General features: G+C 43.8%; 3 protein-coding genes and 1 pseudogene across 4 annotated transcripts; 2 read left to right on the forward strand and 2 right to left on the reverse strand.

The window, feature by feature from the left end:
* Positions 1 to 710: 710 nt before the first annotated feature.
* VGLL4 (vestigial like family member 4) lies at positions 711 to 104,712 on the forward strand. 2 transcript variants are annotated; one of them, XM_054166662.1, is made up of 6 exons: positions 711 to 840; positions 8,614 to 8,690; positions 82,015 to 82,204; positions 99,305 to 99,527; positions 102,300 to 102,420; positions 103,860 to 104,712. In XM_054166662.1, the coding sequence occupies exons 2-6, from the start codon at positions 8,627 to 8,629 to the stop codon at positions 104,126 to 104,128; spliced, it is 867 nt and encodes a 288-aa protein (XP_054022637.1). In that variant the 5' UTR covers positions 711 to 840; positions 8,614 to 8,626; the 3' UTR covers positions 104,129 to 104,712. The 2 variants fall into 2 exon arrangements, with proteins under 2 accessions (XP_054022637.1, XP_009903889.1); XM_009905587.2 differs by lacking the exons at positions 711 to 840; positions 8,614 to 8,690 and adding an exon at positions 56,526 to 56,890.
* A 22,156-nt stretch (positions 104,713 to 126,868) lies between these two features.
* ATG7 (autophagy related 7) lies at positions 126,869 to 235,902 on the reverse strand. The gene is made up of 19 exons (XM_054166671.1): positions 235,867 to 235,902; positions 231,362 to 231,572; positions 231,079 to 231,133; positions 228,034 to 228,151; positions 225,797 to 225,874; positions 224,229 to 224,345; positions 222,975 to 223,124; positions 222,654 to 222,742; positions 221,484 to 221,605; positions 220,348 to 220,438; positions 219,095 to 219,239; positions 217,822 to 217,980; positions 214,030 to 214,224; positions 211,169 to 211,372; positions 210,802 to 210,917; positions 210,052 to 210,127; positions 208,752 to 208,832; positions 195,003 to 195,125; positions 126,869 to 127,155 (listed from the first exon to the last, which is right to left on the reverse strand). The coding sequence occupies exons 2-19, from the start codon at positions 231,537 to 231,539 to the stop codon at positions 127,123 to 127,125; spliced, it is 2,130 nt and encodes a 709-aa protein (XP_054022646.1). The 5' UTR covers positions 231,540 to 231,572; positions 235,867 to 235,902; the 3' UTR covers positions 126,869 to 127,122.
* Positions 235,903 to 245,474: 9,572 nt separating this feature from the next.
* Positions 245,475 to 246,884, reverse strand: HRH1 (histamine receptor H1). Its single transcript, XM_009905586.2, has one exon. The coding sequence runs from the start codon at positions 246,882 to 246,884 to the stop codon at positions 245,475 to 245,477; it is 1,410 nt and encodes a 469-aa protein (XP_009903888.2).
* A 39,087-nt stretch (positions 246,885 to 285,971) lies between these two features.
* The window catches only part of LOC104304814 (protein PRRC2B-like), an 11,550-nt pseudogene continuing 9,163 nt past the window's right edge, over positions 285,972 to 288,358 (forward strand).

Consider the following 288,358-nt stretch of genomic DNA (forward strand, 5'->3'; position numbering starts at 1 on the left):
ACATCTGGATGAAGTGCTGAGGGACATAGTCTAGCAGTCGTGTACAGGGAGATGTTAAGTTGTGGCCGAAGGTCTTTGCCAACCAGGTGATTCTATGGTTAAGTGTGCAGGTGGCCATTAAGCTACCTCTCAGCTGCAGATGGAGCATTTCAGTCTGTATGTGTGCATGTTGTGTGTTTCTGCTGCCAAAAGCCGCTTTGCTTTGTTCTTCAGCGACGCTTTTTCCGCCCCCCCCTTTCCCTTTCTTTCCAGAAGAGCTATTTAAAGCCCGGCCGAGTCAGCCCAGCGCTCCTCCTTGCTCCCCTTGCCCGGGCAGCCTAGGCGGGGGGGCGGTTGCTGGGGTTGTTTTGGCTGCACAGCTTTCTCTCTCCTTAGACCCGCTCTCCCCGGGCAGCGGGAGCAGGTTCTCCCCGAGCCCCTCCGCTGGGTGTGCGGGGCGGGGTCCGGCTGGGTTCCCGCTTCCTGCAGGCGGCCTGCGCCGTGCCGTCCCTACCTGCGAGGATGTGATGTCAGCAGCTCATTACCCTAATTAGGCTGAGCTCATAGCCGGGCCCGGCCAATGGGGCCGCCCGCGCTCCCCACCTGCTAGCAGCAGGATTCCATCATTCCTGGGATTCCTCCCCGGGGCCGTGCTGCAGCCAGCGCCGCCGGGGCTCGCCGCGCCTGCTCCGCTCCGCTCCCCTCCCGGGCTCGCCGCCCCGGCCCTGCCCTGCCCCGGCGGTAAACAAGCAGCCCTCCGCCCCCCACCTCTGCTCCGCCCCTGGCCGCCCGGCCCGGCCCGGCCGCTCGCCGGCCGCCCCAGCCACGCTGCCGCTGCTGTCGCTGCCCGGGAGCACGCTGGTGAGTGAGCCCGCGGGCGGGGGAGCGGCCCCGGGGCCTGGCCACCGAGCGCAGCCCGGCCTGCGCCGGGTGTGAGGAAGGTTCGAGGCGGGACGGAAGGGGGCAGGTGCCCGGCCGAGGGTGGCCGGCCCCGCTGCCCGGCCCGGAGCAGCCGGGGGGAGTGTCGGCGGGCGGGTGAGCCTCGCCCGGGGGCGCTGGCGGGCGGGATGGAGTAGCCCCGGCTTGTCCGCTGCGGGACTTTCCCTGGGCTGGGCAGTGGGAAAGTCCCGGGAGCGTTTGGCGGGGCCCGGGGTGCCGCGGGGAAGCAGCTCAGCCCGGCGGCGGGGCCGCGGAGAAGGGGCCGAGCCGGCCCGCTGCCGGCAGCTCTCCTAGCGCGGGGAGCCGAGCAGGTCTCCCGGGGGTGGCGGGGCCGGTCCTGCCTCGGGCAGGGCGGCTCTCCTGGTTGAGAGATAGCGGCCGGTGGCCGGCCCCTGTGCCTCGAGGTGCCGCACAGGTCACGGCGAAAGGTGCAACAGGAGAGCTTTAGGAGGTGTCCTGATCTCAATTCTGTGAGGGAAGTTGTTTTAAGAGCAGCAGGATCAATCAGAGAGTGTTGTGACTGCCATGTTAAAGTCATACCTTGGCTTGAACAGGGTGATGTTCCTTACGGAGGAAAGCCCTGGAATGTAATCGGAGGGTCTTGTGGTGAAATCTTGTAGAGCAAGCCCGGAGGACACTGTTAAGGCTTTTGGCTCTGCATCTCCTCGATTCCATTTGTAGCGAGGTTCTGTTTACTCTTTAGCGGTGCAGTTTCAGGCCGTTCAGTCAAGCTGGCTTCGTGTTTCTCGGATGCTGTCAGAGGTAATTAGTTTTTCTGAGTCAAGCTGACCGCAGGTGACACCCATGCACCCCTCTTCTGGGAGCGCAGTGAATGGGAATCTAACAACCTTTCCCGCTGACATCTGAGAAGCCACAAAGCCAGCTCGTTCCACTTCTGCCCCGTTGGTGCTTCAGGATTGTCAGGAACGAGAAATAATGGACATGTTTTAATTAAACCAAGGAGGACTAGCTGGCCAAGAGGTAATTTTTCTGGTTGGATTTTCTCTAGCTTTTGGGAATTGTTTAAAGAACATTCCCCACAAAGCAACAAACTGTAAAACTGGGGTGAAATCCTTTGTGCAGGCAGAGCTATGAAGAACCCTTAGATCCAGAGCTGTATAAAACTTGGAGCAATTTGCTCCACCTGCCTTAATAATCCATACACTTTTCTTAAGGCTCTTCCCCGAACTTCTTGGCCTCTGTTTGTATTTTCCTGTGTCCTTTTGAGGGTATTTGTGGTGTAGAATGTGTTTTCCTTAAGTGCCCTGCATCTCTCTCTCTTCTCATCGGTGTACCACCTATTGGCTTGATATTTGGGATCAGTTACCAGATCTACTTTTGGTCACAAACAAAACCCAGATCTGGCCCATTAGGCTCTGAGTTTGGGTATGTCTGTGCTGTGCACTTGCATTGTTTTGTGGAGCAAGCTACCCGGCTGAAACAGCATCCCTGGCATCTCTCACTTGTGTTGAGGGGCATAAGGATGAAATGTTGGGGGCTGTGTCACCTTCCTTGCCTCTGCTTCATAACAGATGTGGATGCTGCCACAGCACCCTGACACCCACCTGAGAGTAAGCAGTGTCTGAGTGATGAGCACCCAGAAATGGTGCTGAAAGGGGCAGGTCTGCCGGTCTGGTAGAGAAGTATGAGGAGAGTAGCTGCAAAACAGAACAGAAAATCATGAGTGCAGGCTTTTGGGGCATTGTCACTGGAGAAACACGTTCACACTCTAAAGCATCAGGAGGTTCTTGTTTGGGTATGTGTACCTTTGATAACGGATACAGTATGGAGACATGGGGAAGATTAGTTTGGTTTTAGACACATGAAGTTTTCTGTTGTAAAAGGGTGGGTTTCTTTCAGTTCTTCTTACTGCCTTTAGAGATTTCACTATGTGTTTGCAGCAGAGTGTCTAACATAAGATGGACTGAGTGATCCTGTAGATACAGCAGGTTAGACTTTTCCCCTCTAATCTCTTGTGTGTGTGTGTGTGTTAGAGTTTAATTCAGATGCCATTGCTCACAGCTTTCTTTTTAGAACCTTACCTTGTTAAGGAGGATTTATGCAACCAAAACCCAAAAAGCACAAGGTAAAATGCCAAAGCTTTGCTTTAAGCTTGTAATTTTCTGTGTAATAAGTTAAATTGTTGTTGCTGTTTGAAGAGTTGCCTGTTCAAACACATTTTCCCATATGCAAAACACGCCTGGTGAAAAGAGGGGAAAAAAAAGACAACAAACTCCCAAGTACTGAACAAATACATTTAAAAAACCCCAAGCAGTGGTGTTTCAGTGATGCCTTTGGCTGGGTGAACTGAGCTCACTCTGAAGGCTGAGTTGTACCTGCAGGGTGATGATCGATGCTGCGTGGCTGTCACAGTCTGCGCTGGGCTCTCGCAGTTCACGTTTCACGTGGCTGGCTGGGTGCTGACAGGGCTCAGAGGTGGCCATGTGGAGTACCATGTGCCGAGTGGTGCTTGCAGTACAAATACACTTTGCTCTCCTATCTCAAAAAAACCAGAAGATATGGACTTAGTTTGTATAAAACCTCCTGCTTTATCTTCCTTTCCCCTGCAGACTTACTGATTGCGCTGGTAAGTTGTGTTTGGGTTTCCTCTGTGTTTAGCTTTCTTCAATGGAAATCGGCTGAAGGCTATTTCTCTGGCTGCTTCTGCTGATGGATTTGGATGGGCCCTGCCTGTGTGGCCCCAGACGTGAGCTGCTTTTACACCATTTGACCACGGTGTTTAGTTAATCTTACTTTCCCTGTACCTGTGTTGAGTTACACTTCACTTTGGTTCTCACTCTTGGTTGTTTTAAGTGTCTTGTTTCGTTTTCAGTTGTTATAATGAGTTATTGATCCACTCCTTCCTCCAACAGCCCCATCTCTGTAATTTCACCAGGCACATGAATTCAAGTACCAGACTTTTCTCAGCCTCATCAGAAGATTCAGCCTTTCTCCCTCCTTGGCATCATGCAGATGTCTGTCTTGAATTCACACTGAGCTTTAAGAGAGAACTCTCACTAGGGTCTCTTTTCACATGTTTCTTGTTAATGTATCTACAATGGCTGTTGGCTGGGCTGTTCTGTTTGTCTATCACACCTGTGCTCCAGGTGTCTTAACGACTGTGATCTCTCCTGAGATCTTCATGTCCAAGCTATGTCTAAATACTGATTTTCTAACCTGCACAGTGTGTCTTTTGTACAGGCCTTGTGGTCTCACCACCCAACTTTCCCCTTGTTTCTGCCACCTAATTTGTCACTAGTTAAGACTTGTTCTAGACAGAAGCCATCACAACTCCATAACAGAGATTATGCCCCAAACATCAACGTCCATGTTTTGTTTTCCTTTCCTGTCCTTTCACTGTTCTTTCCTTTAAAAAGAAAAAAAGGCATAAAGTTCTTCTCTTTTTCAAACCTTTCCCTGCCATACCCCACTGTGAGCAGCAACTGTCATGGGACTGAATCAATGTCTCATTGTTCAGTCTGCAGTTGTGCTCTGGTGCCGGTGTCTCTGCTGCCTGTTTACTTAAGCTTCAAACAAGCAACGCTGGGGTTTTTCCCCCGTGTGCTGTCCCTGAGGCTTGGCGGGAGCTGTGTAAATCTATGCAGTCCCCGAGCTGTTTGTTTTCAAAAGCTTGCATTTCTCTGGGCTTCAAACAAAACATCAACAACTGCACTTTTGCAAAGACAAGAGCGCTGGGTGTCGGTGTGGAATTTCAAAAGGCTTGAAAAGGAGAGGGAAGATCATGGGCTGCTTCCTTCTGCTAATGGGTGTTGTGTTCTTCAAGTGTAAAAACTTACTGGTGGATGTGAAGTGACTTGTCTGGCAGTGTGACTTTCTGGTTGTACCTTCTCTCTCTTCACTGCTCCTCAGAATGTTCTTTGCAGCACAGGTGAGGTGACCAAGTAGGGGAATGCTGAGGGAGAGCATCAATTGATAAATAGAAGGGCTAAGAAAGTAATGTTTGAAATGTAGATGCACTGTAGAAATGCAGATTTGACAAGTGGATACAAGGGGTCAAGGTGTTTAAAAAAGAGCTTGTGGCTTGTGTCTCTTTAGCAGTTAAGGTTTTCTGACAACTAAGAAGCTGTTTCCCTAGTGTTCAAATGAGATCTATCCAGAAGAGGTGAAGTTTGTGTGCTTGTATTTGCTGGTTGCTCATTTTCCCTGATGAGGTCTGGATGTAGAGCAACACTTGCTCAAGACTGGAGAGTTTTGATGAAGGTACTTAGAAAAATTCAGCTTTTGCTTCAGGTTAGTTTCTGCTGCATAGACAAATTTCTGTGGCAGGCAAAGAATGAGTTGGCTTTTATAAGGAGCTGGCTTTTTAACTGGCTCTTTTTGTCAGAACCCTGGAAGTTGAACTATTCTTTCATTTCTGAATCTATGTTCATTCAATTCTGAACCTCCTGAGGATGATGGAACTGTTCACCAAGGGTGTCTGAGGTCTTCATTAGCTAGTGAAGGCTTCCTGGGAGTCCCTGTATCTGTTACTGTCCTAGCCCAGTTGGGCTGGAGCTCCTCTCCTGTGAGGACAGCCTGAGAAAGTTGGAGTTGTTCAGTTTGGAGAAGAGAAAGCTCCGAGGAGACCTAATTGTGGCCTTCCAGTATCTGAAGAGGGCTACAAGAAAGCTGGGGAGGGACTTTTGAGGGTGTGGGGCAGTGGTAGGACTAGGGGGAATGGATCCAAGCTAGAGGTGGGGAGATTTAGATTAGATGTTAGGAAGAAGTTCTTCCCCATAAGGGTGATGAGACACTGGAACATGTTGTCCAGGGAAGTGGTGGAAGCCTCATCCCTGGGGGTTTTTAAGACCAGGCTGGATGTGGCTCTGAGCAGCCTGATGTAGTGTGAGGTGTCCCTGCCCATGGCAGGCGGGTTGGAACTGGATGATCCTTGAGGTCCCTTCCAACCCTGACAATTCTGTGATTCTGTGACTTAGGCTTTTAAGTTTTGAACTGTTTAAGAGAAGGTTATTTCTCTCATTCTCGTAGGCAACTTTGATTTCTGTCCTGAACTGTTACCCCTGACTTCTTAGTTTAATTTAGAGATCGAGGGATATTGTTAGCAAAATAATCTGGACGTTTATGACTCCTTGAAGGTCACTCTCATAGCTGCAAATGCATTCAGCATGTTTGCAAAGCCACAGCAGAAATGGTATTGCTCCCTCTGTGTGAAGGGCAGCCCTTTGGGAGAAGCTTTTGAGTGGACACAAGGTTCTTCACAAGGCTTCAGCTGTCAAGACACACTTCTGGAGTGCTCTTGTGATACAAACTTTAATAATATCCAAAGCTACAAAACTGTATTGAGGCCAGTTTCAGTGGAGTTGTTTTTAAAGTGTCTAATTTCCTGGATTGAATTAAGACTTGGTTCCTGTTTCCTTCTCTCAGCGTGGACCTCTGTCACCGGCTAATTCTCTTAGCAGGAGCATGTTCCAGAGAGGGGTTGGGCATCTGCTACTTCCATTATTTGAGAACTGCTGAGAAAAGGCTTCAAGAAAACAGCAGTTTCTTTTCAATAAAAGTAATTTTTTAAGTATCCTTTGCATTGTTCTTTATCCAGAGGGTTTTCTTTAAGAGTTAACCAAACCTCTCTGTGTTACCATCTTTGAAATTCAGGGCAGAGCTGGTTAGTGCTAAACCATGCTTCAGCCATCACTTTGGGCTTGCTTCTGATCAGACAGTTCAATCTTTTTTTTCCAACTGAATATTCACTCTGTTCAAGGAATGTGTGTGAGAGGGTCAGTAATGAACAGTCTGGGAAGGAAGAAAGTGATGCTCTTTTAAACTCCATGAAAACAAAGCAGGGAGGAAACCTCAAGCATCAAAGTCTAAGGGATCAAAGTGGAGTGATGCTGAAGGCTTCTGTAGCGAACACTCTCTTCCACATCTTGCCTTTGATTGGGAAGAGAGTGCAGCCAAACATGATGTAAAGAAATATTTAATGAAGGTAGACTTAGTGAAATAAGACTCTGAGATCTTGGTTTCTAAAACCTCTTGCCCACATGTACTGCCTTTAAATGAAAGAGTCCTCTGATTTTATAGGTTTAGTTAAAATACCCTTCTTGAGCACAAGCCGATTCTGACAGGGAGGGAGAATTCATCTCGCTATCCTCAAGCCCTACCTTATTTCGAGCATCCCTTCTTGCACAACTTCTTGAAAACAAGACTGGATTGAATCCTTTATTTTATATATATATATGAAAATTTCCTCCTTCTTAAAAAGACTTTGCAAATCTCTTCTCTCATGCTTTAAAATCTTTGATTAGTTGTAAAGCCTTTGATGTAACTTAGGGCCCTACCTTATTTCAAGCATCTCTCCTTGCACAATTTCTTGGAAACAAGACTGGATTGGATCCTTTATTTTTTTATATATCTGTCTCTCCTCCTTCTTAAAAAGACTTTACAAATCTCTTCTCTCATGCTTTAAAATCTTTGATTAGTTGTGAAGCCTTTGACGTAACTTAGGGCAAGGGAGGGGAGGCAAGGTTTATCATTTGTAGTGCAAAGTCAAGGAAATTGCTTCCCACACATATGCTTGCTGTTAGGGCTCTATACATGTGTTTGAGATTTCTGTGGCTGCCACTACCTTTTTTTTATTAAGATCATAGTGTAAAGCAAGTCAGAGTGAGCGGTTCTTACGACAGGATAGCATGCTAGTTTTGGGGGAGCAGGGGGGGAAGCACAAGGCAATTGTTAGCAGTCCTGGCTTTTCTCTCGTTCTCCATTTGTTTTCTGAGCAGTTCTGTCTGTGCTGCTGCCTCCTTTGAAAATCACATAGAAGCCGTTGGTCTTTTAACAAAAGCATCTTGGCAATGTTATTCTCTCCCTTCCTTCCCTTTTGGAATTTCATATTGGAAGTTCTTTTTTAGGTTTGGAGCCATTGGTGTGAAGCGTTGAGAGCCTTTTGTAAGCTGTAATACAATCGCTTTTAACTCTTCTTTGAGTCTGTTGCTTAGAACAGTGCTGCAATGTGCCTTTTTGTGGCAGGGGGGTAAGTTTTCACATGTGGAAAATTAAGAGTTGTAAGGTGAGAAACAGAGGGGAAAAACTGATGTGTGGCTCTGATGACACAAGTGACATAGACACGTGTCCCTTATTCAACTGTATGTTTGTGAGTAAGAAAGTGTCTTAGTAGATACAAGTTTTGTTTGGTTCTATTTCGGGCACGTGAGTGTAAGGAGCACAAGTTTATAGACTACTGTGGGTCTGAAGCCATCTTCTGTTTGTGTCAGACCAGCCATTGTCCTCACTTCAGAGGAGCTGTGTCTGGGTATTGTCTTGAGTAGCTAAATTTTGGGATGGAAGGCTGGCACGGGGGAGGCAAAACCCCTGACAGTGTATAGCAGTCAGCTGTGTTGCAACATGCGTGAGCAGCAGTCGTCAGCTTCAGCCAAGTGCTTGAGAATTTGGTCTTCTGGTTTGTTTTGAATGAGTAGCTGGTGAGAAAGCTGATTGCAGTGTTTCCTCATTTTCAGCAGTGGCTTAGTTTTAACAGGTCCTGTGCTGGTCTAACATGAGTAAAGCAGCAGAGACAAGAATTTTGGGTTCATTCTGCTGTCCTGCTCTTGCTGTTCGTTGCTGTTTCCTTCTACAGAACCTGATGCGTGCATGCTCGGGGCTGGGCGGCATAGCACTGCCTGTGTTGTGGGAAGGACTCTGCCAGCTCACTCTTTGAAACTTTGACTCTGAATTTTCCAGGATCCCAAGAGGAATGGAGACTCCATTGGATGTCTTGTCAAGAGCAGCGTCTCTAGTACATGCTGATGATGAGAAACGTAAGTCTGGAAACTTCATTCTCTCTTCTGCTGGGTCCGGATGCTCTGTTGGCACTATGGAGCAGCTTTAGCAAGCTCTGCATTTTCCTGAAGACATGTAGAAAAATTTCTTCAGAAGCCCTTTAAGGGTCATTTTCCTCAGGTGTAACACCAGGGCATTGCATTTAAATTAGGTATTACACAGGTATTCCTGTTACTTTGAAAAGGTTCTCAATTCAGATGAGGTTCCCCTCTTTTCCCAGTTGCATTTGCATTGTTAGTAGACCAAAAGCTGCGAAGGAACTGCCAGCAAACTGAGGATGGTTTGAGATCTAGTGCTGGCTAGTGATATCAGATAGACCTGTGCACATTTAAGAGGAGGGTAGGAAAAGATTCCTTTCCCATTCAGAGGGCTGGGGCACCTCTTGTATGGAGATAGACTGAGAGAGCTGGGACTATTCAGTCTGGAGAAAAGAAGGCTCCAAGGAAACCTTATTGTGGCCTTCTGGTACCTAAAGAAAAGCTGGGGAGGGACTTTGTAGGATGTCAAGAAGTGGTAGGACTAGGGGGAATGGAACAAAACTAGAAATGGGTAGATTCAGATTAGATGTTAGGAAGTTCTTCCCCATGAGGGTGGTGAGACACTGGAACAGGTTGCCCAGGTGGAAGCCTCATCCCTGGAGGTTTTTAAGGCCAGGCTGGATGTGGCTCTGAACAACCTGCTGTAGTGTGAGGTGTACCTGGCCATGACAGGGGGCTTGGAACTGGATGATCCTTGAGGTCCCTTCCAACCCTGATGATTCTATGGTTCATAAGAACTTAAGAAGCTATCATTAGTAACAAGCACTTTGAGAGAGCACTTTGTTTTCCTTCTGCTGCTACTGCAAGGTGAGTACAGGGATTTTAGCACAGTGAATGATGTCAGTTCTGGCTCCAGAGGCTCAGGTTGCCAATTATTTGGGTGATGTTTGTGCTTTTGACATTCACACCGAGCGTTTGGGATGGGTCAGCTAATGTTAGAATAATGTTTTCAGTCCTGCCAAATTGCGCTGCAGCTTGTAGATCAGATTGCTACCTACAGGATTCACGGTGAGCGTTACAGGCTTTTCCTGGTTACTGTCAGCACTCAGACGGTGTCCTGGGTAATAGCTTGGGCAGATGCTAACTACAGAACTGGTATTTTGCATTTCACCAATAGTATTCTGGCTGTGGCTTCTGTGTGAAATCACCTTTTAAGGCGAATTCAGCTTTTCTTCTTTTGACCTTTGTTCCTTTTATTCTGTATCTGTTTTTTGAGAAGTCATTGCCTTGAATGTTGAACAAAAGAATTGATTTACTCCTGTTGCTGATTAAGTTAAAGTCTTTAATTGGAAAGTAAGCAGTCCCAGTACTTTAACAGGCCAGAAGCACCAGAATTTGTGTGGATAGTCACAGAATTTGTGTGGGTAGTCTGTAAGGCGTTCATAAAAATGCAGGTTTCACACCCTGATGAGCTCTTCTGTATTGCTGGCTCTTAGCTGCATAATGAAAATGGGGTTTGCTGTTCTTTCATGTTCACCTTGCTGTTGGATAAGTGCCAAGGTTTTGTTGCTCCCACTGCAGTGGAGTGATTTGGTTGATTGGCTGCAGTTATTGACTACTACTGATAAAGTCAACAATAGACCTGGAGGAAATAATTTCAACTGTGATTTTTGTCCTGAGGCTTGCTCTTGTAAACTAAGATGTATTAGTACAAAAAGGCAAAAGCTTAACCTGTTTTCTCTTGATTACTTTTAAAATACATATTTTGAATATGTATTTTTGAATCTCTTAAGTTTAAATGCATTCTTTTGGGTTAGCTGCTGCCTTAGACTCTCGTTTGATTTTGAGTTCCACGGGGTAGGAATGTTGGGCTGGATTTAGAGAATCCAGAGGCAGTCTTGATTCAGTGCAACTTGCATGTGAGGAAGCTGATCTGTATCTGGTTCTAATTTAAATTCCTTTAGTCTTACCACTTAAACTTAATTAGATTTATGCCACTCTGCAGCTTCTAACTTGTGCTGTCTCTGAGGTTATCCTGTTGTTGTTCATGCTGCACACCAAGAACGCCATGGGAGGAAAAGCTGCTGAAGGGAAGAAATGAGGAGTCCAGACCAGACACTGAACTTGCAGCTTTGTGGAGTTGGCCCCAGCTAGACTTAGCTCTGTGTTACAGAGTGGATACAAACAGCTTAGTTAGTCTGGATGCTGAATATAGCAGTTATCCTTGAGCTTTCCAGCGAGGTGTTTGGCATGGAGCTCCTGGGGTTCTAGCAGTGATCCTGTCTGCATTCCTCTATCTCCTGTTTGATTTGTCCAACAGTTGCTAATGTTCCAGTCATGGCCAAGAGTGCACTCATGTATTTATTTCTTTACTTTAAAAGTAGATTGCTTTCAGATACTCAGTATGTGAACAAACTGTTCAGTTCATTTCAGTGATGTTTCTTGCATTTAAGCAATACATGAGGGAATTTGATTGCTGATTTGTTGACATTTCTAGTGATACTGTCAAGTTAACTGCTTCCACAGTTTCAAATAAGGATTTCAGATTAACTCAGTTTCTGAAACACTTCTGTTCTTACCCCGAGTCTTATACTTCTGTGCTGTAACAGAAATTTGCCTCACAGACAGCCCCTGATGCCCTTGGCACATTTCAGGTCAAAATTTTGTCCTTTTTATTGCATTGAGAGCAAAGGGAACACAGCTATTTGCTCTCCTGTACATGACAATGCTACCAAGTACCTCATGGTTAGATTCCACTAATGAAACAATAAATCTGCTTGTTAAGATACACTCATCTAAGCTGTGGAGTTGGAAGCTGTTCACCTGCTGCTTCTAACAGATCATTTAAAGCAATTAAGATATCCAGTTGAACTATAGTATCTCAGAATTATTCCTCTTTATAGTTGTTTACTATTGCAGTTTTTATAAGAAATATAAAGGTGGTCTTAGCACTTCTGTCATCTGCTGTGAGAAATACACCCTGGAGCATATGAAATGTTTTTGAAGTTAGGCTCCTACACAAGGTATAAAGCAAGCTGCAGTTGATGGTGGTCCCTTACTCATATACATCAATAATTTTCACTGCCTTTTTTCTTGCAAGCGTGAGCACTGTTTGTAGGCAAACCCTTGATCCTCTCGCAGGCATCTTAGTGTTGCAAGCTTTCCCACCCTGCTAGGCTTTAATCCCATCTCAGCCTCAGCTCCCAACTCATTTGTATAGCTCAGCAGCTTCAAGTGTGTTTCCAGAATCCCAGCAGTGCAAATGCAGGTTCTTGTTCAAAACCAGGCTTTGTTTCCTGAAGCTGGTAGGTATTTAATTTGATTCTTGTACGTCTGGGTTTATTCAGAGGGGGAACATTACATAAAAGAGTTTCTTTCTAACATGAAAGATCCTCTTATCTCTGTGGGCACTCATTGCAGTGCCAAGTAATAGAGAAGTGCCTTCCTGTATATTCAAATCACACTCTGCAGAAAACAAATACCTTTAAACTTAGCAGCACTTCAAGAAATGAATGAGATGTGTGCCTGGGTAGATTTCCCAGAATGCTGATTGGCTTCCTAAACAAACATGACCTTGAGGTTTTTTTAGGTTTGGTTATTTGCAGCTGCACCTATGTCAATAAGGTTGACCTGCAGTGATAGATTGGCACTGTGTGTTGCCTTCTGTCACATCTCTACTCTTTCATGAGTTGTGCCTTACGCTGTGTTTCGACAGCTCCCAGCTGAAGTTGTTCCACATTTGCCTCTTTTCAGTGGTGCCCAGCAACATGACAAGTGGCAGTGGGCACAAACTGGAGCCCAAGAGGGTCAGGAGGAGAAACTTTGCTGTGAGGCTGTCACAGTTCTGGAGCAGGATGTCCAGGGAGGTTGTGGAGTTGTCTTCTCTGGGGAGATTCCAAATCCACCTGAACACTGACCCTGAGCAACCTGCTCTGGGTGCTTCTGCTTTAGCAGAGGGGTTGGACTGGATGATCTCCAGAGGTTCCTTCCAGCCCCCACCATGCTGGGAGATTCAATATAACTAGAATAGAATAGAATTAACCAGGCTGGAAAAGACCTTTGAGACCATCAGGTCCAACCCATCACCCAACACCATCTTATCAACTAAACCATGGCACCAAGTGCCTCACCCAGGCTCTTCTTAAACACCTCCACCACCTCCCCAGGGAGCCCATTCCAATGGCCTATCACTCTTTCTGTGAAGAGCTTCTTCCTGACATCCAGCTTATAATTGTGGCTCTGTTAGCAAAGAAAATTTATGAAACCTGTTTAGTTAGTGTGATAGAAATTAGGAATTATGGAGAGGAAGTGAGTGCTGTAGTTTTGTATTTTTGTTGCCACTGCAATCATAGAATCACAGAATTGTTTTGCTTGGAAAAGACCTTTAGGATCATTCAGTCCAACCATTTTGTAACTCTATCAAGTCTGGAGCTAAACCATGTCCCTCAGCACCACATCTCTGCATCTTTGAAACACCTCCAGAGGTAAGAATTCAACCATTTCCCTGGGCAGCCTATTCCAGGATTTGAGAAGCCTTTCTGTAAAGGAGTTTCTTCTACTGTCCAACCTAAAGCTCCCCTGGTGCAATCTGAGGCTGTTGCCTCTTGTCCTTTCACTTGTTCCTTGGGAGAAGAGACCAACCCCCACCTGGCTTCAGTCTCTTTTCAGGGAGTTGTAGAGAGTGAGAAGGTCTTCTCTCAGCCTCCTTTTCTCTAGGCTGAACAACCCCAGGCCCCTCAGCTGCTCTTCACAAGATCTGCTCTCCAGACCCTTCACCAGCTTCGTTGCCCTTCTGTGGACTCTCGTGGTGTAAGCAATGATTTAAGCTTATGGTACAGTGGATCTTAACACAGAAGCTGAGCAAAAGAAGGGGGACACTCACTCCTTTAGAGGTGATAACAGTTGAAGGAGGGGATAAAGATATTTCCTGGTGGGGTTCATAGTTTACTTGCTGTCCAAACCTGGCCTTCCGTGTCAGTGGAAGGAAAGCACACCGTGATGTCATTGTGAGGCAGTCATGGGGCAGGCTTGCCACTAATTGCTCATTCACCAGTAGTGAAGGGGAAGGGATGTCACAAGTCTCTGCTGTTTATTAGCAGCCATTCAGTGCCAGAGCAGGTGCTGTGCAACTGTTTTATCTCTTAAGGTTTTGCTTGGTTTTGTTTTGGGGGGCTCCAGAAGTGGGCTGTCTATGGAATGAACATCTCCAAGGTTGGTCTTTCTGTGCTATCTTTTAGTGTTATCATGGATGGAAACCTCGCCAAATGTGGGTTATTGATCAGGTTTGCAGTGAGATGCTCCACACTGCTTATTACTCTTCTGCTCCTCCTCTTCTCCTGTACTGCCCTCATGGGAGTTATTTGGCTAGTTTTAGAAGACCACAGTATACCATTAGGAACAAGCTACAGAGGGACCTCGACTGACTGGACAGATGGGCAGAGTCCAGTGGGATGGCATTCAACAAGTCCAAGTGCCGGGTGCTGCACTTTGGCCACGGCAACCCCATGCAGAGCTACAGGCTGGGGTCAGAGTGGCTGGAGAGCTGCCAAACAGAGAGGGACCTGGGGGTGATGATTGACACCTGCCTAAACATGAGCCAGCAGTGTGCCCAGTTGGCCAAGAGGGCCAATGGCATCCTGGCCTGTATTAGGAATGGTGTAGCCAGCAGGAGCAGGGAGGTCATTGTGCATTGGTTAGGCCACACCTTGAGTACTGTGTCCAGTTCTGGGCCCCTCAGTTTAGGAAGGACATCGAGACACTTGAAGGTGTCCAGAGAAGGGCAACAAGGCTGGGGAGAGGCCTTGAGCACAGCCCTGTGAGGAGAGGCTGAGGGAGCTGGGATTGTTTAGCCTGGAGAAGAGAAGGCTCAGGGGTGACCTCATTGCCCTCAACAACTACCTGAAAGGTAATTGTAGATGGGAGGGGGTTGGTCTCTTCTCCCAGGCAACTAGCACCAGAACAAGGGGACAGAGTCTCAAGCCGTGCCAGGGGAGGTTTAGACTCGAGGTGAGGAGAAAGTTCTTCACTGAGCGAGTCGTTCGTCATTGGAATGTGCTGCCCGGGGAGGTGGTGGAGTCACCGTCCCTGGAAGTATTCAAGAGGAGATTGGATGTGGCACTTGGTGCCATGGTCTAGTTGTGAGGTCTGTTGGGACAGGTTGGACTCGATGATCCTTGGGGTCTCTTCCAACCTTAGTTATACTGTGATACTGTGTTACTCTGAGGGTGGTGGAACACTGAGCAGGTTGCCCAGGAAGGTGAGGGAGGCCCCATCCCTGGGGACATTCAAGGTCCGATTTGATGGGGCTTGGAGCAGCCTGATGTAGTTGGGGATGTCCCTGCTTACTACAGGGGAGCTGGGACTAGATGGCCTGTAGAGCTCCCTTTCAGCCCAGTGCATTTCATGATTCCATGATACCCTGATAGACAAAAGAATGACTGCAAGTACTGCTCTTCTTCCTGTAATTGAGTTGAACAGCAAGTATTCAGTCATTAAGGAGGATTACCATTTTGTATTGATCTCATATGAAAATGAGGGCCTTGGGCACTCTTTTTTTCTGTTGGAAACAGTGTTTTAAAACCATCATCTTGTTGGGAATACAGTGAAGGAAAATGTTCAGAAGTCACTCACAGCATGCGTCAAAAGTGCTGTGTGCTCAGCCTGTGCTGATTTTATAGTCACACTTTAGAGAATCATAGAACTGTTTCAGCTGGAAAAGACCTCTAAGATCATCGAGTGCAACCATCAATCTAACACCAGCATGGCCGTTAAACCATGTCCTGAAGCGCCATGCATTTCTTCAACACCTCCAGGGATGGTGACTCCAGCACCTCCCTGGGCAGCCTGTTCCAATGCCTGACCACTCTTGCAGAAAGTTTTCCTCATCTCCACCTAAACCTCCCCTGGCACAATTTCAGGCCATTTGCTATCACCTGACACTAGGGGGAAGAGACCATCCCCCATCTCACTCCAGCCTCCTTTCAGGGAGTTGCAGAGAGAGTGAGGTCTCCCCCTTGGCCTCTTCCAGACTAAAACACTCCAGTTCCTTCAGCTGCTCCTCACCAGACCTGTTCTCCAGACCTGTTCACCAGCTTTGTTGCCTTTACTTACACTGCCCTCCAATATTCAAGTCTAACTTAAAGACGTGGGGCTGAATGACAAAAAAGCATGTTTTTTCTCAGGGTAATGTAGTGAAAGGTCTGTTGCTAGCAAGCAGAAGGAAATACACCTCCAGAAGGAAATGAAAGCTTCGGGAACAGCTAATAAATGGCACAATAAAATCCTGGCTAACAGCTTTGCATTGTGATGCATCGTCCCACGTCCACACCTGTGGAGTCTTGATTTCTGCTTTGGAAAACTGATGCAGGACTGCATTTTAAAAGAGTGGGGGGGAAAAAGGTTGTCTTTGCTCAAGCTGTGCTCCTTGCACATATACCATCAACTGTGTGTGTTGGCCTTGTATCTGTGGAAGCCTGTAACTGCTGTCATACATTGCCTGTGAACAGCTGTTGTTTGACAACTATTTCTTTTATGTGCTTTAATTTCATTCATTGCAAATAATGAAGCTGGCCCATACAGTTGATAGTTCTAGTATAGAAGTGTTACTGTGCTTTAAAATCCCTATCCTAATCCACTTTGTATTAAAACCCTTGTGTAGGCAAGACCTAAAAAAAAATACCTGTTTTCTGTGGGTTCCCATCATACAATTAATCAGTCATAGAATCATAGAATGGTTTAGGTTGGAAGGGACCTTAGAGATCATCTGCTCCAACCCCCCTGCCATAGGCAGTGACGCCACTCAACTAGACTTGGTTGTTCAAGGCCTCATCCAAACTGGCCTTGAACACCCCCAGGGAGGACATCCGCAACCTCTCTGGGCAACCTGTTCCAGAGTCTCACCACTCTGGTACTGAAGAACCTTTTCCTAAGATCCATTCCACCTTATTCTGCCTCTAGACACCCTTATGAAAAGTCCCTCTTAGGTTCGTTTCAGGTATTGGAAGGCAACTGAGGTCCCTCTGGAGTCTTCCCTTCTCCAGACTGAACACCTCTAGCTCCCTCAGCCTATCCTTACAGCAGAGGTGCTTCAGCCCGTGGATCATCTTTGTGGCACTCCTCTGGACTCAACTCCAACAGCTCTGTGTCCTCCTTACGCTGGGGACCCCAGAGCTGAGCACAATGTTGTAGGTGGGGTCTCACAATCCAATGGTAGATCATTTTGGGTAGCTGCCCTGAAGGAAATGCTGCTTTAAGGCTGGGTTGAGGACAGTTTGGTGGTGGGTTTTTTAACAGTCTTGAAGAGGATGATGACTCTCTGAGCTTATCATCCTTAACTACAAATCTAGTGGTATTTATAGCAGAATTAGACTTGAATGTTGCTATTTGTGTGGAAGATATTAATGATGAAACACTCCTAGCATCAGCAGGACTTTTCATCTACGCTCATTATGGGCAGCAAGCCTAAGGCAGGTTTTCACAGCAGTGTTTGTTGAAGGTTAAATGGCTTCCATCCTACTGTGTGAGCACTTAAATCAGCACTGAAAGTATTTAAGCTGATGAAGGTTTTTTAACTGTAAAAGGGAGCAATTGCATGGAACTTGTTATATGAGCACAGTGAGTACAAAGCCAGTCTCAACAACTTCACTTGAGGTTTGCTTTGGGGGTTGGAAGCTGGTGGAGTTTTCTTGGGGTTGTTTTGTTCTTGGATTGTGGTTGTCGTGGGGGGTGGGTGTTGCCTTTGTTTTGTGATGTTGTTTCTAGACATTCCTCTCCTCCTGGAAAAGGCTCTGGGGAGACCTTTTAACTGCATTTCAATATCCAAAGGGGACCGACAGGAAGACTGGGAAGGGACTGTTTAGAAGGGCCTGTGGTGATAGGACGAGGGGCAATGGCTTGAAACTGGAGCAGGGGACATTTAGGTTGGGCATAAGGAAGAAATTCCTCAAAGTGAGAGTGGTGAAATACTGGAAGAGGTTGCCCAGGGATGTTGTGGAGGCTGCATCCCTGGAGACAGTCAAGGTCAAACTTGATGTGGCCCTGAGCAAGCTGATGTCCCTGCTGACTGCAGAGGGGTTGTAGGAGGTAACCTCTGAGGGTCCCATTCTAACCCAATGCATTCTGTGATTGAGAGAACTGTGAAATGGCAGAAGTGCTTCTCTGCAGATGTGAAACTCCCCTGTGTTGTGTCTATTCTTTTGTCATGATTTCCATGGTTTGTGGTGATTGTTTAATGTCACCTGGAGTGTTTGGTGCAGTACAAGTACCTGGAGAACCCCTGTCCTGCAGAGCGATGGTTGAGGGCAGGGAGCAGAGCATCACCATCACAGTAGTAATAGCCCTGCATGTGGGGAAGAGCAACCCCAAGGATCAATACACTTTAGGGATGATCTGTTGGAGAGCAGCTCTTGGGGAAAAAGGACCTGTGAGTTCTGGTGGACAATGTGATGAGTGTGAGCCAGCAGTGTGCCCTTGTGGCCTAGAAGGCCAAAGGCATCCTGGGGTGCATCAAGAAGAGTGTGGCCAGTGGGTTGAGGGATGTTTTACCCCTCTACTCTGCCCTGGTAAGGCCATACCTGGAATGCTGTTTCAGTTCTGGACTCTCTGCTTCAAGAATAACAGGGACTTACTGGAAAGGGTACAGGAAAGGGCTACAAGGATGATGAGGGCACTGGAGCATCTCTCTGATGAGGAAAGACTGGGAGAATTTGGGGGTTTAGTGTGGAGAAGAGCAGACTGGGATGGGATCTCAATTGCTTATACATACCTAAAGGGTAGGTGGCAGGAGGATGGGGCCAGACTTCTTTTCAGTGCCCAGTGACAGGACAAGGACTTACAGGCACAAACTTGAACGTAAGACGTTCCCTCTAAACACGAGGAGGAACTTCTTTAGGGGTGGTGCAGCACTGAAGCAGGCTGCCCAGAGAGGTGATTGAGTCTCCATCTCTGGAGACATTCAGAACCTGCCTGGATGTATTCCTGTGTGACCTTCTGTAGGCGAATCTGCAGAGGGTTTGGGCTGGATGATCTCCAGAGGTTCCTTGCAGCCCCTTACTGTTCTGTGATTCCGTGTGTCTGTGATATGAGGCTGCTTCTGATGAGCCAGCAAAGCAGAGATGGAGACTTGGTGCTGCCCAGTTTCTCATTGTAGCACCTCATTCACTGCTGCTGATCATGGGTTCATGGAACTGTTGAGGTTGGAAGACATCACTGCCTCGTGGTTATTTCTCCTATGCAAATAAGTGGACTCTCCATCTGGCTGCTTGTGTCTTCTGTTCTGGTAAATTAAAATACTGCTTTGGTTGCCTTTCTTATTAGGTTGGTGGCTGGCTGGATATGTCTGTGGGTTCAGAGAAGAGGCAGAAATTTGATGCAGGCAGAGATTTAGATCTTGACTATTAGAGGTATGGTTAGACTTTGGTGTTTTGCAGCTTGGTTTAATATACTGAGTTCTTTGAGGAAATTAATGCACAATTAGGTAATTGTTTTATGAATTGGCAACTGTGCTTGTGGTCAGAGGTTGTTTGTGATGTCTAGCAAAAAAGCAACTGAAGTCTTCTGGAGAGAGTCTTGATTTCTAAGAGGCAGTATCAGGGAAAATCTGCTTTTGTGATCCATGGCTGGGCTGCTCTAAGGGGTGTTAAAAGCAGTGTTGTCAGCTAGTCTTTTACATAATGGTTGATGAATGGAGAGGGAAAAGAGGGAGTTCTGTTGGGTTTGGAGCTGAATTTGTGGCATAAATCATCCTCTATACCGAAAGAGGGAAAAGTATGGAAGTGTGATGTTTCTGTGTAGTTATAATGTGATAGAAAAATGAGTGGAGCTCAATCGGTGAGATGCAGCCTGAGTCATCAGTTGTGATCTCTTGTGAGGAGAGACTGAGGGAGCTGGGGCTCTTTAGCTTGGAGAAGAGGAGGCAAAGGGGTGACCTCGTTCATGTTTATAACTGTGCGCAGGGTGAGTGCCCAGAAGCTGCAGCCGGACTCTGCTGGGTGATGCCCAGTGCCAGCACAAGGGGCAGTGGGTTGAAGTTGAGGCTTAGGAAGTTCCATGGAAACATGAGGAATTTTTTTTTTTCCCTGTGAGGGTGACAGAGCCCTGGAGCAGGCTGCCCAGGGTGGTCGTGGAGTCTCCCTCTCTGGAGATGTTCAAAACCCACCTGGAGGTGTTCCTGTGTGATCTGCTCTAGGTGACCCTGCTCTGGCAGCGGGGTTGGACTGGATGAGCTTTCAAGGTCCCTTCCAGCCCCTAACATTCTGTGATTGTGTGACTGTATGCATAGCTTTACATAATCCCACTCGGAGCAGTAACGTGCCCAGCTCTCTGCTTTTCAATGTTGGAGCAGCCCGGAGTACCTGCTCTGCTTTAAGTATCGGTTAATCACATTTTTGTCCAGTAAAGCACCTGAGTTCCTGACCTTCTGGGTTTTGTCTTTCAAGACCCTGTATCTGTTTATATTACTCAGGATTTCCCAAGTGGTGTCAGGCCCGTTTCATCTTTGGGGTTGTTTTTTTTTTTATAGGGTTTGCTTCAAAGTAGGATCTTTGAACTGGTTCTTTGGGCAACAACCCCAAACTTGTTTTGTTTAAAGAAAAATAAATAAATAAAAGTATTCTTATCTCCAGAAAGCTTCACCTTTTTCTTCTCAAAGTTTATTGGGGGGAGGAAATAAAGAATGAGCAGAGTTATGTTTTCAACTTGTTAAATAGGCTGGAAAATGGGGCAATTGTCTGCTTGGCGCCTAGATGGATTTAATAGCACTAGAACGCCATTAGCATAATCAGGGGAGTGATGGTGAGGCTGTCAAGAACAAAAGTGCCTAAATGTGAATTAAAAAAACAAAACAAAACCAACCCCCAAAAAAGAACATTTGCAAGAGGTTGAGCTGCCTACAGTTTGTAAACATGTTGTAACATCCTTCAGCATGCCAGATGTTTCTGCCCAGGCTGCACTCAGCTCAGGAAGCTCTGCTGCTTGGAGCTGCTGAGCTATGTCAGCCAGACAATGTGGCTTTTCTTCCCGAGTCCTTTGCAGCTAATTGGTGATAAAATATTTGCAGTGAGTGGTGGTACTACCCTCAAGTAAACGATGTTTACAGAAAGGCTATCTCTTTAGCTGTTGTTTGGCAAATGGAGGGGAAGGGGTCTGTTAAGAGAACGGAATTTGTCATCAGATACCAGCCATTGCTTTGGAAATTGCAGCTGACTGAAGACTGGGTTGTTAGATGCGATAGTACAGGACCATATGGCGCTTGTCAGTGCGCAGATTGTGCTTTCTGAAGTGCTGTGCTTGGAACTTTGTGCTCCCTTGCTCTTGTATAACAAATAGATGTTATTGTAAATGCTGAATTTCGGAGCCACGCGAGGTTTTGTCTGTGAGTTCTCTGGTGGTGACCGAAACTCCATCGAGAGAGTGGTTCTTACAGCTAGGCAGAGTACACTGATCTGTCAAAACCTGGCTATTCTTCACGTGGGGAATATTATTTGGTTTATTTAAAAACCCACCAATGTTCTTCCTGAAGTAGAAGTACTGCAGGCTGCCGTGTGAGGTGTAGGGTGCTTCCCCAGCGTGGCCTTTCCCCATCTGTCAGAGCATGGAGAATCAGCACGAGCTTGGAAATGCCAGTGCCACACAGGGCAGAATTTATAAGAGAAAAGGAGTTGAAACATTTCACAAATCATTTGCAATCGGTGTCTTGACATCATAGACTGTGATCTTAAAGATCAGCTAGTTCCAACCTCCTACTAGACCAGTTTGCTCAAGGCCCCATCCAACCTGCCTTTAACACTTCCAGGCTTGGAGCCTCCACAACCTATTCCAGCACCTCACCACTCTCCTGAGGAAGAATTTCCTCCTAATGTCTAATCTAAAGCCAGTTTCTTACAGTTTGAACCCGTTATCCTTCGTCCTCTGATTCCATGTCTTTGTCAACCCTGTTCATCTCTTCTCTAGCACCCTTTAAATCCCAGAAGACAGCTCTAAGGTCTCCTCAGAGCCTTCTCTTTCCCAGGCTGAGCAGCCCCACCTCTCACAGGCTGTCCCCACGGGGAAAGTGCTTTCAGCCCTCGGCTCATCTTCGTGGCCTCCTCTGGGTCTTCTCCAACAGGCCCATGTCCTCCTTGTGTTGGGTGCTCCAGAGCTGGACCCAGTGCTCCGGGTTTTCTCAGCAGAGTGGAGCAGAGGGGCAAGGTGAGGAACAGACTGTGTGCTGTACAGCTTCCCTGCTGAGTTTTGCCAGCGGCCACTCTGTCCTCTCCGTGCTCAGCTCCTACCCATCAGATGCCAGACGTTCTGGAGTGGCTGCAATTCATTTTCCAGATGGCAAAGCAGGGCTTTTTTGGGAAACAGAATGTCTTTGGTGCAACATAGAAGTTCTTAGCTTTGTTCATGCCGGCAGACAAAGCTGGAGGTACCTTTTTTCTAGAAGCAAATGAAAAGATGGCATTTAAGAAAGGAGGACTGAGAAAACTTTGTGCTCAGTTAGGGCTTTAAAATCTCTGTGCTGGAAAGAAGAGGATTTTAGTTAAATACTTGGGTTTGATACACACAGCAGATTAAAATATCATTCATGTGGTGATGTCAGTTCTTTTAGAAGCAGTGCAATGTTAAGGTGGAGGTGGTCTTATACAATCTTTATTCCTTTATCAGTTATCCAGACTGTAGTGGAATGATCATGGAGTGTTTACAGTTAAGTTGTAAACAGAAATAATCAAGCTCTTACTTAATGAGCATGTGTTTGGTAATGTAATTTCCCTTGCTGGAAACCCAGACTTTGTGACAGGCGTTTCAAATTCTGCCCTGGAGGAGGAGGGATCTGGCCATGGGTCTTCCCGTTGAAGATCAGTGTCCTAATTAATGTCTTTTGAAATGAAAGGACGATCCAGTCAAGTGTTGCATTCTGTTTTACTAACTCATGCCCTTTGTTCTGCTTAAGAGGAAAAAAACCAGCCAGCAACACTTCCTTTCAGGCTGAAGAGAACCTATTTCTCCCACCAAGAAGCAAACACCAAAATCACTTGCTTTTCATTTCCCCCTCTTTTTGCTGCTCAACCCAAACCCAATCACTCGTAGAAGCAGAATTCTGGCCACGGATCTGCTGTGCAGCTATAAACAATGTCACTGCAGAAGCTTCTGTCATCCATAAGCTGAACAGGAGAAATGCTTCTTGTTTAGCAAATGGAAGAGTGAGGAGTGATTTATTGCTCTTCTCCGATTATTATTCTCCCCCCACCTTCCTGCTCTGATTTTAAAGTTAGTGACACATTCACTGAGAGGTCCCCAAAACACTCCGCTGTGTAACAGGAGTGGGTTTTGTCCATCCACTACAGCAGTATTTATTAGGTGCTAATACTTTCATAACACTGCAATTAAGCTCGAGTCAGATATTTATTGCTTTGGAAGGGAGAGGAATTGTAAACAATACTTGGGCAGAAATAGTCTTTTGTGTGCTTGTGTTTTAAATGGAATTATGTTAGGACATGCGCTGGGCTTCGTTTTCCTGAAGCTGTGGCGATGGCAGCGACTGCTTTTATTTTCTGGGTCATGCCTGTGTTGTCTGTTTGGTTCATGTGAAAACATCTGCTCCTTACAGTTGTAACATTATTGTTTTAAGTCTCTGGCCTTTATTTGCTTTCTTTGGAGCCGGATATATCTGGCTGACAATAGCAGGAGAGTGACAGTTCGTCCATGGCCCCATCTGTCTCTCCAGGTTTTTGTATCCACATGCACCTCTTGCCTAGCCTGGCCTGGGAAGTGTTTGACAGTATAAATGTGCAGCAATGTTACTTCCCCTCTGAACTTACCTCCAGTTTATGAGACAAATTAAGGATATCTTTTGGTAGTTTTTATCCCCAGAGTTAGCAGTACACAACAGAGTGGTTGTGGTGGCTTTAGATTGAACAAGTTGGCAGGTACATTGTACATAAGCTGTTCATTTGGTTTAGAAACAAGAAGTTTTGGTGATGGCTGCCTTGGATTTGTTGGTTTGGGATGGATATGGCAATGTAACTGTGATCCTGGCATGCATCAAGAGTAGTGTGGCCAGCAGGAGCAGGGAAGTCATTGTGCCCCTGTACTCTGCATTGGTTAGGCCACATCTTGAGTCCTGTGTCCAGTTTTGGGCCCCTCAGTTTAAGAAGGACATTGAGACACTTGAACGTGTCCAGAGAAGGGCAACAAGGCTGGGGAGAGGCCTTGAGCACAGCCCTGGGAGGAGAGGCTGAGGGAGCTGGGGTTGTTTAGCCTGGAGAAGAGGAGGCTCAGGGGAGACAGCAGGGGGTTGGTCTCTTCTCCCAGGCAACCAGCCCCAGAACAAGAGGACACAGTCTCAAGCTGCACCAGGGGAAGTTTAGGCTGGAGGTGAGGAGAAAGTTCTTCCCTGAGAGAGTTGTTAGCCATTGGAATGTGCTGCCCAGGGAGGTGGTGGAGTCCCCATCCCTGGAGGTGTTCAAGAGGAGATTGGATGTGGCACTTGGTGCCATGGTCTAGTCATGAGGTCTGTGGTGACAGGTTGGACTTGATGATCTTTGAGGTCTCTTCCAACCTTGGTGATTCTATGAATGTAGTGTGCCTGTAACTGAGCGTTATCTAAGTGATTTGAATCTTAAGATGGTCTGTTCATTATGCCTGAATTTGTTATTTGTGGTGGTAATAATAGGTCTGTTAATAGCATTGTGCCAAGAGAGACATGCAATTACTTGCTCTGTCTCTAAAGGAAGAAAAAGACGTAAGAGATCTGGGTCTAATGCAGGTTTTTCAAGTAGTGGTTTAGATTGGGGGAAAAGCCCTGATCTCCCTATGAAGGGCCCTCAGTCTTTGTGGGAATTTGCTATGTATTTCTTGCATAGTGCCACCACTCACCATAGATAGAATTGTTAGGGTTGGAACGGACCTCAAGGATCATCCAGTTCTAACCCCCTTGCCACTGGCAGGGACACCTCACACTACAGCAGGTTGCTCACAGCCACATCCAGCCTGGCTGCAAAAACCTCCAGGGATGAGGCTTCCACCACCTCCCTGGGCAACCTGTGCCAGTCTCTCACCACACTCATGGGGAAGAACTTCTTCCTAACATCCAATCTCAATCTACCCATTGCTAGTTTTTTTTCCATCCCCCTCAGTCCTATCACTCCCTGACACCCTAAGAAGTCCCTCCCCAGCTTTCTTGTAGGCCCCCTTCAGATACTGGAGGGCCACAATTAAGTCTCCTTGGAGCCTTCTCTTCTCCAGACTGAACAGCCTCAGCTCCCTCAGTCTGTCCTTGTAGGAGACATAGTCTGGTTTCTGTTGCCATACTTACCTACCCAAAGCTGCCCAGAGAAGTTATGGAGGCTCCAAGCCAGGTTGAATGGGGCCTTGAGCAAGCTGCTCTAGTAGGAGGTGTCCCTGCCTGTAGCAGAGGGGGTTTAAACTAGGTAATCTGTAAGGTATCTTTCAACTCAAGCTTAAGAATGCCATTTTCTCATGTTTGAATGTGGGACAGCTTCCCACATTGCCACAGCTTCTGTGGAAAGGAAAAGCAGCTTGGAAATTTTCACTGTCCTTTTTGCAAAAAAATCACAGTATTACCAAGGTTGGAAGAGACCTCAAAGATCATCAAGTCCAACCTGTCACCACAGACCTCATGACTAAACCATGGCACCAAGTGCCACATCCAATCCCCTCTTGAACACCTCCAGCAATGGTGACTCCACCACCTCTCTGGGCAGCACATCCCAATGGCTAATGACTCTCTCAGTGAAGAACTTTCTCCTCACCTCCAGCCTAAACTTCCCCTGGTTCTGGTTGCTTGAGAGAAGAGACCAACCCCCTCCTGGCTACAACCACCCTTCAGGTAGTTGTAGACAGCCATAAGGTCTCCCCTGAGCCTCCTCTTCTCTTAGATCAGTGGCTTGGGTTTTTTTGGTCGAATAATGGTGAAGTCATCTCAGTGGAAACCTTTCAGTTGTCTGACTCTTCCTGTCCAAGGCACTTAACAGACTTTATCTGTGCTAGCAGCAGTAACTGGTTCCATGAATGCCTTCTGGTTCCACGGGGCAGTGGGTCAGCAGCCACCTTCTGTTAGACTGAACTTCTGGCTCCCACTAGATGCTTTGCCTTTAAAAGTCAGTTTAAATTTCTGACCACACCAGCTTCTCGCTTCCCAGAGCATGCCAAAAGACTTAGGAATTGGAATGTAGCTTGACATCAGGAATGAAATGTCATGAATTTCTTTCAGTTCCTTAGTTGCTCAAGCAAATCTCATGATACCCACTTTCATAACTGGCAGAGAACATTTTATAAGGGTAATACAATGTCACAATGTTAGAACGTGTTGGTTAGAACGTGTTGGTCTTCTGGGTAGTTTAGGGCAGAGTCTCTGCTCTGAGACCCCACCTGCAGTGCTGAGGCCAGCTCTGGAGTCTTTGGCACAAGAAGGACATGGACCTGGTGGAGTGGGGCCAGAGCGGGCCACAGCAATTGGGGGAGGGCTGGAACCCCTCTGCTGTGAGGCCAGGCTTAGAGAGTTGGGGTTGTTCAGCCTGGAGAAGAGAAGGCTGGAGAGGGACCTTAGAGCGGCCTTTCAGTATGTAAAAGAGGTCAGTAAGAGAGATGGGAACAGATTTCTTAGCAAGGGCTGTTGTGACAAGACATGGGATAATGGTTTTAAACTAAAAGAGGGACATTTAGACTAGAGAGAAGGAAGACTTTTTGACACAGAGGGTGGTAAGAGGGTAGCCCAGGTCATCCAGAGAGGTGGTAGATGCTCCATCCTTGGAACCCTTGCAGGTCAGGTTGTTTGGGGCTCTAAGTAGCCTGCTCTAGTTGCAGATGTCCCTGCTGGCTGCAGGGGCTTTGGACTTAGATGAGCTTTGAAGGTCCCTTCCTACCCAAAGCAGTCTCTGTTTCTGTGATTCCAAGCAGTGTATTTGTGTGATGTTTCTGTGTATGGCAGGAGCCTGTAGAAGTGAGGCTGTGCTAGGCATTGAAAATTAGGCATAATTAAATTCCCATCCACAATGTATAGTGTGCACATCTGTGATGCTAAAAACAGCCTCAGAAGATTGGCCAATTAATGGAATCAAACACCATCCTTGAAAGTGGGAATGGCAACAAAAAATGTGCCCTTCAGAAGGCCAGAGGAAGGCATGAAGTTTCAGCAAATTGGGAGCTCTCAGCAGGAAACTGTTCCCTCTTCAAATCAGAACCATTTGTACCATAATGTGTTTTCAGAGAGAGTCTTAAGTTGCTGCTCTGTTGGAATATGAGATCTGTTGTGCCACAGCAGAATTACACAGCTGGAGAGTTGGCCCAGGTGAACCTCGTGAGGTTTAACAAGAGCAAGTGCAGGGTTCTGCACCTGGGCTGGAACAATCCTCATTCCCCAGCCTGTATTGATAATGAGGAGATAAAAAGCAGCCCTGTGGAAAAGGACTTGGGGGTGCTGGTGGATGAGAAGCTGGACGTGAGCAGGCAGTGTGAGCTTGCAGCACAGAAGGCAAATCATGTCCTGGGCTGCATCCAAAGATGCATTTCCAGCAGATCCAGAGCGGTGATTCTGCCACTTTGCTCTGGTGAGACCTCACCTTGAGTACTGTGTCCCAGACTGGAGCCCTCAACACAGGAGCAGATGGAGCAGATCCAGAGGAGAGCCACGAAAATGATCAGAGGGTTGGAGCACCTCTACTACAAGGACAGGCTGGGGGAGGTGAGGGTTTTCAGCCTGGAGAAGAGGAGGCTCTGGGAAGACCTAATAGCAGCCTTCCAGTACCTAAAGGAGGCTACTGGAAGGATAGAGAGAGGCTTGCAGAGGCCTGCAGGGACAGGGTGAGGAGCAATGGCTTCAGACTAGAGCGGAGCAGATTTGGATTGGTTGTTAGGAACAAGCTCTTTACCATGAGGGTAGTGGAACACTGGAACAGGTAGCCCAGGGAGGTGGTTGAGGCCCCTCTGTGGAGCTAATTCAAAGTGAGGCTGGACAGGGCTCTGGGCAGCCTGATCTAGTTGAGGATGTCCCTGCTGACTGCAGAGGTTGGACTGGATGACCTTTGGAAGTCACTTCCAACCCAGATCATTCTATGATCGTCTCATAACCAGCCACAGTCTCTGATTGGTGTGTCCAGCAAAGTGTCTCTAAGCTCTGAGCAGTAACTTGCTGGCTCACATCTGAAGCATGCCACTCACTGTAACAGTGCTGGGATGTAAGTAACGAGGATGGGGAATCTTTGCTGTGATTCCTGCAAGTTTACTGGGACTTTGTTTTGTAGATTGGTCATGGATGATGTGGAAGAACATGTAGGAGCTTGCATGTGTGAATTACCTCTATGCTTATGGCTGTGCTTAGTAATGGGAGGATTTACTTTGTGATGCAATTCACAGTGCCATTTGGCATATGTATATATGTTCTGTCAGTATGCTGTATGAAAGCTGGAGTATTTCAGTCCCACTAATAAGATAATTGTTAATAAAATAATCCTGCAGTGTTGGTTTCTCAACCAGCAGTTTTGAAGGGTTCAAGAAGTCCACTGCATTCAGGAGAGGCAAAATTCACCATGTTTCTTCTTACAATTCTCCCTTCAGAACATAATATAGTATCAGTCAGGGTTGGAAGGGACCACAAGGATCATCCAGTTCCAACCCCCCTGCCATGGGCAGGGACACCCCACACTAGACCAGGCTGGCCAGAGCCTCATCCAGCCTGGGCTTAAACACCTCCAGGGACGGCACCCCAACCACCTCCCTGGACAACCCATTCCAGGGCTTCACCACTCTCATGGGGAAGAACAACTCCTCACCTCCAGCCTGAATCTCCCCACCTCCAGCTTCATTCCATTCCCCCTAGTCCTATCACTACCTGATATCCTGAGACGTCCCTCCCCAGCCTTCTTGTAGGCCCCTTCAGATACTGGAAGGCCACAATTATGTCACCTGGGAGCCTTCTCTTCTCCAGACTGAACAGCCCCAACTCCTTCAGTCTGTCCTTACAGGAGAGGTGCTCCAGCCCTCTGCTCATCCTCGTGGCCCTTCTCTGGACACCTTCCAGCACCTCCAGATCCCTCTTGTAATAGGGGCTCCAGAATTGGAGGCAGTACTCCAGGTGGGGTCTCACCAGAGCTGAGTAGAGGGTAGGTAGAGAATGAGCAAACTAACTGATACACTGACCTACCACCTACTGTTTCATCTTAAAATAACTTCAGTCTTGCTTAGCTGCCTTCATTCTTACCTGCTACCAGCAAAAGTTGGTGGTCATCTGTTCATATTGGCCTGCACATGTCTGTCTGATCTCTGGATAGTCTGGCAGGTCTATTTTGAAGTCATTTTCACTTCTGAGCAATGGGGCATAGTGCTATGATGAGGTGTTCCACTGACCTTTGTGCAGCCACATTAATGCTCCCAACTGTCTGCTTTCAATAGTGCCCAAATGTTCATTAGTAAGGACAGGAAGACTGTGACAGTGGAAGAATGCAAGTCTTCTCTACAACTTTTGGCTAATCACTACTAACAGTGACCGGTGTAAACATCTCTTTGTCTACTTCAGTTATTCATATCAGTACTTTCTGGTAGCACTCAAGTAATTTCAAGTCACTTGGAAGAGTTACAGGTACCACAGAATCACAGAATGGTTTGGGTTGGAAGGGACCTCAAAAGATCATCTAGTTCCAACTCTGCTGCAAAGGGCAGGGGCATCTGCTACTAGAGCAGCTTGTTCAAGGCCCTATCCAACCTGCTTTTGAATGCTTCAAGGCTTGGCGCCTCCACAGCTTCTCTGGGCAACCCATTCCAGTGCTTCACCACCCTCCTAGGGAAGAATTTCGTCCTAATGCCTAATCTTAACCCAACTTTTTCCAGATTGAAGCCATCACCCCCCATCCTGTCACTCCATGGCTTTGTCAAGAGTCCCTGTTCAGCTCTTCTGTAGCCCACTTCAAATCCTGGAAAGCTCCTCTGAGGTCTGCCTGGAGCCTTCTCTTTTCCAGGCTGAACAGGCCCAACTGGCTCAGCCTACCTGTATGTAGCAGCTATGGGATCTTCAGAGAGAGTTATCTAATCCCTGTTTTATAAGGAGTTCTTAATGTTTTCTTAGACTGGGTATGCCTAAGTAATGGTCTGGACAGTTAATGTAACTTGCTTGTTGTACGTGTTCTGTATTTTGTGCCTGTGTTACTAAGAGTAGAACCTTAGTTTGTGGTGTGCTTTAGTTCTTATGTGTTTGGGGTTTTTTTAAGCCAAAGCTCCACTAAAATCATACAAAGGAAAATGTTCAGACACATGTATTCATTAAAAAAAAAATAAAAATCAAAAGAGATGATGCAGCAGAACACAAAGGATTGGTTGTTTATTTGTTGTTTATTGGAGGGTTCCTGTTTGTCTGTGTAGAAGTGACAGTCAAATTTGCCTGTGTGTTCCAGCTGAGGTGGGCTAAAACACAATTGAGTCTTATTTGGGGGCTCTGTGTGTGTCAGTGCCAGCTGTTCCTGAACTAGAATTACTTCAAATCCACAAATATGAATGAATATTGATAAAGAATTTGCAACAGTTTTAATCCTGAGAAGAACTGGGACCTGTGTAGCAGCAAACGCATGTAATCTGCCCAAGGATATCTTGGGATCCCAGGCGGCTAGCAGCTCAGCTGCGGATAGCAGCGTGTCCCAGCAGCTGCAGGAGGCACCCACATGCTCAAAGCTTCCTGCCTGTTGGTAATTATTAAGATTGTGTGTGTGTGTGTGTGTGCATAATTCTTCACATGAGGTGTGCATGTGTGAGAGAGCTGCATTCATTCACACAATCCCTGTGACAATTGCTCTGTGCCTGAAAATCAGTTCTGGCGGTAGTGATAAGCAGCATATCAGATCCTTTTACAGGCTTAGCTCTCTTGCCTTCTCTGAGGTCTGACCTTTAATTTTCTGTCTACCTGCCCCTCTGGAGGCAGAATTACGTGGTTCTTTGTGGGTGTGGGTAATAAAGTGCAGGCTTGGATATGAATGTACAATTCATTGTTGGGATTAAGTTCCATGGGCTAACTATTTAATTAACTGCTCAGTGTGAATTGGTGTCCTGACACTTCGGGTGGCTGTAGGGAAATGCACTTAATGTCATTTGTCAAGCACCTGAGATTATTTTCATTTCAAGAAATTATCCTGAAATGAATTGTATTAATGTAATGAGGAGTTAGGAATATTTACAGCTTGTCTTCAGTACTTTGGGGGTGGGGGGGATGGTGTGTCTAATTTGGGTTTCTCTTGCATTTTGCTTACACAGCAAGAAATAATCTGAAAACATTTTGTTTCAGCTGAGAAGGGATTCCTAGACCAGGTGAGCTGAGGTTTGTGCCATCAGCCTTAACTGAAATGTGCCTCACTATGATTTGATGGTTGCTCTTTTAAAGCTTTGTTCCTAGCAGTGGGTGAAAGATGTGGTGAAAGGGGGGTGGAAAAGTTCTAAGGCTGTCCTGTTCTTAGGATATTAGCACAGCTCCTCTTTCAGTGGTGTGAACAGTTGTTTCAGCCTATAATTTCTAAGAGTTTAGGTATATAAGCCTTTTAAATGGCATAATGTCATAAAATCTTAGAATGCTTTGAGTTGGAAGGGACCTCCAAAGGTCATCTAGTCCAGCCCCCTCTGCAGTAAGCTGGGGCAGGTTGCCTAGAGCCCTGTTGAGCTTCACCTTGAATAATATCCAGGTCGCTCTGAAGTAAATGTGTGAGAACTGGATCAGCACAGGGAATTGTGTAGGGAATTAAGCTGGAGGTTGGAGAGAAAAGAATTGATGACATAGAAGTTCCTTTAAGAGCTGCAGTGTTGTTTCTTAATGTCTGCTGCAGCAACATGTTAGCTGATGACTATGTTTTCAGACTGTTGGGTTTAGCTTTGTTTCCATACTGTGATGCAGCTATTGAACCTGTGTTGATTTACATTAGTGACAGCTGATTTCCTGGTGCAGTGTTGGACGAATAGAAGTAGTTAACACAAGGAAACAAGGTGATTCTTCCTTCAGGTTCTGCTGAATTTGAGATACAGACTGATTTAGGCTGTCCATTTCTGGTGCCCCCTGCATAAGAAGGACTTAGAACTGTTGGAGCAGGTCCACTGGAGGACATGAAGATCATCAAAATGCTGCAGCACCTCCCCTATGGGGACAGGCTGAGAGAGTAGAGGCTGTTCAGCTTGGAGAAGGCTCTGGGGAGACCTTAGAGCAGCCTTCCAGTACCTGAAGGGGGCTGCAAGAAAGCCAGGAAGGGACTTTTGACAAGGACTTGAGTGATAGGATGAGGGGCAGTGGCTTTGAGCTGGAACAGGGGAGATTTAGACTGCAGATTAAGAAGAAATTCTTTACAGTGAGGGTGGGGAGACACTGGAACAGGTTGCCCAGGGAGGTTGTGGATGCCCCCTCCCTGGAAGTGTTCAAGATCAGGTTGGATGAGGCCTTGAACAGCCTGGTCTAGTGGAAGATACTCCTGCCCATGGCAGGTGGAGCTGCAACTGGGTGATCTTTAAGGTCCCTTCCAACTCAAACCATTCTGTGAGTCTATGATTTCCTTGCTTTCTAGATTGCCAGGCTGCAGGGATTTTTGAGCTGAAGCTGACTGGGTTTAAGAATCCTCACTCCCTCCCTGCAGCTGTTTTCTCCTCTCCACACAGCGCACGCAGCAGTCAAATGCCAGACTCCTTTCCTAACTCAGTTTACAACCGTGCAGGAAAACTTCAAAGTATCACCCTGCTTTTAACAAGAGGTGTCCGAGCGGCCACAGGCTATAGGCTGAACTTCAAATGAACGTTAGTCACTGTTTGTGGGACGGCTCAGTGCATTGCTTCGTGAGAAGGTGCTTCAGAGGGAGCAGCGGATGGGCTGTGCCTCCCTGAGGAGCTGCTCCTGTGGCAGTTGCTGCCTCACACAAGGCTTGGCTGGGCGCTCTCCCAAGTGTGGGTCAGAGGTGCTTGCCTCCCAGAAATGTTCCTGAGTTGTTTGCTGCCATTTATTCTCTGAGGCCAGGTCAACACTTCTGCTGAGGATGTCACTTCTTAATGATCCCTTTCCACCATGCACCCCGAGGAGAGCAGCATTCGCTCAGCTGCAAAGGAGTGGGGCTGGATGTATTTAGTCAGGTACTAGTGTACTGTCCCCTCCCATTTCTCAGTTCTAGGCTGTGTACAGGGGTTACATCAGTTTTGGAAGCCAATATTATCAGCCTGGAAACCAGTACAAACCCCTGACTTTGGGAAATTGGTGCAGAGCCTTACAATACTAAAGTAGTCCCAGTTCAGAGTTTACCTGTGTGATTAGCACACACCACATCAGTTTCCAACTGGTTTAGTTCACAGAATTGTCAGGGCTGGAAGGGACCTCAAGGATCACCTCACACTAGATCAGGTTGCCCAGAGCCCCGTCTAGCCTGGCCTTAAAAACCTTCAGGGATTAGGCTGCTACCTTCTCCCTGGGCAACCTGTGCCTGGGTAGGACATTCCAATGGCCAACAACTCTTTCTGTGAAGAACTTCCTCCTCGCCTCAAGCTTGTTCCATTCCCCCCAGTCCTGTCACTACCTGACATCCTAAAAAGTCTCCTTGATGGAAGTCTTAGAATCATGGAATGGTTTTGATGGGAAAAGGCCTCTAAGATCATCCAGTCCAATGGTTCTCTAACTCTACCAAGCCTGATGCTAAGCTGTGTCCCTCAGCACCACTTCTCTTCATCTTTTAATTGCTTCTAGGGATGGGGGTTTGACCACCTCCCTGGGGAGCCTTCATAGGGCTTACTGCAGCTGAATCAAATCAGATCAGTTATCAACTTTTCATTTGGAATATTAGAGGGGCGTGACAGATCCATAGACATTTCCATGGATGCTACAAATTATGTGGTGGTGAGAGAAAGTTCAGTTCTCCCCCCTCCCCCTACAAGGGGTATGCATGTGACTGTGAGAGGAACACAACTTGGTGTTTCTCTTTGATTTTCTGTGGGCTTATTTCACTTGAGTGTGTCCTCGTTGTCCTCTCCCGATGCTCTGCGCTGAGAGTTGTTGATCTGGAATCGCTGCCTTGCTGAGTTGATGGTGGTCAATATTACACAAGTTCTTGCACTGTCATCCAAAGATGCAGAACTGATTTTGAATGTTTGTGATGCCACACAGTTAACTTGAGTTGTATCACATTTTTTAAATAGTGTGTGTTCTTTCTTTTCCTCAAAGCTTTGAAAACTGTCAGACACAGAATAACCCCTGACAGTGCTCAGATAGCATTCCTGATGTTTAATTCCAAGCCAGATGCTGTGCAGGCTGGTGTGGCTAATTGGTTTCTTTGGGTTTGTCTTGACTGCACAGACATTCCTGACCCAAATTCCATCTTCAAGAGAGCAAAAGAAACCCGATTCAAGCAGGCCTAAAGCTAAGTTGCTTGGGCTGTCTGGGAGTATAGAACGAAGTCTAAGTTAGCACAGTTCCTGTCATATTGCAACCGTGCAGCTCTGATAGCATTTTGTGGTGTGATGCGTGTCTCCTGGGTTAGTCTGACTGGAGAGAAGCTTCCCAACCCTTCTGGAGCCATGGGAGCTTTGAGTGATCAATATTTGTCATGTATATGGGAAAACCTCACAATAAAGTGGTGCCTAAAAATTAATCTATTGCTGTCCATCAGTAAATAGGAATGATCCTGAGAGGAGTGACTGCAGTGAATGCAGAGTGTAACTATGAGTCTGTGAAAGACACAGAATCATGGAATGTTTTGGGTTGGAAGGGACCTTAAAGACCATCTAGTTACAACCCCCTGCCATGGGCAGGAACACATTCTACTAGACCAGCTTGTGCAAGTCCTCATCCAGCCTGGCTTTGAATGCTTCCAGGGGCCTCCAGCTTCTCTGGGTAACCTGTTCCAGTGTTTCACCACCTTCATGGGGAAGAATTTCTTCCTAATGTCTAATCTAAATCCAGCTTCTTCCAGTTTCATGCCATCACTTCTTGTCCTGTCGTTCCATGCCTCTTTATAAGTCCTCTCCAGCTCTTCAGTAGCCCTCTTCAAATCCTGGAAGGCTACTCTCTAAAAAGTCATGTTCCACAAGTATGGGTTTCTGTTCAGAGAGAAAAGGAGGAATGTGGATCTGGTAGATAGCTGATCAGAGAGAGATTTTCTTGGTGGTATAAAATGTAATAGAAATAAGAACCCAAGAGCAGTTTTGGCAGGGAACAATGTGTTTAGTCTGTTGCTTCACACTGAAATAATGTTAATGTATGTTATAATAATATCCTAATAGTAACTAATAATATTGATATGAATTTGCTTGTGGCATTAATCATATTGATGTGAATTTGCTTCTGGCATACATGCTGCAGTCTGGCAATATAAAGTGTTTGTTGGCTTTTGAGTTGGGAGGGTAATTCATTTAGGAAGATGATGTTTCTGTTCTTCAGGCTACCCCATGGAGATGCTTTGTGGAAGTGAGGTGTACACAGAGAGCTATGTTGGTATGGCTGTGTGATGTAACTCTGATGGTATCCTTCTCTTTGTAGCCAAATCCTGCTGATAAGTCTGTCGGGTGAACTTTGATCTTAGGATCATCTGTTGTGCACATTTCTTACCGAGGCTGCAATCTTGCCAATGCTTATTCCCATGAACAATGTTGTGAAATTCCAGTTGATGTGATGTATGTGGAGATGGAGCTCTCATTTTGCCTGGCTTTCTTACATTGGATCATGGTGGAGTCAGACATGGCCCAACCGAAATGCAAAGGAACTGTGGAAGGACAGCTCTTGGGGACCCAAGTTAGACTATGGTTTTTCTGGTTACAGCTAGCAACTAGAATGTACTCTCTGAGATGTACAAAGGTTCCCAAGAGGAATCCAAGAGTGTCAGAAGACGTGCAATTCACCCAGCTTCCCCAGGGCTGGTCACAGCAGTGTTTGAGTTGATGCAATCTCAGGCTTGCAAGTCAGGACATACAGGCAGGAGTTAGCTGCCTGCACTCATTCATTTCAATGTACCTGAATTTGCAGAGGTTAAATGCTTGCTGCCCTTGCTTGTGAGGAGACCAAATCTTCTCGTGGTCCCTGGAAGAATCTAAATTCCACCAGTACTTTTTCTGGGGATTTCTACCACTCTGCAGGCTTGTGGGTTTTTTTACTACACTTCATTCTGCTTTGATCAGAGAAAGAGGAGTAGTAAGGTTCTGTTTGTGTTTGCAATGACTGAATTAATGTCTTTTGTTGTCTTGTAAGCAATGTTTAGAGAAGGCATTCCCTCCCCAGGACAGGAGACTGACACAATCTCTGTCCCCCCTCATCCATAGCTGAAGAGAGTGGTGGTTTGCAGAACGAGTAGGGTCTGGCCTAAGGAAGAAGGTAGATAGGCTACAAGAAACACGTAGCACCAGGCTCCTTTTAATAAAGGCTCTCCACTGGCTGCCTGCCTGTGACTTCTTAAATACATTGCCAGTAAATGAACAAGTTGGACAAGTTCTGCCTGAAAAGGATATACAGATGAAGAATCCTTTCATTTTTAATTACCCCAGTGGGTGAAAGCAAGGTGTGGTCTTTGGCCCAGTGCAGGGAGTCAGGAGCTGGCTAGTTCTGTGCCTGTAGGGAAGTCTCATCCTCCTGCCTTGATTTCTTCAGCTGCCATGTAGGCATGCTGCTCACCTCAGGAGGAGACTGGCTGTGTTCCTGTTTGCAGGGTACCTTACAGACAGCAATTGTGTGCATAGGAGATTTCTAATCTGTTCTCTGTAAAAGGTCTTGGAAAAGGAACCTTTTAAATAAACATTTTAAAATAGAAGTGCTGGGTTTGGTTTAATACAGTTGCATTTCTTCTTTGTGGAAAGTAATTGGAAAATGTCTGTCCTCTTAGGTTGTCTAGAAGAAATATTTCCACATGATAATTCCTTCAGATTTGTTTTATGGCTGTTTGTATACCTGTGATGTACTGTAGGTGATGCTGCTCTAGCGGGGAGGGGGGTTGGGCTAGGTGATTTTCAGAGGTCCCTTCCAACCCCTCCCATTTTGTGATTCTGTGACTTCAGAGAAAGCTCAAGATAGTGAATTTGTCCTGAGACAGAAGATGGTTAAATGATAGAATCATAGGCTGGAAGGTCATCTTGTCCAACCTCCCTGCAGTGAGCAGGGACATCAGGTCACTCTGGGCCCCATCACGCTTAACCTTGAACGTCTCAAGGGATAGGACCTCCACCACCTCTCTAGGCAACCTGTTCAGTATTTCACCGCCTGCACTGTGAGGAACTTCCTCCTTACATCCAACCTAAATCTACCCTGCCCTAATTTAAAACCCTTGCCCCTCATTCAGTGAGATACCCAAGAAGAAATTGTACTTTTACAGTACTTACCCATCTCCAGCTCATAAATGTACTGTGCTCTGCCAAATGCAAGTATGTTAACGCTTCAAGACTGGCCTTCAGAAGTGTTCAGTTGAAACATTTTTACTGCTTTCTAGTTTCCACCTTTTGGGCTCACTTTGAGGCATAATTGAGATGATTTTTTTTTCCCCTGTTGTTGTTTATTTGTTAGAATGAAAGGCTTAAATAATAAAAAATGGCATGCAGTTTCTTCAGATGCCCTGGGGAGAAACCCAGAGCTTAAAGAGAAACATCATTGTTGCAAAACTTCGCAGTATTAAGCAGTTGCAACACCAAGATGGGGAGGAAAAAGGGGCAAGGTCACTGCTAGGTTCTAGCTTTGCAGTAGTGGAATCTCCTTGTTTCACTTTCTGTGCATGGGCTGTTGCCACCTTTGGAAATAGGAAGTTTCAGTCCTGTTCCAGGCACTCGAGAGTTTTGTTGTCTTGACCCCAACGCTGGCATTCCTCTGTTGTACATGTTTTTTCAGGAGACACCTATCTGTGATACTTGGAGGGCTGCTACACTTTCAGTGCTGTGAGTTTAAGTTGTGATTTATCCATGGCTGTGGTGATTTACATTTCGTGGCACTGCAGGTGTGGGCAGGAGGGTGTGATAGGGCTGCAGAGGAGCTGGGTTTAGCTGCTGTCTCCAGCTCCTCTCGCCCTGCCCCTGAGGGGAGTGCTTGCTGTCAGGTCAGGTTGGCAGAGCAGCCCATGGGCCAAGGAGGACATGTTGGGAGCTGAAGTTGGGACAGCTTGAACACAGTTTGCCTGTGTGTGGAGACGGCTCTTTGGATTGCTTTTTTTCCCCTCTAGATACAGCTTCATCACTTAGATGTTTGAATCCCCAACCAAAATGACTTATCAGAGGAAGAACTCTCAGAGGCCGAGTGCTGGGAAGCAGCAACTGCTTACTGATGATGTTGCACTTCTCTTAACTGCAAATAGTGGTCCTTGAGTGATAGGACAAGGGGGAATGGTTTTAAGCTGAGGGAGTGCAGGTTTATACTGGATCTTAGAAGTTCTTCAGTACAAGGGTGGTGAGACTGGAATAGGTTGTCCAGAAAGGCTGTGGATGCCCTCTCCCTGGAGGTGTGTTCAGGGCCAGGATGAATGAGGCCTTGAGCAACCAAGTCTAGTTGAGAGGTGTCCCTGCCCATGTCAGAAAGGTTGGAGTAGATGATCTCTAAGGTCCCTTCCAACCTAAGCCATTCTATAATTCTTGTGCTTTGTAGCTACATGTGCGTGGGCATCACGGGGATTTATTGCTTGGTGTGACAGATACCTTTTGACTTTCTAGGAGATGCAGTGAATTGTTTCACTGATCCTCTCCCAGTTAACAGAATTCATTTTGGATCCTCTTACACATTAATAGAATTAATTTTGGTAGCAACATTTGCTTTTCTTTCTTGGATACAGGATCTTGACGTTGTTTTGTGGGGGGGATCAGATTTCTGTATATGTGGCTCAAAAACTGGAAAATAGTAATGATATTTGTTTTTTTCCTGTTTTATCACTTCTTATTCCACTGAAACACTTCTCAAGGATGCCAATTTTAAAATGCAATTGGGAATATGGAATGGTTTGGCAGAGAAATTTCTTCTTGAATAAATAGTTTGATAAATACAACGAAGCCTTTCCAAACCCAGGAAAACAGCTCATCAACTCTCTTTACCTAAGCTGTGTTCTGCTGAGGTTTTATGTATTTATTTGATTGTGTTTAATTAAGCCAATAGCACACATGAGGGAATGTTTCCCATTAGATCTGTTTTAATGAAGTGAGGCAATGGTGGTTTAGAGAAAATGAATCCTGGTTTGTAGCAGTCAGTGTGGATGCACAAGTGGACACAGAGATGGACAAATACACAGCCAGAATAGGGAGCACTGATTATTTTAATGCATTTTTTTGTTTGGTTTTTTCTTGTTTTAGTGACTAGATGCTTTGTAAATTCCTAATCTCAATTAATTATATATTCAATGGACTTCAACAGCTTGAGAGGTGAATTAGTGAGAGAGTTGTTCGCCATTGGAATGTGCTGCCCAGGGAGGTGGTGGAGTCACCATCCCTGGAGGTGTTCAAGAGGGGACTGGACGTGGCACTTGGTGCCATGGTTTAGTCATGAGTTCTCTGGTGACAAGTTGGACTTTGATGATCTTTGAGGTCTCTTCCAGCCTTGGTGATTCTGTGATTCTTCCCCCCCACCCCTCATGCTAGAGGTCTAGAGTAAGACACTCTGGTGGGATTTTTTTTTAACCTTTTTGGTTTTTATAGAGCTGTTTCTCTGTAACATTCAGAATGAGTTCCCTGTTTCCAGCAACAACAAAAGAAATAATGCATGGAATAATAGGGGTGGGGGGAAGGATTATTTAATCCATATTGGAAAAAATCCCATTAATTCTGGTGAGCCATTCTGGAGGAGACACCTGAAGTCCCACCTTTGGGTACTGCCTGTCTAAAATTCCATCGAAGTTCAGAAGAAGTGGGGAGGTGTTAGCACTCCTGAGCGTTTCAGCCCACACTGATCATGCTGCTGCTCAAGGCAAGCAGAGCTGCCTGGGCTGGGCTGCCCAGGGAAGGAGGAGAAAGGTAGCCAGCTTCAGTCCTGGCCCAGGCCTGGCTGTGCTGGAGAAGGAGCTGCCTGGCCTGGGTATGTCCAGCCTGAGCTCCTCTAGGGTGAGATCCGAGGTGGTGAGAGGAGAGAGCAGGGCAAGGAGAGGAGTCTGAGCAAAGAGTGTTTCAGAAGGCAAGAAGGGATGCTGGCAGGAGAGTGTGGGAGTTGGGACTGGTTGTGCAAGAGTTTGGGGCATGTAGGTACTAGTAAGAGGGTGCTGGAGCTGAACGTGGGTGTCTGAGGCTCAGGTAACAGGACCGGCTACAGGAGCGGAGTGAAGTGGGCATCAGAGAGGGTGATGGGATGTAGATGGTGATTAAATTCAGCTTCTGGCTTAAAAATGCATGGTTTAGAGCACTCCTTATCACAGACCATTTTTTAATGTGAGGCCTTCGTCTTGCTCACAGTGCCTACTTGGAGGAACTATTTGATATTTGGGTGGCTTTTCTGCATTGCTTAGTGTGAAGCCTCAACTGTATTTCCTGCCCATTATTCACACAAAGCTCAGTGGGCAGGATTGTTTCATTCCTTTGCAGGTTTTTGTGTGGTACTTGTCACTGCACTGCCACGAAGCCTCATAAACATTTAATTAATCTTTGCAGCACTTCTTTGGATGTGATTTAATTCAATCATTATTCAGGACCAGAGCCAGTGAACCTTTCTTTACACAAAATGAAGTGAGGTCCTGTGGGAATACAGCCTGCAAGGTAATCGCATTGTGCACTACAGCTGTGGAAGGGTTGCATGTCAGGGTAATCCCCCAGAAATCCTTTTCCTGGCACTTTTTAACTTGCATGCATTTGATCATTGGAATACTCTTTAAACATTTTTGTATGTTAAAACTCCTATGTAATGTATTTATCCTGAAAGCAGCTTCCTATGACATGTGATGGAAAGAGGAGAACAACTCGCAGATTGCATCAGGTTGGAAGGGACCCTCAAAGGTCATCTTGTCCAGGCCCACTGCAGTCTCCAGGGACACCTCCAGCTAGATCAGGCTGCCCAGGGCCACATCTACAGCTCAGGATTTTTGACTTAGCATGTTTTGTAACCTTTTTGCTACTACAAACCCAAAAGAAACCAGCTCAGCTGAGAAGTCTGTCACAAACCACAGTTCCTTCTGGTCTTTGCATGCAGTTCAGGGATCAGTTCAGCCAGGGCTGCTCAGATGTGTTGCAGTCTTGTTGCTAGACTGATCACCAGGACTGGCATGAACTCTGTTTTGCCGAGTTAAGGCTGTGAAGCGAGAGCCTTTGAGGATGCAGCATTGTACTTTGGTGCATGGGGGAATGCTTGTTGGTACATGCCGTGTCTGTTTGTCTCTTCATTTATCATCGTTTCAACAAATCAGCAGTTCAAACCAATGGTAGGACTCCTTGGTTAATTATCCTGACCCAGCCTGAGCAATCATTTTCATATGACACTTCAATTTCTCTAACTTCTGCAAACAGCAAGCCTGGAGTTTTTTGGCAGTAAGATGACTTTATGTAATTAGACTTTTGCCCTACCATTTTCCTCCCCAAAACGTACTACGTGAATGACGGAAAATGTACTTGAAACCACAGTAACCTTGCCTAACTGGGGCAAGAAAAGATTCCCCTTTCCTTTTCTAAAAGGAGGATGTTGAGATGCTGGAGCAGGTCCAGAGAACAAGTCTTGTGAAGAGCAGCTGAGGGACCTGGGGTTGTTCAGCCTGGAGAAAAGGAGGCTGAGAAGAGACCTTCTCGTTCTCTACAACTCCCTGAAAGAAGGTTGGAGCCAGGTGGGGGTTGGTCTCTTCTCCCAAGAGACAAGCAACAGGACAAGAGAAAATTGCCTCAAGCTGCTCCAGGGGAAGTTTAGGTTGGACATCAGGAATAATTTCCTCCCTAAAAAGGTTGTCAAGCCCTGGACCAGACTGCCTAGGGCAGTGGTGGAGTCCCCGTCCATGGAAGGGTTTCAAAACCATGAAGGGACATGGTTTAGTGGTGACCTGGCAGTGCTGGGTAAACAGTTTAACTCAGTGATCTGAAAGGTCTTTTCCAACCAAACCAATTCTACGAGTCTCAATGTAAAAATCACTTCTAATGCTTTTCTCATTATTTATAGCTAAGTAGATCGCATTCTTGAGTTGGTTGGAGAATTATAATGCTGCTAGTCTTAAAACAAGAGTTGATAAAGAATTTGTGTTCTCTTTTTCTAAGAACTGTGGGGAAATAGTGAAGTTTTGGTTTTGTTTAGTGAACCAGGCTGCAGATTGTGCTCTTCCCTGTGCTTGCTGTGTCAAGTGATTCCATAGCAACAGGATGCAGAATTAACCAGGTTGGAAAAGACCTCTGAGATCACGAAGTCAAACCAATCACCCAACACCATCTAATCAACTAAACCATGTCACTAAGTGCCCCATCCAGGCTTTTCTTAAATGCTTCCAGTGATGGTGACTCCACCACCTCCCTGGGCAGCACATTCCGATGGCCACGCTCTCTTCTGGGAAGAATTTCTTCCTAACATCCAGCTTAAACCTCCCCTGGCACAGCTTGAGACTGTGTCCTCTTGTTTGGGTGCTGCTTGCCTGGGAGAAGAGACCAACCCCCACCTGGCTACAACCTCCCTTCAGGTAGCTGTAGATGGCAATAAGGTCTCCCCTGAGCCTCCTCTTCTCCAGACTGAGCAAGCCCAGCTCCCTCAGCCTCTCCTCACAGGGCTTGTAAGGATGTTTACCCTGACATAAAGGCTAGAAAGAGTTTAGACTTATTGTAAGACTTAGTAGTTCTCTACTGCTTTATTTCTCCTGGGATTGGATTGGCTTAGTTTCTAACCATGTTCCAAAATGGAATTTGATGGACTTAAGTGTGAGCCATAACTTTACGTTGTGGGAGGAAGGCAAAACTGAAGAGTGAAGTACAATGTCTTCTCTGTCCTGCCAAGTCTTAGGTCTGTGAGAAGGCAGAGTGCAGGAAATGCTGTGCAGTGGGGATCTGGACAATTGAATTCCAGTTCCCCACTAGCATATGGTTATTACTTAAGTCTTAATTAATACATTCATGGTCTTAGTTAGATTTTGCTAATAAGGTTTGTAGTACAGCTGTATCAGTGATATTAGGATTCTCATTTAGGGTTTGTGTGATGGAATTGGGGAGGGGGTGGGGAAAGCATTTGCTTTGTTAGGAGAACGAATCTTTCTACGAACAGATGCTAACTGCAAATGCCATAGAATGGGTTGGGCTGGAGGGGACCTTTAGAAATCATCTAGTTCCTCCCTACCATGGGCAGGGATACCTCCTTCTAGACCATGTTGCTCAAGGCTCCATCCAGCCTGACCTTAAACAATTCCAGGGTTGGAGCTTCCACAGCTTCTCTGGGCAACCTGTTGCAGTGCCTCACCATCTTCATGGGTGAGAATTTCTTCCTAAGGTCTTATCTAAATCCAGCTTCTTCCACTTTGAAACCCTTACCCCTTGTCCTGTAACCCCATGCCTTTGTCAAGAGTCCCTCTCCATCTGTCCTGTAGCCCCCTTCATGTCCTGTCAGGCTGTTCTAATGTGTCCTTGGAGCCTTCTCTTTTCTCCAGGCTGAACAACCCCAGCTCTCTCAGGGTATCTTCACAACAGAGGTGCTCCAGCATCTTTGTGTGGCCTCCTCCAGACCTGTTGTAACAGCTCCACGTTGTTCTTGTGTTGGTGCCTTCAGGGTTGGACACAGTGCTGCAGGTGGGGTCTCGGCAGGGTGCAGCAGAGGAGATCTTTGTTATGTTAGGGGTTTTTTAAAAGGTGATTTTTTTTTCTGAAGTTTCTGACTGCAGGCCTGAGACATATGGATATTCACCTTGTATAAATACCATTAGCAGTAACACAATACTTTCATTTGGGATGGATACTGTTGTCTCTATGCAATCTGTTCCTTGCTTTATGGAAAACAAGGGGACCACTGGGACCAGTCCTAAGCGCCACAGCCTTCCAGCATGCTGTGTGCATACACAGGCTTCTGATTTACAAGCCACATGTGGAAAATATACAGGCAACACCCGCCCTGAACCACACAATTATTTCATTGTAAGGCATGCTGATGACCCCTGCATGTAAAAGGTACCCCATGACGTTCATAAATTTCATGCTCTGGGTCTGTGAAAGCAAACGTTTGTGTCAGCGGTGACTCATCTTTCATGTGTGTTATGTGCACAGAAGGAATGATAACAGTCAGGTATTGCAGACTTCTCCAGCCAGGTGAGATTTGGTGTTATGTAAAGGGTGCTTTGTAGTGTGTCCATCTGAAGTGTTGGCAGCCCAGGCTGAGGCCTGCATTGTGTCTGCTGAGAGAGATTTCATGGAACTGTTCTGGTTGGAAAAGCCCTCTAAGACCAGCGAGTCCAACCATCAACCTGACACCACCATGGCCACTAAAACATGTCCCAAAGTGCCATGTCCACACATTTCTTGAACATCTCCAGGGATGGTGACTCCATGACCTCCCTGGTCAGCCTGTTCCAATCCCTGACCACTCCTGCAGAAAGGAAATTGTTCCTGATCTCCAAACCTTTCCTGGCACAGTTTCTGGCCGTATCATAGTATCAGTCAGGGTTGGAAGGGACCACAAGGATCATCTAGTTCCAATCCCCCTGCCATGGGCAGGGACACCCCACACTAGATCAGGATGGCCAGAGCCTCATCCAGCCTGGGCTTAAACACATCCAGGGATGGGGCCTCAACCACCTCCCTGGACAACCCATTCCAGGGCTTCACCACTCTCATGGGGAAGAACTTCCTCCTCACCTCCAGCCTGAATCTCCCCACCTCCAGCTTCATTCCATTCCCCCTAGTCCTATCACTACCTGAGATCCTGAGAAGTCCCTCCCCAGCCTTCTTGTAGGCCCCCCTCAGATACTGGAAGGCCACAATTATCTCTTCTCCAAACTGAACAGCACAAATTTCCTCTCCTGTCACTTGATACTGGGGCAAAGAGACTAACCCCCACCTGATTCCAACCTCTTTCAGGGAGTTGTAGAGAGCAGTGAGGTTTCCCATCAGCCTCCTCTTCTCTGGACTAAACAACCTAGTTCCCTCAGTTGCTCCTCAATTCAGCAGCACTTTTAAAAGCAAATGAGGTTTAGGCAATATCTTGTGAAGTCTAGATGTTGGTTTCTGTGAGACTTGTGCTTTCAAACCCTCTGGTGAGTGAAGGAAGTTTGTTCTCTGTCAAGAACACTGTGGTGCAGTTTATGGTGGTGTGCTGTGGGGCTGTTTTTAAAGTTATTTCCCCTTCCCTTGAGGTGCATGGCCATGAAGATTTTTGATCACTGTGGTTTATGCCCGTGTATCTATGCCCATATTTAGAGGGCTGTAGCACCTCCCCTGCAGGCACAGGCTGAGACAGTTGGGGATGTTCAGCCTGGATTAGAGAAGGCTCCAGGCAGACCTTAGAGCAGCCTTCCAGTACCTGAAGGAGGCTACAAGAAAGCTGGGGAGGGCTTGTAGTGACAGGGTGAGAAGAAATGGATTGAAGCCTGAGGAGGTTAGAGGCAGACTGGAGATTAGGAAGAGATTCTTTACAGTGAGAGTGGTGAGACATTGCCACAGGTTGCCCAGGGACGTCATGGATGCCCCCTGCCTGGAGCTGTTCAGGCTGGATAGGGACTTGAGCAACCTGGGCTAGTGGAAGGTGTCCTTGCTGGTTGTAGTGTGGTTGGAACTAAATGATCTTTAATGTCCCCTCAAATCTGAGCCATACTATGATCTGTGATATCTGTGCCTATATGCAGATGCTTATCAATATCGGGGGGGGGGGAGGGGAGGGGCAAGAGGATTGGAGCAGACTCTTTTCAGGACAAGAAGTCATGGGACCAAAAGAAGCCACCTCCAAGGAGCTGGAGTTCTGTGGCCACTATAGTTTTGGGACAAATGACTGTGTGTTTAGATTTGGGGTTTTTTATAGTGTGGTAAAATGATCTATTAAGGTAAAATAATACTTTTTATGTAGCAATGAACAAGACCCTCAATTGGAAGTGAATGGTCTTAGAACTCAAATGACATTTCATTTTAATTTAATAAAGTAGTAGGTTGCAAGTTGAGCAGTTGGGTTCAGTAATAGGTGCTTATTACCATTTTCATCCTAACATTTAGGCTAAGTAATTACCTTAATGTTTCAAAGCCAAAGATTAATTTGTTTTGCAACAGAAATTCTAATTGATTCTTACTGCATCATTCTTAGCCAGATAGCATTGGGCTTCATGGGTTTATCTTATTTCTAAGGTGGTTGCCCATCATGCCTGCAATACTGAGTCTTTGTGCAAGCAAGGTCAGCTCCTTCCAATTACATAATTTACATACATTGACATCTAAGTCGAATTAGGGCCCGAGAGTATATCCTACGTCTCGCCAAGCTAGCTATAAAAGGGAAATCTTGTCAAAGGCTTCAGCAACCTTAGAGCTCTTTGTTTTGTTCCTAAACCCTATAATTAGTGGTTTCTTGAAACTGGATTTGCTTCTTCCCAAAGCTGAGGGAGATGCACAGTAATTTTGAAATATAGCCTCTAAACATGGTCTGGCTCCTAACTTTGCTAAGTAAAAAGAGTTTTAGATGTCTGGGCATCAAGCTGCCTTGGAACTGGCTTTATTTCTTTAATACTCTTCTCTTTTTATTTATTTTTTTTTCCCCTTTTCTTTCTTATGTCTCATATTGGAAAAATATGAAGCATTTTCTTTTCCCTGTTAATACCCTCCTAGGGCATGGCAAAGGTAATACTTTGCTTGCGTCTGGAGGCTCTGATGGTGTCTTAGACTCTTTGTAGTTCAAGATAAATTACATTTGTGATTATCATCAACCCCTCAGAAATGTAAATTGGTAAGCAAATAAGAGGAAAGATTATCAAGACTGTAATTAGCAAATAACAATTTTTCAGTCTAGATAAACCAGATTTATCTGTCATGTATTCTAGCTGCATTTTTGAAGTGTTCTCAGCCCAGCTTAAGAGAATGTGAAGAGGGAAGGGCCAGCAAGTTGTGAATGGCAAGGTACTACTGAGAAATGACAAATACCTTTGGTAAACCTGACTCCCTAGACTGCTGTTCAGTTTGAGTAGCAGTCAAAGAGTGAGGGCAAGATACATCAGGTGCCATTGAACACTTCTCAAACACAAATGGATCTCACCTTGTAAAACTTGAAAGCGCTCACCTGCTTCATTGACTGTGCTACCCTGCAGCCTTTGGTGGTTGTGAAACAGCTGGGTAGAAGGATCAGTGGAACGTGTGCTCTGTGTGCCCCTGCTCTCCACTCATTAAGACACTTAAAAAAAACAAACCACACTTTCAGTTTTGAAACAACCAGGAGTTTCAGCTTTTGTGGCTTGGTGACAGAACAGAAAGCGAGCAAAGGAATACCTGAGTCCTGGGTCAGCATGGTTTGCTGGTGGATGAGGAGCTCAACACAAGCTCTCAATGTGCACTTGCAGCCCAGAAAGCCAATCAGATCCTGGGCTGCATCAAGAGAAGTGTGGCCAGCAGGTCAAGGGAGGTGATTCTCCCCCTCTACTCAGCTCTGGTGAGACCCCACCTACAGTACTGCATCCAGTTCTGGAGCCCCTATTACAAGAGGGATCTGGAGGTGCTGGAAGGTGTCCAGAGAAGGGCCACGAGGATGAGCAGAGGGCTGGAGCTCCTCTCCTATGAGGACAGACTGAAGGAGTTGGGGCTGTTCAGTCTGGAGAAGAGAAGGCTCCCAGGAGATCTAATTGTGGCCTTGCAGTATCTGAAGGGGGCCTACAAGAAGGCTGGGGAGGGACTTCTCAGGCTCTCAGGTAGTGATAGGACTAGGGGGAATGGAATGAAGCTGGAGGTGGGGAGATTCAGGCTGGATGTGAGGAGTTGTTCTTCCCCATGAGAGTGGTGAAGCCCTGGAATGGGTTGTCCAGGGAGGTGGTTGAGGCCCCATCCCTGGAGGTGTTTAAGCCCAGGCTGGATGCGGCTCTGGCCAGCCTGATCTAGTGTGGGGTGTCCCTGCCCATGGCAGGGGGGTTGGAACTGGATGATCCTTGTGGTCCCTTCCAACCCTGACTGATACTTTGATACTATGATCCCACTGATGGAAGCAAAGCAGCCTGCTTCCTAAACTGCCAACTGCTCTTTTCTGGAGACAAGAAGGACCTGCTGCAGCAGCAGTTAGTGCCAGAGGCATCATATGCTACTTTCTGTGCCCTTTATGTTTTACCCAGAGAGCTAAATGTGGCCGTTGCCAAAAAACCCACCCAACAAACTACCCAATCCAAATGTGCTGTGCAGTGAAGGCATGCCTGTGCCCAGCCTTTCTCCATGTCTTGTTTGTCCTCTTGCTCCTTCCTCAATTCCTTCATGGAAATGGTCTGTGATACACCAGAATGGTGCATTTAGCTTTTTGAGGGTGATGGGGGGACAACTGGATACTAGGCAGGGCGTTCTTGCTGATGAGGGCAGGCTTTAATTGTATAATCATAGAATTGTTTTGGTTGGAAAAGACTTTTAAGGTCACTGACCTTATCTGACTTTACCACATCTGGTGTTAAACCACGTTCTTTAGCACATGAACTGAAAGGGGTTTGAGTTGTTAAATGTCTTGGAGTGTTTTGATTTGGTGTGAAATGGTTGATTCTGAATTGCTACCAATTAACAAGTAAGTGATCTGCATTTTGAATTTACTTTTTAAACGATGTGCCTTTGAACATCTATGTCCTTAAAGTGAGCAATAAGAGCTGCTTCCAGTTCCCAGTCCAGACAAGCCATTACCATCCATTCCTGGGTCCTAGAAGACCTTGCAACCCCTAGTTATTCTCGGGCTGATTCTCTATGCTTTTGGTTTCCCTGTCAATTGTATTCTTATCAGTCCAGTAGGGAACTGAAACCGCTGGCTTGGCCCTTCAGGGAATAGACAGCTTGGAAACTGGAGTTACCTCACAGCCTGTGAGTGTGGATGCAGATAGGTACACGTGTGCAGACAGAAACAGGTTTCCTGACCAGATGATCATGGCAGGATTACATAATGGCAGGAGTACAAGAATGAAAGGGAACACCAATTATTGTGTTACAACTTAGTGTTGGCTGTAAGTCTGATATTTTGATCTTGAGGAACTCCACTGATAACAAAAACATCTTTTATAGAATCATGGTTCTGCTTTGGGTGGAAGAAACCTTTAAGAGCATCAGGTCCAAGCATTAACCCAGCACTGCTAGATCACCATTAAACCATGTTCCTCAGCACCACATCTGCTCTATAATGGCTGGCATAGTGTTATAACCTTTAGCTAGTAAAGGACAGGTAAAACAAGAGGCATGCAGTGGCTTTAGTTCAGAGATGCTCTGCCTGCATCTGGCCTGCATCAGGAACAGTGTGGCCAGCAGGAGCAGGGAGGTCATTCTGCCCCTGTACACTGCACTGGTTAGGCCACACCTTGAGTACTGTGTCCAGTTCTGGGCCCCTCAGTTTAGGAAGGAGGTTGACTTGCTGGAACGAGTCCAGAGAAGAGCAACAAAGTTGGTGAGGGGTTTGGAACACAGCCCTATGAGGAGAGACTGAGGGAGCTGGGGTTGCTTAGCCTGGAGAAGAGGAGGCTCAGGGGAGACCTTCTTGCTCTCTACAATTACCTGAAGGGAGGTTGTAGACAGACGGATGTTGGTCTCTTCTCCCAGGCAGCCAGTACCAGAACAAGAGGACACAGTCTCAGGCTGTGCCAGGGGAGGTTCAGGCTGGATGTTAGGAAAAAGTTCTATACAGAGAGAGTGATTGCCCATTGGAATGGGCTGCCTGGGGAGGTGGTGGAGTCGCCATCACTGGAGGTTTTCAGGAGGAGACTTGATGGGGTGCTTGGTGCCGTGGGTTAGTTGTTTGGGTGGTGTTGGATTGGTTGATGGGTTGGACGCGGTGATCTTGAAGGTCTCTTCCAACCTGGTTTATTCTATGTATTCTGGTGGAGCTTTTTGCTTTTTAAGGCTGCGAAAGGGAGAGAGTGACTTGATGTGATTTAAAATTTTACTTGGAATGTATCTTTATGCTTGGAAAAAAGAGACCTGGAAGAATGTGTGTTTAGCTCTGTTCTGCTCACTGGTGTGGTTGTGGTTACTTAATGCTTTGTTAAAAGTCTACGAAGTTGGTAGGGTTTGTGATACCTAACTCAGCAACGAGTTGAGCTCTGTGTTGTTCTGTGTGGCGCTCAGGAGCACAGCTGCTGAGGCAGGTGCTCGCTGGAAACAAACATCAGATGTCGTTTTCCTTATCATGCATCTCTGAACTTCCCACACGCTGAACACATTGTAACTGTATTTTCCTATTGTATCTAAATGTATTTAAAACCAAATGCTTCATCTTGTTTAAAAGAGAAGCTTTGTTTACTTCCCCCCCCGCCCTGTGAAATGTGTTCTAATGGAATAATAAAACTCGAGGTGCAGCAGCTCTGCAGTTGTGGAGGGGGGGGGAAGGAAAAGCTTCATTTTTTTTCCTTCAGGCACATCGCCACCTAGCAGCTCTTCACTAAAATGTGCTGCTTCTTTTGGTTAAAAAGGGTCAAACCTGGGGCTGTACTCCTCCACCTCCTCCTTTGAGAGTATTGAGCTCATAGGTGGTGTATCACAAATGCCTGCCCTCAGGGCCTGCAGCAGATGTGTCCATTCAAAAATGGAATGATACAAAATCATTTGGGATTTAGGAACAAGTTCTTTACCATGAGGGTAGTAGAACACTGGAACAGGTTGCCCAGGGAGGTAGTTGGGGCCCCATCCCTGGTGAGGCTTGAGAGGGCTCTGGGCATCCTGATCTAGTTGAGGATTCCCTGCTTACTGGACTAGATCCCCTTTGGAGGTCCCCTCCAACCTAGACTATTCTATGATTCTAAAATAGGTCACTGTAGCAATAGTAGAGAAATAGAATAGGGAGAGATTTCAGTCATGTCCAAGAGAGTGGCGTGCACATTGTTCTTCTATGGTGTTGATTCTTGGCCAGCATCATACATCTTCCCACTGAAAGAGGTTTTGTGGCAGGGAGTTAGACCAAGCTAGTAAAACTGCACCAAACCCATTTTCTCAGGCTCTACAGTGCTGCTGCCCAAGGGAGCCGGCACCCATGGGAGAGCAGAGTAAGGAGAGGCAAGGGGGAACTGGTGATGGAGAGCCTGAAGATGGGCAGGATTAAGGACAGCAGGGAGATGGGAGAGAAAGGGATGACTCCTCCCTGGCATCTTGCTTGGAAATGTCTCCTAAAGCAGCTCAGTGTATGTTGAGGAGAAGGACTTGGGGGTGTCAGTTGATGGAAAAATTCTCATCCTAAGCTGGCAGTGGTCACTGGCAGCCCAGCAGGCAGCTGTGTGTTGGGCTGCATCCAAAGCAGTGAGAGCAGCAGGACAGGGAGGGGATTCTGCCCCACTGCTCTCCTGAGACCCCACCTGGAGCACTGTGTCCAGTTCTGGTGCCCCCAACACAACAAGGACATGAAACTGTTGGAGTGGGTCCAGAGAGGAGGTGAGAAAGATGGTCAAGGGGCTGGAGCACTTCTCCTATGGGGACAGGCTGAGAGAATTGAGGCTCTTCAGCCTGGAGAAGAGAAGGGTCTGGGGAGACCTTAGAGCAGCCTTCCAGTACCTGAAGAAGGCTACAGGAGAGCTGCAGAGGGACTTTTGACAAGGGATGGGAGTCATAGGACAAGGGGCAATGGCTTTGAGCTGGAAGAGGGGAGATTGAGACTGGGGTTGACAAAGAAATTCTTTACAGTGAGGGTGGTGAGACACTGGAACAGATGGCTCAGGGAGGTTGTGGATACTCCCTCGCTGGAGATGTTCAAGGCCAGGTTGGACAAGGCCTTGAACAACCTGTTCTAGTGTGAGGTGTCCCTGCCCATGGTGGGAGGCTGGAACTGGTGGATCTTTTAGGTCCCTTCCAAGCCAAACCATTCTGTGAGTCTATGTTTAGGTGCTGTATAAACCATGTAAAGTCTTTCCTGTCAAATCTGATATTAGGGACTCGATACATTAAAGATTTGCCATTTCCTCCCCCAGAATTTCAAGTAGAAAACCAACACGTGATTGTAAGGATTCATTTTTATCTTGGGCCCTGTTATTGCTCAGTAAGCCAGGACTACTCATTTTTATAGTGCAAAAGTTTTCTCAGCAGTTGGGAAGCCAATCACCTACCACATTCTCAACATGCACTGTAACTTCTTGTGAAGGTAGGTTTCCTGAGCACTTTGGATCTGAAGAACACTCAGTTCCCTTCAGCTTCTGCACCAGTGCTTTAGTTGTGGCAGATGTTTGCTTTCAGAGTGACTCTCTTGACTGCCCTTCTTTGATCTGTGTTGCAGAGCACTCTCAGCCTTAAGCCAGATTCTGTTTAGATGAAAAGAGGCTGAAAGAAGTGCAGCAAGAGCGACCCAATGCCAAGGGACATTGGTCCATCTGACCACAGATCAACCAGCTTAGGGGAAACACATAGAGCTGTTTGAGGCCACAGCACCAGTTGCTTCACCCTACTCTTGTAAGTGTACTGCTGTATTCTCCAAGAGGGAGAGTGGTGATGTTTTCTTACTGTGAGAATTCATAGACTCCCAGACTGGTTTGGGGTGGAAGGGACCTTTAAAGCTCATCTAGTCCAAACTCCCTGCAGCGGCTGGAGACAAGCAGCACAGAATTTTGTCCAGCTCCACCCCAGTGCAGGCATGAGCTGCCAAAGTACATATTTAGCCTCTTGGGTTTGATAGTGGTGATTTACCTATGCTTTAGAACCCCCTCTACTTTAATTATTATTTCTTCTAGTTTGCTTTGCTTGCCTCAGAATACTTCTGTGATAAGACATTCTTGTGTGAAGACTGATTTTTGCTGAGTCAGAAGATCAGCAAGGAGTTGAACTGTCTCATCTTCTGCGTGGGCTAGTAAGAATCACATCTGAGAGGGGATCTAATAAATGTAAACAGATGAGGGCTGTTTGTCAGGAAGGAAGAGACAGGCTCTGCTCACTTGTGCCCTGGGATAGGACAAGGGGCAATGGATGTAAACTGCAGCACAAGAAGTTCCACCTCAACATGAGGAAGAACTTCTTTATTGTAAGGGTCCCAGAGCACTGGAACAGGCTGCCCAGAGAGGTTGTGGAATCTCCTTCTCTGGAGATTTTCAAGGTCTGTCTGGATGCATTCTTGTGTGACCCGTGCTGGATTCTATGATCCTGCACTGGCAGCGGGGTTGAAGACCTCCAGAGGTCCCTTCCAACCCTTAACAACCTGTGATCTGATCTCCTATGTGACATAAGTCTAAGCGCAGGGTGGCTCGGAAGGATGCCTGTGGCTGTTGAGCTGCCTCTAGAGGATGCTGTTGTGTTAGAAGTGCAGCGTTTGAAGCGCTCCGTGCATAGATACGGGCATTTAGCTGCTCTGCAGAAGGAAAGCGTGAGCAGTCAGTCCTACAGGAGCTACTCCAGCTCATACGAAGCACAGATACTACAGCACATAACTGTGTTTGTAACTATCAACCTGTAGAAGAACAGAGAGAACTAACAGAGGTCCTGAGGTGATCATTCCCTTCTCCCAAGGCACAACTTTCCTCAAAAAGGTGGAGTCCCCATCTCTGGAAGGGTTTCAAAGCTGTGTAGATGTGGTGATGAGGTACATGGTTTAGTGGTGACCTGGCAGTGCTGGGTTAATGGTTGGACTCGATGTTCTTAAAGGTCTTTTCCAACCAAAATGATTCTATGTCAAGTGTGGTGTTCTGTGTATGTTGCACTCTGCTGCAGTGATTATTGATTCCAGTTGAGTAGCAGGTATCTCAGACTGGTGAAGTGTGTTACAACAGCAGCTTGAATCAAGCTGTTGGGAATGCTTTGCTGTCAGAAACAGAGTATTTCACACTGGTTGTGCCAGTATTTAAGGTTAACATCTGCTAGACTGAATTTGTTGTTAAATTTTCTTTCAAAGAAAGGTTTTGCAATGCTCAGGATACATTTGCATTGATAACTCCACCCTGTTCTTTCACTAAGCATTGCCTTACTTTCAGGGTAGAGGTTTTGAGTAGGAAATTCATCAAGCTCCCCATGTTTGGTACCAGTTCATTATTATTTAGTGTCAAGCATCCAGGTTCAATACACAACATTTGGCAAGCATTAATCACAGTGTATAACATACTGCTGAAAGCCATTCACATCACAAAGCAATCATTACTGTCTTAAAAGCTCTACACCGGTAGTTACTGGTCTAATAAAGCCTTAACTTCTCTATTAGTGTCTAGACAGCACTCCTGAGCAGTGGTTTGTAGACGATACCCAACCTTGCTCTTCCAAACAACTTGAAGAAACATGTAGCTTTGAATATAGAGGAATTTTTATTGCACTTGGAACTACAATCCTTTTGTTGGAACTATAATCCTTTTGTGTGGCTTTTGCACACTCTGTGCAAACCCTGTCTTGTAGAGCACTGCTCTGAAGAAGTTGAGGGTGTTCTTTTTCTTCCACGTCACCTGTACATCCCACAAAAGCTGAAGTATTTTAAGCTGGAGAAAAATATCTCTCTCTGCTTATCCTTCCCAGGCATCCTTCAGGTGTGTTGTATCAATGTGAAGTCAGGGATGCTTTCTGTATTAAACTGTACAGCTCAGAAGTGTTTTCCCCAAAAGCTTTGCCGCACTCAAGGAAGAAGCTTGCGTTTCACGCCGAAGAAACTTCCCTCTCTTGCTAATGTTGTAAGTTTGGATTTTTATTGCAGCTTATATCTTAAAGGGCTAAGATTTCCCTTGATTAGATGGCTGCTTTAATCTGAAGCGTTGGTATTGGCTGTCTTTGAGTATGTGATCTGTTGTCTAAGCCTCCTGATCTCCCTGCTCAAAACCCATCGTGCTCTTCTCTATCCACAACATTCCTCTTTCTAGAAAATGCTATGCACAGCTTTGGTCTGGAGATGTCTGGTTGCAGCTTTTGTGGTAACAAATCCTGGGAGGCAAAAACCCAACTACAACTTTTTTTTTTTTTAATTAGGTCCCATCCAGCAGATGTGCTGTTACCCAGAGTCAGGTACTCGTGAAACACTAACGTGGTGTAAAACCATAAAGATTAATAGGACGCTTCCAATTAGGAGAGTGCCCTTGTTGCATACAAATAACCAACCAAAGGTTTCTTGACCTTCATCTTCCCAGCAGTGCAGAATCTCTTTCAGGTGGTATGTTCCCTGCTGTATTGAATTCAGCACTGTTGGTGGACATTCTCTGTCACCTGAAGTGCAAGGACAGGACTACCTTTGTGCCTGAGGTGAGGAGGAGCCTTATTTGGGTTCTAGTGAGTCTTCCTTGAGGATGAATTTCTTATTCCTATTTGTCAGTCTGAAATTTAACTAAATTACCTCATCTGACTGAAATCTGCAGAGCATTCAGTTACTTTCAAAATGCCTTGACAGAATGAGTTGCCTCTGTAGTGTACAATCCTCCCCTTTGCGAACAGAGGGGAAAGTTCTCAAGGTGGAAATGAGAGTTTGTTATTAGTTTCCCCTGATGCTCTGCTCTTGTGGAATTAAAATTCTCCATCCCAGAAAGGAAGGAATGACTTGTGTTACAAGGCAAGAAGGGCAGAGAGTTTAGGATTCCATTAGCTTTTTAAATTTTGCTTGAGTCCAAACTTACCCAATAGTTATTTTTCTGTTGAATCAGACTTCAGGTGCTGATCAGGTGCAGGAAATGCAAATTGATACCCATTAGGTTAGCACATGCTTTTATACCCATGGAGATGTTCTGCCCTTGTAGGATGATTCATACACATCTGTATGAGCGGCTAGAGTCTTTGTGATGGAGACTGTGACTGCAGGACAGACCACATCCTGAGATGAGAGCAACAGCTGTAAGAATCTCTATCACTGGTGTCACTTCAACTCGAGCTTTAGCAGCTGTTAAAAATCCAGAACACAGAACATTTAACTGCTGGTAGGCCTTTAAAAAAATCAGATGTACAAGTGTCCTGGCCGAATTTTAGTTTTGTGTGTGTGAGTACCAGGTACCTGTTTGTCTGCACACAGGTGTACCCAATGTGCTTCATTTCTTTAATTATCTTTATCATACCAGAGCTGCTGTGCTGTTCCTGTAAAACAGCATTACTTTTCACTGCAGCAGTACTGGGATATGCCTGAGGCCGTGCTAGGAAATTAAGTAAACGTTTAAGAGAGGGAATTAATTTTAAACAGATGGGTTTAGCTCAGTTCTGCCCAGCAGCCTGACCAGAAAGTTGCTCTCAGTCAGCTCCTACCCTGTGCCCAAAGGAGGCCCCTCGGCTCCCCGGGCTGCTTTTGCCTTCCCACTCCTCCTCCTCCTCTTTACCTTGGGCAGTGCCCCGCTGCTCCCTCGCCAGGAGCCGGCGCCACTCGGGCTCCTCAGCCCGAGCTCCCCTCTGCTCAGGCCCTGCCACTCGGACCCCCTCCTCTACAGGCCCCCTCTTCCCAAGACCTCTGCTCCCCCAGGCTCCTCTCCAGACTCCCCTCCATCGCAGGCCCTGCTGCTTGGACCCCCTCTCTGTGGGCTCCTCTCTTTCCAAGGCCCTCCTCTGCCGCAGGTCCCTCACTCCGGACCCCTCTCCTTTCCGGGCATCCCGCTGCCCCAGGCCGCGCCGCACGGGCCCTGGGCCCTCTCTGTGCCCAGGCTCCGCCAGCCGGGCCGCCGCCGCCCCTTCCTTTGCAGCGGCGGGAGCATTGGGAGGCTGATGTTGTGCAGCAAACATCCCTGACATCCGCGGAGCCCGGGGCTGACGGGGCATGCGCGGCCCCCCCGCCCCAGCCGGGGAAGCGGCTGACATAGGAGCCATACCAGGCATAGCCGGCATGTCAGCGCAGGGAGCTCGCAGCGGGCTGTGAGCACCGCCAGCGTGCCTTTGTCCCAGGAAACTTCCCTCCTCTCCGTTTTATTACCTTTTTTTTACCCCCCCCCCCCCTTTCTTTTTAAAAACATTCTCCCTTTTCACTTTTTTTTTTTCTTTTTAATTGGAAAAAGACTTGAAAATTTTTAGACAGTCTTCTTTGTACTGAAGGACACAGTAAAGTTTAGTTTCGCGAAGTTTGGAAGGGCGAGCGTGCGTGCGTGTGTGCTTCAATCGCTCCAGCTCTCCTCTCTACGCTCTGCTGTGGTGAGCCGAAGGCTGGGCCTTGTGCTGGTGAAGTTTGGGAAGCCGGGAGAGCCCTCGGCACCCTCTGCTCGGCCTCCTCCTCTTCCCTGAACTCGGGCGAACGCAGGCGAGCGGGTCTCTTCTGCTAGCCCGATAAATGCTATTTATGAAGATGGACCTGTTGAACTACCAGTACTTGGACAAGATGAACAACAATATCGGCATTCTGTGCTATGAAGGTAACGCTTTCCTTCCACCGGGCACCCTTGCTCGGATTTATTTTGTTTGTAAGCCTGAAGTTTTCCTCTGGGGAGGAAATCCGTGGGGTCGGTGGTGGGATGCTTTGCAGTGTGTGCTGTTAAAGCTTTGTTTAAGGGGAGGGATTTTTTTTCTTTTCGTTGAATTTGCCTGCCTCTTTTTTTTTTTTTCTTCTTTTTTTTTTTTTTTCCCCCCAAAGACTTAATTTAATGTTAACCGTTGCTTTTTGTGGAAGATGAGGCCGTGCAAAAGGCCGTGTTGGTTGTGTGGCAGGTAGAGGTTTTTTGTTCTCCGTTTCAGGGGCTGTAGAAGCGGTCGGGTGGGTGTGAGCTTTACCGCACCTTCCCATTCGAGACCCAGGCTGGCAATGGGTACAGCCGTGCTCATACCCGAGATCCAGCCTGGCAGCTCTCACTGGGGACCCTCCAGAAGAGAGCGGGGCTGGCGGGGCCCATTGTCCGGCCACCCCTGCCCCGTGCAGCAGAGCCCGGGTCTGGCCATGGCCGCCACCCCCGGTGCCCCCCTGCCCAGGAACCGCCCCACGCTCCCGGCCCCTGGGGACAGCGTTACACAACTCCAGCGGTGAAAAACGGAGGGGGTTTTGCCCCTCTTTGCTGCATCTGAACTTCGCTTCTTTCGCTTTCAGCCGATGTAGGCTGGCGCTTGCTCTCCGTATTGCCAGCACTAGTAATGCTGGTTGGAAGCTGCCCGAGGTAGCAGGGTGAAATCACTTTCTTAACACAGTGGAGTTTTACCTACGTGCAGTTTGCAGAAGTGGTTATGGCCTGGCTGGGGCTGGAAAGAGGCACCACTGAGCTAACTCAGCTTGGCAGTGGGGCTCTGCGTGCTGCAGCCACACACAGGCCTTGCAGAAATCTTTCTTCTGATTCAGCAGGAACGTTTTCCATGTCCGTTTGGAAAATAAACTTGCTGTAGTTGTCAGGGAAGTAAACCGTCAGGAGGATACTTCGGACTCAAAGCTATCTATTCATACTCTTCAGAAAAAGGCTGAGCCAGAAGGCAGGGAGCTGAACCTCACTTTGGAAAATATACCAGCTTTTCTGTCATCACACCAGCACAGCCACGTTTCTTTCCTTCAGGAAGTGGAGGAGCTCCCTGTAGAGCTGTTAATATCACTAATTCACTCCCCCCCCCCCCCTTTCTTTCTTTCCCGCACAAATATGTATGGATTTTCTGCAGTAAAACTGGTGGGGTTTTTTGGTTTGTTTTCAAGAGCTGTGCTGAATAACATAGAGCTGGGATTCAGCAGAGTTGAATTCTCAAGCTTTCTTAATACTCTGCTTTCTTCATTACAGCAAGAAAAGTAGTTCAAACAAACCCAAAACGAAACAAATTAAAAAAACCAAAACAACCAGACAGAAAAAAAAACACAACCCCAAAGCACCAAACCAACCAAGAAAAAACCCAGGCTGCAGGATCCTTTAACTCTTTCATTGCTTTTATTGCTCTCTGTAGTGACCAGTCCTTCCTTTTGGGAGCAATTACCAACTTCTGATAAAGGCCATGAAGTCTTGCATAAAATTCTTACATGTTCCTCAGTCCTTTGTTGACTGAGGCAGAAAAACTGTAGTTTGGGCTCATTAATCCAATTCATTATAATTATACCTAATATCTGTGGAAGATTCTTTCCAGCTCCCTTTGTGTTTTTGTTTTGGTGGTTGTTGTTGTTTTTCTCCCACTCTTTTTCTCCAGTAATTATTTAACCAGCTCTTTAATAGTTCAAGAGCTTAAGGAAGAGACCCTACTGTAGCAGTCTTTGTTTAGCTTAAACATCTGTTGCTGTTTTCCTTATTCTGGAAGTTAACATTTTTAACGCTAAAATAAACACACACAAAAGGAAGAGGAGCAAAGCGAAACTTTGGGGGTGTTTATAGCTGGGGTGTTTATATCCCCGTGGTTCAAAAAGTATAAACACTGGCCACATCTGCACTGAGCTCCAAGGGTGTTGTACAGATGCCCACAGATCTTCCATGCCTCTGCCATTGTATTTATTTTATCAGTGAGTTGTGGCAGCAGTTGATGGGCCTTGCCTTTTCAAAGGCACTGCTGTGGGAGTAGCTCTATGGACACAACAAAGTGCCCCTTTCAAACTCAATTAATTAGGATTTATCGAAGGGCATACTTGAACTGCTATAAATAGAAGCCTTCCTGAAAAAGTACTTTTGCAGATGCAAGCTAAGATACAAACCCATAGTATGACATTAAAATAGGTCTGGAATGTCAGAGGAAAAAATTAAGGCCCTATATGCCACAGGAAATAAACAAAATGGTTCCTTACCGCCTTATATTCTCCCTTGAAACACTACTGAGATAACTTTTATGCTGTGGCATTGGCATTTTATGAGGTTTACTCGTGGTTTTAATCTTTCACCTCTGGCACAAGCCACTGGGACCGTGTGCCACTGACTTGTACCTGCAGCCTATGGATAACAGATGGATTGGTACATAGGAAATGGGAAGAGTTCCTCCATCCTGTGTGTTTGGCAGCCCTTTAGTTCCACATGGAGCAGAAGAATGTAATTTGCATCCCAAGACAAATCCTGCTTTTTCTTGCTCAGCAGGAGTTACAGATAGCTATGTGTTATCTGCTAACACCAGCACTTGGTTAGTTGTCCTTGGCTGGTAGGTGCAGGAAACCTCAACCATGTCTTAATCTGTTCCTCACTTGTGTCATTCATGACCACACTCCAGTGAGCGTGGGAACGCTTACTGACAGTGTGCTGTTGAATTCTGATAAATAAAACTTACTTCTGTTTTGGGCCTGCTCTGCAGAGGTTGAGTGGAAGAGAGCAGAATGGTGACTGGTACAGATGGACTCTGCTTTATGGCCTTTTGTTGAGGTTGTGGGTGAGGAGAGGGGAGCTCTAGAAGTTCTCCCATTATTTGTTAAGAGGTAGTCGTTTGTTGCAGCTTTAGCTGACCACTGTGTGCTATGGAACCTTAGCTGAAGTTGACTCTTCTCTCAATCATGAGAATGTTTAAAATTGTTTGTTTATTGTGAGGGTGACGTGACACTGGTATGGGTTGTCCAGAGAGGTTGTGGAGTCTCCATTTGTGGAGGTAATACCCAGCTGGATACAGCTCTGAATGACCTGTCCTAGTTACGCCTGATTGTGAGCAGGAGATTTGGACTAGATGATATCCAGAGGTGCGTTTTGGCCTCAGCACTCCATGTGATGGAAAGCTCTGCACACTCATATAATTAAAACAGCCACAGCCAGCAAAAGGATTACAACCAGAGATGATGTAAGAGGGGTTTTGAAAGAGGGTCTATAACTTTGAACCATAGAACAAAGCCATTTCCTTTCCTTAAGGTTGTTTTACAGTGATAATTTGTGTCCCTTTGAGTGTTTTATTAATCTAATTACTGGCTTTGAGCTCCTCCTGATTCCCCATGGTAATCTCATCTCTTGATTGCTTGATTGATGCTTTTGGAAGAAAATCTTAAGTTTAACTGCATGGTGGGGTTTTTTTAACAAGTTGCATAAAAAAAGAACATTGAGTTTTCCCTCTCTCTCCCTGCTGAAAGAAGATTTTCAAATCATTCAAATGGGAATGTTTAGTCTTCACCAGTGGGAAAGTGGCAGTTGCATTAGCAGAGATGAAGCATTTCCAGCAATTTGCTGTAAAATATTTGGTGCAATAAGAGAAGAAGAAATAATTAGAGAACTGTTGACTCAGCATCTGGATGCTGATTTTTGACACAAATACATCTGATATCTTTCTGCTAAACATTTGCTGCCAGTTACTAACAATGGCCAGTTTAATGAGTAGTGCTTTCATATCATTGTTTTCTTCCTAATGAGCTCAGAGACATCAGAACACTCTTGGGAGGCTGTTGTCCTCAGGAGGTGCAAAGGCCACCAAACAGAACCATTCTGTCCCAGCCTGGCATTGCCAGCGCATGGTATCAAATGTCAGGCACTTGATCTGGGCATGCATTCAGAGGTGGGACATCTGCATCTTGTTTTGCAATGGAAACTCACTTAACTTGAGCTGAATATTCTTTCTTGTGTGTGAGGTAATGGCAGGAGGGCTGAGAGTGAAAGCAAATCACAGGTGATTGCACCCTTGAACTAGTGCAGGAGGGGCAGCCCAGTGAGTTTTGGCTCCTTGTTTCCCATGGAATATGTATGAGAAGGTGCAGTCTCCAAGCAGATCTGCTTAGTTGGATTGTTTATCTGAGGGAGCATACAGCTGGTGGTGTGTTGGAAGGCAGATTTCTGTCTTACTTCCTCTCTCTCCTGTTTTCTAATGCTTTGTGTTATTGCTGCATTCTCAGGGCTTGAACTGCTGTGCTGGGAAAGGTATAAAGAAATGCAATGAGATGCTAAGCAGTCCCCCAGGCACGTTATGAGACTTGGAACACTCAGCAGAGTTATACAGAGTTCTCTGGACAGTCCAGAAGACTGGATTTATTTATTTTTTAATGAAGAAAATTGGATCCAGATTTATGGAAAGCCACCCCTTTTTGGTTTCAGGACAGCTTACATTAGTTAGTGGCATATTACATAATTATTTCCCTGACTTCCTGTAACAATGAAGCGTTAGTTGGCTGCAGCACTGAGCTTGCACAGCTCTTGTGTCTTCTTGGGGCACTGCAAGGCATTTGGACTATGTGTGCACCTTCCCAGACAGGCCACTGTTTGATACCAGATGAGCAGCCTGAACCAGATTCTGCTAACCTCATTTGCTTTTTCCTGCAGTGCAGAGTGTTTTCTTACCTCCTAAAGAAGAGTGAAGAGTTTCCATCAGCTTTCTTTGCTGACTTTGCATTTTACTCTGGGTTTGTAGCATCAGTTTCTCCTATTAACTCCCAAGTTTGGTTTCTAAATATATAAAATGACTTTAACACTATTCTTCTGTGAGGAGTTAGTGGAAGAACAAATGGGATAAAAATCTCCTTCACGGTGAATTAAGTGTTCTTACTTGTAATGCAGTGTAAAATTTCTGTTCAAAGTAATGTAAATTAAGGTGCACCTATAGAACATGCCCCATTTCTGGGTCATTCTGTGGGGTTTGCTTTTTCAATGTCTTTTATCTTCAGGAAATAACAAAGAGCTCCAACTTCACAGTTGGGCTTTTCTTACTCATTTCCTCCTAGCACAAAGTTGGGAATATCCTTTTCAGTCCTGACATCAAAATTCAGTTTATTTTCCTCATCCATCAAAGGCAGGATAGATTTAGGTCATACTTAAGCACTTTTTCTCTCTGGAGTTCTGTTGTTTTCCTCCCCCCTGATGCTAGTTCAGCATTTGTGCTGAGAACTCAAACAAGGAAGTTAAAAACACAAATATAACGGTGAGTTGCCCACAACTTTCAATAGATAAGACAGGAGGCAGAGGTTTTTGGGTTTCTTTTCCCTTTCTTTTTTTTCTCCCTGGGATAAAAGGTGTTAATGAGCAATTTGCTTAAAGGCTGTAACTTGTTACTCACAAGTCAAATTTGTTACAGTGCCAGGTCTCTTTGGATATAAATCCAGGGATTTTAGGAGACATTGAAAAAAGCTCAAATTGCTCCAGAGTCTGAACAATGCTCTGCATTGTATGGAGAGCTGTTGGAGGGAAAAAATACAGCTTCAACAACAGCCTTCATTGTGCAACATCTAAAATTATGAATGAAAAAGTTCATCCATATGTATTGGGTTTGCCTTTTTTAAGTATCTGCTTTGCATGAAAATAGATGTCTATTAATTTCTTCTTGTGGATTAATACAGATGGGCCTTTATATTTGATTTTGGCTGAATAGACTACAGAGTTTTTAACATGCTGCACGCAGACAGCGTGCCAAGCAATTTAGCAAAGTTGTTTACACTAACAGTAATCCAGCAGGACAGAGCCTATAATTTTTCACTGATAATAGCATGAGGTAGTGATGAACACAAGTTTCTGGAGGAGTCTTGACAAAAATGGCATTATACTTTTTCGGTGGTAAAGAAGCCTGAGTGTTTTGGGGCTGCATTTATTCCCTCCCCCCCCGCCTAAATCCAGCCAATTCTTTACTTTCTCCCTCCCCTCTATGGTGCAGCTTGTATCATCTCCCTGAAAATGACTTTACAAATGAGCACGGATGGATTGCTGGACACACAGGGTCATTGTTTCCCTTTCAGGAAAAGCCATGCAAGACTGTGAGGTCTGCCAAGGCTGGGGGCGGGGGGCAGCAGCATACACACACCACGAGTGCCACCGTGCACAGTTTTGATTTCCTGGGGGCAGATTTCCCTTGGTGCTCATCTAGCAGCTTTTTTTTGTTGTTGTTTTGAAGGGTGAGCTGACATTCTCATGCCTGTCTCTGCAGGTTGGTGTAATGGTGCATGTAGCTTGGTGTGAGTACTGGCATGTGTCTTAGAGTCTTGGTGGGATGGGAAGAGAGGCCGTGGATCATCCTGCCTAAGTGTGGTTTGAGCAGGCAGTTAAGCTCTTAATTAGAATTAGCTTTACGGATGGATGGAGTTGGAAGAGTTTTATTCTTTACATCAGTACTAGTTTGGCACTGATTCTAAAGTAGGGCAAGCTTGGAGTGTATTGCTTGTAAGGAATGAGCTTCACACAGTTTTTTCTTCTTAACCTTGGTGAAGCTGTGCCAGGGGAAGTTTAGGCTGGAGGTGAGGAGAAAGTTCTTCACTGAGAGAGTCGTTGGCCATTGGAATGGGCTGCCCAGGGAGGTGGTGGAGTCACCATCGCTGGAGGTGTTCAAGAGGGGATTGGACGTGGCACTTGGTGCCATGGTTTAGTCATGAGTTCTCTGGTGACAGGTTGGACTCGATGATCTTTGAGGTCTCTTCCAACCTCAGTGATACTATGAAAGTTGAAGTGATGGTGTTCCTGGGACCACAGCACTGATTCTAGCCCAACAAAATGTAACCCAGCGCCTTCAGTGAGGTGGGTCCTCCATCACAGATCTATAGATACTTAGTGTTAACAGAAAAGTCAGTCCTGACAATCTGCAGTCAAAGTAACACCAGTGTGGGGGACAAAAATGTCAAACAAGGTTAGAATGTTTCCTTTACCCAAGTTTCGTGGCACTGTTTGGGATGGGATTTTTCAAGTAGCACTCTTTGTTCTGCTTTTTGCCCTTGTGTTGCTGTTAGTGTTCAGTGCAAGAACTTGTTAAATGATGCAGCTCATGGTGGAATCCAACCTTTCCCTCCAACAACCTGACACTGTATGTTTCATTTTGTCTTTGGAGGAAGAGATCATCCCGAATGAGTTGTACATGGATAAAGGTGGATAATTTTAGTGCTGAAGGAGGAAGAAGGAAAGTGTGCCCTTAGCAGGGAAGTGCCATCTTACTTCTCAGCAGCTCCACAGTTCCTGTCTTTTTATCATACACAGAATCACAGAATTGTCAGGGTTGGAAGGGACCTCAAGGATCATCCAGTTTCAACCCCTCTGCTATGGGCAGGAGCACTTTCCATTAGATCAGGTTGCCAAGAGCCCCATCCAGCCTGGCCTTGAAAACATCCAGGGATGAGGCTTCCACCACCTCCCTGGGCAACCTGTTTCAGTGTCTCACCACCCTCATGGGGAAGAACTTCTTCCTAATATGAAGAACTTCATCCTATATCTTCCCTCCTCCAGCTTGGATCCATTCCCCTGTGACCGTTTGAGGCTGTGCCTTTAAGAAAGGGACAGTGCTGGGACATTGTGGCTGAATATCTTTGTAAATACTGATACTCTAAACGAATTTCATTGGTAGATTGGTAGAATGTAGCTTTAAGTTTTAGTGCAGCTAAAAGTCCCCCAAAAGTCCCTCACCAGCTTTCTTAGAATAGAATAGAATAAACCAGGTTGGAAGACACCTTCAAGATCACCGTGTCCAACCTATCATCCAACACTACCCAATCAACTAAACCATGCAACCAAGCATCCTGTCAAGCCTTGCCCTGAACACCCCCAGCGACGGTGACCCCACCACCTCCTCAGGCAGCCCATTCCAGTGGGCAATCACTCTCTCTGTGTAAAACTTCTCCTAACCTCCAGCCTAAACCTCCCCTGACGCAGCCTGAGACTGTGTCCTCTTGTTCTGGTACTGGTTGCCTGGGAGAAGAGACCAACCTCTGCCTCACTACAACCCCCCTTCAGGTAGTTGTGGAGAGCAATAAGGTCTCCCCTGAGTCTCCTCCTCTCCAGGCTAAGCAACCCCAGCTCCCTCAATCTCTCTTCATAGGGCTTGTGCTCCAAGCCCCTCACCAACCTTGTCGCCCTTCTCTGGACACGCTCCAGCAACTCAACATCCTTCCCAAACTGAGGGGCCCAGAACTGGACGCAGTACTCAAGGTGCAGCCTAACCAGTGCAGTGTACAGGGGCAGAATGACCTCCCTGCTCCTGCTCTTGCAGGCCCCCTTCAGATACTGGAAGGTCTCCTTAGAGCTTTCTCTTCTCCAAACTGAACAACCCCAACCAACTCTCAGCCTGTCCTCACAGGAGAGGAGCTCCAGCCCTCTGATCATCCTCGTGGCCCTTCTCTGGACACATCCCAGCATGTCCAGATCTTTCTTGTAATAGGGGTTCCAGAACACGTTGTTACAGAAGTCTCCCATTATTTTAGGACACGTTCTTTTTCACTCCTCATCATTTTGGAGTGCTCCTTGTCAGCTGTGAGAATCAAGCTATTGTAGTGTGTAACTTTCCTCCTATTTATCCAAACGTTGCTAGCAGGTTCCAGGAAATATATTTGCTCTCCCAGGAAAAGTTTGGAACCAGTTGTGTTTAAAAAGCAGTAGTTTTTCCTGGAAACCCATTTGACAGGGCAGGCATGGAAACCACTCAGCATTACACCTCCCTTGGTTTGCAAGACTCAGTATTTATTCCTCAGCATGCAGAAATAGAGGTTTGGGGTATTTTTTCTGCCTTTAAACAAGGGTTGTAGTTAGAAGTAAGAGGCATTTAGTAGATGAGCCTGTAGTCATGTATTTTTTGCCCAGGATGGGAACAGCACTGCTGTTTGGGAGTATAAGCTAATATAAAATCTTTGTTATAGCTTATTTTAACAAAAAAGAAAATCCATGAACAGCAGATTGGCAACAGCCTTTGTAGTTAACCACCTCCAAAGTGCCCAGCCCAGCAGTCTTTAGTGTGAGAAGAGTGAAAACCAAAGCTGCTAAGTAGCTCTGTTGGAACAAGTGATGTCCTTTGTGGAATGTTTCCTTGTTTTGGTCTGAAGCACTCTGGTTGGTATTGGTGGTGTCATGACTTCCAGTTTTGTTAGTTGATTGTTAGTGTTTAGTGTGTCTCACTTCTGAAAGTAAGTTTTAGGTATTTGTGACATGAGCAGCTTTGGACACTTTCAGAGCAGGGTCTTTCAGAACACTCTTGTTTCCTGGCTCCAGATTGCTCAGTTGGAGTTGATTTCTCTTCATTGCTAACTTTAATTAAATGGCCACAAAGAAAATCAAAGTTGTCCTGTGAGAAAGAGGCGGTCTCCGTGAATTTAAAGTCTCTGGGAAGACCAGTAAATGCCGTGTGAGCTGGCCAAGGAAAATAAGACTATTTAGTTGTTCTGTTTATATTCTTTGGAAAGTAATCTGTTCTAAAGCAGGAGCTCTACAAAAAGTACTCAGCACAGAGTGGGGGAAAAAAAAAAGGTTGACATAATTATGGCACCTCTTTTGCAGTGGTTTTACACAGAACACATTAGCTGAAGATAAGGTGAGGGAAATGCTGCATGACTCATACAGAACAAGTTTGAACTGGGCCAGTTTCTTGGATTTAGTATAAATATTTATGGCATTGAAGGGGATTTTTTTTTTTTATTCTTCCTCTTATTTAAAAAAAAAAAAAAAATCTGCTTCCTTCTGCTCTGGATCTTTTAGATGTCCTCCTCAGACATCTGGTGTGCATTGCTGCTTGTTTAACCCCCACCCTTCACTTCTCGTGCTGTGGCATCTCGGCGAGCTAGCGCAGTGGCTCTGTGGTTGGCGTCAACGAAATCTCGCCCAGCCAGCTGGGAGAATGCTGACGTGCACACTTTTCCTGCTGAATGCTCCAAAGCCAGGGGCTACAGCTAAAGAGGTGAACACTTTGCTCTTGTCTTGCTGTAGGCATCACACTGAGCTCTTTACCCAACGTGTCAAAAATAGCCATTTCAGCATTAGCAATCACGTTTCAAGATCCTTGGTTATTTTCTCTTAGAAAAAGCTTGTTTTATCAATGTTATGTAATCAATGTGCCTCACTTAGCTCATCAGCAATGAAAAAATGAAGTTTCCTTCTTTGAAAGATCCTTTAAACTCCTAATTTCTAAGCCTGTAGCTGCTTTGGAGGTACATTGTGCTCACCATAACAGCATCTGTGGAGGTACTGATTTTCCTCTGTAGCACAGTAAATTGAACGCTACCCTGTTTGGTTCCATGTGTTTCTCGATGAGTCCATTTAGAAGCAGGTATGAAAACAAACACTGTAATGCTCATTATAAAACATACATTTTAATCCTCTCTGCAGAACCCTAGTCCTCAAAAGCCTCTGAATTCAACCTCCAGCTACTGCCATGAAATATGTAGTTATCCTCATTTACAGAGTGGGGAAAGGGAGCTGTAGTTGGTTGACTTCACTCAAGTGGGGAACAAAGCAGCATTCAAAGTTGTAACGTTTTGCTGTAGTTGCAGTCTGTTAGGAAGCAACATGGTTGTTACCTGTTTGTTTTGAGAAGTGCAAATAAAAATTGCCATTAATCAGCTAAGCAGATTAAACCCCTGATCTTTGAAATTTGGACTGCTGATACCTGGACTAGAATCCTTTCTTTTAGGTCAGAAGTTGTGGAAGGAACAGGAGCTTTGGGACTCAAATCTCATGGGACTGTGGTTCATCTGTAGCGGACCCCTTCTAAACTGAGCTGATAAAATCTGTTTTGGTGGAAATAGTTGAGACTTTTTTAGCTGATCCAAGGAGTGAGCTCTTACAGAGAATAGTGACATGGAAGAATTTTAAGTTCTTTAAGCCACAGGACCTCTGCACGTCTGTTGTTTTGAGGCCTGTTAAGCTGCATAGAAGGAATGTGCCCAGAAGATGAGTTGGGATAAGAAACTCAAATTCAACAGCAGGCCAACTGTGGTCATGCAATGCCCAGCTTGGCAACAGGCCAGATGATAACCTGGTTATGACCTAAAGCAAATGCTTCCAAACCTTCTTAATTAATGCAGCATCTCACTGCCCATGGATTAGCTGTTTGGTTCCATTACAAACTTCCCGGTGGTATTTCGTAGAGTGCTCACTTAATTATGGGGTGGAACATCATTACTGTGTGATGGGAGATAAAGATCTGCAGAAATGTGTAAGATGTATATTATACATGCAAAATGGGGAAGGATTTAATAGGTAATTAACGGGGGAGTGATAGTAATGTAGTGAGAGATGAAATTTCTGGACCCTGTGGAGCTGCTGTCTTGTGTATGGTGGGACACAGGCATACAGCTGACACTTTCTGTTACTTTTGTTCTCTGAACTCACCTGTTCTTCCCTGTCTCTTTGTGTGTGTGTGTGTTGTCAGGAATTAGTTGTTTCTGTACCTTTGAATTAAGCAAGGAACCTGGACTTAAGATAATGCAAAGGGAGCTTCAGCTAAAGTGTAGTGAGTATAGGAAGAGGAAGACGAGGCCTAACTTGGGTACTGCTCACCCATTCCAATCCTGCAACTGTCAGGATAGCTTCAAAAATAGGAATTTCTGCTTGTTCCTTGCTTTTCCAAGAGTTCTGGAAAGCTTGCCCTCAGTGCCCAGAAAATTGTGAGAAAGGCTGTCCAGGCAGCCTTCTTGGTAGCAAACACAGTCCCTGTCTCGGCTTCCCCTTGGAGACAACATTTATTTTAAGTGACCCTGCAACTTGGCCTCATAAGCCACTCTCCTTCTTGTGAAATAAACAGTCCAGGAATGATTGAGACAGGGCTTCTATCTATCTCTAAGCACCATAGGGTTGTCTCCCTTTTATCTCTCTGAATCTGACAGTCTCCATCAATCCTAGTCACTGTGGCATGGTGCTGACTGTTGGCGTGGGTAGGGACGTTCACTCACATCCAGTATCTTCAGCCCATTTGAAGAGGAAATAATATGCTCTGGCACCAGGATTTTCACAACTGAATCTTCTAGTGGAACAACAGTTTCCGAGCTCTTGCCCAGAGAGGCATTGGAGGCCCTATCCCTGGAGACATCCAAGGTCATACTTGATGGGTCCATGAGCAACCTGATCTAGTTTGGGTTGGACAGGACGACTTTGAGAGTCCCTTTCAACCTGATGCATTCAGTGGTAGTATTTTGCACTTTTTGGGTGAATATTTCTCTATGCCAGCATTTATCCTGAAACAATTATGTGGCATTCTTTGCTCTACATCTTACAAACCACACTCTCCTCTGGGCCGTTTTAGAAGCTGAAGCTTTCACAAGCTTTTGGTTATTAAAGCACTATATGTGAGCAGTATCTAAGGAGGACTCTTGCATTGTGTCTCAGAATAACACAGAGCCAGTGGGTTGAGGATCTGTATTGTCCAACCTTCTTGTGCTTATGATGAGCTTGAGTGCAGCCTCTTCTTCTGGCTGGGTCATATCTCAGCCTGCTGCCATCAGTTGCAGTAAACCCCTGCACGTAGGAATTGGCAGGCTGGCACGTCCTCCTCATTTCTGATGTAAATAGCATGATCAAAAGGCTATCTTGTTTTCCGCTGAATGGCTCATCTAGCTTGCCTTGGATTCAGAGTCCTTGACTGTCCTGCACAGTTGTGATTGCTCTCTTGCATCCCCTCTGTAGAAGGGATTTTGGAGCCTGTTTTGAAGGACAAAGAGATTCTGTTCTTTACAATGGATTCTTTGTGGGAGATGGGTTGGGATTGTTCTGGCACTGTGGATTAAAGTCTTCAATATTCTGTCCAGCTTGGTTTGAAGGGGCTCTGTGTTTCTTAAACCCATGAGTCCAACTCAGGCTGCAATCAAGTAGCAGAAAACCAAACCTGACGTGGAAGTTTTCCCTGTGTTCACCAGGCCAAATGTAATTTGCTCAGCTAACGTCAGTTCAGGAAGAAATGATTGTGCTGGTGACCCAAAGGCGGCAGCAGCTCCTAGTCGTGTGTGTCCATGGGCATGGGATGGTGAAGGCTTTGCCTCCAATCCCTTCTGCTCTAGCCCTGTGGCAGCACCTTCTGCTCTTTACTTGGCTGTGTGCCATATGGGGAAGATACAGTAGCCAAGAATTCTTTTGGGATCCAGAGGAGGCCGCAATGGCGATCGGAAAGCTGGATCACCTCTCCCGTGAAGACGGGCTGAGAGAGTTCTTCAGCCTGGAGGAAAGAAGGCTCCAGGCAGAACTTAAAGCAGCCTCCCAGGATTTGAAGGGGACTACAGGAGAGCTGGAGAGGGACTTTGGAGAAAGGCATGGAGAGCAGAAAGGGTGATGGCTTGAAACTGGAAAAAGATGGATTTAGATTAGACATTAGGAAGAAATTCTCACCCCATGAGGGTGGTGAGGTGCTGGAACAGGTTGCCCTGGAAGTGTTCAAAGCCAGATTGGATGGGGCCTTGAGCAAGCTGGTTTAGTAGGATGTGTCTGTGCCCATAGCAGGGGAGTTGGAACTAGATAATCTTTCAGGTCCTTTCTCACCCAAACCATTCTGTGACTTTATGATTCTTTTCTTTTTAGGGCTTCTTTTGGGTTGTTTTTTTGATTTACTGTTTTGAGGTCACTTAGACTCCTAACAGGAGTTCAGTCAGAGATCTTAGCCCTCAGCTTTGCAGGATCTGCACACAGTGCAGTGACCCTGCTGCCTGCTTTCCCAAGTCCAGCTCAAAGGGAGCCACTCCTGTGTGCATATCTCTTACTCTCTAATTCTAGATACATTTGCTTCTGTGTTTGTATTTTCAAAACACAAAAATGCCCTCTCTCAAGGGCCTTCTACCCTCCAGGTAGGAAATGGGGGGAAGGGAGGAGATAAAATGGAAATAGGTGTGCTGGGTTGAGGCAGCCCCCTCTCCCCACCACGGGCACAGGAATAAAACACTCAGACAAACGGATTGCAAAAGTGATGAAAGTTTAAATAGAAAGCAGTGAATGTTACAGAGAACCCAAAGCGCAGTGACAAAGAAAGATCCCAAAGCAAACCCAGAGGCATCCCATCCCATTCCCACCTGAGGGTACATCCGAGACCCTCAGGGCTCCTTCTTCCCCCTCCCTCTGCTGGGCTGGTCTCAGCTGGCCAGGCCTGAGACTGCCCATCCCCCTGTGGCCTTGGGCCCAGTCAGGCCCATGGCCGGGAGATCTCTCCCCCAGTTACCAAGTCTCGGAGAGGGAAGGAAAGAGAACGTGCTAGACTCCGCACTGGATCTTATAGTGGTGCAAAGAATTATGGTAGGAAATACACAATTTCCTGCGTCCATCCCTCTGGGCTGGACTTCTGGACACAGGAAGTGAACACACCAGGGGGGCACCCAGCTCAAACTGCAACAATAGGAGAAACACTGTTTGAAAGTGAAGTGTCAGATTTTGTGTCTCTCTTAGAAAGCTTGGTTTTATTGGAGCTCTGAATTTTTCTCTGTGTAGCAAAGGAGGATAATGTGAGAAAAGGCATTCAGAGCATGTTTATAGTAAATTACAATCAATCCTTGCAGCACAGCTAAAAATAATCTCCAGTTTGGCTGAAGTAGAAGATATTTTCTTAGCATTTTTTGCTTCAAATCCTCAGGAAAGCAGCAACATAGAGTTGATTGGATTCAATTCTCATATGACACGGTTACAAGCAAATATCTCCAAATTAATGTTTTAAGCATGGTTGCCATAGAACATTGAGACACTCTACTCATATCCACAAGGGGAATTGATCACCCAGTCTAGACTTCAGTGTGTCACAGTATCACAGAATCACCAAGGTTGGAAGAGACCTCAAAGATCATCAAGTCCAACTTGTCACCACAGACCTCATGACTAAACCACATCCAATCCCCTCTTGAACACCTCCAGGGATGGTGACTCCACCACCTCCCTGGGCAGCACATTCCAATGGTGAACGACTCAGTGAAGAACTTTTCTCCTCGCCTCGAGCCTAAACTTCCCCTGGCACAGCTTGAGACTGTGTCTTCTTGTTCTGGTGCTGGTTGCCTGGGAGAAGAGACCAGCCCCCACCTGGCTACAACCTCCCTTCAGGTAGTTGTAGAGAGCAAGAAGGTCTCCCCTGAGCCTCCTCTTCTCCAGGCTAAGCAACTCCAGCTCCCTCAGCCTCTCCTCACAGGGCTGTGCTCCAGACCCCTCCCCAGCTTTGTTGCCCTTCCCTGGACATGTTCAAGTGTCTCAATGTCCTTCCTAAACTGAGGGGCCCAGAACTGGACACAGCCTTTGGAATGAGGATGGTGTTTTAGACCTGAGTACCTACAGTGCTGTCTACTGCAGAAGCAGCATCTGAAAAAAACAGAGGGAAGGTAGCAAATCAGAGTAGGAGGAATTATTCAAAACTGAGCTTTCACAAATTGAATTTACCACTTGTCTCTCTTTGCCATTGCATGAAAATACATAGTTCTAAGGTATCATTTAGTATGATTTTAGTATTGTTTGCTGCAAGAGTGGTCAGGCATTGGAACAGGCTGCCCAGGAAGGTGGGGGAGTCATCATCCCTGGGGGTGTTAAAAAAAAAAATGAGTGGACCATGGCATTTTGGGACATGGTTTAGTGGCCATAGTGGTCTTAGGTCAGTGGTTGGACTCAATGATCTGAGAGGTCTGTTGCAATGAAAACAGTTCTGTGATTCTCTGAAAATCCATAGTTGTAAGGTCTGATTTAGTATGTTGAAATGTTGCTCAAGAACCTACTCCAGCAATTTTTTCTGTTGTGACCTTGGTGTGACTTGGATTTACTTTGGAAGTTGATGTCAGGTCTTCTCACTGGGATTGTTTCTGCTGAAGAACAGGCTAGTCTTTAACTGGTTCAGCTTTGCTGGCTTTGTGCCACAGCAAGTGACAAAGAGAACCTAGATCTGGAAGCCATTGCTTTGGAAAGCAACATCTACATTTCATTCAAAGGTTTTTATTGATATTGATTTCAGATTCTGATAAGCTCCCATTATCACACTGATAAAAGTAAATCCTTTTATCTGGCAGCTTTTAAAGGCTCCTTATCAGAAATGAGAGAGAGTGCAGTATAACAGTTTTGCAGAAACATAAAGGAAGCTGAACTCTGATGTTTATTATTTAAACTTTGCATGCTAGTAGTTCTAATTAGTGCAGACATCAGCGTGGGGGTTTTGTTTCCTGCTATCTCAGCTGTGTGTGTCCCAGCTTACAAAACAAAAATGGCAGTGGCTTATCTTGAGGCACCAAGACTGGTGTGATTTCATCTCTCTTCATGGGTCTGGCCCCCACACACTCACTTGAAATCTTACTTGCTAGGGAATGAAGTGGATGATACCTTCTTGCTGCCCAGTAAATATGAGTGTCACATTTTGTAAGCAAACACAGGAACATGAGCTGTCCTGTTTTCTGCAGAAAAGGTGAAAGCTGCTCCTTTCTTTGTCATACTTTCTTTTTTATCCCCTCCCTTCTTTGGGGTGCTCGTGTTGGGTCATACTCTTCTGCACCAAATAAAAGCAATCTGTGGCCTCCTGTGTAGGAAGCACAATCAGTCTGAGGGGCTCAGCAGTTGCACCTTTGTCAGCTTACTCAGCAAGGTATTGTTTGGAAGTAGCTAAGCCAGGGCTGGTAACTGATGCTCTTGTGAGAGTTTCATTTGCCCATGAGCATATTGACTGTTGTGGCTGCTTCTGCACAAGGACTGTGCATGTCTGACAGGTCTAGCCAAGAGTGACAGTGTGTCTGTGTGGGACAGCCCACCGTTCTGTGACTGCTTTAGGTCTTGATGGCATGTCTGACCCATTTTACTGGGCAGGGCTGGGTGGCTTGAGCACACTGCTTTCTGTGTGTGCTTGTAGTTGGTCACTCTGTTTAGCTTGGCAGCTTGTCTGTCTTTTACACAAGCCTTTATAATGCACTGAGCAAGAATAAAATGATTACTTGTGCTAGTTTCTAGTCCCTCTTAACTGACTTCACATGATTCTTCCAGGAAAAACCTGTATCAAACATGGAACCATAGAGTTGTTTTGGTTGGAAAAGGTCTCTTAAGATCATTGAGTCCAACTATCGACCCAACACCACCACAGCCACTAAACCATGCCCAAAAGTGCCATATTCACACGTTTTTTGAATACCTCCAGGGATGGTGACTCCACCACCTCCCTGGGCAGCTTGAGAGCTGGCCAAAAGGCTCAGAAAGGACAGCTCTGGTTCAGCAACCCTAGCTCCTGAGCAAAAACCCATCCTTAGACTTGAATTGAGGGAAATCCTTTGTTGGTGTTGGATGTTAACAAGAGTTGTAGACATCCCTGTTGCTATTTCTCTTGAGGTTAGTCTAGTTTAGCACTGATTGCATTTAAATATTATCTGCAGATAGAATCCTTTTTGAGCTACTCTAAGCAGGAGAGAGGAACATTTTTCAGACTTCTGCTTAGATGCTGCAAGAGTTAGCCAAATGGGACATGATCTTAAAGGAAGATCTGCACATTTATGAAGGTCTCATGCTCTACAGTTAGGCCTAAGTTTGAGCTTGTTGGGCTGGAACTGAACCCAGCCCTTGTCACAACTATTGAGGTGTGAAAACTGGAATTTGACAGAGGAAACATAAAGGAGCTCTGCCAGACCAAAGCATTACATTTTATTCCATACTGTTTTTTGGGGGCATATTGGCTGCCCTTCTTTTCATGCTATCAGTTTCTTTCTTCCTTACCAAGGAGACTCTTTCGGTTGGTACCTGCTTAGGTGTGCAAAGAAACTTTATTTCCATCATACTTAAAGTGGTCAGCAGAGACTTCTTACTTCTCACATGCTTATGAAGTAGTCTGTAGAAGTGAAACAGTGATCCATGCATCAGTTGATGTGCATGCACTGCCTTGTCCAGCTGTGCTTGTACCATATGCTGAGAGAGAACACAGGATGATGGAGTTGTTTTTTTCACAGTACATTTGAAGGAGCAAGTTACAGTAGGGTTTGAAGAGGCCATTTTGCCATTTTCTGCCTGCCACAATTTAGTGTTTTGTCTATAATAAGGCATTTTCAAGAGCTATTGAGTTGAGCTCTGCTTTAAGCTGTGCTACTCAGCTCCCATTAACGATGTGTTCTTCAAAAGGCTCCTCAAGCGGCAGGCAGCCTGCACTCCACAAGCAGTATCTCCTTTCTTTGGGCAGCCTTTTGAATGGAGGAGGAGGAGGAGGAAGAAGTGGGTGGAGATGATTGAATGCAGAGGTCACTATTTTATGTTCTTGCTTGCGATGTCAGGCAGAACGTGTCCCCTGCTGGCAGGCACGGTCAGCTGGAGGAGCCAGAACAGAACAGTCGATTCAGTTGCTGCGTTTTGGGTTTGGCCAGGAGTTTCCTGGCGTACGCATCTCTGTGCAGTGGTAGCCAGAGCTTGGGGCCAGGAGTAAGTGCTTTTCACATGCTTTGTAAGCAGAGGAGAGCAAAATCTGCCAGTTCTTCTGTACATGGAACTGCAGAATGGTTTGGGTTAGAAGGGACCTTAAAGATCATCTAGCTCCAACCCCCCTGCCATGGGCAGGGACACCTTCCACTAGCCCAGGTTGCTCAAGGCCTCATCCAACCTGGCCTTGAGCACCTCCAGGGAGGGGGCAGCCACAACCTTCCTGGGCAACCTGTTCCAGTGTCTCCCCACCCTCTCTGTAAGGAATTTTTTCTTATGCCCACTCCCAATCTCCCCTCTTCAAGCTTAATCCATTCCCAATCCATGTGTGACATGTTGGCCCCTACTTAATGAGCTTTATGGCATATTGCAAAAAGTCAGTAAAACATGCATCAGGTAAGTGACTCAATCAGTGGCTGCTGGAAGAAATCTATTAATTACAATTAAAATGTACCTACTTTCATAGCAGTAGTTTATGATTTGGCTGTTCTCTTTACTGCTCATTTTGCTGTTGTTGCTGTAGCTCACTGTTTGGTGCTCTCCAAGCAGGACTGGTTTATGTACTACAAAGGAAATAGAGACTGCTGTGACTTAACAATGTTTGGCAAACTACTTCCTAGAATTACATCTTAGGCTTTAACCTGAGCTTAAACTATGTCTTTCATAGAAGTTACAGTCCAGAAATGAAGTAGTGCTACAAAATTAGGTTTTTACATCAGGGATTTTGGTGTTTGCTTGTGTGGGGGGGGGTTAGAAAATAGGCAGCAATTACATAAATACATATAATTTGTGACTGCTTCTCAGGGTATCTTTTTGCATTAAGCAGAAATTTACTACTCAAGAGTCTGAATGGATTAATTCATTTTCTTTGGTCAGGCAAATGAAGTAAGTGTGCCTTAAATGCCACACTTCTTAAGGTTGTCTTGTAGTCTCTTCTCCCTAGCATCAGGTGATGCATCAGAGCGAGAGGAAATGGCCTGAAATTGTGCCAAGGGAGGTTTAGGTTGGGGATTAGGAAACATTTATTTATTTTTTTTTAAATGCTAGGCATTTTTTTTTAATGTCAGATGCTGGATCAGGCTGCCCAGGGAGGTGGCAGAGTCAGCATAGAATCATAGAATTGTTAGGGTTGGAAGGGACCTCAAGGATCATCTAATTCTAACCCCCTTGCCATGGGCAGGGACACCTCACACTAGATCAGGTTGCCCAGAGCCCCATCCAGCCTGGCCTTAAAATCCTTCAGGGATAGGGCTTCTACCACCTCCCTCGGCAACCTGTGCCAGTCTCTCTCTACCCTCATGGTGAAGAATTTCTTCCTATCATCCAACCTGAATCTATCCATTTCTAGTTTGTTTTTTTCCATTCCCCCTAGTCCTATCATTACCCTGGAGGTTCTAGGATCATCCCTGGAGGTGTTCAAGAAACGTGTGAATGTGGCACTTTGGGACATGGTTTCATGGCCGTGGTGGTGTTGGGTTGAACTTGATGATCTTGCAAGTCTCTTCCAACTGAAACAATGCTATGATCTATGATTCTGTTTCACCCAGATTTAGTTTCTGGGGAACTTCCCAATATCAAGGGTATCAATCCCCTTACAATGTATGGTGTGCCATGAGGTAACTAGGCAGCTGACAGCACCTGCAGATGAATTCTGTGGTGCTGCATTGTGATTCTTTTCCTTTGATAACTTGTTCTGCTGGCTCTTTGAATTGAGTTATTTGCAGTGATTTCCCTGCATGGTGTTTGATAGCTGAGATCATGTGAGTTTTGTGCATGAACTGGAACTTTTATGCCATTTGTCCCAATTTATGTTGGCACAAACAGACTTCTGTGTTTGAGCCCGTGGAAGAAAACACGCAACAGCTTACGAATCCGTTCCCATCTATTTGTGATTCAATCTCCTCATGACTGTAAGGATGCAGGAATCATAAATAAAAGAAATTCCATCTTACAGTATCCTTTTCACAGACACACAGCTTTTGCTGTTCAGCAGAAGTATTTCCTATGTCATGAGGGCTAGGTTTGGATCTTGGGTCAGCAGAGAAAACTGCTCTTGAAGATCTTGGTGTACTCTTGAATCCTGGGAATGTCTAAGAACATGAGGCAACTCCTTTTACTAATGAGAGTGTGCCTGCATGGAGGAATTGGGAAAGGTAAATAAAGGTGTAATACATCTTAATTAAAGCCTGCTAAACTCTTGTGCCCGTGATTTTATTAATTAGTAGAGTGGCTAGAGGTCATGGTAATTCAAGCCAAGACCTTAAAGGTAAGGACCCTGCTGACAGACACCAGAACAAATGATATTTGTAGCATTTCTCCCCCTCCCCCCTCAAGTTAATAAGCACATCAGGAATTTACTCTTGTGGACAAAATGCATTTGTCAGCTTTAGAATGGAAAAGTAAAATGGGCAAAGGCAGTACTCTGGAATTTTCTTTCAAGGAGTTTTATTTCAGTCTCTCTTAAGGTCTGTCTCATGCCAGTCTTCATCTGGAAAGATGAAGCCTTTTGTTTCTGGGTTGTCATTAATGCTCAGATTTTAAGCATGAATAGTAGCCAGTGGGAGAGAGGAAATTGGGAGGGGGAGCAGGGTGTGGTAGCCATGTCTTAGTGCAGCCCACACCGAGTTGCTAGGTCAGAGAGGAAGAAAACTTGCTGCCAAAATAGTGGTGGTGGGGATTTTTTTTCCCCCAGTCTTTGGTAATTCCTGGAGTTCTCAGGCATATTTTAAGGATTCTCTGGTGCCTTGCTCTCAAATCCACACGTGTGTAAACAAGAGTATTGCCGTTGTGATGTTTGTGTTGCGTGGGTCTTGCGCTGGGGACGCAGATACTGCTGACGGAACTGCCAGAGAAACGCAAAGTATTGGGAGACTCGCTGTTCACAGAGAGCCATCCTGCTGCTCTGTGTAGCTGAAAAGAGCCCTGCTGCTTTTACAAACAATTCCTTTGCCTGCGTTCATTTGAGTGGCTTTCAGTTTAGGTTTGTAAGTGGTTAAAATGAGGAACGTTCCTGCTGACTGCCGAGACTCCTGTCAAGCCAGCACAGTGCTGCAGCACTGCTGTATAGGCAGACACTACGTCACAGCCTTATCTCTTCAGCTTGTCTGTGCTTTATCATGTTGCCTAACAGTTTTAGTGGGGAAAAAAAAAAGAGGGGGGGGGGAGGAATGCTAGCATGAATAGTTGTAAGGAGAACTCTCTGAAAGCAGCAGATCTGGAGTGCCTTACACCAGCTGCTTAGTGAAACAAAGAGGTGTATTATGAGAGGCACAATAAATGTGTTTGCTATCTCTGCTTGCAGTTGCAGGGCAGACACAAGCCGTCACAGTAATGAATTTTGAAGGCTGGAGTTTGGACTTGGGGAATTTTCTGAGAGGCAGTTGTTTTATCAGTGCTGTCTTGCCAGCTGCATGATGCGAGTCTGGTTACCATGGTGTGTGGTCAGCTGGGGGAGACAAATCTAGTCACTAAACCAGCATTTTGTGTGGTAGACTCTGCTGTGGTTTCTCCCTCTCTGGTTTAAATTCAGGTTTGGTGAGGAGGAAAGTAGGGGGGGAAGAAGTTGCCTAGTTTTAGCCCTCATCAGAATCACAGAGCACATGAGAGCTCCTGGGGCAGTACAAATACAGTGTGTGAATATGCAGTTGATCCCATGAGCAATGCAGAGATATTTCTTCTCTTGATGTCCTGTTATTTGGACTCTTGTTGGGTGGTGTTCTCTTCTTGCCTTGTGTCTGCAGGGTGGGCCGCTGAAGATGCTGATCCCTGACCACTTCTATCTTCATGCTTAGTCTCCTCCATAGAATCATAGAATCAATAAGGTTGGAAAAGACCTCAGAGATCAAGTCCAACCTGTCACCCAACACCTCATGACTAACTAAGCCATGGCTTCAAGTGCCACATCCAATCCCCTCTTGAACAGCTCCAGGGACAGTGACTCCACCACCTCCCTGGGCAGCACATCCCAATGGCCAACAACTCTTTCTGTGAAGAACTTTCTCCTCACCTCAAGCCTAAACTTCCACCCTGTCCTTAAGAGCTGCCCCAGGTCCTCCCTGCTCACCACTGCCACCTGGTTAAAATGTTGTTAATTGGGTTAATTTTGGCTGAATGGCACCGCTGCTGCTGCTGATACACTGGGCAGTTCTGAAGGTTGTGGTGTCACCTCCGTAATAACCATGGTACTTTACAATTAGGAATATTCATTACTAAATTCTTTCAATTGGAAGCCATTCCTTTCTTTGCTGAAATTCTTTAAAGTGAGGTTCTCTATTGCCAGCATAGGATAGCAATAGCATTTTAACCAGATTGTGTACTTAATCTGGATGTTAATGTATAAATACTGTTGTTCCCACACAAATAATATGATGAATTATAATGATTTTTCTAAAAGACTATGATCTCCAGATGTCCCTTCCAACCCCTACTATTCTGTGGTAATTGCATATCAGGCTCCTAGCTGCTGTTTGGGAGAAAGGAAAGATTTCTAACTTGCTACATTGGACAATATCTAGGGATTCCTGTCTTCTCCAAACACCAGTGTGAGCTTTTCACAGCTGTTTAATTTACATGGATATTTAAATTGCCCATGTTGCTCTTGGGAGTTGCTCAGAAGTCAGTAGGATTTAGGTGCCTACACAGAATTTGCAGTTCCTGTAGTGGAGTTTTGTGTTGGAGTCTTCAGAAGCGATTCAAGGTACTGCAGAGGAGAGTGATTGTGTGTGGGTAGGAGGAGAGTAGCACAGACTTCAGCTGATTAAAGTTTTGGGGTTTTTTTTCACATTATTAACTTTTTTTTTTAAGAAGATAGAGGTGAGGGAGATTCCTCACTGAGAGAAACTGGTATGATGTGGTTTCCTTCTAAAGCTTAGAATATGACACTATGTAGGTGGAGGTTTCTACTGGCAAAACACAAAGGCTGATGAAGAAACACAGAAATTCAATGGATACAAAGAGAGGTCTTTCTGATAAAAGCTTCTCCTGTGATGTTAGAGTAGTTGTGAGGACTTCCCAATGACCACTTAGGTTTTTCTGAACAGGAGAGGGTCTAGGTGTCTGTCTCAGAGCATTTGCAGCAGAGCACAGTTTCGCTGTTCAGAGCTGGGGTGGAAAGTTCCTATTTAGATTTGGTGCCAGAGTCTTTAATAGAAATCGTGGCTTGTGGTGTGTTACAGGTCAGTGTGTGTTTGCTAGTTTAGATTATGCTGACTAAACTGGCAAAATGCTTATTTTTACTGGTAAACACTCAGGAGGTTTTTCTCCTCACTCCTTCTTTTTCCAACAGAATGGCATTTGTCGTGTGTGGAATCAGGGCAGCGTTTCATAAATCATCTGCCTGGGCGACGATGCGAAAGCGTGTGGTGGCACACAAAGATTCCCATTGTCAGGTACCTCAGGCCTGGGGATGGAGTGAACTTCATCCTAATTTTAGTTCTGGAAATTATGGCCATGTAGGAGAAAAAAAAAAACCAACACACAACACCAGCAAAATCCTTCTGGCAGCGTAGGAAAAATACAAAGTTAAACTCTAGCAAAAATGGCTATTTCAGGCACATTACCAGAATAGGTAACCCTGGTTAGTTTAGCTCCTCTCCAAGCCCCTGGTGAAGCCCCAAAACCAATGTTTGTTTGGTTTGCTTGCATATTTTTTGTTGTTCTTTTATTTTATATTTTTTTAACATATATTTAGACCTCAGAGGGATTTAAATGACCTGTGGCTGAAAGGATGCGAGTTCCAGTAAAGCCCTGGTGAGCTGCAGCGCCCCTTTGGGCTGTGTGTGAAGTGAAACCTTTCATTGAAAGCAGGGAGGCGGGAGGCCACGGTTTGAGGTGTGCTTGGTGGCAGCCCCTGGGATGTGTTTGCGTGCAAGGTGGCTGTATCATTTCTGGGATTGTTTCTGCACGGCTCCCCCATGCTGGGAGTGGCATTTTCTGCCACATGTTAGGTTATAGAAAACTTACCATCTCCTCAGTGCTCTACTACCCCTCTGCCTAGTTGAAATTCAACATTCTTAATCAGCATTTTGTGCCGAAGATTTGCGCTCTTTTGTTCGCTGCTTCAAACAGAGTTGAGAGAAGGACATCTAAGGACAAAGTCAGCATCAGCAAGTTCCACTTTTCCCCCCTCATTTTTACCTTACACCAACAAGCTTGTTTTGGACTGCTTCCTTCACAAGGAATTATTTGAGAATTTGAACGCTTGCTCGGTTTGAGATCTTGAATGTGTGGCATAAATGCAAACTGTAGCCCTGGAATGCCCAACCGCAACCATAAGCAGAGGAACAAAGCCGATTTCATGGCAAATAGTCATGCTTTGCAGAGTGAGGTAATGAGAGTTCAGTGTTGGAATGGCAGCTTGTAAGAAGGAGCTCTTCTGAATAAAAACTCTATTGTAAAGATGTGTTAACTCAACCTTTCAGATCATCTGGAGTGAGTTGCTCCCTTTATCACCTTTTTTCAACTCTTTGTTCCAGCATAAAGCACTCAAGTATGGTTTGTGATGCCTTAGTTATCCTGCAGCTGTGTTAAATGTGCCTCTGCAGACCTGACACCTGGCTGGGGAGTTTTTCTGCAAGAACGTTCTCCCAGAGCATGCCACTTTTCCTCTATTCTCCCTGCCACGTTCATTCTCCGTTGCTTTCTTCCTGCAGGTGAAGCAGCTCTAAGAGGGGAGCCCAGAATGCAGTCTCTTCCCGTGGCCTCTGCTCTCACCAACCACCGAACAGGCCCTCCTCCCATCAGTCCCAACAAGAGGAAGCTCAGCATGGACCAAGGGGATGAGGAGCTGGACTGTGAAAACGACCATGTTTCTAAAATGAGTCGAATGTTCAATCCGCATCTGTAAGTGCCCTGCTCTTGTTACCTCCGCTTCCTAGAGCCTAGTGCTGTCCTCTCCATCTCTGGGCCTGCTAAAAGCAAACTGTGCCTGAAACTTTGTGCCTTTGTCCCAGTTTGGCTGGGAGATCTGCACAAAGGCTGATGTGATTAGATGGGTGGCTTCTTGTTTTCTTTTGTTTTCATACAGCATGAAGTAACAGGAATTAGCCCAGCTTCGCTATTTATAGCAAAACATAGGCATTCACCTTGGAGTTTCTCGAGGATTGTTCACTTGTTCTTTGTACTCTGCTCCTTTCATTTCCCCTGATTCTGAGCCTCTGTGCTGCTGGGGGTGGGGAAGCAGGAGGAGGGGAAGCAAAAGTGCTTTGCATTTTTGTGAGGCCAGGGGATTGTGAGCCAGCTGCTCCACAGCCTGCCTTGACAACTGGGCAGGCAGCAGTTGTTGCTAAACATTGCTGAAAGGATTGCAGGGCGGCTCTGACAGTCAGGTGGGGCATTTTTCACGCAGGTAAGGTGTTGATGAGCGAGGTGCATCTGTTGGGTAATCACCAAATGCCATTCTTGCCGTGTTCCCATTCCTGGGAACGCGAGCCTGGCTGGCACGAAGCGGAGGCTTGGAGAATTCCGTTCATTCTTGACGGGAGGAAGTGATCGGAGCAGTTGAGCAGTCCAGATCGCTCTGCGCCTTTCCCTGCTGCCTCAGCTCTGGCAGCCTCTGCGTTCCTTGCATTCCACGCTGCTCTGGACTGTTGTGTGCAGTCATAAGATGCGGACAGAGGTATTTATCCTCAAATAAATCACCCCAGTGTTAGTCAGAGGCTGGGCCTGTAGTCTGCAGCCTTGGAATTTGCTACAAATCAGGAATCCAGCACTGAAGTAATGCAAAACAATAAAAGCTCACAAGCAGAGGGAGACTTCTCATTTACAGCACACCTTGTTCTTTCACCTCAGAACTTAACTATTTATAGCCTTTCCTTGGGGCTGAGAGTGCTGATGTTGGAAAGAAGCATCTGCTGGGTTTCTCTGGCAGGCATATGTGACACAACTGAATCGAATTACTGCGTTTTTGAGGTGTTATGTCACTGGGTTGGGAACAGGTGGTGGGATCTTTTGAAAACTCATTTGCCAGTGATAAAATAAAACACAGCTGGCAGTTACATGCATTATAACACTTTATACAGTGGAGGCCATAAAAATAATGAAGTCTGAACCGACAGACTCGTGCAACCAAGGGTCACCACGAAAAGCCACAGGCAGTTATTTCAGGTGATCCCCTAGCTGTGTTTTAAAGCTGTCAGATCTGTGCCACTGTGGTATAGTTTTGCTCATCCAGCCTGGTAGGTTTTCACTCAATAGATTCTTTCTGTGCTTGTGTAGGTGAAATGTGCATCTTGTTGTATTGAAGAGCACTGGCTGGTCTGCCCAGTGTTTACCTGAAGGCAGTTCGTCTCAATTAATCTGTCTACTGCAGATGAATTGTAATCTCAGGTAGTTTTGGTTTGGTCTTTATTTTCTGTGCTTTGTGGGTGTGATCTGGCCAAATGAAAACAGGCTTCCAACTGAACGCTACAAAACCTCAAACTTGTGCTGTGTCTGAAATAGATAAATATCAATATACTTCAGAACAGTTTTATTCTGCTTCCACCACCACTGAAATTACTGGTTTTGAATGTTCTTTATATTTCCCCCTTGTTTTTCTGATCATGATGTTGAGGTTCAACAATAGAAATGGATTACTCAAACTTTGTAGGAGTGCCCTGAGAATTTTGTTTTGGAGATGGGAAGTGTGTTGTAGAAGCTTGATTGGCTCACACTAAAGATGAGACAGGAGATTTGGGGAAGGAAGGAACTGTCTTGTGGAACATAATGACGACAGTCACATTGTAGTGACTTGGGGGCTCTAGAAGTGTGAGCTGGACAACACTGAATTTAGAAAACCAGATTCATAGAGAGGCATGAAAGGTAATGTGGAGACTCAGTGGCACGATATCTTTGGAGCTGGCAAAGACATTGTTGTGATTTGGAGTATAAAGATGAAGTTTAGAGTCTGTTTGAACTTCTCAGGACAAAAGAGTTGGTGGTGCAAGAACTGGGCATATGTGCCCCAGTCGGCATCAGGGCTACTGACTGCACAGCTTTGCTGCACCTCAGTGTTGAAATCTGCACTCCTCTGGCTGAATGTCTTCAGTGATCCCGAATGCCCAGATGGGCAGATGTGTTTTTCATTTGGAAGTCAGTGCCTGGAAGAGTGAAGTCTTTATAAGGGTGAGCAGCTCTCGTTCAGACATTTGGGTCTTTGTGATGGCGTTGGTAGAACTTCGAGGCAGCTGTGTATTCATCCTCTTAACACCAGCATATTGTGGTTGGAAATGTAATTAAAGAGGCCAAGGATTGTGTGCTGTGTTTCATTGTAAGTGGGGAAACCTTTTGTTAGCAGTTGGATGTTAACTCTTAGGTAGCAGCACCCCAGCATCTCAGTCGCTGTGCTTTAGTGGGAATGGAGCCACTTTGCTAAGTGTTTTGGATACATAAAGAGAAATCCAGTGGTGCCAGCCTTGTGTTTGGAAATTCAGTGCTTTCAGATGTTCCCTGCTCGAGTCTAAACTCCCTGATGCAACTACTTTGATTAGGTCTTTGAGCTGTTCTTGGATATGTTTACTTTTGTCATGGAAAAACACAGCCATTGGAGTGCAGTCTCTGGAGTGGAGTGAATCAAATGCTCTGGCAATCTGCTGTGTTTCTGAAATATGTGATGGAATGCCTGTGCAAAGAACAATTTATCAAAGGCTCCAGCTCAGCTTTAGGGTAGCAAAATACACTGCAGAACTTTGGGGGTTTTATTTTTCTTTTCTAAGTCAGTGTGTGAGACTGCCTTCCTCGTGGCAAAGTACTGGGCATTATTGATACAGCTCCTGTGTTTTTGTGGTCACAGAGGTTACACCCACAAGCCTCTCACTTGGGGGAAAAGAAAATACTTCCACCCCAAATCAAAACCTACCCACTGCAATACGAAATTCCTTTATTTGCATTTCACCCCTCAAATGTTTTACTTCAAATGCATTTGCTAAAGTATAATCTCACTGAAGTAAAGTGTGCTTTTTGGACCGTACTTTCTTCTCTGGTTCTTTGTGGAGGACAAGGAGGCTTATCTTAAGCCTCAAGTTGAAGCATGCCTTTGTTTTCATATGACTTCACTAAAATCGCCTTGATTTACAGAGGAATTTGATTTATGTAAGAATTACAAACACTTTCTGTATGAGCAGAGTGGCTGGAGAGCTGTACCAGTCTGCCTTACCAAATGAAGCAGTTTTGTTACCTTTCCAAGGTGTATGTAGCATTTCAGGTGAGTCTCGCGTAACATTAACTCTCCCCGGGCAGTGTGCTGCAAGGGGAGTGTGGCTGTGGCGTGTGGGACCTTTAAGCAGAGGTCTCAGGCCTGACCTGTGTGCTGTGGGTTTCTTGTTTGTCAGGCTGGGGGCATTTTCTCATTTTCACAGTTCAGCTGAACACAAAGAGCTCCTTATCCGAGCAGGAGCTGCAGGAGCTGACATCAGCCCGTTCCTGGCAGGCAGCAGCTCCGCTGTAAGAGTCCTCTGAGCAGGGAGAGGGCCAGCAGCAAAGACAACCAGTAAAGGAGCACAAAACTTCCATGTCTTTTGTAAAGAAATGGCTCTGGGCTGCTTTAGCTTCTCTGACTCTTAGTGGGAATCAGCAAAATGAAACTTTTAACTGCTTTTGGGCAAGGGACAGCCATGGATACTACTTTATCCTTGTGGTGTAGCAATTTGGCAAATAGTTTGTAGGCCAGCAAGTTGTGGGAGCAAATTGCTGTTTTTTAAGGTGAAAGTGAATTGCTGCCACTGGCATCTTCAAAAAGATTCAGATTCTGTGCTGCTGGTAAAATTGTATGTGACTTCTGTATTGGAAGGGACTGCTATTTTTGTTTGCTTCTCCAGTACATAAGGCTAAAAGCAGGTTTAGTTTGGGACAGCAGGCTTGTGAATGGAATATTTCCCCTCCGTCTCTGTCACAATCCCCATTTGGTTTGGTGGCATTTGGATCGCAATGAGAAGTAATTTCTATGTGAAAGTCACCTCACAGCAAAACTCTGCAGTTGTTAAGTAAATGCCTGAGGAGTAATCATCTTGATTTGTGTATGTAACAAGTTGTTTTTTTCCATGCAATAAGAGAAAGGTCCCCACATGAGTAAGGCACTTTAATGTGTATGGCATAAGGTGATGTTTAGTTTTGGACATTAAATCACAGAGCCAGACACTTCTGTTCCAGTTTTAGGTTGTGCCTTCTCTTCTGTTATGGTGAAGAATCATGGCAAAGCTGATCTGTGAAGCCAAGCTAGGCTCTCAAAGTTTGGAAGCTGCCCTATATCTGAATTTCTTACAATGAGTATCCCATGGAGTTTGCTCACTTCAGTGACGCTGTAACAGAATCTGCCCTGGCATTCCTTTGACAAAATCTGTCTTGAGCTATCCTGAAAGTTACTTGGATTTGAATAATTCAAGTTAGAACAGGCTTTTGCAGGTCATTTTATCAACGTCCTCCTTAAAGCAGGGTCAGCTATGGTCTCTTCAACTTGTAGTAGATCAGAGCAAGGAGTTTTGAGTAAGATCTGAAATACTCAATTAAATGACACTCCCTGTGGGAGGATGACTTCATCACCTTCCTCCTTACCATTCCCTGACCCCAGCTGAGAACGTATGGTGGATATGTTCTGTAAAAAATCAGGTCCTTGTGGTGGTGGAGCCTGGCTCCAGCTCCAAGCAGGGCTTGAAAAGATTTAGAACCAGGTTGCAGAGATAGCGTGGGAGCATTCAGAAGAGTTCTTTGCTGCTAACTGCTGCTGTTTTGGTTCCAAACTTCATGTGGTATTAAGAAATACATTTATGTTGTCATTTTATTGTGACAAATTGGAATTGAAGGAAAAACCCCGACACACACAACTCGGAACACCCAAAACGCCTCTCATCCACTTGCAGGCATCCTCACTGGGCTCTCTTGGCTCAAATGTGCCTTTGAAGTATTTTAGGATTAACCTGGTGTTTTCAAAGCGGTCCTTCTGAAGCTGAAATCCTCTGTACTGCCAGTGGAACTGCTCCAGTGTGGCTCTTGTTGCTTACAGTGGACAAAGGGATTGCAGAGCACTTTCAAATTGCTTTTCCTAATTTATATATATATATATTTTTTTCTTTTCCTGTGTGCATTATCTGACTGTAGAGCAAAGCAGTCGGATGAATTTTCTTACCAGTGGAGGTCACACACTCCACAAAATGGTACTGAAATTGTTTCCAACGAATGTACATTAAAGTGAAGCTTCAGAGGGGGACTTGAAAGAGCTAATTACCTGAGTTAATATTTAACACGCAGTTTTACAGAAGTTCTTATTCAAGGGATATTTCAGAGAGTACTCAAGTGCCTTTGAGCTCAGGAGAGTGTAGGCAAGCACATGTGAAATGAAGAGTTTCAGGGGTTAAATTGATAGCTGATCAGTCCTCGGTCAAAGGACCTGATCTATCAAAATTTGGGTATATGTTTTAAGTACTTGAAAAATCAGGCACTGTTAGTTCAGGTGTCTCCACTTCAAAACTGGTTTTTGTCAGCTAGCTCCATAGCTCTGCTTGATACAATGTTTTCTACTTTCATTTTCCTTCTTTTGTAAAGGAGCATTCAAACTTCCACAGGGATGTTGAGGCTCTGAGCTGCCCTGTGAAGCTCAGAGCTGTGTCATTCTGATGCAGAGGTGCCAGCACCCACGCAGGGAATTGCCCAAGGCCTGTGCACATAGGAGCAGAGCACGAATCCCTTCAGCAGCCTAGGGCTTGGCTTTTTGCCCCGGGGGGCTCCTCATGGCTTCCCTTAAAGGGATTGTGGTAATTACCCTGTATCTACCTGGGGGTGAAATTCGACACCGAAGTCTGATAGCTAAGCCAATAGGCAAGGGGAAGAACTGAACATATTCTAGATGTACATCCTAACCTTATGGAAACAAAGGTTTCATCTCACATCTTTAACCGTTTTCCCAGATGTTTCCTGCAGTTTGACAGATGTGCCATTTACTAGAAAGTTGTGCTCTTGAGAGTCGGAATGTTATGGACACGGTTGCTATAGACAATGACTCTGTCAGGGTAAGATTTGGAAGAAATGTTACACTAATTTCTAGTTAAATTACTAATTTTTTTTTCCCCAGACTGAGTGCTGGACTGGAGGCTCTCCTTTCATTTCCCCGCATGCTGTAATATGCTGCAGGACAAGGGAACTGCCTTTAATTCATTCCTGCCACACTGCTGAGCGCTTACTCGCAGTCCCGGGCAGTGTTTCTTGGTGTTGAAAGGCGAGGAGTCGTCCTCTGGCTGCTTCTAAGCATCCGTGGCCATCTCTAGGTTTTGTCCGGCGTTGTCCTCCTCTCTCCCCACGTTTGGGTACCCAGGCAGCATGGTGAGATGGAGGGGAAGAGGGCGTGCGGCACTGCCAGCCTTCACCCTGCTGACTCCCAAAACGTGGTTGGTAGGGAGGGAGCTCATTGAGCTCCTGTCTCCTCTTGCCACCGTTCAGCAGCCCGGGCCGCCTCCCGCCTAGCCGTGGCTGGAAGCCGCCTGGCCGGCGCCGGGCCGGGAGACTTTTATCGTGACGAGGCGGCGGGGCCGCGCTCTGCCTCAGCCCAACCAGAGAGGCCCCGGCCGGGCTCGGGGGGGACGCGGCCGCCGTCCAGCGCCCGGGCCGTGCTCACCCCGAGGGCAGTACCGGGCCCGTCACCGCGAACCTCCCAGCCCGCTGGCGGCTCAGGCCTGGGGCGGCGAGGGCGCAAGGGTCCCGGGTGTGCCCCCGCCCCGCGGCTGCCCAGCGGCTGCGAGGAGGGAATGCGGCGCTCCTTGGGGATTTGGCACGAAAGAAACTGCGAGGGAAATGAAAGGAGTTTGCCGCCATTGAAGTCTGGAGGTTTTGACCTCAGTTATTTGACCACTTCCCCCCGTGGAAAATGTCGCCGGGCTCCGCCTGTCCCTGTATGGCCGCTCGGTGTCGGCTGAGGTAGATGCCCGTGTCCCGAAAGCCAGGTGCAAGCCTCTACATTTCTTGCATAGCTGGGCCAGCACCGTCAGCACACGCTGCCGCGCAGCAGCTCCAGCGTTTCTCGTTGACAATGTAAACATTGCTCCTAAAAGAGGGCGGAATGCGGCTGTGGCAAGCGGGGCTCCCGTGCTGCCTCCTCGTACCTGCAGGCTCCCTCTGCGTGGCAGCTGGGGCTCCGCTCACCGCACCGACTCCAGCGCTCCCTGCCTAACCAGAGGGGGAGAAAGGGGGTGGGACCAGCTTGCAGGGCCATGAGAAAAAGTTTCCAAAACATCTGGGGAGAAGTCTCAGCACACTCTAATTACTATTTCATGTTCCCTTTAATGTGGGGCAGATGTGCAGTTGCTGTCAATAACGGAGTCGCCGCACATTCCAGTCGAGTTAAGGTCGATTCCTGCGTTCCTGTCGCGGTCCTGCCTTTGAAGTCTTAGTCTGTCAAAGTTGTTCGTAGCCTATGTGAGCTGTACGGACATGGCCGACTCCTTGCTATCTGAATGCTGAGGCATGATGCTTCATGACTCTTTGTCACATTTTTAACTAATAGCTGTTAATGTTCATAAATCACTCCTTTAATAAAAAAGGGGGAGGGGGGATGGGGGGAGAGCAGAAAGCCCAAACATTTTTTGCCTGTGACTTCCTTTTCTGACTGATGTCTCCCTTAAATCACAAGTTGCTGTGAGAGGGTACTGTTGATTGTGGAGCTGGATGGTTAACTTGGGCACCTTAGCTGCAGAAGCACCCTTCAGAGGCTTTGCTGCTGCTGTGGTCAGTCTGGCTATCAGCTTTTGAAAAGAATTAATTTTACTATATTGGTAGGAATAGCTGTGCAAAATAAAACAAAGCTGGGATTGTATTTATAGTGCTTCGAGAAGTTTCAGTAATTCAGATTTTTATTAGCAATTACAAACAGCTTCAATAAACTCTTAATGAAAAGTTTATTCCTTTTATAAAACAGCCTGTGAAAGAAACAAGCCTCAAGTCTTAAAACCGGTTATTTAAACACCATTCTCAGTCTAAAGGCCTGAAGCCCTGGGGGGGATGTGTGGGGGGGGTTGAGAATTGTTAATATTTCTGCCTGAAAGTGAATTAATGTACTTTTTCAGCTTTTCCTGCTTCACCTCAGCCAAGGTTACAGTGTGCATCTGGTGCATGGAGACTGTGATTTGTAAGCTTCAGTGATCCAGGCCCTTTTCCCTCTTTCACATAAGAACAGTTGTAGCTGGAAAAGAAAGCTCTACAATCCCATCTCTTGACAGTTTGACATGGTTAACTCCAACACTGTGACCTTATTTTCAGAGACTGGTTTGTGTTGTTCAAGCTTCTACTAAATAAACTTGCTCTGGTATCTTTTACTTCCTGCAACATCTGTTTGGAGGGGGAAAAAAATATTCATCTGCTCCTCTACCGTAAGAATCTGCCCGATGCAGGCTTTTAGGTGATTCAACTTTCCTTATGAGGAAAGGCTGAGAGACCTGGGGCTCTGGGCCCCTGCTCTGGCCAGGGGGGTGGGACTCGATGACCTCCAGAGGTCCCTTCCAACCCCTAACATCCCCTGATCCTGTGAACTAAATAAAATCCCATCAACTTTGGAGAGTTTGGGGCTCACACTTAGTCTGCATGACAGTCATTGATCAGTGGAGGAAAGTGTTCTTTCCAGTAGAAAACAGTGTAAGGCATGACCCAGAAAATGCTGTAAGGCAACGTAACAGCCATTTTTAATCTCCTCTAGCAGTTTCAGCACTGAGTTTCACCAGCAGCAAGCTTTCCCAGAGCCTGCAGAGCAGCCTGCTGTACCCTGGCAGTGTTGAGTGCACATGTATGTGGCTCATGTAGTGATGCTAAGACGTGACCCACTGCTGCGGCTATTTGATGTGTGAGCTTTCTCCTGATGCTGGCCCATAGTTTCTCTGTGTGATCATAAACAGCTTTTAGAGTGTTTTCCAGTGACTGAAGGTTTGCTGCATGTGCCAAGCTCTACTTCAAAAGGATGCTAATATGGCTGAATTAGAAACGCTGCATGTGACCCAATCGGTGGAACGTAGGAGGAAATCTTGGCCAGAGGTGTTGGGGTGGGCATTGCAGTTGGGTACAAATTAATCATTGTGGAGCTGACCCATATCTTTCCAGTGACCCCTCTGATCATCTAGCTGTGTTCATGGAAGCCTCTTTGCTGTTTCCTTATGCTGTTAAATTTTCCTGCCTGCCTGTTACAAATTTTAGGGAAAGTTTGGAGTGGCCCTTTAACCTCATCTTTTAGCATTTGCTTTGCTGGATGCTTTTCCCCTCCAAGCAATTCAAAGTGCCTTGTGGACTTGAGACAGCTCAGACTTCTGCACTGATCCTTTTCCTTTCCATTCCACCAGTAACTTGTCTTTCTAGATCATGTTCTGTTCCTCCTGATATATGCAGTAGCCTGACTTGCTCTCCAGATGTGAACGTTGGCAGGCTTCACTCTGTTTCACCAGGTTCATTTGACTTTCCCAGAACATGACTGTAGTGCCTTCAAGCACCTAGATACTGTGTTGACTTCTGTATAGTTTACTTCTGAACCAGCCAAAGGATTGAGTTTCTGGTGTGCATCTAACTGTAGTAGCAGCATCTCCTAAAGGCAGATCTCATCCTCTGCAGAACCTTCTTCAGCTCCTGAGACGTGCACATCTTGTGTCTGTTGGGCTTCACAGTTGGCAGAAACAGTTCTTCACTTAGATGGTTTTTCTAGTATGTTGTGTGGGTTCAAAGGCATCTCTCTGGAGACAGTGATGGGGAAGTGCCTGAGTCAGATAAATCTTAAAGGTTTGGTTCCTTTTGCTTTCCAAGAAATGTGCTGTCCCTGACAGGCAGATACAGCAGGGAGGACAGTGATGCTGTGCTGCAGGTTGGAGGAGCAGCAGGTCTCTGCTCTTTGGTTGCTGTGGTTGGCAGGAGGCCGAGTGGGTTTTTTTGTCCTCAATCCACACAAAGTCAGAGCTGGTGGGAGTTGTACCCAGCTGCTGGTTTCCATCTAGATACAGTTAAACAAGAGTCTGAAAGGATGAAATGGGCTTATGCTTGTGCTCCAGAAATCCTAGGGGGACTGTTCATTGTTACTGCAGTGTCCAGGTGTAGCTGGACACTTGTTAGTGGGCTAATACTGAAATGCTAGCACTTTCTATTGTGCTGGCTCCACTTCTTGAGCTGTTAATGATTTACTTTCTTTAATTTATGTGATTTTTATCTAACAGGCTAATTCATACTTCCAGTTACCTCAGCAGAATTAATGAGGGCACTTACCGTGGCAGAATTTTTCCAGATATTTATTATATGTTAAACATTTTGTTGTTTACATCAGGGGTATGGCCTCACATAATAAAAACTCTGCAGAAAATTCTGGTGCTTTAAAATGAGCCCTCAGGTGTACCACAGGGTGAGAACCTAAGGAGGAGGCTTGGAGTTGAATGAGCAGGCTTCTGCGTGCAGAGCAGAGCACTCGGTGAGCGAGCAGGGGTTCTGGGGTAAATGTTTCTTTCTTTCAAGCTGAGTGACAGGGTTTGATTTTCACAGGTAATGTGCAGTCAGAACCTGTTGCAGTGAGGTAACACTGTCATTCCTGGATCGTGTGTACGTGTGTGTGTTGCAGTGGTGACGTAATTTTTCATGTAGTACACCCCAGCACTTTCCTTGCTCATGTTTGTCATCATAAAGCAACCAGCACTACCCTTTGAAACAGTCCTGGGAGTGCTGGAGCAAAGATGGCCAAGCATGAAGAAAAAAATTCCTGTGAGAAAAACAAGCAGGGTCTGAGATTGTGTTAATTGATTTTACTGTACGTTAGCTTTAGATTTCAGTTCTGTGGCTTTGGCTTTTGGATAAGGTCTTACATCATGCGGTTCTCTTGCATTCCTTCATACTTGTGAAGCCTTCAGGAAGGGAAGCTCCTCAGCATCTGAAGATTTGTGCTTGGTGCAGGCAGTAACAGGACACTCCTTCATGTATTTCACAGCTTTCTATTCATCTGTTTCTTTTTCTGTGAAATCTCTTCTCCTGGTTGATTACATTTGCAAGGAACTGTCTGGTCCGAGACTTCATCTCTGAAACATCTTGGTTTGGGGAGGATAAATACAGAAGGCCTGACTGATGTTTGTTTATAGATAGGATTAGCTTATTTCTTGTTAGCATGTTTTCAAAGGTTTGATTCTGACTTCTCATCTCAAGGGCTCTTCCATGGGTTGTGAATCGGAATTTAAGGGAAGGAACTGCAGAATTCTGGTGGAAGTGGAGAGGGCAGAGAGAAGTAGGTACGGTTGGTGCAGTTGTCCTTCTGGTTCTGAAAGAACTTGTGTAAATAGGATGCTGCTTTCTCCAAACTGGGCATGACACCCAAGGTGAAAAATTCAAAAGAACAAAAGCTCCTTTTCTGGGCAGAGTTCAGCTGAATTGAATTACTCATGGCTGGAGGAGCCTTGAAGCAGTGCTTAAAATCCTGGGTGCCTTTGCTGAGTTGTTTGTAGCCTGAGGCAGAAAGTGAAGGCTTGGCCACCTGCTGCTTTGCTTGTTAACTGGAATGGGGGAAGAAGCAGAGGATTTCCCAGCTAAAGGCTGGGGTTAAAGGACTGCTCTGTTACCAGCGACTCCAGAGCCCTCCAGGAGCAGAGCAGGAGGCAGAGCACCTGTAGCGTGGCTTTGGGAGAGGTGCTGGTGGAAGATCAGTCACCAGTTCTGTCTGTGCCTTGGTCTGAATGTACCATCTTCAGCTGGTCCACAAGATTTCCTGCAGGGAGGAATGTACTGTGCAAAAAAAGGAAGGCCTCTTCTATCTTTCTCAGGAAACCACACCACCTGCCCAGGTTCTGGGGTGGACAGGATTCCTGTAAAAAGAATCATCTCCCACAGGTTCTCTACTTGAAAGCTTTGTGGGCTCAAAACCCTGAAAGGAAGAGGCTATTCAACAGGGAAGCATAAAGCTAGAGAAACTGGGACGGAGGAAGGGTTCTGTGTTTAGGTGGCAGCCATTCAGTGTAGATGTTTGAAGAGTGTCTTGGGCTGTTTGCAGTATTTTTTGTGTGTGTTATGAATGCTTCAGATGACTGGCTGGCAGTCAGAGAGCAAACTGCTAATACTTGCACACCTTGTTTGGGGTTTTTAGTGAATTTAGATTGCTTAAACGATTCAGAGTAAGGAACACCTAGGATTCCCCCTGCCCCCAGATATGTATCCTTGTATTTTGAAATACCACCTTAAATTCTTGTGTTCCCACCTCACAGTGTATCCAAGGAGATTCTTCTGCAGGAAATGATCCCCATCATGTGGAGAAGATATCTGAAATCAGTGGATTATAAATCCTGGAGTAGTCTGCAACAAAAGCAGCTGTCCCTTCCGACCTCAGGAGTTTGGGAAGGAAGACAGGAAAAGACGTTAGCAAATGAGTGTTACAAGGATGCTGAAAATATTAAAATCAAATCTGAATTGGGTCACACAAATGAGAGCTTTCTCTTAAGCAAGATTTAAGCGTTGTGTTTGTATAAAGAAAACCATCTTAGAGGATAATTAAAAGCACTGTAAGTGGATACTTGTTCTCTGTGAGTGAAACACTGCTGCAGCACAACCATTTCACATTAGGGCTCTGTGTCTGCCAGAGGCAGTGTGAACCGTCTGTGATTTCTACACTGGGAGGTACAGTAATAGTTCTGGCATCTCTTCCTCAAGGATCTGCATACTGGAAGTGAGTGCAAGCAAAGCTGTCCCCTTCGGTGGGCCTCTTTTTTCCCCTTTTCCTCAAGCAGCTGGCAGAGTTAGGCTGTTCCTGCAGGATGAGTGCGAATTACTGCCGCTCAGTGCCAGCGAACAGAACAGCCGCCCTTAAAGGGTGGACAGCAACAGAGTTGCTGAGAACAATGCATTTTAGCTACCTTTGAACTGGTTCCTGAGGAGGGCTGGAACAATTAATAACCGCTCTTTGGACCCAAAGCGGAGCAGCCTCTGAGCGAGCAGTCAGGATGTGTGTGGTTTTGGTATGACATCCATCTGAGCACATGATGCTTGGTAAGTGCTGGAGCCTGGGTTATGATTCACTGGGGAGAAACATGGAAAACAATGTCTGTTTTTCAAGTGCTGGAGAAATTAATTTAAGGTTGGAATCCTCTACGATTCCATTAAAACAAACCTGCCCCAGTAGCTTCAATGCTCCTGTTAGAAGGGAGGGCAGGGTGATGGGTACAGCATCCCCCTGCCCCGATGCCTGCTCAGGGTCCCACCAGTACCAACTGGCTCTTTGCAAGCCCCTGGGGTTGCAGTGGCATCTTCACCACCGAAGATGGAGTCCAGAGTTACACATGCTGATCTGGAAGACACAGTGGAGCTTGGGGGATTGGTGTAGCTGTTTGGACAGCTGGATTTATTTGTAGTGTATATTTTTAAGTTATTTTTCAAACAGGGTCAGAAATCCTCCTTTGTAATTTTCTGCCCTTCTGTTTGAACTACGAGATGTCTCTCTGCTGGTTCAGTGCCTCTGGAATTTTAAAGCTAATTGACTTTGGTGATATATAATTATCTTCAAACACATGCAATTTGAGTGCTCCTTCAGACAAAGCATCTAATATCAACACAAGAATGACCTCTCTCCATACATAATCATCTAAAGGAAACGTAACAAACTTTCAGTTTCTAGTAGCAAATGATTTTTAAAGTCATGTCTGAAGTGGGAATTATTTAATCCTGTGGAACTGAGTATCTTCATGTCCAGTTGTTTTACAGACAGCTGTAGGGTTTGCTGTTTCCAGTGGAACAGGAGGGGCTCAGAGGTGCTGGTGTGTTTCCACAAGGGCACAGCTATCCTGTTGCTATTCTACACAGCGCTGTAAAGTTTTCAGCTGGGCTCAGGAAACACAATTCCTGCTGTGGAAGGAGAAGCTTCAGGTTTTGTTGGTTTGGGTTTGTCTTGGTTTGGGTTGGGTTTTTTCTTTGTACAGACTGTACAGTTGAAGGGAGATGAATTGAGGAGAGTGAAGTATAAACGGTTCCCGGCCTGGAAGAGTTGTTCTAATTTAGAAGAGGGAATTATTTGCCTACAGCAAGGGCCAGGGTGTGGTCTGCCCAGATTGCTGAAGAGAGCTCAGTGATTTGGGGTATCTCTAGGGAAGGGCTGCCCACTGCTCTGCTTCCTGGCTTCAGACTGAGCCCAGTTCCCAGCCCCTTCTTCCAGTTTTTTGCAGAGGCGTTTTGTTGTTGGTGGTGGTGGTGTTTTGGCAGCACAACCACCAGTTCACCAATACTTAAGGCTGTGACTTTCTGTTTAAAGTGAGGAGGGGTGAAATAGGTGCTGTTGTGTAAAATGGAAAATCTTCTCTGCTGGGAAGTTTCTGCAGGTTTGCACATCACTGGTCATGTGGGAGCCCTGCCCCTTCCCAGTAAATCCACCACTAAACTGTTGAAATCCCAGTTCTAAGGAAAAAAAAAAACCAAACCCAAGCAACTGGTGTAGCTAAATTATTGATTTTTGTTTCATTTTGAGTACTTTTGGTGGAGGAAAAAAGCCTTTCCTTTGCAAACCAGCTTGTGCTTATTAAAACAAAACACGCTCGTTCTGAAGAGGGACGATTTTGTTTTCCTCCAAGGCAGTGCAAAGCAGGACCCTCCTGGAGCTCTGTGTGGCTTTGCAGCCTCCAAATGGTTGTCTCAGTTGGAGCAGACCAGCTAATATGTAGTTGCAAAGTAAGATGCTGGCTGGGCGCCACCAAAGATACTGCATTGCAGCAAGGAGCAGGAGCCGTCCCCACACGGCATTGCCTTTCTCCCTCGCACAATGACTTTCTCCATGCCCTTTCAGGTTGCTGTTTCCCAGGCTGGCTGATGGCTGGTGTCCAGGTACAGCAACAGCCCGCAGAGCCCTGCTGGTGGTGGAGCAACGTGCTGGCTGCAGAGGGCTGCAGGAGGATGAGTCTGCTCTGCTCGGTAGCTGTAATTCAAGATGGGGCTACTGTACTTTAGAGCCTGTTGTGCTGCTGCTAAGTCACATTTGCATCAGTCATTAGCTCAGAGCAATGCAATTCCAAACTTTCCTCTGAAGGCTGCTGCTGCAGATCAGGCTCATGAAGTGTGACACCACCCAAGCTGGCAAGGCAGCCCTGCCAGAGCGTGTTTCCTGGTGGGCCGTGTGCTGGGGGCACAGATCTGGCCTGCAAAGAATGGCTCAAGATTCTCAGAGAACATCTTGAGCAGCAGCTGTGAAAAGGTTAGATTTTATGGTCGATTCTGCTAATCTGCAGCTGCTAATTAGTAATTAGTTAAAAGGGACAAGTGATAGGCGGGGGTGGGGGGGTGGGGAGGGGGTGGGGAGCAGAGGGCTCCAAACGGTACAAATTGCGTTGTTAGTCTGTTGGCTGTTCCCTCCTAAACCTGTCAGGGGAATTTGGCAGAGAGACTGAGCTGGGTCCAGAGCTTCTCAAGTTGCTGGTTGCCTGGTATCACGTTAACCCTAACTTGTACCAGGGTAAATGAGCTGAGTTTTGATTCAGGCAGCAAGAGCAGATTTCTGTACAACCCAGTGGCTCTTGAGCAATCTGAACTGTAGTGCTGGTCTTGTGGTAAGATAGCAAAGGTCCTGTCCCTGGATACAGCAGAGATCTGGACCTCATCTAAAGAAAGCTCACAGCTTTTCTAGCCCTGTGAGAGGGCCCAAAAGAACAACAAAGGTCTAGAACAGTTTTTGTTTGAAGAAAGCATCCCAGAGAAAAAGAGGTTGTTGGACAGAGAGATAACTCAGGAGTGGCATGAAGAAGCAGGGAACGATGGCTTTGTGTCTCTCTCCTAGTACAAGAACTAGGGCTGTAGCAGACCAGGCCAGTGGATTTTCAGTTACAAAGAACCAAAAAGAGCCCATGAAATGGCGCATGTGTGTGTGTGAACAGTGGTGTGGAGTTGGAGGATGTGTGTACACCAGTGCTGCTTTGATTCACCATGACATGGAGAAATCAGCTTAGGGTAATCTTTCTGGTTTTAACTAATGGGTAACACCAAGCAAGCATTAGGGAAAACAAAGTATTTAGTTTATATAATCCTGCAACATTTTCCTATAGCATTTTTGTTGGTAAGCTTTGGAGTCCCTTGTTTCCCTCTTGTTAGAGTGGTATTTTTCCCCTCACCCTTCCTTTTGGAGAGGCCTTCTCAGATATTGTAGCAGGCAGTAGCTTCTTGGAGTTGTACCTTCCTTCAGTTGTGAAACTCTTCATACGTCTTAATTTTTCCCTCTGTCCCTTTTCTCTCCTTGCCCAGTACTCATCAGAGTTTTTTACAGATTGCTTCTTGTGTATTAATTTGCTCTGCTCTGCTTTAAAAAGCAGGGGGGAAACAGCCTTGTGTTTCACCCCCTTACACACTTTCTGCTGGCTCACTGCTTTGCCTTTATTGCCAGCTCTACTGCTGTATGGAAACGGGGATGTCTCATGGCCAAGTACAAAATCAGTTCAATTTGAATTGCAGTGACTGACAGGCTAATGACCTGAGGACATCTACCCAGATTTACTGCTCTGTACTAGTTTGAAATTACCCTTAAAAGCAGTTGTAATTCGGTGATTCTGAGGTAAGTGCAGCGGAATTTGCCTTTCCTTAGTTTTTTGTGTGAGGACTCTTGCTTCCTGCTTTGATGCTCCCTGCATTCCACTGGTATCAACTTTGTCTTCTGAGTGAAACAAACCTTTTCTTGGACTTCAGCATTGACTAGAGAATATTGTGGTGTTAGAAGGCAGAGTGGGATTAATGGTGTGTTAAATGAGGAGGTGGCTGGTCTTAACAACGCATGGTCAGCTGACAACCTGGGTGCAGCTCTAGGCTGAAAAAAAGTGTTGGCTGCCAGAGCTTGGCAATGTAAGTCATTGATCTTTGCAGAGAGGTGGCCGAACAGACAAAGCTGCTTCTCTGAGGGATTCTGTACCCTCCTCAAATCCAAGCCAAACACATTGCCTTGTGCTTCTCAGAGGGACTGAAGGTCTAGTTACAACTTGTGGCAGCAGAAAGTCCCTGACCTCTCTCTCTGTCTTTGTGCGTTAGAAACAAGACTGCCAACGGAGATTACCGGAAGGAGCACCGGGAGAGGAGCCGCAGCCCAATCGAAAGGGCTGCTGCCCCAACAATGAGCCTCCATGGCAATCATGTCTACACCTCAATCCCCAGCCTGACCATGGATCAACCTCTAGCACTGACCAAAAACAGCACGGATGCAACCCGCACGGTCGGCATCACCCCTACACTGACTTCTGTGGAACGGCAGCAGGTACTGGACTGGGGCTTGACGAGAAACTCTGCGTGGTTGGAGGAATGCTTGCTGTAGACACAGTGAGGACTCCTCAGGCATAAGCAGAACGTGTTGGGAGTTGCAGTAGGTAGGTGACACTGTTCTTCAGGCCAAGGGTGTCTGAAAAATGCACGATGAATGTCCCAGCTCATCGTGTTCAGCACCAGTGATCTGTTGATGTTTAAATGTCTCTGTCACTTGGCCTTCCTGCTTCTCCCCATGCTTTGCTGAGCCTGTAAATGGATGCACGTGTTTTCACTGGGGATGCAAAGCCCGTGGCTGAACAAAGCTCCAGGACTTGCTAGGCAGGTAAAGAGGATGTTCTGTGCTCCTCCTCGAAGATGGTGCATGCTGCCCTCCCCTGCCACCACTGCTGAAGGAGAGGTGCCAGCATAAAGGGGCAGTCTGCACTGAATTTTCCAGGTGAAAGAAGTTGGGATGGCCATGATTGTTTCAGCCAGCCAAAAGCATTCATTGTGTTGGTCAGAGCAGCATTGTGCCACTGTCTGATGGCTTTTCCTGCAGCAAAGTTTGTTTCCATATGCTAGAGTATTTTTGTTGTTCTGGTTTTGGCCACCCATCTTGTATCTGGCATTTGTTTTCCTTCCAAGCTGCTGCAGAGGAGCCATTCCTGTGCAGGTTTCTTGTATCAGCTGCAGTGTTGAGACACTGAACTGCACGTCTCTGCTGTGGTGCCCTGCAGAGGGTGAACACTTGGAGCAGGTGATCTCTCAGAGGCTGGGACTTTTTATGTGCAGTTTATGGAGCTCCTTGTGCCTGGAGCTGTGTGGGTTTTCATGGCGGCTGGTGACACGCACGCACTAATCTCCTAGGCCTGGCTGTGCCCGAGGGCCTGGCCTTGCAGCAGCGCTGCTGCTCTCTTGCATCACTTGGCAGGCAGATGGGGGTTATTGTTCTGTGCAGAAGAGCTCTGCTTTGCTGCCGTGCCCGGCGATGACAGAGGAGGAAGGGACAGGCTGCCAGTGACGACACCGCTGCCCTTTGACAGTGCTGCCACTGTGCCTCGGCCTTGCAGCCAGCACCACTGACACTTATCTGGCCTGTTTGACTTGGGACCATTCCTGCTGCCTATTGCCAGGTTCCTCCTCCTTTGTTATCTTTGACATTTTGAGCCAGACTGCAGTCTGTTTTCTTGGGAAAAGAAGATGTTGAGTTAAGAGCACAGAGCAGAAATCATACACAAGAAAAAGGGTGTTGAAACTAAGAAACCCTCACCTGAGTCTAAGCACCAGACTTGCTAGAGTTAGATACTGGTTGGACTCAATCTTAAAGCTCTTTTCCAGGCAAAATGATTCTGTCATGAGTTGTTCTGTTGGGTGACTTATTAACTGTCACATCTTGAATAGGATTCAGTCTTACTCTGCTTCTAACCGAGGTGGGGGAAAACCTACCCTGTTACTTTGAGCAGCACAGGGCCACTGAGCTGCTGCAGCTGCTGTTCCTGCACTTTCAGCTTCTCTCTGTATTTCCATACAAATGTGGCTAGTCTGCTCCATGCACCCACATGCACAGAACCATGCCAGGGATTCCCTAAGATGTCTTCTCCTGCATCTCACACCCTTCATGGTGTTGGTATGCGCATTTTACAGACGTGCTGGTCTGTGTCCTGTATCTGAAATACTCTTCTGAAGAGAGAAGCACATAACACACATCTCAAAAGCTTGCATCAATGTTCCTGTGCCCTTGCTTTGTCTAGACCAAAAGGCCACTGAATGATGCGAACTCCTTCCTGCCTCAGTGACTCTCTGGTGTGCTGACTGTCCTGGGCATGCTGCAGAGAGCTGTGAAACAGACAGGAAATTGAAGTTCTTGTTGATTGCAACGGCTCTGGTCATGTTTTGGAGACTTGACCATTAACTTCCATTGAGTATAGTAAAATGGGCTCCTTGCATCATAAACAACCCCAAAGATGCAAAGCCAAAGCACTCCCATACTGGTGTGTTTGCCCTGCAGTCACCTGGAGAAACTGGGACTTGTCTATTCCCAAGGCCTTGTTTCCGTGTGACATTTACATAGCAAACAGCTTCAGGAAGAGCATTTACTGTTCACACTTGGTACGTTGTAGAACTGAGATTATGAGTGGAGGTTTGGGGATTTGCCTGTGTTAAGAATGAAAAATGATAATGGTTAGTAAACGATGCTGGAAAGGCAGATTAGCTCCCACAGGAGAGTTCTTGTGGTCAGGCCTGGCTCAGGAGCTCTTTGTGTTTGTTTTACATCTTTTGGGGCTTATGATTTTGTGGCTGAATTAGGCGAGGAAAGCCTCACTTCACTTCTGTATGAAAAGTGATAATGTTAAAACTGGACATAGGCAACAAGTACCTGTACAATCCAAAAAGCCCTGCAGAGCCCTGGGACCAGGAGGGGATGTGGCCATCGAATGGAATGTGTTGACGTTCAGTTGTGCATATGTAATGTCTGTGAAGTGGAACCAGTCACTGTAAAATCACTGTAATGCTTTTAATGATTTGTTTTGATACTGCCCTCCCTCTGTGTGACTGCTTGCCACTGACAGCTCGGAGCTGTGAGGGGCATGCAGCGTGGGGTTTATTAATCAGACAAGGTTTGGGGTTTAAGGGGGTTATTGATCTGGACACTTGATGGGTTACTTCACTGCTGGCATTGGGCTCAGTGTTTGTACAGCTCAAGTGATTAGGCAGTGGAGTGCTGCAATGTGGCTCTGGCTGCTGGCCCCCGTGAGTGACAGTTTGTGTTTCTCTGTCCTGTCAGAACCGTCCATCTGTCATCACCTGTGCTTCTGCCAGCACCCGGAACTGTAACCTCTCCCACTGCCCCATTGCCCACAGCGGCTGTGGCTCTGCCGTGCCTGCCTACAGAAGACCCTCCAGCAGTAAGTGACATCTCCACACTCCTAGCTGCCTGGCCAGAGTTAGAGGAGAACAAGCTGGTCTCACTAACCTGAGCAGGGGCGCTCTGGTGCATTAACAGGAGGTGAAACAACAGACAGCTCCGTGTCTCCTTTCTGCCCAGAGCCAGGCTAGCACAGGTCCTCTCCCCAGCCTTTCTGCCCAGAGCCAGGCTAGCACAGGTCCTCTCCCCAGCCTTTCTGCCCATGCCAGAACAAAAAGCACCACTGAGAACTGGGGGGAGACTTTTGCTTTTCCTTTGAGGAGCCTCCAAATTTAACACAGCCCTTTCAACTCAGAACTGCTGGTGCACAGTTTTGACAAATGCCACTTAACCAAAGGGCATGGCAGTGTACCAGTACCACTGTGATGGAGGGAAGAACCCAAAAGGCCATGCTAGAGGAATAATAATAATTGTGACTTTAAAAAGAGAACATCACTGTGTTAAGAACTAGAAGCTGAAGGAGGACTTAAGAGACACCAGTAGATAGGGATCCAAGGTGTTAGAAGTTTTCTAGAGAGCTTGTTTCTTGCCTGAGGAGAGCTGTTCCAGTGAATGCCCAGCTCTGTTCACACAGGCTTTGGAAGAGCAGTGCATGGTTTGTGTAAAGACTTCTCTCCTGTCTCTAAGAGATCTTTGTGCACGGCACTCATGTTTGTGTTACGGTATTTGCAGATTGGCTTGATTGATCCTATTTAGTCTGAGGAAATTGTTGTTGTTATTATTCAAACCCTGCCTTTTAAGGTTCTTTGATCTCTTGTAATAGTATTGCAAGAGGATTATATCTGTCTTACAGTACTACAATAGTCTAGTACTTGTAGTACCTAGTGGAGAGATGATGACTGAAGTATGTAAAGTAAGCTGAGTCCCTGAAGTCAGCTTTTAGATTAAAGTCTCCTCACATCTGCTGGTATCTGCAGGCTTGGAAGCTGGTTTGAAGAACTGTTCTCAACTTTAATTCTTTTAAAGCCTAAATATAAGTTGTCTGTGATTGTTTTGGGAGAGGGTTTCCATGGAATCAGAGCCGTGGCTGCTACTATCCTGGGGGAATCACAATTCTATGTTAAATGCTTACCTGTTGCAGGTCACAGAATGCAAAGAATATTTAACTCCATTTATTACTATCTTAATTTTAACTCCTTCCATCTTCCTCCCCAGCCCCTTCAGAGCAGTTCTGTTGTGATGTAAAGTGGGTTAGAAGGGACCTTAGTGATCATCTACTCCAACCTACTTACCATGGTAAATCTCAACTAGATTTGGTTGCTCAAGGCCTCATCCAGCCTAGCCTTGAACACCTCCAGGAAGGAGGCGGCCACATCTTTTATGCTGAGATGATGGGAAAGGGGAGAAAATGGGGGGATTATGAGCCCAGTGGTACTGCAGGGTAAGAGGTAACACTGCTCTGCCTTCTTCTCTGTCTAGCTACCACCGCTTGTGACCCGGTGGTGGAAGAGCACTTCCGCCGAAGCCTGGGCAAGAACTACAAGGAGCCTGAGCCAGTGGCAAACTCCGTGTCCATCACGGGGTCAGTGGATGACCACTTTGCCAAAGCACTTGGGGATACCTGGCTTCAGATCAAAGCTGCCAAGGACGGCGTCTCCAGCAGTCCAGAGTCTGCCTCACGGCGGGGCCAGTCTTCCCCCTCCTCTCACATGGTCAATCATAATCACTCGCCCTCCGTGGTCTCCTGAGGAGAGGACCCTTGCCTCGTGAATCTGCATGGTTTGACTGAGCTTGGAACAGTGCTGACAATAGTGTTGGGGGAGGGAGATTAGTTTTCGACACCTGGGTTCATGTACTCACTTTTCCTTTTGTCAAAGGGTGCCCTTCGAGACGATAGCAGGAACTATTTCATAACGATCCATACGATGTAGCATCCTTTTTCCTGCCTCAGTTACCAAAGAAACCTCCGCTGCAAATCCGCTGCCCCTCCCGAGCGTACCGCGCGCTAACCCACAAAAGCCATCACGCATAGTTGGTTGACCCAAACGCTCCTTGCTTCCATTAGCTTCTCGAGACTAGAATTTGTCTGGTTTGCTTCCATTGCTTTGGGGTTGGTTGGTTGTTTTTTTGTGTTCCTTTTCCCTCTGTGAAGTACTTTTGTATGTATATACTTGAAAAGAACTGTCATGTGTGATTTGCACTATTGGAGGAGGACTGAAGTTGCGTAGCAGCTTTCCGGAAGACGCGAACATTTTGAGGGCAAACTGCTGAAAAAAAGGGTTTAAGGATGACATTTCTATCAGTTTGAGGTTTTATTTTTGGTTTTGGTTTGTTTTTTTTTTTTCCTTAAAGCAAAACAGCTTAGAAGGGGAAGTCTCATACAGGTTATAGGTCTTTCTCTCGTAGATTTCAGGTGCTTAGTGCTTGCAACTGGACTGCATCCTGTACGGAACACGGGCATTGTTTCCTGAACACTGCAGTTTGTTAGCGCAGAGCTGCGGCCGGAGGGCTCCATAGTGCTTCCCCACGCATGCGTTCCGAGCAATAGCTGGCATCTATTTGTGTAGGCAGCAGCGTAGCTAGTGGCTTTGCTCTAGAAGTAGTTGATTTTTGTCAGTAACAACCCTAGGTATACTTACTGCTGGTACAGTTGTACTCTATGATATTTGTATTTGATATTCACTTTAGCAGCGGCCAGCGAGCGAGGACAGCCTTGGGACAGGCCTCGAAGGAAGCGGGTTGGAGACAGAGGACGTGATGGCCCTTGTGCCGCCCAGCCCCAGTCTCTGCCTGCGGTGCTGGCTGCTGGGCTGAACTTGCTCCCTAGCGCTGAGTCTGTGTGATCCACCTTCACCTGGCTGCAGGCACCACTGCCGCTGCCTGTCCTGGCTCTACAGCAGGTGGCTGCAGCTGGTGACGTAGGACCTTTGGTGGTGTTGAGCTTGCTGATTGATAGCCTGGGCTGGGTGGCAGCATACATTCCTCCAGTAGAGAGCCTTCTGCAGCTGTTACGCCCTTATTATCATTTGCTAGATGAGTAGCTACTAACTAGACGTTAGGCAGTAGAGGCAGGTGCTACTATTACCAGCTTCTCTTCTCATTCAGTAACCGCTCTCCCCAAACATTCCATCTTCCCAGTACAGTTGCAACTAGGGCTTTTTTATGATACTGGGTTGCCCGAGAGGATTGGTTCCGTGTGGGAAGTCAGAACTCGTTGGCTGATGAGCAACACGTGATGTATTCTGGGCTATGTTACAGTATTGGGTCCATTGTGGCTTGTCTTTTACCTTCTGGTTTTATTCAAGTTAAGCTATTTAATTCAGAAGAGGTGCCAGGGTCAAGAGGCCTGGAGATTGGCTCTTACTCTTGTGGAGAAGGCGGCTGCTCAATTTTCTGCAAAGACACAAACCCACCCTCACCCTGCGCCCCAGTTTCACACATTTCACTACCACCTTACTGGGTAGTCCAACGCTTCCTTGCTTTGGCATTCAGTACCCTACTCTCTGTAGGAAGATTGTTAAAAAGAACACTTTTTTTATATAGGTAACTTTAAGACCATCGTTACGCTGTGCGTAAAGAATGTACAGAGAAATTTGTAGGTATTTTTTGAGGAACAATTAATTTGTTAATGATATGTAGCTATTTAATTTTTTTCCCTTTTCCTTTATTGTAATCATTCATTTATTATTTTTTTTTTTTTCCCCCTTGTGTTTGGAGAAAAAAGTTGATCTTTTTTTTTTTGTTGTTGTTGTTGTTGTAGATTTGTCTGTAATACAAGTTAAAAAAGTGCAGGAACACAGTTATTCTATGAGGACACTGCATTAGCATTAATAGCCACTAGTTTGTTATTTGCTCCGGGCTACTGAGCGTTGTAACAGTAAGATACTAATACTGTAGATGGACTCTGTGGAAAATGTGACTCCTCTTTCTTTGTCAACAGGAATAAGACAATGTTTTTAAAGCTAGTGTTTTCAAGTGATAGCTGTTTTACAAGGTCACATTTACTTATCTGAGATAGGTAAATGGCTTCGAGGGCAATAAAGGGTTTAAATGTGCCACGTCCAGTGAAAGGAAAACAAACCCCAGACACAAACGTTCGTTCGGCGCAAACAATGTCACGAAAGCCCAAAGGGGTGGGGGGGGGGCGGCAGGAAGCTAAACGGAACTCGCCCTCATGCCACGGGGTGAGGCTTCTTCACAGAGCCTGGTTATCTACAGCTCAGTTTGAGAGTCTCTCTGTGTTTGTAAATCTGTAATATACCCTTCTTTGTGGCCTTGTTTCACCTGGAGAAAAAAAAAGGTTTGGCAGGCCATCTTTTTTTTTGTACTTAAAAGTAGCCTTAAAGAACAATAAAGTGCTCTTAAATCACCCACCTGTGCCTGTCCCTCTGTGCTCATCGGGGAGGGGACAGAGGGCTTTCTGTGCTTCAGAAGCAAGCCAGTCCTCAGGCCCTGTTTTCCTGCTGAAGAAAGCCTCCTTCCCTAGGACAGCCACCCCGGTGAAGGGGCTGGCACAGCTGTAGGCTGGGCAGGGGCTTCCCTACAACTGATGAGTTGGGCAAGAAACAGCTTCCGCTTCTACCAGGTGCTGCCACAGCAGTGGTGGACAGAAGCATCTCTGGCTTTGGAGGACCCCACAGGCAGCAATCGCAGTGAGCAGGCCAGAAGTGTTTGCCCAGCGCTGCCCTCCTGGTTGGACTGCAGCTGCTGTTCTGCTCCAGCAGCAGCTCCTGCACAGTTACAGGCTGGGAAAACAGTTGGCCCAGCAATGGCTGTAATGCTCCTTCATTTTGGTTTGTCCCTCTGCTTCCCCCAGTTTTGCCCAGAGAACAGAGATGATTCCCTAACCACACCAGCTGCATTTCAGATGTAGGCACGCTGGGCCCTGTGCGTTCACAGATTGCATTGGGTTGGAAGGGACCCTGCAAAGTCATCTTGTAAAACCCCCTGCTCACCCAGCATGGGGAACAGCCCTTTCACAGCTCATTCCCTCAGCTGACTGGAGACACTTAATCCTTAAACATGTTCTACTTACCTGGCTTAGAGGTAGTTGGGTGAACCTGACCAGAGCCTTCAGAATTTCCAGAGGGCGAGGTGAGGGTGCCTCCAGCATTAACCCCTGAAAATAAGGAGATACAAAGCCCCAGTTGGAGTAGCAGTGCCCACGTGGCTTGAGGACAGAAGCAGACATGACCTGCATGTACACTGTACAGCAGAGGGCTGCTCCTGGGGGGCGGGGAGATTCTGGGAGAACACATCCAGAGTGATTAGTTTAACACATCTGAGAAGCAGCCTGCTAAATACCCATGGAAAGAAGCCTAAATAGAAGCTGTAAGAGCTGCTGGGAGGAGGCCAACTACAACAAGCCTCCCCGGCCTCTGTCTGCTCACTGAAGGGAGCTGGTTTCCTTTTAGGAAAAAGCCACCCCTCCATCAGCATCCTGGGGCCTACATGCAGTGGGACAGGCAGCTCTGCTGTCTTCCAGGTCAGCAGCTTACGGGAGAGTTCTGCTTTCTGTGTGGTGAAAGGAAAGCTGCAGGAAGCTTTTCCTAGCATGTGATTTTCCCTAATGAGCAGCAAGCAGTAATCTTGCACGCAAGGGCAGCACCGTGGCCTAGAGAGACAACCACACACACTTCATACTGCTCTTAGCAAGTCCTCCACCATTTGCAGCAGCTTCTCTTTTTCTGGGAGCTGAATGAAAGGCAGCTTGGACTCAATGAGCTTAAAAGCCTTTTCCAACAAAAGCAATTTGATGTCTCCAGCTGCCCCTCAGTAATCTCGCATCCCTACACACAGAACTTTTGCTGACTGAACTCAAACCTGAAGCGTCATTCTTGTAAACAAACAGACCTGGACTGACAAATAGGGGATTGAGTTTGGCTCCTTCTGCAGCACTCAGTGGGTGACCTCTCCTGAATCCAGCTTCTATGGGTTTCAAGCTGTAGAATCACAGAATTATTTCAACTGGCAAAGACCTTCAAGGTCATCCAGTCCAACTGCTCTACCAAGTCTGGGGCTAAACCTTGTCCCTCAACACCACATCTGTGTCTTTGAAACACCTCCATAGACTGGGGACTCAACTGCCTCCCTGGGTAGCTTGTTCCAGTGTTTCAGAACACTTTCCACGAAGAAGTTTCTTCTATTATCCAACCCAAACTTCTGCTGCTGCAACTTGAGGTCGTTTCCTCTTGTCCTATCAGTTGTTACATGGAAGAAGAGACCAACATCCACCTGGCCCCGACCTCCTTTCAGGGAGCTGTAGAGAGCCAGAAGGTCTCCCCTCAGCCTGCAGACTAACAACTCCCAGTTCATCTAGCCACTCCTCACCAGCCCCCTTCTCCAGACTTCACCAGCTTCACTGCCCTTCTCTACACCTGCCCCAGCACCTCAATGTCCTTCTTGTAGTGAGGGCCTCAAAACTGAACCCAGGGTTGTGGCCTCAGCATGGCCCAGCACAGGGGGACAATCACTGCCCTGGTTCTGCTGGCCACACTATTGCTGTCCTACCAGGTACTGTGCTCAGCACAGATCCTGGAGGCAGTGGGGTGCAGAGGCTCCTGCCACTGTTGCAGAGAATGTGGCAGGGAACTGCTGCAGGGCTCTCAGAGCAGCCCCAGTACTGCCCCCAGTAACTGAATTGGTGGACTTAAACTGGTGGAAGCACAACTCTGGAAGCTGTCACCAGCTCACCACCACAGACGGGAGCTATGGCTGCACCAGCTCAGAAGATACAGCACAGACAGCAGCTGAGGAGGCACTGAGGGTGGGTTGAAGGCTCCCAGAGGGGTACAGGGGCCTGCTAGAGTGGGGACAAATGCAGCTGGTCCTAGAGGGGTAAATCAGGCGAGAGAAGAAAGATACAAAGCTGCTGTGCAGCCTTGCTCAGAAGCCTCTGTGGAACAGCAGAGCTGGGAGCACTGACTGCTCAGGCTGTGCTAGCCCGACAGGAGGAGAGTGGGGGCCCACCCACAGTGCCATGTGGATGAGGACTGCTCCAGTGTCCACACACCACACCAGGGCCTCACGCTGCTTATAGATCAATACCCTGGCAAAGCACAGCAGCAGCTCTTCAGATGTTGTTTGTGCAAGGGCTCTACTCACCAGAGCTGGCACTAGGCTTGGCTTAGGGGACCATTCACCACTATCTTTAGATCCTTCTTGAGGAACAGTGAAGTAAGAAACCAGGCCACATCTTCCTGGTGCACTGAAGCTTCCTCTTCATACAGCCCTGAGAACATCAGACAGGCTGCCTCCAGCTCTCTCCCCTTTGCTGACAGGCACCACACAGCTGGGCCCTGTTGTGTTGAGGCACACTTCATCCCTGAAGGGCCCATGACAGAAAACACCCCACTTGAATCACTAAAATACACCAATTTAATACATTTTAAACCTCTCCTTCACGGGGAACATTCTGCCCCTCTCTGTGGACTGGTTATCTCCAGAGCACTGAGCGTAAGACAGCCAGGATGGATAACTGCACAGCAGTTACATGTGGCTCCCAGAAGCTGCCCTGCCCTTCAGGCCAAGCTCTGCTCTCTTCCCTTGGTGCTCTCCTGTCATGCAAGGCAATAGCACTGCCTGACTTCAGAGCTGCACAAGGGAGATCTCCTCAGAGCAGAAGAATGTTCAGTTCCTGTGGTAAGAGGCTTGTCTCTGGCCTTTACACCCAGAGAGGTGCTGGAAGGCCCTCAGAAGCAGCACTCCTCACCAGGAGGAACATTTAATACACATGCAGGATATTTTTCTCCATCCACAGGGCATAAGCTCGAAAGGGACCAGCAGACCTGGGTGGATGTTACTCACCTCTGTATGCATGCCAAAACTAGGAACAGAACCACTTCAGGGTGGCACCTTTCCATTTCGGTGCTTAACTTTCAGTCTTAGAACCTTCTTGATCGCAGCAAAGCTCCTGAGTGTGTCCAGGCCAAACCTTGCTCATCCTCTGTCCCAGGGAGACACTGGCACCAGCTGCTCATTTCTGTAGAGAAGGTAAGGGGAGATCAAGCCATTTCCTCCTGGACCTGAAGCCACACACAGCACTGCTCTCCCCAAGTCCCTCATCTCAGATAGTCATAGAACCACAGACTGATTTGTGTGGAAAGGGACTTTAAAAAGCTCATCTAGTTCAATGCCTCTGCAGTCAGCAGGGACATCTGCAATTAGAACAGGCTGCTCAGAGCCTCAAACAGCCTGACCAGGGATGGGGCATCTACAGCAAATCTGGGCAACCTGTGCCAGGGTCTCACCACCCTCCTCAGATGACACCAATGTACACAACTGAAGAGGCACACAGAGGGACCAGTGCCAGATGGCTCCCAGCATGAGCTCCTCCTGTGCTGCTCCTCCCTCTGCTGCTCAAGGAGGACAACATCATAGTGAAGGCATCTTCCAGCTTCATCTGACAAGAGCATCCTTGAGGAACATGAAATGGGAGTTTAGCTTTGTGACATGATTCATCAGCCAGCAAGGAGCTGAGCTGAGGAGTTTCACAGCTGCCAAGTGCTGTGTCTCTGGGGGGTTTGCACCCAACTGACAAGCCCACGGTTGGCATGGGACTAGTCAGCCATGGACACTCACTGACACGCAGCAACACTTCAGGAGATTTCCTTTTCTGTTGCCCACTTTTATACAATGACAAAGAAGTTGCTGACTTCAGGTAAGAACTCACCTCTTTGGATCACACCAAACCCTTTCAATATGGTTTTGCTGCAGGCCTGCCAGTTCCACTGTGCACTGCTCAGTCTAATTTTACATTTTATTTTGCTAAGCAGCAGCTTCCTTAAATTCCCAGGAGAACATCTGCCTTCTCTCCATCACTGACACACAGGCATCTGCCAGCATGGAGCTGTGTCAGCTGCGTGCCTGTGACATTTAGTAGGCAGAAAGCTGCTTATCTTAGAAGTGTTTGCTCACTTGGGCAGATGCTGCACACAGAGAACACTTCTGAGAGCATGCTGCTGCTCATGGTGGAATCAGTGTTACTTTTCTAACCCAGGAAAACACAAGCTCAAATCTCCTGCTTCCTGAAATACTACACTAGTGTGGGTCTGGTTGTACCCATGGCCTGTGTGCTAAAATACACACAGGACACAGGTCCCCTTAGCTCAGCTCTGGTTAGTTAAAAGGAGTATAAAATACACAGGAGTTTGCTGCTTTCAGAGACAAAAACGCTCTGACTAGTCTGAAAAAAGAAGAGTTCTCAGCCTAAACCCAAACCTGTACTCTTCACTGATCCACTGCACCTTGAGAATAATGGAAAGAACTGACAATACTTTAATCTCTAAGCAAGAGCCTTTGCTTTTCCTTTTCCTTCCAAGTGGAAGGTTCTGGGGCTCCTGCTAGGAATCACAGAATGTGATAGGTGGAAAGGGACCTTTAAAAGTCATCTAGTCTGACCCCCCTGCATTCAGCAGGGACATCTGCAACTAGAACAGGCTGCTCAGAGACCCAACCAACCTCACCTGCAATGGTTCCAGGGGTGAGGTATCTCCTACCTCTCTGGGCAGCCTGGGCTAGGGTCTCACCACCCCCAGTGTAAAATATTTCTCCTTTCTCTCCAGTCTCAATCTGTCTCTTTTAGCTTAAGCCATCATCCCTTGTCCTTTCATAACAGGCCCTGCTAAAAAGTTTGTCTCCAGCTTTCTTCTCAGCCCCTTTAAGCACTGAAAGGCCACCAGAAGGTCTCCTCAGAGCCTTCTCTTCTCCAGGCTAAACAACCCCAACTCTCTCAGCCTGGCCTCACAGCAGGGGGCCTCCAGCCCTCCTATCACTGCCATCTAGAGCTGGCCCAAACACTGCAGAGGGGGTGTCTCAGCAGAATGCAATAAAGGGGCAGAATCCCCTCCCTGCCCCTGCTGCCCGCACTGTGGGGATCAGCCCAGCACATCACTGTTGGCTGGCAGTACTCAGTGCCAGCTCATGTCCAGCTTTTCACCCACCAGCACTCCAAGTCCTTCTCCACAGGGCTGCCCTCCAGCCCTTCATCCCCCAGGCTGCAGAAAATCTCAGACTTGTTAACTTCTCCAAGAGAAGATGGACATATCCCAATAGCACCACAAGCAACACAGCATCGTGCTGGGGTTTGAAACAGCAGCAGAGCCCTTTGGAGAAGCAAAACCCAAGTCCTGCAAAGCCAGCAGCACCAGCACCACACAGGACACAGTGGGATTCTAGGGCTCTTGTTTTAGTGATTTTTCATGGCAAGAACAGATTTCCTCACAATAAAAAAATAATGCTTTTGTTATTGCCAGGAGTACAAATGCCATCTGTAATGTGAGTCAAGCTATGACCTTTCAGGATGATGCAAAATCAGCAGTAATAAATCAGTGGTGACTTTGCTGACATGCCTGTAACTTCAGTGACTTAAACAAATAAACAATTTCTGCTTGGAAATACAGGAAAGAGGAGTGTGGGATCCTCCTCTTGCTCTGCTCTGTTGCAGCTGAACTCAGGATGCAGTTTTGGTCCTACCAGTTCTCACAGGAAATGTGGAAAATGCCTGGGCAAAGGCTGAGGATTAAAGCCTCCAGCAGACCCACCCATAATACATCATGAAAGAAAGAGAAGCTAATGAAGGCAAGAAGAAATATTATCCTCTTTATAAGAAAAGCTTGCTCTTTTTAACAGTTGCCTCATGACACAACCCATCTTCTCTCCACTTTGTCCTTCTGTGACACACTCCCAGAGCAAATAATAAGCATTTTCCCTTAAGAGAAGTGTTAAATGTTACCACCCCAGCTAAATCTAGCTTACAGATAAAGCCTTCCTCTCTTTGTATCTTCTGCTGGCCCTTTCCGTGTCCCCATCCTCCTCTCTGTTCCTCACACACAGCACTCGAGAGGAGCACCAGAGCCTCTCACACAACCCTTGGGCTGCAGGAGCCTGGAATCACTGGTCACAAAGTGTCTTGTGGCTGGCATAAAACTAGAGCCACTTGCCAGTGACTGCCACAGGAAAATCTGCCCCAAATCTGCAACTGTCTAGGGAGTTCTTTGAACTTTTTCTCAATTATTAAGTAAGTTCTTCCCTGGAGCTACTAATAGTGTGGAAATCCATACTCAGAACACTGATCTCCAGATAAAAGAATAATAAAGAGAAACCAGAGAGTGAGCCCCATGCGCTTAGCTGCCCAGGACATAGCATCTAAGGCTGGTATGCAGAGGAAACTCAGCATCACATCTGCCAAAAGTGGCATCTTGCTGTCAGGTGAGCAAAAGGATTAGATTCTGAGCCTACTTTGCACTACTCCATAGCCATTGAAAAACTACCTTTCTGCCTTTACAACATTCAGGAAAAGTGACAAACCATTGATTTGATATTATTAGCACAGCTGATTTGTTGGCTCTTTGTCCTGCAGAGATGCCAAGGCATGGAACAGAACAAGACCAAAGGGTTTCAGTGAGTAGAAGCTTTCTTGCCATACGGTTATTTTGGTCATAGCTCAGTGAACAGTTGCAAGGGGGTAAGGTAGGAACACTGACAGCTCACCATGGCTGTCTTGTGCACTCACAGAACTCACTGAAACCACACCATGAGAAAATATTTCACTTGAGTTTTTCAGGAGCAAAATGAAAGCCAGGTTATTATACATAACTACATTTGGAATTAATTCTGTTCTTGAGCCATTTCGCTTCACATTTTCAAGTCTTTCTGCAGAGCCACAAACCAGATGTGCTCATTTTTAAATTACAGAGGAAAAAAAAAAGAAAACAGATTCCTGGGAACTGAAGGAACACAAAACCAAAACACTCAGTGTTGGGAGACCAGCAACAACATTCTGAGAGTTGAGAAAGCTGTAATCTACCCAACCAGTCAGGGGGATGAGAAGGAAAAGATTCTCTCCTCAGGAAACCTTCACTGCTTAGCTCTGCAGCCTTGATGTGGGAATTAGCTACACAATCTCAAACCAAAACACTGCAACAACCTCCACACAGGGAGCATAGGAAATAGAATAGAATAAACCAGGTTGGAAGAGACCTTCAAGACCAATGCGTCCAACCTATCATCCAACACCATCTAATCAACTAAACCATGGCACCAAGCACCCCATCAAGTCTCCTCCTGAACACCTCCAGTGATGGTGACTCCACCATCTCCCTGGGCAGCACATTCCAATGGGCAATCACTCTCTTTCTGTAGAATTTCCTCCTAACATCCAGCCTAAACCTCCCCTGGCACAGCTTGAGACTGTGTCCTCTTGTTCTGGTGCTGGTTGCCTGGGAGAAGAGACCAACCCCCACCTGGCTACAATCTCCCTTCAGGTAGTTGTAGAGAGCAATAAGGTCTCCCCTGAGTCTCCTCTTCTCCAGGCTAAGCAACCCCAGCTCCCTCAGCCTCTCCTCATAGGGTTGTGTTCCAAACCCCTCACCAACCTTGTTGCCCTTCTCTGGACACCTTCCAGCATCTCAACATCCTTCCTAAACTGAGGGGCCCAGAACTGGACACAGGACTCGAGGTGCGGCCTAACCAGTGCAGTGTACAGGGGCAGAATGACCTCCCTGCTCCTGCTGGCCACACTGTTCCTGTTGCAGGCCAGGATGCCATTGGCCCTCTTGGCTGCCTGGGCACACTGCAGGCTCATGTTCAGCCTACCATCAACCAGCACCCCCAGGTCCCCCTCTGCCTGGCCGCTCTCCAGCCACTCTGACCCCAGCCTGTAGCACTGCCTGGGGTTGCTGTGGCCAATGTGCAGAACCCGGCACTTGGATGTGTTCAATCTCATGCCGCTGGACTCTCCCATCTGTTAGGATGTTCAGGATCACATCATGAAGTTTCAAAACCAAAAAATACACAGATAGATAACATTTTATATATATATATATACATATTTCTTTGTAGGTGAGGAGTCTGCTTGAGCAACTACATTGGTCTGATTCCTCTGGAGGCACAAAGAATGTTCCTTTCCCTCCTGAGAGCACTAGAAAAGTTGGGTGGCAAAAAAACCCCCTCAAAACAGCTCAAAAGCAGCATTTAATTTCTGCAATGGATTGAAAGGGAGAAGTAGGAAGCTGGCTGGCTAACCTACACTCCCTGTGATCTTCCAAAACCTTACAGCTAGAGCAATCCAAGAAGCCCCAAACTGGAAGCTCAGGAGAGCTTCCCATAGACAGAGAGGCCCTGACCAGAATGAGAATGTGTCAAGACATGTCAATAGCCAAGGAAATGAACTGAAGCTCTTAGGAGGAATGTGAGCTACTCAAAGCCAATGACAGTACCTCTGGTTGGAAAGCTCCTAAACTGGGGCACCCTTAATCCACTGCTCCTAAAGCCTCCAACCTGAAGCCAGTCTCTTCGTAGTTGGCTCTCCTCCTCTTCTGGCATTTTTGCTTTCCTTCTACTCCTTTGGATGTCCCATCTAGTATGGAAACAGGGGAGGAAAAGAAAATATCAGCATGGTAGGACAAAAGAGTTACTGGAGCTTCATTACAACAGAGAGTCAGGGCAGTGGGCAATGATTTCAGAGGATTTCAGTTTATTTGCTCTTCTCTCGTAACAGCAGTTTTGTACTTCTCTGGTGAAGAGTTTAACTGGGGAAAACAGCCAATACCTATACTGTGGAAATTCAGTAAGACAAAAAGATGTCACTACCACCACCACACAGTCCAACAGATCACAGATCATGGTGACTTCCACTTGCTTCATGAACAATCCTCTGTATTTCACTCAGGAAATGAACACCAAAAGGTGCTTTTTCCCCCCGCCTCCTCTGGGGCATTTTTACAATGCCTGGTCAGAACTAATCAAGGTCTGTTTATTAATCAAGAAAATTAAAGAAAATCCCAAACAAGCCCAATTCTTGCTTGCTGCTTAATCCTTGTTTTCCCTTGCCAAAGTTAATGCACACATTCCTTCTGGAAATGAATCCAAATCTTTAGGGGACAGGCCCATCCAATGGTAGTGCAGGCCTAGGGAAACACAAGCAGCATTATTTCTCCCCAGACTGGACCGGTCATGGTCAGTTATATTACTGTGATTTCCAACCCAGGCTTGAGGTGAATTTCAATCCCTTTGGGAGGAGCATGCAGTTACTGTGGAACAAAGGGTTCTAGATTGGAAACAAACAACACAGAAACTCGTTTTTGGAAGTGCACTCACCTAACATCTCCCTTCTCTGTACTTCCTGTCCACAAGAACAACAAAGCTCTCCTGTGACTCCTCACTGTTTTAGCTGATGTGTTACACCAAAGCTACCCTGGTAAGCATATTTTCCAGTACATACATGCAAGAAAGAGCAAAACTGAAACAGGAAACGTTTCAAAGTAAGTAACAGGTTTATTTAATACTCTCTTACACAGATGAAGCTTTAAAAATACATGCTTGATGTAAGATTGTCTTTCCATTCAAAATCAGGCTCCTTTTAGAATTCCAAAATCCAGTTAAAACATCACTAAAGTCTGGCTTAGAGCATCCAGAGCTGGGCATCCAAAACTCCCTGTCCAAACTGAAGAAATTAAAAGGAATGAATAGCCCATGTTAGAGATGAGCTGCACCTGTGTCATCTCTCATACTTGTCCTGGCCTATTGTTTAGCTGACTCAAGATTAGTCTTGCTGCAGCAGGCACTTACTCAGTGAAACAGACTCTGCCAGCCAAAGCCCAGACAAGGGATGGGAGATGGAGCTGGTGTGACTTTCTTTGGCTTCACCTGAGGCACAGCCCGTGCATTCAAGCCTCAACCCATCGTCCCATGTGTGTGGCCAGTATGAAGAGGACAAAGTTGCTTTAAGTAAGGAATGATTTTAAAATGACACTGATCAATTACATTAATCTTCAAACTGTGAAAGCTGGAATGTTAATGTTGTGGCTTAGTAAATTTCTGAGCCTTCAATCCCCTGGTACTATAGCAGTAAGTTAATGTAACCCCAGTCACCTGGTCATCTTCTGAACCACGTTCTGCTGCCTGTCCTCATGGCAGGATTGTCAGCCCCTTCTGGACACCTGAGTGCAATCAAAATCAGACTCTCTTTCAGTATCTCAGATCAAGGGGTATGTTGTTATTTTCTGTTCCTAGCTGATTTCGAAGCACTGGATATCTTGATGTTATCTATCAGGATTGCTTAATGACATTTGCAAATACTAACAACAGGCAGTTAAATCAAGTAACAGATACTGTTCCCTGTTGGAATGAACCTACATCATCTCCAGTGTCAGGGAGATGCTGTGCACACACCACTCAACTTGCCCTCTCTTTCTCCCTTGCAAACCAGAGCGTGGTTACAGAAAAGCCTGTAGTATTTGACTGCTAAACACCACTGCATTCTTCTTCAACAAAACAGAGTCACTGAAATGTCTTACCCTGGATTTCAGAGAGCACTGAACCAAACTGTACCAGGCAGGTGGTGAGAACGATTGAGCTACATCCTACACATAACTGCTGCCCTGCACAGCTCATGTGAAGGACCCAGTTCAGGGGTGGATTTAGTTGTGCTGGGTTAATGGTTGGACTTGATCATCTTAAAGGTCTCTTCCAATCAAAACAATTCTATGATTCTATGTACAGTTCTCTCATTCACAGAACCACAAAATAGTCTGAGTTGGAAGGGACCTTAAAGATATCTAGTTCCAACCCCTCCTGCCATGGGCAGAGACACCTCCCACTAGCCCAGGTTGCTCAAGGCCTCATCCAACCTGGCTTTGAACACTTCCAGGGAGGGGGCACCCACAAGCTCCCTGGGAAACCTGTTTCAGTGTCCCCCACCCACACTGTCAAGAATTTCTTCCTAATCTCCCGTCTGAATCTCCCCTTATCTGCTATTGTCCCTTATCCTATCAATGCAAAAGTCCCTCCCCAGCTTTCTTGTACCTTTAGGTACTGGAAGGCTGCTCTAAGGTCTTCCTGGAGCCTTCTCTTCTCCAAGCTGAACAGCCCCAGCTCTCTCAGCCTGTCCCCATAGGGGAGGTGGTCCAGCCACCTGTGGCTTCCTCTGGACCTGCCCTGAGAAAAATCACAAACCCTGTCTCACTGCATGCAAAAGGCACACAACAGTGAGCATTTTTATTAGGGGGAAAATTATTTTGTATCTGTGTGCCCAAATACTTGTAACAGATATAACAACACCTTGACACCATCTATCACCTCAAAGCATTCCCAACTTAGTGCCAATACCAAGATACAACCAGTGCTCCAGCAAGGGTTTTCCATGAAAAGTATGCACAGAAAGGGGAAGTTTAGAAAATTAAGGATGCAAGGGAAGCTGAACAGCAACTTTAGGAAGGTAGGAGGAAAGGCATTAAAAAACAAGCTGAAAGAAATTAAAATAAATTGTTAGAAAGAAAGCAGAAAGAGACAAATAACCTTTTTTATGACTTAGGTTTCGTGTGTCATCTGAAAAGTAACTTCACTTCTTAATAGTGCCAAGGTTTGACGTGGGTTGACACAACTGGAAGACAGACCACTAGCTCTGGCAGTGACTGACAGCACCTCCCTGAACACACAGACTGCCTTTGGGTTTTCTTTTGAAGTGCAATCCCAGAGGCACTGCCTGCAGAGTGAGAACGTGCATACAAAGCATAGCACAGGGCCATCTCTAAAGCCTCTGCTGCACCAGTTTCTACAGAGTCCCCAAACTGCTCCTGTGTAAACAAAAGGACACTGGTCCTTGCTCAAGCCAGTAAGAATTAAATGCACCACGTTGTTAGCCTGTCGGTGAGCACTATGAATAAATGACCCAGACAGACATTCAGCTTGTCACATTCCTCTGATGACAAGAATTCCTGACATGGCTTTTAACAGCCAGCTCCTGCAGTGACATCACCCAGGGTTGTGTCCAAGAAGGAACTGCAGCTGCAGCAGCTGCCAGTTCCCCCCACCCTCCGTGCCATGTCTGCCTGCTGCAGCCACTGCTCCTGACGCCTTTGGAGACACTCGGCAAAGAGCCAAACTTCACTCCAGCTCCTCCTATTTCAACCAAGTATTTATAGACCATTATCATTGACAAGTATCAGTTGCAGGAAAGGAAACCCTGAAACCTACCACGAATCTCCTGTGGTGCAAATACACACTGCTGAGAGCAGGGAAGGAGAGCCATTAACACAGGATGAGAACACAGCTCTTTTGTTTGCCTTACTTCCCAAATAATAACGGAAAATTCTGCTCAGACCTTTTCCTTCCCCTGGTCCCCCTCCCTCCCCAGAGCAGGAGTGAATTAAGAAAGCTTTAGAACAACAGAACATCTCCCAAGGCCTAATTACAATCATTTCATTCATAAATAGCTTGTGTAGAAATGTGGCTCTCCTGTTGTAAGGAAACTTCAGTACTTGTGCTTCCAAGGATTCAGTATGGTTACTCATAATGGTGAGGTTGCCTTAGATAATTAAACCCTTCTCATCTCCTCCCCCCTCACAAAAAACCCCAAACACAAAACACCCAAGCACACCACCAAAACAAAGCTGCAAGTATTAAAAGAAAACCCAACAGCCCCTATTTAGGAAACAGCAACTCAAACAAGAGCTGCCGGTGATGTCATTTCATTTATACTTGGCCTGAGTCACAGGTTCCTGAGGAAGTGGCAACACCTACAGAATTACTGCATAAAAGTCAGACTCTGGAGCATGAAATGAAAATACAGACACCTAAAGACAAAGCAAAGCCCTCAAGTAAAATCATAATGACCCCATAGATTTCCTTGCCCCTTGCACTGAATCTGTCATTAGGGATTAGTTTTTCACAGAATCAGCAAGGTTGGAAGAGACCTCAAAGATCATCAAGTTTCATCCACATCTCTCCCTGACCAGTGTGGCACCAAGCCCCGGGGGTGGGGAGGGGACAGTCATGAGGAGAGTTAAAAAAGAGAGAGGGGAGAGACACCAATTTACTAGCTGTCAAACCCTAGAGTTCAAATGCATTCAGAGTGGGACAGACTTGGAACTTCCACAGCCCTGCCTTTCTTCCAAGCCTGCTGACATGCTGTGGAAACAGCTCAGCAGCATTTCTTCACCCAGTTTCAGCCCATACTGCTTTTGATTTAGGAAGGCAAACCACTCCAGCAACAAGAGGCCAGCATGCATTTCACATGCAGCAAACTCCTTGCAGGCATGCATGGACTGTAGTTCCTTAGGATTAGACCAAAAGAGGCACTGAGGAAACCACTCCTGGCCTCCTCCAGAATGAAACCAGAGTGATGTCTCTCCTTTCTTACTTACGTAGCGCACCACAGTATTTCACTACCAAATCAAACAATGAATCATTCTGCTGAGATCTCACAGAAATCAAAGGTCCCCCTGCCAAAAAGCAAGCTGAAGTCACACACAAGCCTAACTTTTTGGAAGCTCAAAGGCTACTACTGCAGTAGCAACCCACAGCCAAGGAACGTAAGAACCAAAAAGAACTGTGTGGGAAAGGAGAGAGAGTTACAAAGGGTGATTTTTTTCCCCCCAGAATTGTGCTTCTGATTTGCAGCAGTACAACAGGACACGTGTGCTTCTGTCTTTTCCTGTTAGCCTGCTACAGTATTTTTTTAAAGGAGTCATTTGAAATTGTTAGCATTCAAAATGAAATGCACGTGTGCAGGCACCCCTCAGTTCCACAGGCAAAGCCCCCCGTGCTTCATATCAATGTCCTACATAAACATCTATTCAAAGAACAAGAGGAAACAGGCATTTAGACTGCTACAGTAGGTGGAAAGACAGTGTGTACTCCATGCCAGCCAGGAAACATAACAGGCTTGTTTTCAGAACTCCTGACTGCCCCTTTTCATCCCCAAGCCCAAGGAAGCAAATGCTACAACTGCAAGGGAGTAGCGGCCTGGCTCAGACCACAAAACCATGGCTCTGTCTTTCTTAACATCTGCAAAGTCCAGGCCACCAGCTGATGGGTTCTGAAAAACCTTTTCAGGGAATGTCCTAAATAATTACATCCAATTTGAAAAAGTGCTGAGGCTAAGTCACAACAGACAGATAATGTCAGGTATTGAGGGCAACCATTAGAACCTGAAATTATACATGGAGTCATCTGCAGCCTTATGCTGTGGTGAGATCCTTTGAACTGGGAAATTGGGTGAAAAAATAGCTGCCCTAAGATACAGAATACCTTGAGGTACTTAACATCATTGCCACTCAGGCTTATTGCTATTAATTCTTTGGGGACTAGCTTAAGCCTCCCTCCTCCAGTGCCACTTTCCTTGGCCTGATTAAAATAACTCTCAAGCGACTCACCCCATAGACTTCACTGTGACCTGGACCAAGCACCCATCACTGGCTGATAGAAGAACACGTGATGGGACTGTTGAAATTCCAGCTATGTCCTGAAGAGAAATGTGGCTACAAATGAGCCTGAGCCACAGCTTATTTTGGTTACCGCTCCAGGACTTCAAACAATAGTCAACAGCACTTCAAGAAGGCACCAGGTCGGAGCAACAGAGAAGACTAAGAGTGGATCTCATAAATGCTTATAAATACTTCAAGGGGGGGTGTCAGAAGGATGGGGGCAGCCTTTTCCAGTGGTGTCCAGTGACAGGACAAGAGGTAATGGGCACAAAGTTGAACATAAGAAGTTCTGTCTAAACATGAGGAGGAACTTCATTAGTTCAAGGTGATGGAGCACTGGAACAGGATGCCCAGCAAGGTGACGGAGTCTCCATCTCTGGAGAGATTCCAAACCTACCTTGATGTGTTCCTGTGTGACCACCTCTAGGTGAACTTGATGTGGCAGGGAGGGTGGACTCAATGATCTCCAGAGGTGCCTTCCAAGCCCTACATTCTGTGATTCTGTGAACAGAACAGCTTCTTTGACCCAGGGATAAGTGAGAATATAAAACATATTCCTTGCCAAATACTGTATCCAATTTCCATACATTTTAGAGTTAAGGAATTAAATAAGGGTTGAAGAAAAAGAGCAGGGAGTCTTAACATCTCTGGGTAAACCCAGGAGCAGTGCTACTGCAAAAGCCCGCAGTCTGTCCATTCATCAGTCACTGCTCACAATGAAGAGTCACTGGGACAAAGGTATCAGTGAATGGCAAATGAGAAAGAAACCACTGCCAACAAATTGTTAGCATGGTTTATTTCAAAAACCATCAAGTGCTGCACAAGTAAAAAAATTGAATTTATAGAAAATGGACAAATGAAGTGGAAGTAGAGAGGAAAAGCCTCCACTACTTTCAAACCTAAAGCATTACTTCTGTGTTGCTGCAGCATTTTAAACCTTCTGGAGCTGGTCCAGGCACTACAAGGGAAGAGAGCTGGAAGTGAAGCAGGACAGGTAGGTTGGTTATTTATAAGCTTGGAATTTACACACTGCCAAACTGGGACAGTCCCAAGTCCTTCCACAATTTCTGTCTTTGGAAACGTTTCATGCAGGTGCTCTAGAGGAGAAAAGGTGCACAACACCTTCTGGAAGGGAAGTTTCATTTTGGCAGGACATGCACAAGCACATCTGCACTGAAAAGTCAAAAAATATTAATAATAATAGTTTTAAAAAAGAATTAATTTGGCCAGAAACCATTGACTTGAAGGACAGCATGAGACAAGCACTGCAGAGCAGCTGGCAGAGGGACAAGAAGGCATGACCATGGGTTAGCTTGCAACATATTTCTTTCTGCAGGAATGTCAGCTATCCTTCCTATTCCTGGAAGAACAGAGAGTTAGGGCTCTCCTTGAACTCCTAAGATGTGGTGATACCCTGAAGGGGAGCTACACAAAAATAGCCCCATGGGTTCTGTCACAGCTCTTAATGATTCTGTAAGAAACAGGCAGAGTTGTTCCCAATCAGCAGCACAAAAGCTGCTATCAGGAGCTTGGTGATCTCACACATTTCTGGCATTAATAACAGAATCTGCGGTGCGATGAACCATCTACTGGATCTGATTCTGCTGGCTTTAATGGCACTGGGTAATGATAAAATAGTGATAAATGACAAAAAGGGAATGCCCTAAGGGAAATTGATTCCCAGTCAAAAGGCTATGGCAGGTGAAGAGGACTCAGCAGATGGTGAAAGCAAGGATGAGAACAAGTGAGGGCTTTATAGAAGAAAACTCTCCCACGAAACCTCAAGTCCCTCACTTCCATGAATGTGGTACTACGCTACAACAAATTCTAGACTGCAGCCAGCAAACACACTGAAGAGATGACACTGAAGAAGAATTCCAGTCAGAAGTGTGAAAGCAAAAGAGTCAAACCATTCCAAGTTTCTGTAATACTGTATCTGTAACAAGCACAAAAATTATGTCAACAGCTCTCCATTGAGATGTGTGGTCTTCCAACACCATCAAATGTCCCCAGATGAGATACACAAGTGTCATAGTTGTGAGGTAGTCCCACCCTCAGTGCCATATAATGCCCTTACATTTCTGTGAGATACTTTAGGAAGGTAAGTAGGTTCCTCTGAGGCTGGTCATTCCCTCTTCTCAACATACTTAGTTTCTACCTTAACAGCCATGGTGACTGTTGGGCTCTACACTCAAAGTATGGTTTTAGGCTCCTCGCTGATGCCTAGGAGGTCATGGCAGCACAAATAAGACTTAAATCCTACCTTCTTCATGAAGAAAGGCAAAGTCTAGTTTCTTACATTAAACACCAGTAACTGAAGCTGAGGGCTGTGCCAAAATCCTGCCATTAAGTGCATACAAGCCAGTAAACAAATGTGCTTATCTGTCACTAGTATTTGAATGTGCATTCCTTCATTTGAATGGATTCTCTTGATTTCCCACTCAGTAAATGCCTAGAAATCGAGTAAAAGCAAAAGCAGCACAGTTCTGGTCTGCAAGGAGAAAGAAAACAACATTATACTCAGACAACGGAAGTTATTCCAAGTCAAACTGAAGTGTCTCTGAACATCAGAGACATCTGGGAAGCACATGTACAGGAAACAGCTCAGCCTGGGAGAATTGTATCTTACTGAAACTCCAGAGGTAAGGAAATATTGTATTAACCCTGAGTTCTGAGCCTTTCCATCTTGTACATTCCTGCACTTAACCAGATACGTCGACCTAAAGCTGAGATGTCACTTTAACAGGAGAAGCAGTTTCAGATATTGAAAACAATTAATGGCTATCAGATTCCAAGCTCTACACAACTCAAAACTGCAAAGAGACTTTGACACTCCATGGTCCAGAAGATAAAAATGCAGGTCATTCCCTTTAAACTAGCCTGGTAGTGGCTCCTGATTCCAGCTGACTGCAGCAAGGCTAACAATGGAAGTCATGTTTGCTCAGAACTAATTAGGGCTGTTAGTAAGCTGTTTCAGCATGGCTTGTTATCAATCTTATTGTTCACCAAAAGATCAGCTTCTTATGATTATTAGACATTCAAAAAATACATTTCAATCCTACAGATGTATATAATACAATGAAGCTAGCTAAACAAGACATTCCCTTAGGGCCACTGAAGAAATCATGTAAATACAATGAAGAGAGTTAAAATAAATGGAAATAAAAAGCTATTTTAGACACTTGTTGCAAAGCTCACCTTGTTTCCATCAATCTTTTAGGATCACAATATGAATGCTGCAGACATCCTTGTTCCTAGGCATGCCTGACCTGACAGACCTCCTTCTGATGTGGCACAGGAAAGAAGCTGTGAAATAATCTACACCAAATATTAGAATCATAGAATTGTTTAGGGTTGGAAGGGACCTCAAGGATCATCTAGTTCCAACCCCCATGCCATGGGCAGGGACACCTCACACTTGAGCAAGCTGCTCAGAGCCACATCCAGCCTGGCCTTAAGAACCTCCAGGGATGAGGCTTCTACCGCCACCCTTGGCAACATGTTCCAGTGTCTCACCACCCTCATGGGGAAGAACTTCCTAACATCCAATCTGAATCTACCATATTCAGAGAGTCTGTTATCTATTCTACTACATTCACAGCTTATTTTAAGGAAGGGCTAAAAATAAATGGATTGACCAACCGGTTTTTATAATGTAGATAGGAAATAAAGACTGCTTGGCAGATATAATTATTCGCGGTTTGTCTGAGTCAATCATTAATGTCCACAACACAAAGCTATAACAGGGATTTCAAACATATAGTTCTAAAGAGCTATTCCAACATAAAACCCAACAGACTTCACTTTCAATCTTGCAGTAATGTACTGTGATAGTTGACAGATCCATTTTTTTTCTTGTTATCTCCTAAGCTCAAGGACTCTCAAACTCCTGTTTGTGCTACACCTTCGACGCCATTCCTGTTGCAGCAAACCTGAAGAAACCTAAAATTGAACCAACGTGCAAAGCAGGATTGCTCTTTTTTAACATGTGATGTATGGCAGCATCCAAGAACAGCAAAGGCAGAGAACCAATTTCATATTTCAGATAAACATTTCTCTACAGGTTTTGACTAAATCCAGGAGTCTCTTCCCCAAAGTGATTTTTGCCATGTAACAGAGTCTTCTCTAGACTTCAGGGAAACCTAATCACCACAGAGATGTATTTTGGGTCTTTTCTGTGTAAAAAAGTCAAACCACTTTTTTTTTCCATAGCATGAAATGATGATAGCTTGATGGAGAATAACTCTCCCATTGACACAGGCAAGAGTAATCCATAGTGCTAGAAACCTGGACTCCAAACCAGCAAGTAATGCAGTGTAGGCAGTAGAATCATAGAATCAGCCAGGTTGGAAAAGACCTCAGAGATCAGCAAGTCCAACCTATTACCTAATACCTCCTGATAACTAAACCATGGCTTCAAGTGCCACATCCAATCCTTTTCTGGACACCTCCAAGGACGGTGACTCCACCACCTCCCTGGGCAGCACATTCCAATGGCCAATTACTCTTTCTGAGAACTTTCTTCTCACCTCGAGCCTAAACTTCCCCTGGCACAGCTTGAGACTGTGTCCTCTTGTTCTGGTGCTGGTTGCTTGACAGAAGAGACCAACCCCCAGCTGCCTACAACCTCCCTTCAGGTAGTTGTAGAGAGCAAGAAGGTCTCCCCTGAGCCTCCTCTTCTCCAGGCTAAACAATCCCAGCTCCCTCAGCCTCTTTTCTGACAGGGCTGTGCTCCAGACCTCCCCCCAGCCTTGTTGCCCTTCTCTGGACACGTTCAAGTGTCTCAATGTCCTTCTTAAATTGAGGAGTCCAGAACTGGACACAGTACTCAAGGTGTGGCCCAGCCAGTGCTGAGTACAGGGGCACAATGACATCGCTGCTCCTGCTGTCCGTACTATTTCTGATGCAGGCCAGGATGCCATTGGCCTTCTTGGCCACACTGCTGGCTCATGTTCAGCTGCTGCCAACCAGTACCCCTAGGTCCCTTTCTGCCTTGCCACTCTCCAGCCACTCCAACCCCAGCACCAGTAGGTGCAGGTTCTTACCTACTCCTGCTCTCCTTTAAAGATGCAGTTTAACTCCCTACAGCAGAATATTCTCAACCTTAACAATAAAGTCCAACTAACAGGGCACGAATCTGGAAAAGATGAAAAAGGGTGTTTAGACATGCTGCTTGGACACTCCTGGTGAACAAGCAAAGTGAAAACCGGGACAAATAAACCACCAAGGTGTTCTTAAGTGGCGTATTTTATACGTACGCCGTATTTATCAACTGGGGGGGGGAAAAAAAACTGAAAGACTAGGTTCAAACACAGCCAAGTTGCTTTAGTTATTCACATAATAAAAATGAAAATGTCAAGAGTTGTATCAGTGACAGACTGCTCTTAAGGTGAAGATGTTAATGTGCAAATGTGGAGTATATTTCTGCGTATTCGTAGCAGTCAGAACGGGTCAGCAATCATTAACGCGTCGGACGACAGATCAAAGGCAGCGCTGCGGTCCAAAGCAGGTCGTCTTCCTCCTCGTCCAGCTGCTTTTCAGACTGTTTCGTCGTCACTCATATCCCAGATCTGCAACACACACACACACACAAAACAAAACAAGAAGAAAGGAAGTGTCATTTTAATGTTTGTGGAGTTTATATATGCTTTTAATATACCTTTATAGAATCAGTATTGCTATTTAAAAGGAGGAATAAATAACAACTTCTGGAGCGCTGACGAGCACCACTGGAGCTTTCCATAAAACGCAGTGTTTTGCTCTTCTGCTACCAACCCACACACCATTCATCATTTGCAATCTCAGGGATATTTTTAAACATGTACATTTCAGCAGTTGTTCCTGAGCTGCCAGATTGCTTATTTGTTATTTATTATCATTTACAGTAAGCCCTAGACCAAAACCCAGACATTTTGGTTTGGTTTGCTGACTCACTGGCACACACTTAATGTGGGTAGTAACTTGTAATAAATAGCACACTTCACTAAGCACGGGAGAAAAAGACTTCCATCAAGAATCTAATTGCTCTCCCAACACATTTTGCACTCAGATATTAGATCTCATAAATAGTAGCAGAAAGACAAGAAGTTATATAGAACTTTGTACTTTTCTGCTGTTTCAAGACATTTAAAAACCACACAGTTGTTTTTTTTTCCCCCTGCAGTACTTTTACTTTGCTACTTGCCCTTGTTCAGTAAACAGTTATAGATTGGCTGGGGGAGAGGGGGAGGGGACAGTGAGCATTTTCACAGAACATGAAGGAATCTTGTGCCCTTGGGAACACATCAAGGTGAGAGTTACACATTCATACCAGTTACCAGGGCACAGAATCTATGATCCAAGGAAGAATACAGGGACTTGCAAGCAGAACCATGTAGGGGGGCAGGGAAAGCATAATCTTAATAAATACCACAAGCTTGCTTTACTTTCTTTTTTTTTTTTTTTAACAGAAATGTGTGTGCTCTTAAAGACTCTGAATGAATTTCTGAAGGTTTGGCTCATGGGAAATATCCTCCTGCCACTTGACAGGGCTTACAGTTGCTTGGAATCAGAACCAAAATGGATACTCAGCTTTGAGTTGGATTTAATAATATCATAATATACATTTTACAGTACCACAGAATCCCAGCATGGTGAGGGCTGAAAAAGAGCCTCTGGAAATCATCCAGTCCAACACCCCTGCTAAAGCAGGATCACAATGTCCAGGAAGGTTCAGAATCTCTCCAGAGGAGACTCCATAACCTCTCTCGGCAGCCTGATCCAGGGCTCCAATGCCCTCATACCAAAGAATTTTTCCCTCCAGTTCAGATGGAACCTCCTGGGTTCCAGTTTGCACCCACTGCCCCTTGTCCTGTTGATGGGCACCACTGACAAGAGTCTGGTCCCAGCCTCTTGCCCCCCACCCATTAGCTCTTGCAGAGCATTAATCAGATCCCCTCTGGGGCTGCTATTCTCCAGGCTCAACAGCCCCAGGGCTCTCAGCCTTTCCTCCTCACAGAGATGTACCAGTCTTCTCAACATCTTTGTTGCCTCTGCTGGACTCTATGCAGTAGCTCTCTCTCTTGAACTGGGGAGCCCAGAATATACATATACACACACATAATACATAAAACTTTGTCCCCACTTTAGAGCATTTCAAATTCACCTACATAAGCAGCAGCACTGCTGGAGTACCACAACAAGAATGCTGTTTCTCTGGCAATAACAGCACTCCAAACTGAAAGTCCCCCATTGCAGATGACCCAACCCAAAACCAGCAGCAGCAGTCCTTTGTTGCTGTGGCAAATGAAACTTCAGTTCTTTTGTCCTAAAACATCATTTGTGTGTCTGTGTCAAGTAGCCCACAAAGTCATTCTCTGATGTTAAATCATTAAATAAACCCAAAGAGATGCAGGACGTGAACAGGTATTTTGACTGCCAGCTCTTCAGGGCACAAAGAAGCATTTTACTAGTACAAAGTGTCCAGTACCACAGGGCAGCGCTCACACTTGTGCTGCATTACCAACAGACAAACAAAAAGTATAGAATCACCTAGTTGGAAAAGACCTTCAGATCAAGTCCAACCACAACCTAGCATATCCCTGCACAGAACTAGAATGAAATCGAATCGAATAGACCAGACCAGGTTGGAAGAGACCTTCGAGACCATCACGTCCAACCTATCATCCAACACCATCTAATCAACTAAACCATGGCACCAAGCACCCTATCAAGTCTCCTCCTAAACACCTCCAGTGATGGTGACTCCACCACCTCCCTGGGCAGCACATTTCAATAGCCAATCTCTCTCTCTCTATGAAGAATTTCTTCCTAACATCCAGTCTAAACCTCCCCTGGCACAGCTTGAGACTGTGTCCTCTTGTTCTGGTGCTGGTTGCCTGGGAGAAGAGACCAACCCCCACCTGGCTACAACCTCCCTTCAGGTAATTGTAGAGAGCAAGAAGGTCTCCTCTGAGCCTCCTCTTCTCCAGACTGAGCAGCCCCAGCTCCCTCAGCCTCTCCTCACAGGGCTTGTGTTCCAAACCCCTCCCCAGCTTTGTTGTCCTTCTCTGGACACCTTCCAGCAACTCAACATCTTTCATAAACTGAGGGGCCCAGAACTGGACACAGGATTCAAGGTGTGGCCTAACCAGTGCTGAGTACAGGGACAGAGGCTCCTGCTGGCCACACTATTTCCGATGCAGGCCAGGATACCATTGACCTTCTTGGCTGCTTGGACACACTGCAGGCTCATGTTCAGCCTACTGTCAACCTGTACCCCCAGGTCCCTTTCTGCTTGGCCGCTCTCCAGCCACTGACCCCAGCCTGTAGCGTTGCATGGGGTTGCTGTGGCCAATGTGTACAACGTGGCACTTGGATGTGTTAAATCTCATGCCCTTGGACTCTGCCCATCTGTCCAGCCTGTCCTGGTCCCTCTGCAGAGCCCTTCTACCCTCTAACAGATCAACACCTGCCCCCAGCTTGGTGTCATCTGCAAATTCACTGATGATGGACTCAATGCCCCCATCCAGATCATCAATAAAGATATTAAAGAGGCCATCACTGATCCTTGGGGGATCAGTTTGACTTTGTCCCTAAGCTCCTCATCCAAATGTCTTTTAAACACCAAATGTCTTTTAAACACCTCTAGTGCTGGTGACTCCACCACCTCCCAGGGCAGCCTCTTCCAGTGCCCACACTGACCGGTACAACTGGCACAAGCAATCTGATTTCTAGAAAGGCAGCAATGAGTACTGACCTATAGATTTAATAACCCACTTCAAGACACAATCCAGCATTTCTGCAACTTGAAAACATTCTGAAAAAACCCAAACAACAACCCTCTTCCAATCCAACCTCAGAAAACACATAAAAATCAAACATTCCTGTGCAGTGCTACAAGCTGTGCAAAATGAAAGCTCTGAATGGCAAGGTTTTTCTCAGTTCCTAGAAGCGTTGCAAAATGGTGGTGTAAATCCTCATGGAAAATACTGAAGGAACAGTTTGTTTACAAAAGGGGGGAAAAAAAGAGTTTTCATCCTGCCCTAGATGAGCAGCTTGGAGCTTGCCAAGGCAAACACAAATGTCCAGCTCACCAGTCAGGGTCAAGGATGTGGAAAATAAATACAACCCCCAAAAATCTTTAAATAGAGTTTATGGTATGATTCAAACTGCCAAAGAGCAAGAAATCCAGAGCTGAGACTGATAGCCCAGCTTTGTCTGCCTGAAAGCAAAGCCCACGGATTGTAACCCTTAAAACCACACCTCTGTCAGAGCAGCACAATAAATACCTTTAAAAACATACCATGAAGTGATGCAAAGGTAAAAGTGAAAGAAGCCGAAAGGACAGCACTAAAACAGTGGTCTTTACTCAACAGATAAACCAGGAGTGCACACAGCTGCTTCGCTCTGTGCTTTCCCAGCAGCTGTCCTGATGTGCACAGTGAGGGTGAGAAGGCAAGTACAGCCACTGGTTGGTTGGGTGGTTCTTACAGAGGAAGGCTGGTAGGGATGCCAGTTACATTTAGTAACATTATGCTGTGGAAACACTTCCACCCAGGAACCGGCTAGCTGTTCCCTAGCTCCTGTAAAGCTCGGAGAGCTTTTTGCTTTACACATCTGAAGCACAAGGCTTGCTATGCTCTAACACCCCACACAACACCACCAGCAGCTCCAACAGTGCTACAATACCCTTCTGTAGAAACTAACTCACAGAATCACAGAATGGTTTGGGTTGGAAGGCTCCTTAAACACCATCCTGGACTCTGTCCTGTGCAACTTATCCTATGTGAACTTGCTCTGGCAGAGGGGTTGAACTAGATGATCTCCAAGAGTCCCTTTCAACCCCCATTATTCTGTGAGCTAGCTTCAACCCCCCCACCATGTGCAGGAACACCTCCCACCAGACCAGGCTGCTCAAGACCTCATCCAACCTGGCCTTGAATGCTTCCAGGGAGAGGGCATCCACAAGCTCCCTGGGAAAGCTGTACCAGTGTCTCACCATGCTCACTGTAAAGAATTTCTTCCTAATATCCAGTCTAAATTTACCCTGTTCGGGCTTAAATCCATTCCCTCTCATCCTGTCACAACAAGTCCTTGTAAAAAGGGAAGAAAGTAGTTCCCTCTACTTGGCCTCAAGAGTCAAAGACCTGCACCCCAGAGAGGGCCTCAAGCAACTGGAAGAGTAACAGTCCGAGCACATCGCTCATCCCACAGCTGTGCCTCCTCTGTTATTTAGGCTATAGAGAAACTGGTAATGAGAGGGTGAAAGTGAAACAAAGCAGGACAATGCAATTCTCTCTTACCTAAAGCACAGCTCTTTTCCAGGAGGCTTTTGACACAGAAATATTTGCAAAAACACCAAGCTTCACAGGTATGTCACCACTACGTGATCACGAGTGATTTTTAAGTGTCTAGAAAATAAACTATACATTTTCATTCTAGGAGAACTGACAGCTTTGTAAGAGGTTACACTTCATCTATCACAGCAGTCACAACCATAAAATCACAGAAGAGTTTGGGTTGGAAGAGACCTTAAAGACCATCTAGTTTGGCAGGGTCATCTTCAACTGAATGAGGTTGCTCAAAGCCACATGCATTCAATCACACCTTGAACGCTTCCAGGGAGGGGACATACCATTGTGTGTTCAATCTTGGTAAGGCAGTAGCTTAATAAATGGTATGCAGAGGGGAGAGAACATGAAATGAAAGGGATAAACTTCTCACAGAAGCTAACAGTTGCATGTTAGTCTAAATACGATCAGCTACATAGGATTGTGCAGAAGAAGCTGTGATAAACATCAGCACCAATAGGTAAATTCTAATACATCGCAGGCTCTTAGGTAAGAGGAACACCCACCCTCACAAAAAGTCCACAAAACCAGCATAGACTGACCATGCAAACTTTGAACACTGCTTTAAAACAGTGGAACTTCTAACTGGAGAAGTCATACAACTGAGACAGACATGAAAGCCAACATTGGAAATGCCCATCACAACAAGAATCTGACACCCAAACCAAGCTGTGAATTTGGATCTTGTCCTCACTTCTGTCCTCCAGCACACCTGGGTGAGTCAAACCTGAGTGCAGCTAGAGGCAACAACAGGAGAAGTCATAAAATAGGCAGATAATAAAGCAGCTGTCAAACCCAACCCAGCCTGCACAGATCTGGACAGATGAGCTGAATGCACCTGTCTCTTCAAATACCTGCTTGCAGATTCAAATGGTTTTGTAGAAGTTCTTTAATTTCAGATGCAAATTAAGTCTATTCAGGATAAAAGTAGAATACCCACAGATGTTTTCTTGAAATTACACGTATTATTTTGATTCATAATAATAAGAATAGAGACAAAGCTCCCTGCGTATGAACTCTTCATTGATTGATTTTACACAGTTCCAGATTGCATGTTCATTGGATTGTAGACTCATAGAATTGCTTCTGTTGGAAAAGCCCTCTGAGATCAGTGAGTCCAACCAACTGACCTAACACCATTATGGGCCATTAAACCACGTCCTCAAGTGTCATGCCCACACACTTCTCGAACACCTCCAGGGATGGTGACTCTACCATCTCCCTGGGCAGCCTGTTCCAATGTCAATTGCAGCAAATATTTTTTTTCTTAAGTCCCACCTAAACCTCAAGCCATTTCCTCTCATTTTATCACCTAATATTAGGGAGAAGAGACTGACACCCACCTCACTCCAACCTCCTTTCAGGTAGTTGCAGAATGCAATGAGGTCTTACCTCAGCCTCCTCCTCACAAAAGAAGAATTAGGAAATTTTGTTTCTCAATACAGCTTAATAGAATAGAATAGAATAGAATAGAATAGAATAGAATAGAATAGAATAGAATAGAATAGAATAGAATAGAATAGAATAGACCAGACCAGGTTGGAAGAGACCTTCAAGATCATCATGTCCAACCTATCATCCAACACTACCCAATCAACTAAACCATGCAACCAAGCATTCTGTCAGGCCTCGCCCTGAACACCCCCAGCGACAGTGACCCCACCACCTCCCCAGGCAGCCCATTCCAATGGGCAATCACTCTCTCTGTGTAAAACTTCCTCCTAACCTCCAGCCTAAACCTCCCCTGACGCAGCCTGAGACTGTGTCCTCTTGTTCTGGTACTGGTTGCCTGGGAGAAGAGACCAACCTCTGCCTCACTACAACCCCCCTTCAGGTAGTTGTAGAGAGCAATAAGGTCACCCCTGAGTCTCCTCCTCTCCAGGCTAAGCAACCCCAGCTCCCTCAATCTCTCCTCATAGGGCTTGTGCTCCAAGCCCCTCACCAACCTTGTTGCCCTTCTCTGGACATGCTCCAGCAAGTCAACATCCTTCCTAAACTGAGGGGCCCAGAACTGGACACAGGACTCAAGGTGCGGCCTAACCAGTGCAGTGTACAGGGGCACAATGACCTCCCTGCTCCTGCTGGCCACACTGTTCCTGATGCAGGCCAGGATGCCATTGGCCCTCTTAGATGCCTGTGCACACTGCAGGCTCATGTTCAGTCTACCATCAACCAGCACCCCCAGGTCTCTCTCAGCCTGACTGCTCTCTATCCACTCTGACCCCAGCCTGTAGCTCTGCATGGGGTTGCTGTGGCCAATGTGCAGAACCCGGCACTTGGATGTGTTCAATCTCATGCCGTTGGACTCTGCCCATCTGTCCAGCCCATCGAGGTCCCTCTGCAGAGCCTCTCTACCCTCCAGCAGATCATATTTCCCCTTGTAGTGAGGGCTCAAAACTGAGCACAGCGTTCAAGGTGTGAATGCTACTGAATGCATCGCCTTCATACAACAGTAACACCTGGTACCTGAAATGCAACAGTGGTTCCAAAGTTGGAGTTCACCTGCCTAAGCAGGTAGTGGCATCACATCTTAGAACTCACATATGTAATTCAAATAGGTAACTACTGTTGATCCCACTAATAAACTTGGAAGAATACAACTGTACCCTTCAGGAATTCTTCAAAGCTTCTTGCCAGCGTGGATCCAGCAGGATTTGCCTCAAAAGCAGCTACCTCATTAAGAGAGACAAAACAAACAAACAAACAACCCACACACATACTATTTTCTCCACACACCTGAGACACATTTACATACACATGTGCCAAAACACTGCTTAAAAAACGCTGGAGTAGTTTTGTTACACAAACCACAGTGTTTACTATGTTATAAATGCTCCAAATACGGTGAAGAGTGAGTAAAGAGTAAAATTCTACAGGGGTTAGGGTGAAACTTAGAGGATACATAAATCAAACAGCAGAGCTGAGTATCACATGAGAACACAGGACTTCCCTGCTCAGTTAGTGCTTATCATACATATGGTCTTTGATTATAAGGGCATAGAATCAGCCAGGTTGGAAAAGAGCTCAGAGATCATCAAGTCCAACCTAATACCTAGCACCCTCTGACAACTAAACCATGGCTTCAAGTGCCACATCCAAGCCTTTTTTGAACACCTCCAGGGATGGTGACTCCACCACCTCCCTGGGCAGCACATCCCAATGGCCAATTGCTCTTTCTGGGAAGAACTTTCTCCTCATGTAGCAATAGGGCAAGAGGCAATGGTTTTAAACTAAAGCAGGGTAGATTAGACGCTAGGAAGAAGTTCTTTACTATGAGGGTGGCGAGACACCGGAACAGGTTGCCCTAAGAAGTTGTGGACACCTCATCCCTGGAAGTGTTGAAGACCAGGCTGGATGAGGCTTTGAGTAACCTGGTCTAGTGGAAGGTGTCTCTGCCCATGGCAGGAGGGTTGGAATTAGATGGATCTTTAAGGTCCCTTCCAGTTCAAACCATTCTGTGATTCTATGATTTATAAATGGACACTTAGGAATCTAAAACGTAAGCAAAAGCATACATTTAAATTTAAAAGAACTAACTTAGAGATATAAAATGTGACCTTTTTGATAGCTATTTGAAGTTAAACATTTTCACAGAAACACAGAATGTTAGGGGCTGGAAGGGACCTCGAAAGCTGATCCAGTCCAACGCCCCTACCAGAGCAGGATCACCTATACTAGATCAATTCACAGAATCACCGAGGTTGGAAGAGACCTCAAAGATCATCAAGTCCAACCTGTCACCAGAGAACTCATGACTAAACCATGGCACCAAGTGCCACATCCAATCCCCTCTTGAACACCTCCAGGGATGGTGACTCCACTACCTCCCTGGGCAGCACATTCCAATGGCTAACAACTCTTTCAGTGAAGAACTTTCTCCTCACCTCCAGCCTAAACTTCCCCTAGCGCATCTTGAGACTGTGTCCTCTTGTTCTTAGAACACATCCAGGCAGATCTTGAACATCTCCAGAGAGGGAGACTCCACAACCCTCCTGGGCAGCCTGTTCTCTACTAGAGAGGCACTACATCAGAAGTTTTACCTGTCTAAATTATTTAACAAAGTGTGTGTGTGTGTCTACACATACTTGTACTAGAAACGAACTAGGCACAGTGTCACCACACCTTGTGTGACTGGTCCAGTGTTCTTGGTCCACTGGCTGCATCTTTCAGGGATGGCAACAGAATTGAAATTGCAACTCAAAATTCATTAAATGCTTGCAAGTTCCAACGTGCACCTTTTTCAGACTTCAGTGTATAGACTGAGGGGTAATTATGAAGTTCAGCACCTTCCTTTCATCTTGGATAGCTACCTTGAGATGAAGCACTACCCTTCATCTTACTGAAACCCAAAACACTTCAAGCATTTTGCATATTCAACAATTCCTTCCCCACCCCCCTTTCCCACAGGAAAAAAAAAAAGCCATAAATTAAGTACCATGATGAGCAGCGCTCTACACCAACATGAGCATCTAGCTTTGTTCAGGATTTATACCTCTATGCATGTCAGAGCCTGCACAGTGCACTCTCTGGTGTTTTCTTTGCTATCTAAGAAACCAAGGTCATGCATGTAAAGAAGGATCCACTCTTGCTCCCAGTGGCCAAAGCTTATCCTACAGCAATCACAGTGGTTCTCTGCCAACAGTTGCTCATCCAGGCTACACCTAACTGCTCTTCTACAACAGATATCCATCTCTGTAGCATGGTAAAGCTAATTTTTCTTTTCAGAAGGGGCTGCTAACTTTCTATAATTCAACCAGTTTTGGATGTAATCTGCAGAATTGATTCAGCAATCAATCACCTAGTCTTCTAGGAGCTTCAGACAGAGGGATCACAGTCTTTTCCTGAAAATGTCCTCTTCCAAGATGGACTTTGACCTGCCTACATCTGAGCAATTACTGCAGCACCTGGTCAACAAACTCACCAAGCCTCTCAGCACGTGGGCTTAGTCAGCTCCTACCCTTGAAGTCAGACTATTTTCTGAACATCTTGTAGAACTGGCATCTGAAGATTTCAAATACTTTGAAAGATCTATTTCAGAACAAAGCTGGAAAAGGCAAGCAAACACTACAGAAAGCATTTGACTACACTGCAAACTTTTAGCTACAAAGCTTTTTTTTCTAATATCCTCTAATCATATGTTCCAAAGAGGTGTACGAATAGTAGCACTGGTCAGTAATTAGTCCCCTCTGTTTTCCTAGCCATTCTCCTAGGTATTCATCAGAATAGTATATGAAAACATTCATCTAAAGCATTTTTTTTTTTTGACATGACTAACAATCAATGAAACAATACTATAAAAGAAACAAACAAAAAGAAAATGCACACTCAGAGGTTTTTAGTATAAGAATGCCTCAGACACATTTCCTTCCATTGTTTCTTGCTTTACAAGGGAGAGAAAAAAAAACACAAAGCAGGGAAGCAAGCAAATACAAACCCGTTTCTCTCCCTCTCTGGAAGAGCTTTGGAGCTGAAAGGGCCATTTCTCATGCCACAGTACTCCAGCTGTTGGAATTAAGACATACACCTAAGAGGATGGTTTCTGCTACTAGGTCTTTTCCTCAGGCTCTTAAGAACTGAAACCAAACGAACGTGAAAACAACCAACCAACCACCCCCACACCAAGGAGGTTTGAGGATTGCCATTATTCTGCGTGGGGTTTTAAACTTCATTTTACTACCAGCAAAAGGCAACTATCCAAACAGAATGTGTGTTTGACTGAAGCCACAATCCATGTAAATACTGTCAGAGTAATGATTAGATTGCTCCAAACCCTTTGACTGAAATGAAAATGTTCTCGTATATATCTCATGCTCCAGTGTGATCTGGTATAGGTGATCCTGCTCTGGCAGGGGGATTGGTCTGGATAATCTTTTGAGGTCCCTTCGAGCCCCTGACATTCTGTGACTGCAATTCTCAGAACAAACACCACCATTTATAGCTCTGAGCCAATGCCATTCCAACTACAGAGGATTTATTTGTTTTGCTGTAAATCAGTAGCTTGTCACGTTCCACTACATCTTTTTAATTCACAGGTGATGCACAACTGCTGCAAATTAGCTTTCAGGTCACACAATCAAACATTTGATAGTTACTGGTTAAAAGAGAAGAGCAGTTTAATGACACAAGCTATTCAACTGACATCAGAACTAAACAATTCCAAAACAATAAAGAGATTATAAATCATGATACTTAAGGTACATTCAGTGTTCTAACACTGTGTCATGGAATCAAAGCCTGAGCTCAACTGCAGGATACTTTTGAAAATGTTTTGGTCCATTCTTTCACTCATAGCAGGACTAGGTCAGGTTGCTCAGCATCTTCTCAGGCTAAGTGTTAAACATTTTTGAGATTTCACAGCCTAAGAATCCTGTTCCACTGCTTTACTTTGCTTCCAAAGTGAAGTCTAAATCATCTCTTGAAATAAGGATGATCTTTGTCACATTAGCCCATACTCATCACATATCCATAAGTATATCACTGCCTTCCTCATAACGGTCATTTGTGGCACCTGCACATGGGTGAGAGAGCCAAACTGTTCCTGACAGGAACAGAAGACTCATCTATTTCTGATCTTGAACAGCTCAAAGATGCTAAATTATAGAGGGTCAATTCTATTTAGCTAATAAAGCAGACAACCCTTCTATTCAGAAGAAAATCAGACCATAACTAGATGGGCCATCACGTCATACCTTGAAGGGAGACTGCCAAATACTATGAAGAGCCTTCAGAACTGGAAAAATCTCCCTCTTGTTTTACAGAAGCCAACAAATCCAACTTCTACAAGTTAAAAAAAGCTCCACAGAAAGCTTTGAAGTTGTATTGACTGCTTGAAGTACGTAGACCACTTCCAACTGAGAGGATCCCAGAGCAATAAAAAGTCCTGTGGGAATGTCACCTAACTCTGACATGAGTCATGTTTCAATCCTACAACTATGGCATTTTCTTATCAACTGCACTCCATTTTCACAAAGTGGAGCTGGAAAAGTTATGCATTGCTCCAAATACACAATCTCAAGCTGAGCCAGGGGAAATTTATGTTGGAGGTGAGGAGAAAGTTCTTCACTGAGAGAGTAGTTAGCCATTGGAATGTGCTGCCCAGGGAGGTGGTGGAGTCACCATCCCTGGAGGTGTTCAAGAGGGGATTGGATGTGGCACTTGGTGCCATGGTTTAGTCATGAGGTCCGTGGTGACAGGGTGGACTCGATGATCTTTGAGGTCTCTTCCAACCTCGGTGATTCTGTGAAATAATTCTGAAACCAATACTATGGACCCTTTTCACTTCAATTCCCACGATAAGAAAATAATAATTGGCAGAAAACCCTAACACAGATTTCCCGTGTGCAGTTGTGTCATCTTACGTGCACATTTTGTACACATTTTCAGTGCAGTGCACCAGAGACAGCATTGAAGTAATAGAAAACTTGAAAAGCAATAAAAGTATTAATTTTTCCTTTTTTAATCCAGTGACCTCACTAATCTTCTCACTGCTTCCATGGAGATCCATGTGGTGTATATACAACATTTCTATCTCGTAGTGGAGGCATCGAGAAATCATGGAGAACTTTCTCCTCTCATGCTGTGAGAATGCTCCTCATAGTCACAAACTCAATTTCTGCAGATACCAACTGAAACTAAAAGAATAAAGGAAGTTGGTTTCCAGTATTAAAAATATAAATGATGCTGCAATGAACAGATTTATTTCACTCATGTAGTTTTAAAACTTAGAGAAGATAAATGCAGTTGCATGCCAGTTTCCTTGGTCATTACTAAAATCCTACCTGTCACATTTCCCATTTTGTTTATCCAATAGGATAAAAACAGATAGCACTCAGAAAAATGCAAGCCTTGGTGTAAAAGCACAGCTGGTAAAATATTTAGGTACTAAAGGTTCCAGAAATACAACAGGCAGATCAGGTTTATGGTTCAGTTCTACTAAACCCCTGCTGCTTCGAATGGATTGAAAAGGAACACAGCAAAGCGCAAGGTGCACCAGCACTGGCAGACCTCACACAGCAGCATACAGCCTCACTCCTCAGCTGTTTGCCATGCCCATACATAATGCAGCTTTCTAGCCTCAGGTTCACTTAACCTATGCAGTGACTCAGGAAACAGTTCTGATACTATATGTCCAACTCAAAGACTGCTTACACAAGTGTCAGGTTTATTTTTATAACGCTTCCATTAATAGGGAAACAACTGAACAAACACAAATCCTGATGATACTGCGCAGAGGTTTTGTGCTAGGAGAGTCCTGGATGACTCATGGGATTCTGCAGCCCTTTTCAAAATTGCTTTTGATTTTCTGACCACATAATTTCGACATCTGCAGAACTAAGGGATCATTTGTGAATACTTATATGTGTCCTAGTGAGCAAATCTTCTTTAATTGCTCTTTAATTCTCTCATTTCCCCTTTACCTGCCCCTAGACCTGCTTTAACAAAGTGGGAACCCACTTCCTCTCCTGTAGGCTTCCCATTCCCAGAATGCAGTAAGAAAATGATGGTTTAAGAAGCTCCTGATTGCAGGTGAGCCTCATTTCATCCTGTTGGCACAAAGATATTGAAAGATGGCATGACCATACTAAGTGATTTTGTTCCTTTGACTGCAGCAAGTTGCTCACCCTTTGTCTTCAATAAAAGAAAGACATAGAGGGTTCAGAGACAGGCAATAAAGCTGATGAAGGGAACTTAAGTTGTTCAGCCTGAAGAAAAGGAGGCTGAAGGGAGACCTCACCCTCTAAAACACCCTGAAAAGAAGTATTTCACAGCTGTGGTTCACAATTACACTATCATCTACCCCTTTCTCTTCATTTTGTGACAAGCATGAGCCAGCAGTGTGCTCAGGTGGCCAAGAAGGCCAACAGCACCCTGGCTTGTATCAGGAATAGTGTGACCAGCAGGACCTGGAAACAGATAGAACCCTATACTCAGCACTGGGGAAGCCACATCTTGAAGACTTGGTTCAGTTTTAGGGCCCTCACTCCAACAAGGACACCGAGGTGCTGGAGTGTGTCCAGAGAAGGGCAATGAAGCTGGTGAAGGATCTGGAAACAGGTCTGGTGAGAAGGCACTGAGGGAACTGGGGGTTGTTTATGTGTGGAGAAAAGGATGCTCAGGGGAGACCTCATTGCTCTCTACAGCTCCCTGAAAGGAGATTGAAGCCAGGTGGGGATTGGTTTCTTCTCCCAAGGAAAAGTGATAGGATGAGAGGAAATGGCCTCAACGTGCAGCAGGGTAGGTTTAGGTTGGATATCAGAAGAAACTTCTTCCCTGAAAGGGTTCTCAGCCACTGGAACAGGCTCCCCAGGGAGAGTTTTAAAAGAAACATGGATGTGGTGCTGAGGGACATGGTTTTGTCCCAGACTAGAGACTGGTTGAGCTAAATTAATTTAAAGGTCTTTTCCAACCAAAACAATTCTATAATTCGATGAAAATCAAACCCACTTTGTTGCCTTCATTGCTTGTAACTGAGTACTCTGAAGAAAAAGAGGAATGAACATAACCACACCAATATCCAGTACAAACCAATATTCTTGTTCCAGGGCTGTTTAGTCTTGCCCAGCTCAGAAGAGCACTGCTGCAGCATTGCTATGGTACCACACTGCACACCACGCTAGGGAGCTCTGTATCACAGACAACAGCACAGATGTGCCAGAGCAAAGGCTTCCAGTTGCTGACAAGCCAAACAGCTTGTTTTGGCTCAGAATGTTCTTTCCCCCTCCCACCAGGGATTACTTTGATCTTTTTGCTTATTATCTGCCTGCAATTACACTGAGTTTATGGGATCAACAGGGACCACAGAAGGAAGATGTTAATCCAACTGTGAGCAACAGAGTGAGAAGCTACTTTTAAAAGTTTAATTGCAGGGCAGCAACTAGAGTTAGCGTGGTTTGAAAACAGGAATATAAACCAAGGCTGTTATATTAATTTTCCACAAAATTCTTCTTAAAACAAGCAACAGATCTCCTGCACTATGGAAACACAGAATCATAGGATTGTTTTAGGTGGAAGACACCTTTAAGATCATTAAGTCCAACTGCTACCCCAGAGCTGCCAGAGCACCACTAAACTCTGTGTTTCACCATCACACCTCCATGGCTTTGAAACTCCTCGAGGGATGGGGGCTCCACCCCTGCCCTGGGCAGTCTGGCTCTAGGCCTTGGGCCCAAGGTCACACCAGTGGCTGGTGGCCTCATGTGCATGTGGAAGCCCACTGGCTTCGTGCAGCAATTCCCAGGAACCTTTGCTCCCTGATGCATCATTGGCCAGGCTGGGGATGCTGCAGGAACCTGGGCTGGCCATTGCCAGGACACCTGGAGAGACCACAGAGGCTGGAGATAGCTCACAGGTTCACCCACCCAAGGAGCAAGAGCAGCACTTCTACCTTTTACACATCTCTTGTGACATTGCCAGCACAGCCGTGATGTCTCCAAGTGCTCTCCAATGCTGCATAGGGAAAAGCGGGGAAACAGCGAGCCCAAGCAAGTCTGGTTCCTGCTCTCCAACAGGGACTGGCAGGAGGATCACAAGTGGGAGAGGATGGAGGCTGTTGCTGCTGTACCACCAAGGTAGCCCCAGATGACACCTGCAACACCAGTGGCAAAGACAGAGCCCCAGGTGAAGAAAATGCCTTAGTGGAACCTGTTTGTTCCAGCTTTGATTTGTATTTGCAATTCAATCTTTATTTTACAGAAAGATCATTAAATAGATGCAAGTGTCCTCTGGTTTATTCTCTCTGACCTTTAGTCAAGCACTGATTTTTAAAGGGGAAAACCAAAGTATGTAAAAATCACAGCAATGTGGGTTCCATTTGGTTAGCCAGATCAATTCCTACTTCGCTCTTTTGTGGCACTACACTTAAGCCACCTCCTCGTTGTTTTCACTGCCTCCTCTTTCCCCCTGAAATACACTTAGGAAGTTGTTCTGCATAATTTAGAATGTTTAAGTGTAAAATCTGGCAGGACCTATAGGGATATCCCCTCATGCTGCCATTCCCAGCAGGCTGACTGAGCCAAGCTATACCAGACTCCAACAGCACCCAGCTGGGACATCCCCCAGAGCACAGAACCACAGCAGAAAGCCCTAATGCTATTTCATAAAGGTGTTCTTGCGTGCCAAAAGGGGCCAGCTCAAGGGGTGGTTTGTGACCAGTTGTGTGACACCTTTTCAGAACATATTGAAAGCCAGGGTCATATTCAATTACAAACATTTAAGATCATATTATACTTCCAAACCAAGTTTTCTGTAGCAGACAAAAGGATTCATGTTGCTCAGTTTATAAAGCTCTTCAGTTCCTTGCTAAACATGAATTTAAAAGAACAGGTGAGTAGTGGAACACTGGAACACGTTGCCCAGGCAGGTGGTGGAGGCCTCATCCCTGCAAGTTTTTAAGGCCAGGCTGGATGTGGCTCTAAGCAACCTGATCTAGTTGGGGATGTCCCTGCTTACTGTAGGGGGATTAGACTAGATGACCTCTAGAGGTCCCTTCCAACCCAGTGTATTCTCTGATTCTAGATATGGCATAGAGGAAAATGGAAGACTCTAGATAAACCAAACCAAAAGGTAGAGAAACACTGTGCTATTAGTTTGCAGTTCTTCTTTTTAAACTAAGCAAAAGTCTGAGGAGCACGCTTATGAGGTTAATTTAAACGTTTGCTCTAAATTTGAGAGACGCAAGACTGTGCTGAATAGCAACAATGTGAGTCCCAGGCAGGCCAATGATTTCATCCAAAATAAACACCTTACAAGAGCACCATATGATCCCACTCCCTAAATATGGATCTTCTCTTGCATAAGCTGGTACACTTTTGCTGCACAGTGCTCAGACAAGCTGCACTCTGGCTTGCAACTCCATATGTGATCATCTCACTCTTATCTGTTCTGACTTAACACCAAATTCTGACAACATTTTGTTTGGCTCCCTGGAATACTCTTACAGAGCTCCAGTTGTTGTGTAATGCTGAAGGCTTCAAGAATCCCAGACAAAATCCCAAACCACCCTACAGAAAACACCTAACACCAAGTGGGTGTCCCCAGTAGTAGCGTTCTGCCAAAGTATCCTGACTGGTTGCCGTAACGCTGAGCACATCTCTTGGATTAACCTTTTGAATGCCTGCTACTTTATCACAAAATATATTTAAACATTCTGGTAGTATTTCTTTTCTAGGGTGATAGACAAAGGAATTACTCATCTGCTGAAACAACTCTCCACTTCTTAGAAGTTTTCGATACCATTACGAACCAAGGCTTTAATCGGCTCCACATCAGACGTTGATGTTTACTCCCATTTTGATTTTTATCATGGGTAGCAGAAAATATTTTCTGAAGAGCTAAATCTGAATTAGAGTCATATCATTTGCAGGTTGTGGCCTAAGACACTACAAAAATAACATTAGAGAAAAGTAATCTCAAGAGACGTAAATGACGTTTGGTTTCTCCATAACTGTAGGCAGGGAAGTGTTAGCTAAGCCCCAGTCATGGTGGCCTTTGAAATCCCTTCCTTTTTTCTCCCCTCAGTAATTCAAACCATGCTGCATATTAATTTCCTTTTCTTTGAGCTACGCATCAAGGCAATTTTAAATCATACCATAAACATTTTTAACATAGTCCTATTTGTCCAAAGGTCCTTGTTAAAGCCCACATCACCTTCTACCTTTCGTTCCCCTGGTTTTCTCACTGTTCTGAGAGTTATGATGACTGCATTCATCCCATTCAAGGCACTGCTCTACCATTTAGATCTGTCAGTCCAGCTCTCTCTCTCTGTGTCTGCTGGCAATACCTCTCCCATGCATCACAAACTCTTGAACTGGACACCGTTCAGCTCAAGCCAGCTCTCATCTTCAGTTACAGACTGCAGGTCATTCTGCCATTAAGGAATAACCTCATTGTCCACTCATCTATTTTATCAGTTACTATGAGGCTTCCTCTCACACTGACCTGTCCAAAGTGGAGAAATTCTCAACCAGAATTGTATGATAAGCAGTTGATAACTTATTCTTTGACAGTTGTGAAAGCTAAATAATCACATGCAAGAATCAGAGAAACGAGCAATGGGCTGCAACAAAACTTTGTTGTTCAATTCAAACCCTTGGGAGTACAGCTTCAAACTACTACACACAGCAGTTTCATTTTGGGGGAGAATTAAACCAAGGTATTAAAAGCAGAAACTATTTTCTTTGTTGCCTCTCTGCATAATGTTTAATATAATGATGCACAGACTAGTTTCACTGTAAGGATGAAGCAAAGTTTTCTTGCATCTTCAAAGCCAGGAGCTGTTTCTTTTCCACAGATAAGTCTATGTAGTCAACAAAGCTTGGCACAGCCAATCTCCATAAATTATTCCAGATATACACAGCTATAACTGAGAGAACAAGCTTGTTCAGGATAATGATTTTTATAGATCAGTGCTCTATCAGTGCACTCTTAAGATAGGGCAAGCATCAAAGAAATAATCTTTCTAGTCACATACATTTCACCTCAATGAATAATTGTTTTCAAAAAAGCATTACCTTCTCTCTCCAAGATGAAAATATCAACTCAGTAACTCCCTGCAGTTACTGCATATGACAGCAAAGTACAAAGAAAACCAGAGAATCATGTAAGTTGGAAAAGACGCTCAAGCTCGAGTCCAACCATTAACCCTATTCTACCAAGTCATACTCAGCCATATCCCCAAGCACCCTTTATGAAAATAGACTTTATTTTGCTCAATGTTGATTTAAACTAGCTTTTAGCATGGAAAATAAAGGTTAACCATGAAATTTAGGGAGTAAACCATCATGTAAAGTTCACCATGTTAGATGCTTCCAGGACTTCTATAGTAAAATATGCCCTCTCTGTTCCAGCAAACAACTACCTGTGAAATTGGGTAAGAAGCTGTAAGTAGCACTTACAGAAAGAAGAACAGGAAATGGGCACAACGTGCAGCAAGAGAAATTCTGTATGGACAGAAGGAAAAACTGTCAAGTGAGAGTGATTAAGCACTGGGACAAGATGCCCACAGATTAAGCCCTGCTCTGAGGAGGAATTTGGACATGATGACCTCCAGACCTCCCTTCCAGTCTCAATGTTCTGGAGTTCTGTGGTGTATGGAAGGTGTTTTAACATCAGTTGTATCAACACAATTCTGTCACTCAGATGATATAGTTCTATTCATCATGAACAATTAAATCCTCTAATGAGTTTAGCATCCTAACTGAATCTTACTTTAAAAGATTATTAGTTGGTGAGGGAAGAGGGAATTGCTAAGGGAAGGAGGGGATGGCATTTGCTTTTCATGTGCTGTTTAGCATGCACCACGGTAAAGTCCCATTTCCAGCTGAAAAAACTAGGGAGCAAAGTTAAAACCAAACAGTGTTCAATTATGTTAATACTGTACAAATAATTTATACTGATTACAAATATATGTTTTACAACTCTTCTTCTGAAGCTCACAGAACTGTTTTCTAGTTCAAAATGTTTCGGAAAGACTAAAGGCTTAGGTGCCATAGTCTAATGTAGTCATTTCCTGCTAGTCTCAGATCTGAGCACTGCAGCTCTGGGTGACTTTTAATGATGTGTAAGGAAGTAGCTGCTCATGGAAACTTCTGTATTCTTTTGTCTTTGTAGTAATGCAGCTCAATTAGAATTTCAACCAAAAAGTTCCATAACATTAACCAACAATACTGAGGGATTAAAGAAAAAAAATAATAATTAACAAACATATCTCAGGTTTTGATCTCTACACTTCATTTTCTGTGCTGGTTTCTTTGAAGAGTGTTCAATACTTCCAGCTCACTAGCTTCACAGAAAATGTCTCCGCTTATCAAACAGATATTGAATCATAGAATGCACTGGGTTGGAAAGGACCTCTAGAGGTCATCTTGTCCAACTCCCCTGCATTCAGCAAGGACATCCCCAACTAAAGCAGGTTTTAAGTAGGAGTAGGAAGCTAAGGGAAAAGTGTCCACCTCAGAGAAAAGACTATGTGTATCTGGTTGTCAGCCTACCTCAGCAGATAAATGACTCTTCAGCCGCTCTCTGGACAGTCATTTTCACCCACCGGAAGCCACACCTTCACAAGCAATCACACACAGTAACTTAGCACTGAGCTAATATTCACAGTGATCGCCCACTCAGCATGATAAACCTCATCATCTTTCTCTCACAGCTTTTATTAGTGTCCTTCCCTTATTTAACTCAATAGCAAAAGCTCCCCCTGCCATCAGTCACACAGCACCCATCCCTTTGCATCCTGAGGATATGACTCCAAGATAAACTCACATTCAAGACCCTATACCTTAAAGTGAAATTCTGAGCAGAGATTCTCAGATTCATTTTGTGAGTCACGATGACAGGAAAACTGTTGTGGTCATGAATAAACAGTACTGAGCTTTCTTACTTTGCAAGGTTTGCTTTGTTGGCTATGTGAAATCTGCTTCCAGGGAATGAGAAAAACTAGAAAAATCCCAAGACTAAGGTATTTCTTGAAGAGTTAAAGCTCTTGACTAAAACCTAAAGGAGGAGAACATTAAGAGCTAGCCTATTTTTGCACAAATTGAAAAACTCCTCTACCAGTTGGGAACAAGCTGGAACTTGCATGAGGCCCTGCACCCACTGGCAAACATCTTAATTGTTCAGAGCAGACAAAGTCTGTTTAGTCACGTCTGCTCAAGTGGGAAGGATATTACACCACATCTGTGCAGTCTGTTTCCACACAGGTCAATCAGTGCTTGAAAAACCACTTTCCTCGAGCCAGAGCACCACACACAGAGACCCCAACGCAGAGTCTGGCCATACACCTGGCTAGCAGACAAGTTGTCTTTTACTAGAAGCTTACAAATGAGCCATCGAAGAAACAATCTCAGGAGTCCTGATAGACATGCAGCGCCAACACACTTCCATTCACGCCTGGGAGGGAATTTGTAAGAGTCTAAGTATGCCTCAGAGCACAAGCACAAAGTTTCAGTGCCCACTGAGGATAGCAGTAACAAATCTAAAACAGAGAGGGAACCACAGTGGGACAAACTGGACAGGCAGCAGATGAGCCTGGCAGACAAATTCAAATCGGTTTCTTCAGTTAGGAAGGATGGAGGTGGGCAGCACAGGACTCTCTTTAAGATATTCCAGCTGTTTTTTTATTCCATGTTCCAAAACAGCACAAAGCCACACACCTACAGAATGTGCTGCATGGCACAAAAAGATAAGTTAGAAACAGCAGTGAGGTGAAGCTTGTGTATATCATCTACACAAGGCGTAAGTGCTTCACAAAGAGCCAGATATTGTTTTCCTCTTTTGGCAGTGGTACCTCAATTCTCAACACACAGCCTTACTTCTACCTCTGTCATATTGTTGGAAGGAGATTGAAGATGCATCTGTACACTCATAATGACATGGTATGTGAAGTGCCAGATCTAAAAAGCAGCTCCATGACTTTTTCAACAGAAGCCAATCTTGCTCCACAAGACTGTGTTAAGGTCCAGGCACCCAGCACAGTAATAAGCAAAACCACATACTCATTTGAATAGAATAGAATAGAATAGAATAGAATTAACCAGGTTGGAAGAGACCTTCGAGATCATCGTGTCCAACCTATCATCCGACACCACCCAATCAACTAAACCATACAACCAAGCACCCTGTCAAGCCTCGCCCTGAACACCCCCAGCGTCGGCGACCCCACCACCTCCTCAGGCAGCCCATTCCAATGGGCAATCACTCTCTCTGTGTAAAACTTCCTCCTAACCTCCAGCCTAAACCTCCCCTGACGCAGCCTGAGACTGTGTCCTCTTGTTGCTTACAAATCCTGCTGTGTTGGGATCTGTCTCATCTAGAGTATGATATGATATGGCCCACAGGTGTATTGATTCTACTGTGGACAGAGAAGAGCCAGAGTGGAACCACGAGCAAATGTTTTATTTGTATAAATAATCTTCCCTTCAGTTTAATTTTGCAGTATGGAGAATGTTCAGCCTTGCAGTGATAAAGACAATTCCAGGTGGCAGCTTAAGTTATTCATATGTATTTTAACAAATTCTGAATTGATAGGTTTCAACATTTGTTGTATTTATATGTACCTATGTAAAATTCCAACCCTTCACAACAGAAAACTAGGCCTAGGCTTCACGTTTCATTAGATAACCAAGGAGGATTTGGCTCTCACAAAGCAAAAAGACCTAAAAGATCAGGTTCAATAAGAGCAATGATTTATTTCTATTGATGTCTCCAAGCTGCAGTCGAGTGTTTTAATCTTGGCCAGCGATAACATCAGGGACATCATCTTAGAAACAATTGCTGTTTGCTTTATTTAGCGCAGCCAATCCAAAAGGGATTTATCTCTAAACTAGCACTGTTCCCACACCAAGGGAAAATAAAATTCACATGGAGACCGAGTACAAAGCTGGGCAGGCATTTTGTCACATTATTGCATTTTGGGGAATTATTTTAAATTATGGAATTGCTGCTGAGAAGAAGTAGTCAGTCAAAGGCCCTCCCCCCCAATTATTCAAAAGGCAAAAAAAGCTCCAAGTTATTCCAGTTATAAAAGTTTATGCACAAAGATGAGATGCAGCATAAAAACTTATAGAAAGTTATGCAGTGACTGAGTCAAGGTTTATTAAAAGGCAATGAGGAATGGAATAATTATGCTCGTGAACAGGACTCAGAGCATTAGATGAGCAGGACAATGAGCTAAGAGATTTAATAAAAGTGTTTCATAGAAACTCAGATGAAAGAGGTATTAAACTGGGGTTCCAATATCATAGAAGGGTTTGGATTGGAAGGGACCTTAAAGATCAGCTAGTTCAAATCCCCTGACATGGACACCTCTTACTAGACCAGCTTGCTCAAGGCCCCATCCAGCCTGGCTTCGAACAATTTCAGGTGCCTCCACAACTTCCTTGGGCAACGTGCTCCAGTGCCTCACCACCCTCGTATCACTACAGACTGGAAACATTTTGCTGCCCAGGGAGGTGGTGGAGTCACCACCCCTGGAGGTGTTCAAGAGGGGACTGGACATGGCACTTGGTGCCATGGTTTAGTCATGAGGTCTGTGGTGACAGGTTGGACTTGTTGATCTCTGAGGTTTCCTCCAACCTTGGTGATTCTGTGATTCTGCGTCAGAAAGCTGCCAGCTGTGGTGGTAAGAGTTCAAAAGAAGACAGATTTAAAGTAAAAAGATTTTTGACAAGCTGAAACTTTGGTCAAAGGAGGCACGGATGAGTTACCTTACGGTAACTGATAACTAAAGGGCACAGAGGTGCTAAAATTATAAAAGACAAGGAGGTGTCAGGATAAAAATATTCATTAAAATAAAATGGCCTTCCAGTGTCTGAAGGGGGCCTACAAGAAGGCTGGGGAGGGACTTCTCAGGATCTCAGGTAGTGATAGGACTAGGGGGAATGGAATGAAGCTGGAGGTGGGGAGTTTCAGGCTGGTTGTGAGGAGGAAGTTGTTCACCATGAGAGTGGTGAAGCCCTGGAATGGGTTGTCCAGGGAGGTGGTTGGGGCCCCGTCCCTGGAAGTGTTTAAGCCCAGGCTGGATGAGGCTCTGGCCAGCCTGGTCTAGTGTGGGGTGTCCCTGCCCATGGCAGGGGGTTTGGAACTAGATGATCCTTGTGGTCCCTTCCAACCCTGACTGATACTATGATAAAACATAGGTAAAAGACTGGACAAAGCAGCCACAGCCTCTATGGCCAGCACCTTCTTGGACAAAACCCTGGGCATGAAGAGATTTCAGGGCTACACAAAGACAGAAAAGTAGGCTTCAGTATTGATGCTGAATTTGCCTTAAGAATTAGGTTTGCCTTTGGAAGTGTTCAACTTCTTTAAGAAATATGGAAGAAAATGATTTTTGACATTTAGCAGCAGATTAAACAATATAGGTGTCTCCTGACAGCTGCCTTTTTTTTTTTAAGGATCAATAGTAATAAGCTGCTTGGTGGAACTCTGCTGACTAAGTATGGACAGATCAGCAGTTGACATTATGATAAATAAGTGCTTCAGAACTGGTTACTGAAGTCATATTCCCAAGGGCTGTGCAATGGGAATTCCAGCCTCCTCCTGAACCTAGTCCTTTTAAATTGCTTTGTCTGTTTTGGCCCTAGGCTGCATATTAAAAATGATAAAAGTAGTTCTTTCATACTCAAAGCAAGACAGTTCAATTGCCAGTGTCAACATGACAAAAGTGCTTATGGCTATAGAAGTAGGGGAGGAAGCAAACATGGGGTAGGGGGGGCCCGAAAGAAAGCTCTGTAGTCAACACTAGGCAAGTAAGAACAGAATTTCTCTCTCCAGTTGAAGCCCAGACTTATCCTGCTGTACTTTTTACCTTCTGTGTGTTGACTAGACTCAGACTTGTTGCTCTAGCAGCAAATTAATTACAAATCAAATTCACTATAATTATTCTTACAACATAAGGATGAATCAATGTCCCTGGAAACAACCCTATACCTTTGATATACATTCAAATGTTTATTTAATCCACATTTCCTTTTTTTCAGTAATGGTGAAAAGAAATAACTAAGAGAGAAATAATTTCTTGAGATGTCACCAGACTGCTGTGTTTTCTGCTTTCTACACACAGAAGGTAAGCAGATTCTTCTGTTCCCACAAAGTTAGAGTGGGCAAATGTTTCAGTTTCAGCAGAAGAATACTGGGTTTTGACACACCTGAATCTGGTTTAGGGACAGACAGACCTACAATCCCAACGGACTGTGGTGGCTTTTCACAAGCACTAAAGAATAGCTAAAATTCACATCCAAATCAGACTTTTCAAATATAATCATTAAAATCATGACCAAGATGCACATAAGTGTTCACCAAGGGCCAGAATACAAAGTCTAAACAGTAACTTACTTCACCTGGAATAATTATTCCACTACCTAAGAAAAAACATTTACAATTGGAGACATTCTAGGACCTGGAGAGAGAGTGTTTCAGGAATTTGCAAAATTCAAAGGGAGTTCACAAAGCTGCAACTGTCAATTTGCATTTGACTCATGCTGTCATTAACTTTTTACGACCAGAAAATGCTCTAATGAATACAGTCAAAATATCCTCAAGAAAAATCCAGGTAACATTAGATTTCAAACTCTGTACTTTCTATTTACATGATGTGTGTACACTTAAGGAACATGGCAAGAATTTGCTGCTACAGCATAAATCTTGAAACAAGTGAATGCAAAACCAGCAAGCTAGCTGGAAGAGCCCTTTAAGAAACTACACAGCATGCAGTAACCTTAAATTTGATTTTAGTTTGTCCAGGAAGCTTTCACATCCTTTATTTACAAACTCTTATGTGGCAACTTCAATTATTTTACTCCCTAGTGCTTCTCCTCTTTTGGACATCTGTTTCTTCACACATTTTGCCCCAAGCAAATCAGCTGTCTTCATGACTGAATGAAATACCCCTCTCTGGCCCAAAGGAAAACATTTTTTGTTTGTTTAACTAGAAAGAAGGCAGCCATCAAAAAGCAGAAACCTTTACCTATAATCTGGGTCTTTGGATGCTAGGAACATTCTTCCCATAAATACCTGTATACTCTGAGTTTGAAAAGCAAGAAAATAAGCTTGACTCAGGTTACTGAGTCTTAACTATCTTGACTAACATTAGGCCTTCTGCTAACCATTTTGTAATCAAGAGGTAATTACTAGAGCTAGGTACTGTTATGGAAATAGTTTTCACTTAGCCACAGGGGGGTTGTTTCTGGAAAACAACCCAGGAATGTTCTTATATCTCACTTACCACAGTGAGATGTTACCATCCATCAGCTGAGACCCAGTAGCCAATGTTCTTCCTTAGTACCTCAGAATACTAAACTGTGGGGCTCAGGTTCATGTTACTGCAGATACAGGACTGCCTTTACAAGGTACTGTCCTACTCCCCTCCTCTGCACTGCAGCCAGCAATCAAACAACTGCACAGGAACCGGCAGCAGAAATTGGCATCATTAAAACTGGCATTATTTTTCTTCAGTACTCCCTGGCATGAAATAATGATGTTAGAGTGGCACTCCAGGACTTCTGCCATGATGACATGATTTGCTAAGACATGTTCAAGCTAAAGAAAGCTCAGTTCCTAAAGCTCGTACTGCAGTTGTGAAGCCTGTATCCCACCTATGGATGGAATCAGAGCACCTTATCATGCCTCACTGTTGTTACTGGGCCTTTCAGCTACCCATCTCCCTGTAAATAGAATATTCTGCCCTATTTATTGATGCATCTCTACATTCAAAGCATTTTGAGTAGTTTATCAACCAATAGAGTGTCAACTGTCTGCCATTTTCACTTGAAGCCTCGACTCTAATGGATGGTAATATGCAGAAGGAAAAATAATGTTCCTATAAATCAGCGAGAATGAAAAAGCCTGGTGCATGGCTTGGAATAAAGCAGAAAAATTATGTTTAAACTAGAAAATGATAAATGGGTATAGTTGCTATCATTGATTCAGAAGGAAAGGGAGACATAGCAAGAGGTAAGAGATGTGGAGATACTTGGAAGGAGGATATTAATAAAGAGCTGTATTTAGGCAAGTTGTTCTCATCTAAAACTTTCCAGAAAAGAGAGCCAATAGTCTTAAAACAAGTGGAAAACACCCAGAGCTGTCTGGAATATGATAAGCATCCAGTTATCACAACAAAACAGCTTTCATAAAAATCACTCATCTCTTCCCATCAAATCAAACCATCTCTGAGCTCACATTCCTCATTTAGGCCTGACCATTTAATTCTCTCCAATCATCTGATAACTGAACTCAGGCTGCAGCCTGGGTGAGGTGGAGGCTTTCCAGAGCTCAGCCTCAAAAGCTCTCTGCTTGCTCACTCTTGCCTACTGCTGAAGATGATCATGCTTTTTGTGATGGCCAATATGTATGAATTTGTACTGTGAAACGGCTCAGGGAAGTGACCTACCTTTGAAGAACAAAACCCAAACAGAATCTAAACCCAGTTCCTAACAGGAAAATAAAAAAAGAAACAACAAACAAAACAAACCAACCAAACAAAAAAAACCCCACACAACCACAAACAGAAATGGAAGTGACTGGATGACAGTGAAGCTAAGCAGAAACTCTACTCTTCAGTCAGTCTCAGAGCAAATGATTCAGCTTCAGCCAGCCTAAATTGTGCAGCTTTTCTTTGCATGTAAGCCTTTTGAATCAAAAGCTTCTTTTGCTTTCCCAGCTATGTCAGGATGGCTAACACAAACCTTGCTGTGCTTATTCCTTTGGCTGCCACAGCTCCATGACCATTGTTTAATTTCCACTTTGCAAACACAAGACTAAGAATGACCACAATGATTTTTAAAGACATAGAGAAGCAATCAATAATTTGGTGACATGGAACACAGAAGCAAGTTTGCTGGTTAAATGCAAACTGCAAGTACTTAATGGCTTAATGATATGTCTAATGAGAGGCAACATCATTAACATTAGGCTGCAAAGTGCCTTCGGTGCCAATTCAAATGAAGACGACTTGCTTACCCAGCTACCACTTCCCTTCAGGTACTTGTTTGTCTTTCAAACAGACCATCACACATGATTCTCCTGTTCATGAGATAAAAATCAGAAAGTGTCTTTTGGTGACTAGGATCTTAATTCTGCCCCCTCTGAAGTCAACTGGAATTTTGGCATTTATTTCAACACTGAAGGATCATATCCCAGAGTGTTTGTGTGCCAGTTCTGGAAGAGTGCCAGGCTTAATGAAATCAATTGAAATGCATTTTAAAGACACGGCCAATCAAAATATTTATTTTCAGACTCTCAGACTCATCTCAGCATCTGGCCTGTCTTTTGAGCTGAACTGCACGGTGATGCTCCTTGGCAGAGACAACACGCTGTTGCAACATGTTCTACAGGTTTCATTATACAACATTCCTGTTAATGCAAGCATCTGAAGCAGAAGCTTGCAAAGACTTAGCGCTACTGAAATACTACTCGCGTTTTCTTTCTCATCTTCACTAATGGAATAATGTCTTTGATAGATCTCGCACATCAAGATCTTAATCCTGCTCTTGGAAGAAGTTCATGAACTTCGCCAGGTTTTCCCCCTGAGAAAAGAATCCCTTTCAAGATAAGCTATTTCTTTTTCAGAACCTAATTCTGCCACTTCAATGAAAATCAAGGAGCCAAAAAAACAAATTACTGAGGGTATTATCACTACTTTCTAAAAGTACAAAGTCATAATTAAAGTGGAAAATAAGCTTTTTTTCCCCCCTGTGGCTTGTTATCACCATGTTCTTATATTTTCAGTACACAACGTACTATGATAATTTGCTATTTTCCAAGTGTTTTGGAAGCACAGATAGAATTAAAGTTGAGGTGCAAAGATAACAAAGGCTTCCAGGAAGAAGAGAAAAGGCAGCAGTCATTGCTCATATATATACAACCTGACACATTTGCAGAGTACATAAGTGAAGAGACAACTGAACACAGATCCTTAGTGCAACCATTACATAGCTGTCAGAAGTCTTGCATGAAGGTGTTTTTAGAAGCCTAGTGAGAGTCCAGCATCCCCTTGTTTGTTTTGCTGGGTTATTTACAAACACAAATTCTCCAGAATGTCAATTTCTACTGTCTTTTGAAATCTATTCTGTAAATAGCCACTTCCACATCTTGCTGTCTTCATTACAGGCACAAAGACCAGCACCTGTTGTCTAATCTTACTATTGACTTCATCTCCTTTCCATTATGACAAGGCTTTTCATTTGAGAATTATCCAAACCCAGGTTTTTACTTAACATGCAAAATTAAAAACAAGTTATCAGAGGTGTAAAGTGCTCTGAAAAAAAAGGGGGGAAAAATAGACTTGACTTTACAGAAGGCATGTTTAGTAAGAAATCAGTGAGTAACAATATTCCAGAAAACCTTCAGGGATGCTCTGACATAAGGAACTGCTAACTTAAAACTACAACATTCTGTTTATCCCATCTAAAAATACTTAAGTGTGAATAGCTACTAACACAGCAAGAACAGCCAAATATTCTGTGTTGAGATATCAATAGTATCTATGAATCATAGAACTGTCAGGGTTGGAAGGGACCTCAAGGATCATCCAGTTCCAAACCCCTTGCCATGGGCAGGGACACCTCACACTAGATCAGAGCCACATTCAGCCTGGCCTTAAAACTTCCAGGGATGAGGGTTAATGGCCGTGGTGGTGTTTGGTTGATGATTGGACTCAACTATCTTAAAGGTCTTTTCCAACCACCTAGGCAGCCTGTGTCTCACCAGCCTTATGGTGAAGAACTTCTTCCTAACATCTAATCTGAATCTACCCATTTCTAGTTTTGCTCCATTCCCCCTAGTCCTATGTCTCTATAATTTCTAAACACATTTTTGTATCAACTTCTAACAATGCTATGTGTATGAATATTTTAATTGGTTTTAAAAATTTGAATATATATTATAATACAGGGGTTTGTGGGGAGAAAAAGAAGTCCTGGTTTTAATTAATGCATCACAATTAAATTACCTAATGTACATAAGATCTGAAAAGCCCTGGAAACAATAGTGGGTGGTGTTTCCTGGAATAGGGAGATATGTCTTCAGACTAGGAAGGAACACACAACACCTCACTTCAATGTTAAGCCACACAGCCAGGGAAGTATTAAACACAGGAAACAGAGAGACTTCTTGTCAGGAGAGCTACTCAGAAAATGGAAAAGTTAACTGTTTGCCTCAAGCTACTAAATTAAAAGTAACTGAAGTCAATTCTATTTATTTCTACAAAACAGCGTTATCCATTGCTAGGTTAAGCAAGAAAATAAACAGCTTAAATAACTGATCTCAACAGTGCTTTTAAACTTGATGTGTTTCAAGAGCAACGCATTCTGAGAATTGGTTCAAAGAACAATCAGTCACCATTTTACCAAGTGATAAAGGTAAATTGAGGTATGCCTGTGTAACGGATTTCAATACCCCAACTGAGTGTTGAATACAAGCCTTCCAAATTGAAAGCCAAGTCATACTGAGACATGAAAAAACTGATGTGCTAGGATCTGTTTTTCATGCCTTTGTTTTTTTACTGCTTTGTGTATAATTTTTAAACCTACAATTTAAGTCTTGCACAGTTCACACTCAACTGCGTTTTTTAACCTTCATTCCCAGTTAATCCAGAAAAAGCAACCTACCTCACACCTCCTGTTTCCAGCAGGCATAGCTAGAACGAATTTTCAATTATTAATGATATGAGAGTCTGAAAACTCCAAATAGTTTCTAACTTTCTTTGATTATTCAACATCATGCTCATCTTCTAGATAATGTTGTGCATTAATCACCTGAAGGAAAACATGTAAATTGTGCACCAATCAACACTTAATTCCAAAGGGCACAGAGTGAAATGTGCTCGACAGGATGCAGTGCAGGAGTTGTTTTGGTTGGAAAAGACCTTTAAGATTATTGAGTCCAACCATCAATCTAACACCACCACGGCCACTAAGCCAGGTCCCAACGTGCCACGTCCACACATTTCTTGAATACCTCCAGGGATGATGACTCCACCACTTCCCTGGGCATCCTGTTCCACTGCCTGACCACTCTTGCAGGGGAGAAATTTTTTCTAATACCCAACCTAAACCTCCACTGGCACAATCTCAGGCCATTTCTTCTTGTTCTATCACCTGACACTATGGAGAAGAGACAGACCCTCACCTCACTACTACCTCCTTTCAGGTAGTTGTAGAAAGCAGCGAGGTCTCCCTTCAGCCTCCTCTTCTCCAAAGAATAGTTATGAAATTTTGTTCCCCAACACAGCTTAATATTTGTTTTGAAGTTTAGAACTTCTCCTGCACAGGATTTGCATGAAAAGCAGGTTATGTAGATCACAACAGAGCTTGGGAAATTACGCAACTACTGAATTCACCAAAACTGCTACCAGTCAAAATATCCTGCTCAGTATATCTTAAATATCACAAAATTTGAGTCAGTTTTCAAACTGATCAAGGAAGACTTGAACCTTATTACTCCTTTGGCTTCCTTGTAAGATCTTCAACTAGTTCAAAACTGGTTTTGTATGTTTATTACTAAACATGGTTTCAACATGGTTTGGACGTGTTCAACACAGTTATAAACTACACTGTAAGGACAGAGAGCAGCAACATGTGAAAAACCTGTCAAAACCCAACAAGAATGTGGGCCAGCACAATAATTTTAAGCAGAGTTTTGCAAATGCTAGGTAACTGCTTGTCAGCTTACATAAAAAAATGGTAACAGGCATGAATGACATGAGGGCTATGGTCCGCTGTGCTTCCAGGCACTGGGCAGTCCTACCATGCCCAAACAGATGCCTCAGCCTGATAGATAATACATGCTATTAAAGAGCAAATGCAAGAATGATAAACATTCTTGGTTTCTTCCTAGCAGTAGAAACCACTAGAATTGTGAGCATAAATCACTCTTCAAAGACCAAGAGAGAGAAGGGAACAACACTGTCCAGTAGGAATTTTTTATTTATTACATTTGGAACGGCAATTGTTTTCCAAAACGGTTTGTCCTGACAAAAGAGAAACAGCAGCTTTGCTAGAGGGGAAAAGATTAGGTCTGTCAGACCAGAGACAGCTCTGATAATAAAGCTGAAGTTTAGCAAAAAGTAGCTTTTTTTCTTTTTTTTTTTTTTTTTTTTAGCATGTGCCAACACAGTTCCCACTGTCAGAAGTAGTATTCATGAATAGCTGATGCAGACAACAATATTTATCTTCTAATGTCATCGGCTACATTTAAAAACAACCAAGTTAGGACCTCTCTGCATTTAGCCATCTGCAAAAGTAGCTTATAGACGACGGAGATTGGCGTCAATACAGCTAACCAATATGATCGAGTATTGTTCCGGTATTGCAGGCCTATGGTGCAGGCCTATGGCGTGAGTATAGCACAGCAAAGCAAAGCAGAGAAGAAGAAGGTAAGTGAAAGGCAGAAGTGCGTAGCAAGGGAACTTCTACAACTTATATAAACTCGGAGTGCCTTGTTGGCATGGACTCATTGGTTCCCTACGAGTGACCACACATCACACTATTATAGATTATTGGTCCAACTACTAATGACACACGAGGTTTGTTGATGCAGGTGCATGTCCTGTTGTCCCAAGACAGCTTGCTGTGTTTATAGCTACCAGTGTCCTGTTTTAGTTACATGCTGCAGGCACAGCACTGTTTGGTACACTGCTAGCTGGCTCTGCACTTGTGCTGAGCATGGCCTACCCACTGCCAGATTGCTCACACTGCTCGTCGCTGGCATTGCCACAGTAGCTCATTTCTGCTGCAGCAAAACTATTCACCCTTCTATGCCATCAGCTCCCTTCAGATCCATGAATCAAAGAAAATATACATAACTAAGCAATAACATTAAGGGCAACTCTTCTTTTTGCTAACCCTGTAGCTGAACCCTTAAGTTTGTGTGGTGGGGCCGACGCTTGATTGCAGTCTAGATCAAATACTGCGACTAAAACTTTGAGAAGAGCAAGCTTAGTGGAATGCAGCCACTGCATGAGGTGCATTCCTCTTTAAGAATTACTACACTTATGCTTAGAATTGTAGAAAAAATTAAGTCAAGATCTCTGAGGGGTCATTTTCTGTATGTCTCGCACCAAGCTGGGTCAAGACCAAGCTCAGGCCTTGCACAGTTAAAATGTGAGTATCTCAGAGTGAAGATCCCTCAACCTTTGTCTGTCTCTGGTTCAGTATTTGACTATTCTTGTGATGAAAATCCAAAAAACTAAGAGGCACACGACCTTTTTCCTTTGATCTAATCATAGTTTCCCATCCTACAACTGTCCTGTCACCACTTGCTTCCAGGAACAAGCTGGCTCTGTTTTACCTGTACACTCCCTTCAGGTACCTACTTGAAGAGAGCAGGAAGATCTTGAAAACGCTTCCTCCTCTAGGTGAGGAAGTGGAGGAAGATGGCTCTAAAGCACTCCGTGTCTGATGGTACGACAAGCAGATCTGCTAGAGTAACAGAGCAGAAAAATGGCTCTCCTCCAATCAATCCTAAACAGCTCTAGGTCTCCTGAGAAGTCTATTGGTGTCTGCTAGAATCGGATCCTGTCTCAGGGTTTCTTTTACTCAAGTGTCACAGAAATAGAATAGAATTAACCAGGTTGGAAAAGACCTTTAAGATCATTGAGTCCAACCTATCACCCAACACTACCTAATCAACTAAACCATGGCACCAAGCACCCCATCCAGTCTCTTCCTAAACATCTCCAGTGATGGTGACTCCACCACCTCCCTGGGCAGCCCATTCCAATGTATGCAACTGTAAAGGAAACTCGCTCCATTTAAACTTTCTCCTCAGCCTGGACTAATATCACTGTCTTCACTCTCTAAAAAAAAAATAAAAAAATCACTCACACTTACAAGAAATCATTTGCAAGTTCTGCAATTTCTGGCACATCAAGCACCAAATCAAGTCTAAAAGCATCCCCTCAATGTCAATCGCACACTCTCAGTAGACATGTCAGACTTTATTATACTGCAGTTAAATACTGCTGTGTAAATTAACAGTAAGAAACTAAGGACTTGGTGTCCCACTGCTTAAACTCACCCCTTTACTCTTCCTCCTTTGGCAGCACTGCAGGGTCAGAAAGATACAAAGAACCCTGTGTGTTCCAAGTGCAGTCCTTTAAGACTGGAAGATGATAGATACAAAAAGAAAGTGGGGAATGTGATCACTTCTAAACCAAACCTACTCTTCAGGATTCTATGAAGAGCTCTTTCAGAAGGAAGATTAATTTAAAGTAAAAACCTGGATCCAAGAAGACCTTACAGCAGCATTCCAGTACCTGAAGGGGGGCTACAAGAAAGGTGAGGATGAACTTTTACAAGGGCTCGTAGTGTTAGGGAGAGGGGGAATGGATTGAAGCTGGAGATGAGGAGATTTAGACTGGGTATTAGGAAGAAATTCCTTACAGTGAGGGTGGTGAGACACTGGAACAGGTTGCCCAGGGAGGTCATGGATACTCCCTCCATGGAGTTGTTCAAGGCAAGGTTGGACAGGGCCTTGAACAACCTGGTGAAGAACAACCCAGGGCAGGGGAGTTGGAACTAGATGATCTTTAAGGTTCCTTCCAATGCAATCCATTCTATGATTCTCCAATTCATCACATTCTTGTTGAACAGATGACAATCAGGGCTACTGCTCTGTAAAAATACAGATGTTTAAGGTGAATGATTTTTTTCTCTTCACAGTAACAGAATCATTTTTGCGTTCAGCATCAGACAAATGTAGCCTTTACTGCTTATAATCAGAGCTGCTTTGTGAAGCACCCCTTTTTCTTTAAGTTAACTTTGATCCTATTTAGAAACCAGGTTTCAATACCTATTCAAAGCTGTGACTTCCCAATAAACAATACCATGACAAATACTATAGTGAAGGAACAATGGGCAGGTATAATCCTACTGGTTTTGACTACAAGGAACAATTCCGTCAAAACAAACAGTTAGGAGGTTGTTATATTTAGTTAAAGACTAACAAGTCCAAACAGGGCAAGACACAGTCTCAATTTAAGATTATTTTCCTCCAAGCAGGAAAAAGAATATCTTTAAAGTCAAATGACATTTGGGGTTGTGTTCCAAATATTAAAATATCCAATGCACTGAAATAGAAATATTCCCCAAAGACAACACACACAGAGTAAACAACTAAATATTGCTAAATATTTTTCTATTTAAGACAACTAAAACAAAGACAGCATAAAAGCATAAATGCTGCCAACATCCAGCACTTACTGAGGCTTTTCACAGAGGTTTTTACCTCTTAATTTTCAAATCACCACATATAAAGGAGGCTTAGCTTTCCATGGGCAAATACACTCTAAGATGCTTGATTTTGTTGGAGAGGTTGTTTTCATTTTGCATCCAGACAGCTGTAGAGATATTTCCCTGGCTGCATGCAAGACCTCCAAGTTAGACAAGATGCTGACCTAAGAATTCCATCTTCACATCACATTCACTTGGGCCATGCTGCCCCAGCTCCAGTTTTGCGACAGATGTAGTTAACCAATTAACTAAAAAGCCAGAACAAGCCTTGATCATGTCCTTGCAGTCCAGAATTGCACATCTAAGAACAACACTGTGGAGAAGAACAGAGAGGAGGGAGGGAAGCATTGGCTTCACATTCACTGCTGTGCCTGTCCAACACCATGGCTTCTCTGGGAAGACAAGCCAGATATGAAGTATTCATAGCTTAATTGCCAGGCTTGCAAGCAAGTTCGCTTTCCAGTTGTGTGTCCTTACTTGGTTCATTTTTAAAAATTACTTTCTTATGACTCTTAGGCACCCATGGCAACACAGACAAGCAAGGGCTACTGTTTTGTTGAAGAGCTGGAAGACAGCTGTGAAGACAAGCCAAATCCCTCCTCTTTTTTTTCCCTTATTCAAATATTTGATGAATAATAACACCAGTACTCAGAAAATGCTAAGTCCCTTATATCAACTAACTACTCACAGGGCAAGATAACCTGCTTCTTTCAGGTTCAGTTTATTTGCCCGACATTTCTAAAGCCTCACAATACATTGTTTAAGTCATGATATGGCACTTTACAAACATGAAGCCCTATCAGTTTGACTGAAGCATCAACAACAAAAACCTTCCTTTGAATAACAGCACCAAACAATGCCAGACACAGCCCTACAGAATGGTTTAGGAGCTAAGTGCATACAGAAGCCACTGTCCAAATTTGCACTTAGTGTCATTTTCATCCCACGGCTCAAATATCTGAAGACAAGCATTTTAATATGTTGGAAAGAAATTTGACTGTTGAATGGAGAAAAATAGATTCAATCCACTCCCAGTACCACTTTAATATTTTGACCTTTTAAATCCCTGCCATGACAACAAAACACAACAAGGCAGAAACACAAAGACAATTTATTACCTACCTCTTCACTGCTTAAGTATCTTCTCTGCCAGTCAGCTAAATATGACAGAGAATTCTCCACAAGAATCTCCCAATAGTGAGTGGCTGTATCAGTCAGTACAGGGATCCTGTTTGCTGAAGGTAGATCTTATTTATTTCTTGCTCTGACAGTGAGAACAGTGTGAAATCAATTCCACTTAAGACACGATAACCGATGAAGTGCCAAGTGTAAGGCAGCGTAATTAGCAATCAAGCTTTGCAATACCTGCAGACTTGTTTCTTAAGTTTGAATGCCTCTTATTTTCCCAAGAGAAGCTAGTGAGGAGAGCTGGGAGAAGTCTGCTACACAAGAAGTGAATATGTGCGATTCTGTCATAATTCAGTCACATTAATTATGAAGTAATTTATAACCCAAAGATGTTGACTGGTATTGAGTAACTTCAAGGAGTTTAGGATCTCAAGAGAAAACCACTGCATGTGAAAATTCTGATATTGAGAAATATCCCAGAGGCTTCACTGCTCAAATGAATCCTTCATCTCCAAAACTACACATAGCACTGCAAGCAGCATAAAAATACTTAGATGTAATTTACTCTAATTCCCTTCCCGTTTCAACAGAGCAAATGAAAGTTGCATACTGCAAAGATACCTTAAAAAAAGGTAAATATTTTGAATTATTACAAACACAGCCCTTAAAACGGGACAACTGCTCAGTGACTAATAACATAAAAGAGGAATATCACTAAATACTGTGAAATTCTAATTGAAGCATTTAAATGTTAACACTAATGCCTAAATGAAACGCAGCTAACAGGAATAGGGACACCCTATCTGCACTGCAGAAAGAAATGCAGGAACAAATTAGCATTACAGTCACAGTCATGAAGACCATGCCTAAAACCTGACTTTATTATCAATGAACCACAGCAGTGAAGCCTGAATGAACATTCTTCAGATAGCCACAATCCCTCAGAAATTCTCTTCAAGAAAAGAGTCTTGTGGAAGAAGGCTTTGGGCTCAAGACTCTCCAAAATACACAGAATATTTGCACAGGAGTGAACTTAACATCATTTGATTAGCACCAAGGTCCTGTATGTTAGTATGAAAACATTCCAGATATTTGCTAAGACTATAGATTGAACTGAAATAAATAAAAGAAACTAAAATGAACCACAATATCCTCTAATTCACCATGGATATTTTGTTACGTTATTTTCAGAGTGTAAGTGCCCATGTCAAATTGAGTGCATATGCATTTATAATCAGGCACAGAAAACAGAGCAATGGTGAAAGAGATGATAAATAAGCTCATTGGAAAAATACATCTCTTTTTGTTGGAGTAGAAATTGTAAACCAATGCACGCCCAGCTAGAAATATGCAGTTACAGAAAGTTTTCTCCTTTGCAACTAGCAGAAAAGAAATAAAAACTTAGTATTTAGTTTTGCCTTTTAGGGTGTAGGGGGGCATTTGGTTTTGCTTGTTTGTTTTAAACCAGATTATGCTTTCTTTCTAGCCTTTCCCTTCCCCCCTGCAATTATCTAGTATTATCAGATAACTTGGTATCTACAGCAACGTGTCTTAGTTACGCTGTGAAAGCAGTCAAGCAAACACATGATTAAAATATCTTTAACTGTAGCTGTAGGGGCAGGAGGGGAAAAGAAAAAGGAGTAGTTGATGTAAGCTATGCCACAGTACAGTATTACTCTAGGAAACCATAGCACTGAATCAACGACCACTCTGCATGAAAGCAAAGCATCAGATAAACAACATGAAGAGCTGCGAGCTGTACTTCTTCACTTCACACTGTCCTGCAATTATGTCATAATGCGTCTATTAATTAGTAAGAATACAGCTTTGGTACATGCTATAGTAAAATTACATGGTACAAGCTATGCTAAAGTGACTTGTAATGCAAAAATCCACCCACAGACAAGGCACAGAAAACACTGCTGTAACCTTAATGAAATTGAGCCAAGGGGAGCGATGCAGCTGCACTTAAACTGATGGTAAGTATTATGTTGCTGGACATACATACCAATTATACCCAGACCTCCTGTAACATATATCACCTGAGAGTGGCTCTGGGCATCAGAAATAATAGTTTAGGGACATTTGTGATTTGATTCAGTTTGTATTCAATACAATAAGAAAGCAGAATTGAATTTTCAGACAGAGGGTCAAATTCCCAGCAAGGTGCAAAAAGACAAAACCTCATCACGCAAGTGAAGTTCACACACGCTCAATCATGCTGACTAGGTGAGACAAAGAAAACATGTTGGTTTTCAAATCATCAACTAGTGAAAAGCTGAGAAATATAAAAGACAGAAAACAAGAGCTTAAATGCAACCTGAACATACATATATCAAAGACACGGATCCCTGTAGACTAGGAATATAGCACCTCACTAGCAAGACAAATGTTAACAGTGAAGTAAACCACCCTGTAGAAAGATGTTCTACAAGGAAAAGCAAACACACTGAATTAAAACATTTCTGTTTGCTTTATTGCCTGTAAGTAGCACCTACAGAATAATCTCTACAGACAGAAACAAAGAAAAAATGAAATTAACATGAACTATTTTTTGCAGACGATTGACCAAATTTATATTAATAATTATAGAAAAGCCATGTTGAAAATTATTGAATATTGTAACTGGTTAAACATATATCAAGATGTGGTAGTTGAGCTTCAGTGCCTTTGTTTTTACGAAGAGCATTCAGTTGTATCCCCTGAGCCATAAATAAAAGTCAGCAATCGATACGGCACTCAATAACAGCAGCTATTTGGAGAACCAGAGCTGATTAAAGCAATGTTTGTTCACTTGGGTACAAGAACTTGCATTAACAAAACATTCTGGCTGAGATCACTGGCTGGCTGGCTGGCAGAAGCTATAATAGATTTTTGCATGGTAAAGAGTTTGTTTCCAAATTAATTGCTTCTACATGGGTTTGTCAGTGCAGCAGCCAGGAGCGACTCCTCCTGCCCCACATCTGTGGTGTTGGTACCAAGTGGTAAAGGCAGGGGTTTTGTGTGCAGCTAGCACTCAGGACATCCAGCTTAGGCAGAAGGGATTATGTATGACTAGAATATTTGGAAGCATAACACTGTAAGATGGCTTAGCTGTTTCTAACAGCTTTTTCACCTCACTTTGGGAATTGCCAGTATCCATTCCACTCCCAGTTGTGTTGGGTATTAGTTAAAATGTAGAAACTGTGGGATTCATCAAATGAGCCATCACTGCCTATGCTTAGGCAGTCTGGTTTAGTCAATACCTACATGTTTTAAACAGTGTATGCTTCAGACAAAGCACCATCATTAAAGGAACTCCCGGTGAATGGAACTCCAGAGCAATCCCCACTGTATACAGATGTGTTTGCAGAGCTGTGCCAGCTGAGGCTCCTATGTGAACCTGGCTTCCTTCCACAATGAAAGCCCTTCTAAAACACGTTGAGTAAGAGACTTCTTGTCACTCCCAGAGCTCTTTCTTTTCTTAGAAGATTTAACTCTAAGAAATACATATTGAGAAGAGTTTTGGGGGTTTGGTTTTAATCAGTTTGGCTGTACCACAAAGCACACTGCGGAATGACCCGAATCCCACTCTGCCTTGTACAGAGCAATATTGATCTGAGACTGAACATCTGCTCTAAAGAACGTGGCTAAGAGACATACAGACAAAAAATATGAAGACATGAGACAGCAAAGTAATTTGTTCAGTACCATAGTACAGACTTAAGCATTGGGCCCACTGCCTACAGTGTTCTCAGAAAAGATTCATTCACATGCCTTGACTACATGTTCTAATTACTGCCTTACACAAAAGGAATCTCCCTGTCCTCTACCCCTAATACCACTTTAAAATACTGCAAAGTGAAGAGGGGTGGCAAAGAAGAGGGAGGAAGTCTTGTCACCATCACTCTGTATAAGAGTTAAAGCAGCCCTTGCATGGGCCACAGTGAACCAAAGCCATGGCAAATATTTACTGAAACAGAAATACCTTCATCTAGTTTTCCTCACAGTTGTAAGAAGTAATACTCTGGTTAGGGACTCTGTAGTTGTCTAAGTGACTTTCCTTTTTTAAAGTAAATCCTTTATGGGTCACACACGAGCGCTCAGTCACACTGGATGACAGCCTACTGTGAAGTTAAACTGGACATCCAGCTGACAACCTTTAAACAAGAACCTTTCTGCTCTCCTCCATGAGAGGGAACTGATAAACATCTGGTCTTTGGAAATTACTTTGTGATGTTTGGATTTTGTACCAGCAAACCACACTCACACACTGTGGTGTATCATCACATGATACTGTACTTTTCCAAGAAAAACCCTAGTAAAATGAAAATACTTCATTACCATGAACCCTTGTTTCTGAAAAGTTACATAATTACTGTGCAATCTCTTCTAAGATCTTATTTACTTCAGCTTTAATTATTCACTTCAATGAAAGGATTCTTTCATAAAACAAATCTTTTTGCTTTAAAAAAAAAAAAAGCACAAAGCTTCTTTTCTTCACTGCATGTATTTTGTTTATCACTTGCCAAACTGTTATTTCACATATGTGAAAAGAAAACTGGACTGGATACATATGAAATAAACTATTGGCAGAGGAAGTGCAATGGCTTGCCATGGAGAAGATTAGCTCCACCAGAAATGCCTTTTACTTTTTCCAAGGTCAACAAACGTATGAAAAAAAACCAAAACCCAACCCTCATAAAAAGGAAAAGAGCCCAATGAAAGCAGAAGGGATTTTTCAGGTAACTCTGAATTTCCAAGTTATTTACATTATCCTCAAAATACCTGCACATTTCAAGTGGATGTTCACTACAACGCTAGCGTTCACTACCCCAAGTTCAGGCAGAAAATGATGAAGTCCTGGTTTTATTCAGGCCCATATTCCCCACTTATTTAGTATCATAGTATCAGTCAGGGTTGGAAGGGACCACCATCTAGTTCCAACCCCCCTGCCATGGGCAGGGACACCCCACACTAGATCAGCCTGGCCAGAGCCTCATCCAGCCTGGGCTTAAACACCTCCAGGGATGGCGCCCCAACCACTTCCCTGGGCAACCCATTCCACGGCTTCACCACTCTCATGGTGAAGAACTTCCTCCTCACCTCCAGCCTGAATCTCCCCACCTCCAGCTTCATTCCATTCCCCCTAGTCCTATCACTACCTGAGATCCTGAGAAGTCCCTCCCCAGCCTTCTTGTAGGCCCCCTTCAGATACTGGAAGGCCACAATGAGGTCACCTCAGAGCCTTCTCTTTTAGAGGCAAGATTGAGAATTCCTGATTACATCATCATCGACTTGGAGTTTTATGGAAAGAGCACATAAATGCTGCAGCTTTCGTTAATTTGTATTCCATATTGCTCAGTCCACAGCCTGTAATATATTCCCAGTCCACATGCTTCAGTTCAGAAGGCAAGCAGCATTTCCTTAAATTGAGAGATCAAGAGAAAGAATTTATTGAAATGCAAGAGTTCTGACATACTGCATGCATGATTCGCAGCAGATTAAGAGTTCACTTATAGACAGGAATTTGTTGTACACCCAGTTTTTACATCTCTAGTTCTCACCTGGGGTGGAAAACATTTTCAGCCAAATACAGGCTTGTAAAATTTTAAGTGTAATTATTTCATGATGCAGCTCCAAAATTCCACACATTCAGGTCCCAGAAAAGTTTTCTTGGTGTGGATTTGCTAGAAGGAATCTCAAAGATGGAGTGTTAGCAGGTCGGGAATGCATAATCACAGAATCACCAAGGTTGGAAGAGAGCTCAAAGATCATCAAGTCAGCAAATAAAGTTTTGCAAAGCTCCCATATAACCTCACTGTTCTAAAGGAGCATTTTGTGAGCTTCTTACAGTTATCATGTAAATAGATTATCAGCAACGTACTGCTAAGAATCAGATTAAATTACATCAGCAGCTACTTCATGCTATTTCTTGTCTGCAACAGTTCAACCATGCCGCTAAGACAAGCTGACATTTCTTTCAACTCCCCACGAGCCAAACTACAAAATTTTATGACATGTATACCTATGAAATACTCATTTCTGAAATCATTTCAGAGCTAGCAATTTTCTCACAAATTTTTCAAAACTCCACAGGTGAAAAAACACTGAAAGTGACATTGAACTCCCTGAGAAAAACCATGCAAGAGCAGAAACAAAACTTGGATAGCATTCAAGGATCCCAATCGCTGCTTTTCTGCTAGAAATGTACATTCCTTCCTAACCCCCAAACAAAAATAAAGGCTGTGAGAAGATTTACGACAGATGAAACTGTCCTTTTATTCCTCTCACAACCACAAGTTTTGGTTCAAACATAGTTATTATCCAGAAAGTCACACTTCCACAACATCACACAAAGTACTGTCAGATTAGAATGCTTCAATGTCTTATTAGCAGAAATTGTTGCCTTTCAACTCTGTTTTCCCCTCCCCCTTAGCAGCTCTCAGAAGATTGTAGCAGGTACAAATGTGTTCTCTTTTAATTACAGAACTGGATTACTGCTGTAACTGATTCCCTGTTTCAGCAAATTATAATCAAGTGCCCATTGTGCATAACAATCATTTAATGGCCAAAAAAAACCCCATAATAAAGCAAGCTTTAATGAAGAAAGCTGGAAAGTCGCCAGGACTTTATGGCAGTGCACTCCAAAAGAAAGAGTTACAATCTGTATTTAAGATTAAGAGCACCTTTTAATCCAGATGGCCAGAATTAAATGAGGCAGCACAGGGAAATTTTGATCAAAAGCTGGTGCAACATGAAAGTACTAAAATTCCCCCAGCAAACCACTGCTAATTATTTCAGAGGCTGCATGTTCATCCTCTGCTGTGAAGAAGTTTGAGGAAAACATACTGCGAATGCTTTCTCTGTGGTAATTCTCTCACCCCCTAACTTTTCTGACAAAACAGTTTAGCAGCAAGAAATCTATTTGCTGGCATTTATTTGGAGAAGTATTTGGACAGTTACATAATAAAGTTTTAAGGGAGTTTGCAACATTAATTAGAAATCATTTCAGGTTAGTATACTACCTAGGGTTTTAAGATACAGCTGAGTAAGCTACAGCTGTGGCACCAGAAACTTTAAAAGGTCCTTAGTTTCAGTATTGTATTATTAATATAGATTACATCCAAGTTTCAATTTGCTCTCCTCTCCTTTAATTCACTTGGAACTGCTGACACACTCTTTATTAATATTAGCTTTCCTCAATTCATCTCCCAGTCAGCAAAGAGAATGTGAGATGTCTTATTTCTGGGCCACTCAGTTTAGGAAGGATGTTGACTTGCTAGAACGAGTCCAGAGAAGAGCAACAAAGTTGGTGAGGGGTTTGGAACATAAGCCCTACGAGGAGAGGCTGAGGGAGCTGGGGTTGCTTAGCCTGGAGAAGAGGAGACTCAGGGGTGACCTTATTACACTCTACAACTACCTGAAGGGAGGTTGTAGACAGACGGATGTTGGTCTCTTCTCCCAGGTGGCCAGTACCAGGACATAGTCTCAGGCAGTGCCAGGGGAGGTTCAGGCTAGATGTTAGGAAAAAGTTCTACACAGAGAGAGTGATTGCCCATTGGAATGGGCTGCCTGGGGAGGTGGTGGAGTCGCCATCATTGGAAGTTTTCAGGAGAAGACTTGATGGGGTGCTTGGTGCCGTGGGTTAGATGTTTGGGTGGTGTTGGATTGGTTGATGGGTTGGATGTGATATCTTGAAGGTCTCTTCCAACCTGGTTTATTCTATGCATTCTATGTATTTCGCGTAAGCCCCACTATAAAAGAACTGTTCATCATTCCAAACCTGTCTCTGGATGTGTGTGAACGGGCTCCTGACAGTATCACATTTGATGATTTGGAACAGAATCACCTGGTATCAAGGGCACTTACAGATTAAGAGTCATAGAATAGTTTTGGTTGGAAAAGCCCTCTTAAGATCATTAAGTCCAAGCATCAACCTAATACCACCATGGTCATTAAACCATGTCCGAAAGCACCATGTCCACATGTTTCTTGAACACCTCCAGGGACAGTGACACTACCACCTCCCTGGGTAGTCTGTTCTAATGCCTGCCCGCTCTGGAAATACATATCTTAAAGGTCCCTTCCAACCCAAACCTTTCTATGATTTCTCAGCTCCTCTAAAACAAAAACTATTGCAAAAGGTAAGAATTTTTATGTTGATGAAATAAAACCTCTGGAAAGTGTGTTAGTGAGTCATAAATCATGGAGCCCAGTCAAGTCTGAACTTACGCAAAACTTGCAACATTTCACCCTCCCGTGACACCTAACAAGAACCCATTCTCTACACCTGCTTACTCTCATTGTGATGCTTACACCATTCCTTTGATCTTTTTACCGAGGCTAAGCCAGTGCTGAATCATGATGTAAATCACTGTCACAGGGATGAGTTAGGAATACTGATTCAGACAAAACAATGAGGAGTCCTTGCAAGGATCCTTGTAACAGAGACACTAGGTGAATCCCAGTGTCTAGAGAATTCTGTTGATTCACAGCACAGAATCAGAGAATGTTTGGGTTGGAAAAGACCTTTCAAGTTCATCTAGTTCCACCAACCTGCAGTCAGAAGGGATATCCTCAACTAAAGCAAGTTGCTCAGAGCACTGAACAACCTGACCTGGAATGTTCCCAAGGGATGGGGCAACTACCACCCCAGCAACCTGGGCCAGTGTGTCACCACTCTCAGGATGAAAAAATTTCTGTCTCATCTATACCTACCTAATTCTAGCATCTTGCTCCCTTCTTTAGCCCTGTGAACATCAGAGCATAACCTGTCATTTCTGCATCTTGATGCTATTCCTATGCTGTTCTAAAGCACCAAGAGGTGTTCCGAGATTGGACAGAGTGATGTTTTGCTCCTGCTTAGGACAGTCTTAGTTGAAAGGAGATCACTGTATGTTTGATTAGCATTTTCCCATGTTTTTAAATTTTCTGACAGTAACCTTTGACAGTCTGCCAGGCTCCCTTATATGAAAAAGAACCTGCAAGATCTGATCTGCATCTCTGTAGTGATGTCTGTATTTGTGTGTAATACCTCTGCTACTCATGTGCAGATACAGAAGGTGGCTTTAGCCGTCTGTCTTAAACCATCTCTGACTCCCAGCCACAGAACAAGGTTTGTTTGTGTGCCCAGGGCAGCACAGCACTACAAACAGAATCACAGGCAACACGTTTCTGTAGGTCTCAATTCTACCAAACAGATTGAAGGTGTTGAGGAAAAACTTGCTGAGACCCTAAGTGACACACAGAGGTTTGACAGAAGAGTGAGAACTGCAGCTGAAACATCTGTCTGAAAGCCCAGGCAACCGGTTCATACTGGCTGCATCACATTTTTCCATTATGGTATTGGCATTTTCTCTGTAAGGTCAACTTGGGATTAAAGAAATATTATTGACACAAATCAAAATCAGAAAAAAAATGTTGCAGCAACTGATCCTGATTTGAATGAAAAGTTGTACTTCAGGTGATAACAGGATCTCCTGGATTATTTGCAGATTGAGCACTGAGAAAGTACATCTTGTCCAAAAGCAACAATGAAAGCTCTCATGGGCAAGTAACTGCTAACCCCTCAGGCCATCCACTGATGTTAACTCCCCTTTACCACCACTTTTCTCAACAAAACTCTTCTGCAACATTGACAACATCAGACTTTCTGCTGTTCCAAGAGCAGCTGTTGTAACATTAATGGTGCAGTATTCTGTTGTGACAGCAAAATATGAAGGGTCACTTGCAATAGTTTACACACAGTGCAGAGAAAGCCAATACCAATGCAACTAGTATTACGGTCAACTGTTCATCAGAACAAGTCCTAAAAGAGGCAACACAATCACACAGAATCGCCACGGTTGGAAGAGACCTCAAAGATCATCAAGTCCAACCTGTCACCACATACCTCATGACTAAACCGTGGCACCAAGTGCCACAACAAAACCAAAACAAAGCAAAAAGTGGAAGTTATTAATGAAAAATACAGAAGAAAAAATAATAGTTGAAGAAAAAAGGACCAAATTGCCAACATAACTGCAAAATGCAAAAAGCAGTGGAAAACCAGCACCTGGCCTAAGTAACTGAACTCTGCTGGCTCTTTTGCCAGGACCTATGGAAATCAATGAAATAATGTGGTACTTGGTGCTCTATGCACTTGCTAATAGGAACAGCACCGGCTGGTGCTCCAAAGCTCTGCGCTCTACTCTGTTGCTACAAGAGAATTCTTTGTGCTAGTAAGACAGAAATCATAAAATACCATACTGAAATAACCACTGGAGAACAAATTGTTATAAAATCCTCATTAAAACGTCCCCCCAAACTGACGTGTTGTTTATTTGTGGAATGCTTGCAATTGTGTTTTAAGGCAGTCATAAAAATTCCTCGCTCGCCAGGAGCCCATTCATGAGGGCAATGCATTTCCAGAGGGTCTGAGTTTTTATATAACTCAAGAGAAATATTTTTGGATACACATTAAAAAAAAAAACAACCCAAAATAAAGTGTTTTCTAAACTAATAGTTTCATTCCTTAGCATGGGCAGAGACTTGCCTGCAACATAAACAATGAAAATTAAAAACAATAAAGAAAGAGCACAAGTCGTGTAACCTAAACACAATACCCATTGTCTGGGACTTCCCGACTTCCATGAAGAACATCTGATTTTCATTTTGGGTTAGAACACTCTTCTAAAATTACTAATATGCTGAGATTTAATTCAATTTGCTTGCAAAACTTCAAGATGAACAACTTCAGCTATGATCTGATCAGTGTTCCATAACATTCTGACTCTGGAAACAACAGTTCGGATCTAATGTGGAATCCTAGCTGAAGTTGTGATGATCTCAGAGTGAACAGTAGTTCTCATCAGAAAAAAACAGCACATAAAACTCAGACCAACTGGCAGCTTCTCTCACTGTTCAGCCACGGAAAAATTGGCTCGAGACTTGATATCTTTGTAATTCCAAGAACTTCCAGTATATTTCTGTGAAGAGATACTTGATTGCCAGAGATAAAAACTAGACTTAAACGTGCTTAAGTCATTAGTGAGAAAAATAATGACAAGCTTCTCCCTGCTATTTTCCTTCCTTGGCTATTCTGTTCAGTGTATAAAGATACAAAGATCTGAGTTGAGCACATGAACAGTCAGTAACGGAAAGGGCTCCTTCGCCTTTCCCTTTGTGTGCAGGGGGGTGAAAATCTATATGGGAATTGTTTTTAATGTCAGCATGCTCTGGCTTGTAACAAAAGAACAAAACATGTGACCCAAGAGGCCAACAACCACTTCAGCACAAAAGACTCCATAACTGCAACACAACAGATTTAGTCCAGCTTTTTCAGGGGCTCCGCTCCTTTCAAGGAATTCCAGTGAAGTAAAAGCATTATTACCAAAAAAAATAATAATATTAAAATAGTGGATTAAAAATCAAGTTAAATGAAAAATACAGAAAACCTGAATACAAAATCTTGACAGAAGATATAGGGGCCAGAAACAGACGGGCTGCCTCTTGTCTGAACTCACCACTAGTGAAGGCTCAGACATAGATAGAATGGATAACTATTTCTGAATGTGCTTATATAGCATTTCAAAGTCAGAGGTTGCTATGGACCTAACACAGCAAAGTATCATCATAGGCATAGCCTTAATTTTCCTTCAAAAGCCATGAAATGACATTAGATCAAATATTAGCAGGAAGAAGTAAGATAAGAGGGAAAAAAACCACAACACCAAAGCAAAACTTTTTCTATACAAGTGCAGGTGTTCAAAACATAGCTTTTGATGTTTAATTGTCAAATCCAGAAAGGAGCAGGACTTGGCAACAGATGTCCTTTAAAATAATACTCAAATTGTACCTGTCAAACAGAAAGGGACCTGGGGGTGCTGATTGACAGTTGCCTAAACATGAGCCAGCAGTGTGCCTAGGTGGCCAAGAAGGCCAACGGCATCCTGGCATTCATCATGAATAGTGTGGCCAGCAGGAGCAGGGAGGTCATTCTGCCCCTGTACTCTGCACTGGTTAGGCCATACCTTGAGTCCTGTGTCCAGTTCTGGGCCCCTCAGTTTAAGGAGGACATTGTGACTCTTGAACGTGTCCAGAGAAGGGCAACAAGGCTGGGGAGAGGCCTTGAGAACAAGCCCTGTGAGGAGAGGCTGAGGGAGCTGGGATTGTTTAGCCTGGAGAAGAGGAGGCTCAGGGGAGACCTCATTGCTGTCTACAACTACCTGAAGGGTGGTTGTAGCCAGGAAGGGGTTGGTCTCTTCTCTCAAGCAGCCAGCAGCAGAACAAGAGGACACAGTCTCAGGCTGCGCTAGGGGAAGTTTAGGCTCGAGGAGAAAGTTCTTCACAGAAAGAGTCATTCGCCATTGGAATGTGCTGCCCAGGGAGGACCTGGTGGAGTCACCATCCCTGAAGGTGTTCAAGAGGGGATCGGATGTGGTACTTGAAACCATGGTTTAGTCATGAGGTCTGTAGTGACAGGTTGGACTCGATAATCTTTGAGGTCTCTTCCAACCTTGGTGATTCTGTGGGACAGCACATGCTGTGATGAGGAGTGCTGACAAGGGGCAATGGACTCGAAGAATATTGCTCCAAAGCAGCTTGTAAATTACACTTGATACTTAACAGTCAAAAACAGGTACTGGCAGTTTCTTGTTGCCCAATGGGAATACAGCTATTGGAAGATGCATGTTGGTACAAGAAGAAAGGGAAATCAACCAGAGTGCTAAATTGATTTTATAGGTAACAAAGGATCGATACTGAGGCAAAGCAATTGCGTTGAGTGCTCAGAAAGCAGCATATGTACCCTCTCACAGAGAGTGACTAAAGAAAGCAACCAAAATGCCAATGCAGGACTTGATCCTAAATCTTAAGTCTTTGGAAAGGGCAAATTTAAATATTTAAATCCAAAGCAAAATAAATTTAAATGGAAACTAGTTAACAGCTTCACTGTAACTACTCACGTGATTCATTTAAGTTGTCAAGCAGCTGCTGAAAACGAAAGCGTTTGCCAAGCACAAACAGAATAAATGCCGCAACACAGACTTACCCAGATTGTTGTGAAAGAAAAAGAAGATGGAAGAGTCTGATTTTTTGTGTGTGTGTGACAATCTGCTCAGGGAAAGTGCATGAAAGAACCATTTTAAACAGCACTTTTGTATGGCATTCCAATAGAAAACCAAACCCATTATTGAACAGGAAACTGTATAGAATCACAGAAATGTTCAGGTTGGAAAAGACCCTCAGGATCACCAAATCCAACTGATAACCCTACTCTACAAGGTTCACCCTTAAACCATATCCCCAAGCACCACATCCAAATCACCTTTAAACACATCCAGGGTTGGTGACTCAACCACTTCCCTGGCTGCACATTCCAATCCCTGACCACTCTTTCCCTGAAAAAAATGTTACCCAATGTCCAGTCTAAACCTACCCAATGACAGCTTGAGGTCATTCCCTCTTGTTCTATGACTAATTACCTGGGAGAAGAGACCAGCACCAACCTCTCTACAACATCCTTTCAGGTAGTTGTAGACAGCAATAAGGTCTGCCCTCAGCCTTCTCTTTTTCAAACTAACCATCCCCAGCTCCTTCAGTCACTCTTTATCAGATTTATTCTCCAGGCCCTTCACAGCTTTCTTGTCCTCCTCTACACTCACTCCAGCACCTCCACATCTTCCCTGTACTGAGGTGCCCAACACTTGAGGTGTGGACTCACCAGCACCAAGTACAAGGGACAATCACCTCCCTACTCTTACTGGACACAACATTTGTAATACAAGCAAGGATGCCATTGGCTTTCTTGGCCACCTGGGCACACTGCTTGCTCATATTCAGCTGCTTGGTGATTAGAACCCCCAGGTTCCTTTCTGCTAGTCAGCTTTCCCACTCACACTTCCCCAGGCAAACATGTCAATTTATTACTACTATTATAATAATTTAATCCAAACATAACAGGAATCTAGAACTGTTTATTCAATGAGTTTACCATTAAGCAACATGAAGCAAGCTTGCAAATCTGGAAGTTCAAAAGATTAACATTTGTATTTCAAACCAGGCAGATGTGCACTCAAAAGAAGACAAACTGACACAAGGTAGACATTCAAGGCTAAGTCAAACAGGTGAGAATCAAACAGAAATTATAGATGACACAGGACATGAAATGTTATGACACATTAAACAAACTACAAGTAAAAGCAAATGAAAGAATTTCATCATTAAAATTACAACGCTGAGATCTTAGACAACTAAAGCAGTACTGAGAAAATGCTAAAAATAACAGGAAGGGGAGCTTTAAACAAAACTACATTGGAACAGGACTGGGACATTTTATAGTAAACTGGAAAAGCACAATAGAAGGATGAGAGGTTTTGAATACTTAAAAGAAAACATTTGTGGCCCATCAATGAAATAGTTCCATCTCCCAGCAACAATGAAAAAAATCCTCACAGCAAAAGAGAGACCAGGAAAGTATTTAAGAGCACAAAAATACTAGTGGTTTGCACAGTAACAACGTCTGTGACTATGTCAATATAAGCACAAGGGACAGAACAAGAACTGCCTCCATCCGGTTTTAAACATACCTTTGGGTAGGATAGAGTGCAGAAAATTAGCTAAGAGCTTGCAAGACAAGATAAATTGCAGCTGTTGTTTCTTGTGCACCCACAGATTTTCCCTAATTGCCATTAAGGTCCAATATTGGTATTGGATCATTTCCCTTCTTCCCCCCTGGCCTGCGTCTCTAAAGACACAGAACAAAGGGACCGCAGGCAGCTAGGGTCTGGGTTCTGTGATAGGCTGTAGAGTGTGGAACATGAAATGAGAAGTTAAGGGGCAGTTTGAAACACAGGTTTGGCAAGTGGGCATGGAATGCTTCAGACCAGGAAACACTTTCCACATGGTTGGCTCTGCAGGCCCCCCTTTCTTTACTCTCCCAATGGTAGGGCACAAGCATTTGGGGAAGTTTATGTCAGACATTAGAAAAAAGTTCCTACTGAAAGAGTGGGGAGATGTTGGAATAGGCTGCCCAGGAAGGTGGTGGAGTCACTGTCCTTAGAGATGTTCAAGAAGCATGTAGGTGTGGCGCTTCAGGATACAGTTTAGTGGTCATGGTAGTTGGGTTATGGCTGGGCTTGATGATCCAAAAGGTCTTTTTTGACCTTAATGATTTTATGATTCTCATTGCTCTCTGAAAGGAGGTTGTAGTAAAGTAGGGGTTGGTCTCTTTTCCTTAGTATCAGGTGAGTATCAGGTGACAGAACAAAAGGAAATGGCCTCAAGTTGCCCAGGGGCAGTTTAGGTTGGACATTAGGAAAAATTTCTTTACTGAATGAGTGCTCAGGCATTGGAACAGGCTGCCCAGGGAGGTAGTAGAGTCACCAGCCCTGGAGGTGTTCAAGAAACGTGTGGACATGGCACATTGGGACCTGGTTTAACAGTCATGGTGGTGTTAGGTTGATGCTTGGACTCAATCTTATAGGGCCTTTCCAACTGAAACAATTCCATAATTCTATGATTTCCAACACAAAGTGCTGGGGTGAGCCAGGTGGGGGTTGGTTTGGTTTTCAAACAGTGCTCATGCAGTTGTGAATGATCCTCCTCCATGCTCCCCTACCTACTGACATTAATGTGAACATAAATACACCTGCTGGGTCTCAAAGGCATTACACCACAGGGTCTGTTAGACTGATGTAAATCCCAGTCTTTTGGGCAGGCTGTGACAGAAACCACATTTGACTTTTCATTAGGTATAAAAATAACCCAAATAGCAAACTGTTAACCGGAGTTAATAGATCACTTTCAAACACTCTGGCCTGTGTTAAGCATGTCACCCTACATTCTACAGTGTGCACCTGGATTCTTTTTCACCCTTGCTCTCTGCTGTATCCACCCAGGGATTCACTTCAAAAGACACAAAAGACAACACATTATGAAAAAAATGATAGGTTCTGCTCTTCAGGGGAATGATTTATTAATGCTGAGAGCCTAATTTAACAGTTAGACACTATTTGAAGAGGAAAAACCCCCATCTGATCACAAAATATTCTTGCTTTTTGATGTCATTTTGTCCCAAATTCAAAGTTTAAAAGACTAGGAAAGAACTTTTCTAATTTACTGAAATTCAATCTCATGCTGGATTCCATCCAGGGCTATACCTCAGAGGCAAAACAGACTTAGTCATATTTTAACATAACTAAATTCCTGAGTCACATTACAGGGGGAGAGTCAAATGAAACTCCGGAACCATTTCTGCCATTACATATTTTCTTTTTATGGTATTGCTCATAAGAAACAAATGTTGTAAGGCTATGTCAAAGGCTAAAAAGTCTTTCATCATTGCCTATTGCTCATTTCTCAGTCAGATTTACTAAGGCATTAATACACATCACACCGATTCTGCATCAAACAACCCAATAAATAATTTGCAATTAACCAGCTGTTACAATAATAATCATTCTGAAACCTCTCTGCAGTGCTCCAGACCTCACAGAATGGAGTGGAATGCAGCTGTCTACAAAAGTGACTGGATGTCACACTAGACTCTGTGCTGGGTTAATGAAGCAATGTTAGAATGCAGCCAGTTTCATACAGCTGAGATTAATGGAATGATCAAATTGACATGATATGCATTCACTGAGCTCTTGATTCACACACAGAAAAGAGCCCAGCAGGCCACGCTGCTGTTATGAATTTATATGTCATCGTCCCTTCTAATTACACTAACCATAACTAAATTTTGGGGATGCTGCAGAAAAAAAAAAAAAGAAAAGCCAAATTTAAGTCCTTTGTTGCTAAAGCCACATTTCCCCACTTCCTCTTTGCTTGAGGCTTGCAATTTCTCCTCTTCTAAATTTCTCTACGCTTCTTAAACACAGAACGCTTGAAACTAACTCACTCAGCCTACTTGGCATTTTCACATGCTACAGACCCCTTTCAAGCTACAACAGTTGTCAACCCCTTTGTCCCCAGGACAGTACATATTAGATTTTGGATGGTACTCAACACTTGCCTTGCTAACAGGCTGCCCAGGCAGGTGGTGGAGTCACCATTCATGAAGATGTTCAAGAAGCATTTAGATGTGGCACTGTAGGATACAGTCTACTGGTCATGGGTAGTTGGGTTACGGTTGAACTCGGTGATCTTACAGGCCGTTTTCCATCTCAATGATTCACTGGCATTGCTCCCACTCATCCTTGTGCTTCCTCCTTAGATCTCTGGCAGTATTGACTACTCTCACCATCTACTGCCTTAAAGACTCAAGCCACAGAAACCTCCTCCACAAACACAATGGGCCATTTCCTCTTGCACATGAATACAGACAATAAGAGATTTATGAAAGATATTTAAACTGATGTTTTGATTGTGTAAATTCTCACACACATCACTCCAGTTGTGAAGAATATTAGTGTCACTCCTCTGTGCAAATGCTCCATTTATTAGTTTTGCTAAATCATCTAGCAATTTGGGGACTTAGAGAACACTACAACAAAATTCATCATTCACTCAGCATCAGTTGAAGGCTGATTCATTTCATCAGCATATATCGTGCTTCATGACTTCTAGATCAGAACGTTTTCAACAAAATAATGAAGTTGTATATAACTCAAAGAGGCAGCACCTATAAATCCTTCAAGCCTTTGGCAACTTCTTTAATCCAAAGTAATCATGTTTCCTTGTATAACACGCCTTGTGATGTCTGTAATAGCATTTCACTATAGAAACAGCAGTCTTGCTGAAGTCAGAGCTCTTTTGCACGGCTGAAATATTCATCAGATCCCAGATTTAAATATGGAATTAGACTACTCTTGATACTCTTCTTGAAATAGGTTTGCTAATCAGAGCCCACCCTGACATGTTTCTAACATGTACCAAACAGACTGTGACATTTGATACCGGAGTCAAACACTGCAGTTTACTGGTTATGGCTTTATTACCTCATCCTTCACATGAAAATATCCTTTCTAAATACACAGTCTATTCTATAACCAATTTTTCCTGCCACAAGTTCTTTCTTTTGCTTTTAATCAAAGAAAGTAAAGAAAAATCCCACTTCACAATCAGAATGAAGGACAGCAGAAGAATGCTAGAGCTGGGAACATCACTCTCCTTTGAAAGCAAAGGGTTCAACGATCACAGCGTTCATTCTTCAACTTAGAAATGTATCAAAACAAAATTTTTCCCTTTCCCAAGAAAGTTTAAATCCTACAGGTTTTCCAAATGCACTAACCTTTTTCTAACTGTCCTGAAAACTCCTGTAGCATCCTCCACAAGCTATTCTGAGATGACATCACTAATACAACATTATAAAAGATGACCATTTTTTTTTTTATCATCAACTTTGCTCGAGTTTAACCCCACTTGGCAGAAAAATCATGTTTGTGACCTTTATGCCTCAATTTAACTAAAAATATATTTAACAGCAAGTATAACTTTTCCCAAACCTCCCATAACCATCTAATTTCCACCATCTTTAAAAACAACAGTAATTCACTCAGCTCCCTTGAATTTTATCAACAGGTTTCAGCTGCAATCAAGATTTTACTTTGTGAAGGAATCCAAATATAAGCTGCAAGAATAAACCTGCAGATTAAACAATATTAAGTTACATATTCAATGCATTAAATAATTAGATCCAAATTCCAAACTCAACCAGAAATAAACCCACCCCCTCCAAAAAAAAAGAAAAAAAAAAGTAGCCCCAGCCCACACAAAACCTTTAACTCTAAGAAAGGCATAGTTTAAAGTATTTCATTATCCATCAAAAAGCATGAGCTCATGTTTTACAGTTTGGACTCAGTCCAAAAGCTGTCCTCCATTAATCCACCCCTTTCCTTGGGGAGCCAAAGACAGCTGGGGAGGATGATGACCATAACAACATCCATGCATGCTGCTGTCATGAATGTGTGCTAGCACAGTTAAGCAAACTCAGAGTATATAGATCATTCAGCAAAGAGTTCTCTCACAGGAGCTTGCCTGGTTCACTGAGCCATTAGAGAAAATGTGAGGCACCATGGAAGCAGCAAGGAAGCCTACAACTGTGCGGCCACCACTGCCTGTCATGGGAAAGATAAACCAGGCTGCCCAGCAGACATTCATCTATGAAGCCTACAAGAGATGCTCTCATTCTTCATTTGAATGAGCCTCAGTCATCTAGCTTCCTCAACTCTTTTTAGTATTTCTTATGGTGAGTCAAACTCATGGAAAGAGGTTGGAAACAGGCTTTTGGAGGCTGGAAATAACATCTTAATTTTGCATTTTGCCCTTCCCTGTCTGTTACCTTTTAAAATTCTACTAAGTATCAAAATCAAGCCTCAATTTCATGACTGACTGTCCCTAGAAACAGGTACAATGTATCAGAATTTATTAGATATAACCTCTTTCTCCACAAGCAGTAGTCTTAAACTAGCTTCAGAGATTGAGACAGTCTTACCAGCCAACTCCATCCTTCCAAAAACACAAGTGCAGTAGTCACCAGTAGAGTAGCACACGGCAGTATTACCACTAGTTCGGCATGTGCCATGCATGGCAGAGGCAGATCCACAGATTAGAACATATAAATCACTCACCCAAGAAGAAGAAAAGTCTCCACAATTGCCAGCTAAGACAACTAACATGAAATGCATGTTTTCACAAGGGCTATTCAAAGAAATAGCATTTGTGGGGAAAATGAGTCATAGCAGAGAGAACTTCATATACTACAGTTACTCAAAGTGAGAAGACAAAAGGAATGAGAACTTAGATGATTATTTTAAATAACCAAGAAACATTAGCAAAACCAGCTGTTGCACTGTAAGACCTCTGAATAGCTTTGTTATGCCTTCGTATTCTCTTCCAGTAGTAGTTTTGTCTTTTTCACTTGCGTTTTAGGTTTGCTGTTGTTGGCACAGGGTCTCAGCAGACGCTAGATAAATAAACTTTTCAGCAACATAAACCCTTTTAGAACTGTATCTCTTAACCTCTATCCTCTTGAGAGGTTGCAAACTAATGGCATAATTCTTTACAGGTTTACTTCTGCATCTCTTCTCTAGTTTTATGACTTTTCTTTCCACTTGAGTTACAACAAAACAAACAAGCATCTTTGTACTGGTATCTCCAGCTAAGTCACAGTTTGTATCTATTCCTTAACCATGCACTTTTCGTATTTATTGATTAACCTACATAATTTCACACAACTCACAGGGGATGCAACTCAAAATTAAAGTACAGTAAGTACTAAAACAGAACCCATATTTTAGAATGACAAAGCACTAATGTGCTTCCACAGAGACCAGTTTTCCAGAACTACTCTTATAACCTCCCTGCTTTAAGTTCATTGCACACAGACTAGTTTTATCATGTTTAAATGTTGTGTTTTAACTGGGATAAAGTCAATTCACTTTCACCTTAGTTTGCTACAAAAGAGTTGTGTGTCATTAAGTAACCATTTGGCAGCATTCTGCACCTTGTTAAGAAGACAAAATCTGAAAGTGTACCTTCCTACACAGAGCTTCCAGCATACCTGCTGCACAGTCTACATCCCCTGGACTGACAGATCAGTGCTTCAGTTGAGGGCAGTGCTGAGAAAGGTACCTGAGGTCTTTCTAAAAAACGCCTTCCACAGATAAGGGCAAGTTTTAACAAATCATGGAGTCACAAAGGTTAGAAAAGACCTTTCAGATTGAGTCCAACCACGTTATGACAATTGCCTGAGTCTGAATTAGTTTTCACACATTACAGAACTGTGTTTTATTTCTTTTCCCTCACTAGAGTAACAGAATGGTAGGGGTTGGAAGAGGCCTCTGGAGACCATCTAGTCCAATTCCCCTGCTAAAGCAGGGCCACCCAGAACAGGTGGCTCAGTATCACAGTGTCCAGGTGGGTTTGGAATCCCTCCAGAGAAGGAGACTCCAGAACCTCTCGAGGCAACCTGCACCATGGTTCCAGCACCCTCACAGCAAGGAAGTTTCTTAAGTCAAATGTTCTGTGTTGCAGTTTGTTCTTGTTCTATTCACTGGACACCACTGAAAAGAGCCCAGCCCCATCCTTCCCTCTCAGTCTTTTTTCCAAGCTAAACAGGCCCAGGTCTTTCAAGAGACCTTTCCTCTTAAGAGAGATGCTCCAGTCCCCTAATCATCCTCTGCTAGACTTTCTTCAGTAGTTTCCTGTCTCTTGAACTGAGGAGCCCAGAATTAGACACAGTACTCCAAGAAGGACCTCTCAGAATACTCCAACTTGTTCTCAGCCTTTAATTGAGCATGTACCTATATGCTGCTGGATCAGACCTGTGTGCTCCTCTTTCCTGAGAAGTGATTTTTCCAGTCCCATTTTTTAGAGTTAATAGTAACTATTCCTTCCCAATCTCCAGAACCTGACAAACTTCTGTATTTGGTAAAAAAAACCAGACACTTTGCTCTGTAAGAATAAAGACAGGCAACTTACCATGACTGAGACACCATTGGAGAACACCTTGTCCAACTGAGCAGTGTCACCTACAGCACTTTGGACCATGCCTAGACAGCTTTAGAATATCTCCAAGAATGAAGAGTTCACAGCTCCTCTGGGTGACCTGCTAATCTAACCTAAAGTCTCATGTAGGTAACCATATTCCACTGACAGCCAATGACTGCAAGTAATATTTGCTTCTTATAGATTCATATTTGTGTTTTAGATCTGGCTGTCATTTCATACTAACACTTGCAGTTCAACCTGATTTTTAAGAGTATGTTGTTAGATTTGTGTGTTGTTGGATGATGAGTTTCACAGAGGCATATAGTAACAAGGCATGGGGTAATGACTTTTAACTAGAAGAAGATGGATTTAGATTAGACACTAGGAAGAAATTCTTCCCCTTGAGGGTGGTGATGCACTGGACCAGGTTGCCCAGAGAAGTTGCAGAGGCTCCAAGCCTGGAAGAGTTCAAAAGCAGGATGGATGGGGCCTTGAGCAAGATGGTCTAGTAGGAGGTGTCCCTGACCATGGCATGAGTGACCTTTAAGGTTCCTCCAAATCCAGATCATTCTTTGATTCTATGATTTCAAGACCTAACAAAGATATCTTCCTTTCATCAAAGCTACTCATATTTATCCAGTAAAACTACATTATTTTAAGGTTGCTGTGTAACAATTAAATGACTTTAAAACCCTTCATCACACCTGCAGAACAACAAGAACTTTCCTAGAGATGAAAATAACAGAGCAAACTCAGTAACTCACAAGCTGCTCTTGCTTCATGACATCTTACCTGTGAAGCATAGTTTCAGTGTCCTAGACTCCATACCTAGAGAATGCAACTCAACACTAATTTGAAGCAAATCAATTAATATGTATCTAGAGTGAGGATTTTAAAGGTTGAAAGACCAAAAACCAGAAAATGACTTTTTTTCTGGACAAAATTCTTCTCATATATATAGCACTATAGACTTTTTCATGTCTCTTCAGGAGGTCAGACACAACTTTCATTTACAAGGAGATGATTTCCATCTGTTTGCCCTTAAATCAACTAAGAGAAGCCACTGCTATGGAAAAAAATACTGTTGAACTGATAAGATAACAATCCTTATCATCTTAGGCACAAACAGGCTAATCTTGGAATCACATCTGGGTTTTAACTATGGAACTGGTCATTAATTTTTATCACTCCTAAGCTATCAGGTGGTCTTCTCCAGGACTGCAGCCAATTCCATAAAAACAACTATGCTGCAGAGTGGATTTCAGCTGAAAGCCAAGTTATAATGTGCTCAAGAAAAAGATATTGTAAAAACAGAAACTTCAGGAGACCCTGAAATAGAGTAAGGCAAAGGAAATAGCAGCACTTTGAGGCGATGTTTGTTGCAGTGTAAACACCAGGAAAATAGTCAGAATTGAACAGAAAGAAAACTCAGGCCAGTAAAAGCTAGGTTAGTACCGATTTGAAAGTCTATTCAAATTTGCCTGCTGAGTAGAATAGACTAGACCAGGTTGGAAGAGACCTTCAAGATCATTGTGTCCAACCCATCATCCAACACCACCCAATAAACTAGACCATGCAACCAAGCACCCCATCAAGTCTCCTCCTGAACACTTCCAATGATGGTGACTCCACCACCTCCCCAGGCAGCCCATTCCAATGGCCAATCACTCCCTCTGTTTAGAATTTCCTCCTAACCTCCAGCCTAAACCTCCCCAGGTCCAGCTTGAGACTGTGTCCTCTTGTTCTGGTGCTGGTTGCCTGGGAGAAGAGACCAACCCCCACCTGGTTACAACCTCCCTTCAGGTAGCTGGAGAGAGCAATAAGATCTTCCCTGAGCCTCCTCTTGTCCAGGCTAAGCAACCCCAGCTCCCTCAGCCTCTCCTCATAGGGCTGTGCTTCAGACCCCTCCCCAGCTTTGTTGCCCTTCTCTGGACACATTCCAGCAAGTCAACATCTTTCCTAAACTGAGGGGCCCAGAACTGGACACAGGACTCAAGGTGTGGTCTAACCAGTGCAGTGTACAGGGGCAGAATGACCTCCCTGCTCCTGCTGGCCACACTGTTCCTGATGCAGACCAGGATGCCATTGGCCCTCTTGGCTGCCTGGGCACACTGCAGGCTCATGTTCAGCCTACCATCAACCAGCACCCCCAGGTCCCTCTCTGCCTGGCTGCTCTCCAGCCACTCTGACCCCAGCCTGTAGCTCTGCATGGGGTTGCTGTGGCCAATGTGCAGAACCCGGCACTTGGATGTGTTCAATCTCATGCCGTTGGACTCTGCCCATCTGCCCAGCCTGTCAAGGTCCCTCTGCAAAGCCCCTCTACCCTCTAGAAGAAACCCCTCCAAAATTAGTGTTAGCTTTAGCCAATCACATTTACACTGCAGTAGCTTATGAGTGCAATTTTTTTAATTCTTTTTTTTTTTTTTCCCAATGGTTAAAATCATTCCATACTTCATAAAGAAAAAACCCTGAGCCATTGTGACAGCAGAGAAATAGTTTAACAGGTTTCCATCAGATCATATACATCTTGACGTTTTGTTATTGACATTTGCAATGCTTAATTTCCTCCAAGTGTGAATTAGCAATCAGTGGCATTAAAGAGAAGTTGTGGTGAATCTACAGTTTCTTTTTGTATTGCTGTCAACTGTGCAATCAACAGGCTGAACAGAGTTGGGGTTGTTCAGCCAGGAAAAGAGAAGGTTCCATGGAGACCTTAAAGCAACCTTCCAGGGTTTGAAAAGGGCTACAGGAAAGCTGGAGAAGGATTGTTTTCAAAAGCATAGAGCAACAGGATGAGGAGTAATGGCTTCAAACTGGGAGAAACTAAAATTAGAATAAGCATTAGGAAGAAATTCTTCCCCACAAAGGTGGTGAGGCACTGGAACAGGTTGCCTAGAGAAGTTATGGAGACTTCAGGCCTGGAAGTGTTCAAAGGCAGGCTGGATGGTGCTGTGAGCAAGCTGCTCAAGTAGGACGTGACCCTGTCCATGGCAGGGGGGTGGAAATAGATGGTCCCTTCCAACCCACACTATTGGATGATTCTATGATTTATTACCACTTACTAGTTCCAGCCATATTTACAAGAAAAATCAGTAGTTTATAAGGTTGGAAAAAAGCTACTGCTGTTTGCAGAGAAAGGTCTTGCATTGCCAAAATTAGATGTCGGCAATCACAAAATACCAACAAGTTGGCACATGTGATCATGGACAGCACAAACTCTGCACAAGGCTTACGTGAGTGCCTGAAGAGAATTCTGTCAGACATTTCCAGAGGAAACAGACTGGCAGAAGAATGCAAACATGGTTAACAATGAAATACTCTGGCAGACATTTAATGGGCTACACGATGAAGAGAGTACATTAAGAACTGGGGGGATGGAGCGTGCTCATACATAATACAGTAACTCAATTAACAGTCAAACATTCAGCAGTTCAGTGCCTGCAGAGGCAGACTTGCCTCAAGAAATTCATAGCACCTTCGGGTAAGACTACAATAGTATGTGTTTATTGAAATCTGCATCTGGTAGTAATTTGTCCAGCAGCAAACTCTTTTTTTCCCCCCTCTTTTTTCACTGGAATGATCTACAGGGGCCCATATACTCTGCAACTGGTCGCTTGTGCTAAGATGCATGCTGTATAATTTATGTTCTTAATTACAAACCAAAGTTTATCAGCATGTTTGTCTGCCTTGTGTAATTTCTTGTTCTTCACAAGAGAATAATAGAATGCATCTTGAACAGCCTATTCATTCTTCATGGTTAACAAAATATATTGGAATGGAAGAGATTTAATCCCTAAATTATTTTAGTGCTCCCTTTTGTACTGGAGATTTTTCCTTTAGAGAAAAAGTTAAAACATCTTCCTGGAAGAGAATGACCCTTGGAAAATGCAACTCTTGTTCTCACCACCTATCTAATCCCAAATTCCACAGGAAGGAAAACTGATTAGAGGAAGGGTGAGGAGAAAGTTAGCATCCCAGGAAGGGAAAGACAGGAAGCTGAAATCTCTGCACCAGGGGGACCCTAGTTTCATCTCCAGATATGTGCCTGCTCCCTCTCAGTATTTTAAAAGCATTAATGAATTTTAGTTTCTTGCTTACTGACTATCCTGTTTTCACTGGAATTCCAGTACAGGGACTGTGTTCTCAGGACAGTTTTCTGAGGTTACTTCAGGAACTATGACCACTGTTTCTCCTGTTACTACTCAAAATGATACAGTTGTTCTGTATTTCCTTACAGCAAGGCATCAAACATTTGGCAGGCAGAAACAAAGAGTTCAAATACAGAGTAATTTTTCAGAGCTCTTATCATTGTAAGGTGTGACACATCCATCTATATCATTTGGCTGGGTCTCAAATGTAAAGGAAACCTGGGAACCTTCTGGTAGGCCTTGTGCTACGAGAGACAGGGAGAGCTGTTTCATCATCTCTTTTTCCACAAAGGGTAAGTGCAAGAAGATTCAGGAGAACTTAATACTGGGCATAAAGAGGTTCATTGTTGAGCTGCCTTAACTTCCCCTATATTCCCCTTCACACAACTTGAATTTTAAGAAGCATGTGTCTCATCATTTTTTCATTTTCCAGGGCATAAACATGCCCTGTTTCAGTAACATCAGCATGTGGAACAGCAGACAAAGCTGAGAGCAGAGGGACACATTAAGACATTCTTTCTACAGGAACAAGACCATAATCACTTGACACTTCTCCTGTTTACCACATACCCATAGTTAGTGCTGTAGTTACAGAGAAGATCAAATCCTAATTACAGTTAAACAATTACTGTTCTTTTATGGCAGAACCACAAAATGATCTCTGATCAGTGCAAATCGCTAACATGTTAGACAGTTATTCCCCAAAAGCTTAATCCAGGGATTTTTGAACCTAATTGCCATGAGACAGAGTATTTTGACATGGTTTCAATTTTTATCTACAGGTTATTGTTACTCTCTTCACTGAACTACATGACATCAGTGGCACCTAATAGTGTCAAATCTTATCAGGCTTACAGTCAGGTCTTGCCTATCCACCTTGCAAAGCAGGCACTGACAAGAAACAGGGACTACCAGAATCTTGTGAGCAGGACACAAAAGCAGTAGGTACAGTGAGTTCTGTTCACTTCTAGCAGCTTTCTGCTGCCTAAACCCCTGGAACCAGGGCAATCTCAAATCTATCAAAATTACCAAATATTTTTATGGCATTCAAAAGAGAAATACATGGTCTCTTGAGTTACCATAAGAGGGATGTAAGGATTTGACAACAGCATCTATTGAAGGGCTGTCTGAACCAGCTAAAATATTCTCTTTTAGATGCAGAGGGATAACAAGGGCAGAGGATGGGGGGGGAAAAAAATTTTGTGGAGATTTAACCACAGCAAACCCAAGATCTGTAAAGTAATATTAAACGACTGAAGTTATCAGCAAAGTTATCAGGGGAAGGACTAAGAGACCATGTTTTGGTACAAGTTAGAGGAAATACATCACAGATATTTCTGAATTGCTTAAAGAGAAGCATAAAGATCATTCTTGGGATTGCTCAAGATGTAAAACCCAATATGAACTTTGCTGATGTAACAATTACCTCTCCCCGGTGAAATTCCAGCAGCAGAAATACCACAGATTCAGCAGAGCACCATGTGGAGGACAGATTGACTGACTCTATTTTAGGCATAGAACAGCAAAACACAGTAACCAGAATGCACTGGAAGTTTACACTTGTTCTCAAAACTACCACAACCAAGACTCATTTCTCATCTGGACTGTGGTGAACAGGCATTTTTGGGTAGGAAAAACTCACCATAATTTGACAATCTGGGAAACACTGCTCGATGAATAAAGAAAAATGAGGACACTAATTCACATCATGAGAACTCAAAAAGAAAAAAAAAAAACCAACAATGTACCTCCCCAAAGGAAACAGATTAATCTCTTAAACTCTTTAAGTAAGAGATTCCAGGGCAGGCCTGAATCTGTCAAAGTGAATTTCTCCTGAAATACACCAGATTCAAAACACAAAGGAAAATAAATAAAGCTCACAAAAAAGACTCTGATATTAATTTTTGATCTACCCATCAGTAGTTGTTTTTTTAGGAAATATTCATAACATCAAGTAAAATTCAATTCTGAACACTGCTTGGCTAACAGAAAGCCAGTTAAGTTACAGAATTTACTCTTGTAAGAGTGTTGAAACTGGGGGTTCTGTTTTATTCAGGGCTTTTGGGGCAATTCATATGTTATTGTTTCAGCAGCAAACAAATTGCATAACATAATGCACAACCAGAAACAAGCAAGGCTTTTTAACAGCAAAGGACACTGGAAATTCTGAATCATCTTCCAAATTTGGATAGGCACAAAGGTGACTTGAAATATCAGCTGCCTATTATACAACTAAACCCTGGTCCCCAGGAAATGGCTAAGCTCAGGCATCAACTTCAAATAAGTACAACATCAGCATGCAAAGGGGTTTGTATATTTTCTCCTGCTAAAACACTCCAGAGTATTTTACTAGCATTAAATTAACCCTACCCTTCTGAAGAGAGAGAGCTCTTAGCTGAATTGTTTGGGGTACAGCAAACCAGCAGAATGAGGAGATTTTACAAATACCAAATAGGGCTGAGCACAAGAATTTGTCACAAACTACAGATACTATGGATCACACTGTGAGAGACCAAAAACTTGAAGTACCAAAACTTAAGTAAAATAATAGACATCATGACCTGCTAGCACCCACACCTGACCTTTATAATCACCTTCAGTAATATTAACTCTGGCTTAGATTTGCTTTTTCTCCCCAAATTCTTTTATGATCCTCTTGGACTACAGGCATTCTACCACTTCCTGTGCTTGAATCAGTCATAAAATAAAAGGAAAAACTTATTTCCTTTATGCATTTTGTGATTTTCTTTACTTTCTTCCTTCACCAGGATGATAGTAAAGCTTCCTAAAGCATCCCAGCCATTTAGCAATTGAAATCCAAAGGAAGAAGGTATGCTTACACTTGGGGTTTGTTAAGAACACAGAGAAATTAAGTGTCTGTACTCCTGGAAACAGCTGAAAAAGCCTTGTGCAGAAATTCAGCTACACATACTAGAGTGAACTCATGCAGAAACTTCACTTGACCACTATTTTTGCTCCTTCTGTCAATGCCTTTCAATAGCTGCTCCCCTCCCAGTGGATTCAAGAGCACTTACACACATTGAAGTAAGGCTAAGGCTTAATTAGGCCCTGAAGAAGAGTGGCAGTTGTTCCTGAAGAGAAAGGGCAACAAGAAAGCAAGTAGCCTCAAAGAAGTTTCTTAGAAAAATCTTAGAAATGGGAATGGTTCTTCCACAACTGCTGAATAACCATGTCTAGGGGTTTCATTAATGTGTCACTTTTCACTCCCAGAAGTGTGCCACATCAGAAAAAACTGATCTTTAACACACAGTAGTCAAGTGTGGATCAGGGAAGCTGGGATTTTAGATTAGATTAAACACAAAGAGGCCTCCACCCCAGCAAAACCCCAGACAGTTTGCCCAGTAAGTTCTGTTGATGTGGCAAGCAAACCAGCTGCTTGTAGAGATGCATGGTGAGCCACAACCATCATTGGCAGCCCAGCCCTGAACAGGGAGGCATTCACTTGGTTGTTCTGCCTCCAAATCAACACCTCCAGTTTCTGATGAATAATTCAGGAGACACAGAGGCTTTCTCTATTTTAATACCAGCTATTAAACTTGACTACACACTGAACGAGTGTCAAATTAAAGAGTTTAGGTGAGGAGTATGGAGGCAAAATGATCTGGAAAATAGAAGTGCAGGTTTGACAGAAGCCTGGGCTGCTCCCAAAGCAAACTGGATCCAGTGGGAACAAGGTCTAAGTGCTGATGTGGGAGTTTCCCACAGCTTCTATTGGCCTTCAAAGCCATGCATGTCATCAGAGTTTCTCGCTGAAGCTGTACATAAATATCTAACCAGTATTAAAAACACAAAAAATATTCCACAGAACCTAAATTAAAGCCAGATGTGGGGAAAGCAGATGTTTGAACTTTACTGTCAGTCCAAGACAGGATACAAACACTTGCTAATTTTATTATTTACTGAGTAAATTGTCATGCTAAGGAAGCAATGGGGCACATTTCTCATAGAAGGCAATTTAGATTAAGCACTAGGAAGAAATTCTTCCCCAGGAGGGTAGTGAGATGCTGGAAAACGTTGTCCAGAGAAGATGTGGAGACTCCAAGCCTGGCAGTGGCACAGCCAGGTTGGATGGGGCCTTGAGCAACCCATTTGAGTGGAAGGTGTCCTCACCCATGGCAGGGGGCGATTTGAACTAGATGATCTTTAAGGTCCCTTCCAAGCCAAACCATTATATGACTCTATGATTTTCCTGCTACACCTCATGTTAAATAGGTTTTATAGTGACCAAAAATCCTGCAATTAGTAACGAATTTGAACCACCAACTACATCTGTGTGATAATTCATATATTGAATTATGATTCTATTCTTACCAATCATTTAAAAAGCATATCAAGATGCCATTAATACTTAGGTCAAGGGCATGGCAGTGGATGACATGTAACCTTGCAAGTCTATTTTCTTTAGAGTGGAGCAATAGCACTGGTCAAATTTTAATAAACAGGAGAAAAGAAAAATTTTCAGTTACTAGAAGCCATTTCTATGGTCTATGAACCCAACAATCATCTCCAAAATCTCTTTGAGGAGTTTGACTGTAGAATAGCAAGGAACTTCTCAACAGAATCACCAAATATTCCAGTTACTCTGAAATCGACCTACAGAGCACCAATCTTAAATCTAATGCCTCAATTTTAGAGAGCACATTCTGCCAACAACAGCTCAAAAGTAGCCAGGAACCCAAGAAACCATTTTGCACTCTTCAAACTCAGCAATGTAAGCTGCACCAGCTGCACTGCATGTGAAAAAATGACCTCAAATTAAACTGTTTCAGCAGAAAATACATTAAAAGCACTCTTTTGTGCACCTACAAACTGCCCCAGATTATATGCTGAGGGGGTAATGCAGAACAATAGAATCACCTCTAATTTTCAGTCAACAGTGGCAAAATGTACCAACAGAACAGCTTTGGTTTTCCTGAAGAAAGCAACCATGGTCCCAAATCTGCAAATTTTAAGCCTGTTAGATCTTACCACTCATAAACACAAACTTTATTGCAACTATTAAAGTAGCTCACCCTGATAAAATAGATGAGTTCCTACAAAAGCACAGCAATGCTTCAGGATATAATCAAGAAGTCACAGGGTTTATGACAGCTGGGCTAACCTGAAGGCATTAGCTTTGCAAATCTTCTGTGTGTCAGTTTTTGTACCTATGAGCAACGAGTTCACTGTGGAAACCTCAGTGGAACCCAAAGAGGTTTGAAAGCAGAGTCACTCCACTTGTTATACTGAACCTTGAGTTTACATGGCAGTGAACTCACACCAGACTCTACATTTTGTAAAGGGTATCCAAGACTTTATGAACACACACCTCTGCATGTTCTGAAGCTGCTATTAATTAATATCTGCAAAATATTACCTCACTAACTAGGACAACTGTAATTAGTTTTAGTGATGCCAATGGCAGCCTGTAAGTCAGGTATGGCAAAGAGAGCACAGAAACTCTTCCTCATTGACTAGAACCTTTTAAAAGTTGTTTTTTTTCCTTTCATGGATCCCTCTCATACATATTTTTCTTTTTCTAGGTATCACAAAGCTAATTCAAGAATGCATCAGGTCTTTCATGGCTTCATGTCTCCAGCATCTGCTCCAATGACTTTAAAAGGTTAAAACATGAAACTGAGAGCTAAATCATCATTATCCCCCCTAAAGCTTATTAAGCAACACTGTTGAGCCACTTCCAGGTGCAAAACAGCTCTACCATTTACACAGGCTACAGTAACTGAATAATCACTTCTCAAAGCCAACTTTAGAGACAACCATCTGACATGGCTGCAAAAAAATTGAACTGCAGATGTGGAACAGTTGTAGACATCTGCAGAGGGAGCAAGGAATGCCAACCATTATTAAAATACAACATTAAGACAGACACCTGTTTCTTTTTTTCTTCTACAAAATGAACTCAGTATCACAATTCTTAAGCACAGTTACCACCCATGAAAATAAAACATACCCCAATTTCATTCCACATTACAACTTCTGTCTCTAGACAAATAATCAACATTGCTTTCCCTCTGTTATAATCCAGCAAGCAGCATAGTAATTACATTTTAGATTGACCTAAAATGAGAATTGATTCCCTTACACTACGTAACACAAGTCACTTGTTTTCTTTAAAGGCAATACTTGAAAGCTCAGACATAAGAAGCCGTGATTAATTAAAGGGCAACCACCTAGGAGCTTGTGTAATTCCTCTGGTTCTTAGTGCATACTGGGCTCTGTGCAACCCTGTCTACCTGCTATCAGTGCCTGCATAGAGTACTAGAGATGCCTGCACACACTGCAGTGAAACACCCTACAAGACAGACAGGAACCCCATCAGAACTGTTAAGCAACAACTGTTCTCTAAAATACTTCTGTAATTTCATGAAAGGTGGCAACAATAAAAATGAATAATAGTGCCACACATTTCTAACTGTCACCATGCATCATCTAACCTTAAGAAAGGCCAATCTTTCACATCTAACAATATTTCTTACTCTGTAACATTAAGAGGATGCATCTTATCTCACTGGGTGGAATGTGCACGTGGCTTGTGTAAATCCCCCTGTAAATCAAAGGGCACTGCTCGATTCTGTCAGCGATTCATTTGCTATACAGCTGAACATGACACCAAGCTGCCTTTACTACCAGCCTGCTTATTATTCTTAACATCCAAACTCTATTTGCTTACCTCAGCAGCCTGTGTCTCCTGGTGTAATAACGTGAGGCCAGTCAAGTCTTCTAGGAAGGAATGTGAGGAATTAAAAACTTTAGCTAGGAAATTAAACCCCTCTCGTTCATACTGGTCAAGCACCTGTCAAATAAACAAAGAGAAAAGGATTTAAAATTAAATACACACAGTGTGATTCATCATCTTATTTTGCTCACAAAAGAAAAGCACAATCTTTCTGAGCACCCAGAAAATGACTGTATATTGTAAAGAGGTAAAGAAAGATTCCAGAGACAGCAATGATTATTTCTCGCAGCTCAGTTTCTAAAGTGAGGAAAGGTGGTGGAGAGGGAAAAATAGTGAGGATTAAGATTTTATAACCTTCAAAATGGTGAAACCTGGAAAAGAGAGTTGATATGGCAAGCAGCAAGTTATAAAAGGAGCATTTGAGTTACAGAACACACAGTGAAGGACTGTTCCAGTGTATCAACTAAGGGAAAGAACCACTCAAGAGTGACTGAAAAATTCTCCAACTCAGTTCCCAAATCCAACATCCTTCCAATCTCTGGAGAGTCACAGCTCTGAGACTCCTGTATCTTAAAGCACTGTTTTTCTACTCTGATTTTCCCAGTTCATCTTTTGTTTTGAGAAATTTATAGACTCCTATGAGAATTGAAGAAGGTTTCAGCCTATGCTCCTCACAAACCCCCGACCATGAAGAATTTTAGTTCATGCAGTTTTAGCTTAAATCACCATTTGGCAGGCTGATTTCCACAAGGTATGGTGGAGATTGAGGAAAGAAAAGTTGTGTCAAAGATAAACATGATCCTACAAGTGTTGTGAAAGCAGGTAGCCAAAAAAAAAAAAAACAAAAAAAAAGAAGAGAAAGAAGAAACTTATGATCAAGCAATTCCAATATCCACTGTTTTCCTGTTCTTGTTCTATCACTGATCATTTTAGGGGTCAACTACAAAGCTGGGGACGGAGCCTTTAACAGGGCCTGTTGTGACAAGGGACGATGGTTTTAAACTAGACTAGGTAGAAGACAATTTCTACACTGAGGGTGGTGAGACCCTGGCCCAGGTTCTCCATATGGGGAGATGCCTCGTATCTCTGGAGCCATTCCAGGTCAGGTTGTCCAGGGCTCTGAGCAGCCTGCTCTAGTTGCAGACTAGAGTCGCTGGTGACTACTGGGAAGGTGGATTAGATGAGCTTTAAAGGTCCCTTCCTACCGAAATCAGTCTGATCTTATGACTGTAGGTGGTTCTATCATGAAATAGTCTTATTCCAAGGTTTAAAAACAAAGAGAAAACCCTTGCTTCCCCTACTCCTAAAAAAGCTACTTGCCCTTCTTGTCTGGACAAGAGAGGGCAGAAAAAAGTGGGAATAGTTTCATTGTGAATTCATCTAGCTTAACCAAAATCATACCTTACTTTCAATAACCTTATTCTTTCCTAGTTTAACAACTCCTAAAGGTCTCAAAAAAACCTTACTTTGTGGGAACTTGCACAGCCCAGAACACATCCAGTGACTTTTACACCAAATCCTCCAGGCATTCAAGCATATTTAAAAGACTTTTATATTTAGCTGACACAACTGTTAAGTTTACTAATAAAAGCAGACTGGGATCTGCATGCAAAATGTCCATTTAGCAGCAAAATTACAGAATCACAGAATCAGCCAGGTTGGATAAGACCTCAGAGATCATCAAGTCCAACCTATTACCTAATACCTAACACCTCCTGATAACTAAACCATGGCCTCAAGTGCCACATCCAATCTCTTTTTGAAGACCTCCAGTGACGATGACTCCACCACCTCACTGGGCAGCACATTCCAATGGCAAATTACTATCTGTGAATAACTTTCTCCTCTCCTAGAGCCTAAACTTCCCCTGGCACAGCTAGAGACTGTGTCCTCTTGTTCTGTCACTGGTTGTCTGGGAGAAGAGACCAACCCCCACCTGTCTACAACCTCCTTTCAGGTAGTTGTAGAGAGCAATAAGGTCTCCCCTTATACTTTGGTTAAAAAAACCCAACCAAACAAAAAACCCACCACAACTCCCTCATACTTTGGTTAAAAAATAAAACAAAACAAAAATCACAGAGCTAAACCACATCTTTAAAGAGGAAGAAGACAGAAGTAGGTGATTATGAGAAGCATTTGCCACCTTCAGGACCAAACCTTACACCTCTAAAATAAATAAATATAGTGGGTTGAAGTTTCCCATTACATTAACTAAGCATGACTAACTCAGTTAGTCTGCACTTGGTGTTTTCCTACTCAGTCTGGAGAGTGTTCTTCATAATTCAAAGATTTCTTCTGCCACATTTGGGGTTACATCTTAGCACTATAAAAATAATCAGAAATTGTACAAGAAAATGGAAAGAAAGAAAAAAAAAAAAGGAGATTTTTTTTTTTTTTAAGGCTTAAGAACATTTCTTCAGTGTTTTCTTGTCATTTTTTATTCCTGAAATAAAGAAACCAGGACAAACTCATCTGTTAACAATACAGTCCAGAGAACTGGAAACTCCAGCATTCTCTCTCACTCACTCCTCAGTAAGGCTTCATCTGGAGTCCTGTGTCCAATTCTGGACTCCCCAGTTCAAGAGAGACAAGAAACTACTAGAGAGAGTCCAACAGCAACTATGAGGATAATAAAAGGAAGAGAGTATCTCTCTTATGGGGATACTCAAATACTACAGCACAGTAAAGATATACAAGGAAAACAACAAGAAGGTATTTTGATCCCTTCCCAGAGCTGAAGACAGCTAAAACATGTATAATACCTTAGGATATACAGCAGAAAAGCAAGGGCAACTTTACTAGAGAATTCCATCAAATAGCCTTTACATTTGGATGCTTTGTTGCTCAGCTATGTATGCCTTGATCCTCAGTGCCTAAGAGCTGTGACTCAAGCCTAAAATAAAAATTTCCAGTGCAAATTACCTCACTCAGTAAGCACATTCATAGAATCACAGAATCATTTTGGTTGGAAAAGGCCCTTAAGAGCATTGAGTCCAACCATTCTCTAACTCTACCAAGTCTGCTGCTAAAACATGTCCCTCAGCACCACATCTTTTTAACGCCTCCAGGAATGGGAATTCAAACACCTCTCCTGGAAGCCTGTGCCAGTGTTAGGTCAGTGTGCCCAAGAGCTCTATATAGACTACCCTGGTTTTCTTCAGGGAGGTACTAAACCTTCCTGTATGTCCTGCCATGGCTATGAGTTCCTACATGCTCACACGAAGCAGGCGGCATTAGTTTGGGATGAGTCACCCAGAAGAGGTTTTTCCGAGTCCAAGTGTCCTTTGTATTACAATTAGCACTGCAGAGACTTGAACATCATCCATTATGTATCTTTTAAAATATTAGTAAAACATTAGTAGTAATGAAATAAGATAACACAACCATGACTTGGAGAAATATTAGTTTTGGATCTAGTGAACTGCAGCTTTTTTGTTTCATAAAGCTGGGTAGAAAAGTCAATTCAATTGAAAAAGACCTTTAAGATCGAGTCCAGCCATTAATTGACCAAATAAATTGACTATTAATATGACCAAATCTGCTATTGTTATGGAAAGATGTTAAAGTTTATTTTCCCCTTGCAGAAACGCCATCATGTCACACTGTGAGAGTTTCCATGGCACTATACCAGCCAATTCAGACTAGGACAACTAATCTGACAATAGACACAGGATCTACAAACATAAATCACAACAATACAGAATATTTTTCTTCTATTAGCACCTGCAGAAGCCTGGAAAACTTTACCACCAGCAAGTAGACTTTTGGATAATCACTTGCTTTTCAGAATGGGGACAGACTGCCCGGATAGAAGAAGCTTCTAACTATCTTTAGAACCGAAATTCCAGCAACATAGCCCAGGAAACAACATATCAGAGAGCAACAGTCAGTTTGCTACCTGAGCTGTGGCAGTACCATTAAAGGCAGCGTACACTGCCATGAAATCTTTTTAAATAAGAAGCAATTTCATCACAGACTCATAGAATTGTTTCAGATGGAAAAGATTATTGAGTCTGACCATCAACCTAACAGCATCATGGCCATTAAACCAGGTCCCAAAGTGCCATGTCCACAGATTTCTTGACTGCCTCCAGGGATGGTGATTCCACAATCTCCTCCCTGGGCAGCCTCTTCCAACACCTGACCACTCTTGCAGCAAAGAAATTGTTCCTGATATCCTACCTAAACCTCCTCTCACACAATTTCATTTGCTCTCATTCTGTCACTCGATACTAGGGAGAAGAGACCAACACCCACCTCACCGCAACCTCCTTTCAGGTAGTTTTGCCGCTTTCACGGACTTTGATTTCCCAATTCAGCTAATTAAAGCTTTGCAATAAGCAATACACAGAAGGGATAAACACCATTAATTCCCCACATCTAATCTTTACACACACATTCAATAACAGCTGTCCTCTGATAAATGTAACGTGACATGCATTTGTCCAGTAGCCACTGAACCTACCTCTGAAAGAATGACGCAAAGGAAAACTCATCTTAAGCTCCTCCGCCAGGAGACCACACAAGACTGCTCTGTAGGTGATCAGGAATACAGCCAGGCCAGACATCAGATAGGCACAAAATTATTCTAAGAAAGAAGTTTCCAGGTTCAAGAAGTTCTCAATCTGTTGCTGCATGGAAAGGAAATTTTCTCCTATTTAATCATGTCCAGCAGAGTCTAAAGGCCCCATGGCTGGCACGAGTTTGCTCTTTGAATTCTCAACAAGTCTCTTTGCTGCCAACACTGTACTTGGTACCAATGTGATCACTCTGAATAACAGCTTTACAGGGGAGAAATACTAGAGGGATGTTACAATTTCTGTTACTATTGATTGCAAATTAGTTACCATCTGACTGCAGATGTTAAAATACCCCTCATGATTTTCTTCCTGGGAATAAACATGTCACTATCCAGTCTCTCAGTGACATGTGACTACACAGTAATTAATTTTCTCAAGCAGAGCAGTATGTGAAGCAGCCACAAAAAAGAATTAGAAGGATGTCATTCTTCTGCTTGGCAAGGCAAGCTGGAGCAATGCAGATTTGTTAAGAAAAATCTCTTTTTCTCACCTGCAGCTCACTTTTCAGAGCTGAAGAGGACAATCAGAAAGCGGCATGCCTCTGTTAGCAGTTCTGTCAGGAGAATCCACATGTTAAAGCCACACTCTTTCCTGCCACATGTAAATCTCCTCTCAGGTGAATGCTTTAACCTCGGTTCCAGCCTCCATTTTACAGAGCCAGAGCCACAATTGGCTTTTCACATGGTGGCATTTTAATAGAACAAATGAATCCGTGGCCGCACGTCATCACAACAGGGACACATTAATGTGCTGCTAAAGCCTTTAGTGTAAATGATACACAGTGTAAATGATACACAGTAACCCATTTTATTAGCAATCTTTTTATTCTTGTCTGTTTACTGAAGGAAAAACATCCCAATCTCCTGGTAGGAGGGGGGGAAAAAAAAAAGAGGCTTAGAGTAAAAGAACTTGTTTTGAAATGAGAAACAGATGTGCAGCCTTGGTGTTATATACTACTTAAGAGCATTTCTCACAAAGAAGTCTCAATTGCTGGGTAGGAAGACATTCAGAAAGAGAAACTGACTCCAGGATTGCATAAAAATTAATATCTGGTAAAGTAAAAATACAAACCCCAAGCTCCTAATCCCAAGAACCTGCCCACTGGTGTGAAATTGGCTCGTGTTTTATGCCTCTTTTCTGTCATCTATTTTTACAACTTTTTAGCAGCATTTACATTTGGTTTGGCTTTTTAATTTATTTTTGTTGTTGTTGTTGTTCTCAAAGTAGTTAGCATCTGCAAGAGCTTGTTTACTTTCCAAGGGAAATAAAACAGGAAATTAATGCTACCAGATTTGCTGCTTACCCTAAAGAAGATATATGAGTAACCTAGCTCCAAAACAATGTGGGTGCTGTGTTTTACACTCTTCCTGGCTTTCAACACTTTCCACTCAAAAACCCAGCACACTTCCCCTCTCTGCTCTGCCTTCTCCCAGAGGAGACAGATACTTCACTAAACATTTCAGAGTCAGGGGGGGAAACCACCACCAAACAAAAAACCCAACAACCAAACAAAAACACCCTAACAATACAAACAGAAAACCCAACAAAATTCAATATTCCACTTAGAAACTCTGCTTGCCCAGATATATTTTTGCACACTGCTCAGTGTCCAGTTGTCCCAGGCAATGCAGAGTGAATAGAAAATCACTAGGAGTGTTAGCATGGTGAAAAAAAGCTGATTTTCAACAGCTGCTTGTAAAGCAAGGAAGACATGTAAAAGTTTTGCCAGTTAAGCTCTTCCTATCCACTACTAGAACAGGAATCATAAAATCATAGAATTGTTTCTGGAAAAGACCCCTGAGATCACTGAGTTCAACCATCATCTAACAGCACCATAGCCATTAAACCAGGTCCCAAAGCACCATATGTGTGTTTCTTGAACACCTCCAGGGACGGTGACTCCACCACCTCTCTGGGCAGTCTGCTCCAATGCCTGACCACTCCTGCCACTAAAACCTTTCCTAACCTCCCTGCCACAATTTCAGGCCATTTCTTCTCATTCTGTCACCTGATACTAGGAAGAAGAGACCAACCTCCATCTCACTCCAACCTCTTTTCAGGAAGTTTAGTGAAAGGCTGCAAGTATCCTCCTATGTGAGAAAAGAATGAAGCACAAAAGCCATTGGGATCTTGGCTCTCAGCAGTTGCACAGGCAGCACTAATGTTCAGATTTTTAGCACAAGACCCCTAATCACAGAATTGCCTAGATGGAGAAGACCTTAGAGATCATGGAGTCACATCATTAATAATTCTGGTTTCCTTAAAAAAAATCCTCAGCCCATAGACTCTTGTCTCTTAACAAAGTTCTCTACTTTTATTGCCAATTGGTTCTAAAAGGTTGTAAAGAAAAACCTAATAAGGTGATCTTCCAATACACCTGTGAAGAAGAATGCTACAAGCCTGGACTTTTCTGGAGGTCACATTTTCAGGGACTCAGATTACAGCATTGGAAGAGCAAAGTCTGACAACATTCCATGAGCACAAAGATGACTCTTAAGGCATTCCAGCTTTAAATGATACCTCAAGTCTTCTCTCTAATGCCTGTACGAATGGTCATGCATGCTTCTGTGTTCACATATGACTTAAGTACATCAGCTCTTAAGCTTTAGGAACTACAGCACACAACAAAGTGCTGTGTTCTAGGTGCACACTGAAGGCTATTCTGAAATCACTGGAAGGTTATAAAGCACAAGTGGCATCATTTTTGGCTCACCTTCAAACAATTAAAACACCTTCTGCATACCTATTTTCCCCTTACCTTCCTGTAAGAGGTATTAAATTGAAAGCAAATCAGTATAAAACCTTAAATGAATTTTCAACATATTCTACTTGGATTAGTTAAGAGAGAATCTTGGTTTGATTTAGAGGAGGAATGTAGTGACACAAGTGTGTTTTGTCTGTTGTTATGACTTACCCTGTTTCTTAACTGCAATGGGTAGGAAACGAAGCAAATAGCTTACCAAAGAACAGACCCTGCAAGGGCTCAACCAGCTTTTTAAGCTTAGGACTTTTATGCTCCTTCTTTTATTAAAAATAAAAAATGAAAAGAAGAAAGTAGGGGTCTTAGCAATGTAAGAGGTGCCTTCAGAACTCCTCTGAAATAACCTTGATGTATTTACAAGCAGTAATTTCCCCTGAATTAATCCAAACTCCAAAAATCTATCTGAACGGACGGACTAACAATACAGACAAATCTGGGAGCTTTAGCTCTCTCAAATATTTCCCACAAATTATCTTAAACCTGATGGGATCTTCAGATCACAGGCTTTCTAAGGACTTTCTACTGGTCAGCAGGTACATGAAAGCCATTCCCTGAAAGCATTAGTAAATAGAAATAAGAAGAAAGGAAAAACGAGAAGGGGGGAGGAGAAGAAAATAAACATCTCCATTTTAGAGACTGAGAATAAAGGAACAAAGGAGTTTTCAAGTAGACAACATCATTAGATCATCTGTCCTGACCTCTTAATACATGGTATGTCCTTCAGTCACCTAACAGCCATCTCTTGCTCACTCCACATTTTACACTGGACAGATATTTACAACTTTCTTTATCCCCATTCTGCTTCCTGTCCAAAATTTACGCTGATTAGCTCATCAGCACTTACAACATTTTTGGCTCCAGTTCATACTGGCATTAGTCACTACCTACTGTACAGCAGCTGCAGAAAGCCCTTCTTTCTCCCAGTCACATCTGAGGTTACTGACAATTTCTGGCTGGATAATCTGTTTGTTACCCATATCTAAGGGCAGCCACCTATAGCACACTGCTTTTCCCTTGCAGAAACAGTCCAGAAGCAGGATCTGTTTTCCACAGACAGTCACTAATGCTGAGAGTGAAGCAAGGTCACATCCCCAGACACCTATGCAAACCATTTTTCTCACAGAAAAGTGACTGTCTCAACCTAAATATTATTTTGGCTGTGTATACAATTTGGTTCTATAAAGACTGGAGTGGCTCATCTTTGATAGATTGGTTTAAGCAATCAATACAAAGTCATTTATGCCATCTAGCTTTGCCCTGCCATCAGCAGTTCAACACTAAGGCATGAGTCAAACACCATGCACCCCAAACTACTGCTTCCTTAAGCAGAAACTGCAGCTGCTCAGCAGTTGCTAAATCCAGATCACTAGCTTAAAAATCTGTATTTTGTAGGCTGTTTCACAGAAGAGAATGTACAACAATAGCTATGCAAGATAGTACTGGAAGAATATCAGCATTTTTACCATGTTTATTTACTGGATTTTATCAGATTCAGTTACTTGATTGTCTTTTTAAATTCAATTCCCTTCACTTTTTGCCATTTCCAAAGAAAATGGAAGCAGTTCTGCAAAGACACAGATTGACACAACCCTGTGAAAATGTGGAAATAATTAAGGTTAGACTACTCAAAAATGCCTACATGGTTATGTGCATCTCTCCTCTCTGTACAGACACCTCCCAACTTTCTCCAGTGCACAGAACTGAACACACCACTGCTTCCACATGTTCTTCTCCGTTTACAATACTGGGCAATGCCTAAAGTTAATGGTGCTTTTAGAATTTCTGGGGTTTTGATCACATCTGCACTCCAAGAGAATAAAATTCCATCATAATGATCACATCACCACAGTCATCATAGCCTGTGATGTGGCATTCTTAGCACACAATTAGCATCACAGAATCACCAAGGTTGGAAGAGACCTCAAAGATCATCAAGTCCAACCTGTCACCACAGACCTCATGACTAAACCATGGCAACAAGTGCCACATCCAATCTCCTCTTGAACACCTCCAGGGATGGTGACTCCACCACATCCCTGGGCAGCACATTCCAACGGCCAACAGCTCTCTCAGTGAAGAACTTTCTCCTCACCTCCAGCTTAAGCTTCCCCTGGTGCAGCTTGAGACTCTGTCCTCTTGTTCCGGTGCTGGTTGCCTGGGAGAAGAGACCAACCCCCTCCTGGCTACAATCTCCCTTCAGGTAGTTGTAGACAGCAATAAGGTCTCCCCTGAGCCTCCTCTTCTCCAGGCTAAACAATCCCAGCTCCCTCAGCCTCTCCTCGTAGGGCTTGTGCTCAAGGCCTCTCCCCAGCCTCGCTACCCTTCTCTGGACACATTCAAGTGTCTCGATGTCCTTCTTAAACTGAGGCGCCCAGAACTGGACACAGGACTCAAGGTGTGGCCTAACCAGTGCTAAGTACAGGGGCACAATGACTTCCTTCCAATTTGGGATAATCTACATTGTCTTTTATTGACTTCATAATAAAAATTTAGTACTTTTGGAACAGTAAGACCAATCAGACCTCTATCAGGCAACCTGCAGTAAAACCATCCTGAAAATATGTATTATTTCAATTATCTCACTCAATTTAAAATGTCTATCCAGAGGGATAAAGACTATCTCAGATTTAAGGAGTTCTGGGACAAAATAATCTTGCTTGCAGATCTCCAAAGTTAAAATATCATTTTTTTTCCAAAGAAGAGAACCAAAAGTGACACATTTCTGTAAGTCAGTTATCATAAAGCAAACTTTGATACCACCTTAAGAGCAAAATATTACATTTAGCTCAGCATGCTGAAAATACACCTAGGTATGTTAATGATGCTCTCCTTAAGTCTGAATGAAATCTGTCCAATATTAACACAGAGGCTGCACTATACATAGAAGTGCCAAATGTTAACATATGTAAATTCAGGAAATAAGGAATGTTATAAATGGACTCAGTTACACGGACATAATGTTACAGCCCAGCTACAGAAATAACTCTTTTCAAACATTCTTTTCAATTTTTGCAATGTTCATTCCTGCAGGACAAACATATCTCCCCATTTCCACCCTCATTTCTGCAAGCTATGCAAGAGTTAGTTTTTCTTTAGTACAAGACCAAGGCTTTCTTTCCCCCATGACTTCTACATCTCTATTTAACATCAACACAATACTTGAACTGAGAAATGTGTAATACAAAGACATTAAAAGTGGTTTCATTGACAGACTGTGCAATATGCTGTTACTGGGAGAAAGCAAACGTGCAAGTCTTGTCTGAATGCAGCTAGGGCAAGCACAAAGGGTCCTGCTGGAATCAAAATGATCTCAACTGAAAATAATCAGGAAGTTACTGAATAGAGCAGGTTACTGTCAGAACCTATCAGAACCATTTAAAGTCAAAATGCACACAAAGCAGGGAGCAGATGAGAACAATAAAAGCATTGTTATGACTACATGATGATAGATTTCCAAACTGAAAGTGTCATAAATATCTTACACAAGGCAGGCACTTAGCAAATGTCACAGCAAAAGTGTTTAATGTATTCCTGAGATGTTAAAAAGAGAAAACATCTGCATGAGTAGGGAAATACCTTGACCCAAACCAGAAATTGTAACTGCGTGCCTAGAATATCACATCTGACCCTAGTGTCTACCTCTTCATGAAACTGAAAACCATTTCAAAGCTAAGTCAGTAAAATTACTCAGTGGATAAAAAGCAATGACTTAAGCAGATCAGTTTTTCAGCATAATGAATAGAAAGTTGAGAGAGAACTTCAAATGTGCCTTTTTGTTGGGTTTTCATTACTTGATAGTGGATAATCATAGATTCATTTAGGCTGGAAAAGGCCTTTAAGATCATCAGGTCCAAAATACCAGGTACACATCAGAACAATTTTAGTAGGGAAAGGAGAGAAAAGAAAATAAGCTAGCACTATAGCACATGGATGATAAATATGATCTCTGGAGCAGGCAAGAGCTATGAGCTATACATAAAAACAGAGGGGCCATCTGTATACCCAAAGTTGGTTAGTGGTTTTGCTCCCAACAGGGTAAACAGGGAGCTTAATTCACACTTCAAGTATTAAGTGTAACATTCTTGCTCCCTAAGTAAAGCAGTCACTATGAATAAGTATCTATACTAAAGAACTTTGGACTCTAAGTTTGACATGGAAGAGGAAGTGCATCAGAGAAGCTTCCACTGCCCCTCAGCTGGTAATGCAGTGCTGCTAGCTCTGAGAGAGGATACTTTCCATTCCAGCACATGCTTGTGCAGAACCAGAATAAGATGGGGGCAGGGGAAGGGGGAGGAAATCAAAGAAGGAAAATTTGGCCCAAAATAAAAATAGATTGTTTTCCTGTGGTGACCATCCCAAAATTCCTGAACAATTGCCTGCGGGAAGCTTCTCTGGCATGCAGCCTGGTTAGGACAATTCTGGGTAAGGAAGAGCTGCTTGGACGTCTGGGCTCTTCAGCTTCGACAACAGAGAAATGAAGTCATGACTGAGTCAAAATGAAATGGAATCTCATCTCCAAAGTCATCCAGCTGTAGTGGATGATGGTTTCAAAAAGTACTGCAATTTTTTACAAATTCCTACTTCATCAGCTCCATGTGACAGAGTGACAAAAGCTGAATAAAAGAGAATGCTGACAAAAGAAAGAAGAAAATTAATGAAGCTACCAAGAAATTCAGTTAGAATGGAAAAGCCACTCTTCTCCTGTGCTAAAAGTTTGAATCTACAGTAAATCTGACAGAGATCAGGATGAAGTTTTGCTAAATTGCTGCATAAAAGCCCCTAATGCTCCAAGAAGCAACATACATATTACAATTAGGTTGTAATTGGATTTGTCATTTCAAAGTATTAGCATCAGATTTCCAGATAACACAGGGTGACAGACTCTTATGGTAATAAACAGAAAGTTAGCAAAGTAAACAAAGGCTGTGTTTCTACTGTAAGGAAATACATGTGCCAATGAAGCAACCTTTTCAGCACAGAAGTAATTTAATACCCAAACCACATGAAAAGTGATCTCACTGGGAATAGCACAGCTGCTAAAATCCAAGTCAGTTTTTATTAAATCATCAAGCCTGTTTATGTAAAACAGGGCTCTCCTAAAATGGCCTCCAAGAGGAAATGATGTGCTAACAAACCAGTTGATACCTGCATTTCATTTATCTGCACTGATGTATGTATATTGTTTTTATCTATCAGTATGTCCTGGATGGGGGAAATCAAAAAAGAAAAAAAAGCAAAAGGCTTATTTTAACAGTTGAACTTCTCAGGGTCCATCATCAAAAGTTTTTAGCTACTGCTGAGCTTTCAGCTACTCAAGAGGGTAGATAAATGTTTCTAAATATAACAGCAGGTTTAAGCTTAGTGCCTCAACTTTTGAGGAGAAAATGGACATTAATAGTCCTTCAAAACTTGCTAAATTACCCAGACAGCCTAGAAAAATAAAAGGAATACTGAAGAAGAAGAAATTGTGCAAGTCCTCAATAACGTAAGAGCCCCTCCAGAGTTTTTGATAGATCTTTGAAAGATGGACAAGTGCAGCGATAAGCAAGGAAGGAACTTCTTGCAGCAAGTATCAAGAAAGGGAACTAAGCTAATGGCACTCCCAAACAGCCTAAATCATGAGTCAAAGCCCCTGCATCTTCACATCGAGATATCCCAAATCTGAGCTTTTCAAACTTGAACTACATGGCCATAGAAAACTTTCATAAAAGAAATCCAAACTTTTCAAGGCTGCAGCACAGGAAAACTATCCAAGCCTGAAGAGGAGGCCTCACACAGACACATTCGTGTGTTGCCTCAGTGTTCTGGAAAGACACAGATCAGATGCAAGCAACAGCTGTAAATCTATTAGGTGACTCGGGACTGTCAATGCCAGCACCAAAATGAAACAGAATTTCCAATAAAGAAAAGTTATGGAAGCAGTAATTTTGTCTTTGTGTTTCTTTATGTGTTCTAATTTAGTATAATAAACCAGAATTTAGACAACTTTGCATGTTTGTAATGATATTAAGTTCAAGAAAGTTGAAAAGATGTATTTAATCATCAGACGCCAGAAATAATGACTTAACTAGAAGCAATACCAATTTTATTCATTCCTACAAAGCTAAAAAATATAGACAGATACTGTCAATAGACTGTTCAGAAATGTGTTGGCTCTAATCTCTACTTGCTTGTTTTAGCTGACTGGGATATAAAGAGAATAGGTGATGGCAAGGAAACTTGGAGAACTGCTAAAACAGTAGGGTACAAGGGCAAAAGAGCTTCAGCTGAACTGCATACACAGATTCCAAGCCCCAAAGAAGAAAAAAGGTCAAATATAGAGCAGTCTTCAGCAGCCCAACACTGGCCCAGAACAAAACCATTCAGCACATAAAATTGAAGTCCAGACAAACTCAGACTCACTTTGGTTGAACAGGCAGTGCACTTATCAAATGCCAGGCTGACTGGAAGAACATTATCAAATCTTGATAAAAATCCACGGATCTGGAAGATGAAAAACCAGAGTTACAGTTACAAAAGCCATTTCCATGAACTGGGCATCAGCATTCAATGAAAAGATAAAAGACAGCTCTAACTAGGGTAATACAGTTCCAATAACACCCATAGTAAATTTATGCTCAGTATACACTACAGGCATTCTGCACACAAATAATGGCCCAGCTATCCTCATGCAACACTAAACATGAATAGAGGCACAGCACCACCCGGAGTTTGAGTTTTCTGGATACAAAGTTCACTACAATATAAAAAGTCATGGTAAAACCAGCTAAACACTTCTCTTTTTCTTCCCTCCCCTTGTCAATAACACAGAATCTGAAAACTTCACTGCTGTGCATTCCCAAACTAAGTTTTTAAAATTACCTACCAGTACTATCATGTTAACATTCCAGACTGTTGTTTCTGCTAACAGAGACAGTACTGACACCGCTCTGCAGCAGGAGGCGTTTGATCACTTACATTATAAATTATGCCTTATTCACATGCTGCCTGCTCCAAACAAATTCCTGGTAGGCAGATAGGAGGAATCATATGTCCACAAGTAGAACAGACAGTGCCAGGACCACAGCTACTTTGGGCTGTGGGAAGGACATTGAGACTCTTGCACGTGTCCAGAGAAGGACAGCGAGGCTGGGGAGAGGCCTCAAGCACAAGCCCTACAAAGAGAGTCTGAGGGAACTGGGATTGTTTAGCCTGGAGAAGAGGAGGCTCAGGGGAGACCTTATTGCTGTCTACAACTACCTGAAAGGTGATTGTAGGCAGGAGAGGGTTGGTCTCTTCTCCCAGGCAAGCAGCACCAGAACAAGAGGACACAGTCTCAAACTGCACCAGGGGAAGTTTAGGCTTGAGGTGAGGAGAAAGTTCTTCACAGAGAGTTGTTAGCCATTGGAATGTGGTGCTGCCTGGGGAGGTGGTGGAGTCACCATCCCTGGAGGTATTCAAGAGGGGATTGGATGCAGCACTTGGTGCCATGGTTTAGTAGTCATGAGGTCTTGTGTGACAGGTTGGACTTGATGATCTCAAAGATCTTTTCCAACCTTAGTGATTCTATGACTATTATTTAGTGTATATATATATATAGGAATCAAACAAGAAGAGCCAGGGAATGGAATTAGTTTAGAGTATATTTTTGTTATGTCTGTGATATTTGCCTTCTATCAGTTCCCAGCTTTTAGACAAAAGCATTTACTCACAAGTTATTTACCTGATGAGGAACAAGTCCAAGAGAAGTAGGTGGCTCATTCATTCTATCATCACTACTGCTGGCCACAGCATAACCACTGACAGAAATCCAAGAAGGAAAATTAAACCAAGACAACATAGTGAGCAGTCAAAATTTCCAGTAAGCTTCTCACAGTTTAGGTTCCTTTCCAGATTCTATCTGGAAAGTCTGTTTCATAGTAACCAAGATTCTGCATGGGAGTGTAAAAACCCTTTATCCAAGCCTTGCAATATATTCATGCCCAACTCCTAACTCACTCTCTTTCAGAGATTTAAAGAGAGAAAATGAGACTAAATTTCAGGCTGCAGAATTTCAGAGAAACTTCTCTATCAAGTGCAGTATTTCGCTTATCTTGAAGCCCTTCATGTGAAAAACAAAATCATCATAGCTTCTCATTACATTCAAACACACTCTTGAGCAGAGAAATACCAAGACCCACTAACAGGAGCACTTTTGAAATATTCTCACTGCTTTTTTACCATTAAAGTGAAGAAGTGAGAAAACTGCCACTTCCCAAGATAAAAATTTAAGATGGTATGAGTCAATTGTCCCTTAAATTACATTAATATAGTGGATATGAGCTACAAGTTATAGTGATTTACAGGCAATGTTACACCTTACTGAATTGTCCTACTGAATGTGCACTTTCTCCCCCTTCTCCCACAAGATCATATTAAGTAAATCTTACTTCTCAGAGAGTAACTTTTGAGCATCAATCCAGAAATGACTCACCCTTCTGGATGCTGTAAGACAGAAACCATTAATTCCACTGCAAGGGCTCCAGCTACCATTGCTAATCCAGGCCGACTGACGGTGCACTGCTGGTCCAGTGTCCGATCCCTTGTGGACTACAAATACAGACAGTTCCATAGGAAAGACAAAAGTAACTCAAAACTAACTAGCTGCCCTGATACAGAAACCATCTGGAATTCTCTACAATGAATTTCTTTAGTTTTCTAAATAAAAGATGAACTATTTCTTAATCCTGTGGACACCCAGAGAAAACAAAACCCTTCAGGAAACACCATGTAAAGAAAACAAAAATCCAAGGCACAACACAAGAGTTCTATAATCACCACCTGCATAAGGTTCTACTCACATCCCCCGGTGCCACGACATCATTGCAGAAGTAGCAGCCCAGCTTATAGCCAGGGATATTTGAAAAGAGTGAAGATCCCAAAAGGTCAGAAGAACCTGAGGCACTGCTGACACACGCATCACCAGACTCTTGCTGCTTTGGTTTCTTTAGTCCGTGTCTCATAACAACAAATGTGTCAAATCCCAACGCCGCATTGATGACCAACTGTGAACAATAAAGGGAGAGCAGCAGATTATCAGGGAGCCAAAAGGGGAGGGGGGGAAGGCAAAAAAAAAAAAAAAAAAGCCTCAAGACTTTATTCACTGTAAATGTCAAACACACCTTCATGCTGTAGATGAGCAACCTGTTAACTGGACATGCATCAGCCTAGCCACAAACAACAGATAGGTGCAGAATTCCAGTCGTCAAGCATTTAGGAAAGACAAACCCAAACTGGAAGTGTGTTTCAGAAATTCACAAACCATTACTCTTCCCTGTGTCTTTCAGCAAAGTAGGTACCAATTAACACCTCCCTCTAACTGTTACACAAACATACGCAACACACTTGCTGACAACAAAACAAAAAGCCCAGGAACTCCATAAAGGTGTTGCACTAGTTTGTATCTGAAGCCAAGTTCACAGCATCTGAAATTCAGTGTCTCATTGAAGCTGTTTGAAGCTGCTGTGCACTGATAGGAATTAACATTCCTATCGAGGGTTGCCCCTCGATATCCATACAGGCTGAGGGATGAAGAGAAGGACTTTGGGATACTAGTTAATGAGAAGCTGGCCGTGAGCTAACAATGGGCACTTGCAGCCCAGAAGGCAAACTGCATGCTGGACTACATTGAAAGAAGCGTGGCCAGCAGGTCAAGAGAGGTGATTCTGCCTCTCTGCTCTGGTAAGACCTTACTTGCAGTACTGTGTTCAGCTATGGGGGCCCTCAACACAGCATTGACATGGACCTGATGGAGCAGGTGTGGTGGAGCACCTCTCCTGTGAAGATAGGCTGAGAGAACTGGGGCTGTTCACCTGGAGAAGAAAAGGCTCTCAGGAGACCTTACAACTGCATTTCAATATCTGAAGGGAACCTACAAGAAGGCTGGGGAAAGACTCTTTAGAAGGGCTTGTAGTGATAGCACAAGGGGCAATGGTTTGAAACTGGAGCAGGGCAGGTTTAGGTTGAACATTAGGAGAATGTTCTTCATGAAGAGAATGATGAAATACTGGAAGAGGTTTCCCAGGGATGTGGTTGAAGCCCTGTCCCTGGAGACATTCAAGATCAGACTTGATGTGGCCCTGGGCAACCTGATCCAGTTGGAGATGTCCCTGCTCACTGCAGGGGTGTTGGACAAGATGACCTTTGAGGGTCCCTTCCAACCCAACTCAGCCTGTGACCATTCATTAATCCAAATGTGTCCCACTATGCATACAATGATCAGTGTTGGTACTGGAAAACCTTCTATTGGTTCCAGCTCAGAATTTATTTTCAAGTTGGTGGTATATTCACATTCTCCAAATTACAAAATATTTCAAGTGCCATTTAAGTACAACTGGCTATAGGCAACAAGTTCTCACATAATTTTAAACTCTGTAAGTAATCTGTTCAGTTCACTGTGGTTTGAAACATGACTCATTAAACACTCCTGTGTGACAAAGCAACAAAACCCAAATCTGTTGCCCAAAAAACCTGCTGCTCAGTTAGGAAAGCAATTAATGATTACTTATGGTGTTCACATGCATCTGTTTAGTCACATGGGAAACACAAGCAGCTGTGGTTCACAATTACACTGTCATCATCTTCCTCTTCATTTTGTGACAAGCATGAGCCAGCAGTGTGCTCAGGTGGCCAAAAAGGCCAAGAGCATCCTAGCTTGTACCAGGAATAGTGTAACCAGCAGGACCAGGAAACGGATAGGACCCTGTACTCAACACTGGCAAAGCCACACCTTGAAGACTTCGTTCAGTTTTAGGGCCCTCACTCCAACAAGGACACTGAGGTGCTGGAGTATGTCCAGAGAAGGGCAGTGAAGCTGGTGAAGGGTCTGGAGAACAGGTCTGGTGAGAAGCCACTGAGGGAACTGGGAGTTGTTTAGTCTGGAGAAAAGGATGCTCAGGGGAGACCTCATTGCTCTCTACAGCTCCCTGAAAGGAGGTTGAAGACAGGTGGGGGTTGGTCTCTTCTTCCAAGAAAAAGTGATAGGATGAGAGGAAATGGCCTCAACTTGCACCAGGGTAGGTTTAGGTTGGGTATTAGGTGAAACTTCTTCCCTGAGAGGATTCTCAACCACTGGCTCCTCAGGGAGATGGTTGAATCCCCATCCCTGGAAATGTTTAAAAGATGAAGTGATGTGGTGTTGAGGGAGATGGTTTTGCACCAGGCTTGGCAGAGTTAGAGAATGGCTGGACTCGACGATCTTAAAGGTCTTAGAACTTCTATGGTTCTGTGTTTCTACAATTCATACACTCTAGCAGCCAGTCATTAGGTCTCCTTAGGTCTATAGGTCTCATTACTATGAAGATATTTCTCTTTGTATTACAATGCAATATCTACTCCTGGAGATGCTCAAAAGAGAATGACTAGACAAGCGTTGGGCAACATGCTGTAAGTTGGCCCCTTTCTGAACAAGGCATTTTACCAGACTACTTCAAAAGTCTCTTTCACCCTTTATCATTGTGGCCTAAGTTTCTATTTCCTTTTCTCTTTTCAACACTCAGTTTTTGTTCTATTCAGCACCTTTGAGACTACAGAAAACAAGAACAAAATTTCTGCACAATCACAAACAATTGGTCAAATATTTCCATTTCCCATGAGCTCCTTAGGCTGATATACGAGAGTTGAAATACAGTGACAAGGAGATTAGCAAGGTATGGTACAATACCTTCCTCTTGCTGGCTGCAATGACTGCAGGAAGCCATCGACTCTCTCTAGTGTCCATGAGTAGAAAAATAACATCGTGAGCATCAACAAGCTCCTCAAGTTTAGCCACATCCTTCCGAGCCTGTGCCATTGTTACTTCAGAAAAATTCACTGGGTGGCCTGGCATAGGGATGCTCATATTATAGCCTTCTGAGCTCTGGATGGAGACAGGCAGAAAACAACAGGTTAGAAAGATAACCCTGAGACTACACAGAATCATGACAAAGTTCAGTATCAAATTCAATTTCTGTTTGGCAGAATGGCAACTTTTTTATTTACATCTCTCTGTACATCATTGCTGGGCACTGAAGCACAAGATCCTGTGGGTATGGCAGCAGCAGTTGCTGTATCTACCCAGAACAGAGCATCTGAATGCAAGCAGTGCTTTGGGTCACGAGAGCAGAGCAACAATGTTCAGGTTGCTCAGCACCTCAACCAACAAGCCCCGTCTTTCAGAAGGTCTTATCAGGTCTGGGGAATCACTGTAAGAAAATAGCTGAACTACTCTTAATCCCAGATGTTACAGACACCACTCCATAAACAAGCACATAGATCTTGTATAGGATTATCATCATGCTGTTAAACCTATATAAAAACCTTATCCCTGGCTTATCTGTGCAGCCACTTCACACACATTAACAGGATGTAGTTGGCATTTCTGATTCTGAATATGGATTTAATTACAGTAAGGCAGATGCAAAGCATCACATGTTCTCCTCTTTGTTTTAAATTCTTTGTGAGAAAAACAATAGTCTCAAATGATTTTCATGTAATTCAACCAGCCATATGCGAACTTGATATAGAAGAAAATCACTTCAGAGTGTCGTTACTCCAGCACTTGGATGCCTGGAGGCTTGGACTATGCAGATGCTGAAAGAGCTTGCTCCTATCCCAGAAACATATGCCTCTTCCAACTCCCTATTTGGGCAAGGCATAGTGAGCAGAAAATGGCTATGGGAGCCAAAAAAGCATATACACAATGGATGTACGATGCAAACAATTAACTCACTCATTGGGAAATCTTAACACAAGCTGTCAGCCATCTGCTAGAAGGGAATAATGGATCCTTCATATATGTTACAGAAGCATAGGCCTTGCCAAAGGTTCTTTGCTTGTCACTGTGCTGTAAGCGGCCAACAATTTAAATGCCTAAATGTAAAAGCTAGATGAACCACATATAAATCACATAGGAAGAGCAGACAGGAAGGTTGGTGGGACTTGCTTTTGTGTTGACCAGTTACATGAGGAACTCATAAATCCAGGTAAGGCAAATAATCAGAAGAGTCAAGTACACATTCTAAACATCATAAATATCCCTGAAAATAAACAGAAACAGACACATGGAGTAGCTTGGGGAAGAGAATTTGGGTAACGTCTGCAACAACCATGCCAAAGATATGCCTTTTTTTATCCCCCTTCTCCTCCTGTCCCCCATCTCCAAGGGGAAAAAGAACAATCAGGATGAGTCCACAGTGGCCTATTCTGCTGTTAACAGGGCGCTCCACTGCTTCCCAGTGGGGATGGCTCACACCATGAGCACACACTGCGTAATTATTGGAGGAGATTTTACCTTCACTGCCATTATGTCCTCCAAAAAGCTGTGGCAGGAACACAAAATTTAATCCACATTGTAGATGAATAACTTATGCATAATGCCAAGCCCTTGCACTCCAAAAAAAGTGCTGACTTATTAGATAAGCAAACCCAGCACTGCTGGTGACTTAGAAGGTAGTTTTTAATTCAAAAACCCCAAACCAAACAAGTGAACTAATATGGTGGAATGCTAGTTGCATAAAAATATGGTAATGATGTTTGTAAAATACCAAAATCTTACCAGAATTCAGAAAAAAATCTCTATCCAGTGAGTGTAGCTGTTGGAAAAGATACAAGTCTAGCAGCCTCAATAGCTTCAGTTTTATTTGCATAATTGTCCCCTACAGCAATCACTAAACCACTGTTACTGGTTCCCCCTTATCACTGGAAGCTCCTCATTAAATTATACTAAGTTCAGCCTCATCAATCTCAAGATTCCACAGTAGAGGAGGGTCTTTTGCTTTCTTGTGTGACTTGTAACAGGAAAACTTCTAACTAACTAATACCTAATTAAATTTTGGTCCTTATCGCTGCATGCAAACTGTGTCATTCAGGATTCCACAAGAGGTAGTTTAATTAGAGGAAATAAAAACTTGTTCTTTAAGATTACTGTTTTCATTTTCTCCAGTTTAAAAGGCAAGAAATCCTGTGATAAATCCAAGTTAGTTTCATGTTGGTCCTTTCTTTGCTGCACTTGTTCTATCATTTAATTGTTCTATTAAGTCAAAGCATATCACCAAGTAGCAATAGCACTACAGAGCAGCAAGGCTCAACCAAAGTCTAGGAAATTCCAGTGGGTCTTTTCTGATTTACTTACCAAAAGTGCTGAAAGTCAAATGCTTAGCAATTTTTTGTACTGGAGGATCATTGTTTGATATTTGAATATTCATTGAATTACTCCTTGGTACCAATATTGATTTCAAAAGTAATGACAATAAATGAGATCAACACAGACAAAACCACAGAGCGAATCTTGGGTCAAACTAAATGAACCTAAAAACATTTAGAAACAATCTTCTTTAAAACTTGTTCACAACGCTGATCATAGACAACAATCTATATTCTACTGTTTGTAACTTGTGATAATATTATGACTAGAAACATAACCAGTGGCATGTTCAATACAGAATCATATAGTAAGTATACATAACTCATTCATATCACACTGTTTTCTGGCTGAGCCCTGATAACTATAGCTACTGATTCTGAGACAATCTCAGTTCCAAGACAAAAACCATGAACAGCTGAGTGACTTCTATCACATGACAAATTATCATAAAAACCCTCAACTATGTTCATGACAGAGCTGAGAGCATGTCTATTCTGACATTACAGGCCACAACTTCTCTTCCCCAAGTGAAGCCTGGAACTAAGAGAGCTCCAAATACTTCTAACAGTTGGGCATTTTTTTATATCTACTAACTTTCAGCACTGAAAAGTAGGTGTTTGAACATGCAACATTGAATAATGTGCTTGTGATACACATCCCTGAAGTCAAAGAGAATAAAGGCTGCCATTGGTGGGTCATTCATCATAAAGCTTCTAAAACAGCATATAATTCATTCTTGTCTTTTGTACCCTTGACTTCATTTTTATATGAAATTACTACCACTAGGCTCTCCAAAAGAGGAGTACTTTGGTCAATGTATCTTCTCTGAGCTGCTACTTCCCTTTTCTGGAAGTTAGTTAAATTATTTGCCTCCAGTGCAGAAAATCAATCTAAGATTTCAAATTCTGGGTATAATACATAATAGGGAGTCTCAGCAATACATTTATTACTGCCCTCAAGATCTTCAGCTCCCACAATAGACAACTAATGTGTCTAAACTCAGATTTAAGAGCAGAGTAGGAAAACACAGTATTAAAACCAGCCACTACTGAAAGTTCCCTAACACAAAGTAGAAAGGAAACAAATTCCCTTCATCAATGAGCTACATGAACAGTCAGATGATCCTTAGTTACATTTCATTATTACAAAGATTTACTGGTACAGAGCTTGTAGATTTCTCAGGACCCAACAGAACCAACTTGTGTCATGTTTTTCCCACTCATAATAATGCTTCATTACTAGAACATAGAATAGTTTAAATACTCGTAATAGTTTAAAGTCACTGGTCGCCCTCCAAGGGATGTATTAACACATTTTAAATATTGATCTTACCACTCCTGGGAAGATTTTCTGTAGCCTGTCTGCTGCTGCAAGTGCCTTTGGCTTCCCCCCACTAAGACAGTCTTCAAATTCATACAGCGGTTGTCGCACTGGGTTGGAGTAGGAGATCTTGGCATTGTCCACAAATGTAATCTTCCTGACTCCCCAACCCTAAACAACAAAGCAGTTTAAATAATAACAAGTACAATGAGTTTAGCCAAATACCTTTGAGTAACTCCAGAAAGTCAAGAGGAGTTTTGCCCAGTTTTTCAAGAAAGGTCAAGCTAGAAAAGCTTTTGAACCTGCTGACAGCAACAACCTTGTACTTGGACTGAACAGAAAATGTGATCTGTCTGAATGTATCATTTAATGCTTCCAAACTGATGAATTCAGTGGAATGTGGCAAGCTATCCTCAAAAAAAAATAAAAAAAATCAGCAGAGTTACTTCAAATTCACAGTGAAGTACTTGATCTTACCATCTCATTAATTAGTTCCAGAATTTCTGTCCCAGGTTGAGGCAGATCCTCCCTTGCCTCCCACCGGGGCAGAAAAATGAGACTCAGACAAATGGTTGTGGAAGTGATAGAAAGTTTAAATGGAAAAACAGTGAATGTTTTACAGAGAGCTCCAAGCACAGTGATAAAGGAGATCCCAAAGCATACCCAGAAGCCTCCCAGCACTCCCCTTCTCCCTACCTGAGGGTACACCCAAAACCCCCAGGGCTCCTCCCCCCCACTGTTAGGCTAATCTCAGCTGTCCAGATCTGAGATCGCCCTTCCCCCTTCTCCTCTTGGCATTAGGCCTAGCCAGGCCTAAGAGGCCTTGAGATAACTCCCCTTCCATTACCAGATAGGGAGCATCTCTCACAGGAGTGGCGAGGGAAGAAAGGAAGTGTGAAACTTTGCAGGTGGTTTTATAGGGAGCAGGATATTATGGGTATGAAATACGCAGCTTCCTGTGCCCACCCACTGGGCTGGACACCCAGGGCACCAGCAGGAGGCACTCAGCCCAAACTGCCACAATTTCTTTTTCAATCTGCTTTCATGTATACTCAAAATGAATTGCTATTCTTTTCAAGTTTTCTTACTATCTGCTATTAGGAGAACTTTAAGTTATTTCCATGGGCTACAGTTCTTACCTCTTCCCTCCAATTTATAACATCCACTAATATGTTTTATGGAACACACCTTTTCTTTCATGTGCCATAGCAGGTGCTCAGAAAAAGCTCCAAACAGTCTCAAATTTACAAGAAACAGCAGATCATTCTTTTGATTCAGTACTTACCATCAAGGTCCTTGCAACACTACAGCCCAGTGTACCAGCTCCTAGCAGCAGACACTTGGCAGACACAATTTTTTCCAGATCAAGAGTAGGCACCAGTCGCCAGCACATCAACTTCAAATTCAGATCCACTGATGATTCTGCTAACCTACACCAGGAAAAAGAGAGCAACACACCTCTGAACATTCTTGTGTTTCCCCAACACAGCAACCACATTTATTTCAGCTGAAGAAGTTCAAATCATTATTTCCTTCAAGAGAAAGGATTTTAAAAATTCAGCACAGATGTACTATGAAAAACAAAGTCCCCCAAGCATACTTCCACCTTGTAATAAAGTGCATGGGGAAGGGGATCAGGAAAATGGTTTTGGGGTTTTGTTTTGTTTCTCCTCTGCAGTTTGTGATATATGCAGTACCCATAAATTTTTAACCATTCTTCAGGACCCAAGAACAATGAAGCTCATGAAGGGTCTGGATAACAGATCTCATGAGGAGCAGCTGAGGAAACTGGGGTTGCTCAGCCTGGAGAAAAGGAGGCTCAGGGGAGACCTTCTCACTCTATGCAGCTTCCTGAAAGGGGGTTGGAGCCAGGTGGGAGTTGGTCTCTTCTCCCTTGTAACAAGCGATAGGACGAGAGGAAATGGCCTCAAGTTGCACCAGGGGTTAGGTTGGGTATTAGGAGAAGTTTCTTCCCTGTAAGGGTTCTCAAACATTGGAACAGGCTCCTCAGATAGGTAATTGAATCCCCATCCCTGAAGTGGTTTAAAGGAAACAAGGATGTGGTGCTGAGGGACACAGTCTAGCACCAGACTTTACCAAGTTAGAGTCAGAATGGTTGGACTTGATGACCTAGAAGGTCTTTTCCAAACAAAATGTTTCTGTAATCTACATTTCTTTAGCTCTCTCCTGTCACACTTCCCAAATCCCAAAAGGCTGGAATTTCCTCCATTGTATTTCACAACCTGCAGGTTACAGAATTCAATGGGAACCACAGGCCTGTAACACTCCAACCTACATTCCATTCAGTTTTAAATACAGCATCAAGTCCAAAATCGCAAACACTCCTGCTGCATGCAGTGCACTCTGCTCTCAAAGTCCTTAGTTCCCACAGGACCATCCTAACAAGGTACAGTATAAGTGTTACTGTATATTCTTACCTAAAGGAGACAGTGAGTCCTTGCTTTTCATCATTTCAACTTGTTATGGCTTAAGCCCAAATAAAGGAAACTATAGAAAATTCCAAGGTAATAAACAAACCTTTTTGGATCCATGCATTCACTAAGATTCACCATCCTTGGGCCCATGCCTCCCTTTTGGTTTTTCTCCCATCCAACAGCTTTTGGACAATCTATTCAACATAGAAAGAAAAAAGGAAAGAAAGCTTTAATATCATAGGAGAGAAAAAAAGAATTTTTGCTGAATTTAACCCTGTTGGAAAACAAAAAAACAACCAAAATAAAAACAAACCAAAACACACCAAAACCAAGCCCAAATTCTCAGCCTGTAAGCAAATCACCTGTATCATAACAACCGAGTAGACATTTCTATACAACTTTTGCTAGCTCATACCAATGGGAAGCACTGCTTTTTAGAGAAGTACTTTGCTCTTGGGTATCCAATGCGCTGCTTCTGCTTGCTCAGCTTGCTTCAAACCTAGGACAGAGGCAGCATCATGTCTCATCAAGCCGCCAGATCTTTGATGTCAAACAGCCCTCCACATTCAGAGCTCATAAGTTTGGAGAGGTCAGTCACCTCTTCATGTTCCCTAGACCCCATCTGTAGATTCAGTAGAGCACTGTATAGCCAAAGTATATAACAACGAAACAATTCACAATGATGATATGTAAAACATTCAGAACTGCCTGGATGAGGTAGGGAAATGTTGCAATGCTTTCTTGTACACAGAAATTACATCTGAGCTTATGTTCTATCATTACCAGTTTATTGCTTTAAAGTACATCAGCCTGCCTCACTATGGGACTGAAGACACAATTCCACTCTGTAGTAGGTTTCCACCATTTTAGAAATACACAGCAAGTTTGCATCACATGAATTCACTACCTACCCTGAATTCACTACCACATGCATTTTTTTCTACCTGAGGGCCTGTGCACAAAACAAGAGAGAAGAGAGACTAATTCCCAGTTGCTTGACTTCTGCCTTACTCTCTTTTAAATTAGAATTACAATTTGAGGAGGCAAAATTGAAACTAGTATATGCTCTCTTCTTTCTTCTTTAAAGAAGGAATCATCTCCTTTATAAACATTTAACAGAAATCCAAACAATTAAAAATCCATTTGAAATAAATTGGCATAAACAATGCTTTAGTAGCATTAATTTATTTTTTCCATCCTCATGGGATAAAGAAAAAAGTATTGTTTCAAATAGATTACCTGGGCCAAGAGGTCTCCCTGGAAGCTTTATTTCAAAGATAATGCTGTGTGTGATGTCTCTCACCCCTTGCATAGTCCTGTCTCTGAAGCACAGCACTTCAACTGATTGGAGAATGCTGCCCCTGCCGTTTAAAGGAGATAAACAGACATGCAACTTACTAGGGAAAGGATTTCTTTTAAACACTGTTTGACACAGGTTTAGCCTCTTGCAGGTTCTGAGTAAGGTTTTTTCTGTTAGTACTGGAACACCATTTTCTCATTAATTGCTTTGTATGTGCAAATGACTAATTTGGTGTCAAAGAGCTCTGAAGGAACAGTCTGTGTCACGTACAATGCTGTTGGACAAACTGCATATTGGAAGGCAAAAGCAGGAAGCAGCAGAGCACGTATCAAGTGACATAATACACTTTGCTTTAGCACAAGCAAGATTCTCTTCATTGTTGATACAGTATCAGCTTTCTTCCTATTCAATCCTCAAATCAATTAGAATTTCAGTGCCTAAAAACCTATGAATCTCAGAACATGTAAAGCTCTCTGAGCACTTACAAATCTTTCTATCCTACAGTTCAACTAGCAGAAACAGTTCAGACCAGAACACATTATACCTAACTCAACATTTCTTCTCCCTGCTGTGTGCTCTGAAAAACAACCTAGAAGTCACATCTTCATTACCTTTTCTTGCAGAAACCCAAGTTTGGTACTTTAATGACACTTTTTTCTTTTTCCAAATCCCAGAGTATGAAACTGTCTTCCCAACTTGTGCCCAAGAGAAAATTCAAGGGAGTGTACTATAGGAAAACTTAAGAGTATCTGATAGCCTTAATTTAGGTCTACTACTACTAGTTAATTATATAAACCTAGTTATATAAATATATATAAACCTATTATATAAACCTAGGTACTAGTTAATTATATAAACCCCACAGAATATTTTAAACAACAGACTAGAGGCTAGTGACAGGGTCTGAAGTATATATTTCTAGGTGAGGATTAGGAATGCTAAGAACTCGTGACAAAATACACAAAAATCAGAATCACTGAAGGAGAGTCATGTCAAGATTAAAAGTTAAATTTCAGGTGGGTGATATGAACAAACTGCCACAGGAGGAAAAATACCCTATTTGATAGCAACCAATAAATAATTGTTGTGGGAAAGAATAAGAGACATACCATTTGTGGGCTGCCAGGATGAGGAAATTTCTCAGTGGCCATCCTGGGTAGTGGGATAAATTACATGGATCATAAACTCCAACAGTCACCTGCAAATAAAAGCACTCTAAGTGAGAAGTCAGTGCCCACATTGGCAGTTCAGAGGAAGTTTTCTTGCATTTTTAGTGTACAAATTCTGGACAGAGAAGGCCTATACAACATTTTAACTAATTACAAATGCTTAATACATGGTCACACTGCTCAGCTCAGTATTAGACATTTTTCAAACCATTTGTAAATTAAACATTTGTAGGTTATAAGGTGACATAAAATTCTCATTACCTTTCCCCTTTGGTCCTGGAAGAAATCATCCCAATTTTTCAGCAGAGATATCACAACAGAATTGTCGTGATACTTGATCAAAAAAAAGGGCAAAGCTGTAACCCCCTCTTTCTGGCAGAGTTCATCATATGCTTTCTGAAGTGCTTGAATCTAAAAGGAGTAAGACAACTGTAACCAACAATTTTGATCTTACACAGAAGCACAGGGAAGTGTTTTACCATCTGGAAAGGCTAGTTCACTCAAATCATCTTACAGTATACTGCATTCAGCTGTTTGAAAAACAGATCATGACGACAGTAACTGAGATCAAAACCCCAGTGGCTAAACCAGCATTTGTCTATGCAAATTTAAATAGAAGCATTGTTATCATTGCTGAAAATTGATCTATCAACACAAATTAAAGCCAAATAAAATCAAGTCCTGCTAGTCACAGGACAAGAAAGTCAATCTGTCCCACTATTGTAAGCGAAAGCACAGAGTCCATCCGTTATTTTGTTATGTGGATTTTCAGTGCTTAGGTGAAACTCTGTGTTTAGATCATGGCAGGTATTCTTGCACTATTTATTACTGCAGAACTAATGAAAATCTCCAGAGAAGAAGCATTTTTCATTAAAAAACCCCAAACCGTTTCTCATTGATTATTATGCCATTAAAGAAGCCATTCAATGGTTATTAATTCCTGTCAAAGCAAAAAAGACACATGGGGGCAGGTCAATTTCTTTCATCCCTGTGAGGTGCAATATGAAACAAACTACCAAAAAAAATTGCCATTTTTTCTTCTAATAAAGCAAAATTTTCCACTGTCCAATTCCCTTTCTAGTTCAATCATGTATTTTGTTAATAATTTTGTAATTGCTAAAGACTTAGCTCTCCAAGGGGATGCTCCTTCAAAATTCCCTCTTAGAAACACATCTTTCAAAACCAGAGCTATATTTCCATTAAGCTATATATAAAAACTAAAATGAACACAACCACCTCTTCAAGAATTGTTTGCCACACCTGTATCTAAAAGGATACAGCTGAAGTGATGGCAAGGTAAAGAGATTTTATACAGTAACAAGAAAAGAGATAAATAAAACTCCCACATGGAAATATGAAAAGCAAAGATTTAAAAAATCTTCAATACCTTTTAAAAGAAATCTGAAAAGAACAATTCTCAAATTAATTCAGCCCATGCTAACAAAAATATTAACTTTTACTGCCCACAAAACTACTCAGTGCTACAGACTTCATAGCATTTAGTATTTTGAATACCTGATTTGATGAGAATCTGTCTGCAAGACACACTGGTTCCTGAATTATGTGTATTCCATCAGGAAAGCAGAGAGCAGGGTAGCAAAACCAATAATAGTAATGATACTTTTTTAAATCCTAGGGAAAAAAAAATAGTCAAATTGATTAATAAATATATAAATATAAGTCAATTATAGTTTGGAATGTCAAACAATTGCTGGCTGGTGATACTAACAATAGCGACCACAGTTCTCTTTACTTAAGGCACTGTGTCATGATTTTAGAACATAATCAAAAATACTAGAAGACTTCCCTTCTCTGTATATCACAGAATCACCAAGGTTGGAAGAGACCTCAAAGATCATCAACTCCAACCTGTCACCACAGACCTCATGACTAAACCATGGCACCAAATTGGCCACGTCCAATCCCCTCTTGAACACCTCCAGGGATGGTGACTCCACCACCTCCCTGGGCAGCACATTCCAGTGACGAATGACTCTCTCAGTAAAGAACTTTCTCCTCACCTCCAGCCTAAACTTCCCCTGGCACAGCATGAGACTGTGTCCTCTTGTTCTGGTGTTGGGTTCCTGGGAGAAGAGACCAACCCCTTCCTGGCTACAACCTCACTTCATGTAGTTGTAGACAGCAATAAGGTCTCCCCTGAGCCTCCTCTTCTCCAGGCTAAACAATCCCAGCTCCTCATAGGGCTTGTGCTCAAGGCCTCTCCCCAGCCTTGTTGCCCTTCTCTGGACACATTCAAGTGTCTCAAAGTCCTTCTTAAACTGAGGGGCCCAGAACTGGACACAGTACTCAAGGTGTGGCCTAACCAGTGCTGAGTACAGGGGCACAATGACTTCCCTGCTCTTGCTGGCCACACTATTCTTGATGCATTGCAGGATGCCATTGGCCTTCTTGGCCACCTGGGCACACTGCTGGCTCATGTTTGGGCAACTGTCAATCAGCACCCCCAGGTCCCTCTCTGTTTGGCTGCTCTCCATGCACTCCGACCCCAGCCTGTAGCTCTGCTTGGGATTGTTGTGACCAAAACGCAGCACCCGGCACTTGGATTTGTTAAATGTCATCTTGTCGGACTCTGCCCATCTGTCCAGTTAGTCAAGGTCCCTCTGAAGAGTCCTTCTACCCTCTAACAGATCAAAATCTGCTCCCAACTTGGTGCCATCTGCAAATTTGCTGATGTTCTAGCTATGATCTAAACAGACAATGTCTGTACAGTACTGTGGGTTTTGTTAGCTAGAGCATTACTTGTGAAAGCTTTCCATTTGTTAAATGTGAAACAGTTGCTCTGCTTTACTAATATCTGTAAGATTGTCAGACAATCTTATACTTTTGTAGAAAATAATATGAATTGACACCAGCATTCTTAAAGAATACATCCTAAAATACATCTGCACGTGATAAGGGCTTATTCAGTTTCTTTAAAATCTTTTCAGACATTTTAAGATGTCTGACAATGCTTCTAATAACTTTAGTGTGCTAAAACTAATAAAGCATTTATCCTGAAGAGAAATGACTTCTTCATTTCCACAGCAGCACTCTGAAGTATGAGACACATGATCATTACTCACTGCAAATGTCAGCAGCAGGAACCTGTTCAAGAGCATAGGGTTTTCAAGAGCAGCTCCAGATTTTATGGATTCCCAGATCTGTCATTGATTGTGAGGACAAGATGAAGAGAAAGGGCAGAGAAACAAAACACCAAGCTAGCATGAGAACAGCAGCAGAAAACTTTATTTCCTCTATCCACTTTTTAAAAAAACTGAAATTAACACTCCCAGTAGTTGCAATCCACTGAGATCTTCTCCTAACCTCATCCACACTATTATCTATGCTAAAAGCATTGTAAAAGTGAGAAATAGACATGTACTCTCTAATACAAAACATGGAGCATCAAGCAAAAGAAAAATCTCATCAGGAGCAGACTCTCAAGTATATGAACTATTAACACAGGCACAATACAGAACATACTGCCATATGAATACAGCTTTTTATTGTACTCTCATCTTTCTTATTCATGGAAACTATAGATAGCAGGTATGTGAATCACAATTTGACTGGAAAAAAGGGAAACTCGGAAGAAGGCAGTGCACTGCATGGCAGTGAGACCAGAAGCTGTAACATTTGTATGAGTGTGCTGGGTTGAGGCAGCCCCCTCTCTCCCCACCACGGGCAGGAATAAAACACTCAGACAAACGGATTGCAAAAGTGATGAAAGTTTAAATAGAAAGCGGTGAATGTTACAGAGAACCCAAAGCGCAGTGAGAAAGAAAGATCCCAAAGCAAACCCAGAGGCATCCCATCCCCACCTGAGGGTACACCCGAGACCCTCAGGGCTCCTTCTTCCCCCTCCCTCTGCTGGGCTAGTCTCAGCTGGCCAGGCCTGAGACTGCCCATCCCCCCCGTGGCCTTGGGCCTAGCCAGGCCCAAAGCCAGGAGACATCTCCCCCAGTTACCGGCTGGCGGAGGAGGAAGAAAAGAGACAGTGCTAGACTCCGCACTGGATCTTATAGTGGTGCAAAGAATTATGGTAGGAAATACACACAATTTCCTGCGTCCATCCCTCTGGGCTGGACTTCTGGACACAGGAAGTGAACACAGCAGGGGGGCACCCAGCTCAAACTGCAACAATGAGGCAGACCTGTTTGAGCTTTGTCTTGAAAAAAATAAATACAAGAGTGAAAAAAGCATTCTGACCTTCCCAGTTTCCCTAAAGACACATACTGCATTGTGCCTACCACTGGCAGAGAAGTACTAGGCTGTAGGAACTCTAAAAATTCCACAGGCTTGAGTGAAGACACGCATGAAGGCTTTGCTACTCAAGGCCAGTAGCAATTAAAGTCATCGAGAACTGCTCAAGGTGAAATGCCTCCAAAAAAATGGTTGCCTTAGTTTGATCTTCCCTTCTCAAAAAGCAATGGCATTCCATTCAGTCATAGTGCAAGCAGAACAGACCCTTCCTTTGACAGCCACCTTCTTGCTGTATCTCAGTCTTCCGGCACTTCTGGAGCTTCTCCCCAACTTTGTCACACATGTATTGCAGTAATCTAGAGTTTAAACCATGCACTTGCTGGTTTCTGGCTGCCAACATAAGTTATAAAAATGTGCTCTACAAAATTAAAGTCACTGGGAGCTCTAACACCAGCTGGTAAGCTCTAAAGGTGGCCTAGCAGAACACTGAATGGAGTCCTCCAGGTGTAATCAGCTACTTGCTACTCTCTTGTAAAGAACAGCAAAAAGCAAACATGAAACTCTTCCTTGCACAATAAGTCAAATCCCCAGGCTACAGTATGTGTGAGTACAGTATCTCCAGTATTTGGGGCAGAGACCATGAAGCACTTTGCTGGTTATTTCCAAGTCCTACCAGTCATAGAATCATAGAATCAACCAGGTTGGAAAAGACCTCAGAGATCACCAAGTCCAACCTATTACCTAATACCTAACACCTCCTGATAACTAAACCATGGCTTCAAGTGCCATATCCAGTCCTTTTCTGGACACCTCCAGGGATGGTGACTCCACCACCTCCCTGGGCAGCACATTCCAATGGCCAATTACTCTGAGAACTTTCTTCTCACCTCGAGCCTAAACTTCCCCTGGCACAGCTTGAGACTGTGTCCTCTTGTTCTGGTGCTGGTTGCTTGAGAGAAGAGACCAATCCCCAGCTGTCTACAACCTCCCTAGCTGTCTACAACCTCCCTTCAGGTGGTTGCAGAGAGCAATAAGGTCTCCCCAGAGCCTCCTCTTCTCCAGGCTAAACAACCCCAGCTCCCTCAGCCTCTTTTCTTGATTTGATTTGCAACCTTACCTCATTTGCTTCTTTTTCCAGAAGCAATTTCTTATCACAGGACTTGAAAGTCTCAAAAGTGTTGGTATTGTACAGCGTGCCAAAAGCAGGACAGCAGTGTGCTGGTGTCGAAGCATTCCTGAATAAAAGGAAAAAAAAACTACTGGGAAACAGATGCCACTGCTCTTATCAGGATCAGCAGTAGCAGCTGTACCTATGTTATGGTGTAAGGTTGCCCTGAAATTGGTAAATGAGGCACAGTAACAAAAGTCAAGGACAGTTCCAGTGAAAACATTTTACGATCACAACATGGATTAGTATAACAACTTGTGCAAATAGACATCTACTTTATGACTTCAAAAATACACCCAGCATCTCTAATATCTCTAAGCAAGGTGGTAACAAATCACAGATTGAAGATTTAAAACACTGATCAGATATCAACAACCCATGTCAAACAATTTTCATTACCATGATTGACCTTTAGAGGTCAATATTTTGTTCACAAAAAGAGTTAGAATTTTATGTTATAAAAACATCCCAAAGCCTAAACAGGCTGCATAGCTGTTACAGTTTGTAACATCATCAGCTGGAGAAGCTGCTGCTTGTAAACACAGTACAGGTTATAAACCTTCAATATTCCCTTTCATTTATAGACCTGATTGATTTAATGGACTTGTTTAACATTGCTCTCCCAAGCTGATATGCTTCTGAGCACTGTTAGAACTCAAATACAGCAAATGTTTAAGTTACACAAAACACACATGAAGTAGTTTCTGAAAATTGTCAAAACTGAAATGGAACTCTTTGTGATCACCTAAACTGACTACCTGAAGCACAGAAAGAGGAGGACATAAAATTACTCCGGTAAAAGGAATAATTGAACTCTACATAAATGAACCTTTGTTATTTTACTTCTGTCACAACATTTTAGAGTTCAAACACCATGGCCCCATCCATTTATTCCTCATCTGAAATGAATGATCCAAACACCACAGTTTTTTTCCAGTTATGCTTTGCTGCATATGCTTTCAGATTGCACCTAAAGCTAAGAATTAATGGAATAATATATCCTAAGAGCTCCTCTCAGACACACAAAGCCTCACCAGGCTGCTAACATCCTGGTTAACATCCTAAAGTTGTTTCTATGATTCACAACTTTAGAATTCACTAATTTCAAACAAATAAGATGATACCTATGCAGACATCTGTTCCTATGTTAGTTACAGTAATGTAGGCACTTGCTGGAAATGAAAACCATGTGGAAAAAAATACTTTCCCTCCCACCTCATTTTAGCTGTGTAGACCCAATAGCTTCGCTTTACCTTTTACTTTGAGTGTAAAGACAAAAGCACAACATTTCACCAACCCTGGGTGTGTTTAAAGGTCGTTTGGATGTGGTGCTTGGGAATATGGTTTAGGGGGGAACCTTGTAGAATAGAGTTGTATGTTGGACTTGGTGATCCTGAGGGTCTTTTCCAACCTGAATGTTCCTGTGATTTCAGTTTAAATACTCTGAAAGATACCAAAAAGCAACAACTAGGATTCACAACATTCATAGATTGCAAGGGACTCTGAAAGGTCATGTTGTCCAAACCCCCTGCAAGGACACCTCCAACTAGACAGCTGTACTTAAATAGCACTTGGAATATTTTATCATTTGAAGAATGTAAATATACCACCAATGTGAAAATAAATTCTGAGCTGGAACCAATAGAAGGTCTTCCAGCACCAACACTGATCATTGTATGAATATTGGGACACATTTGGATTAATATATGTTCACAGGTTGTGCTGGTTTGGAAGGGAGCCTCAAAGGTCATCTTGTCCAACCATCCTGCAGTGAGCAGGGAGACATCACCAACTAGATCAGGTTGCCCAGGGACATACCAAGTCTGATCTTGAATGGGGATGAGGCCTCAACCACATCCCTGGGAAACCTGTTCCAGTTTTTTACCACTCCTATGATGAGGAGCTTCCTCCTTATGTCCAACCGAAGTCTATGCTGACCCAGTTTTAAACCATTGTCCCTCATCCTATCACTACAAGACCTTCTAGACAGTCCTTCCCTAGCTTTCCTGTAGGTCCCCTTCAGGATCTCAAAATCGTTTTTACAATCTCTAGTTGTAATGATGAATTGTGATGATGAATCTTCAGTAAATAAGGATCTAGGGAAAAACATGACCAGAAATTAGATGACTGAAATGTTTCCCCTTATGCAGAAGGGCTAAAGAACTGGAAAGAAAAGGTATTTTATATAGAATAGAATAAACCAGGTTGGAAGAGACCTTCGAGATCATCATGTCCAACCTATCATCCAACACTACCCAGTCAACTAAACCATGCAACCAAGCATCCTGTCAAGCCTTGCCCTGAACACCCCCAGCGACAGCGACCCCACCACCTCCTCAGGCAGCCCATTGCAGTGGGCAATCACTCTCTCTGTGTAAAACTTCCTCCTAACCTCCAGCCTAAACCTCCCCTGAGACTGTGCCCTCTTGTTCTGGTACTAGTTGCCTGGGAGAAGAGATCAACCTCCGCCTCACTACAACCCCCCTTCAGGTAGTTGTAGAGAGCAGTAAGTTCACCCCTGAGTCTCCTCCTCTCCAGGCTAAGCAACCCCAGCTCCCTCAATCTCTCCTCATAGGACTTGTGCTCCAAGCCCCTCACCAACCTTGTTGCCCTTTTCTGGACACGCTCCAGCAAGTCAACCTCCTTCCTAAACTGAGGGGCCCAGAACTGGACACAGTACTCAAGGTGCGGCCTAACCAGTGCAGTGTACAGGGGCAGAATGACCTCCCTGCTCCTGCTGGCCACACTAACAGTGAGTGAATTTGAGACTTACCAGCATACCTTAACCTTGGCCCTTTAGAGAAATATGCTACTTCAGACAGGTGGTTAATGCTTGTGACTCAAAGCAGGCTCTCCATTATTACAAAGTTCATGAACACCTGTATTTGATTCATGTCAAACTTGTCCAAGTAGTACTAGAAATCCAAGTGTTATTGTTATGCAAAGAAAGTGTCATTGTATAAGAATTAAAAGTAAACCACAGTACGTACTTACATATCAAAGGCACTAAACTCCAATGTCAAGCGAGCTGGCAAACCCAAAGGATCACCTGGACAAAAAGCAGTGACATGCTTCTTTTTAACTGAAATACAGCCATCAATTTCCTTCTTTTTGTTAACGTAAATTATAAACTACCCACAGACACACCAGAATTCACAGCTCACCCAGCGGTGCTCTCTAATGTTTCAGCAAAGTGCCTGAAATACTTTATACAAAGACTCAGAAGACTGACAGGAGCAACCCAAACTACTAAGCAAGATGTTCAGTTTCTACCTACCATTGTAGTAGTATCCTTTGATAACTTTGGGGGTCTCATCCAGCCGGTACTCATTGAGTTTCTTCTGGGTTAGTTCATGCCAGAATCCTGCATCCAAGGCACTACTGAAAGGAGCAAACTGCAGCTTGGAGATTCCAGGATCCACAGGATGATGCACCTCACTACTGGCAGCTGCCATGGCTTTAGTTAACGATCACTGTTAAACACAGTTCTGTAAAAGGAGATGCATCTGTTAAGTATGATAACTGAGCAGATTACAACTGCTCAGAGCTTCTTTTTCATACTTTTTATTGGGTTAAAGAACAGAAATCCTTACTCCTCTGCATGTCTAAGTAACTCCAATTAAGAACATTGATCAGATGACCCTCAAGCAAAGGACCTTCAATTCAAGAACAACTATTTCAACCTCTTGTATGTAAAACTACAAAGGGCAAGTTATACATTCTCTTTCCGACAAAGCCGCCTAGAAGGATCTAGTTTCTTGATCGATATTCCAAGATTTATCCTAGTGCTTAGGATACTGCCTCTTAACTACATACTTCTGTTGTGCTGCCACAGATAAAAATTAAATGCTGAACACTATTTGCATTGTTACATAGATAACCCATCTAAAAGCCTATCAACACCATTTAAGTTCTGATGGCATTTAAAATCCAAACTAACATCTCGTTTCCCTAGGTGTTCAGTCTCAGCCTGCAGAGAAAGCTGAACACTCACAAAACGTTTACAGGTTAGCAAGTAAAGTGAGCAAAGGGACAATAAAACCATGAAGTCTTGAAGTCAATGAAGGGCAAAGCTGGAAACAGAATTAAGCAGTTCCTTTGCAGTTGTAGCAGCCATTAGAATGTCAGTCTGATGTGAAGTCTAGATTACTTCCTTACAGTTCTTCTCTCCTAAAGGTCTTTGTATATGGGAAGCATTTATTTACTTTTAAAACTCAAATCACTACTCCACACTGGCTGAATCCCATTCCTATAAGCACTTAGTCTTCACAACACCTAGAAACGTCAGAGTTTCAGATGCTATCCCAGAATGAGGAGTAAAGCACCTACACTGGGCTATCATAAGCCTCTACTTCAACCAGGGTGCTGGCTCACATTAGCAGCAGCAGTCACTTCACTGTGAGCTGATACAGCTCAATCTGCCTGTTTCCTTGAAAACTTATCAAATATAAGTGTTACCCTCAACAATTTCCTTTACTTAGTGTTAGCATTTCTCTTTGTGTCTATACCTACACATGTTAAGGTGCAAGTTTCAAAGACACAGTCCCTGACAGATGATTCAGATACACACATGGCTTTCCATCCTATCTTTCACTATCTACCCAAAATAAGCACAAGCGGTGCAAAAGAAGGAACTGCTACCTATCAAAAATGAGATTAAGATGCTCATGTTAAAGCTCCTCACAAAGACATGAACATATACTTTATCTATTTATCACAACACATCCATCTACCAAGCCAGTAACTGCTGTTTTCTAAGTCCTGAAGGGAGATCAACGGCTATTGATTCAGGTTTTGTTTGCACTGCTCATCAAATCAATCATCTGACCTGGAACCAGCTTGAAATGATTCCTTCAGCTAACTCACTTTTACAGATTGTTTGGACTTCTGAGCTTAAATACTACTTCTGTATGATTCTATGATATGGTTCTGTGATAGGATTCCGTGACTGAATTTTTTCGTTTGCACAACGTAACCCCACGAGATAGCCTTTTGTTACTGACCCTTCACTATTCTATTACCCTTACACATGAATCAATGGTGGAATTGGTACACAAAGTAAAAAACCAGGTTTACAACACAGCTACATTGTCTGACAATAATCTCAACAGACACACTACAGCTGCTCTACTGTAGTTTAGATAGAATTGAACAGTTTCACGTTCATTGTCCTCTGAACTCACTTAACACAGAGCTTACTTGCATATCTCCAGTGCTTTTTTGAACAGAGGAAAGGGAACAAGAGGAGTGTTTAATTTCTTAATAACTGCCAAATAGCCAGCTCTTCTCTGAGACATACTTCTTCCTCACACAACACTTCCTTAAACAAAGCTTTTAGTGTAATCCAGCTATGCCTTCTAGGTTCAGTTTTCATAGTTTATCTCTTTCTAGTGTAAACATTTTCCTTACTTGCTGGTAAGTTGTGGGGTTTTGGGTACAGTTTTGAGGGTTTTTATATTTTTCATAGTGAAAGCTAAATGGTTCAGCTCACAATGTCTGGCTTTAACTGGCATATTGAAAATATGTTGGTTTATCCCCTTTTTATCTCCCCCATCCTTTTTTCACTTCACATTTTCTTAACAGCAGCTGGAATTTGTGGTACTGTGAACTTCAATAGCTTACTTAAGAAACCTCTCAAATATCTTTTTATTAACTTGAAACTGTGCAAGTACTAGAACTGAAGATCAGAAATAACTGCACAGAATTTTCTGGCCATTCTTATAAACTTATTTTTCTGCCTGTAAGATGTAAAAGTAATAACATCAATTAGCAAACATGTAACTTTTACTACTACCTAGGTCTTGAGCCTTACAAAACATTTTGGCTTGCAACTAAATGTCATGAAAAGCCTATCATAAAACAGGCAAATAACTGTCATACAGGTGTTAGCAATAAGAACCAGACTATATGGTATTTGATGCCAAAGCTTCCATAATAAAACTTTTATTCAGAGGTTAAATAGCTGCCTAGTCAATATTAATCTATTTAATCCCCCCCCCCTTTTCCCTCCCTCAGAAGTTTAAAGGTATTACTATGTATTTTTTTTAAATGTTAAATAAGAAGCAGCAACATAAAGTTGTTATTTTCCTTGCCAGACAAGATCTATTGTACCTAAAAGTTCAGTCTTTTTGAATTATCTGCAAGACACTGCTCAACTTTTCAACCAGGTCAAGTTTTCATTTCCTCCCTCGCCCCCCAACCCCAAATACATGACATATCCAATACATATTGTGAAACATTTTAAACAACCAATAACCCAACTGACAGCACCTAGCAGTACCTGAGTAACACACAGTTAAAACACTATCCTAAAAGCTCCACTGGGTGCTTTAATTATTACTGTATCTAAAGAGTTCTTATAAAGCTGAAAGAATAACAACAGGGCTATGCACAAGCAAACAGAAGCACAAACAATCACTCCTGAGGTACAGACAGGTCTGAAAATATTCTTTACTCTGATATAAATAGAATAGAATAGACCAGACCAGGTTGGAAGAGACAAGACTTCTTCAAGCAAGATCTGTGGGCTAAAGTGAAACTTTGTAACAAATCTTAGAACAGCAAAATAAGCGAAGAAATCTACAGGCTTTGTAGAACCTGTACACAGAAATTTACATACAGGATTCTAATAGTAACAACAGTCACTAGGAGAGTATAATAAACAAACAAAACATAATAAATAAAGAGAAAATAAAACAAAGGACAACCAAAACTTTACAGGTGGAGCAAACCCCGAGTTTCAAATGGGCCCAGCTGAAAAATGTTCTTGAAGTGAAAGTATCATAGAATCACAGAATGATAGAACGGCCCAGGCTGGAAGAGACCTTAGGGATCATCTAATCCAACCTCCTTACCAGGGGCAGGGATGGCTCTCAACTAGACCAGGTTACTCAAGGTCCTAGCCAACCTGGCCTTGAATACCTGCAGGGAGGGGGCATCCACAACCTCTCTAGACAATTCATTACAGTCTTGCCCCCCTCAAAGTGAAGAATTTCTTCCTAAGATCCAATCTAAACCTATTCTCCTGCAATTTAAATCCACTTCCCCTTGTCCTATCAGTGGACACTCTTTTAAAAAGATTTACCAGTATGCTTTAGGCACCCCTGAGTTGTGTGACTGCTGGGAAAGTTAACAAGTGTTATCAACAAGGATAACCCAAAGTGTAAGTTCTAAGTATTTATTCTTTAAAAGGTTGGCATTTAAAACTGAGCTAATGGAGAAACACATTAACACACATGGACTTTTAATAGTATTCGTCTTCCCCTTGACAGGCATAATTAATCTGTTGTAGAAGTATGGTTAGCCCTTCAGCAGCATGTAAAGCCATCATGAAGTTGCAGGTTTTAAACCAAACACACATAACCCCCTACAGCCTTTTCACAACACTTTTTATTCTGTGGCCCATAGTCAAGTGATTTGAAGACCTCCTCGCCACCCAGGTGACGAAGCGAACTCCTGCAGTCTGCCACAGCTGCTTCTTGGCAAGGTGAGCCTTCCCCATTCTTAACCCCACTACTGACACAAGCCGGCCGGCCGCCCTTGGCGCCTGGGGACAACCTGCCCCGCGTCCCCTCGCGCCTCCCTGCCGCGGGTCCGGGTCCGGGTCCGGGTGCGGGTGCGGGTCCGGGTCCGGGTCCGGAGCCGCCGCCTCCATCACCTCCGTACCCTCCCGCCCCCCGCCCGTGTCTGGAGTTCCCGGGGTCTAGCCCGTCCCTAGTGTCTTCCTCCCCGGAGCCCACGGGGAGCCAGCCCCGGGGTCCCGAAGGCCCGGGACACACCGACCTCGATAGGGGTGAGCCGGGAAGGAGAAGGCGGCGGTAGCGAGAAGGCGGCGGTAGCCAGAGGACGGACGGACGGACGGAAGAGCCGCCCTCAGCGCCCCGCCAGCGCAGGCGACACGCGCACGGCCCAGGCAGCAGCTGCCCCGCGCTGCGCTTCCGGCATGGCCCGGCCAGCAACGTCATCCCGCCCCCGCGCGTCAGCAGGGGGCCGGCGGCACGCAGGCGCTGCGGCCGCTGCGCTCCGGTGCGGCTGTGCGGTTTGGTTACCGGGGCCGCCCGGCAGGTGCAGAGCTGAGAGTGCTATGCCGTGCGCCGGCCCTATGCCTCAGCGCCTCGGTTGTACCCGAGCAGCTCAGAATCACAGCATGGTGGGAAGGGCCCTCTGAGTGTCATCCAGTCCCACTGCCCTGATAAAGCAGAGTAAGCCACAGCAGTGCAAAACCTCAGGCTCCCGGTCCCACTCTTACATGTCCAGCCTTACCTCAGCCACATACCTCAGAGTACTGTGATGAGCAGAAGATTCTTTTAAAAATCTTACCGAGTTCAACAGAGTAACAGAGCTGCTAAGGAACTCCCCAGTGTTAGCTGGAATGCGGGGGGGAGAGGATTAGACAAATAGCATTTGCATAGATCATAAATAACAGGATTTTTCTGTAGTTTACTTCTGTTAGTCTTAGGTAATCTTTTGTATAGATAGAAGACATCTGGACATTTTGTATACCTCTGTTGTTTTTAGATAGATAACCTTTGTATAGATAGAAAACGTCTGGGCTTTTCTGTGAAATATTAACATACCTCTGTCATTTTAGACAGATAAGTTTCTGTATATAAGCCTGCACAAAACTCTCTGAAGGTACACAAGTCTTTTGGAGACATCCAACTTGTGTCAGGCGCTGAAAATTGAAGCATAATACAAGAAACTTACTGAGTCTCTTGTCTTTCTCTCAGTCAGCTGGGTTTATCACAGCACCTCACCCCCATACCTGTAAAACACGAAGCATTTTCCATCTGCTGTATTTGCCACTGCTGCACAAGGACGGTCTAATAAAACAGTGCTGAGGGTTTCGACATGACTGTGTAATGCATCCCCACAGGTGTAAGAAATAACCCTCCTGGGGCTGAGCTAATTAAATCTTTGCCAGTGGGCCAGGTGTGACTATTTCCCTCCAATAAGCAGCTGGGGTAATTTGGCCAGTCTTGTGTCCTGCTCTAACTTCTCCAGTAGAAGCAAACTCATAAGCTAATAGTAGGCCATCAGAGTGTCACTAGAATGGTCTGGGAACATAGGACATGAGAGGCTGGGAGAGCTGAGTTTGATTCATGTGGAGAAAATGAGGCTAAAGGCAATTTAATGGTAGAGTTACATAACCTAAAGTGGAGAAGATGGAAGCAAAGCTTTCTCAGAGATGCACAGCAAAAAGCAGGAAGGAAAAAGGCACATGTCAAGACAAGGAACATTCCAAATGTATAGATATACAAAAAGATGGGCAACATAGCTGGTTAAGCAGTGTAATAGTATCCAGTTCTGGGCCCCTCAGTTTAAGAAGGACATTGAGACACTTGAAGGTGTCCAGAGAAGGGCAACGAGGCTGGGGAGAGGCTTCAAGCACAAGCCCTATGAGGAGAGGCTGAGGGAGATGGGATTGTTTAGCCTAGAGAAGAGGAGGCTCAGAGGAGACCTTATTGCTGTCTACAACTACCTGAAGGGAGGTTGTAGCCAGGAGGGGGTTGGTCTCTTCTCTCAGGCAACCAGCACCAGAACAAGAGGACACAGTCTCAAGCTGTGCCAGGGGAAGCTTAGGCTGGAGGTGAGGAGAAAGTTCTTCACAGAGAGAGTTGTTAGCAATTGGAATGTGCTGCCTGGGGAGGTGGTGGAGTCACCATCCCTGGAGGTATTCCAGAGGGGATTGGACATGGCACTTGGTGCCATGGTTTAGTCATGAGGTCTTGGGTGACAGGTTGGACTTGATGATCTTTGAGGTCTCTTCCAACCTTGGTGGTTGTGTGATTCTGTAATAGGTTCACAGAGAGACATTGTAATCTCTATTCTTGGGACATACTGAACAACATGATCTAACTTTGATGTTAGCTCTGCTTTCAGCTGGAGATGGCACCCAGAAGTCCCTTCCACCCTAAAGGTTTTAATGAGCCTACGTTGGTTTTGCAGATTTAGAATGCAAAACAAAGTGTGTTTCCTACAAAGCAAGCGTTACCACTTTAGATAGTTATGTCATTTACCTATCAGGGAAAACACATTTGCCAGAGCTGCCTTCTGTTTTGGAGCACACAATAATGCAGTAACACCCATACTGAAGAAATGCCAGCAAAACTGGGAGTAAGCCTCAGAGGAAAAGCTGCCAGTCAGATAAGCATGGGTAAGTTCACATGAAAACAATAGTTTAGACAGCAGTAGGGGAAATGTTTAATTGCTGCTAATTATGCATATTTAGACCTGGTAGAATAGAGGACCTTGCTGTGGAGCAGGGGACAAATGGATCTTCCATGAACAAATAAAACATCTTGGGAAGCTTGCTATAGATGCTGAACCTTGAATCTAACGGCATTACATCAGTAATATTCTACAGTTCCTCATTCTGCAGGCCACTCACTCCACTGGTATTGGTAATTATATCTTTGCTCTGTTGGACACTTCATAACTCAGTGCTGCAGTTTATTTCCCCAAGGCTGGAAAAGCTTTTATTACTTTTTGTTCTTTGTATTCTCTTTTTACATGAAATATAAAGGGAACATGGATCACATCCGATCAAAATAGCTGGAATGTTGCTACCCAGTCTCCACTGAATTATAACCTAGCTTAGATTTGTAGTCTTTGAACATTTCCAGTTTCACAACATAGTTTACAAAGCAGCTGTGGGCACATAAGACAGGCCAGGAAAAATAATAGTAATAAAGGGGATAGGGACACTCTTTTGTGAGCCCAAATGCTCATGTTATCTTAGCTACACATGTCATCCCTGAAAAGAGACAAGACCCTAGGAGTTAGATTTCTGCACAACAGTTGTAGCTTCAGGGAAATGGGAGATTCATCTGGTAGGCTTGAAGTGTTGGACTATCATTTTTTATACAGACTATCTGACCTTGAGATTTATAGATGAAACTGCTGCTGAATACATATGACCATGCCTGAGTGAAGTCTTTCAATGTAAGTGAAAGAGGCAACTTCAGCCAAAGCTCTCTCTGTGTCTAGGATCTTTAGGAAAGTGGCAGTTATACGATGTGCCCAGGTGGCCAAGAAGGCCAATGGCATCCTGGCATGCATCAAGAATAGTGTGGCCAGCAGGAGCAGGGAAGTCATTGTGCCCCTGTACACAGCACTGGTTAGGCCACACCTTGAGTACTGTGCCCAGTTCTGGGCCCCTCAGTTTAAGAAGGACATTGAGACACTTGAACATGCCCAGGGAAGGGCAACAAGGCTGGGGAGAGGCCTCGAGCACAAGCCCTATGAGGAGAGGCTGAGGGAGCTGGGGTTGTTTAGCCTGGAGTAGAGGAGGCTCAGGAGAGACCTTATTGCTGTCTGCAACTACCTGAAGGGTGGTTGTAGCCAGGAGGGGGTTGGTTTCTCCCAGGCAACCAGCAGCAGAACAAGAGGACACAGTCTCAAACTGCACCAGGGGAAGTTTAAGCTCAAGGTGAGGAGAAAGTTCTTCACAGAGAGAGTTGTTAGTCATTGGAAAGGGCTGCCTGGGGAGGTGGTGGAGTCACCGTCCCTGGAGGTGTTCAAGAGGGGACTGGATGTGGCAGTTGGTGCCATGTTTTAGTCTTGAGGTCTGTGGTGACAGGTTGGAGTTGATGATCTTTGAGGTCTCTTCCAACCTTGGTGATTCTGTGATTCTATGATTCTGTAATAAAGGTAACCTGAGATTTTTGCTGGAGTTGATCATTTGTTGCAAGTATGGTTTACCTTGTGAAATCTTCCTATGAGCAATGAAACATGCCTGTAATAAATACAACAGTAGTAATCAGATAGAGTATAGGCTTTTTAAAAACAGGGAGCAAATCTGTTGGGTGGTTTTGATACATATTTCCATAGGTAGGACAGAAAGTCTTGCAGTAAGGTAAAATCATCCTGGAATTGAAGATGAGACTAAAACTGAAACAGATTCAAATGCATCCATTCTTGGTGAATATGGACTCAAGATGTTTTGGAGAAAGCAACTTCTCAGAACTATTTAAGTCAGAATAGATTCCATTATAAGTTTTAATAAACATCGTATTTATTTAGGCTTGTGTCATGCTTTTGGTTTAGGGATGTAAAAGGAATTTTATACAACAAGAGACCACAAAATACAGACAGAACTTGGCAGAACTGTTCTATTAATTTATTTGCAAACAAATACTTTACAAAAACATCTAGTCCTATGTTGTACTCCTATTAACTCCTACAAAATGCTTCTACATTAAAAGTCTGTTGTGGAAAAGGATATTTGAACCAGTAGTGGAAGGAAGTAGATGTATGCTCCAGTGTCATTTGGAGGTACCATGTTGGAAGACTTGTGAGCATCATTACTAATCTCTCTGGCACAGGCAGGTGCCTCTCCTGAGGGCAGTTTGACATACTACAGAGAAGCAGCTGTTACCCCTCAGAGAAAGTGAGGTGAAGGATTATTCATATCTGGTGAGAAGGAATTAAATTTCCAAGTAGGACTCCAGAGTTCAATTCCCAAGTTTGGCTGTGTTGTTTTTGAAGGCTAAGTTATGGCTGACTGAAACAAAAGGCATTTGATTTAACTGAAGGCATTTGATTCAACCACACTGTAAGTATTCATTTTGATTACACAGTGTCAATTGCATAGCAATGGGTGCTGTGTATTTCTTTTAAAGCACATTTAAGCTGAAATGATTAAACACAAGGTATCTTGGTAGACAAAACAGAATGATAAACCAACACAAATACTGTGAAAAGAGGAAACATTGTTACACTTACCAGATGTTAATATGGGCTTAGCCTTTACCATGCACCAATGTACATCTCTGTCAGGGGAAACTGCTTCTTTTTAGTTGGTGAAGATCTCAAATGGCAATTTTGTGATAGTCTGGTATGTTTGCTTATGTGTCTGTGCACCCATAGAGTTCATGCCTCACAGTTGTCTATAGTTCTATTTTAGACTAAGACCATGTGGAAAAGATTCACTTCGGTGCCAAGTATGTATATTTTTAAAAGGTAATTTGTAATGCAGTATCAGATGCTGTTTCTCACACAGTGTTAACATTCATTGCTCTTTTTATTTTCCAATTCTTCAACAGGCAAATAATTTGATGAAAATAATGTTGTCCTTGTAGTTTAGAATAGAATAGAATTAACCAGGTTGGAAAAGACCTTTGAGATCATCAAGTCCAACCTATCACCCAACACCAACTCATCAACTAAACCATGGCACCAAGTGCCTCATCCAGTCTCCTCCTAAACACCTCCAGTGACGGTGACTCCACCTCCTCCCTGGGCAGCACATTCCAATGGCCAATCACTCTTTCTGTGAAGAACTTCTTCCTAACATCCAGCCTAAACCTCCCCTGGCACAGCTTGGGACTGTGTCCTTTTGTTCTGGTGCTGGTTGCCTGGGAGACACCTAGCTACAACCTCCCTTCAGGTAGTTGTAGAGAGCAAGAAGGTCTCCCCTGAGCCTCCTCTTCTCCAGGCTAAGCAACCCCAGCTCCCTCAGCCTCTCCTCACAGGGCTGTGCTCCAAATTAGTTAATGAATAATCAAAAGTGAGTATGTATGCACATATTTAAATTTGGCTTTTCCAAATGAACTAATTCTCATTTTGGTGAAGTGAATGCACTGAACCTTTCAACTGTGTTCTTACGCCTCATCTTCAGGAACTTAAACCAGCCAAGTTGAGACTAGTCCTTTAGCATCCCTACTGTGGAAAGATACAGCAGACCACAGAATTAATGTGAGAACTCCTCTAGAACTATTCAGAGGTGTCTACACTAATAGCTTACAATTAGAAATAAATTTCTAATGTCAGTGTTTCAGTCAATTTACTTCTGTGCATCACAAAACAGTCTCACAATGAATGTAATGGAGTCTTTTTAGGTGATGGAATGCAGCCAAAACGTGCCCCTGCATGAATGATTCTTCTATTGAATGCCACATTTCCTGAAAACAATATAGGAAAAGAAACATATACTAGATGGCAGGAACCACTTGTTAATTGCACTCCTCCTTTAATAAGCTGCTATGCTACACAGGATTTGATGCAGGGGCCCCGGATTCTTCTCACTACCCACTAGATGTCACCACTGACACAAAAACAATTGTGAGAATATCTTTTTCCGCCTCTTAAAAGGGAGGTTTGTTGTTCTCACCACACCTTAATCAAAGCAGAACTCCAGTCCAAGAAATTCCAAGAAATTCGTTATGTTCTCTTGAAGCTGTGTGTCCTCTGACCTTGTTTGTTAACTGCAAAACACTGAATATATTTTACAGGAAACCACACCTAGAATATTCCCTTGAGGCTTGGCCCCACGTAGTAATTGGCTTCTCCATTCCTTACTCTAAATTTGCTTTCCTCTTCTTCCCTTACATCCAGAGCCATTTGAATTACCTACTCAGTAAAATAAGCAGATAAAACCTGTTAGGTACCTTGCTAATCAGAAGTTTAAACAGGCAATATCACCTTTTCCTATTTTATTATTACCTATTATAGCTATCACATCAGAGAAGCCTACTATGACAGCTTCCCCTGCTTTTACTCTTAACACAGTTACACTAAGATGATGAATAAAAGTGGAGATAAAAAGTAGATAGACAGCTTTATTTGCCTAGGTTTAGCTTTTCCATGTTTGAATGTTTTTTACCTGTACCAGAGCTGATCTTTGTTACAGTCATCAAAATTTTAGCCCAATGGTTTTAGTAAGTTGCTGTTTCATGTAGTAACACATGCTAGAGTCAGAAATTGTCATCATGATTAGGAGGACAGATTTCTTGATAACCCCAAGAATCCCTTGGGTGAGCAAGTTTCAGCAGTGTACACTTAGTAACTGTAACTGACTTAGTGCACTGTTTCTTTTATTTCCTCAGGGACCACCTAAATTATCAACCATTTGAGACAGAATTGGTGTTGCATATCACAACAGGAAAAAAACAAGTCATAATGGCTGTGAATCTGAAGCCTTATCTGTGAAATTCCATTGGATTAGAGCATGTGTTTCAGAAGATAGGATAGGATAGGATAGGATAGGATAGGATAGGATAGGATAGGATAGGATAGGATAGGATAGGATAGGATAGGATAGGATAGGATAGGATTAACCAGGTTGGAAAAGACCTTTGAGATAGAGTCCAACAGCTGCTGCTTTGTAGTCCAACATAAGGTGTATTTTACTACTTGTGCAGCTACAGGTCCTGCAGTGAAAAAGTTGTCTGAATTCAGGGATGAATTTTGCTGGTTTTAGATTCTGTCTCTGGATTTTGCCTTTTTTTTCTCCTATATTTCAGTTCCCTAAGTGCAGGCTTTCCTGCATGCTTAGTTGAGACCACTCAACTAATCTCTGAACCATGTTTCATCCATTGAAATAGACTGAATTTAAGTTAATTCCTTTCACACATTACACATTTTCCCAGTTTATTAAAATGCAGATATACTAGGGCTTCATTTAATATGGATTACTTTAAATACAACTATTAACATTCAGGTGTTTAATTCAGAGAAGTAAAACTGACAGCAGATAATGTTTCACATTTAGCTAGTCTACTATAGCCAAAATATAAGAGCATCATGCAAACATTCTCCTAAGTATTGCTCTAAGTCTTGTCATATTCACTTTACAAAATAGGCACACATGGCACAGAGGGACTTGAAATAGCTCAAGATCATGACTTAAAAACATGGAAATCAGAATTTCTCCTTCAAGCATTAAACTACTATGTTTTTTTTTTCACTTCTGATGTAATAAAAGATATCACACAGAACATCCCGTTAGCTCATTTCACCAAACTCTGGACAGTACTTAGCTGGAGGAGTTCCAGTTCCATCAGTGAGCAATCTCAGAAGCAATAAACATTCAGGGAGTGATAAAAATTCACCTGCACCAGAAAATGAATGGAAGGACATTCTTTTTATGCTAAACCTCCAGGTTTCCTCTCTAACCATCCCTCCCAGAATGTATGGATAAGATTTACATAGGACTCACCATTCCATGCAAATGGGACTTTAGCTGTTGAAGTTATCTGGTTCTGGGATTTTTTTTTCTTTAACACACACCCAGTGTTTGCTCAGAATGTTTATCTCAGCTATGTAGGAGAGAATAGTAATGAATGCTTTCCTGATGTGCCACAAACAGGGCAGTACATGGTCTTGAGATATTTGGCTAATACAGGGTCTGATGTCTTCTCTCTGCTCATCAGTCTTTTTTTTTGTTGTGGTGCAACTGCTCTGTGAAGTTGTAAGCTTCCTGATACTTTAGCTCCTGCAACATATGCCACTCTGCACTATTTTGCTAAAGAACTTTCTTTTCTTCCCCTGGTTAGAGAATATATCCCTGACTAAACATAGCAAGAGGGGATTGATTGCTTTTGCCTAGCAGGGCGTGTCTTGGCTGAGCAAGTGAATGCTCCAAGTTTGCAGGGTGAACCTTGCTGCAGCCTTCTCTGTCAAGGCTGCCTCCCAGCTTTTGCACATGAAGATGGTTTTTACAGTTGCTTGTCATTCTGATTGTGGGTGAGGCCTTGAACGACATGGTGTAGTGTCAAAACCAGCCCAGCTCTGAGCTGTAGGTTGCACTTAGGTGTTGTCCGGAGATCCCTTTCAGCCTCTTATTGTGCACTTCTCCTGAAATATTTTACATCATGCTTTATAAAATGCAATGAAATACAGAGGACAGAAAAGGTAAACATACTTCATGTGCTTTGTTTTCTGTTTTACAGGCCTGAGTTGTTGCTTAGAAGTTTGCCTCATTATGGAGGGAAGTGCTTGCCTACTACAAGATAAGGTTATATGGATTTGAATTGCCACTGCATGCTTAGGCTATTTGAAGAAAATTTATGCAATCTATAATCAGCTATAGTCTGTAAGTCTAGAAACAAGAGCATACCCTTCTTGAATAGATAGTGATAGTATGTTGAGTATGGAAAGCGTTAGCATAATTTCTAGGACATAAAATAAATGAAGCAAGCATGATATGAAAGAGATACAGCAGTTACAATATGACTTGACATATCAAAACAGTTAATGGCTTGGGGGAAGCTATATGCAAAGTACCTCCACTTGCAGATCTCACTTTACAAGCAGTGTGGTCCTGTGTTTAATGGAGTAAGTTGAAAGAGAAAAAGTTGAAGAAACATTACTGATCAAAGACACTTTACTTCATTTCTTCCCTTTCTGTAGCTGAATGATATATAGTCACTGAAGATCTTTGCTTGTATCTCCAGGGTTTGTTCTACATGATGATACAGGTAATCTCAAATTGTAAAATGTGTACAACATGGTGGCGGTTCTGAGATTGCCCCTGAGTTTTTCAGATTCCTGATCTGAATTAGTTCTTCTTCCAATGCATTAAAGCTTTCCCATTTCCCCCTGTTTCCCACTTTTACTAACATTTGTTTATAAATTATGATTTTCCAAAGTCTTTTACTTTACCAACATCAGTGAAGGTGAAGGATCTTTTTGAATGTCTTCTTGAAGTTCTGGTTACAAAGAGGATACAGGAATGGGTTTAAGGTGGAGTTCACATAGCCAAGCCATACAGTGAATGTGTGTAGTATTGGAAACTGTTCATGACTACGGAAAGCTGTTACCATAAATATTACAAAATAGGGAATCCAGCACAGCATGAAGGCTGTCATTATGACACCTAACTGCTTCGCTGCTTTCCTCTCCCTGTTCCCATGCAGTCCTTGAGTGTGCATTTTGGGATGGCCTTGCAGACTTTGCCAGGTTTTTCTCAGGTAAGTCAGGCCTCTGGAATCTGTGTTCTCTGTCTTTTCCTGAGGACCACAGGCTCTTGCACTGCTAGTGCCGGTTACCTCTGTGAAAGTATGGTTGTCTGATGCATCACTTAAATCACTGTCTTGCGAGCAAGGCTCCTCTTCAATTTCCTTCTCTTTTGTTCCATGTACTTCCTTCTTTCCTGCTTTATCCAGGCTTGGCTCTGACTGGGCAGTGGGGAGTGGAAAACAGCTCCATTTAAGGACTCTTCTATTACTCTTACTAGCAAGTGCCATTGAAGTCTTCTCAGGGTTACTGAAACGAAGCTCTACCTCTGTATTTTGGGGCTGAGGGGAACTTTGCTTGTCCTTGGGAGGCAAGTTCTCATCTAAGATTTGCTTTTCGAGGCAAATATTTAGCTCATCCTTTGTTTGACTATGATGTGTGGAGGTTTTTTCTGAGGAGGACTGATATGGCCCACTGATGAGCTCTCTGTGTTGACAGTGTTTTTGAACAGCTCTGAATATTTTATAGTAGAACCATAACATCAAGATAGAGGGTATGTAGAAATTGACAATGGCTGTCAACACTTTAAACCAGGTGACATGAGAGAATTCGGTTTCACACTTGTCTCCTATTTCTTTCCATCCCCTGTTATTAGCAAAAGCGTGCCATCCTAGGATTGGAATGATCCACAGGAAAGACAGCAACCAGACCCCCAATATCATCAGTGATGCTCTCATTTTTGTTCTATACTTGAGATACTTCAGTGGTTGCTGAACTGAACGGTAACGGTCAATGCACAATATGAAGAGGTTGAAAATGGATGCAGTGCACGCCACATAATCCATTGACAGCCAGAACAAACAGGCTGGGGAGCCTAGAGTCCACTTACGACATAGGAGATTAAAAATATTCAGGGGCATAACAGCTGCCCCAACTATCAGATCTGCAACAGAGAGGCTGACAATGTATAAATTGCCAACTGTTTGCAGCTTTTTTTCAGTTTTCACAGCATATAGTACTAATAGGTTCATGACAACAGTGATCAGTGAAATGCCCCCCAGGAATATACCTAGAACTGCTGACTGAGGGCTAATGGAGTTAGCTGTTATGTTTTCCGACATCTTCTGCACAAGAGCACAGAATGAAAACTAGAGCTGTCCAGGTCTTGGAAATTCAGTCTTGGGTTACACTCCTGGATGAAAATGTGTTGGATTGCTTTGTGATTTTTATTTCCAGAACTATAGAAAAGAAAAAAAAAATATGGTCAGTCAATGTAATACTAAAATAAAATCATAAAAACAATCTGTGCTTCAGTTAGCACTGCCTCTTTCAGGCCTTTCCTAAACAATGATTTCTTACAACATTTTACATGTGGCTCATTGAACATGTATTCCTTGAAAAGCACTGGAGCAAGCTCCATGAACCCATCCAAAATGGCTTGTGAAGGTATTTCATAGGTAATTCTGGAAGGAAGACATTTCAGTCCTCACTGTTTCAGTTTATTATATCTTATAAAATAGTTGATCATGAACAGTAACATAAGATGCATATGGGCAAACCAAGCTAAAGTGTGATAATAGATAGTCTTGTATGTACTAAGTAGTTTTTAACAAACCAGTTTGCCAAACTACGTCTAAGAGTCTGAGAATACAGCAGTTTGAATTATAAGTAATTCATAATCTCTCGGTACCCATTTCAGGCTTACACAGATTTAAAACATTTAAAGATGGCAAACCTATTTTATTTCAAATGCAAACTAAATCACTCTCTTTGCGTAGAACTTCTTCCTAACCTTCAGCCTAAACCTCCCCTGGTGCAGCTTGAGACTGTGTCCTCTTGTTCTGGTGCTGGTTGCCTGGGAGAAGAGACCAACCTCTGCCTGTCTACAACCTCATTTCAGGTAGCTGTAGAGAGCAACAAGATTTTCCCTGAGCCTCCTCTTCTCCAGGCTAAGCAACCCCAGCTCCCTCAGCCTCTCCTCACAGAGCTTGTGTTCCAAACCCCTCACCCGTGCCCTTCTCTGGACACATTGCAGCAACTCAACATCCTTCCTAAACTGAGGGGCCCAGAACTGGACAGAGGACTCAAGGTGTGGCCTAATCAATGCAGTGTACAGGGGGAGAATGACCTCACTGCCCCTGCTGGCCAGGATGCCATTGGCCCTCTTGGCTGCCTGGGCACACTGCTGGCTCATGTTCAGCCTACCATCAACCAGCACCCCCAGGTCCCTCTCTGCCTGGCTGCTCTCCAGCCACTCTGACCCCAGCCTGTAGCACTGCCTGGGGTTGCTGTGGCCAATGTGCAGAACCCGGCACTTGGATGTGTTCAATCTCATACTGTTGGATTCTGCCCATCTGTCCAGCCTGTCAAGGTCCCTCTGCAAAGCCTCTCTACCCTCCAGCAGATCAACTCCTGCCCCCAGCTTGTTGTTGTCTGCAAATTTACTGATGATGGACTCAATGCCCTCATCCAGATAATCAATAAAGATGTTAAAGAGCATGGGGCCCAGCACTGATTCTTGGGGCAGAAAACAACTACAAGTGCACCCTTCACTTTTGAACACAGAGTTTATGTGTCAAGATCATAAACCTTAATTCTAAACCCTGTTATTTATTCCATATTCTAATACAAACACAGTAACTCAAATGCAGGCAATAAAAGGAGAAAAGAAGGGAGGGAATGTAGAGCTATGAAAAGCACCTTTCCAATGGTGGGAATATTCCATTGTCTAGAAATTTTCTTGTCTTTGTGTCTCCTACATCCCAGCTGCTAACTTCATGAGTTGATCTAAAGTCCAAAAGAGAGATTACTAATATTTGAAGTCTTGGGAGCATATCATCAGTTGACCAATTCTACCTCCAGGTCATGTAAGAAAAATGTCTGTGAGGGTGCTACATATTTTCTGCCGCTTTTTCTCTTAGAGCATTTGTCTGAGGTTATGTTTATTCTGGAGAAGAGAAGGCTCTGGGGAGACCTTAGAACAGCCTTCCAGTACCTGAAAGGGGCCTACAAGAAAGCTGGGGAGGGACTTTTTATAAGGGCTTGTAGTGAGAATGAGAGGGAATGGACTGAAGCTTGAGGAGGGGAGATTTAGAAAAGAGTAAGCCTTTTCCCACATTCTGAAACTCCCTGTGCTCTAGGGAAGACTGTAATCCCTCTGTTCTTTTCTTAATCTTCCTGATATCATTATTAGTAGTGATGATTCCAAATATCAGCAGTTAGTCATCATGAGAGCACTGATCTGCAGTAGCAACTACTTGCACTTGATTGAGGCACCCACCATTTTGCACTGGCTGCAGACTGTTCAGGAGTTACTGGTTTAATTCCTTATCTGCAACTCAGTTCCCAGCAGTAGGGGATAATAACACTGAATAAATGTGTTTCAGCATGTGGGTGGTTTAACTCTCATTACACTAAGCCAAAGCTCACTAATACAGAACAGATTTTAAAGAAAACAATCAACCTAACATCTTGGATAGCTCTTTGGAATTTCTAAACCCTGACCTCACCACAAAATGCCTTCTTTAATTTTCACTGTCTGGAAAGCAATAGTGATGTGTTTGTTATTGTATCACACAGATAATACTTCCAAGGAACAATAATCTGCTGGGAGATACTAAGTGGATGCCTTACTGACTCATTAAGGCAGGTGCAAGCTATTAAGCCCTGATAAGTGGGAATAAGTTTCTAGAAGCAGATGCTGGCAGATCTCTTATGGAGAGGTTTTGAAAAACCTGAGCTACAAGAGGAAAAGGCTAGCTTAGTGCTAAGGTCTTGTTCAGCAGGCTAAGTTCATGATAAGCTTTAATGTCAGGTGACCTGTGCTATGTTGTACTGATCTATTGCTTCCAGTGATTTGGTTTTAATTATTTTAGGTGTCAGAAGTATTTTGATTAATTTTCCCCTCAAAACTTACTTATTTCTCTGTAATAAAACACTCCCTAGGTAATGCCTGCCAATATTCCAGGAATATTTTTGATAAGTAGTAAATAAATAAGAATTTAATAACCTGCCTGCTGTTCCCATTCCAATGACCTACTGCCTCAGTCCAGAAAGGACCTTTGTTTCCTGTGGGGTTTTGTGCTGGTTTTGTGTGTGTGTGTGTGTGTGTGACAGAATCACAGGATGTCAGAGGTTAGAAGGGCCCTCAAGAGATCATCGGGTCCAAACCCCCTGCCAACGGCAGGATCACGCAGGGTAGTCCACACAGGAATGCATCCAGGTGGATTTTGAAACTCTCCAGAGAAGGAGACTCCACAACCTCTCTGGGCAGCCTGCTCCAGGTTCTGTCACCCTCACTGTAAAGAAGTTTCTCCTCATGTTGAGGTGAAACCTTCTATGTTCAAGTTTGTATCCATTGTTCCTTGTCTTATTACTACACACCACCAAAAAGAGCTTGGCCCCCTCCCCTTGATAGACATTGATCAGATTCCCTTTCAGCCTTCTCTTCTCCAGACTAAACACCTCCAGGGCTCTCAGTCTCTCTTCATAGGGGAGATGCTCAAGTCCCCTAATCTTCCTTGTGGCTCTCCCTTGGACTCTCTCCAGCAGGTCTCTATCTCTCTCAAACTGAGGAGGCCCAAACTGGAAGCAGTATTCCAGGTGTGGTCTCACCAGGGCAAAGTAGAGGGGGAGAAGAACCTCCCTAGCCCTACTGGACACACTTTTCTTGCTGCACTCCAGGATACTATTTGCTCTCTTGGCCCCAAGGGCAGATTGCTGTCTCCTGCAGAACTTGCTGTCTACTAGGACTCCAAGGTCTTTCTCCATGGAGCTGCATTCCAGCAGAACAACTCCTAATCTGTACTGGTGCCCACTGTAATTCCTCCCCAGGTGCAGGACCCTTCACTTGTCCTTATTGGACTTCATGAGGTTTGCCTTCACTCAGCTCTCCAGCCTGTTGAGATCTCGATGGATGGCAGCACAGCCTAACGGGATGTCAGCCACCCCCCCAACCCCCCAGTTTTGTATCATCAGTTTGTTCATTTGTTCAGGGGGTTTGGGTCAGAAAAGTGTCTACCACTGTCAAAGGAAAAGTCTGGATTCCATCTGTGCTTAAGTTGCCTCTTCTAGGTGGTCTGAAATGAAAAGACTACATAATCTGAAGGTTTGTGTCTGCCTAGTCAAATTTTGTCACTCTTATGTGTCCCTCTTCCTTACACACACCTATTCTAAGGGCAGTGAGAGTTATAAATTAATCATTTACTATGAGAACTAACAAATAAGCCTGAATTACAAATACTGTCATTCCTTGTTTTTCTTATGACTCTTCCTTTGTGTAAAGAAACTCCTCGCCACCATCTGGACATCTGGCTGTCTAGTTTTGTATAAACTTGGATTATGTGCATTTGGTGAATTTTCAGTGTTTCTTCATGCAAATGCTGCCTTGGGGAAAAATGAGGCCAGAACTATTGCAGCAGATGGACACTGGTGCAGATGTGCTGAATCTATTTAATGGACTAGACTGCAGAGAGAAAATTGCTGTCTGAGTTGCTGGATCAGTGATCTGCATATTGATTTCAAGAGCCAGATACCCTGAGAAATCATATAATTGTTTAAGTTGGAAAAGACCTTTAGGATCATCAGTTCCAACTGTTAAATAGCACAGGCCTTCAGTGTGCCAGTGGTAACTGAAAAATGTGCTGTTCCTGGGCTGGGTAAAAGCATGCAGGCTGCTTTCTGAAGCCTTCTCCACACCTTCGCTTCCAAAGAGTGTCCTTTTCCCCCTCGTGGTTCGGTTACTTGTCTAAACAAGAGCAAATAGGTTGTGTAGTTTCTGAGCAACTGCGAAGCAGAGCAGTAGGAATGTGGATGCATCCACAGTCCTGAGACATATTTATCCAATTATCTCTAGGACAATTCATTGTAAACTGCTTTAGCTGAAGGCTCCTTGAATTCATTTCTCTGTTTGTTCTGAATGTGCAGTGCACTGTGTGTGGTCATCCCCTGCTTAGAGCAGTGAGTGGGGGACCACTTCATGCAGTATTGCAAAGGGGCTAGAGTGATGTCATCACTCCTGCCCTTTGATACAGGAGCTGTAGTCCTTGAATGTGGTTATGGTCTGTGACATCACATTTATCCTTCTTAATAGAATCATTAAGGTTGGAAAAGACCTCTAAGGTCATCAAGTCCAACCTTCAGCCCAACACTTAGAGCTTGAATGGTTAGGATAGCAAACAGACCCCTATGAACAACAAACAGACAGAATGCAGAGCAAAGGAAACTTCAAGTTTTTAAGTACCTTTGTGAAGCTGTCCAAAGAGGAAAAAGTTATCTATGATTACAACTGTATGATACTCTGAATTTGTAACTTATTTTTATAAGGGTATTTTCTTTTCAGTCCAATGATTCTACTGTGCAATTTTTATTGGTAAATCTGGATACTGGGGTACAGGCTGTTGAGGCTGCAGAGAAATACTTCTGCTTTTGACAAAAATATTGCATCCAGCTTCCTAAGTGAGGCATAATTCAGAGAGGAAGAAAATGATTGGGCAGGCTGAAAGATTTGAAAATATAAGTGAAATTTCAGCTTGGGGTTTGTAGGTGGTACTTGACTTGATTATACTTGATATTTCCAGGCCTTAGTTTTTATTGAATCACAGCAATTGCTTCTGCAGCCACATGCATCGATCAAATTGGCAGGCTACACGCTGCTGTCAACAGAGATATTTGTGATTGTGGATCATTATGCTTTTATTTGGCTGGGGGTCCTGGCCTTGATGGGAATGAAATCTTCCATGGTTTTAGCTATCTGCCAGCAAAAAGTTTCAACCTCCACAGCCTTCTGATATAAAGTTTTAGTATGAATAAACACAAATCACTGCACACAGTCGTGCTCTCTCCTTGCTACTTGCACGCAGGTATCCGTAGCCTTTAGCTATTTATAACAAACACTGAACTTGGTGAGGAAATTGAGTACTTGAATCTGAGTCACCACTGCACTGTCTGAGCTCAAGTTTTGATTAAGATCCCATACTGTGTCTGCTTGTGAAAAGACTTGTGTCCTTTAGAAATAATTGTTTCTTCTGGTGTTCTGACTTTCCCCCCACCTCCCCCTCACCAGTGGAGCAGTCTCTTCATTGCATGAAGAATAATGTACTGAGTCCTATCTTTAATCTTCACCTTGCTTTGCAGTCTGTGTTGCTGCTGGGTTTTGGCATGGCAAGGACAGGGGAGAAACCTCAGCTTTTAGTTTTGTGCAGTGAGAACAAACATGCTAATTTTACTACTGACACATTTCTCAGAGCTCATTTCAAACTACTTAGAACATCAATACAAAACTTTGCCATTAAGAAAACCCACAAACCCCCCACCCCAAACCAGCTGTATAGACAGTTCTCTTTCTGATACTATAGTGGTGTACCTTTGCTGATCTTAGAGTTTTCCCACATAAAAATAACCTGCTGTGCTGTTCAGGGATGGAAGGAATGCAGTCCCAGAGTTAACCAGCATACTTCTGTGGCATGGCAAGGTGGTCAGTCACTTCTCAGCTTAGCTGAGAATTGTACAGTATTATGAATGCACAGCAGGGAAACTGGGCAAAATATTACAGCCTGTCAAATCCAAATTATTTCTGTAAAATATGGAAGCTTATAACTTCATGCTACAAATGCAACTTCACTCTCCAGCAACTGAGAGTTTGAGATTTTTATTACTTCAGTTGTGCCTACACAGGGATATTGACTTGAAGTTCTTTGGAATGAAAAGTGTTATTTACTACTTGCTTATGACTTATCTATATGGGGAGACACCTTGTAAAAGAGATGTTCTGAAATAAGTCTAACACAAACCATTACTGAACACAAGCTGATGCTGCTATTCTCTTTGCATCCTTCTGTCCAGTCTTGTTTCTGTTCTTGGGCACTGCCAAACACAAGAGGTTTCAAAACTTAGACTCACACTGTGGAGGACTTCAGTGAAGATTGATCATATAAATATTCCTGTGGAGGTTCTTGCTGTCATAAGCCTAACCAAAGCACCGTCAGAGCTCTTTCCCTTGAGACAGGGGAATCTATCCTGGGGAAAACGTCATTGTGGTTTTGATATTTGCTATGTGTTCCTGCATTTATTTATTTGTTTGTAATGAAGTTGATTATTAGATCTCCACAGATGACAACAAAACCACCTTTCACTGTACGGCTCATATATGATGCTGAGAATATGTGAACCCAGAAATATATGCCAGGTATCATTTACAGTGCACAAAACCTCCACTAGACCTAACTAAGAAAGCAAGGATCAGCAAGAACAGTGGCAACCTGTCAAAAATGCAAACTGAATCCAAAATACAACTGTGATAGTCCAAGGAAGTGTTCACACAGCTAATAATATGCAGAATACAGCAAAATATCAAACATATGCTAAAAAAACCCCAAAAGACAGTTGCCTCTACAGTGTAAGGTATATACAAAACAAGTGAAGCCTAACAGGCATCTAAAATGCTTTCCTGTGTAGAGAAATCCTGGTGTGAACAGAAAAAGCTGGCAGCATAGAATCATAGAATCAATAAGGTTGGAAAAGACCTCAAAGATCATCAAGTCCAACCTGTCACTCAAGACCTCACGACTACTAAACAGTACCATTTAATTGTGTGAACATTCATAGAGGAGTGTACAATCTAATTCTAAGTAATACTTGACACTAAATGTGAAAAGGACATGCTGAGACAGAACGCTAGACACCAAGTTTAGTCCTGTGAAGTTTGGTTTGGTATGGAGTAGTAAGGAGCTGAAATACTTCCTTAAAATGTATATAATTAGTCAAAGGCTAGTAGTGGTAAAGGGGAAAGGCATTTAAAAGGTATTTAAAAAAAACAACCATTGCATTGGCATACAATCTTAAACTGTTTATTGATAAGAGCATACCCGAGGTATCATTAATAGCCTTAGACTTAACACACTCTTCATATCTAAGTTCCTTCAAATTGATTTTCCACTTTTATATTTATGTACCAAATTCACTCCATGTCATGTCTTTTGTTGCTTCTCTTTAGAACTCACAGTGTTGAAAGCAAGGAGAGGCTGAGGGAGCTGGGGTTGTGTAGCCTGGAGAAGAGGAGGCTCAGGGGAGACCTTATTGTTGTTTACAACTACCTGAAAGGTGGTTTTAGCCAGGCGGGGGTTGGTCTCTTCTCCCAGGCAAGCAGCACCAGAACAAGAGGACACAGTGTCAAGCTGTACCAGGGGAAGTTTGGGCTTGAGGTGAGGAGAAAGTTCTTCACTGAGAGAGTTGTTAGCCATTGGAATGGCTGCCCAGGGATGTGGTGGAGTCACCATCCTTGGAGGTGTTCAAGAGGGGATTGGACATGGCACTTGGAGCCTTGGTTTAGTAGTCATGAGGTCTTGGGTGACAGGTTGGACTTGATGATCTTTGAGGTCTCTTCCAACCTTATTGATTATATGATTCTATGAAGTAGAGAGTTCTGCAGCCTTACACAGTATTGAGCAATTTGTGACTTCAGGGCTTGGGGTTCTTTATCATTTTAGACTGAGAACTGGCTCCAACAGCATTATTTTTCCACATGTCATTACAGGCAGAACATCTATGTCTTTGACATCTCTAGACTAGAGTTTGTATAAGCCAAATCACATTCTGTTTAACTGACTTTTCATTGTTCCGGTGCTGATGGATATTCAGCAGTGTTTTGTAACTTCTGGAGATGTAAATCTGTAGCTGAAGGTAGATATGGAAAGCAAAGGAAGAGCATAAACTTAGCATATTCCAATACATCCTGTTTTGTGCCTGGCTGAAAGGATGTCCTTTTTCACTTTCCTACTACAGTTTCCCTGGTCTTTCCTGATCCTCCCTTGGCCCTTTCTTCTAGAGAGAGGAGAGCCTAATAGCTGTATGATTAATATGAAAGCTACAAGAATAGTATCAGGAAAAATTGTTAAATATCCCCTGGCATTCCACCACTGACAGAACCTTGGCTAGGTGAGCACTACTTATTATTTAAGGAGAAAAATATGTCTGGATGTGGCTCATAATGTAAAGTGCTTTGATATACAGGAATACAGATGCAGGCTCATTACTTGTCAAGCAGAACTGGTGAGTGCAGTAGCTTCTGTGGGGTTGGATTGAAACTGAAAACAATTAGGGAAAGGGAAAAACAAACAAATGGGAACTGTAGCTACTTAACTGAAGAGAAGGGGGTGGGGAAGCCCACAAATGGAAGTGTGAATTCCAGGAGTAGCATAAACAAAGGAAACCAAACAAGTAGCCTTTAATGCTATAATCAACTTGAATTTCTTCTAGTGCATGGATCATAGTAGATCCGTGTCCTTAGACTCAGGGAACAAAATACATAAGCAAATATCATAGTATCATAGTATCAGTCAGGGTTGGAAGGGACCACAAGGCTCATCTAGTTTCAACCCCCCTGCCATGGGCAGGGACACCCCACACCAGATCAGCCTGGCCAGAGCCTCATCCAGCCTGGGCTTACACACCTCAAGGATGGAGCCTGAACCACCTCCCTGGACAACCCATTCCAGGGCTTCACCACTCTCATGGTGAAGAACTTCCTCCTCACATCCAGCCTGAATCTCCCCACCTCCAGCTTCATTCCATTCCCCCTAGTCCATCAAGCAGACTAAAAATCCCACCCAATTTGGTAGGAGTCAATATCTGGCCACATGCAGGGAGATTATTTATTAGTGGAATCATAGGAAAGAAGATTAATTTTTCTCTTTGATGTACTAAAGTTTAAAATGAAGCCCATTGAGAGAATCCTCAGCAAGAATGTGTAGTCCTAGCCACTTGAAATTTGATGGGTTTATTGTTTTTAATGATTGCTGTTAATGAATATATCACTGATGGTTCTAATCCATGCTGAGGAACACAGGCCTGGAGCAGAGGGTGTTTTTATATTCAGTGTCCTTGGCAGAGTCAGTATTAGCAGGCAGAGATCTTAAACACCATATTTTGCCTTCCAGTAGTGTCACTTAAGACAAGATAGTCTGAAAGTGTAGCTTCAGTGCTAGATGCATGAACTGAGACTTGGAAATCTATTGGATACCTGCCTGGGTTTATTCTGTTATCCTGTCCTCTGCCCGCCCCCCCCCCCCCCAGCTGTGTAATATTTTCTGATGACTGATTTTTGTTTTTATATAGTGATGCTATATATATATTTCAAATATATATATAAAATATATAATATATATATATATATATATTTCAGGCTAGATGTTAGGAAAAAGTTCTATACAGAAAAAGTGATTGCACATTGGAACAGGCTGCCTGGGGAGGTGGTGGAGTCGCCATCACTGGAGGTTTTCAGGAGGAGACTTGACAGGGTGCTTGGTGCCGTGGGTTAGTTGTTTGGGTGGTGTTTGATTGGTTGATGGGTTGGACGTGGTGATCTTGAAGGTCTCTTCCAACCTGGTTTATTCTATGTATTCTATGTATTCTATGCTGAGTTTAAGTTGTTGATGTATACATGTGTTCAGCAGTATGATCAACTACTTACTTAATGGTGTTCTCAGTAGTATTGTACTATGACATGTGGCCACATGTTGGGTTTTTTTTTCCCTGAAGAAAAATATTCTTTTTGTAAGTCTGCATCTTAATATTATCAGATATACCTTCGCTCCCCATCCCCCATTTCATGAGCATTAAACCCAAAAGAACTAACAGAATATGGACACACTCCAAAGAATGTTCTGACCTTCAAAGTGTAAGCTCGGACTTCTATTAAACTCTTCTTCCAGTGGCTCAACTTTCTGGTTTGAGTTGTTCTAAATGTCAGTATTTTCCATGGCAAACCCCTGGTCCTGTTCCTAGGAATTCCCATATATGGGTTATTCTTGCTTAGAGATTGGGGAAAACCCATCGTAACTCCTATCCTAAAGCTTCCAGATATGGTATTAGTTTTCCTTGCTAGCCTGAACCTCAGCAGCATCATCTAGTTCATTATCGGTATGATCTCTCAACAAGATGATATTTAAGTGCTGTTAGTGCTGGAGAAATCTTTCCTCTCTACACTCCATTAACTACTTGTGAAAAGAGACTTGAGCTACAGGCATTAACCTATTGAATAATTGTTGTAATGGATGAGAACTCCTTTGTGCTTTCATGTAGTGAACAAAGCCACAGCTGTAAAATCTCTTATGAATGAGGGGAAAATTCATGTTGTTTCCCTTTAAATACCAGAGTGGTGCCTTTTCACCGGGGATGTCTTCTCTTGTTAGAATCCTTTAATCCATTTTACTAAACCAGGATATCTTTCATACAGGGGCAGCAAGAAATCTTTACATTTGTTATTTCTACTTCTTTATTCCACCTTGTGCTACAACTTACTCCAACCCATAATGAACTGTAAAAATAGATGGTTTTAAATTTTCTGCATCTGAAATGCAGTTACCTTTCAAAAACATAACTCAACCAAATACTCAAATACTGAGATCTATCTGCTTCTTTCCAAGTGACTCGGTGAGTCACTACTGGAGAATCATTATCCAAAAATAATGTATGTAAACAAGAGTTCTTAGCCCTTTAACTGTTGAGGTTGCACATCCCAGTACAACATCCACTGTGTAGTTTAATGGTTTCCGAGAGAAAGAACTGGGTTTTGGTAAAGGAAGCTTCATTGTCTGAGAGAACAAATGAACCACTTATGAAACCTGATGAACCTGTGACTAACTTCTCTGATTTTTGAGGAACTGCTTGATGTGGACGAAGCTTACTTTTTCACAACAAAAGTAATTTAAATCCAACAAAAATGGATTTCTCAAGTTCAGAGTCGCATCCTCCAGGATGTTCTCTCTTTTCTCTAGGTCTTGGTATAACTATTGAAGGATCTAGTGTTGCTGTTCTTCAAAAGAAGGAAAACATTGTAGAACTTCCCATATTCCAGAGTTAGTGTCTGGTCAGGATGAGCACAAATGAGTTAAAGATTATACTGATACTGCAACTCATAATAGGAAATATCTTCTTAATACTTAAAAAAAAGGGAAGGAGACCACAGAGTGGTGTTTTAAACACTTTTAAAGACATTGAACCCTCTGGGGTCAAAGTAAATCAGGTAAATATTGTGAATCTTCTTCCCTCCAAAAGCTACTGAAGTGCAGCTCACTAGAGAATGAACTAGTGCTTAGGAAGAGCTGTTGGAAACTAACTTGCTTGGCTCTTGTTTCCTCTCCCCGCAATTCCCCCAGTACCTAGTACTTCTGTGGCTGGAGGCCAGGCTGAGGCATAGGAGCGCTCCCCGAGCCGGAGCCTTGCTGAGCAGCTCCCCGGCCGCTCCGAGCAGCGTATGCCACCTCTCTACTCCTGCCCCAGCTCTCCCTGCCGCTTCCCCACCCATTCACTCACCTGCGCAGCGCGGCGGCCGGCCACCAGCAGCGCCGGCGGGCTGGGGACGCGGGGCTCACACGGACTGGCGGCTCCTCGCTACTCCCCTTCTCCTTCTCCTGCCGGTGCCTGCGTCCCTTGCGGGGCAAGGTCCGGTGTAGGATGCTCTGCCTCGCCCCGCCGGTGAGGAGCTGGCGGTGGCTCTTTCCAGCTGCAGAGTTTTGCCCTTGTCTGTTCCAATGCCGTCGGGGAAAGACCTACGGTCTGCCTCCCGCTGCTCCCTTTCAACCCGGGCAGTCGGGGACCAGCGTTGCTGCTCCGCTCGCTGCGGTTTTTCCGCCCGGGATGCGCCGCCCTGGCCCGGCCCGTGCCGAGAACTCCTGGGTCCGCCGGGGCGGGGCCGCGACAGCCGCCGCCCGCCAGCCCCCCGCCAGCCCCTCGGGCACGGCTGCGGTGTGGGCAGGGGCCGGGCGGGACAACGCGGCTGGGCGCATATGCTTAAATCTCTGGAGACGGAGATAGCCTCTGGTCGCGGCAGGGAGCGGAACTTCATTCACCTGATGTAACACGAGCAGCTTGTGGAGGGTCGGAAATCAGGTCCCCTGTTGTGACAGCCCCAGTGCTTCACTCAGCCACAGGATCACCACCCCGGCTCTGAGGGCTGGCACGAGTTCTTCAGTGGCTTGCTCTCTGGCACTGGCTTTTAGTGGAGCCTTCTTACAGAACCAGTTTGAATCCTAGAATGGGTTGGCTTGGAAGGAACCTTAAAGACCCTCTAGTTCAAATCCCCGGCAGAGACAGCTCCTACTAGGCCAGCTTACTCAAAGCCTCATCCAACCTGGCTTTGAACACCTCCAGGCTTGGAGCCTCCACAGTTTCTCTCGGCAACCTGTTCCAGTGCCTCACCATCCTCCTGGGGAAGAATTTCCTCCTGATGTCTAAATTAACTCTAGGCAGGTTTAAGACCTGGAAAATCTCAAATGTAGAACACATTAAGGTCTTTAATTTCCTTACTATGAGGGTAGTGAAACAATGAAACAGGTTGCCCAGAGAAGTTGTGGATGCCACATTCCTGGAAGTGTTTACAACCAGGCTGGATGAGCTTCAAGCAACCTGATCTAGAGGGAGGTGTTCCCCTGACTGTGACAAGGGATGGAAGTAGATTGTCTTTAAGGTCCCTTCCAACTCAAGCCATTCTATGATTATTGCATACCTTCATTAAACTCATTTTTTGGTGACTTCCATAGACTCTGTATTAAACACACAGGGATTGGGTTGGGAGTTTTTGTGTGTGTTGTTATGTTTTGGTTGGTTGGTTGGTTTGTTGGTTTTGGCTTGTGTTTTTCGATTTGGTTGTGGGTTTGTAATAGTATTTGGTTGTTTGGGTTTTTTTTTGGAGGGGGGTTGTTGGGGTTTTTTTGGTTGGTTGGTTTGGTTTTTTTTCAGAGGAAAATGACTAATCACCTCTCAGTCCTTTCTTTACAGGACTTCTTATTTCCCCCTCACTTGTTAAAATGTTTAGCAATGAGCTGCACAACACCGTGGATTTGAAGAGTGTTTTGTTATTTCTTCTGTAAGTCTTCAAGAATTCTTATAATGATGTTTTGGCAAACATAGTTGTCAGGCTTCTGGTAACCACATTGGCTGTTTAACTGTTGCAGAGTGCTGTAAGCATTGCACAATTCCCAACCCCCCACCCCTCCACCATGTGCTAACAGCAAAACAGAGGGAAATGCTTTGTGTTCCTGCACTCAGTCTAGGAAAATAATGTCCTTGGCCAAAATTGCACTTCTATCAGGGAAGAAGCATTAGAGTCATATCCTGCTTTCTTGGTGCTGCTAAGGCAATCCCTTTGTTCTTGAATAGTCTTAACTGTCCCATTACAATTAGGATAAAATCAATTTCTGAACAAATATATGCCTGGGTCTGTTTTAAACCACCCTCTCATGTAGATTTTTGGTTCTGCAAGTGAAAATGGCCTGGGGGGTTCTGGTGGATGAGAAGCTGGACATAAGCCAGCAATTTGCACCTGCAGCCCAGAAGGCCAGTCACATCCTGGGCTGCATCAACAGAAGCGTGGCCAGCAGATCGAGAGGTGATTCTGCCACTCTGCTCTGCTCTTGTGAGACCTGACCTGGAGTGCTGTGTCCAGCTCTGAGGCCCTCAACATAAGAAGAACATGGGTCTGCTGGAGAGGGTTCTGAAGAGGGCCACAGAAAAGGATCAGAGGGCTGGACTACCCCTCCTTCGAAGACAGGCTGGAAAAGTTGGTGCTCTTTATCCTGGAGAAGAGAAGGCGCCAGTAAGACCTTATAGCAGCCTTTTGGTACCTGATTGGGAGCTACAGGAGAGCTGGGGAGGCATTATAGACAAAGTCATGTGGCACTAGGACAAGGGACAATGGTTTTAAACTAAACCAGGGTAGATTTAGATTGGGCATTATGAAGAAGTTTTGTACAACAAAGGTGGTGGAACACTGAAATGGATTTCCCGGGGAGGCGGTGGAGGTCCCATCTCTGGACACATTCAAGGTCAGGCTCAATGGGACTCTAACCAACATGGTCTAGTTGCAGATGTCTGCTTACTGCAGGGGTCTGGACTAGGTGACCTCTAGAGATCCCTTCCACCCTATGATTCTGTACCACCAGCTTATGCTTACCCATTACTTAATGTTTGCCTTCACTTCTGCAGCAGTTTCATGCTCAGTCTCCTTTGCTGTTGTTTGGAACTCCCTTTTATGTGCAAATGTGTGTTTTATGCAGGCCCCTTAGGGAAAACACTGGAAATCAGAGATGTTTGCAACTTTCCATATAACACCAAGTTACAACTGCTCTGTGTGCACTCTGCTCCTTTGGACCTCTTTCATACAAACATTTTTTTCTGCAAGCACTTCTGCAAGTGCCACTAATGGATTGTAAGCCTTAAGCCAGTGCTACAGCATTGCTATGGGATGTTCCTGTCTCCCAGCAAATATATTTATTCCAAACAGTATTGAAGTAACCTTCTTTAGAAGGTCAGCTTTGTGCTGTTGAAGGTGGAGTGTGGCATTTCCATTTAGACAGAAAGGACCTGAATAAATTGCCCCTTCCTACATGTAGTGCTGCAGATGAAAACACACTAGAATGCTCTTGTGCTGTATTCCATGATTGAAAGAGGTAGAATTCCCATGAGAAGGAGCTTGGGGGATGTGCCTCTGTTGTCTCACGGTGTAATTTTCTGTATGTATCTGAAGTAGTGGTCAGGCATTGGAACAGGCTGCCCAGGGAGGTGGTGGAGTCACTACTGTTACAGGTTTAGGGCTAATGCCCTGGTTTCCTAACTGTAAATAAGTTTATCCAGAGAATTTGAGTCCAGTGGGGTGGACAATCTCATAGGGGCTGAACAGAAGATAGAAAGATAAATTTATTCCATTTCATTGGTTCTGCAAATTTCTATATAGTTTGGGAGCAGAGCTTGTTCTTTCTCTTCTCCTGTTTTTCCCTCTTTGCCTCCCTTCTGAACTTAGTTTTCATCTCTTTCTGCTGCTCATTGTTTGGGCTGTTGGTAAGAACACTGTCTGGGATGAGAGGGAGATAACTTAGCTGATATGCAGCCCTCTGGGCTTTGTCCAGTGTGGGGAGTATGGGCTCCTTTTGTGGACAAAGGGGTGTGTGTCTGTGCAGCTGAGCCATTGTGTAGTTATATACAAACAGATATGTACATATACATTTGACTTTCACATTCTGAGTGTGTGTGGTTATTTTCCCTTTTTGGGCCAGTTCCACATTCTGTGTTGTGTAAACCCACCACAACCATCCTGGAGGCACCTGGGGACATGGCTTAAGGGCCATGGCGGTCTTAGATTGCCTGTTAGACCTGATGATCTTAGAGGGCTTTTCCAGCCAAAGCAATTCTCTGATTCTATGTTTTCATTTAAAATTAGAACTCTTGCATTGGGGGGCAGACAAAGTGACAAGAAGTGTTGCAGTGTATGTCTGCCAACAAGCTGACACCACCCGGGGCCTGTTTAAAAAAAAGAGTTTCATAAAATACACAAAGCTTGGCAGGCCTTTCCAGCCTCCTATTACAATAAACTTCCAACTCCCATTATATTTGTCAAGGAATTCTTAACCACAGCCTTTCAAACAGACTTTGATAGAATTTCAGCCAAACCAGCAGGATTGTGGTTTGTGATGTGGTACTGATTTATACCACCATTCATTTTCACTCAGGAAAACTGAGCAACAGGCTAACATGTGTCTGTCAATGCCTAGGTCAAATTCTGTTTAAACCTATCAGTGCAGTGGCCTCATGAGCATTGTTCTTGTTTGTAATTCTGCAAATTATTAGGCTTCAGAGTACTGCAAGCAACTCTGAAATGGCATTTTTAATGTGCCTTTCAGATTCTGCTTTATCATAAATCATGACCAAATAAACTAATCTGCCCATGCATGGGAGTAAACCCTTGCAAATTCCTGATGGTGCTAGATGGCTAAAACTTGTGCTGGGGTTGCCTGACAGTTTTTTTTTGGCATTTTCTTATGATCTTTCATCCACTGATTCTTTTCACAGAATCACAGAAACTTATGATCCCAGCATGGCAAGGGAAGGGTCCTTTGGGGATCACCTAGTCAAACTCCCCTGCTGAAGCAGGATCATTTGCAGCAGCTTGCCCAGGATTGCAATGTCCAGGTGGGTTTGCAGTCTCTCCAGAGAAGGAGACTCCACAACCTCCCTGGGCAGCCTGCTCCAGGGCTCCAGCACCTTCACACCAAAGTTTTCCCTCCTGTTCAGATGGAATCTTCTGGGTTCCAGTGCCTTTTGCCTCCTGTCCTACCACTGGGCACCACTGAAAAGAGTTTGGCCCCGTCCTCTTGCTTCCCCCACTTTAGATATTGATCAGCATTTGGCCACAAGTAGTCTTCACCTATCAGCAAGTATTTGAAATGACTGTAAGCTTTATGGCCTTAATGAACATGCTCTTGCTACTGCCAATGTTTATATTCTGCATAACTTGACATTTCAGAGTATCAGTTAATGTTATCAAAGTCTAGTATAGGTGGTCTTGCTCTTGCAGGGGGGTTGGACTGGCTGGAGGTTAGGAAGAAATTCTACACAGAGGGAGTGATTGCCCATTGGAATGTGCTGCCCGGGGAGGTGGTGGAGTCACCATCATTGGAGGTGTTCAAGAGGAGACTTGATAGGGTGCTTGGTGCCATGGTTTAGTTGATTAGGTGGGTTGGATAATAGGTTGGATGTGATGATCTTGAAGGTCTCTTCCAACCTGGTCTGGTCTATTCTATTCTATTCTATTCTATTCTATTCTATTCTATTCTTTTGAGGTCCCTTCCAACTCCCAACATTCTGTGATTCTTTGAAAGTCACTTAACTTTTTTTCCTGATTGCAAAGTAGCCCATTGGAAGGTGTGCTTCAAAATACTGAAAGCTTATTTCAGCTGTCACAGGGCAGAACTGAATGCTCAGAACTGCTTGGATTAAGTTTCCACCTGCCATGTTTATTTGCAAGGTGAGTGAAATAAATTAGCCACCTTTTCTTTTAAAATATGTCTCAGCTCTTCAAAGTTTGGTTAGAAATACTTTCATGTTTAATATTCCATATGGAAATGCAAGGAATCCTGTTTCTTTTTACAGCTAAATTTAGGTTTCAGCTTGCCCTTGTCATGGTCCAAAGGTTTGTTACTGTGAGCTCAAAGAGCAAAGGATTTGACAATGATGAGACAAATGAGCCTCTTTCAACCACTCCTTACAGCCCTTCTTTCAAATGTTCCCATTTCAGTGCTCTGTATGGGTTAGAAGGATTTAGCCTATTCAACTTATTTAACTATTTAACTTATGGTTTCAGCATAACTTAAATTGATAGCCATGGTATGAGTTTATAGATTGTTGATGTGCGTATTCCCATTTACAGTGGAAATAAGAAGCTTTACTTAGAAGAGTCTTAAGGAAAGTATGACGAGTCTATAGAGATAGTCTTCACAGTAAGGCTTAAATGTCCTTAAATAATTATCTCTTAAAATGCCTCTGGTGCTGAAGTTTAATGTAGCAACTGTCTTGTGTTAAGTCTCCTGTGCCATTTAATCTCGGTCTCTCTTAGGTGCCTACAGTTACTGTCTCAGTAAAGGATAGACAGAACAGCTTCATCCATCTATGATGTTATGTAGGACACGCTGCTGTTACACGGGACATACTCATGCCCAGTGCAAACTAGAAACTTCTGACCTGTAAGTAAAAGCTTAGTATCTGTGAATTTTCATCTCTGACTGAAATTAATCAGCAGGTTCAGATTTATTAGAGAGAAGCAGGCAGATGTTGCAGCTGGGTGAAAGTACAGCCACAAATGAGGGAAAATTCAAACTGCAGTTTCTACAAATTGCAAAAAGTAGCATTAAGTACTAACTAAGTAAATTAAACCAGTCCTTGCTGTTACAATTCCAGAAATACTTGCCTTTTGAGCATGTTTATCTGCAGGTTTGCTGCTTTAACTCTTAATCTGCTTCTCAGGGAAATTCATGGTTCTCTTATTTTTCCCCTGGCCTTATATATGTGGAGTACATCTGTATTTCATGTTTTTGGGTAGTGTATCTTTTCAGATGACAGTGTGTCCTATAGCAGATCTGGATATTATTCTGGAACATCCAGCAATTTGTTGAGGTGGGTTTTGAAGTTAAGAGCCTTCTGTGCTGCAGGAGTAACTCTTCAGCAGAATTTCAGAAACCTTCTACTATCCCTTAGATTTTTTCCTGTTCCTTACTGTATTGCAATCTCATTTTGCATACTTTGGGCACACATACATTTACAGATGATCTTGGTACACTTCAGAAATCATCTCTTCTACTGTTCTAAGTGATATTCCATCAGAACACTTACACTGAATTGCTACTGGAAGTGCCTCTGGTAACACTTAGGCTTTCTGGTGGTTTGGATAATGGCAAGCATCATTCTGAGAGTTAAAACCTGATTGTCTGGATGTTGTCATGGACTCCTTGCTATTTTGTCAGTATTATTTAAGGGTGCACATAGCTTTAAGCAAGCTAAGAATGTCTTAAAAATTAGTAATCTATTTTATGACCAAGAAATAAAATGTGAGATCTGTTATGTGGGTGAAATTCTGCATTCAAATCTGAAAAGTTTCTGAAACTCAGCAACAGATGAGGCAATGAAATTTTAGCTTGACTATAACAAAATAAGGCAAAAAATTCTGGAGGAGATCCATCATGTTGCATTCAAATTAAGTGTAATAGCCAGGAGACATGACTTTTTATTCTCAGCAGTGCTGAGTGTGTATCACCACTGTGTACTGAAAACTCAATTAGCTGATGTTGTGGTTTAACTCGAGCCAGCACTTAGAGTACCACTCACTCTCTTCACTCCCAGTGGGGATGGGGGGGAGAATCAGGAAAGTAAAAAGTAATAGTAATAATAATAACAACAACAACAACAATAATAATTCATTAACAACAATAATAAAAGTAAATGCAAAACAAATTATACACCATGCTCATCAACTACTGACTGATGCCCAGACAATCCCCAAGTCATGGTGCCTCCCAGCTAAGTCCCCCCAGTTTCTATACTGGGCATGATACCATATGGTATGGAACACCCCACTGACTTGTTTGGGTCAACTGTCCTTGCTGTGTCCCCTCCCAGCAACTTGTGCCCCTCACCCCAACCCAGCCTCTGCTGGCAGGGCAGTGTGAGAAGCTGAAAAGTCCTTGACTTAGTGTAAACAATGCTCAGCAGCACCAAACATCAGCATGTTAAAAACATGTTTCTCATCCTAAAGCCAAACCACAGCATCAATCTAGCTACTAGGAAGAAAATTAACTTAATTCCAGTCAAACCCAGGACAGCTGATTTGAGCAGAGCTTGCTCCATGTTTACAAAGAAGATAATCATTAACACCAGAAGCTGCTGGTGTTCCATATGCTACAGTGGGCTTTTATTTGCATTGTGACTGGATGAAATTAATAAGCATTTACAGTAATCTCTAGAAGAAAAAAATCTAGGATTTTTAGAGAAATAAATTGATGACTCCAGCCAGGGCTCTGTCAACATTCTGTTGCAAAATACAGGGATCCACCTATATGAATACATTGGTGTTTCCCTGGATTCAGAATTCTGAACATTTTGTCTGTCTCTAGCATGCATTACTGTAATAAAAATGATTGTTTGCTGCAATTAAGGTAAAAACCCCAAACATCTATCAAGGTGCATATAATAGAAACAGAAAATTACCTGTGCCCGAGAACAAAGGCTTGCCTTTATAACTGATGGAAATGTTTCCAATTGCAGTTCTAAAATGTGATTAAAGCAATGCATGAGCAGATACGCTTATGCAAAAGAGACAATAACAAAGGTGGTAAAAATTTAAGGAAGAGATGTCAAGCTGAAGCCATTTCCAGATGAGAGAATGTGAATATGGGAGACATTGTGTGTGCAAGCTGAGAACTTTTCCAGGTATTACAATATTTCTTAAACACTTTAAGCACCTGCAAAGCAGTCTCTGCATTTCCTGCTGCCCACACTATTCTTGATGCATGCCAGGATGCCATTGGCCTTCTTGGCCACCTGGGCACACTGCTGGCTCATGTTCAGCCAGCTGTCAATCAGTGCCCCCACGTCCCTTTCTGTTTGGCAGCTCTCCAGCCACTCCGACCCCAGCCTGTAGCCTGGGGAATGAAATAAAAAAGACAGCTGGAATTCAGACTGTTCTGTTTGCTGAGCAGGCTATAATTGGATTGTTTCTTTCTGGACCATCCTGGAGTGCTAGGTTTTAAGAAACATATCCCTGGGATGGAAATCTAGAATTCCTTTTGTAGCTTCAACATGGGGACATTTTTTTTTAAGTGTAGGTCATTATCCTATCTGTCCATTTGGGTGGTCGATTTTATAGCTATAGGTGAAGCACATTTATATCACAATTAGCTTGCAGTTCCTTGGAAGGAATGTTGTCCAAAATTGCATTTATAGTAATCTCAAAACAGTTGTCCTCACAAAACACTTGAGAACTTAGCTGCTCTGACTGCAAACCTGCCTGATTGTAGGATGTGACAGGCCCCTGTGGTAAAGAGGGAAGTGAATTCTATTTTATAATATGACCAGTGTTCCTTTGTGCTTGCAGTGGATAATTTATTTTGGAACAGGATGAAACAAAGTTGTTAGGGAAACTGAACAGTAAAACAATCACGATAAGAAACAGGCTTCTAGTCCTCAGAAGGGCTGCATTGTGTCACAAAGGTTGAATATCTGTCAGTCCTAACCAGGAAAAAATAAATTAGAAATTAAGGGGAGTGTTGGTGGTTTAAAGCTCCCTGGGTTCTGGAACAGGGCAAGAAGCTCTGTGCTGAAGGGTAAAGGTGATGTGTAATCATCCAGCCTGGCTGTATCAAGAAATAGTGTGGCCAGCAGGAGCAGGGAAGTCATTCTGCCCCTGTACTCAGCACTGGTTAGGCTACACCTTGAGTACTGTGTCCAGTTCTGGGCCTCTCAGTTTAAGAAGGGCATTGAGACGCTTGAACGTGTCCAGGGAAGGGCAAAGAGGCTGGGGAGAGGCCTTGAGCACAAGCCTTAGGAGAGGCTGAGGGAGCTGGGGTTGTTTAGCCTGCAGAAGAGGAGGCTCATGGGAGACCTCATTGCTCTCTACAATTACCTGAAGGGAGGTTGTAGCCAGGAGGGGGTTGGTTTCTTCTCCTAGGCAACCAGCACCAGAACAAGAGGACACAGTCTCAAGCTGTGCCAGGGGACATTTAGGCTGGAGGTGAGGAGAAAGTTCTTCACAGAATGAGTAATTTGCCATTGGAATGTGCTGCCCAGGAAGGTGGTGGAGTCACTGTCCCTGGAGATATTCAAGAGGGGTTTGGATGTGGCACTTGGTGCCATGGTTTAGTAGTCAGGAAGCGTTGGGTGACAGGTTGGGCTTGATGATCTTTGAGGTCTCTTCCAACCTTATTGATTCTATGATTCTGTGAAACTCATGGACATCCAGAGCCTACTAGAGGCAGAAGTCTGCCCATTCCCTGTACTTGGTCATCCACTTCCCAGTGAATAGTGAATGTTAATTCAGCTGAGATTCTACACTCCAGTTTTTAAGTCCTGGCTTTTGCAAATCAGAGTTGCACCTGTGTTTTATTGTTTGCTTTCTCTGCTCTGTTCAGTTGAGGTGAAAGGAAATTCCTACAACAGCTGGTTGGAATGAACCTCTGGAGGTCACCTAATCCAGCCTCCTGTCAAAGTGGGATTAATTTAGCTGCTGGATCTGAGCAGTCATGGCTTTGCTTAGCCAAGTTTTGAAAGTTTTCAAGGACACAGATTCCAGTACCTCTGGGTAGGTTGCTCTGGTGTTGCACTACTCTCCTAGTAGTAGGCTGGACAGATGGGTAGAGTCCAAAGGCATGAGATTTAACACATCCAAGTGCCAGGTTCTGCACATCAGCCACAACAACCCCATGCAGAGCTACAGGCTGGAGTCAGAGTGGCTGGAAAGCAGCCAGGTGGAGAGGGACCTGGGGATGCTGGTTGATGGTAGGATGAACATGAGCCTGCAGTGTGCCCAGGCAGCCAGGAGGGCCAATGGCATCCTGGCCTGCATCAGGAACAGTGTGGCCAGCAGGAACAGGGAGGTCATTCTGGCCCTGTACACTGCACTGGTTAGGCCACACCTCAAGTCCTGTGTCCAGTTCTGGGCCCCTCAGTTTAGGAAGGATGTTGACTTGAGGGAATGTGTCCAGAGAAGGGCAACCAAGTTGTTGAGGGGCTTGGAACACAAGACCTATGAGGAGAGACTGAGAGAGCTGGGGTTGCTTAGCCTGGACAAGAGGAGACTCAGGGGTGACCTTCTTGCTCTCTACAACTACCTGAAGGGGGGTTGTAGACAGGCAGAGGTTGGTCTCTTCTCCCAGGCAACCAGTACCAGAACAAGAGGACACAGTCTCAAGCTGCGCCAGGGGAGGTTTAGGCTGGAGGTTAGGAGGAAGTTTTACACAGAGAGAGTGACTGCCCATTGGAATTGGGTCGCCGTTGCTGGGGGTGTTCAGGACGAGGCTTGACAGGGTGCTTGGTTGCATGGTTTAGTTGATTAGATGGTGGTGGGTGAGCGGTTGGACTTGATGATCTCAAAGGTCTTTTCCAACCTGGTCTATTCTATTCTATTCTATTCTATTCTATTCTATTCTATTCTATTCTATTCTATTCTATTCTATTCTTCCTCTTCTTTTCCTTCCTAAAGAATCCATCCAAGCAATTTGGTTGGCGGCTTTTTTTTTTTCTTCTTTTTTTTTGCCACATACATCACAACAAAATTACATCTAATGTTAAGATGCTACAAGTGCTAAAAGAAATCAGAATTATATCACTCTTACAGCTGTTGCTCCAGTTTGGCATTTGTTTTTCACAATACAGCATGACGTTTTTGATTCCTTTTCAGCTTATGATAACATTCTGCCCCTGTACACTGCACTGGTTAGGCCGCACCTCGAGTCCTGTGTCCAGTTCTGGGCCACTCAGTTTAGGAAGGATGTTGACTTGCTGGAACGAGTCCAGAGAAGAGCAACAAAGTTGGTGAGGGATTTGGAACATAAGCCCTACGAGGAGAGGCTGAGGGAGCTGGGGTTGCTTAGCCTGGAGAAGAGGAGACTCAGGGGTGACCTTATTACTCTCTACAACTACCTGAAGGGAGGTTGTAGACAGATGGATGTTGGTCTCTTCTCCCAGGCGGCCAGTACCAGAACAAGAGGACACAGTCTCAGGCTGCACCAGGGGAGGTTTAGGTTGGATGTTAGGAAGAAGTTCTATACAGAAAGAGTGATTGCACATTGGAATGGGCTGCCTGGGGAGGTGGTGGAGTCGCCATCATTGGAGGTGTTCAGGAGAAGACTTGATGGGGTGCTTGGTGCCATGGTTTAGTTGTTTGGGTGGTGTTGGATTGGTTGATGGGTTGGACGTGATGATCTTGAAGGTCTCTTCCAACTTGGTGTATTCTATGTATTCTATGTATAACATCCTCTCCTTATGCTTTATGCACATGTGAAGCAGTCCTTAAAAGATCTTTGACAGCTCTGTGAGACCTGAAATTTCATTGTCAGATGTTATACTGACCTTCTCATGTATAATGCATTCACTATTAGTTATTTTATTTTTGTGCTTTGTCTTCCAGCACGGAAGTCAGATGTGTTGGTCCTTTGCTGTGTCAGTACCTAACAATACCTTTTAAAATTACTTGTGTTCATTTCTGTGAAGCAATTCTCAAAATTGTTAGACTTCTTACTACATTTCAGAAATTTCATTTCTGAGCCCCTGTAGAACACACAAGCTAATATTACCTGAATTTGTTATTTATTAATATTAAATTTATCTTTTAATTCTGAAACTCCAATTTAATGCTCAGTTCAAGAAGGTTCTAAGTTTTGTATGAAGTTTCTGGACTCACATGTCCTGAACCTTCTTATCTTTATGTCATAAATGTGAATAAGAAAATGATGCGTCATTGCATGCATGAAAGTTCCCATTCTGCCACTTTGTAATGTTTTGTTCCCTGTGAGTTGGTAACTATGAGTGTGGAGCCAGTTTTGAATTTCCTGTACAGAGACAGATACAAATTTTCCCTACTTTGTTAATGAGAATGCCATGTGAGATAATAGCTCCACAGAAACCACACTGCACGACTTCTGCTGCTTCCTCATCTATATTGACTGCTACAAGATCATAGACAGAAATTAGATTGTCTTGTTACTGTTTCTGTTTGATGGTCAAAGTTGGCCAATATTCATCATCATGTTTTCCCCAAGTGTTTACAAATCTGATTTGTTTGATACACTACTCAATGTATTAATTGAAATTAAACTGATTGCTCTGCTGTCCTCAAATTATCCTTTTCCACTTTGTAGTTTGAAGATATGTGACATTGAATCAGTTTTATAAGAAGTAGTGTAAATCAGACGTTCAAGCACTTAACAAAAGAGATTATGGTGTGAGATATTAAAAGGGCAATGGTACTTTCTGCAAAGGCTATTTAATTAGTCTTTTAAGGGGTCATATTATGAAAGGGAGGAGGAAGGAGTAAAGTAGGTAGTCTGGAAATACTTACCTTTGAACATTTATTATTTTTACACCATAGAATAAATACATAATGACAGTTCATGTATTTAACATGCATATTTAAATCACATGAATAAGGCTAAAGAAGCACCACTGCAAATGCCTTTAAAATTATATTAGTAATATTAAGTGAAAATGTGAATCTTTTACTTTGGACTAAAATGACACTTATGTTAGACTAGTTCAGAGGCAGTGTTGCAGTTCTTTCCTGTGCAATGTCTACATCCCATTTGTGTGGGAAAACGTGGGCTCTCAGCTCTAAGTAAAAACAGAGATACTGTAATATAATGTCATTTGGAAGAAATATAAAGATATAAACCAAACAAATAAAAAGCTGAGAAAAAGCTTTTTGGGAATAAGCTGAATGGACCTCAGCAAAGGTCTGGAATCCCTTGACAACAAATAAGTTACTTACATGAAATAACAACTTTATTCATATCAATGTTAAAGGGGCAATAAGTCCCTTCTACTGAGGAAGATAAGTTTTAATACATCTAAATAAGATGGAGTGAAAGAAAGATCTGAAAAACATGTAGTTCATATGTGTGTTGTTGACTGTCTTGTCTCTGTGGTAAAGTATTAAAATGTGTTCCTCAAAACCTCATTTTCATCAAAAACTCTCTGTTTCAAACAGTGCTTTATACCTCTCTGGATAGTTTAGGGGTAGCTGTGAGGCAGGAAACGCTGTTTGCTTACAAATTAGGATGGTCTCTTGCGTACGATTGGATCACAGAACAAGCCAGTTTGGGAGGGCTGAAGAAAATGTCATTGTCATTACTTTCTTTGGTGGTGTTCAACTCATTCTGAACAGTGCCACGTGGAGTTCTTAGGCATATAAAGAGTAGGAACTGAATCATGGAATCATAGAACCATAGAATGGTTTGGGTTGGAAGGGATCTTGAAAGGTCTTCTAGTGCAACTGCCCCTGGGACATAGTCTATTAGATCAGGTTGCCCAGAGCCCTGTTGAGCCTGACCTTGAATATCTCCAAGGATGGGGCCTCAGATACCTCCCTGGGCAACCTGTTCCAGTGTTTCACTACCCTCATGGTAAAGAACTTCCTCCTAGCATCCAGCCCAAATCTTATCTCCTCTAATTTCAAGTCATTGCTCACTGAAGGTCTTTGCAAACAGTCCCTGTGCAGCCTTCTTGTCACCCCCTCCAGGTTCTGGAAGGCTGCTATTAGATCTCCCCAGAGCCTTCTCTTCTCCAGGCTGCACAACCCCAGCTCCCTCAGCCTGTCCTTGCAGCAGAGGTGCTCCAACACCTCTGATCATTTTCGTGGCTCCCCTCTGGACCCACTCCATCTTTGGCAAAAAAAGCAAATAATCTTACTTCCAAAACATTCATTTTTTTTCCTGTTGTCACCAAACATCAAAATGAAAAGAATACACCTCTGAATAATGGGAAACAAGGGAACCAAAATTCAATTCTCTACCACAAAATCAACATTTCCTAATGAAAATATTTCCATTTTCCCATAGATGCACATGCAGTTGATGTGTTCTGTTCTCCTCAATAGAAATGAAACCAAATTTTTCTTGCAGACTGAGTCAGAAGATACAGGAAAAATCCCTTTCCAAACCATGGGAGCATTGTGGAAGTTTCTGAAAGAATAAAAACTAAAATGATGACAACTTTTATTTTTCAAACCTGTGACTAATCAGTTTCTTTTTGTAAAGAATGTAAACAGCTTTTAGGGTCTTTGGTTTGTTTGTGCATGCTAATGTTCTGTCACCCTTATGAATAGATTACTCTTAATAATGCTTCTGGTAAGACCTGCTGCAGCATACTTGCAGGAAGTCATTCGTACCTCTGCTCTTGATTTTCTAGCCCCTGACTGTGCTGGAAACATATGTGCTTGACTTCTGAATGCAGTTTCCCACTCAGTTTCTTTACATGAGTGTCATTTACAACATCACGTGGATATCTCAGGAAATGGCCTAAAACTGTGCCAGGGGCAGTTTAGGTTGGCTATTAGGAAAACATTTCTTTCCTCCAAGAGTGGTCAGGCATTGGAACAGGCTGCCCAGGGAGGCAGTGGGGTCACTGTCCCTGGAGGTGTTCAAGAAACCTGTGGCCATGGCACCTGGGGACATGGTTTAATGGCCATGGTGGTGTTGGTTTGATGGTTGGACTTGATGATCTTGGAATTCTTTTCCAACTGAAACAATTCTGTGATTCCATAAATATGATTTATATTCTTGTAAGTCTGTATAGGTAATTCTCCATGCATTGAAGCAATAATTGAGGATTGTCACTGACCCACTGACTAGTCCCTGGATGAAAAAACAAGAAATGGGCTTTTCTTGGCCCATAGCATGTTTTTCTACAGCTTCTTAAAGTAGACCCCTGAGTTAAAAAGTGATGCATGCAGGCTGAAACTCAGAAGGCTCAGTCTGTTGATGGACTCAGAATGAGGTGAAGAAACTTTTATCCATCTTCATTCTTCCCATATTATGAAGCTGTCTTGCCCTAAACCATGTGTTATTTCAGAGTATTTGCAGACAGAAACAAATATATGCAGAAACAAATGGAAAATACAGTGAGCTGCTTAGAGAAGGAGCTTGCTTTGCCATGCAAACCTTTTCTCAAAGTTCTTTTCCTGTGGTATGATGTTCTTTTCAACCTGGAGTTGCATCTTAAAGGACTAAATGGAAATGACAAAACTGTCTCCATGTTCTCTTCTGTTTTGAACAGAGAGCTGTCAGACCTGATGAGGAGCCATTTGGAAGGAAAGGCAAATCCTCTTTTGAAGCTTAGCAAATCAGTTATTGCGACTGGCCTTATGGAGCAACAGCAGCCAATGTCACTGAATGATTCAATCAGGGAGAACCACAAATATACTCTCTTGATTTGAAACGTGTTATTTAACATGTCTTTCCCTTTGCTGTCTCTGAACAAAGTTTATACTTGATAGAAACATCCATGAAAGAATGGGCTGACCATAACTTCCAGTGATGCTGAGATGTAGCCTTGAGTACTGGAAAAAGAATTAAGAAATAAACGAATGGAAAGCAATTCTTTATGACTTATGGCAAAGAAGGAGCTTTCCACATCTCTTTTTAATGGAACCTAATTTCTTTCCTCCTGCATTTGCCTTGCCATAATGACAGTGGAAACATTAGAGGAAGAAGGAGTGATAGGAATGCAGGGAGAAATGAAAGGAGGAAAATGTGTTTTTTAGAAGCAGAGAAAATGGAAACTGCAGGAAGCATCAAGGAATAGAAATACGGTAATGTATTCCTCTTGACTAATGTTTGATGGTTCATTAAACTTTCAGAATTAGTTTACAAATGAGAAATGCAGTTTACTGGAAAGTGACAAGTGTGTGCTATTTAAAGAGCAAAGAAAAAGAGAAGGGGTGAAAGCACAAAGATAAATGACAAATTTCCCATAGCCTAAGCCCGCAGATATAAACTCGTATTTTCACTGCAGTTAGAAGATAAACTTTGAATGACACCTCTCTAATCTTCTCCTGGCTACATGTGCCCTGCTTTCACCCTCCTGATATGATGGAAAGATTTGATTCTGGCCAGTGCAGTTATGGATGGTTGTTCAGATTTGTCATCTTCACACAGAGGCCCTCTAAGCAGAGAGGCAAATGCAAAAGATGTTGGTTTAGTCTTGGATTTGATACATCAGTGGCCAGGCCAGGGGACATCTTTTTTTTTAAGAGGCTTGTGAAGTATAACTGTCTTGAACACAAAAAGACTAAGATTAGGAATTTTTATGAATGCATAAATAGAACTAAACTGCTCTGCTGCTTTAGTGGTCTGTGGGAACTTTCTGTCCTTGCATGGCACAGCTCTGCAGTCACACAGTTTCTGGCAGTATGTTTCTGTGTGAAGAATTACCACCGACTAGGTTTTGTATTTGAATGTAACACAAGTCCTCACTTACTCCCTCTGGAGATCAGCCCTGCCTGGCTTGTCTGTATCTCGGGCTGGCAGCTACTCATTGAGGTAGAGCTGGTTTAATGAGAAGTAATGACTACCTTGGCTTTTCATATTGCAAGCTTTGCCTCTTCCGCTCAAAAGCCCAGTACACTACTGGGAGAAGGGGGCATTTCGACTTTGTTGCTCGTATTTTATGGCTCTTCTAATGCCAATTAGCTGCAGTGTACTCTGACTCATAGAGAGAAGAGTATATGGCTACATTGCTGTAGCTTGTAGAATTTATACAGCCAAGGATATTGTTTTAAATATTAATCTGGTCATTTTAGTCTCTGTAACTAACAGATTTAATGAGGAGGTGAATCCATAAGGTAGAGTGGCTGAAGACTTTATTTCAGGTTAAGAAGAAACAGCTCAGAGTTGTTTGTTTTTTAAAGCAAAAAAGAAGACATTTGGTAGTAAAAGGAAATAATGGGCTGTCAGTAATATAAACAGAACCAGACTGTATTCCTGGCAGAAATGTTGTAAGGCAGAGCTGAGTTAAACAAAGGCAATCTATAAAACCTGCAGAACTGGTACACACCTAGCACTGTGTAACCTCCAAGTGCACTTGGTCTTGGTGCAGGATTGAAACTAGAAACCAGTGTACAACTATAGCTTCCATTTGTCTGTTTTAAAGTCTGTCCTATGCATCCTGGCAGTGTGTGCAAGGCCAGCCCATGTGCACAGAGAGAGGTGTCTGCCCTCAATTTTGTTCCTACAAGATGCCAATAATGAAAGGCAGAGTGTACAAAGTGTCATGGGCTACAGCAGCAGTGGGTATGGGAAAGCTAACTGAAGGAAAATGTTGGCACACTATCCATAGACAGCAAGGCATTTCAGTGCAAAACCGACAGATGTTCATGTGGTTTGGACCTGATTCTCTAAGTTTCCACTCAAATTCAACACTGGAGGAAAGCATGAAAGCATTTGAAGAAATAATCTGAAAGGTTTCCCTGCTAATACTTCCAAAAGAATCAGACAAAATGTGCTTAGGGATTCTCTTAAATGAAAATCTGACTCAATCCTTAAAAAAAAGCCTCTTACGCATGGCAGTAATTCCTTACTTGTGTTTCAATTTAAAAAGAAAAGAAAAATAAAAGAAAGGCAGGCAAAAAGAAAAGCTGTAGAAGTTCCTTCTATACACTGACTTTTCTCCTCTGTCACTTTGCAGAATTTCACTTAAAGTTTCACCTCTTTAACATTGGCACTTGAAGCCGTGGTTTAGTTAGTCATGAGGTGTTAGGTAATAGGTTGGACTTGATGATCTCTGAGGTCTTTTCCAACCTTATTGATTTTATGAGTCTTGTGATTCTATGAACATGCTGCTAGTCTTGTGAGTAACATTCTGCTGGCAGTGTGACAATTTATTAAGGGAAAACACCTGAAGTGCCACAAAATAAGGAGGAAATTGAACTCAAACTACTACATTTTATGTGTGTGTGTGTTAGGAAAGGCTTGTGTCCAGCCTGGGATATGAATAGTAACTCATCTTTGCTGCATTCAGGGGTGTGCTGACCTCTTAAAGTACATTAGTTCCACTCTATCTATCAGATCAGATACTGCTGAGAGCCTGGAGGATCATTTACTGAAATGTGCCCTCACTGGGCTTGGTAGGCAGGTGATGAACTGCCTGGAAAAGGATGTCTGGCATGTCCACAAACAGCTTTTAGCAAAACGAGAGGCATATACCATGTTCAAGGCAAGCAGGAGGTGAAGCAGATTTTCGTGGACCAGACAGTTTAACCTAGAACTGCACTGAACCCAGCTTTAGAGTACACAGTCCAGTTGATGACAATAGTGGGAATTTGATATTTATAATTCTCTAATAACTTGAAATGGTAACTTTTTGTTTGGTTGGTTTGTTTGTTGATATGTCTCAACAGAGCAGATTTTGGCTTCTCTCTTCAGGGACCTGCTTAGAAGAGTCCTATATCACTAAGGGGGTAAAGCAGTAGGTATTGTCTGCCTCGTCTTCAGTAAGACGTTTGGCACTGTCTCCCTTAAGATCCTCACAGAAAAGCTGATGAAATGTAGGGTGGATGAGCAGACAGAGAGATGGACTGAAAACTTGCTGAATGGCCAGACTTGGAATATGGGAATCAGTGGAAAGTCTAGTTGAAGATGACAACTAGCAGTGCACCCCAGTGGTCAATAATAGCTCCAGTCCTGTTCACCATCTTCATTAATAATCTGGGTGATGGGACTGAATGTGCACTCAGAAAGTCTGATAACAGGAAGCTGGGAGAAGTGTCTGATATGCTAGAGGGTTGTGCTGCTATCTGGAGGGACCTCCACAGGAGACAGTGGCTGACAGGACACACTCTTCTTCTACAAAATGTAATTCTTCTTCTACAAAATGTAATACTTGCAACATAAACTGCCTGAAGGGAGGTTGTAGCCAGGAGGGGGTTGGTCTCTTCTCCCAGGCAACCAGCACCAGAGCAAGAGGACACAGCTGCGCCAGGTGAAGTTTAGGCTCACGGTGAGAAGAAAGTTCTTCCCAGAAAGATTAATTGGCCATTGGAATGTGCTGCCCAGGGAGGTGGTGGAGTCACCATCCCTGGAGGTGTTCAAAAAAGGCTTGGATGTGGCACTTGGAGCCATGGCTTAGTTGTCAGGAGGTGTTAGGTTTTAGGTAATAGGTTGGATCTGGTTGAATCTGTGATTCTGTGATTCTATGAGGTCTGTGGTGACAGGTTGGACTTGATGATCTTTGAGGTCTCTTCCAACCTTGGTGATTCTGTGATTCTGTGATAAATTACAACATAAACTAAAGGTGTGAGTTGTTTGATTGATGGCTGTACAAATATTTTTCAGGTAATTTAAGTGGAATGTGAAAGAATTACAAAAGGAATAAAAGTGGAGAAAAGTTGGTTTCTGTTTCATGAAAACAGGGAATGATTTCTTTGTCCTGATGGGTGTTGATCTCTTTACTGGTGGCACGAACAGGAACTGCTTGCATTCTATGCAACAGTGTTGATTTGGGTCAGAAAATAAAGCCAATGCACTTGGCTTCATACCACACTGCCTTATTTTCAGGAGGATTCCTGCAGTCTAAATGGACTTAGTGGAACTAAGCTGTCATACTGAATAAAAATGATATATTGGCTTTTGGGTGGTGGTGAGGATGAAGAGATATTGCCTAGCAAGTAATAGCTTTAGAAGAAAAGGCAAAAGTAAAACTGTTTCCCAGCAAAACAGCTTTTAAAGAACTGGTGCAGCTGCCAGTGAACAGAGAGTTGTGGCTGTTTCTAGGTGGGGCACAGGGCATTGTAAAATGAGTGCTCTAAATGAGAGCTAAAATCTAATTAGCCTAGAATACCTTGCAATAGAAGCCATGAGCTAAGCTTAATTACCTGACCCTTTTATTTATTTATTTATGTGTTATTATTATTTTATTTTTATTTTGGCTTTGACTCATGAAGGTAATGGAGGAAAAGAGAGCTTAAGCCTCAAGTAAATAGGAAATGAACAAGGTGGAAGTATGTGGGGAAAGTTGCCAATATCTAACAATGTGAAATATGAGATGTTGTTATAGTCTTGTTCAGACTTCAGACCTTCAGAGGGACTGGCAGTATGGGCAATCGCTGTCCAAGAGCAGACTTTCCCTTCTCCTTGCCAAAGATTTAGCTGCACCCCCAGGTAGGATTAAAAAGTAGGATGTGATGCGGCTGGACAGAAGTGCGACATGCAGTGACAGAGGAATCTTCCAGAGAGTGACCTTTTGTAGAGCCATCAGGGCAAAGGTTTGTACAACAAGGGAAGAAGATTGCAAGGGAAGGGAAAGAAAGCAGAGGTCTGCAGAGAGGGGAGGTAAGGGAAAACTACAGGGTCAAGAAAATTTGCTTTATTTTGCTATACACTACACAGCTAGGATAGGGAGCTGGGTATCTTTTGGTGTGTTCTGTTGGTATCATCTACAGCTCTGGTGTCATCTACAGCTCACATTAGTAATTAGACATCTCCAGAAAGTGACTATAAAGTGTTGGCAAGACAGTTGTGAACAGAAAGTGGTTGTACAAGTTACAAGCAAGAAATGTGAACAGTGTTCTAATATGCTGGACAAGTTCATAGAGAAATTGCTCACTAGAAAATGTGTTGTTGACAGGGTTACATTAGCCACTCATCATTTTTGCAGATAAAAGTTAAATAGTTTATGTTTGTGCTAATTACAGCCAGTGAGAGCAGAACACTTAATACATTGTGGAGTTTCAAAGGATGGGGGTTAGCTTATTTCTTTATAAGCCAGAGCCTTATAATCAATTTGTTAGAAGAAATTGTTGCTTTCTAAATCCAGGCATAAGCACTGCAGGTAGGAAGAAGATTTCTTCTTTTTCCACCCATATACTGAATTTTTCAAAGTAGAATCATGATTTTTATATATCTATATCTATATATCTCATATACATAGTCTATGCACACACACACATATATATATGTACACAAATAGACAATATTTTAAGCATGACTCCAGTTTGAAAGTGTGAATTAAAAATACACATGGGAGAAAAAGGAAAGTTTTTTCTTGAAATCCTCTTTAAATGAGACTGTTCAGGATGTAGTTGAAGAATTAGATAATTGTTTCTTACTGTTATTGTTGGGAAGAGGAAAAATCATGAACAGGTGGATATAGCACATTTTTCCTTGCTGCTGCTTCTTTCCCCACCTGCTTTACCTCCTAACCTAAACTGTTGCAGAATGGCTACCTTCCTGGTGACAGACCTCCCCTTATGATGGGCTACAGATAGGAAAGCTGAAGTGCCCCTACAGCCCCCACTGGCTCAGGAAGAAAGGAAGTAGAAGTAATAAGGTTCACTGCCTCTGAAACACCTTGCAGTGTGTGAAATAAGGAATCCGGGTCTTGCTGCTATGAATTTTCAACAGGTAGTTTGCTGGCAGTGTTTACAGCCATGTTTTTATGATACTGGATGTTATTCAGCATGGAAGTATCTGGCTCGTGATGTGGAAAACCATACAGAGCTCATGCTAGTTCCTGCTACCTAAAATCTGGGTTCTAAAAATAAAAAAAAAAACTATTTTCCTTCTGTGTTTTCCTAGGATGTATTTTGGGGAAAAGTAGAATTGAGATCATGACCTTCATGTGGCTACATATCCTCTTTTTCTTGTTTGGCTGTGTTTTCATGGTTGCTTAACAATTAAACAGGGCATTGGAGAAATCACTCTGCCATCTGGTACTTGTTTACAGTGGCATCATATTTCTACAGACAACTTTTTTGCTTTCAAGTTCAAGAAACAGTAACACCTCCCAGTGCAGCCTATAAAACAATTGCTCCTCTTTTATATAGTCCGTGTGGGAAATCGGTTGTGACAACTCAGTGATTCACTTCTTTATGGAGTGGCCCAAGGACTGCTCCAGAGGCTGATTCTGCCTATTAACATGGTAAACATTTCTATTGTCTAAAGCTTTTTATTGCAAAGGGAAAATCTTTCTATTCAAGTGACTGATCAATTTACTGAATTACTCTCACACTCTCATTTTCCTTATGTGTAATTGAAATTTCCTTTGCTGCACCATGGGTTTTTTTGCCTCTTAACCCTTTTCCGGAGCACTTCTGAGAAGGTCTGGTTCTATCTTCTCTTTAACAGGTGATTAGTTGGCAATAGCAATCGGATCTCTCACTAATCTTCTCATCTTTAGAATAAACAAATCCAGCATGCTGGGCTCTGTGCTATGAGTCATGCTCTTCAGTCCCCCAATCATCTTGGACATTTTTCATTTTGGTTTTTCATTGCTGTTTGTATCATAGTGGTTGGGCTCAATGAGCTTAAAGGTAACTTCTAACTGAAATGTGTCAATGATAGAAGTCTGTCTCAGTCTGGAGAGGGAAAGAGACTCAGTTCTTTCGAATATTCCCGTGTTGTGAAATTAGAGGCACAAACAAGGCCAAAATAGCAACAGCTAGACTATTTATTACATAAATAAAGTGGATGGATCAGAAGGGGTGAGAGAGAGAGAGAGAGAGAGAAGAGGAAAGAAATTATATTACCACATCCCTCACCCCGCCAAGACAGTTCGAGTCTGTGGAGGAAAGGTGCTGCAGGAGATGTTGGGTCTGTAGAGAAAGGGTGCTGAGGCTTTGGCTGGAGAAGAGATGTGGTCCTCTGGGCAGCCTCTTCAGCTCCATGAGTTGCAGCAGGTGGATCTTAGGACATGGAGAGAGGGTTCAGTCTGCTTCTTCCAGGCTCCATGGCCTCTTTTCTTCGGAGCAGCATTGTCCCAGGCTTTTCCATCTCTCATGCTTTCCTTCTCAGCGGCATTGTCCTGTGTTTTCCTTCATCTGTGTTTTCAGTTCTCCGTTTTTCTTCCTCCACTGAGCCAGTAGTTGCTCAAGTCTTGTATACAGTTTTTAGTCCTTAGGTATGTGTCCAAGTATTGTCCCTCAGGAAATCAGGGGCCAGGAAATCATCCTTAGGCAAGTATCCAGGTATCGTTCCCCAGGAAATCTTTCTGTGCATTCCTGTGTCTTTGGGCAGGGGTCTGGATGGAAGGGGGGGGGGGGGGGCGCTCTGCTTCCTCCTTCTCCATCTACATGCCCCCACACTCATTACATATTAGGAAACAGGTGGTGAATCCATTGTCTCACCATCCTCCCTTCCTGGGGTATCTGATGGCTGGAAATTATCTTGTCCTGAAGGTGTGATGGCTGGGTCCTTGGGCCATTGTTGCAGGCCAGCTGCAGTCCAGTTATCTTTTGGTGGGGCATATCTTAATTCATGATACAATTGCAAGGTGATTTGCATCCAGGATTGGTAGACAGGATTCCTACATGATCTCTGCACCTTCCAAGAGTCATTCCAGTGGCTCTGTCCAACACATATCAGCTATTGTCTGGGCAAGCAGCAAGTGATTTTATCTTTTTTGAGTCACACCAGGAGAGACAAGCTTTTAGTCTCTCATAAAGCCCAAGCTGGACAGAGTACTGCAGTAGACTCCAGCACTCACCCAAGTACTGAAGTTCTGGTAGACACACCCTTGCTGGCCAGTATGTGGTTGAGCCTTTTCTGCCTCAAAGATGTAGTGCTGCTGTATGTTCAGCTTGTTATCTGATTTGCCCCAGGTCCTCCTACCTGGTCCTCCAAACTGCTATGTAGGCAATAGTCCTCCAACATGTACTGTTGTGTGATGCTCTTTCATTCCAGGGGCAAGACTCTGCATTTACATTTCTTGACTTCAAAAGGCTTTCATTAGGTCATTCCCCAGGCTGTTGATCTCTCACTGAGCAGGCAACCCTGTGCTCCAGGGGATCAAATACTCCCACGAGTGCTGTGTGTACCTTTTGTCCAATGGTCATGGAAGTTGAACAACTCACCATTCCCAAGTGGTTGGTTGTTTGCTATGCAGGCAGCAGTGCCCTTCTTGAATCAGAAAGTATCAATTACATTGTTATTCTGATCTTGAAAATCTCAATTATGGTTGATTTATATGATAATCTTACCACAGACCATGCGTAATAAATACATTATTGATAATTTGCAGCTGCTCAGTCTAAGTATTTTGAACTGCTCATCTGATGCCTGTAAAATACAGGCTGTCTTACAGACGTGGTTTATGGTTGAAGTGCTGGGGAACTCTTCCATCCTGTCCCACATCCCTTCACACCCCATCCCCCAGCTTAAAATCTCTCCATCTTCTACCTTTGCAGACACATTCTGCCTTTTATCTGGGGTTAATATGTTAGTTACTGCTCTATTTTCCTCTCTGTTCGGTCTTTGGAGAGTAAGAAATGTTCCTAACTTTTGACTTTTTTAAAGGTTTTATTTCCAAAGCATGGTGAATTTTCTGAGGTTTAGAGTGCTTGTCCTGTAATCAGTTCCAAGACCAGAAACAACACCAGAAGGACATTGTACTGTTGAAGAGTGTCCAGAAGAGGCCATGAAGATGATCAGAAGGTTGGAGCGCCTCTCCTTATGGGGATAGTCTGGAGTAGACAAGGCTCCAGGAACACCTTAGAGCAGTCTTCCAGTACCTTGAAGGGGCCTACAAGAAAGCTGGGGAGGGACTTTTCACAAGGGCTTGTAGTAACAATAGAATAGAATAGAATAGAATAGAATAGAATAGAATAGAATAGAATAGAATAGAATAGACCAGGTTGGAGGAGACCTTCAAGATCGTGTCCAACCTATCATCCAACACCACCTAATCAACTAAACCATGCAACCAAGCACCCCATCAAGTATCCTCCTGAACACCTCCAGTGATGGTGACTCCACCACCTCCTTGGGCAGCCCATTCCAATGGGCAATCCCTCTCTCTCTGTAAAACTTCCTCCTAACCTCCAGCCTAAACCTCCCCTGGTGCAGCCTGAGACTGTGTCCTCTTGTTCTGGTGCTGGTTGCCTGGGAGAAGAGACCAAACCCCACCTGGCTACAACCTCCTTTCAGGTAGTTGTAGAGAGCAAGAAGGTCACCCCTGAGTCTTCTCTTGTCCAGGCTAAGCAACCCCAGCTCCCTCAGTCTCTCCTCATAGGGCTTGTGTCCCAATCCCCTCACCAACTTTGTTGCCCTTCTCTGGACACAGTGTCACAGTATCACAGTATAACTAAGGTTGGAAGAGACCCCAAGGATCATCGAGTCCAACCTGTCTCCACAGACCTCACGACTAGACCGTGGCACCAAGTGCCACGTCCAATCTCCTCTTAAGCACCTCCAGGGACGGTGACTCCACCACCTCCCTGGGCAGCCCATTCCAATGACGAACGACTCGCTCAGTGAAGAACTTTCTCCTCACTTTGAGTCTAAACCTCCCCTGGCGTAGCTTGAGACTGTGTCCTCTTGTTCTGGTGCTGGTTGCCTGGGAGAAGAGACCAACCCCTTCCTGGCTACAACCATCTTTCAGGTAGTTGTAGAGGGCAATTAGGTCACCCCTGAGCCTTCTCTTCTCCAGGCTAAACAATCCCAGCTCCCTCAGCCTCTCCTCACAGGGCTTGTGCTCAAGGCCTCTCACCGGCCTTGTTGCCCTTCTCTGGACACCTTCAAGTGTCTTGATGTCCTTCTTAAACTGAGGGGCCCAGAACTGGACACAGTACTCAAGGTGAGGCCTAACCAGTGCTGAGTACAGGGCAGAATGACCTCCCTGCTCCTGCTGGCCACTTTATTCCTAATGCAGGCCAGGATGCCATTGGCCTTCTTGGCCACCTGGGCACACTGCTGACTCATGTTTAGGCAGCTGTCAATCAGTACCCCCAGGTCCCTCTCTGGGAGCTCTCCAGCCACTCTGACCCCAGCCTGTAGCTCTGCATGGAGTTGCCGTGGCCAAAGCGCAGCACCTGGCATTTGGACTTGTTAAATGCCATCCCATTGGACTCTGTCCATCTGTCCAGTCGGTCGAGGACACACTCCAGCAAGTCAACATCCTTCCTAAACTGAGGGGCCCAGAACTGGACACAGTACTCGAGGTGTGGACTAGCCAGTGCAGTGTACAGGGGCAGAATGACCTCCCTGCTCCTGCTGGCCACACTGTTCCTTATGAAGGCCAGGATGCCATTGGCCCTCTTGGCTGCCTGGGCACACTGCAGGCTCATGTTCAGCCTACCATCAACCAGCACCCCCAGGTCCCTCTCTGCCTGGCTGCTCTCCAGCCACTCTGACCCCAGCCTGTAGCACTGCCTGGGGTTGTTGTGGCCAATGTGCAGAACCTGGCACTTGGATGTGTTCGATCTCATGCCGTTGGATTTGGCAGCAGCAGCGAGAACCCGGATCACCCTGCAGCCCGCCGCCGCTGCGCAATCTGCCGCCATCCGCCATGCCCCCTGCTCATCGTCCCTCTGCAACTGGCTTCCCAGGCACTCCCGGCTCCCCACCACCACCACAGTCAGATTGGGAGCGGCACAGAGCAATTTCCTTACTAGATGACATTTCATCGTAATGTCCGATCGTTTGGGGCAAATAACCAAGGGAAAGGATGGGAAAAGCAAGTACTTGACTCTCAGCCTGTTTGATGAGTACAAAGGAAAGTCAATAGAAGCTATCAGAACTACTGTTATTCCTAGACATGGCTTACAGAGTCTTGGGAAAGTTTCTGCTGCCCGACGCATGCCACCCCCTGCAAACTTGCATAGCTTGAAGTCTGAGAACAAAGGAAACGACCCCAACATCATTATAGTACCCAAGGACAGTACAGGATGGGCAAACAAGCAGGATCAGCCAGACCAAAAGAGTTCCAGTGCAGTGGCTGCACAGCTGCAGGAGTCACTGCCACAGCAGGGTTTGCAGAAATCTGTCTCCAATTTGCAGAAGTCGACACAGTCAATCAGTCAGGAGAGTACAAATTCAGTGCCAGGTGGACCAAAGTCATAGGCACAGCTGAATGGAAAGCCAGCAGGACAAGAAGGTGGTTCAAGGACCTCAGGCCGACTGTTATCCTTCTCTCCTGAGGAATTTCCGATGCTGAAAGCAGCTGGCGAGCAGGACAAGGTTGGCAAAGAAAAGGGCACCTGGGGCATTGTATGGGCCAGGACCAAGCCTCCGCCACCAGTTGGAGGGAGGGCGGTGGGAGGAACATAACCTCTGCTACATCTCTGGCCACCTCCCCTGCCAAGCTGGGCAGCAAGAGCTGCAGCACCGGAGACGGGGCCCCCTCCTCAGGCAGGGCCAGTGACCCCAAGGAGCTGTCCCTGCCCCCAGCCCAGCCGGCCCACAAAGGAGCCTCGCAGTTCATAGGCAACGTCTATCAACCTCCTACCTACCACGACATGCTGCCTGCCTTTATGTGTCCACAACAGCCAGCTGAGACCCCTGCACCCCTGGACCGAGGCTCTTTCCCTGTTCCTCAGCTGTGGCTTGAGCCCCGGGTGCCATTCAGACAGTACTAGATGAATGACCAGGATGGGAAGGAGAACAGGCTGGGCCTGTGCCGCCCAGCATGCCCGCTGCGGCAGCAGGTGGAGAGAGCTTCTCAGCCAACCATTATCAATGCAGAGAGCCTGAAGGGGCTGGATGAACTGGATACTGATGCAGATGATGGATGGGCAGGCATTCATGATGAAGTGGATTACTTTGAGAAACTGAAGTTTAGTGAAGATGAGGAAGAGGAAGAAACTCTTAAAGATGGACAACAGAAGTGAAACAACTGGGACCCCAGGAGGCAGCGGCAGCTGTCTCTGAGCTCTGCAGACAGTGCAGATGTCAAACATACCCTGGAGGAAGGGAAGAATTAGAATGACTCAGTTGGCATGGCCTGGCCCAGCTGCAAGGTGCAGGATTCACAGCAGCCTCCCAGGAAACTGAATGGCTGGAGGTTTGCCTCTGAATACCAGAAACCTGCCCTGGGAAGTGTTCTCAGACAGCAGTCCCTCGAGGACAAAGAAGAGAAGGTGCCACTGAGACAGAAGTTTATGCACTCTGAGATCTCCGAGGTTGTGGAGGGAGCCAGGAGGTGACCAGAGGAGGAGGAGCGGCGAGCCAGGGAGGAGTGGCTGGCAGCCTGCGCTGCCAAGCTGAAACAGCTGGATCAGAAATGCGAACTGGCTCAGAAGAGTGTGGAGACCCAGAAACACACGGAGAGTGAGGAGCCACGACCCCCAAGCACAGAGAAGAGTGCTGTGCAAGAAAACAGCCATGCTCTCCGCAGAGCACCCCCCGAGTTTCATGCACAGGATGTCTCTGTTGGGGATCTGGAGTAGGAGACTCCTACCCCAGCAGCAGCAGCAGACCAAAGCAGCAGTGAGGAGGAGCTCAGAGAAGTTCCCTCCGCAGCCCAGGAATTCAACAAATATCAGAAGTCTCTTCCCCCACGATTCCAGAGGCAGCAGCAGCAGCAACAGCAGTAGGAGCAGCTGTACAAGATGCAGCACTTGCAGCAGCAGCAGGTCTACCCTCCTCCATCCTATTCCCACCTGCAGCAGACATTCTACCCAGCACACCCCCAGATGCTGGGCTTTGACCCACTCTGGATGATGATGCCCTCCTACATGGACCCTCGCATGGCACAGAGCCACACCCCTGTGGACTTCTACCCTTCAGTCCTTCACCCTTCAGGAATTATGAAGCCCATGATTCAGCAGGACTCCATTGCGGGGAGCAGCTGTTGGTCTGAGGATCAGAGCTGTCAAGCAGGGCAGGCAGAAAGGAAAGCTGCTGCCTTGGACCCTGTGCCAGTGTGGGGACAGGAGAGCTACACATCTCTGCAGAGCAAAGGGTACTCCCTGCCACATCAGAAATAGGCTGACAGTGTGACCATGGAGGGGCTGCATCCCAGGAGTGACAGTTACTCTGCTTCTGGGAGGCCGGAGAGTCTGAGTGCCCAGTGAGAT

This window comes from Dryobates pubescens, chromosome 1 (genome assembly GCF_014839835.1).
Source record: "Dryobates pubescens isolate bDryPub1 chromosome 1, bDryPub1.pri, whole genome shotgun sequence".
Taxonomy (NCBI): Eukaryota; Metazoa; Chordata; class Aves; order Piciformes; family Picidae; genus Dryobates; species Dryobates pubescens.

Bases quoted from the DNA above. Each gene is read 5' to 3' on its own strand.
- VGLL4 (XM_009905587.2), top strand. From the start codon at position 56,809: ATGCTATTTATGAAGATGGACCTGTTGAACTACCAGTACTTGGACAAG. The intron at 56,891-82,014 runs GTAACGCTTTCC...TTCTTCCTGCAG, and splicing joins CGGCATTCTGTGCTATGAAG to GTGAAGCAGCTCTAAGAGGG. The intron at 99,528-102,299 runs GTACTGGACTGG...CTGTCCTGTCAG, and splicing joins CTTCTGTGGAACGGCAGCAG to AACCGTCCATCTGTCATCAC.
- ATG7 (XM_054166671.1), bottom strand. From the start codon at position 231,539: ATGGCAGCTGCCAGTAGTGAGGTGCATCATCCTGTGGATCCTGGAATC. The intron at 228,152-231,078 runs GTAAGTACGTAC...CCTTTTATTCAG, and splicing joins GAGTTTAGTGCCTTTGATAT to GAATGCTTCGACACCAGCAC. The intron at 224,346-225,796 runs GTGAGTAATGAT...TTTTTTCCCTAG, and splicing joins TCCTGCTGCTGACATTTGCA to GATTTAAAAAAGTATCATTA.
- HRH1 (XM_009905586.2), bottom strand. From the start codon at position 246,884: ATGTCGGAAAACATAACAGCTAACTCCATTAGCCCTCAGTCAGCAGTT.